Below are 246,763 nucleotides of genomic sequence, written 5' to 3'. Positions count from 1 at the left end.
ATGAAAGAATCCACTTCATTCATTCAACAGAGCAGGCTTACATTGCAAAAAGACATGGGACAGAGCAGGATTTCCTTGAAAAAACTTATGGAACAAAAGACAGATACAAGCCAGCGTGTAAGAGTAGGACCAAGATGAGGGTGAAGAAAGGTTGTGATAAGGCAAATGATGCAGGCCACAATGTGTAAGAGTAGGACCAAGATGAAGGTGAAGAAATACTGTGATAAGGCAAATGATAGAATTGAGCAGGATGGTAGAGAGCACAAGGAGAAGACACACTCGTGACCTGCATGTTAAATACTAGTTTGAGAGACCACAACTTTTGGCTTATGGTGAAGGGTAGTAGCATTTAATCCTGGATCCATTCACTAACGGCAAGGAAATACCTTCCAGAATCACTAACTCTACCGCCCCTTGTGGTAGAATCTCTTGTACTATGAATGGTCCTTGCCAAGTTGGGACCAACTTCTTTGCTTTTTTTTATATATCTAGCTTGATACAAAAGCACCAGTGATCTTGTCATTATTTTTGGCTTACGAAGATGGCGATCATGCCATGCTTTACAACGAAGTTGCACTGCTTGCAACATGGACGAAGCTAACCTGCGGCTTTCATCCAACTGGGAGAGATGAGACAGATTGATAGAGGAAATATCTGCTGAGACACGGAGGCTGCCCACCCTAGCGGAGCCGGAGTTGAATTCAAAACGGGCGATTGCTTCTAACCCAAAAGCCAGTTGAAAAGGAGCGTAGCTCGTAGTTGCTTTGTAGGAAGTGCCATACACCCAAATAGTGTCGAGGATTGCTTGAGCCCAAGAAGTTGGATGCAGATGCCAAGCTTTGCAAAGTAGAGCAATGAGAACTTTGTTGGTGCTCTCTGCCTATCCATTTGCTCTGAATAGTAAGAGCACGACTTGTGATGGAAGCTTTTGTAGTTGTCTAGTAGTGTGGTGATCAGATCATTGACAAAATGGCTGCCCCTGTCATAACTTATAATCTCTAAGGGACACCATTGTAGAGCTAGTGCAATCAATCATAGCTAAAACCTCTGCCCATTTAGTGGCATAATCTGTAGCCACAAGTAAATACTTCTGATTACCTGGCTGGGCTGGCAGAGAAATTGGACCCACAAAGTCCAAACCCCATCTTTCAAATGGCAACCATGCCATGGATACCTGTAAGGGACGGTGTGATTGCTTACTAGGTTTAAGTGCACAACGCTGGCATACATCACATATCTTCACATGAGCAATGGCATCTCAAAACACATAGGGCCACCATAAGCCACTATGTAGGATTTTGTGAGCTGTAACGTGACCAGGATAATGGCCACCACTAGAACCGTTGTGGGCATCCTCTAAAATAGACTCCTCTTCATGGGGAGAGACACACCGACTCAGAACATCATCAGGTCCAGCCTTATAAAGCTGATCGCCAATCAAAGTGAATGGTCGAGATTTGAACAGTAACCTGCATTTTTGCAATGGAGAAGCATTTCCCGGGAACCCTACTAGTGGATAACAAGTATAGAACATCGCCGTACCACTTTGGAGTTGTATCGATCTGAAATAAATTGCTATCTGGAAAGTCGTCCTCAATACCTGTAGGTTCCTCACCCGATTAGACACAAGAGAGATGGTCGGCCATGACATGGCGTTTGCCAAGACAGAGTACCACTTTGAAATTGAACTCTTGGAGTAGAAGGAGCCATCGCCAGACTCTGCTTGCGACTTTTTGGCTTACTTAGCAGGTAACGAAGAGCATGATGATCAGTAATAACTGTGAAGTGAACCCCTAATAAATAGTGCCAAATTTTTTGAAGAGCATAAACAATGGCCAAACCTTCCCTCTCGGTAGTGCTGTAATTGCGCTCAGCTTTCGTGAGCAGTCTGCTTGCATAATGAACGGGATGATCAAGTTTAAATTCCTTACTAGGCTGAGTGAGGATGGCTCCCATGCCCCATGGAGTCACAAAAGCCGTTTTAATTTGATCACCTGGATGGATGCCTAACTGATTGTAACCATTGAAGCCATCCATGAAACTATATAGTATGTGCCCTACCACATCTTCAAGCACATGCTCAGTGAAGGGGGTGGGAAAACCATCTAGGATAGTTACCTTGTTTAGCGCGCGATAGTCAACGCACACGCAGATTTTATTTGATTGCTTTTTAGGCGCGATGACCATGGGTGATAGCCACTTAGAGTGCTCCACTGGCACAATGATCCCTATTTCTTGCATCTTTTCTAACTCTTTTCTTGACAGCCTCGGCATACTTAGGGTTGAGCTTGTAAGCCTGGCCTCTGACTGCTGGCTTAGCTCTTTCAACCAGAGGGATAGTATGGACACCCAGTTCTAGTGGGATTCCTTCCGAATCCTCGTAAGACCATGCAAAAACATCTTCAAAGAGTGCATAAATGAGACTACCTGATCGAGTAGTGCTGGATGATCCCATAACCAAGAGGCTAGGAGGATGTGCTGAGGGTCGTCATGGTCGCCCATGCTGACTTCTCTGACTGGGTCCAGAGGTGTTGCTAGTGAGGGTGCATTAGAGGATGAAGACGGAGCCACTTCTTGCAACTTTCAAACATCATGGGCCGGGGTCTGATCTATGTGAAAATCAACATAATCTTCTTGTAACCAGCCTTGTGGAAGCTCCTCGAAGGGTAAATCCTCAGACACAGTAGGGGGCCTTGGCAAGGTTGAAGAATCGGGTACAGAGGAGGATAGGGGAAGATGTGAGGTGGTGGTGGTGGTGGTGAACTCCTGCAAAAGGATAGTCTACCCAGTGGGCATAGTAGACAAGGTGCCTATGCAGGTACATGACTTCACTTTCAACTTGGATTTTGTTGTGGTCCATATTTCCTAGGTTGAGGGAGGTTTTCCCTTGCTCATTGGTAGACCTTGGTTGCGGCACACAAAGGCACTTCACGATTGGGGCAACGACGCCATGGGGACTCTTGGCTCCCCAATGCAACCAATTTGACTTGAAGGAGGTATGGATCCAGTAGCTCATCATAGTTCTTTGTCAGTGGCGTCCAAGCCCAACATCGAGCAGCCTACCACACCATATGGGTTCGACGAAGATCTTCTCCAGTGGTTGGAGGCTACCACATCACTGCCATGCTATGTGGTCTCTACTCAACCCTTGCTTGATGACCCATCCTCTTTCCCTGCTCCTCTAGATGCAATCAATGAGCCACACCCTACAATCAGGACCTTTTGTGGGCCCTTCATTGGAAGCCATCGGTCTTGGTGAACCTATAACACACCAGAAAAGGGGAAAGAAATATCCTACTGTGAAGGGGACAAGGCGGGTAGGCTGCAGTCCTAGGCCAGCATAGTGAACTTTGGCATCAGATTGATGCCAGATCCACCATCGACAATGACACCGTAGAACTGACGCCCATGAATAGATACAGTGAGACGAGGACTCTTGTAATCGGTGAGGGGAGCGACGGGATAGGAAATCATGTAGGACTCTCAGGGTTGAACAGGGAGGTGCCTGCTACTAGGATGTGTTCCCGGGTACAGAGACTAAATGGCTGTAAGAGTGTCACTTCTTAGATTTGCATTGAGGTGGAGCATGTCATAAAGTGACACTTGTTGAAAGGTGTTCTTCAAGATGGCTTCTGATGTTGGCCTGGTCTGGGCTTCCTCTGGAAATTTGATATGTTGCAAATCAGCCACAGCTTGCAAAAAGGCCCCATCAATATGAGTTTGCATGGAGGAAGCGCGGCCTTTAGCACTAGTGAATTGCCCATCAATTGGGTCAGTTGTACTAGGAGGGGAAAGTGAGGATGGACGAAGTGGATCTTTTGGAAGGCTGAGACCAAGAGCTACTCTTTGTGCTCGAGTGAATACGCCAGCAGGCTCCTCCACTTGTTGTGGCCTATCCTTGGGGGTAACCACATGAGTAGCCAAGGACAGCTGAGGGATAGCGCTTATTGCTATCAGGTTGAGATTTGGAAATGTAAACTCTTGTTGGTTGTGACTTGGGCGTGAAGACGTGGATGCACTATGCTTGGGACAATCCTTACTATATTGGTCCTTTGACTCTGGGCAGTGACGATAGAGAAGGGACCCTTCGGGTAAAGGGCACTTACTTTGATAATGCCCATATTCTCCGCATCTGTAGCATAAAATGGGCCAATTTGATGGGCAAAATGGGGGACGAGGTGGCCTCTGCTCCTACTACAGAGAGGTGTAGGCTGAAGTGTAGAAGCTATGAGGAGCCGAGGGAGCATTGGCATGATAAAAATTGTGAGGCAAAAAAGTGCTTGTCATACCTTGCATAGGAGGGGTATTTAACAATGGTGGCATGTGGTTTCGATGACCATAGGTAGAGAGCATGTTGAATGTAGGTGCTAGCCCTTGTTGAAGAGTAGGACCAAGACTTTGCTATATTTGTCGCAACCCTTTGAGGTAGTAGCAATCCTTATCCTCATGTCCTGCCTTTTCACAAAAATGGCAATAAGCTCGGAGGGGAGATTTAGGTGCAAGGTGCCCTAGAGATCGGCATGAGATACACCAAACCAGAGCTTTAGTCTCCTGTTGAGACTAAAGCTCGTCTAACTCGTGCTTGATCTATTCCAGCGCCTCATGATGTGGAGGCTTCACCTCTCTAAGCGATAAGGACCTCTCTTCTTGAAGAGCCCGTTGTATCTCTAGGGCTTCTAGTTCCCTACGTAAGGAATTTAAAGGGTCAGATGGAATTTCCAAGAGGACAGAGGAAGACTCTACTTGAGGAGAGTCGCTGAACATCCTTCTTATTCCCTCTATCCCAGTAGCAACAGCAACAAACTCCTCAAGAGTGGCTTCAGGTCGGAGACTTTCCCTAAGTTTTTGTTGAGAAGACTTAGGAAGAGCCTTCTCTACCCATTTCTTCACCATAAATTCACATGGTTGCCGCGGAAGCTTAGCAACAACCAAAGACTTTGTTTTGGTCACCATTTCTGCAAAAGTCTCATTGGGCTGGAGCATTAGATTGGCCAGCTCATCCAAAACTTTTTCTTGGAAGTCCCCTGGTCTAAGACTTCACAGAACTCCCGTCTTAATGTAGCCCAAGTCTCAAAATGGTTCTCAACAAACTGACTATACCATTTATCGGCTAAGCCATCCAATGTTGATGGGAAGAGCACTAGGTAAGCGTCTTCTCTGTTGAGCCCACGACCCCTACAGAGGGAGAAAAATCTCCTGGCATGGTCATCTGCATCCTCTGTGGAGAGTCCTCTGAAAGTTGGGAACTTTATATTTACCTTAGCCAGGACACTTGTGAGCTCCTCCATGGCCATATGCTTAGAAGCCTGGTTGTGCTCAAGAGCTTGCTGTAACACGCTGCTCGAGCACCTTGGTGGGGAAGGTGAGCGGGGAGGTGTAGAACTGGTTGAAGGAATGGAGGCAGTCGTCTGAGAAGAGGGTAGGGGTTATGGGGCTGGTGGGCTTCTACTTGGAACTTTCTGTGGTAGTACTTCAAAGGACTTAGTAGTGGACTTTGTCGCTCCTTTGATTGCCTTGTATGTGTCATACAATAACCATCTGGGCATGAACTCACTGAACACTTGACTAGGCTTCCCTAAACCAGGACGAGTGACTTTGTGGCTAGACCTGGACGAAACCTACCTAGACCTAGACGAGAGACACTAGACCAGGATGAGTGACTAGACCAACCCCTGGCTAGACCTGGACAAGACCAGACTGGACCTGGACAAGAGACTAGACCAAGCTGGCAAAGGAAAGCTGGACGATACCAAACTAGATCAAGAATCTCAGACAAACACATACTAGAGCTTAATCTTAATCATCTAGCTCCTCACCTTGAGGTGTAACGGAGTGAGATGTCAGTTGATGTCCCATCGGGCGTGCCAAAAATGAGAGCACCTGTAGAGAGGAAAAGGTGTCGTGCTCTCTAGAGTGGGTGCTCCTCAGTGCAGTATGCATGAAACCTCACTCCAACAACAGAAACCTCACACATAACATGACTCAAACATAGAAGCAAAATATGACTCAAAACACGATACGACTCAAGACACAATTGTAGATTCCACTCAATGGAACTCGAAAAGCTCAAAGAACCATACAACTCTGGCTGGCAGCACACATAGCTCCAAGCTCAGGACTCAAGGTACAATGGAGGTGTCGTGGCTCCAATGTGCAGGGAGAGTGCCAATGGCATGTAGAACTCTAGACTCAAGACTCAAGACTAGATGCTAACCCATACAAAAGTAGATAAAAACCCCAAACAGCTACGAGTATATACAAACATGAAAAGCCACCAACGGCTTCAAAGTATCCATTCCAGCTAAACCTATCTCTGAATTGTGAGATGGTGCACTGGTCACGGTGTCAACTGTGCCACCACCCGTATCCTTGCCAGGGCACAAGGTGCGCATCTTAGTAGAGAACAGTGCTACTCACAATTTCATTAACTATGGATTAGTGAAAAAACTCAAATTGCCCCAAACTCGGAGTTCCCACCGCTACAAGGTAGCAATGATGAATGGTTATGATGCCGAAATATGGGATACTCAAATCAGAGCCATACTGTTGGAATTACAAGGATATTCCACATCGTTGGATTTTCAGGTTATGAATATGGAGAGGGCAGATGTGGTACTTGGTAGGGAATGGTTGCATAGCCTAGGACCATCACTGAAGTGTAGCTATGAGCACAACAGCTTGATGTTTGAATCCCATGGCCCACATGTGTTGTTGTTAGAAGAGAAGGATGTACCTTCCTCACCATTGATATGTACAGCAGAGCTTATGCAACTTGTTTCAAATAATGAAATAGATAAAGTTTTATTGTGTTACTCATTGTGTCATTTTCTTTCCAATATTGAATATGCTGAACATTCCTCAACGCCACATGCTTCTCTCTCATCTCTTTCACCAATGGCTATTTCTCAACAAGCAAAGGTTGCTAGTGATTTAAAAATTTATTAAAGGAATTTAACGATGTTTTTCCTAATGATTTTCCATCAGGATTACCGCCGACACGATTGATGCAACATAGCATTGACGTGGTTGCAGGCAGTAAACCACCCTACAGCATGAGTTATTCTGAAGCTGCTAAGGTGGAAAGTTAGCTTGCTGACTATCTTAGCAGAGGGTTTATTCAACCCAGTTCTTCACCATGGGCTTCTCCTATCCTATTAGTGGAGAAAAAGGATGGTAGTATGCGCATTTGTGTAGATTACCGTGGATTACATGCGGTTACAATTAAGAACAAGTACCCATTGCCACGTGTGGATGAGTTGTTCGACAAGCTCACTCATGCTTGTATTTTTACGAAAATAGACTTGCGGTCGGGTTATCACCAAGTACGTATTCGACTTGCTGATATACCCAAAATTGCATTCCGAACAAGGTTTGGACACTACAAGTTGTTGGTTATGCCTTTTGGGTTAACCAATGTGCCCGCAACATTCATGACACTTATGGATAGTGTCTTGAAACCGTACTTGGGTAAAATTTTTATCGTTTTTCTCGATGACATTCTAGTATACAGTGCTTTTGAGGAAGAACACTTACAACATCTGAGGCAGGTGTTTGAATTGTTACGAACAAATCAAATATATGCCAAAGAATCCAAGTGTGATGTTTTGAAGGAGGAAATTCACTATCTTGGGCATGATATTTCAGCTACTGAGCTACACATGGATCAATCCAAAGTGGATACCATTCAACGGTGGCCTTCTCTTAAAAATCTGGAAGAGTTACAGATTTTCTTGGGATTTGCAGGTTTTTATAGAAGGTTGGTTAAAAACTATGCTAATATTGTTGTTCCCATGACAGACCAACTGAAAGGCAAAGACAAGACCTTCCAGTGGGGGGCCGCTCAGCAGCACAGTTTTGATACACTCAAGGATGCATTAGCTACATCTCCTATTCTAGCTATTGTAGATCCTTTAAAACCATTCGTTTTGAAAACGGATGCCAGTAACCGTGCTATTGGAGCAGTCCTGAAGGGAGGCCAATTGCATTTGAAAGTAAGAAGCTTGATTCAGCACAACAGAATTATTCTGCTTATGAATGCAAACTCTATGCAATAATGTCTGCCTTAAAGGTTGAGATCCTTCAGGAGTATGACGCCAAGCTCCAGTATCGTAAAGGATGATACAATGTGGTGGCGGATGCTCTTAGTCGTATGCCTGCGATCAATTCTCTTTTGTTCACAGAACTTCGCAGTGAATTTTTGGATTCTTTGAAGGGAAAATATGAGCATGATGACGCATATTCCAAAGTGTGGAGTCATGTGCAAATGAGGGATCCTTCTCACTCCAATGCTGGTAGTGTGTCGCTAACCTCCACACACAGTTCTCCTCTGTCGAGTGATGAACTACAGTGATGGAAAAATTTTACCATCAACAGTGGGTACCTACTCCACAAGGGGAGAGTTTGTGTACCAATGGACACAGACATTTGGCACCAAATTCTTTATGAATGTCATGATAGTCCAAGTGCAGGGCACCCGGGTATTAAAAAGACTTACGCTCTTGTACACTGACAGTTTTACTCGCCAGGTTTACATGGCTTTGTTCAAGATTATGTCTTGCATTGCCAAAAATGTCAAGTTAACAAAGCAGAGCGCTTGAAGGCAGGAGGACTCTTACACGCTTTGGAGATTCCCAATGGGAAATGGGAAAGTATCTCTATGGGTGATCATAGACCGGTTGACTAAACAATGTAAGTTTATTCCAACCAAATCGACGATTAAGACTCCAAAATTAGCTAAGTTATTTGTGGACAATCTGTACACGTTGTATGACTTGCCAAGTAACATTGTGAGTGATTGTGATCCCAAGTTTAACATTCATTTTTAGAGGGCTTTGTTTAAACGATTGGGTACACAACTTGACCTCAGTACAACCGATCACCCAGAAATGGATGGTCAGACTGAACGAGTTAACCAAGTGCTAGAGGATATGCTCCATCAATACGTTAGCAAAAAACAAACAGATTGGGAAGAATATCTACCTCTTCTTGAGTTTGCTTACAACAATGCTAAGCATGTCACGACTGGATTTAGTCCTTTCATGCTCATGTATGGTTTTCAACGTACACCCGTTACAGTGGGGTTGGCAACCAAAGAGCTCCAACAGGTTAAGGATTTTCTTCAAGACCATATGGATATACTAAAACTCGCTCGTCACAATGTCCGACAAGCGCAGGATCGATATAAGAAGTACGTTGATGAGAAACATCAACAAGTTACCTTTGAAGAAGGGGAGGAAGTATTTTTGTGTGTGCCAGAGCATTGAGAAAGTCTGAAAACTGGGCCAACACCTAAATTATCTCCAAGATATTGTGGGCCTTTCAAAATCCTCAAGCGAGTTGGTGATCGTGCCTACAAACTATCATTACACACACACACACACTCTCGTGTCCATCCGGTGTTTCATGTAAGCCGTTGACGTAAGCAATTACACGAGGATGAAAATGTCATTGACCAACAGATTCTAGTCGATTTCGTTGAACCTCCTACCCCATTGCATGAAGTTGAACGAATTCTTGACTATTATGATTTACATACGCGTCATCATGTACGTCGACAAGCTTTAATCAAGTGGAAAGATCGATCTGAAGAAGGCGCCACTTGGGAAAACATTAGTGCTCTTAAGAAAAAAGTTTTCCACTTTTGTTTTTGAGGACGAAAATCTTCCTTAAGGGGGGATTAATGTCAGGACAAGGGCAAGGCCAGGAAGTCACAGACTACGACCAGACTACGACCAGGCTAGGCAATGTGGACAGGGGATCCGTCTAGGGCAAGAGGCTAGGAGCCTGCCTTTATAATGGGAGGTTGGGAGGAGGATCTCAAGGTCTAGCTACCCTAGGTCTTATATCTAGTCAAAAAAGAGTTGCATGCTATAATATATAGCAAGAAACACACAACATTAAAAGTGTGCATTCTTGATGCGACAGACTTGGGGGGAGAGCACTATGAGAGATACTCATAGCGAGAAAACTATATCTGCTATGCCAACACAAGTAGGACCAACTGTAGCAGCTCCTCTAAATTCCATAGAGGATATGCTCAAGTGGATGAATGATGTGATGAGCAACATGCAAAGAATGCCAGTGATAGGGCCCTGACAAGGTCCACCACAAGGGCAACCCATGGGACCAACAAGGCCACCTAAACGGTGTTCTATTGAGGGCAAGTGGACAAACCATGAGACAAACTAATGTTATTACTGACCAAAGTATAACAAAAATGTTCAATATGTGCCAATGAGGCCATAAGTACAAATATATATATAGGTATCCACCTAAGCATGGACAAAATGCAAAATCCACCTGTGGTTGTGGAGAGACCACAACCTGTGCTAGGTCAACAACCACCACTACCACGAAACAATGCAATATGAGTCAAGTATATGTATCTTGAAGGACAAGTGGAAGAGCAAGCCGTAGTATTGGTTATGCCATACAATGAAGCTAGTTCATCTACTATGATAGCTATGAAAAATTGGTATAATCAACCACAAACTACAATGGCTGAATCAGCTTATTAGGAACCTCCAAAAGTAGCACATGTGTACTTCATTGCCAATCAAGGGGCTAGGGAATCCATGATGAGACTGATGCCTAAACCGAGAATGGAAAATTGTCATAAATGTGGATTAGATGATCATTGGAAAGGTGATTGCTCAAAACTTGATAAAAATACCAAGCCAATTGAGGCATGTTGCATGAAATACGACAGAAAAGGAGGTCATTATCCCAAGGATTGTCCTAGGAACCTAGAAAAGAAAGGTAAAATGACAACAAACATAGTAAACATGCTAGTTAGCTCCTTTGACAATGAACCAATAGTTCCAGTCAAAGTAGTTATGAGAGCAAAGGCCAAAAGGCACAAACAAAGCAGTGCGAGCGAGTTGAAAAGTAGTAAAAATTCCTCTAAAGATTCCAGACGAAGGAAGGGTCAGCATTATGAGCTTAGGAAACAAAATGGAGAAGGGAAACCGAGGAGAAAGCTCAAAGAATTCTAGGAAAGAACAAAGTCAATTTGATAGAGTTCAAAGAACCAAAACCAAAATCAAGTGGTTCAGTACCTGTGGATAAAGTCTATGAACCCATCAACGCAAGTTTGGAAGCTTTCTAAGGGGGTCAAACCATGGAAACAAAATGGAAGAATTATCCAATCCTTGATATGAAAGTATCAACAATGTAAGCTTATCAGAAGCTAGTGAGAGTAACAAAAATGATGCTTGAAGTGCAAAAACCAAAATTTGAAATATTTGGAAATCTCGCAAAAGACAAAACAAAACCAATAACAATGGAGACAAAAGACACTAAATAAGTGAGGGAGTCTGGCTTGAACATTGGTGGGAAAAAGTGAGAGAGATTAATGATGGAAGCTTGACCTTGAAATCAAGTCCCATTGAAGAAGTATAGCCAGACAATCCACCTATGGAAGTGGATTGGGGGTCAGAGCTTTCCAAAGCCCAAACATGCAAAACTCTACCCTCATACCTAAGAGAAAATGAAGAAAAATATTTGATATGTAAGACCACAAAGTTGAGTTGATAAAAAAAAACCTTAGAAGTGAAAATACTTTGGTTGATAATAGTACACCCATCCAAGGTACTATTATATTGGGAGAATTACTAAATATTAGACCACATATATGGAATGATATGCAAAACACGTTAGAAAAAGTGGGAATCACTGGGTTAATGAAGGAAACATCCGAAGAGTTGTAATGAGAAGAATCTTAAATGTTGAGTCAAGCAAAACGTTTAGACCCAATGTAATAGTACACCCATCCAATGTACTATTTGTGAGAATTACTAAATATTAGACCACATATATGGAATGATATGCAAAACACGTTAGAAAAAGTGGGAATCATTGGGTTAGTGAAGGAAATATCCGAAGAGTTGTAATGAGAAGAATCTTAAACGTTGAGTCAAGCAAAACAAACCTTAGAAGTGGAAAATGTTTGGTTGATAATGAACACCCATCAAATGTACTACTACATTGGGAGAATTACTAAAGATTATACCACATCTATGGAAAGATCTTCAAAACACGTTAGAAAAAGTGGGAATCACTAGGTTAATGAAGGAAACATCCGAAGGGTTGTAATGAGAAGAATCTCAAAAAAAACTTGTCAGAGCTATTCTGATGAACAAAGTAGAAGATTAGTGCAAAGGAAACAAGTGGAACACAACTCTTTTTGTGGAGTATATTGAAGTAAAAACCATGGCAATATTAGACATTGGGTCTAGCATTGCCATAGCCACCAAAGCAATATGGGAAGCCTAAGGTAGACCAACAATAAGGCAAACAAAAATAAAATTGCAAATGGTAGATGGTCACTTAAACGACAAATGGGATTATTGAAAAATGTGATAGTCAACTCTTGTGGGATTGACTACTAACACACCTTTTTCATCGTCAATTTTGAAAAGAAATTGAGCTACAAATCATTTTAGGATGACCTTTTATAAGGAAGGTTCAATCAATCCAAGATTGGGGGAATAACTACTACCTGTATTTGAAACAAATACGGTCATTTACAAGGGTGAACCTAAACGATCATTCTTACAAGGGTATCCTGAAAACACCCATCCAAGAAAAACTAAACCACCATCATGGTGAAACAAAAACACTCTTATTTGGATGTGTGAGGCTTCACAAAATGGTTGTTTAAAGCGAAAAGATTGTATCTTGGATTAAGATGTGAATGACACAGATTATGTGCCAGAGCCTCTCCTTGAACACCTGTTTGAGTCATTTGAGTGGACTCAAATATTGGCTCGCATGGATGTTTGTATCAGTGGTGGGTCCACACCCACCTTATTTTGTGATGAATAGGGCTACAAAATTATTCCTATCCAAATGATAACTATTGTGTAGCTTGATGATCAACAAGTTTTCTCTAATCATTACTATGATGCTATAGACGAACTAGAAGAGGAAACTCTTACAGTAGAAGAATTTGAGTCAGTGAAAAAGAACATAAGTGCGAAGCTAATATTACAAGGGGGAGAGGAAAATTACTTTGATTTTTTCAATGAACATCGTAAACGACAAAAAAGATACAAAAAAAGAGACTAAACTGCGGAGAAACCAAATTTGTGCCAAAATCAAGGAGAAAACACAATTTTTGATGGTGGTCAATGTTGAAGAGTGTATCTAGGACAAGATCACCGGCAGATACCCCACCTCAAAAAAAGAGAGAAACTCGAGACAATAGACTGGAATGAAACAAAAAGCTCAGAAAAAAAACCAACCATAGAAAAAAGAACTTACTATCACAAAAGGGGAGAGAAAAGCTAAATATCCAGAATTGAAACAAACCTTGAAAGATGTATGGACCACTAAAATGGAGCTAGAAAGCGAGGAGGATAAGGCTATGAGCATTCCATCACACTATAAGACGTATACACTTCAAGACAAAAGAATCATCATGGAACAACCCATGAGACAACCCATAGAAATGGGAAAATCTTATGAAGAACCCAAACGTGCCAAGAGGATTGACCTAACAAACCTTGGGGAGAAACCAAAACGTACTTATATTGAAATTGACTTGTCTAAAGAAGAAGAATAAATTCTCATAAGGACCTTAAAGGAATATAGGGATGTCTTTGTGCGGTCATACAAAGATCTTAAGGGAGTGGATCCTGACATTTGTCAACATACAATACCCATGCGAGATGATTCTAAGTCAAGCAGGAAGGAGATTGAAAAGCTCAAGGAAGCATAGTTCATCTATGGGATTGAGCATACAGATTGGGTATCCCTAATTGTGGTGGTAGCAAAGAAAAATGGAAAGATCAAGGTATGAATCAACCTTAAAAAGGCAGACACAACAGCCATAAGAGACAACTGTCCTCTTCTCATCACTAATCATGTCCTTGAAAGAGTGGTTGGAAAGCAAACCTACAACTTTTTAGATGGGTTCGCAGGCTACAACCAACTGGCCATTGATCCAAAAGATCAACATAAAATGGCTTTTGCCACGGAGTGGGACATATTTTCATGTAGAGTCATGCCTTTTGGGTTAACAAATGCTCCATCAACATTCCAAAGACTAATGAATCACGTCCAAAAGTGTGTATGAAACTTCTTAGAAGTTTACATGGATGACCTGTGCGTGCACTCATCCAAATGGATGACATGTGCGTATGATCATCCAAATGTACCATGTTTTCCAAGCGTATGTATAAAACTTCTTAGAAGTTTACATGGATGACATGTGCGTGAACTCATGCAAATGAATGGACCACTTTGAGCATCTCAAGAAAGTCTTTGAGAAATGTTGCCTCTATAGGATTTGTTTAAATCATGAAAAATGTGTATTCATGGTTAGGTAAGGCAATTTTTTTTTGACACATAGTCTCCAAGAACGGAATTGCTATTGATATGGAGAAAGTAAAGATCATTGCAGAAATGCCTAGATCTACTAGTGTCAAAGAAGTTCAAGCTTTTATGGGATATTGTGGATACTAACAGGGATTCATCTAAATGTATGCCATAATTAATAAATCCATGTATGGCTTGATCACACAATTTATCTAGACTGAAGAATGCAAAGAGTCATTTCAAAAGCTCAATCAAGATTTGTCTTCAACTCCAATGTTGAAAACTCCTATTTGAAATAAAATTTTCCATGTGCATGTGGATGCTTCTAATTTTCCTATTAGTAGCATATTAACATAACCAAGAGAGGGAACCATGGATTTTCCTATCTCTTATGCAAGCAAGCAATTGAGCATAGCTGAATAGAATTACACTACGACATAAAAAGAAGGCCTCATAATGATTTATGATGTCAAAAATTTTAGACATTACTTATATGGCAAATATGTTTGTGTTCTTCGTAAATCACCAGACACTACTCTATCTAATCAATAAAGTGTGTAATACAAGTAGAATAGTGAGATGGTTCATCATCTTATTGAAGTTTGACGTAATGGTGGTTGTTAAGAAGGGCACCGCACATCAGAGATTTGATCACTTATCAAGGATCACCTCAAGGAATATCCCAAAGGAGTTGATGATGATTTTCCAAGATGCTTATCTTTTCTCCGTAGAGATGATACCAAGGTGGTGAGAGAACCTGGTCACTTTAATGACCATCGCACAAGTAGATTCTCAAATTCCGCTTCCTATAACACCAAAGTTGGTTGAACTACTAACCAAGAAGAGCACACAAACAAAATCTTCAGCTCAGTGCTTACAAAGATTGTTAGCTCTGAATGCACTGATTCGGAGATGAATCTCCATTAAACTCTTTAGGCTTATAGGATTTCGTACAAAACATCTCTGAATGCTACACCTTTCAACCTGGTCTATTGACTTGATGCAATACTACCCATGGTATTTCTACTTCCAACACTTTGAGTTGCAACGAACTAGAGTGGACGGGTAATAAAATTTCTAAACATTTAGGGTCTTGAAGAGTTTGCTTATCAGCCATTGCACACATCTATGTCCAAAATAAGAAAACAAAAATGGTTTTTTGACTCTCATCGCTTGATCAAAATCTTCAAACAAGGGGGTCTCACAATGAACTGCTAGAAAGAATGCATGCAACAAAAGAATGTAGGATTATGAATCAATAGGCCATTGATGACGCTCAAGAAGAGGCTTGCATCAAAGTATTAAAGAGAAAAGTAACAATGCAACTGACCCTGAAACTCATGCTAGTGAACACGTTATAGATTCAAGCACTTCACTTTACTCAAGCCTTAACAAAGATGAGGTAGATACATGTGGTGAATAGTTGGATGGATTGAGAATCATGGTGACATTGAAAGATGAAGTTAGAGTTAATTCCTTAGCAGATATAGGTATTAGAATCGATGAGATAAGATATTCCACTTACAAAAAGGCCACTACACAACCAATGGAGTACCGTTGAGCCAAAGTGAAAGTGTGTCACAAGGAATTCACTCCAACTTTGGGTATGATCAACCTCAACCTTCTAGTGCAAGGGTTTCCATGCTTGCACAATTTTATCTGCATTCCAGATGAACATATGTACAAAGACATGGTATTGGGAGTTCCCTATAAGGACGCACAAAGCCGTTCCTGAAGAGGACACTAAGGTCTTGGAACTCTCACCTAAGGGCAGAGAATTAAAAGTACCACTTACTTACAACAAAGAGGAATGCAAGGCTAAACCAATAACTTTTAAGTAAGTAGAACCATGCCAAACTAGTACATGTATCTCAAATATATATCCACACCTCAATGCCCACCACAAGATCTACTCTCAATAATTTGAAGAATATATACAAGCCTCATAAATCAACCTCTAATTCAAAGAGCAAGCAGAGAGTGTAACCACCTAAGACTACCAGATGGGTCTGAAACCAAAGAACTGGCTAGAAGCAAGGCCACCAATCAAGTCGTCTTATAAGTGGGTATCAAAGCTTCAACAACTGCCAATTTTGCAGTCAAAGCACTGACCAAACTCTCAACCGATTAATCGACAGAACAGAGATAGTTGTTCGCAATTGACTATCAAAGAATGGGCTCAGATGCTGCAAATTTTTCTATTTAAGAGAAATAAAAATCAAGAAGCCTCAACATCGGAAACCCTTGAGAAAACTGCTCAATACCCTCCTCTTGCACTGTATAATGTTTTGCATTGCATCGCCTATTTAGGCTATCCATGGACACAAATTTTCAACCCATGCACAACACTATCCGAAACACACACTATTGTGTCGAAAGGACTCCAAATAAGTGGAGGGGGGGGGGGGGGGGGGGGGGGGGGGCATTCTTAATGTGGACCCAACGACATGAAAATTGCTATAAAAAGGACAATGTATGAATAGTCAGTCAAGTGCTTATAAGTTAATGTGTGATTTTTCCTACAAAATCCACTTAAAATGCCCTTCGAGATATAGAGAATGGGAAATATGCAGTATAATAAACCTTAGGTGTGTGTATATAGTGTATATAAATTTAAAAAAGTGAAAAAACGTTATAATTTTAGCTTGTTTTTGTGTTTTTTTGGGCCAGAAAAGCAAACAAAATGGAGCAATCCACAAAAATATGGCCAAGTATAGTATTTATGTGTGTTTTGTTAATTATTGCCTTGGATTTCTATTTTTTAGTTTGGATTTGTAATTTTCTTTTAATCTTTCTAATAAAAAGATAAAAAGTAATAAATAAATAGCAAATAAACTCAGATTGAGGAATGGAAGGTATAATGGTGATCAAGAAGTTATGATAAATCAACATATTACATCTTGTTCAATTTTGGTGGTGGTGAGACAAAAAGCCTAAATCAAGTCCATGGTGCCCGATTTTGCAAAATTTTCATAAACTGGGCAAACGAAGTCCAAATGAAATTTTATTTGAAGGAAAAGTGTGACTCACAAATTATGGAGACTAGCCGAGACGTACGATAAAAATTGAATTACGAGTCCCATGTATGTATATACTAGGTATGCCAAATAGAATCTCATTTTCACTTGTCACCTTTGGAGAGAGGTCTTGGAGACTCTTTTCTACACGCGATTATGAACTTCTAGCGGATTGTATGGTGCACAGTCTTGTAAGAGACATGAGGAATGTGTTTCTAATTTACTAATGAAGTTTTTTTATCGCGGGTTTGTCAAATGGATAATTAAAAAAAAACTTAGGTCATTAGGGTCTCTCCAGGGTTAAAAGATGCAAAATTGAACATAACAACTGGTCCGGTGTACCAAAGTGCACCAAATTTGAGGGGAACCATAGCAAAGACCTATAAAACACTCCCATAAGCTCATATAACCTTTTGACCAAGGTTTATAGGGGGTCTATAGATAATAATCTCAATTTTTATCAAGTGTCGAAATTGAGTTCAGACTTCACAGGAGGACATAGAGTTCTTGTTGGGATCATGTGGAAATATCAAGTGATGCCTTTGGCATTAGAAAATGGCTTGGAGGTGTGCAAAGCGTCATTTTTGACCTACAGACACATATTGGCTCTAAAGTGATCCAAAATAGATAGAGTCGATCCATACAACTTAAAACACAACCCCATGGATTCCGAAGTGGGAAGAATCACCACCATCAAGAGTTTGAGACACAACCACCAAGATTAGAGAGCAAAGTGGGAGGATCCACCTCAAGTCAACAAAACGAATTCCAAAGGGGCTAAAGGTTATTTACTATACCTATCGAGCATGTTTGCAACTTAAAAAGTCACTTTGTGCAAATATTTTCAAGTCTAAATAATAAACGTGATTATTATCTATTTGCCCAAGAGAGCTTCACTTTGCCAAAACCCTACCATATCTTGTTTATACATGTTGAATAGACCCTATATGCTAGGAAAAAGTACATAAATCCATTTTCACTTTGACTTTATATCAAAAAATGCACCAAGGCTTCAAAATTTCAAAAGTTGACCCAAGGGGGCACTTGAATTTTCAAATTTCACCAAAACCACATTCAGAGCTTCATTACATCATGGTCCAACAATATGTAAAGTCAAACTTGCAAAACAATTGCAAAAAATAACAGGAGATAATGATCGTGCTTATTATCCTTTGTGCTAGAATGGACCCATTTTCACAATTTCTTGTCACCTACAACTCTAACATGATATTACAAGCCCAACCACCAAGTTTGAAAAAAATTGGACTTTAAGACCACTCCCTTTCACAATTAGTCATTTCCAGAAGCCTTCTATTCAAAAAGTAACCCCAACCTGGCATCAGTTCATTCAAATTTTTATAAGAGCCAAATTTTGCATATATATGATACCCTTAACCCACGTACAAAGCCAAGATCCAATTTTCATGTCAAAATCAAGCTCTAAATAATAACTCCACTTTATATATTTTTTGTCCAAAAGTGATTTTGAGAGTTGCATCATGTTTTTGTCTGTTTTAGTGATAACCTTGAAGCATCAAAATCAAATTTGGAAGTAGGATGATTTGGAAAGAAAATTAACTTTGAAATGTACTTCATTGTAAAATCCTGTGTGTTGCCTACAGGCCCAATGTAATCATCACCATTTAGTGTTCATAAGAAAAGAACAATGAAGTAGAAATTATAGGAACTTCCACCATACCAGCCGGAGGAGGAGTCTATCAGAGTGGCTAAAAAGACTTATGTGGGACAAGCACAATTGGAAGAGCACCATGTAGCTATATTCCGTGGCAGGTTCATAAGTGTTGATAACCAAGGCAATGGGATTATAGGTTTTTTCCAAAGAGATACACGATGTGGCCAAGGTACCAGAGACCAGAGAAGCAAACTGCATGTTGGGATTTACCAAGACCATATGAACTTTTGAGCACTTTCCAAGAAGATGGCACTGTCAAAATCATAGACTATCGAGGAGGCCACAAAAGTCAATATCACTAAAGAGATAGTCACATAAGCTAAAAAGATGCCCATTGAAGGTGTCTCAATGAGGTCTAAAGATAAGAAAAGAACAAGGGCGTTCACCAAAAACACCTTAACCACCAGTTTTGCTGACACTATTCATAAGCCAGCTGAAGACCCCACATGGATCTACCATCAACATTTTCACTTCTCAGCAAAATGGCCACCAAGGGTACATCACCCCCAATCACGTCGGGGGCCTTAGCTTTTAGAGCTATACTGTGTCAATGCCAATTGATAATGCGTTGTATGTTCTCAACACCTTAAAGAGCACTAAGAAAATTAGTGGTCTCCTACTTCGAAGCCCCAGAAGCGTTGCCGAGGATTGTATACCATGTTGTGGGCTTGGTAGAGAACTTACCATTGCCACCCAACTAGAATGCATGGCTCACAACTCGTGTCAAGAATGAAGAGGAAGAAGTTGAAATAGCTAAAGCCCCTACAACACAATCTAAAGGAAAGCTTATGGAATCTTCTGAAGATGAAGATCACGATAGTGATGAGCAACACGAAGATGAAGGACAAGACTTCACGGATCTACAAAAAGCTCAGGATCTAATTAAAGGAAAGCAAACAACAGCCAAAGAGGACATCTCTGAATAGGGATCAAAATATATTGAAGCATTACAATTTCTACATTTTATAAACAAAATGGAGGGGACCACCTCCCTCTCAAAAACACAACAAGGCCGCTCGATAGCTTCATAGTGGAAGCAGAGAAAGCTTTAAAGAAGGTAACTATTTTACAGGAGACCCAACAAATCTAGAAAGAAGATATGATGTTGAAAGTGCACATCCTGCAGTCAACAAATGTGTCTCAACTCACATCAAAGCAAATTATTGACACTTGGCATCAACAATCACTGCCATAGTATGAAGTATTAAAGGTCAAAGAACTACTACAAGATCAAGTAGCTGACGGTGCCGAGCCGCATCTAATGCAAAGGAAAATCTGGTTGGGGAGACATCCAAAACACACAAGCCCCACCTCAGAAGATGGGGTAGTCACTGGTTGATCCTCAAAAGCCACCCCACGTGGCTCAACTACCCCAGAATATCTCCACCATCAGGCAAGCCACCAAGAGAAGATTATGTCGTTAAGACACTGACATGAGCCATAGAGATCTTCAAGAGGATTCCAAATCTCGCTTTCATATTGTTTAAAGATTGCAAAGATGATCCTAACATGTATGCAAACTTCTACAAAGTTGAACAAACAGACGCGCCATGGATGTTCTTCCTCGAAGGCAATCAAGGGCTCTGTTCTACGACCTGTCATACCAACCTTCAGATGAAGTACTCTACAAATTATATGCCAGGCTGATGTTGTTGTTCTCATACTATATGAAAAACTTTCAGGAAGCCTTCTACATTGGGTTCTTCACTTTCAGATCCAAAAACTTTGGCCCTATGATAACAATTCTTTGTGCATGCTTTGTCACCTATTCCACCACGAAACTAAAGAGAAAAAAAGATCTCCAGTTTATCACAAAAGGAGAGAAGAAGTCGTGAATGAATTATAAAGAAGCATTGGAGGCTCTACATAAGCAACACAACGCGCGGAAGCCCGCCCACCACCTCGTAATCAAACAATTGTGTTGCGGACGATCGAGTCTAGGAGGGAGAAATGTTAACACCAAGATAATAGAGCTACCATTTCTTTAGCCCAAGGATTTTATTCACTTTTTAACTGAATGCAAGCCTCGTTGAGTACAAATCTTGTATTTTCTTTTATTCTTATGAAAATGTATAGTCAATAGTCAGAGCTATAAGCTTCCAAATTGTAAGTTCTTATTACCCAAACGTGATCTCCAATCCATTCTACCCCAAATTTGAGTCAGATTGTCATTTTTAAACCTTGGTTAAAGTATAACAATCAATTTTTGTAAAAACCTCTCTCTTCTAATGCTCATACCTCCCTTGTGGATTGTCCGTTTGAAGTGTTGTCTGCTTCTATGCATTAATAGATGAAAGCTCTACGTAACAACATAAGTCTCTCGCAATGATTTTGTGAATTCTTTGTTGCTAATCCTCTTACTAATCAACTCATAATTCAAGATTTAAGAATAGAAACTGCAGTTTAGTTATCAGAGGGATATTGAGGCATCGAAGCTAAGCTTTTAGGTGCATTCTGGATCGAAATCAATTAGGTCAATTCTCTCTTGCTAGTGATAATTGTTATTCTTTGCAAGTGGTTAGAAAGTGGATTTGAGGCCATAAGCATGTGTGTTTAGTCCTTGTCTATTGGTCGTATAAGTTTGGAGCTTGATAGCTTAGTGAACTATCATGATTTTCTTGCTGATGTGATGAATAGCTTTTGTTGTGTGACATACAATTGACTATTGGATTGGGATCGAGTGTTTTTTCCAAGAGATTGACAACCTCTTGTAGCCCCCATGCACTAGTTGTATCAGCTATGTCCCACGAATTGACAATTATTTAGTGGTTATAAAATAAAGTGAGGCTTGATAGATCACCCATACATGAATGATCAATTCCTTACTAGAAAAAGTACAGACACTTGTGGGAAGAGTAAGATTATTGGCTTGGATGCAAGTAAGTGGGTAGATGGCAAAACATGCCAGAGTCAATATGCTGAATGTCTTTGAGTAAACGTACTAAATCTTTGGAGGTCTCACTTGTTCAGTGGTTTAAAGCTTTGAAGATAGGATGGACAACAATTACTTAAGATGGGATATTAGAATGCTCAACCAAATAGTATGGAATGCTTGGTATAAGATTTTAGCACATAAGTGCAAGGTAATTGTACGTTCAAAAAGAACCTAAAAGGTCAAGGGTTGCCATCAAGGATCTAAAACAAGTTTACAATAGTAAACTCAATAAAGAATTATAGATTCCTCAAAGAAAGAAGCTGTGAGGAAATTAGCAAGGAGTTTTAAGATTGAACTCAAGCCAAAGAGAGTTTTTTACCTTTTGGTTTTCTCTCCTTAGGTGTCCAAAGTTGTTTATGAGGACGTAAACTTTGCTTTAGAGGGAGGCAATGTCATGTCATCTTTAGCATCGGGACCATGAAGCATAGATGGCACATGGGGCTAGGTGCATAGAGCCCACCATAGGTACCATGGTCCATGGGTGGAGTCCACACGGGTTTTTAGGAGGCCATGGTTGGGTTGAGGGGTGTGTAGACCAAAAGACTCTAGATGATAATTATGTTCCATTTTGTGATGATACCACTTTAAGCAACAATGTTGGACCATCCTAGAGAAAAAAATCGATCAAAAGAGAAGCACACCTAGGTCTCTTTGGAGTGCATCTTATACAGAATTAGCATGTAGTAAGACAAAGATACCTCAAGCCTTATCAATAGATTAAGAGCGTATGCACTTAGCTTGTGTCTAACTAAGCTCAAGAGATAAAGATAAAAGTCGTTGTCTTGTTGAGTATCTTGCAACACGTGTATAATCAGATTGTAATAATCCTCAAAGAAAGATCCATGTCCAAGCTTCGAAGAAGTCACCAACTCTTTGGACAACAAAGAGAGGAAGATTAACAACAAGAATGGAACCCAAAGGTTCATATCATTTCAAGATCTAAAATCAAGAAAGGTTGCATGTATTGTGAGAGAACTAATCATTGGACTCTGTCCTATAACATTCTTTATTTCAGCTTGCATTGATTTTGGTAGGCAACCAATCAATGGGTCTTGATGGTTCAATAAGGTTTGGAAAAAGCCTTTCATCCTGCTAGTTCGTCTTTCATTCCAGAATTGATGCATGCAATTGTTTTGGTTTATGTATATCCAACATTATATACCCATCGGTCAGGTTTCTCCTTTCATGTCATGCGTATCACTCACTCCTTCGATGGGGCAAGATTGTCCTCTCAACCCTTTACTTTAAGCCATGCATATCCACCCCATATTGATGCTTCTTTCTCATTTAACAAAATGAATAATGAGATTCTGGGACTTTCCTTACCTTGGGGACAATTAACTTACATGCAATAATATCATACCCCTTGTGGGTATTGAGGTATTTGGGAGTAACTTCATGGTTGTCTTTCTTCTTATCACGTGCTCCCTACCTTGGTCATTGATCCAACATTGGCAAGATTGGAAAGTGAAAGGAAAAAAGCCCTTCATTGATAGTTCTATAAAAAATGTTTACCACTCTCTTATTAGACAAAAGCATTGGCTAGATAACACAACCAAAAAAAGATGGGTCAAAAAATTTTATGTTTGGTTAAGAGATGCATTGTTTTGAGATTGGCATACTTATCTTCCTTTTAGGGCAAAGGTATTTCTTTGGTGGGCTATGGTGAGAGGGCTTGCATTGGCAGTGAGTTTCCGCCATTATCATGTAGCTTTTGGTATCTGCTTCTTTTTGCACCACAATAGGCATCACTTTATTACCGTCCACTTGCTAAGAAGTTATAGGTCTTTGTTTCCTCCATCTCGCTTCTTATCACTCGTGAACCCTTTCCCATTTGTAATTAGGTTGTTTAATGGGTTGGACCACGCACATTTCTATTAGGTCATTAAAATGATTACACATCATGACAGAAAAGACCAACATTGCAACAACAATTAATTAATTTTTGCCTGTCTATGATTTCCCAAAAACATTGAAGCAAATTGCTTGGCAATTGTTGAGACATTTTCTTTGATCTGGTCACTTCTAAAGCCTAACCTTCCTTCATTATACAGAACTGCACTTTTCCAATTTGACAATAAAACACTTTTAATGTCGAAGACCACTTTTTCTTGGGTCCATCTGACCTTCACAATACAGCAGAGATTATCGCTTTGATGAATGAGACTACAGGTATCTATATTTTTACAAGCTTTCAAGAAGCAAAGAAACTTTGTATACCCCTCCTGCATCTACCTGTGAGACAAGCCGGATTTATACACCTAATTCTCATGTTGAAGGATGCAGAAGCTGCATACACCAATGCGAGCATACACTATACAACTTCAAAAATGTACAAAGAAACACATTTAATCAAGTTTAGTATACTCCAATAATGCATGAGGAGATCTGTAAATTCTGATTATGGTCCAAAACAAGCCTTCCTCTAGAACAAGCTCTCCTGCAGCCCGTGCTGCATAGATGTCTTCGCATATCGCCATGAGCCTGCAAAAAACAAGAGTCCATCCGTGAATTTCAAGCAACCTCAAGCTTAACCACCATTGCACTGTTCAAATTAGTAAGGCTTGCTCAAGCATTGAAAATCTCCTATAAAACATCTTTAAAATAAGAACCTATAAGCAATAGTCATAGCAATTTGTTCTCATATGCTGATGTTCTTTGCCTTGATTCACATAAAACCCTCAGCCTTCTAATCCAACATGTGGCTCAGACATTTTACAGAATGACTTGATGATGAGAACTCTGAATTAGGAAGCTATGAGAGTAGACAGCTGAGTAAGTCAAAACAGTGTTCAAGAAGAATGGCCAAGTTAGCAGCCTTCGTATCACCCATGCATTATCGAATGGTTTTGTTCTAATTTAAGGTCACGCCTCGTCCAAAAGCTTAGCTCCAATGAATAGATGGCTGCATAGCCAATCCCTTTCTTAAGGCTTTGTGTAGGTTTTGCCTTGATGTTTTCTGTGGAAAGAGAACAGAGATGTCAGATGAGGGTTGTCCCCATCTGGGCTGACAAATCAACGAGTTAGCCACGCCTCTGAAAAATGGTCCCTCCTTTGGTCTCAAGCTCTTGGAGAGACCGTCATTAGAAGTTCTGCTCACCTTGTACCATGCATATAACGTATGCTTCCCAAACTTTCGCCTAAAGACTAGGCCTACCTTTTGTGGTTTATTTGGTAATACTGGCCTGATCTTTCGTCTCACGTTGGTGATTCTCAAGGGCATCACAAGGAACATTCACGATTATCCTTTGAGTGACAGTCCTTGTGAAGTATCCTCTACCCATGTAGGTCTTGGCCAGTCAGCCTGAATCAGCCACGATTTACCAATTATTACCCTGTAGTCGATCATGAAATAAGCATGAGTCTCAGGCACAACATAACAAGGGAAAGAGATCTCCGACTGGTCATTTGTTGTGCCAGATGTAGAGTCGCTTTATAACAAAAGTCTTGCGAGAGGAATAGCATCATTGACTGTCTTCAAAGAACAGGTTCATGCACTTTTCTTTAAGGACCCGTCAGCCTAGACAATATAAGGGAGTAAAGATTACTCTGGTTCCTACCTGACTTCCTACACTCTTTCCACGCCTTTCACCTATTTCATCATGGGCATACCAAGATGACTCATTTTATGATTCAAGTTAAAAAGTGCATGATTTGAAACAGCTAACATATGCAATCTTCCAATAATTGACCACAACCTGTCACAAGATGAGAAATTCTCGTAAGGTATCCGCATCCGCAAATCAGCACATTGCAACCGAATGAACCGCCCAACAGCCAAAACAAAAGTAATGTAAAGACTGGTGATGCTAAACTTGGACAAAGTATCCCCAATCAGACCCTCTGTTTCAAAAAAATTCTTATGATCAGTGACCTTAAAGAGTGCAACAATGACAAAGAACAGATCCAACATAACAGTTCACGTTGGCCTACGTGGTACTTCCTCTGACACTGCAATAGCATATGGTCCCTTTAAGTTTCCACAGGCTTCTGGGCTTGAAGTGTTATCTCGCAAAAACGACCACCAGGATTGGAATGCTTGAGTTAAAGAGAGATTTCCGGACACCACATCTGTCTGCTACAATCGCAAAACCATGGGTGTTGATCACATGGTCACAAGGCTTCATAAATATAAAAATAGACTTTGAAACTACAAATAAATCCCTGTAAACTTACGGTCCCTTCGAGCATTCGCACTTCTCCAGTGCTTGTGATGCGAAAATACTGGGGATGAAGGTCCAAAATCAATAAACCAGTAAGGTTGTCACTTGAGTCCTTGATCAAATCGAAACTGCTGCTTTCATTTGAAAATAGAGCAAGTTCCTTTGTTTTAGGTCTTTGCCTACTGAACTCCCATCTTGCTATGATACTGAAGTCCTCTTGCATTGAATTGAGAAGAGTTCTGAGAGTTGGAGGTGGCACGAGCCACAGGTTATCGGCATCTGATTCACAGCAGATAAGCTGTACATCCTCCAAATCGTAGTCTTCAAGGTGAGAATCATCAATGACTTCTGATTCCACAAGATTTTCCATTGGGTATATACTGCATAGTGAGGTATGATACAACATAAACTTTCCGCTTCTTGTATTGAGATCTATCTGAACATGAGCATCTAGTACAGGATTTGCAAAGTTTGTGGGATTCCCACTGCTATAAATCTGCTCAAAGGATTCCATGCACGTCAGGAATTGGGATCAAAGTTTCACAATCAAAATATCAAGGAGTGAAAAAACAGTTTACCAGCATTGGAGCCCAGATAATGAAGATCAAAACCAAGAAAGTGCAAATACCACTGAAAAATTTGGGCCAGACACCTCGCTTCTCACCAAGTTGGTGCTTTTCACGAGAAAGCTTACCATCACACTTTACTATGTATAGACTAGCATATATATCCTCCAGCTGCAAATCAAAACTTTGCTCATGTTACATGTACTATACTTATGTGCATGAGATAAAAATTGGCTATATGAATGATAGTAAATGCATCAATGTCTCAACGTATACATTTTGTATGGTACATCTTTTGGGAACAGTTAATGCAGAAACAACGCAAAAACACAATAGAAACGTACAACATGACAATGTAACCACTTGTCACTTGAAGCTTTTGGACGCTACAGCCTACTCTCTAACCTCTTCCATACCTATGCTTCTAAAGCCTCCAAAAAAGGAAGAAAGAAACAGCCTTTTACGTCTACTTCGGCCTATGAATATTGAAACAAATCAAATATGCATGTGTGTGTCATCCATCTTCGAGAAAGGACAAAGGTACAAAGTAACAAAATGTGGTCCTGTGGTAAGGGAGTTGATCCTAAACCTCTCATATAAGTCCTTCCTTCAAAGATTTTCCAGTAACGAAAATTCACTTGTGCTCCAATGTCCCATCCCCATCTTCCACTGATAATTGTCCACGATAGTCAAGAGATTGTTTAGGGCAGAAATGCATCAGAGCATAATTCTCCTCCTTGAAAAGCATTTTTTCTTATCCAAGTTCTTGTCTCTAAGTGTCAGGTGCAATGGAAGTGTTTATAAGGATTTAGCTCGGATCTAGTACTCCGCACAAACACAAGGTTACTTTATTTCACTTGAAAAGAGAAACTGAACTTAACACAATGAAGGAGGAGAGAGAGAGAGAGAGAGAGAGAGAGAGAGAGAGAGAGAGAGAGAGAGAGAGAGAAAGAGAGAGAGATGAAATGAAATGTTATATTAACGTCTTCAAAAGGCCAAAGTGACCTATGAGACCAAAAAGTTACAATGCGGTGTATCTGATACAAAGTCAGATTAACAAAATAAATTAAACTAGGATAACAAAATGTAAATACTGCGGGATTCTGAACTAAGCAGTACAATGTGAAGACAATATGGGAGGGGAGTAGAGATCCATCTTCATCTGCAGTCTGGACGACGAAAGAGTATGGCTTGAATCCTTTGCCATAGCCTCCTTCGAAATTGTGTAGCTCCTCTCCTCCCTCGGGGTCGTCTAGATCTCCCTAGCTCCAATGCTCGGTCTATGAGAGAGAGAGAGAGAGAGAGAGAGAGAGAGAGAGAGAGAGAGAGAGAGAGACGACACGGCATGTCGGGTCTCAACCACCCTCAAGGGCCCCCTTGCTCTGTTGCCAAGGCAAGTACTTGCTTTATTACTTACACAAAATGCTGATACAATGATGCTAATGCCGAGACACTGATGGACTAGATATAGACGCTTGGTATTGCTAGGATGTTGATGGGTACTTGCTAGGGATACTTGATATAGCGAGGCTAAGTTGGATGGTGAAACGGTAATGTCTATGATGGTACTGCTGTGCTGAATGGTGCTGGGTACTTGGTACTTCTAGTACTTGCAACTTGTCGGCGATGATCGGCTGAAGGTACTAAAGCTGGCTGATATGAGGGGATGCTGAAAACGCTCAGGATCAAGGCTGAAAGGCTGACTGATCTGAGGGAATGCTGATGGCGATGAGGTGCTGCTGAAAACGCCAAGGGATCTGCTGATAATGCTGACGCTGAGGCTGATTGTTGAAATCTGAAACGCTGGTGCTCCTGCTGCGGTACTGCTGAGATGCTGCAGAAGACTGCCTGCCATCTACCTAAAGTGCTGACGCAGGCTCTTCTTATATACACTAAGAAAACTAGGTCGTGCAGTTAATTTTCAGCCTCCACGATCCTTGACAAAAGGCTAGACCGTCACTGCTTAAGAGACTGTTTGCGTGCTCACATGCCTATATGCTGAATTGACTATACTGTGCAAGAGAGGGTATGCAACTATGACTTGCCTGAGCATGCACGTCTTGCTAGAGGCTCACAAAGTGCCACGCTAGATCCTAAGCTACAGTAAGACTGGCGCTAGACTGTAGCAGAAGCTTGTTCATGTGGTGCAAGTGTAGTGCGCACGTGACATTGTGAGACCTACCCAAACAACGAAAGTAGAGAAGGGTGTCACAAAATGATGATGTGGCATGACTTACTCCTGACACGACAAAGGAAAGCAGGATTGTACAGGGTAATGACATGGTGGGCCGGATTTGCACCGCAAATCTTACCGTGTTTTGTAGGCTGACACGTGGCAAGCTGTACGGTGGCTTTAGGCAACACATAAAGAAAATTGGCTTACCAGGCTTTTGGAGGCGACCTGTTTTTAGCAGTATGAGCTTTTGGGCGCCTAGCTTTTGTATCAAAATACAAAATAGTGCTTTGGGGGCCTACTCTAGCACTTTCAATGCATGGTTAGAATCGATGGTGATGCTGAGTCGGACCAGGTCCTCCATGCATGGTTGCACACGTGGCAGTGGGCAGTGACACGTGGCAGCAGGGATATGAACGGTGGTCTATTGGACATCGTGGCCAGGTCACCACCACTGCTCAGTTTGGAGATAGACTTAGATGGATGACATTTATGAGCCGTTGGTGGCTCTTTATGGTTGTACATATGAGTAGTAGCTGTTGGGTCATTGGGGATCGTCTTTGGTCAAACATCGTCGTCTAGAGTAGCGAGCCTATTCACACAGCACGTCTGCACTATCCTTGCACATCTGAGCCTTGACACCCCCATTGTACCTGTGAGTTCTGGGCTGGAGCTGTGTGTGCTGCCACACCAGAGTCTGTATTTGTTCTTTGAGATAGTCGAGTCCATATGTTCTCGTCTGCTGCTGTGTCTCTGTATTGATCAACTGTTATCTATTGTTTCCTTTGTTTTCATTCTGTTTTGAGTGAGATGTCACGCACATTGCACTGAGGAGCACCCACTGTAGAGAGCACGACACACTATCTGCACTACAGGTGCTCTCATTTTTGGCATGCCCGATGGGACCTCAACTGAAGTCTCACTCTCTGTTGAGGTACAAATCGAGGAGCTAGCTGGGTTTACCTAGCCTCTCCTACTTCGCCTTACCCAGTGCAGCCTACTGGCTTGGTCCAGTTTTCACCCTAGACATCTTACTCTATCTGACCTAGTCTCTCGCCTTGCTGGTTGGTCCTCTGTCGCCTTGGTCCAACCAAGCTCTTGTCCTGGTCTAGTCCTTCCTCGTCCCTGGTCCAGCTAGGTGGGTCTAGTCACTTGCCTTGGTCTAGTAGAATCTAGACCTGTGTTCATTCAGCCAGTTAAAGGTCTTCTTGCCCAAAGCTTGATTGGGTTTGTGGTCACTGCATGACACATACAAGGCGGTCATTAGAGCGTCAAAGGGCACTACTGAGTCCTCTGAAGTACTACAACAGAAGACGTCAACCCTTGGTACCTAGTAGAAGTCCACCAACCTCATCACCCATACCTCCATATACGGCATCATCCATTCCTCCATCCGGTTCCACATCTTCCAGGTCACCTTCCCCAGTAAAGCTCTCTCCCCTTTTGTTACAGCAAGCTATTGAGCAACGGGCTCTTGAGCAAGAGGCCATGGAGGCGTTGATTAGTGTTTTGGCCAAGGTAAACATCAAGTTTCCTACTTTAAAGGGACTCTCCTCAGAAGATGCAGACGACCATGCAAGGAGGTTTGTATCTCTTTGTAGAGGTCGTGGTCTTAATAGAGAAGATGCTTATTTGGTGTTGTTTCCATCAACTTTGGATGGATTAATAGACAAGTGGTACAGTCAGTTTACAGAGAACCACTTTACTACTTGGGCTACGTTGAGACAACAATTTTGTGAAGCTTTCAGACCAAGCGATTTCCAAGAAAAGGTTCTGGATGAGTTGGCCAACCTGCTAATTCAGCCCAAAGAGACTTTTGCAGAACTCATGACCTGAACAAAGTCTCTGGTCGCCAAGCTTCCTCAGCCACCAGGTGAGTTCATGGTCAAGAAATGGGTAGAGAAGGCTCTTCCAAAGACTTCTCAGCAAAAACTCAGAGAGAATCTCCCACCTGATGCCACCTTGGAGGAGTTTGTTGCGGCTGCTACTAGGATAGAGGGGGCAAGGAAGTTGTTTACCGACTCTCCTCAGGTAAAGACTGCCTCTGCACTCTTGAAGAGTTCATCTGACCCTTTGACTTCTTTACGTAGGGAACTTGCAACCCTAAAACTACAACGTGCTCTTCAAGAGGAGAAATCAATCTCTCTTAGATAAGAGAAGCCCCCACATCACAAGGCTTTGGATTAAATGAAGAAAGAGCTAGAAGAGCTTCGGTCTCAGCAGGAGACTAAGGCTATGGTATGGTGCAGCTCGTGTCGCTCTCCAGGACACCCTCCACAAGACTGTCCCCTTCGGGCCTATTGCCACTTCTGCGAAAAGTCTAGGCATGAAGACAAGGATTGCTACTATATCAAGGGATTGCGGCAAATACAACAAAGTCTAGGTCCTTCTCTCCAACAAGGGCTAGCATCAATATCCATTATGGTTTCCCCCTATGGGCATCAAAATTACATGCAACCTTTGCTCAATACCCCTACTGTCCAAGGTATGTCAAATACCCATGCTCCTTCAACCCCTCAGAGCTTCTACACCTCAGCCTCCAACTCCATGCAGCAACAAGAGCAGAGACCACCTTGTCCCCCTACTGTCCAAGGTATGTCAAATACCCATGCTCCTTCAACCCCTCAGAGCTTCTACACCTCAGCCTCCAACTCCATGCAGCAACAAGAGCAGAGACCACCTTGTCCCCCGTTTCGTCCGTCAAATCGGCCCATCTTATGCTACAGATGTGGAGAATATGGGCATTACCAAAGTAAGTGTCCTTTACCTGAAGGGTCTCCTCCCTGCCGACATTGTCCAGAGTCTAAGGACCACTACAGTAAGGATTGTCCCAAGCAAAGGGCATCCTCATCTTTCGTCCCAACTCAGAACCAACAAGAATTCACATTTCCGAAGATTAATCTGATTGCAGTGAACACCAGCCCTCAGCCATCACCTGCTACTCATACGATTAGGCCACAACAAGTAGGGGAGCCCACTGGCGTCCTCACTCGGGCACAAAGAGCAGCTCTTGCTCTCAGCTTGCCAATAGGTCCATCTCATCCATCTCCACTTCCACAACTGGACAAAACGGACGAGCCCTTCATTGGTGCTAAGAGTAGGCCAGTGATGGACTCTCCGTGCTGGGCAGTGACACCTGGCAACAGGGATACGGACGGTGGTCTAGTGGACATTGTGGCTAGGTCACCACAACCGCTCAGTTTGGAGATAGACTTAGATGGCTGACATTTATGAGCCGTTGGTGGCTCTTTATGGTTGTACATATAAGTAGTAGCTGTTGGGTAATTGGGGATCATCTTCTTCAAATATGGTCCAGCGTTGTCAGAAGAGTAGCGAGTCTATACACACAGCACATCTACACTATCCCTGCACATCTGAGCCTCGACACCCCCATTGTACCTGTGAGTTCTGGGCTGGAGCTGAGTGTGCTGCCACACAGAGTCTGTATCGGTTCTTTGAGATAGTCAAGTCCATATGTTCTGGTCTGCTGTTGTGTCTCTGTGTTGATCAGCTGTTATCTATTGTTTCCTTTGTTTTCATTCTGTTTTGAGTGAGATGTCACACACATTGCACTGAGGAGCACCCACTGTAGAGAGCACGACACACTATCCGTGCTACAGGTGCTCTCATTTTTGGCACGCCCGGTGGGACCCGAACCCACAATCCCTTGATTAGAAGTCAAATACCTTATCCATTAGGCCATGGGCTAGATGCAACCCTCATAAGTGACACCCTCTCAGTCATTCAGTCTCTGTACCCAGGTGCAGGGCCTAGTGGCGGGCACCTCCCTGTACAGCCCTCAGAGTCGTACATGATTTCCTATCCAACACCACCTCTCACCGATTACAAAAGTCCTCGTCTCACTGTATTTATCCTTGGGCATCAATTCTCCGGCGTCATAGTCGATGGTGGTTCTGGGATCAATCAGATGCCAGAGTTCACTATGTTGGCTTTAGGTTTGCAGCCTACCCGCACTGCTCCATTCGTTGTTACATTGGCCAACCGGCGGACAGTCTATCCAGTGGGCATAGTAGACAAGGTGCCTCTAAAGGTACAAGACTTCACCTTTAGCTTGGATTTTGTGGTGGTCAGTCTTCCCCAGGTGGAGGGAGGATTTCCTTTGCTTATTGGTAGACCATGGTTGCGGCATACTAAGGCACTTCATGATTGGAGAAACGACGCCATGTGGATACATACTCCTGGCTCCCCCATGCAAACCAAATCGACTCGAAGGAGGTATGGATCCAGTAGTTCATCACAGCTCATCGTCAGTACAATCCAACCCTGACCTCGAGCAGCCTACCCTACCTGACAGGTCTGACGAAGACCTGCTGCAGTGGTTGGAAGCTACCACATCGATGCCGTGCTATGTGGTCTCTATTCAAACCTTGTGGATACACTCTCTTTCCCGGATCCTTAGGTTAACACCAGTCCAAGTCATACAACAAAAAGTGTGCCAGTCCCAGAAGCAAGTGTGTTAGTCTAGGATGACCATGCTTCAAATGTTCCCCTGATCAAGGTTGTTTGCCTTGGTGAACCTATAACACATCATAGAAGGGGAAAGAAATCCCCTCTGCATGAGTTCGCCAACGTACCACCTCTTCCCTCAACACCCCCTGACACCCCGCCCACTCCAAAGCACTATGCTGTCTCTGAAGACTTACCCTTCGAGGAGCTCCAACCAGAATGGTTACAAGAGAAGTATGCAGAGTTTCCAATTGATCAAACACCAGCCCATGATGTCTTGAAGCCCCAAGAGGTAGCTCACTCTTCATCTTCCGAGGCGCCCTCTCCAGTTACGCCTCCTGACCCGGTCAAAGAAGTCAACTTGGGCGACCCGGACAACCCTTAGCACATCCTCTTAGCCACTTGGTTATGGGAGCATCCCGTGCTACTCAATCAGGTAGTCTCTTTCATGCACTCTTTTAAAGATGTTCTTGCTTGGTCCGACAAGGATTTGTAAGGGATCCCACCAAAATTGGGTGTCGATACTATCCCTTTGGTTGAAGGGGCTAAGCCTGTCAGAGGCCGAGCTTACAAGCTCAACCCAAAGTATGCAGAAGCTGTCAAGTCGGAGCTAGAAAAAATGCAAGAGGCAGGGATCATTGTACCTTTGGAGCACTCTGAGTGGTTATCGCCCATGGTGATAGCGCCTAAGAAGCAGTCCAATAAAATCCGTGTGTGCGTAGATTACCGCGCTCTAAACAAGGTAATTATCCCAGACGGTTTTCCCACACCTTTCACTGAGCGTGTGCTCGAAGATGTAGCAGGGCATGTATTGTATAGTTTCATGGATGGGTTCAATGGATACAATCAGTTGGGCATCCATCCAGGTGATCGTATCAAAACGGCTTTTGTGACTCCCTAGGGTATTTTTATCTACACAAGAATGTCGTTTGGGTTGAAAAATACTCCACCTTCCTTCAATCGCACAATATATCTCATATTCTGTCCCTTACTTACGGATCATCTTCCCATCTTCATGGACGATTTTTCGACCTTCTCAAGTGCTCAATGTTCAACCCCAGTGGAAAATCTAGAGGAGCACCTCGCTCAGCTCTCTGCTGTCTTCCTCAGGTGCAGAGAGGCACGCCTGAAGCTCAATCCTAAGAAATGTCATTTTTTGGTCACTGAGGACACACTTCTAGGCCATGTGGTATCTGCTAAAGGTTTAGCGCATGGCCCAGAGAAGATCGTGGCCATCTTGAAGTTACCACCTCCCATCAACCCGAAAGGTGTTCAGAGCTTTGTAGGCCACACAGGCTATCATCGCAGGTTTATACGAATGTATGCATAGGTGGCTCAACCATTGACCCGACTCACTAGTGGTACTGTACCCTTCCAATGGTCAAAACCTGAGGCTGAAGCATTTGCATACCTCAAAAAATGCCTCACTGAAGCACCTATTCTAGTGGCTCCTCATTGGTCTATCCCTTTTCATATGCATACTGATGCCAGTCAACTGGCTGTGGGTGCTGTGCTGACTCAGCTTGTAGCAGGCTACAATGTCACTTTCACAGGACACACAGTTAGTACAGTTGGCTGAGGCTGGTTCACATTGGACGGACTCTCTTGGCTGGGCAGTGACACGTGGCAGGGGATACGAACGGTGGTCTAGTGGACATGGTGGCTCTTTATGGTTGTACATATGAGTAGTAGCTGTTGGGTCATTGGATCATTTCTAGATATATGGTCCAGCATCGTCATTTTGAGTAGCGAGTCTATACACACAGCACGTCTTCACTATCCTTGCACATCTGAGCCTCGACACCCATTGTACCTGTGAGTCTTGGGCTGGAGCTGAGTGTACTGCCACGCCAGAGTCTGTATCAATTCTTTGAGATAGTCGAGTCATATGTTGTGGTCTGCTGTTGTTGTGTCTCTGTGAGCTCAGTTGTTGTCTATTGTTCCTTTGTTTTCAGTCTGTTTTGAGTGAGATTGTCACACACATTGCACTGAGGAGCACCCACTGTAGAGAGCACGACACACTATCTGCGCTATAGATGCTCTCATTTTGGCCATCACGGTGGGACCTCAACTGAAGTCTCACTCTCTGTTGAGGTACATCTTCAAGCTAGTTGGTTTTTATCTAGCTTCGCCTACTTTGCCTTGCATTTTGTAGCCTGCTGGTCTCGTCCTCTCTTGCCCTGGTCCAACTCGTCTGGTCCTCTCTCGCCTTGGTCAAACTCGTCTGGTTCGTCTGGTCCTCTCTCGCCCTGGTCCAACTGGTCTGGTCCTCTCTAACCCTGGTCCAATCAGCTCTCGTCTAGGTCTAGTCCTTCCTCGTCCCTGGTCCAGTCTGGGTCTGGGTCTAGTAGTGTCTGGACCTGTCTTCAGCCAGTTAAAGGTCTTCTTGCCCAAAGCTTGGTTGAATTGGTGGTCGCTGCATGACACATACAAGGCGGTCATTCGAGCGTCAAAGCGCACTACTGAGTCAACCATTGACTCGACTCACTAGTGGTACTGTACCCTTCCAATGGTCAAAACCTGAGGCTGAAGCATTTGCATACCTCAAAAAACGCCTCACTGAAGCACCTATTCTAGTGGCTCCATATTGGTCTCTACCTTTTCATGTGTATACTGATGCCAGTCAACTGGCTATGGGTGCTGTCCTGACTCAACCTAGTAAGGAGTACAACCTGGATTGCCCTGTTCACTATGCAAGTCGCCTGCTCACCAAAGCAGAGCGCAACTGCAGCACCACAAAAAGGGAAGGTTTGGCTATGGTGTATTCTTTACAGAAGTTTCGCCATTACTTGTTAGGGGTTCACTCACTATCATCACGGATCATCATGCGCTACGCTATCTTTTAACCACAAGTTGCAGGAAGAGTCTCGAGGTGGCTACTGATATTCCAAGAATTCGACTTCGAAGTAGTTCTTAGTCCAGGCAAGCGGCACGTCATGGCCGACCATCTCTCTCGCATACATACAGGTGAGCCCGATACTAGGGTAGATGATGACTTTCCAAATAGTCATCTCTTTAAGGTCGACACTACCCCAGATTAGTATGGAGATGTGTTACATCTTCTCTCTACTGGACTATATCCTGAGAATTCTTCTCCCTTGCAAAAAAGAAGACTCTTGCTGAAGTCTAGACCCTTGTCTTTGATTGGTGGACACCTCTACAAATCTGGGCCAAATGGTGCGCTGCGCAGGTGCGTCTCCCCTCACGAAGTAGACCACATTCTAGAAGATGCACACAATGGTCCTACAGGTGGCCATTACCCTGGTCACATCACGGCGCAAAAAATCTTACAAACAAGCTTATGGTGGCCCTATCTATTCAAAGATGCTATTGCTCGTGTCAAATTTTGTGATGTCTGTCAGCATTGTGCGCCCAAGCCGAGTAAGCAATCCAATTGCCCTGCTATGGAGTGCTTGCCCTTTGAGCGATGGGGCTTGGACTTTGTTGGTCCAGTTAATCCACTTGCTCAACCCGGCAATCGTAAGTATGTCCTGATAGCAACGGATTATGCAACCAAGTGGGACGAAGTGGTGGCTACCATCGACTGTATAGCCGCCACTATCGCAAAATTTTTATATGAAAATATTTTTTGCAGGTTTGGGTGCCCTCTGGAAATCACCAGTGATCAAGATAGTCATTTCGTCAACGACCTGATCTCCACACTCCTCACAAACTACAAGATTTTTCATCGTAAATCTTGCTCTTACTATCCTAGAGCAAATGGGCAAGCTGAGAGGACTAACAAAGTGCTAAGCGCGCTTCTCAGGAAAGCTTGTTACCTGCATCCAACTTCTTGGGGTCAGGCTATCCTCGGCACAGTTTGGGCTTATCGCACCTCCTTCAAGGCAACCACTAACTACACCCCATTCCAGCTAGCTTTCGATCTAGAAGAAATTGCACCATATGAGTTCAACTCAAGTTCAACAAGAGTGGGAAGTGTTCGCGTCACAGTGGAGATTGCTTCCGCAAACCTCTCTCGTCTCTCAATGTTAGAAGGAAGCAGGATGTTAGCTTCATATGCTCTCCAAGCTGAGCAACTTCGTCGCAAAGCGTGGCATGATCGCCATCTCAGAAAGCCGAAAATAACGCAGGGTTCCCTGGTGCTACTCTATTAGGCTAAATATCTAAAGAAAGCCAAGAAGCTGGTCCCAGCCTGGCAAGGGCCATTCATGGTACAAGAGATTTTGCCACAAGGGGTTGTCCAGTTAGTCACTCTGGCAGGCGTTCCCTTGCCATTGGTAAATGGATCAAGAATTAAGTGCTATCACTCACTTTCTTGACTCTTTAGAAATCTGGGTATTTTATCCCTCCCACCAACAACCTTATGACTGTCCCGTCCTCAGATCTCTCCGGCTTTCGATTCAATATTCTCAAGTCTTCCTCCTGTCAGTTCGCATCTCAGTTGTCATCGGTGATCTTTAAGATTCTCCTCGTTTGACTGCGTGCATCAATTTGCTCTCTTATCATTGATAGAATTGGGCTTTTGGAGTCCTACTAGGATCGAGCGTTACTACTCTGTTTGTTTCTACTGCCCCTCTCTCCTCATGGATTTGTTGAATATCCGAGGTCCAGCTCTCGTTGGATTGATCTTTGATTTTTGTTATTGTTCCTAACACATTCAAACCTTCTCTGCTGTATCTCCCTTCCCCTCTATCTCTTAAGGTGAGCTCTCACACACACACATCTAGTTCCTTGCCTTTCTGGTGCGATCTCTTTCGTAACACTCGTTCAATATTCACTCCTGCTGCCATACTCTTTTCATTGCTCTTTCCCTCTCTCACACGTACATACAAGTTTGCTCGAAGGTGGGAATGGTTGCTCTAACCTTTCTGATTGACCATATCCTAGTTAAAGGAAGCACGCAATTTTTTATGGGCAACCATTACAACTTCCTTTCTCTCCTTTCTCTCTAGCAGCACATTACAACTTCCTTTCTCTCCTTTCTCTCTAGTGCACTATGCTGCAGCACATCACAACTTCCTTTCTCCTTTCTCTCTGGTGCACTATGCCTTTTGCTCCTCACCACCCCTCTCTAGCCAAATTCCCCTTGTCCCACCCTCAACTCCCTCGCCTTATCCTCCTTCCATCATTCCCTCTACTATAGCCCTTCAACACACCTACCTCGCCCACCCTCTAATTTCCCCCTCGCCCTATCCTCTAAAATCCCCCTCGCCCCTACCCTCTAAATTCTCCCTCGCCCTACCCACTAAAAACCCCCCTCGCCCCTACCCTCTAAACCCCCTCTCGCCCCTACCCACTAAAAAACCCCCTTGCCCCTATCCTCTAAACCCCTCTCGCCCCTGCCCACTAAAAACCCCCTCTCACCCCTACCCGCTAAACCCATCTCGCCCCTGCCCACTAAAAACCCCCTCTCACCCCTACCCGCTAAACCCATCTCGCCCCTGCCCACTAAAAACCCCCTCTCGTCCCTACCCTCTAGACCCATCTCGCTTCTGCCCACTAAAAACCCCCTTTCACCCTTGCCCACTAAAAACCCTCGCCCCTACCCAACAAGCAATTCCCTTGCCCCTGCCCTCTAATTTTCTCGCCCTCACAAATCAACAGCCCTGCGCTCTAATTCCCTGGCCCCTCAACCAATCTCCCACCCGCTCCTACCCAATTTTCCCCTCTCGCCCCCTTATTGAATACCTGTCGCCCCTACCTATCCGTCTATCCCATCGCGTTGCAGGTTGCAGTGCATCGCAATCAGGTGCAGAGCTTTTCACGATTTTCAACCAGGTCCTATTTCATCAATCTCGACTCACATTTTCAGTACGTTTTCAGTTTTGCACGTGTTTGAGGAACACAACAACGAGTTCAAGCGGAGGCCAAGAACAATCCACTATGGCGGGTACAAGCAAGAAGACTAGGAAGTCTCGCCAGAGACCCATTGAAACATCTAGAAGTTCTACAGAAGAAGAAGATGTGGAAACTTCCACCCATGGCCTCACCGATCTGTCCTCCACTAATTAGTGTGATGAGAGTTACAAAGCGTCTGACTCCGGCTCTGCCTCTGACTCTGACTCAGAGTCTTCTAGCCAACATGAAGATGATGTGAAAAAGAAAAAGAAGAAGGCAATCACGCAGGTGCTGAGCCATCAAATTCCTCGGCCTCGTTCTTCCAAAACTCAAACCAAATTCACTTTGAACTTCCATCTGCAGCAGCCTCATCCGTCTCTTCGAGAAGTTTTATCAAAAGATCAGCTACATACGCTCGGTCTGTCAGCATTCGTAAGAGGGTACCCACTGACTGCTACACGCATTGGTCAAGCTTTGGGGATGACAACCTTTCCTACAGTAAAACCGGCTACGAGAATCTATTCACAACTTTCGAAAGATGCGACCATTGAGGCATGCAAAGAGCTACTTAGTACTAGTCATGCTGACTATGCAAGAAATAAAAAGCTCTGGGCCATTTTCAAGTACTACTTTTTGGTCAGAGTTGTTAAAGTAAGCAAGGGCAGCTGTGATCTACTATATTCTCGCACTGCGAAAGCCTATAGGCTATACTGCCTCATCCACACCATCCCGTGTGGCTTTCATCAAATTCTATTTACCTCTTTACAGTCGCGGGCAAAAAGATTCAGAGCTCAGGTGCAATCTGTGCAATCTAGCTTTCAATGCTTTGCAGCTCCCATGTTGGCCTGGGTCATTAATATACATGTTAGTCCCATGGATGTGGATGCGGATATGCGGCATAAAAGCTCTAAGGCAAAAGGGAAAGATATTGAACAGACAATGGATCTACCTGGGAAGCCTAAGAAAAAGAGGGCAAAGGTAGTGAAGGACACAGTAGAATCTTTAATATCACTGCCAGTTTCGGAAAGCCAGCAGCTTCGAGTGAAGCAACCTGTTCGACATTCCTCGCATACTCCCGCTACTGGTTCGATGGTAAGTTCAGGCGCTGCAGATCACACTATGCATGTCAGAGTTGTGGCTTCTACAGTGTGTGTTCCTCTCTCTACTGCTGCTATTTTTACTCCTACCACAGTGACTAGCTCCCAAGCCCCAGTGGGAGTTGCTTCTTCTCCTATGCCTATTCCTGCTCCAGCCACTCCCACCGTCTCTACTCCGCCAAAGAGGCATGCTCCCAGTCCACCACCACGAGCAGTGCCACTTGCCACCCCAGTGCCACCAGTAGTACTACTTGCCAGCTCTCTTCCGCCTGACATTGTTACAGGACCTTCCACAGTGTCGGACTCTACATCACTTTTTTGGCTATCTGAGGATATACTGCAGGAGTCCAGGCAAGCCATTGCCACCATTGAGCTTGGAGCAGAGCGGTTGGCAGCTATACACCAGCGTCATGCAGCTACTTACGCAGCTATGGAGGGATCAATGCGAGTCACTGAGAGCGCCATCGCCGATCGGGATGCTACTATTTTCGCACTCCGACAGGCCTTGAAGTTAAAGTGTCAAGTGATTAATGACCTTCAAACTCAGGTACAAGGATTTAGAGAACTGCTCTTACATGAAAATAGGGCAACCCAACCTACGATGATGGGTATGGGGTATGAATGGACTCGAGCAAGTACACCAGTGCAAAATGCAGCAACGGGTCCTTCTCAGCAATTTATGGGACTCTACCCACAGACTCCGGTTCAGTACTACAATCAACAGTATCCTCGGGGGTTTCACTCATCACCATTGCCTCAGATGCAGAACGTTACTTGCTGCGACGGTATTGCTGGAGCACACCGCCATGGCTGTGTTACTCGACGTCCTCAGTAGACTACAGGACAGGTGCTACCCTCTACCTAGTAGCAGGTGGTTGGTCCCTTCCCATGCGGCCCAATTACGGACAGGAGAGCTCACATACAGTAGGGCCCCACCATTGATTTGATGGCTCCACCTTCAGAGACTGATGCTTCGGATAGTGTGGCGACTAATCTTTCTCTTGGGTGACTGGGCAGTTTTTTTATAATGACAGTGATGTGCAGTAGAGGTTTCTTTGCGGTCGATTAGCAGTTTCAGTTGTTACTCTCACCGAGACGGTGAGCGGTCTTGTGGCGGGCAACCTGCAGCAGGCTACAGTGTCACTTTCACAGGACACACAGTCAGTACAGTTGGCCGGGGCTGGTTCACACTGGACGGACTCTCTTGGCTGGGCAGTGACACGTGGCAGGGGATACGAACGGTGGTCTAGTGGACATCGTCGCCAGGTCACCACCACTCAGTTTGGGGATAGATTTAGATGGCTGACATTTATGAGCCGTTGGTGGCTCTTTATGGTTGTACATACGAGTAGTAGCTGTGGGTCATCGGATCATCTTCTAGATATATGGTCCAGCGTCGTCATTTTGAGTAGCGAGTCTATACACAACACGTCTTCACCATCCCTGCACATCTGAGCCTCGACACCCCATTGTACTTGTGAGTCCTAGGCTGGAGCTGAGTGTGCTGCCACGCCAGAGTCTGTATCAGTTCTTTGAGATAGTCGAGCCATATGTTGTGGTCTGCTGCTGTTGTGTCTCTATGAGCTCAATTGTTGTCTATTGTTCCTTTGTTTTCAGTCTGTTTTGAGTGAGATTGTCACGCACATTGCACTGAGGAGCACCTACTGTAGAGAGCACGACACACTATCTGCGCTACACAACCTAGTAAGGAGTACAACCTGGATTGCCCCGTTCACTATGAAAGTCGCCTGCTCACTAGAGCAAAGCGCAACTATAGCACCACAGAAAGGGAAGGTTTGGCTATTGTGTATGCTCTAAAAACATTTTGCCATTATTTATTAGGGGTCCACTTCGCAATTATTATTGATCATCAAGCCCTGCGTTATCTGCTTAATAAGCCACAAGTTGCAGGTCGAGTATGGCGGTGGCTACTCTTATTTCAAGAGTTTGATTTCGAGGTGATACTCAGACCTGACAAACATCATGTCCTTGCTGACCACCTCTCTCGCCTTGAAACTGGTGAAGCAGCTACAGGGGTTGAGGATGACTTTCGCGATAGCAGTCTCTCTAAGGTGGATACCACTCCGGAATGGTACGACGATGTTTTGCATTTGCTATCTACTGGCTTGTACCCAGAGAATGCGTCTCCACAACAGAAGAGACGACTGTTGTTGAAGTCTAGGCCATTCACTCTGATTGGAGGCCAGCTCTACAAGTCAGGACCGGATGGTGTTCTCAGGCGGTGTGTCTCCCTCATGAAGTTGAGTATATTTTGGAGGATGCCCACAGTGGTCCCACTGGTGGCCATTACCTTGGTCACATTACCGCCCATAAGATTCTACAGAGTGGTCTATGGTGACCCTACGTTTTCCGGGATGCAATTGCCTATGTGAAAGTATGTGATGTGTGTCAGCAATGTGGACCTAAACCAAGCAAGCAGTCCAACCATCCTTTGCAGGTCTCTATGGCATGGCTGCCCTCTGAGAGATGTGGCATAGATTTTGTGGGTCCAATCGCTCCCTCGGCCCAACCAAGTAACCGAAAGTATCTGCTGGTGGCTACAGATTATGCAACCAAGTGGGCAGAGGTACTGGCAACAACGGATTGCACTGGCAATACTGTAGCCAAGTTTCTATATGGAAATATTTTGTGTAGGTTTGGATGTCCCCTAGAGAACAACATTGATAGAGGTAGTCACTTTGTTAATGAAATGATTTCAACCTTGCTCGCCAACTACAAGATTTTTCACCGTAAGTCTTGTTCCTATTACCCTAGAGCAAATGGAGCAAATGGGCAGGCCGAGAGCATTAATAAGGTTCTGATAGCCCTTCTGCGGAAAACATGTCATCTCCATCCAGCGCCTTGGGCTGAAGCTATCCACGACACCCTTTGGGCATACCGAACTTCTTTCAAAGCCACAACCAATCACACCCCATTTCAATTAGCTTTCGGTTTGGAAGCGATAGCACCTTCGAATTCAACTCAGGATCTCTGCGAGTAGGCAGTCTGCGTGCCAATGGAGATTTGGGGTCGGCATCTGTCTCTCGTCTCTACCTTTTGGATGAAAGCCAAAGATTGGCTTCTTTGGCTTTGCAAGCAGAGCAGGTTCGTCGCAAAGCATGCCATGATAGCCATCTCCGTAAGCCAAAAATCATGCAAGGATCACTAGTGCTACTTTATCAAGCTCGATATCAGAAAAAAGCAAAGAAGTTGGTTCCAGCCTAGCAAGGACCATACAAGGTGCAAAAGATTCTACCCCAAGGGGCCGTACAATTATCCACCCTAGGAGGAGTTCCGCTGCCTTTAGTCAATGGGTCTAGGATCAAATGCTATCATTCTGTAAGCTGATGGTCAAGGTTCTAGAATCAAGTGTTGATGTTACTCGCGGCCTCCTCAACCCTAAACTTAATCTTGATGTTCCCCATCACTATCTCATATACCCTCTCCCTTTGCTGCTTTGGTAAGCATGCTTCTAGATTTTGTAAAACTCTCTCCTTCACTCTGTGTTAGTATCTCATGTACCCTCTCCTCCTCTCCTTCGGCTGCTCTGGTGAGCATGGTTCTAGATTTTGTAGGACTCTTTCTTTGGTCGTAATACAGTTGATCACTCTTGTTGTGGTTCACTTTGAGGTCCTCAATTGTAGTTGGTTGTTCTTCGATTAACTCTGCTCGCTTCGTTGACTTTTGTTTGGCCTACCCACTATCTCAACCCGACTAATACCTTATTAAAACTTCTGATGATCTCTAGCGCCTCTCACATGGCACTAAGTTCTTTTTGCTATTTATATAAGTCTCTGTGCTCTTCATTTGGGTATCTTGTGGGTGTGCCATTTACATGTTCATTAGCAATTTAACTTCGCATTTTCATCTACCACGGATTCTTTCAATGAGTTAGATTACCTTGTGCTGTTGCTAGTCCCTTTGCCTGCTTGATGCTTCTAGTGTACTCACACATGCCCTCGCCCTCGCCCTCGCCCTCGCCCACGACATCTGGTTTCCCCCTCGCCCCTGATGGCCTCGCCCTTGGTTCGCCCTTGCATTGCCGACCTCGCCCTCGCCCTCGTCCTTCGCAGCCTTTGCCTTTGCAAGCCACGTAAGTTTTAAAACTGACCTGGCATTATTTTTCACCTTAGCTATCAGCGTATTAAGTTCAGCCCGTCAAATTCAGCCCACATCCCAAAGTCACGCACTTTCTCTGCAAACCGTTTTCAGCCCAGGCCTGCATCTCACGAAAAGAACCCAACTTCCATCGCCAGGCCTCCTCTCTCTCCATCGACAGGCTTCCTCTCTCCGTGCTCCTTGGCCACCCAAGCGCTGAATAGTACTTGAAGATGGCAGCTTTTGAACAGAGTTAAATTCAAGCTTGGACTTGCTACAGTGATCTGGCACTTGTGCGGTGTATTTGGGTGCGGTTGAGAACATGTATCTGAGTGTGGTTTAGGGTCTACTCAATTGCGGAAATAGTTGTATACGTATCAGGTACGGATTGGGTAGCACAGGTTTTGAAGGATTTATCAATTGTAGACTTGAGTATAAATAAAGTCTCTCCTACATTTCATCAGTATGGTTCGTACTCGAAATAGAGAATAGCATCTCCAGTCGGAGCAAGAGTCCTTTGCCTCCTCCGGGGATAGCAGTGAAAGTAAACCAGACTATGCCTCGAGTTCAGGGCAACTGTCCGAGGAATCTTCCGAGGAAGATTCACCCCAATCAATCACTCCTAGCAAGGTCACCACTCTCCAGGTGCCCCGCCCTTCTGGTGCCATCTCGAAGGTACCCTTACTAATGATATATCACTTACAGACGCCCAACCCAGTACTTAGAGATGTTTTTTCTCAGCAGCAGTTACTACACCTTAGTCTCCAAAATCTGGCTCAGGCTGATGTATCTTGCATCATTTCCAATGCCAAGCTGAGTGCCCTTTTATTCACGTTCCCAAAACTAAATGGACTTACTCTTACCGTGGAGGATATTGGGTGTGCGATGGGGATCATGGTTGAAATTTTGGATCGTTTTCGATTTGGACAATCGACGTAATTAGCAAGGCTAATTGATCTTAATTAGCCTTAGCAGTGAATCCTACATCTACATGTATTTTCTTTTGCTATTCCTTCCACTACACTGTGTCGCCATGGATTCGGATATCACTATGACATTTGATTTTAAGCAAAGTACGCCTGATCCTGCCAATGATGGCCCGCGGCCGGATCCTCTCAAGGAGAGTACCTGCGACGCTACGACAGGTGAAGATACTTACGAATTGCTCGATATTCAATAATTTTGTGCACTTCGGAATGTACTTGCACCTTTGCCCACCACTAAAACCTTCTCCAATCTCTCTCCTGAAGACGCTGCTAATGCGTGCCAAGAGCTGTTGCTACACTCACATGCGGACTATCACAGGAATCAACAGCTGCACTCCATTCTACAGTATTACTTTTTACTACGCACACCAGAAAGAGCAGTGGTTCCTTCCTATCTAGTTATATGTGATGCATTTTTTTGTCTCTGTCAATGTCTGCCCTATCCGTTTCACCATCTGCTCATTAAGGCGTTGCAGGACAGGACAAAGCGATTTCGGACCCAACGAAAAGGAAAAGCGGAGAGGTTCAATTGCTATGCAACCCCAATTATGTATTGGATAATGCAGACTATGCAGCAGAAAGCAGATGCAACTGCTGTTTTCACTGTGCAAGATGATGCCAGAGATGATGCCAAAGAACAGTGAGTCCCATCCAAAATGTCCAAAGGGAAAGGCACTGAACGCAAGAGGGCTAAAGTACAAAAGGACTCGATCAAAGAGCTAGCAACAATACCATTCTCTGAATCACAGGTTAAAATATCTGATGTCAATACCGCAAACCCAAGAAATGTGAGCATGGCCACTTCCGTGGCCACCTCTACATTTACACCAACTATTGTTAGTGTTGCAAGCGCCCAAACACACACTCCACTTGTGTCGGCAATACCAGGCTACAGCTTTCTATTGAGGGTTTTACCCTAGAGAGAACAACGGCTCTGGGCAACCTGACATGTTTGCCATTTTTTTGCCTCAGGCTGACAGACTTCTAGATGCTGACATAAGAGCAATTTCAACTATTATAGATGCAGCCATCTAACGGCCTGCATCGCGGTGTATATGACAATATGCAAAGGGAAGTGCGCAGCCACTTTCAACGATCGATGGATAGGGTTATGTTAATTGCTCAGGCTCAAAATCGCATAAGAATTCTCACTCAACAGGTACAGGACCTCAAACACATAGTCCGCACTTTACAAATGCAGCTAAAAGAAGCAAATGATATGGCCGCAGTTCAGGAACTTTCCCCTGTGGTAAATTCATTGTGTCCCTCCTGTGCCCAACAAAAGTCTATAGCAGTTTTACAAACAGCTACAGCTCCAAGTTCTATGCAAGTTTCTGCTATGGAACTACAAACAGACGCTTCCAAGGCTCATTGGGGGGATTCTCAAGCAGCTGAAAAGCACCACCTACTATGAAGTCTGGGCACCCAAGGTCGTCTTCCTCACAGTTTCATGGACCCTCCATGGTCTCCCTCTCCCAGTCCACCTCTTTCCCTCCTCCCTTCTGCAGCGGCTTCCCTGGGTTTCCACCAACTGTTCCACCTTCTCACCCTACTTAGTCTGCTGCTCATGGGGTTGCTACTCTCTATCCAATGTACCCTCCTCATGGCCACTACCCACCACCATACACCTGGCCTCCATGTCCTTACCCACCTTTCTACCCGCCTCTCCCTCCCCCTCCATCATCCGACCACCAATAGATATCACCTCTTGGGAGTCTTTCATGGTTGCAGATCTTTTAGTTCTCCACTCTCCGAGACGGTGAGCGGTCTTGTGGCGGGCAACCTGTAGCAGGCTACAGTGTCACTTTCACAGGACACACAGTTAGTACAATTGGTTTGGTCTGGTTCACATTGGACGGACTCTCCCTGCTGGGCAGTGACGCGTGGCAGCAGGGATACGGACGGCGGTCTAGTGGACATCGTGGCCAAGTCACCACCACCACTCAGTTCGGAGATAGACTTAGATGGCTGACATTTATGAGCCGTTGGTGGCTCTTTATGGTTGTACAAATGAGTAGTAGCTGTTGGGTCATTGGGGATCATCTTCTTCAGATATGGTCCAGCGTCGTCGTCTAGAGTAGCGAGTCTATACACACAGCACGTCTGCACTATCCCTGCACAATTGAGCCTCGACACCCCCATTGTACCTGTGAGTTCTGGGCTGGACCTGAGTGTGCTGCCACACCAGAGTCTGTATCGGTTCTTTGAGATAGCCGAGTCCATATGTTCTGGTCTGCTGCTGTGTCTCTGTGTTGATCAGCTGTTATCTACTGTTTCCTTGTTTTCATTCTGTTTTGAGTGAGATGTCACGCACATTGCATTGAGCAGCACCCACTGTAAAGAGCACGACACACTATCCGCGCTACATGTTACATCTTCATTTCTTGAAAGTGGCCTATATTGGTGGCTAATCCCTGTGCTTAGCTCACCTGTTGTTGATTGATGACATATAAAGCATGCGGTCGAGCAATAATGCAACAATTGAACATGTGCTTCTATTCAACAATGGAAAGAAAGAAAGTGAACAAACCTTGAGCCAATCATACATTGTAAGAGAAGTAGTGCTGCAAGACCAGTCCAAGATGCAGCGAAGCTCAAAAAGGAATGGCAGTGATCGATAAATCCGAAAACATATATGATTCATGTGAGACACCTTCCTGGTAAGAAATTGCCTATAGAGTGCTGTCTTATGAGGAAGACCATACTTGATTTGCAATGCCTGTAATGACAACGAAAGTCCTTTGACCAAACAAAATATCCGCAGCAATAGGAGACCATGCACCTTGCCACTCATTTTCCACCCATAATGAGTTACATAATAACCAAAAAGTCCCAGATTGAAAAGGTAATAGCCAACTTTTCCAATTCCAAATGACCATAAGTAGATGACCCGATCCACAACGATGAGGAAAAATAGAGTCTGTCAAAACAAGCTAAGGTTAGTTTCACACACACATCTTAAAAAAGTATCAGCATATTGATAGGAAAAAAAGAACAAAGACTTCTTCATCCTGTACTCACCATTAGCACAAATACAAACTCTTTAGGAAACTGGTCTTCAAGCTGGTAGACGGTCAGAAATTCAGGACTGTTTTTTATAAAAGATTGATAAAAGATTGCCACAAGAAAGAAGGCCAGTAGATCACAGCCAAAAATATATGCATAAAGATCCACCTCTCTTTTACCACCAGCAATCACGGACAAAATAGGAAAAGGAAAACAGGTTCCTTCTACCAGCCCTTCATCTTTAGCCTTCTGAATTTCCCAGGCAATATCTTTCGCCGGAGTCAAAGATGAATACTGGTGGCTGGCTGGACACACTCTTTTTGATGCCACAAAAATCACTTCAAGAACAGCAACAACAGCATCTTCTTCCTTTTGGCTGCTTTCAATACTTTCCACCCGGACACTACTTGCACTGTGATCCCACTCCTCCACCTGGGCTGTACAAAAGCTATGGTGCACTGCTGTGAGCAACCTATTGAAGTCAGATTCAATTCTTCCAGGTTGAATGCCTTCTTTGGGCCACTCTTTCACCAGCATAGTTACTTGCACAAAATGAGGCGGTGCTTCTGAACCATGAACCAGAGCAAAACAGTAGCGACCAAAGCTTATAACAATGCTTAAAATACTGTCCTTTACTTTTACTGTGTAATACGGTAGCAGAACCTTCCATGAAGACCTAGGGGCAATTTTGCTGCTACTAAGCCTTCGAAATGTTACTGACATCCATTCACCATCACGAGCTTTTATTGAGCTCTGAACCAGGGTTGCCAGGTAGACGAGGAAAAGAGGTATTACACTACCAACAAATGAACTACCCTCTGCTGTTGTTGGAATACCCACTCTTTCAAGCCATAGCTTCAAAGAGGATGTAGCCGTCTGCTCAGTGTGATGTATTACAACTTGACTCATGTACTGAACCAAGATATTGGCCTCCGTATAGATGAGCATGCCAAGCCAGAACATTTGACTTGGACTTGGATTCACTAGAAGAGCATAGAGGAATAATAAAACTGCATACACCAGCATGAGAAGGCTGAACTCCCATATAAAAACTATTAGGAAGAAGAAATAACAGACAATATCAATGTTGGATCTGATTTTGGAAAAACAAAAGAGATATAACACAGACAAGTGATGCAGCATCTCTTTAAAAGATTCCTCCTGAGTGTTCCATCTAGAAAGCTCTTTGTCTCTACTGTCAACCATGAAAGAGCCATCCCTTCTCATGTCTGCTTCTCCTCGAACATCCTCGGCCTCTCCTTCAACTGAAGACCCTTCTGTGTCATCAGACTCATTTTTCTCAATATTCAGAAAGCCTGTCAGATTTTCAAGAGCCTTGTTCCCAAGAGTTTGGACCTGAGCAACACCATCTCCAATCATTTGCACACCAAATCGCTTTGAAGTACTGACAAAAGAACTTTTCTTCTTGTTAGTTTGAGATTTTGATTTGTCCAAATCTTCTTCTAGAATCTCAGACTTTCCGGTATCTTTTGTTACTCTTTGGTTGAAGCCTCCTAAGTTAGATTGTGTTTCTGCACCTGTGGCTGAAAAGATTCTCTCTCTTATTGAGGTTTCTGCATCATTGAAACTCCTTGACCTTCTTCTCCAGGTATTATCAGAGCCAAAGCCTGCTATCTTATCTTGCGGTAAGTCTGAAACATGTTCAAACTCACCAGTACTGTCAGGATGTAGTGCACCTGAAAATAGGGTTTGCGCCATTCTGGATGAGTCATTGAACTGGCCTGTCACGTGTCCTTCCATGACTTTCCCCCTTGAATTGAGTGCATCCATATCTAAATGTACATTGAGCATTTCAGCTTTCATCTTCTCTACTTGCATACGCCGCTGTTGCTTGATCTCTTCCATATTACGAATGCAGTGCAGCTGTTCTGTTTTCCAAGCTGCTTTGGCTTCTTGTGCCTCTAGTCTTGCATCCATTTCCTCCGCTTCCAAATAACGAAGGACCTGCTCAAATTCTTTTGAGCGGAAGATGGCTGACTGAATAAGCACAACAAAGAATATTGTAATGTCAATAACTATGGTCTGTGAAGTTATATCAAACCCATATGCCATCTTAACAAGACCAATCATATAAAAAATGCTGTTTCCTTCACTGATGCTATCACCAAAATATGGGGCTTGGTACAAGAGAGAGAGTACGATAAGCACAAAATTGTAAAGACGCAGATAACGAAAAATTCTGTTTCTGGTCTTTAGAATTTTAACTCGCATCCGGAAGAAGATTAAGGCAAAAGCCAGGTAGCCCAGGTGCAACAAATCATACTCAAAGGTTCCCGTGATGAATACCAAAAGGAGTACTACATCCAAAAAGTGCAGATAAGTGAAGAACCTAAGCCTGTCCAGCCAGGTCCACTGGCCTTTTGTCTCGTAGGTGATTTCTCTCCATGCCAATTTGTCATTGGGTGAGAGAATAACTTCATGAAAGAAAAAAATACTTGTACTTCCAGCTCTGATATTTGATTTCAGTTTCAGGGAGCAGACAAAGAATACCATAAAGTAAGCAATAATTGTCTGCCAATCATCAACCATAACACCTGCAAAGCAGCAAAAGAGGAAGGACAAGAGTCCTCATCATAAAACTTTTCTCATAAAATCACATTATAATGCCCTTGTTGAGGTTTACTTCACCAAACCGACCTCTTAGGCTGAAAACATAGCAACTTTGCAAGGAAAGAAAGAGTCTCGACAGGAAAAACTTGAATTTTCTATTAATAATGGCATAACAAGCAAAACTTACCAAGCCAACACTTGCTGCAGTAATCCAAATCAGCTTGAAAATCTGACCAGCATGTATGACAACGTGTATTGTATCCTCCAACTGACTGAGGAAAGTTCCAATCTGGTGGACCTCTTGCATACAAGATATATTCCGCCACAAGAATTGCAGAAGAGATTATCACAATGTAAGGCCACACAGCTTTTAGAGAATTTCTATTAAGAAGTATACAGAGACTTAAGATCGCTGCGTAAACTAAAGAGAGGACATTCAGGACAGAAAAGCTCGCGAAAAGCAGCACAAGCATGCAAATTTCGACTCCAAAAAGGTTGAAAAAGTTCTCAGCTAAATGTTTTGCATATATTCTTAATGTTCTCAATTGAGCTTCATATCTCTCCTTTCTTAGAGCAAGCATTGCCCTTTTACTCCATTGACGGGTCTTTTTTGAGCTAGGAGAGCTCAGCATAATAGCCTCAAAACCTCTGTATTTAATACCCTCCGCAGTGGACTTAAGACCAGGAGACATGTTACTGCCGGATGAATCTGTTACCTTTTCCTGAAAACTGTGTGTCCTCCATAGTCCTCCACCAGGTGTATCTGGAAGAATGCTCGGCTCGGCAGGAACCTCAAAACTTGCCGTAGAGTGCCTTGATTTTGTTTCATCCAAAAGAGGTTTCCTGTCATGTTCATAATTGAGTCTCTTTGTTACTTGCTGTGGATAAGAAACAAAGAGACAACAAGGCTCATTATATTTTCCATCATTCAGCAGAGATGCTGGTAGTTGTTCCGCCCAACAAAAAGCGCTGTATTGAAGAGTACAACAAGCAAAAACCAATACTCTGCTTCGAAACCCTGCCTCTAGTCCCCAGAAACCATCGGAAAAAACTTGAAAGCCAACCCATGAACAGAAAGGGCCATGAATCTGGTCTGGAAATAATTCTAGCCTTTGGCCTAACATTTGATAGAGAAATTCTGCTATTGATAGTAGAGCTGTATAGAAAGCAAACATCTTTGCAGGAACTCTAGACCTTTTAGGCAAAATAGAGCTTCCCACAAGCATCACAAGATAAAGAAAGCCTGTTAAACCTATTGGTGACATGCTTGCATAAAACACTGCCATCAATAGCAATTTGCCGGTGTGCAATATCAAGCACCGTCTAATCAAACCCATGCACCCGGAGAATGCATGTATGTGATCACCAATGCTGCACCTCACACCTTCAAACTTCTGGGCTCGGTCATATCGAAATAGCTGCATCACTATTAGTATCAACAGTGAATCCCACAGGTGACCAACAAAAGATGCTTCTGGTGTGAAGCCTAAGAAAAGGGACAAGCTGACAATCTCCCCTAATTTTTCCTCCAAAACAGGAAATCCGGCTATAATGTAATGAACAATAAAAACCGCTACAGCATATATAAAGAGAGGTGCCCATAGTCGTGTCCGCGTTTTCCCAATCAGCTGGCGCCCAGTGACCCAAAATAATAGTAGGAGAAAATATCCAAACGAGATACAATTTGGACCAAGCCTGTAAACTACTAGTAGCACTGTTACAGTTGCAATTAAAGTTCCAAACGTCCGATATACAACATGGATTGCTCCTCCAATATCCGAAACCCTTTTCAAAATCCATTGCACTGCACAAAATACACAAGCTCAATCCAAAGCATGAGCACTCAGCTCTCTCTCTCTCTCTCTCTCTCTCTCTTTCTCTCTCTCTCATGTTATTGATGCTTCTCCTTCCCTCATGTTGTCCAAGTTGTCAATATATATATATATATATATATATATATATATATATATATATATATATATATATATATATATATATATATATACACACACACACACACACACACACACAACCCGCCCCCCCCGGGCGCCCACAGTCGGGGGGATTAGCAGACTGTCAGCAGACTCAGGGCAGGATACCACCGGGTACGGCAGTCACCTATTGGAGCTTGGTAGCCGACATCATCTCGTTATTTATAACAGGATGCAGAGGTGGCTTGATTCGAGCGGGCTCACTTGCTTCCCTCTCGGGGGGGGGGAAAGAGTATTGTCGACTACATTCTTGGGAGTCTTCTCGGGGCCCAGCTTCTCCGATCTTTCAGTGCTGGGAGACGTCCTATCGGCGCAGACCACACTTTCCTCACTTTCACACTCACCTCCCATTTGTCACACACACCCACCCCACTCACACAGCCACATACCACTATTCATTTTACACACGAGCTCTCTCATGTCTATGCACACCATCTCCGCACACCATCTCCTATCTCTCGACCCACATGCCCCCCTAGAATCACACATCAGATCTTACCTCCATGATTCACAAATCTGCCATTCAGAGCTTCCCTCACCACACACACACATGCACCCCGCACAGGTTCCATGCCACGGAACAGCTGGTATGACGATGATTGCAGAGCATCACGACATCAGCTCAGAGAGGATGAGGCCCGCGGGGTACTTACACACCGCCAGGCTCAGCGCCAGATGCAGTCTCTCACCCGCCGTAAAAAGCGGGAATGGGAGGAGCAGCAGTACTGGGACTTATATCACTTGCTCATGAGCCGAGATAGTACAGAGGCATGGCGCCGCATCCGCGAGCGCAGGCCACCGACATTGATCGAGGACCCGGACACATGGTACCGCTATGCAGAGGACCTTTACCAGATACTAGGACAGCCACCGATACCCCTGCCACCACAGGGACCACGCCCCACCACTTCGTCCTTCTTCACATCAGAGATTGTAGCTCAAGCCATCCGGCATCTACAGCATGGTAGAGCTCGAGACCAGACCGAGCTACAGGCCGAGCATCTGATTTATGGGAGAGAGACCTTGGCACCTTTCATAGCTTCTCTCTTTAACCGCGCACTTGTGGAGGGATTTATGGGTGGCACCACAGTCCATATACTATTATATGCCGATGATATTGTACTCATATCAGAGTCAGCAGAGGGGCTGCGTCAGCATCTACTTGGGCTTGATGACTTTTGTGCGCAGCGAGGGCTCTCAGTGAACCTTGGGAAAACCAAGGTTCTCATCTTTCATACATCAGCACGGATCAGACGAGAGAGCTCTTTCACAGCAGCAGGGGGCAGTATTGAGGTTGTAGGCTCATATGTCTACTTGGGGGTGACTTTTACCGCGGCATCAGGGGCCTTTTCCATGACACAGGCAGCCAGAGACTGACTGACCAGGGGGTACTCCGCACTCGCACAGATGGAGAGACAGTGCCACCAGGCACACTTTCAGGAGCCCCCTACGAAGGGGTGGTTTTTTGACACTTTGGTTACACCGGCTCTTATGTATGGGGCAGCCATATGGGGATCTGGCTTGGCAGACTCGATCTGGCCTTTGATAGAGCACCCACAAGTACTGATGATCTCCAGGATGATCTGCAGCAAGCCGTCCGTTCCACATGATATAGTCAGAGCAGAGCTAGCAGTCCCACCTATGCTAGTAGAGGCATTGTTTCAGACGGTTTGCTTGTTACATAGATTACAGAGTATGGATAGGGACCGCATTGCCTATCGAGCACTACAGGCATCACAGTCTATGGCACTGGCGGGAGATGCCTCTTCTTGGTATGCACAGACCAGCGAGTGGTTCACTAGACATGGGCTTGATATAGATCGACTACCACCCCTCCAGTATGACATCCATGCACCTACTTATACTCTCACTCATCAGGGGAGGAATAGGATCATCAGGGAGGAGATTTCGCATATTTACATTGAGAGGACATGGATCAGCCCCAGGCAGCCACTACCGACGAAAATGCTCCATTATCATGATCATTTTCTCCAGATATCAGATCAGGGCTTCATAGACACCCCTCAGTATATGCAACAGTACATGCCACATCACCTACGGGTAGCCATCGGCCAGCTCCGAGTCTCATCACACCAGCTTGAGTGGGGTAGAGCAAGAGGCATACCACGAGAGAACCGGACTTGCCCAATGTGTCAAACAAAGGTGGAGACGGAGGAGCACTTCATGCTACGATGCCCAGATTACTCAAAGCTTAGACAGAGATTTGGGATTGAGGGCACTCTCCAGACATGCATGAGGAGGAGAGACCAGACTCATGTGGGCCATTTCATCACAGGAGCACTCCACATACGTGAGGAGTCTACACGACCACGACCACATGACACTGGAGGTGTTCAGCAGACGATCACTCAGTTTTTCCAGAGAATGACTTCAGGGGATCCCACACCACCGACGACGACTGGGTTGACACTCGAGCAGGCAGAGGCACAGCGAGCACGACGCCGACCCCGGGAGTCAGGATACCGACGGCCTCGTCTATACCAGCAGGATATACTGAGGATCCGTACACTTCATGAGCAGCAGCTGGAGAGGGCCCGCTCCACCACACATCGGAGCACCCACTTACATCGGGTTTTTCAGCCCCTCCCCCCCATGTACCACTTTTTATACCCATCACCCATTACACACTACTAGCCAGCTCTGATACGGGTATGCCCTCACACTTTTAATTTCACTCAGCACGAGGTAGTCATTTTTTGCTGTGACAGAGCTACTCCACAACCATATATTCATATGGTCAGTATTTGCGGTGCCAGAGCCATATATACCCATACCACCACACATTACCATCATACCACCACACTGCACATCCCGGTTCTAGATTAGCTTTTATTTCAGCATTCTATTTTCAGTATTTTCTTTTCCGGACACCCGGACTACCACTAGATGTACATTGATTTGTCTCATAGGCTGACTTCGGCCTTTAGAAGACGTAAATAAAGCTTTCTTTCTTTCTTTTCTTTCTTTCTCTCTCTCTCTCCGAACACCAGCCCAACAAGCTTCAGAGTAGAAGTGCACATTGTATTTTTGATGGAGGTCATGACTGCTTCGCCGGTGTGTAAGCCCCATCTGAAGGCAACCTTTGTGCTTACAAACAAGCGGATTACAAAAATGGAGAGGGCGATGAAAGACTAGAAAGCAGATATGGAGGGATGGTGGAAAGAGAAGGCCAACCTTCTTCAAATGTTTCTCAACGAAGGTGCACAGTGGAAGAAAGAGAAAGAGGACCTGCACGCAGAGCTACAAGCACTTAAGGCGGACTCCAAAGCACTTAAAGAAGAGGTCTCAGCTCTCAAGCGAGAACTTGCTGATAGAGCGAGCAATGGACTAGAGGAGGGGGAATTCCAGCCTTCGGTAGTAGAGGAAATCAAGGTCATCAAAGAGCAGGTACGGATGATCAAAGAGGAGGAGAAACAAAAGATGGTAAAGACGTCTTCGTGGATGGATGTGATCAGGAAGACGCAAAAGAAGGCGGATGAGGCCGAGAAGTGGATAGAAGTCGCTAAGAAAGGAAAAGGGAAAGAAACCACATCTGTCCCCACTCCTACAATCATCAACATGACTCTAGAAGAAGAACAGCGAAGGAAAACTAGAGCTTTGCATATAAGAGTAACCGGTCTAAAAGACCGAGATGATGTGGAAGGGGAAGTTGAAGAACTTCTCCGCATGATGGGTAGTGAGGCTACTCATACAAAGGCATGGAGGGTGGGGAAGAAGACGCAAGGCAATGGGGAGTTTCAAAAGGGAGAGCTTTAATCATCCGTTTCCCATCCATGGAGGCAAAGAAGGACTTCTTGAAGAAGCGTCCTACACTAAAGAAAACGGGCATATTCCTTGGAGATGACCTCACTCTCACACAGCTTGCGCATATGAGAGAGGTAATGCCAGAGATTCAAGCGGCAAGGGAGAAGGGAAAGACGGCCTTCTACAGCGGCGCTCCACTTGACGGTGCGAGACCCATGGGACCACACTCAAAGTTGCCACGTGGAATTGTAATGGATCTATGCGACTTGATGTGGGCGCCTTTGAGGATAGTTTCAAGGGAAGAGACATCGTCTTCTACTCTGAGACACATCACGCCCCTGGAAAGTCTATGCCCCACATTAGTGGATATAGATGGGAGACTGCCTATAGATAGGAGACACGATCAGAGCACAGAGGGCGGGGATCAGGAGGAGTGGGAGTGTTATTCAGGGAGGAGTTGCAGCCATTGATACATATAGCCCGCAGAGATGAGCAAGCTAGGTACATGTGGGTGAGACTGAGAGCAGAGACAGACAGATATCTTTACATTGCTATTTGCTACTTTCCCCCGAGCACGTCAGTGTATGCACCACCCAGAGGACAGTCCCCTTTCTCTATTTTGGATGATGACATATGGGAGTTCTCTAGAGATGGTGACATCATCATTCTAGGGGATTTCAATGCGAGGACTGCCCATCATCAGACAGTATTTTATGAAACTTCACAGGAGATGCTGAGAGAGCTGGATGCTGTAGAGACAGGCCTATCCAGACTATCACAAGATGGAGAACACACTGAGTATGGACGACACTTGATAGACATGGGGACTGCACATGGATTGGCCATCTTGAATGGCCTACAAAGATTTCCCGCTTCAGGGGGTTTTACATGCTTTCCACATAGACATGGAGCCAGCATAGTGGATTATGTCATGTGGCACAGCCGAGCCTCATCTCCAGTATCTAGGATCTCACAGTTGGACCCAGACTTGTTGGTGTGGCAGTGGATCATGCTCTTGTGTCAATGACCATCTCTTTTCTGTTTAGTGTAGCACACAGGCTACGAACAGCAGTCCCTACTCGCTACACCTTCACGCGGGAGACAGACTCTGTATACATAGATGGGGTTAACAGACGCCTATGCACAGAGGAGCCAGGGCGACCTCTGGAGGAGCTTACTACTATATTGACACAGACACTACATGATGCAACAGTAGAGGCATACCCACATACCCAGCCTGAGCAGAGACGCCGTTCGGGGAGCATGCCCCATAACAGTTGGTATGATGAGGAATGCTCGGACACTAGAGCTAGACTTCAGAGGGAGGTGCTTTTGGGGGACATCACTCACAGACAGTCACAAATTGACTTCTGACGCCTAGTGCGGCGGAAGAAGAGGGCATTTTTGGCTCGGCTAGAGCAGGATCTATATCAGCTATTCTTGAGTCAGGACTCACGTGAGGCATGGCGGCTCTTTCAGGAGCACTCCCCCCCCCCCCCGCCATCACTTCTACAGAGGACTAGGGCCAGTACGCATCATCTCTGTACACAGTTCCTGAGCAGCCCCCCCTTCCCGACCCTCCAGATCCATGCCCACACACATGTGCTTTTTTCACCGCGGAGATGGTGAGGAAGGCCATTGACAGGATGAGGACTGGAAGAGCATATGATCATGATGGTTTAGTTGCTGAGCATTTCACGCATGCCAGAGATCTAGCAGAGCTTCTAGCAATGATGTTTAACCGTGCCATGTGTGAGGGCTTGCCTGATACTTGGAGCCTATATACTATTGTACCTATCTTCAAGTCGGGAGACCCTATGGAGCCTGGGAATTATCGCACTATCATGATCGGACACACATTGGCACGGTTGTACGCATCTATTCTTGAAAAGCAGCTGAGTAGATGGGCAGAGTGGGAGGGGATACGCGCAGCCGGGCAGGCAGGGTTCAGGAGGGGCTTTTCTACTCTTGACCATATCTTGACACTCAGAGCCATCATTGAGGAGGGTAGATCGCGTGGGAGACGGATCTATTGTAGCTTTGTGGATTTCCGCAAAGCATTTGACACAGTGCCTAGAGCTAGATTGATGCGCATATTACAGCAGATGGGAGTACCCACAGAGCTCATTTGGGGGGTCATGGCATTATATAGGTCAGTAGTGGGGCAGGTACGCACCTCAGAGGGTCTATCCACACCGATTTACTCCACTATTGGGGTGAAGCAGGGCTGCCCGCTCTCTCCTACTCTATTTGGTATGTATGTGGATGAGGTTTCTGACTACATTGAGAGAGATGGTGATAGAGGTGCAGAGCTGGCAGGGACATGGATTCCATTATTGTTATATGCTGATGATATTGTGTTGATCTCCGACTCTCCGGAGGGGATGCAACGTCACTTGGATGCTTTGAATAGGTTTGCTGAGGAAAGTGGTTTGTCCGTCAACCTTGGTAAAACCAAGGTCATGGTATTTAATACCACCCCACAATGGATCAAGAGGTCAGCGCCAGCATTCACATACAGCCAGGAGACTGTGGAGTATACAGATGCGTACACTTACCTCGGAGTGGTTTTTAGTGGGCCAGCATTTTCATTGAGGAGGGCAGCAGAGACTAGACTGACCAGAGCCCATGCAGCATTGGGTAGATTGGAAAGGATGTGTTCACAGGTTCAGTTTCAGGAGCCTCGGACGAAGCTCTGGCTCTTTGACACTCTAGTGGCTTCTGCATTGCTTTATGGAGCTGAGATTTGGGGACCTTCATTGGATCATCACGGGAGGACAAGCCGCAGTTATGGATGGGGGGACATGGAGAAGCCTCTTGTCTCTATGATCTCGCGGCTCATTAGAGCCAAGGCCTCAGCACCACGTGCTATTGTTCGAGCAGAGCTAGCTGCCCCCCCACTAGTGGTTGAGGCGCTCACCAGATCTGTCTCCTTCATACACCGCATGTGGGAACTTCCCAGAGACAGATATGCCCGATTTGCACTTGAGTCCTCTCGACAGTTAGCCATGCAGGGAGATGATGCATGCTGGTATGGGGAGATGACATTATGATTTCAGGCGCATGGGTTCGGCATAGACCGATTGCCTCCCTTCCAATACTCACTGGATGCACCCTCTCTGACTCTTACACAGTTCGAGATCACCAGGCTCATCCGCCAGGACTTGACTCAGCTAGACACCAGGAGGACATGGATACAACCAGCACAGGAGCTGGGCACGAAGATGGCTTTCTACAGAGAGCATCTCCTCCAGCTTACGGTTGATGGTTTTGTGACGAGGCCCAGATACACGGACACCCACTTGTCTCATGGGATACGATGTGCTATCGGCCAAATACGCACATCTTCACACCAGCTGCGGATCGAGACTGGGAGATACAGCGGAGTACCAGCAGAGGCCAAGACATGCCCCCTGTGTGACATCGAGCCTGAGATAGAGTTGCACTACACATGCCACTGCCCCGTCTACTACGAGATACGAGGCCGCTTCCATTGCTTGTTCAGAGAGGGCTTTGGACCATTCTCCAGAGTCATGCAGTACGAGAATCATAGATGCTTGGGTTTCTTTTTGCTCGAGCTACGCAGACACAGAGAGAGCCTGATGAGAGGAGAGGCTAGCCAGTCTCAGAGACGGATCACAGATTTCTTTAGAGCTGCCACTGGACACCCGGAGGAGTTACTACCACAGCAGAGCTCGTCGTCTCACACCAAAGGCACACTGATCGACCGAGCGACTGAGCTGGGGAGATCTAGACGCCCACAACTGCGGAGGACTACACAGCATCGACGGAGGCTGCATCAGAGGATTCGGATCACTTTGGCTCGACATGCACGACGCCCGGTCAGACTACTCACCATGGAGGAGATTGATGAGATCTGCCAGCGACCGATGCTGGATCTCTTGTGATCTAGCTATCCCAGCTAGCTGCTTAGTTCACACCTAGTAGTTTTAGGATTCCATAGTATTTTATTGTGACGTTTGTCATTTCATTTTTTTCATCTTGTTACTCTGACTCTGAATTTACAGGGAATTACAGGAAACTCAAAAACTGTAGACCTCGTTTCTGGCGACGACCAAGCATGAGGAAGCAGAATGATAAACCCGATTCTTTAGAGGATGCACTTCAAAAATGCAAAGAAGAAATGACAGAAACTATTAACAAGATCAACCGCAACCTGCTAGGCACAATAAAAATGCTCGAAGATCGTGTCTTTGCCCAAGAAAGAAAGATCACTGCAATCGGAGATCGTGTGACGGCCCAAGACGAAGAGATTGCGTCACTCAAGAAGGCGCTCGCAGAGGCACAATCACGAAACACACTTGAAGAGGGAGAACTGTAGCCCTGAGTAATAGAAGAACTAAACTCAATCAAAGAGCAAGTGCGAGCCATCAAAGAGGGGGAAGAGTAGCACAAAGAGATGACGACTTCCTGGATGGACGTTATTACAAAGACTCAGAAGAAGGCAGATGAAGCCCAGAAATGGATTGAGGTGGCCAAGAAAGGGAAAAGCAAGGAAACAACGTCGACATCCACCATTATCAACTTGACCCTAGAAGAGGAGCAAAGACGACGTGTGCGCTCTCTACATGTGAGAATTTGCGGTCTTAAAGACAAAGATAATGAAGACGAAGAGGTAAAAGAACTCATGGCTTTGATGGGGGTTCATAAGCTGATGCACTCAAGAGCTTGGAGAGTGGGCAACAAGAAAAATGGGAGAAATGGGGAAACCTCGAAAGAAAGGGCACTCATCCTCCGTTTTCCCTCCATGGAAGCAAAGAAAGACTTTTTGAAGAAAAGACCAACTCTTAAAAAAACGGGTATCTTTCTCGGGGATGACCTTACCCTCTCACAGATCGCTCATATGCAGGAGGTAATGCCAGAGATTAGAGCGGCAAGGGAAAAAGGGAAGATTGCCTTTTACCGAGATGGAAGAGTGGTGATATTGGAGCGATGCTCCACATGACGATGTGAGGCCTATGGGACTGCACTCAAAGTTGCTACCTAGAATTGTAATGGATACATGCGTCTTGATGTAGGTGCTTTTGAGGAGAGTTTTTCCGAGAGAGACATCATCTTCTACTCTGAGACGCATCAGGTCCCTAGGCAGTCTATGCCTCACATTAGTGGATATAGATAGGAGACAGCCTGTAGACAGGAGACACGATCTGAGCACAGAGGGCGGGGCTCGAGAGGAGTGGCAGTGTTATTCAGGGAGGAGCTGCAGCCATTGATACATATAGCTCGCAGGGATGAGCAAGCTAGGTAGATGTGGGTGAGATTGAGAGCAGAGACAGGCAGATATCTTTACATTGCTATTTGCTACTTTCCCCCGAGTACGTCAGTATATGCACCACCTAAAGGACAATCCCCCTTTTCTATCTTGGATGATGACATATGGGAGTTCTCTAGAGATGGTGACATTATCATTCTAGGGGACTTCAATGCTAGGACTGCCCATCATCAAACAGTGTTTTATGATACCTCAGAGGAGATGCTGAGAGAGTTGGATGTGGTGGAGACAGGCCTATCTAGACGATCGCAGGATGGGGAATATACTGAATATGGACGGCACTTGATAGACATGGGGACCGCACATGGATTGGCCATCTTGAATGGCCTTTCCTGCTACGGGAGGTTTCACATGCTTTCCACACAGACACGGAGCCAGCACAGTGGATTATGTCATGGCATAGCCGAGCCTCATCTCTAGAGCTAGACTTCAGAGGGAGGTGCTTTTGGGAGACATCACTCACACGCAGTCACAGATTGACTTCCGACGCCTAGTGCGGCGGAAGAAAAGGGCATTTTTGGCTCGACTAGAGTAGGATCTTTACCAACATTTCTTGAGTCACAACTCACGTGAGGCGTGGCGGCTCTTTAATGAGCAACCCCCCCAACCTGCCATTACCTCTACAGAGACTTGGGGCCAATACGCATCATCTTTGTACACAGTTTCTGCACAGCCGCCCCTCCCCGACCCCCCCTATCCATGCCCACACACATGTGCTTTTTTCACCGCTGAGATATGGAGGCAAGGCCATTGACAGGATGAGGACTGGGAGAGCATATGATCATGATGGCTTAGTGGCTGAGCATTTCATGCATGCCAGAGATCTACTAGCAGAGCTTCTAGCAGTTATGTTTAACCGTGCCATGTGTGAGGGCTTACCTGATACTTGGAGCCTTTCTACGATTGTACCCATCTTCAAGTCAGGAGACCCTATGGAGTCTGGGAATTATCGCACTATCATGATTGGAGACACATTGGCACGATTGTACGCATCCATTCCTGAGCAGCAGCTGAGTAGATGGGCAGAGAGGGAAGGGATACGTGCAACTGGGCAGGCACGTTTCAGGAGAGGCTTTTCTACTCTTGACCATATCTTGACACTCAGAGCCATCATTGAGGAGGGTAGATCACATGGAGACGGATCTATTGTAGCTTTGTGGACTTCCGCAAAGCCTTTGACATAGTACCCAGAATTGATGCGCAGATGACAGGAGATGGGAGTACCCACAGAGCTCATTTGGGGGATCATGGCATTGTACAGGTTAGTAGTGGGGCATGTACGCACCCTAGAGGATTTGTCCGCACCGGTTCACTCCACTATTGGTGTGAAGCAAGGCTGTCCGCTCTCTCCTACTCTATTTGGTATGTATGTGGATGAGGTTGCTGACTACATTGAGAGAGATGGTGATAGAGGTGCACAGCTGGCAGGGACATGGATTCCACTATTGCTCTATGCTGATGATATTGTGTTGATCTCCGACTCTCCAAAGGGGATGCAATGTCACTTGGATGCTCTGCATAGATTTGCCCACGAAAGTGGTTTGTCTGTCAACCTTGGTAAAACCAAGGTCATGGTATTTAATACCACCCCACAGTGGATCAGGAGGTCTGCGCCCGCATTCACATACGGCTAGGAGACGGTGGAGTACACAGATGCTTACACTTACCTTGGAGTGGTTTTTAGTGGACCAGCATTTTCACTGAGGAGAGCAACAGAGACTAGATTGACCAGAGCCCATGCAACATTGGGCAGATTGGAGAGGATGTGTTCACAGGTTCAGTTTCAGGAGCCTTGGACGAAGCTCTGGCTATTTGACACTTTAGTGGCGTCTGCATTGCTCTATGGAGCTGAGATATGGGGGCCTTCATTGGATCATCACGGGCGGACAGGCCGCATTGATGGGTGGGGGACATGGAGAAGCCTTTGGTCTCTATGATCTCACGGCTCATTAGAGCCAAGGCTTCAGTACCACGTGCCATTATCCGAGCAGAGCTTGCTGCCCCCCCACTAGTAGTCGAGGCGCTTACCAGATCTGTCTCCTTCATACACCGCATGTGGAAGCTTCCCAGAGACAGATATGCCCGCCTTGCACTTGAGTCCTCTCGACAGTTAGCCATGCAGGGAGATACAACATGCTGGTATGGTGAAATGACATCATGGTTTCAGGCGCATGGGTTCAGCATAGATAGATTGCCCCCCTTCCAGTACTCATTAGAGGCACCCTCTCTGACTCTTACACAGTCCGAGATCACCACGCTCATCGGACAAGACCTGGCTCAGCTAGACATCAAAAAGACATGGATACAACCAGCGCAGGAGCTGGGCACGAAGATGGCTTTCTACAGAGAGCATCTTCTCCAGCTTACAGAGGACGGTTTTGTGACAAGGCCCAGATACATGGACACTCACTCGTCTCATGGGATACGACGTGCTATTGGCCAAATACGCACATCTTCACACCAGCTGCGGATCGAGACTGGGAGATACAGTGGAGTACCAGCAGAGGCCAGGACATGCCCCCTGTGTGGCATGGAGCCAGAGACACAGTTGCACTACACATGCCACTGCCCCGTCTACTACGAGATACGAGGCCGCTTCCAATGCTTGTTCAGAGAGGACTTTGGACCACTCTCCAGAGTCGTGCAATACGAGGATCAGAGATGCTTGGGTTTGTTTCTACTCGAGTTGCGCCGACACAGAGAGAACTTGATGAGAGGAGAGGCTAGCCAGTCTCAGAGACACATCACAGACTTCTTTAGAGCAAACACTGGACACCCGGAGGAGCCACTACCACAGCAGAGCCCGTCGCCTCACACCAGAGGCACACTGATCGACTGGGCGACCGAGCTGGGGAGATCCAGACGCCCACGACTGCCGAGGACTACACAGTATCGACGAAGGCTGCATCAGAGCTTCGGATCACTTTGGCCCGACATGCACGACGCCCGGTCAGACTACTGACCATGGAGGAGATTGATGAGATCCGCTAGCGACCGATGCTGGATCTCTTGTGATTTACCTACCCCAGCTAGCTGCTCTGCCCCGTTCACACCTAGCAGTCCAGGATTCCATAGTATATTTGTTGTCATTTTGTCATTTTGTTACTCTGACTATGTATCAGATCCACCACATTGTAACTTTTTGGTCTCATAGGTCACTTTGGCCTTTTGAAGACGTTAATATAACATTTCATTTCATTTCTCTCTCGCACGCGCTGCCCCTTGCACCCCCGCCCTCTGCTCGCGCGCTGCGCTTTGCACCCCATGCTCCCCATGCTCCCCTGCTTTCACGCCCTGCCCCGTGTTCGTGCTGTCCTTTGCACCCCCGCCCTTTGCTGGTGCGCTGCGCTCTACACCCCCTGCTCCTTTGCTCTCGCGCCCTGCCCCCTGCTCGCCCGTTGCGCTCTTTCTCGTTGTCCCTGCGGCCCTGCTCTCTCTCCCCCCCCTCGCTGCCCCTGGCCCCCCGCTCCCCTGCTCCCTCTATCCCTGCCCCAGCCCTCTCCTCTCCCGCTACCCCTACACCTGCCCTTTGCTCTCTCATGCTCTACCGAACCCAGCCTAACCTAGCGCGTAGAGAGAGAAAGAGGGAAAAAAGGGGCGTAGAGAGAGAAAGAGGGGAAAAAATGGCGTAGAGAGAGAAAGAGAGGAAAATGTTGCGTAGAGAGAGAAAGAGGGAAGAGCGTAGAGAGAGAGAGAGTTGAGAAGCGTTGAGAGAGAAAGTTTGCGAGCGTAGAGAGAGAAAAAGGGTTAAAAAAAAAACCCCTCCCGCAAGTAAAGAGAGAAAGCCTAGCCGCGTATAGAGAGAGGGGGGGAAAAAAAAACTTGTGCCTCTCCTTTTCACTCCTGTATCCCTCTCCCGCTCTTGTGGCGGCCTTTCGACCATGAGGAGGCAGAATGGCAAAGATGACCCGGTGGAGGATGCCATCCAAAAATGCAAAGAAGAGTTGAGCGAGTCCATCAGCGTGATCAACCGCCACCTCCTAGGTACTATCAACATACTCGACGCGCGCGTGGCAGCACAGAAAGCACGATACATACACTCGAGGATCGCGTGAAGGCCCAAGATGACGAAATCGCACTACTCAAGAAAGCTTGCAGAGGTGCAATCGCAGAATGTCCTCGAAGAAGGAGAGGTTCAACCCTCAGTAATTGAAGAGCTTAACACGATTAAGGAACAAGTGCGGGCCATCAAAGAAGGTGGGGAGCAACAAAAAGAAATGAAGACCTCGTGGGTATATGTCATCACAAAGACACAACAAAAAGCACAAAAGGCCGAAAAATGGATCGAGATTGTCAAGAAAGGGAAAGGCAAGGAAATAACCCCCACCCCCACACCAACCATCATCAACTTGACACTAGAAGAGGAGCAAAGGAGACGTGTGCGGGCCTTACACGTAAGGCTATGTGGCCTCAAAGACCAAGATAATGTGGATGAAGAGGTGAAAGAACTCATGACTCTGGTGGGGGTCAACGTGCAGACGCATACGAGGGTCTAGAGAGTGGGCATCAAGTAAAGCGGGAGCAACGAAGAAACCTCGAAGGAAAGGGCACTCATTCTCCGCTTCCCCTCTATGGAAGCGAAGAAGGACTTCCTGAAGAAGAGAACGACTCTAAAGAAGACTGGCATCTTTCTTGGAGATGACCTCACCCTCTCGCAGATTGCTCATATGCAAGAAGTAATGCCGGAGATTAGAGCAGCAAGGGAAAAGGGGAAGATTGTTTTTTACAGGGATGAAAAGGTGGTGATATTGGAGCGACGTGCCACATGACGGTGCGAGACCTATGGGACCACACTAAAGATGGCAACCTGGAATTGTAACGGGTCACTTCGTCTTGATGTAGGGGCCTTTGAGGATAGCTTCACAGGGAGAGACATCATCTTCTACTCTGAGACGCATCAAGCCCCTGGGCAATCCATGCCACACGTGAGCGGATATAGATGGGAGACAGCCTGCAGACAAGAGACCAGATCGGAGCATCGAGGACAAGGCTCAGGGGGAGCGGCAGTTCTATTCAGGGAGGAGTTGCAGCCATTGATATATATAGCGCGCAAGGATGAGCATGCTAGGTACATGTGGGTAAGGCTCAGGGCAGAGACGTGCAGATACCTCTACATTGCTATCTGTTACTTTCCTCCTAGTACGTCAGTATATGCATCACCTAGGGGACAATCCCCCTTTGCTATTTTGGATAATGACATATGGGAGTTTTCTAAGGATGGTGACATTATCATACTAGGGGATTTCAATGCTAGGACTGCCCACCACCAATTTTATGATACTTCCGAGGAAATGCTTAGGGAGCTGGATGTTACAGACACGGGTCTATCCAGATTACCACAAGATGAGGAATACACTGAATATGGCAGATACTTGATAGATATGGGAACTGCACATAGATTGACCATTTTGAATGGCCTACAAAGATTTTCGACAGCTAGAGGTTTTACTTGCTTTCCACACCGACATGGTGCAAGCACAATGGATTATGTTATGGCCCTGCCAGGTCTCATTCCATTCTTTCAAGATTTCATGGTGGGCACTAGGCCAGTTGGAGTAGCAATTGATCATGCTATCTTGTCCTTCACCCTGACGTTTCAGTTTAGCATAGCTCCATTAGGAGAGGTCCCTACACACATCTGGTATACCTGCATGACGGAGACGCACTCTGTGTATATGGATGAGATATATAGGAAGCTATGCACCCAAGAGCCAGGACGGCCACTAGACGAACTCACTCGGATACTGACAGAGACGCTCCACGATGCAGCATCAGAAGACGATCTGGAAAAATGCCCCAGAACAGTTGGTATGACGAGGAGTGTAGAGAGATGAGGACCAAGTTACAGAGGGAGGTGCTCATGGGTATTACCACACATAGACAATCACGGATTATCTTTCGTTGCCTAGTGCGACGAAAGAAATGGGCATATTTATCCCAGCTAGAGCAGGATCTGTATTAGTTATTTATAAGTCACGATTCAAGCAAAGCATGGAGGCTATTCCACGAACATTCACCACCACCAGCGGTCACCTCCACGGAGACATGGGGGGAATATGCCACATCTGTCTACACAGCATCAGAACAACCACCTCTAACGGACCCACTAGAGACATGCTCGGAGACATGTTCTTTCTTTACTGCCGAGAGGGTAAGGAAAACTATTGACAGGATGAAGACAAGGAGAGCACATGATCATGATGCTCTGGTAGCAGAGCAATTCATCCATGCCAGAGATATGCTTGCAGAGCTCCTGGCTATGATGTTTAATCGAGCCATGTATGAAGGCTTCCCTGAGACTTTGAGTATGTCCACGATTGTGCCTATTTTCAAGTCAGGAGATCCCATGATTCCCGGGAATCATCGCACCATCATGGTTGGTCACACATTAGCTAGGCCGTATGCATCCATTCTTGAACAGGAGCTGAGTAGATGGGCAGAGCCAGAGGGCGTAAGAGCACTAGGGCAAGCAGGTTTCAGGAGAGGTTTCTCCACTCTTGACCAGATTCTGACACTCAGAGCTATTACTGAGGAGGGTAGACACCATGGCAAGAGAATCTATTGTAGCTTTGTGGATTTCCGCAAAGCTTTTGACACAGTGCCGAGAGCCAGACTTATACGCAGATTATAGGACATGGGTGGGCCTACAGAGCTGATTTGGGGGATTCTGGCTCTATACAGGACAGTGATGGGGCGGGTACACACCACTGAGGGAATGTCTGACATGGTCCTCTCCACTATTGGAGTAAAGCAGGGATTCCCCCTATCCCCGACTCTTTTCGGGATGTATGTGGATGAGTTTTCAGACTATGTAGAGCGTCAGGGGGACTCAGCTAGCAGGGACATGGATTCCACTGTTACTATATGCTGATGGTATTGTGCTGATTTCTGACTCTCCAGAGGGGATGCAGCGTCATTTGGATGCTCTGCATACATTTGCTCGTGACAGTGGATTGTCTGTCAATATGGGGAAAACCAAGGTTACAGTGGGTCAGGAGGTCGACACCCACATTTATGTATGGCCAAGAGACTGTGGAGTACATAGATGCATATACTTATCTTGGGGCAGTCTTCGGTGGACCGGTGTTTTCACTAAGGAGAGCATCAGAGACTAGATTGACGAGAGCATATGCAGCTCTGGGAGGACTGGAGAGGATGTGTTCGCAGGTTTAGTTTCAAGAACCGCGAACAAAGCTTTGGCTTTTTGACACTCTAGTGACTCCAGCTATGCTCTATGGAGTTCAGGTATGGGGACCCTCAGTAGACCACCATGGGAGATCTGGCAACACAGATGGATGGAGATGTATGGAGAGGCCTCCGGTCTTTATGATCGCTCGGATGATTCGGGCTAAGGCCTCAGTACCACATGAGATTATCCGAGCCGAGCTAGCCCCCCCCCCCCCGTGGTGCAGGCATTGACGAGATCAGTTTCCTTTATGCATGGTCTATGGGATCTCCCCAGGGACAGATATGCTCGGCTTGCCTTAGAGTCATCTCGACAACTAGCTCTACAAGGCGATACATCATGTTGGTATGAACACATGACAGCATGGTCTCAACATGGATAGATTACCTCCGCTTCTAATACTCCTTGGATGCACCCTCCCTGTCTCTCACACGGACAGAGATCACCAGACTCGTACGTCAGGATCTGATTCAGCTAAATACTAGGAGCACATGGATACAGCCGACACAAGAGTTAGGCACGAAGATGGCCTTCTACAGAGAGCATCTTCTCTAACTCACGGAGGACGGCTTTATGACTATCATAGTAACAGGGAATGGCCGTTTTCAGGTCTCCGTTCCCCGTTCCCATTCCAAGTTCCCGTTCCGAATCCCCGTTCCGTGTTTCAAACGTGAGTACCCGTAACAAGGAATGGCATTTGGTTCCGCGTTCCCGTTCCGTTTCCCTGTTCTTGGTAACTATGGTGACTATGCCTGCATACATGGATACACACTTATCTCATGGGATAAGATGCACTATTGGACAGATACGCACATCCTCACACCAGCTCCAAATCGAGACTGGCCGATTTTGAGGGGTGCCTAGTACCTACAGGAAGTAGGATATGTCACCTATGTAACTTAGAGACAGAGACAGAGCTGCACTACACATGTCACTGCACGGCATACTATGAGATACGCGGCCGCTTCCACTGCCTGTTTAGAGAAGGGTTCGGACCTATTTCTAGAGTCATGAGATACAAGGATCAAATGTGTCTCAGATTGTTCCTGCTAGAGCTGCGTAGACTTAGGGAGAGCTTGCTGAGGACATTAGAGGAAAGACAGTCTCAAAGACGAATCACAGATTTCTTTACACCAGCCAGAGGAGAGCCAACGGAGCAGTCATTACAACAGATCTCTGAGCCTACTCGTACTAGAGGTACACTGCTTGATTGAGCCACGGAGCTTGGCAAATCTAGATGTCCACAACCTCGGAGGGTCTCCCACCACCGACGAGGCTGCAACAGAAGATACAGATCACTCTAGCTCGACATGCAAGACGCCCAACCAGAGTACTGACCATGGAGGAGGTCGATGAGATCCGAGAGCGACCGATGAAAAATTTCATATGAACCCACAAACCCCCTCCCTATTTCCTTTCTCCTTGGTGTTTTAGTGTTAGTTCTATGTAACTTTGTAATTTCCGTACTCAGACATGGTATCAGATTCACCAATCGTAACTTTTTGGTCTCATAGGTCATTTTGGCCTTTTGAAGACGTTAATATAACATTTCATTTCATTTGATCTCTCTCTCTCTCTCTCTCTCTCTCTCTCTCTCTCTACAGAGAGCATCTTCTCCAGCTTACGGCGGAAGGTTTTGTGACGAGGCCCAGATACATGGACAACCCACTTGTCTCATGGGATGCGCTGTGCTATTGGCCAGATACGCACATCTTCACATCAGCTGTGGGTCGAGACTTGGAGATACAGCGGAGTGCTAGCAGAGGCCAGGACATGCACCCTGTGTGACATGGAGCCTAAGATAGAGTTACACTACAGAGTTACACTACACATGCCACTGCCCCGTCTACTACAAGATACGAGGCCGCTACCATTGCTTGTTCAGAGAGGGCTTTGGACCACTCTCCAGAGTCATGAGGTACCAGGATCAGAGATGCCTGGGTTTGTTTCTGCTCGAGCTGCGCAAACACAGAGAGAGCCTGATGAGAGGAGAGGCTAGCCAGTCTTAGAGACACATCACGGACTTCTTTAGGGTAGACACTTGACACCCAGAGGAGCTACTCCCACAATAGATGTTGTCGCCTCACACCAGAGGTACACTGATCGATCGAGCGGCTGAGCTGGGGAGATCGAGACGCCCACGACTGCGGAGGACTACACAGCATCGACGAAGGCTACATCAGAGGATTCAGATCACTTTGGCCCGACATGCACGACGCCCGGTCAGACTGCTGTCCATGGAGGAGATTGATGAGATCCGCCAGCGACCGATGTTGGATCTCTTGTGACTTGTGATTTACCTACCCCCAGCTAGCCTTAGTTAACGCCTACCAATTTAGGATCCCATAATACTTTTATTTTATCATTTTATCAATTTGTCATTTCATTTTGTTACTCTGACTATGTATCAGATTCACCACATTGTAACGCTCTGGTCTCATAGGTCATTTCGGCCTTTTGAAGACGTTAATATATATTAACATTTCATTTCATTTCATTTCTCTCTCTCTCTCTCTCTCTCTCTCTCTCTCTCTCTCTCTGTGATGAGATCCGCAAGCGACCGATACTGGATCTCTTGTGATCTAGCTATCCCAGCTAGCTGCTTAGTTGACACCTAACAGTCTAGGATTCCATAGTATTTTATTTTGTCATTTTGTTACTTTGACTTTGTATCAGATCCACCACATTGTAACTTTTTGGTCTCATAGGTCAATTTGGCCTTTTGAAGACGTTAATATAACATTTCATCTCTCTTTTTTTTTTTTTTTTTTTTTGAAAAATCAGGGCTGTATATTACTGAGTACAATATAATCCCCAACGGATGCCAAAATAGCCTGTCACGTGGGGTGTACAAGCTGAATGTAAGGATGAGAGCCACTATAGTGACAACTCGACTAGTACAATCTCATGGTGGTCTGTGTGATGAGTGGAGGAGAAACCACTGAGGGGGGGCATAATGCCATATAATCTGACCACCTGTGTAAGTGTGAAAAAGAGTGGAGCTCGGGCCCAACGCCGAAGAAAGGCAAATCGTCGAGCCTCGGCTGCTCTAGATGTACCTGAGGAAGAATCCCACTGCCAAATCAGGGTGTGAATGATGTCCAGCCAAATGGCAGTAAGGGTATCCTGAAGGAGTTGTGGAGCCGCACTGAGAATGTGAAGACAACGAGCTCTCCAAATATTCCATAGTGTAATGCTAGTGATGACTGAAAAAACTTCATCATGTGTCTGAGGATCCCCCTGCCATGCGATTTGTGGTAACATAGCCAAAGTTCCTCGCCGATAACCAGTCGAGGTAAGCATAAGAGCTGGATCTGTGTCTGAGCCCTAGTAGAAAAGATGCGGTCCAGGCATTGGCATCAACCATGAGACAGAGCCCCAAGTGAGAAATCCATCCTGAACACCTGCTACGCTAAGTAAAAAGCAAACTGGTAGCCACACTATATGAGAAGAGGAGCATGACCAAAGACAGTGTGCAGGTGACTCATGTAGTCGCGAAGGACATCGAGCGCATAACGGATCATGACCCATAGTAGCTAGCCAAGTCCCAACTGGAAGTCCTGCATGTGCAATCACCCACATGAAAAAAGAAATACGACGAGCCGCATGTAAATCCCAGATGGCTGACCAAAACTCTTGTAGATAGGCATGGGAGAGACTTGAATGTAACCAGAAACGCATACGAGTGGGCTGCTCTGGGTGCTGTCTCCTCAATGCGAATCTTCCAATTCTGACAGTGTACTCAAAAAATGATACATGTGCACCGGTGGGGTTAGAGTGAGGCCAATGCCACTCTCCTGGGTCCCAATAAAGCTGAGATAAGGCACGACCCTCCCACACCCAAAGCCTCCAAAGGGCGGCATCAGCAGATGCGAAACGGGGGTCAACACAACGACGCTTTCCGCGAGAGCCAACTACTCGTATGGCCTCCCATCGAGCGCCGGGGTAGACAGGGTGCGGAGAGGTGGTAGCATATGTCAATCTAGCATGAATCCCCTGAGAGGAACTGAATTAACTGTGAACAGCATGGTGTCTAAACGAACTAATAAGAGAGTGCTCTGAGCAAAGAGACCTTCCCAGCCACTATGTGGAGGCATCTGAACCGTGCCTCGCATGACTGCATCCCACTGTGAAGGAACGGCGGAGTCAATCTCAAGAAGTCTGTCTGTCACCCTGCGACCAATGTCATAATGTTCTGCTATAAAATCTGCATCCAGCATACGCGTCTCATGAAACAACCGCATAGAGGCAGCAGGGCCAGTGTCCCAAGCAGCCCAGTCAATGTGAGTCCTCTCTCCAAGCTGACGGGGTGGGTTAACCGAAGAATCAAGAACTGCATCATTCCAAATGAGAGGCTGGCGCTCAATCTCCTCACGACATGAGGGAGGTGAGCGTATGAGAGCTCGTCGCATGGAAACCCAAATCTGAAGGAGTGATCGGATGAAGGGTGAGAGAGTGCGGGTGGACAAGGGGGCATCCGTAAAGAGAAAACGATACCCTGTATGCCAAGTATGACCATCTCTAGTGCCGAGGCGTGGAGTTGCTGTGCAAAGAGCGGCCTGAAGAAGCATCTTCCAAGGTTCTTGGCCGGAAAAAAGACCCCGAACAATAAGCTTGCTAAGAAGGGCGCGACTCTGTAATTCTAGATCAATAATGCCAAGGCCTCCCTCTGACCTAGGTCGAATAATCGTGGACCAGCGAACTCGAGCACGAGTATCAGTAGTCCCATCTGTGCCACTCCATAAAAAGTTCTGCACTAGTCTGCGGAGCTGAGCTATCACTCTAGAATGTAGCATCCAACAAGAGGCCGTATACCATACTGTAGCCAGAATGACCTGGTTGATGACCAATGCACGGCCAGCCAATGACAGATGACGTGAAGACCAATGACATAGCTTCCTGCGAATAGACTGTAGTACGGGTGCAAACTGCTGCTGTAAGGAAACATCAAATCCAACCTGAAAGCCCAGATATCTGCATATCTGACCCGGCTGCATCCATGTGAAACCATCAGCTACCCCCCAAGTAGGTATGTCATCACTGCCAACCAGTAACCCATAGGATTTATGCCAGTTAATACGTGCACCACTGGCAATGCAAAAAACCCCCAAGTCCTCCCACATGGCATCAAGAGCTGCTAGCATATAGTGCAACATCAGCATAGTGTCATCAGCGAACTCCTGATCGATAAGGTCCGGAGCTGAAGGTACTGGCATGGTCAAGCCACAAAATGCATGACTCTGAGCACGAAGAAAATCTGACATAGTCTCTCCAACAAACAGATACAGATATGCTGCTAATGGACATCCCTGTCGTACAGATCGAGAGAGCTCAAAACTGCGACTGACACGACCACCGATAGTAATAGCACTGCTGGCAATCTTGAAGAGAGCGGAAATGCCTGCGATCCATCGCGAGGGGAAACCCATCCTGGCTAATGATCCTTCGAGAAAGTCCCACTCAACACGATCGTATGCTTTCTCGAAGTCAAGAATGAAAAAAGCGGCCGAGAGACCACTATGCACTAGCCAACTCCCTACTGCTGTAGTTCTATGTGCCACCAGCCACTGAAACAAGGTGACGCGCCTCGGCTGTCTGGAGTCCCACAGCCTCTTCCATAAGGCTGCCAAGAACTCGACTGTGAGGCTCTCCTCCTGCAAATGAGGCTCTCCTCCTGCAAATGACGTGCTGCAGCAGGGCGGGCCTCTCTCTGTGCTGCAAGTATATGACGTCCAAGCCGAAGAAGGGGACTCCTGGGTGGTCTGCAGAAGAGAAGGGGTCGCTACATAGCCACTCACCAGGATCCCACTATACTCGTGCCAGTGGACAACACTCCCAAGCCCATAGCCTCCAGTGTCCAGTCTCAAGAGCTGCTGGGTCACGGTCTATGACGCAAGTCCTCCCACAGATGCCCACAACTCGGATCCTCTGGAAACAACACTACTACTACCTGCGGGGCCTCTACTGCAACTCGCTGTAGTCGTCCCCCACCCTGAAGCTCGAAGAACAGGGCTGGGACAGTCTCTGAGCAGGCCCTGGCTGAAATGAGAACATCCAGTCGTGTGAAGGCCCCCATCCACCGGGGTGCTACTGGCTCGAGAGGCGTTGAGCCACTCAACTGGAACTGACTTTGAGATGTCCTGACACATGCTCTGCACCCCTCTCATGCCCTGTAGCTGGAAACCCTGCACCTTCTCTGACAAACCTGTGAACTCTAGCCAGTCACCTAGAGAGCGCGCTGGACCTGCTGCCATGGGACCCCAGGAAACATGAGGCCGACTACCAACCAAATGGCCTCTCTGAGTGCTAACCATGGGGTTCCAGACGAGGGACTGCCGTAGGCGCTCCTCCGTGCACGTCAGCTGTCTATGCTCTAGGCCACGCTGTAAGAGCTCCCAAGATCGAAGCAAACTCACAACGAAGCGGTCCTCCAGTCTCCTGCTCAAACCAACTCGACGCATCTCTGTAAAGATCCATATGGTCCAAGGTTGCCAAGGGCCTCCTGACTGAGGCACCCTGGCACGAAGCCTCTGCAGCAAGAACTCCTTCCACGGCTCCTCACCTGGAAGAAGTCCTCTGACTATGAACTTCCCAAGAAGGGCTCTGCTCTGCTGTGCTGGATCAATGATCCCAAGCCCTCCCTGAGAACAAGGAAGCGTGATGACCGGCCAAGCCACCTTGGCTTGGGCTATCTGACTGTCACGTCCTGACCAAAGGAAGTTCCTGATCAACCTCTCTACCTGGCTGATACAAGAACTCGAGAAGATCTAGCAGGAAGTGATGTACCACATAGTCACCAACAACACCTGGTTGGCAACTACTACTCTACCAGCCAAAGAAAGTCGTGCTGAGCTCCAATGTAACAGCTTTCTCCTGATGGACAAGAGAAAAGGAGCAATCTGCTGCTCTGGAGACAAGTCCAAACCAACCTGACAACCCAAGTACCGAACTGCAGTCCCTGGGGGAATCCACCTGAAACCCTCTCCTGGCATCCAATTTGGCACAGGAGCACTACCAACCGAGAAAGCCACTGTCTTTCTCCAGTTGGTCAGTGCACCCGATGCACAACAGAAGGTCTCCAAAGCCTGCTCACATCTGTGAAGATTGGCCTCCTGGCTATCTAAGTACAAGGCTGAGTCATCGGCAAACTCAGCGTCCAGTAGCTCATCTCCCCGAATAGGGAGTGCTAAGCCCCCGTAGAGCAACCTGTTGTGACACCAAAAATCTGCTCATTGCCTCCGCATAGAACAGAAAGAGAAAGGGGGCAAGAGGATAGCCCTATCTGACCGAGCGTGTAAGCATGAAGCGCTCACCTCTACCTCCTGCCAAAAGCACCTGACTGTGAGCCTGTCTGTACAAAGCTGACACCCCTCTGATCCAAGCATCTGAGAAGCCCATCATGCGTAGAGTGCCCTCTAGAAAGTCCCACTCAACTCTGTCGTATGCCTTCTCAAAATCGAGAAGAAGAATCACAAGGTCCTCACCACGGAGCCGTGCCAGGGCAGAAGCCTCCCAGAAAGTAAAGATGTTGTCAAAGATACTGCGTTCCTTGACAAAACCTGTCTGAGTCCCATGTATAAGGCTCTCTAAAAGTGGCTGAATCCTCAAACTCAAGGCCCTGGCAAGAATTTTGTAGGTCGAGTTGAGAATGGTGATGGGGCGCCACTGTCGAATCTCATCTAAGGAGCCACCCTCCTTGGGAATGAGGTAGATCAGGCCCTCACTCATGCTGTCAGGCATCACTCCTGTGTGCAAAATGTACTGAAAAGCACTACAAAGATCTGGGCCAAGCAGGTCCCAGTACTCCAAGAAAAAGCTGGGAGTCAACCCATCCTCACCTAGACAGCTACCACGGAGGAGGGCCCTAGGAGCCGTGTGCAGCTCCTCAAGATGAAGTGGCATCTCTAGCCTCTGGCGCATCTCCTCTGTCACAAGACATGGCATCTGTGCCCAAACCTGCTCCCTGCATGCATCCTGCCGCTTTGACTGGGGCTCAGCAAATAGTAACTCATGGTAAAAGTCAGTAGCAGCTGCACGCATATCCTCGGGCTCACAAGCTACTGACCCATCGGGCCTCCTCAACTGACTGACCTTGGCATGTGAGTGCCGAGGTCCCACCGTCTCAAAAAAAGCACCAATCACTCTGTCACCCACCTGAGTCCACTGAGATGCCTGTCCATGACGCCTCTCCTCTGTGCTAGCAAGTTCCTGTCGAGCCTGCTGTAACTGCTCCTTGAACCATGGACTGTTTGGATGTTGCTCCTGCATCCTCTGAAATGAAGCAATGCCCCGTCTGAGACGTTGGTCCGCCTCTCTCGCTGCAGCCCGGCGAGAAAGAGACTCCTGAAGAAAAAAGTGGCTAATCTGAGCTAGGCCTGAGGCCACTCTGTTTGCAGGAGAATCTTGTCTGTCCATGCCCTCTGTCCAGAGAGCCTCTACCCTCTCTCTGAGACTTGAAGAGGGAGAACTGCAACCCTCAGTAGTAGAAGAACTCAACACGATTAAAGAGCAAGTGCGGGCCATCAAAGAGGGGAAAGAGCAACACAAAGAAATGACGACTTCTTGGGTGGATGTTATTACAAAGACTCGACAAAAGGCGGATGAAGCCGAGAAAGGGATTGATGTTGCCAAGAAAGGAAAAGGCAAGGAAACAACGTCCACACCCACCAATATTAACCTGACACTAGAAGAGGAGCAAAGAAGGCGTGTGCACGCTTTACATGTGAGAATTTGTGGCCTTGAAGACAAAGACAATGTGGACGAAGAGGTAAAAGAACTCATGGCTTTGATGGGAGTTAATGAGCCAATGCACACAAAAGCTTGGAGACTGGACAATAAAAAGAAAAAATGGAAGCAATGGGGAAACCTCGAAAGCAAGGGCACTGATCCTTCGTTTTCCATCCATGGAAGTGATAGACTTTTTGAAGAAGAGACAAACTCTTAAGAAGACAAACATCTTTCTCGGGGATGACCTTACCCTCTCGCAGATCGCTCATATGCAGGAGGTAATGCTCGAGATTAGAGCGGCAAGGGCAAGTCACAGACAGTCAGTCAGTCTCACAGATTGACTTCTGACGCCTAGTGCGGCGAAAGAAGAGGGCATTTTTGGCTCGACTAGAGGAGGATGTACACCATTTATTCTTGAGTCAGGAGTCACATGAGGCATGGCGACTCTTTCATGAGCCCCCGCCCCCCCCCCCCTTCCTCTGCCATTACCTCTACAGAGGCCTTGGGTCTGTCAACCTTGATAAAACCAAGGTTATGGTGTTTAAAACCACCCCATAGTGCACCAAGGGAGCTGCTTTAGGGAAGATGGAGTTCAGTTTCAGGAACCTTGAAAGAAACTATGGCTTTTCGACACTTTGGTCACATCAGCTATGCTTTCTGGGGTGCGAGGGCCATCAGTGGACTTCCATAGCCGGGCTGGCAGTACTGATGGATGGAAATGCATGGAGAGGCCTCTGGTCTCTATGATTTCTCGGATGATTAGGGCCAAGCCCTCTGTACCACATGAGATTATCCGTGCAAAGCTCGCTGCTCCACCATTGGTCATCGAGGCACTCACTAGATCCGTTTCTTTCATGCACAGTATCTGGGATCTCCCTAGAGATAGATACGCCCATCTAGCTGTCTTCTTGACAGATTGCCTCACACGGAGAAACCTCTTGTTGGTATGCAAAGATGACAACTTGGTTCAAGCTGCATGTTTTTGACATGGATGGATTACCCCCTTTCCAATATTCGCTAGACGCCTCATTGTCTCTCAGATGGACCGAGATCACTCAGCTCATCAGACAGGACTTGATTCAGTTAGACACTACGAGGACATGGATACAACCTATGCGAGTGCTTGGCACGAAGATGGCTTTCTACAAAGAGCATATCCTTGAGCTTTAAAGAGGATGGTTTTGTGATCAGATCCGCCTACATGGACACTCATCTATCCCATGGATTACGATGTGTTATTGGACAGATGCGCACATCATCACATCAGTTAGATATTGAGGCTGGTAGATTTAGAGGAGTACCAACAGAGGCTAGGATTTGTCAGCTATGCCATATAGAGCCGGAGACAGAGTTACATCACACCTGTCACTACCAGTCTACTATTAGATACGAGGCCGTTTCCACTGCCTGTTCAGAGAGGGTTCTGGACCACTGGCCAAAGTTATGAGATATAAGATCAGAGATGCCTTGGGCTATTTTTATTGGAGCTGTGCAGACATAGGGAGAGCCTCTTGAGGAGACGCTAACAGAGGGAGATCACTGATTTTTTCAGACTACATGCGCGACATTCAGATAAGCAGGCATCACGGAAGACTTCAGAGTCCACCTGTACCATAGGTACACTGACTGACAGGTGTAGCACAGATAGTGCGTCGTGCTCTCTACAATGGGTGCTCCTCAGTGCAATGTGCGTGACAATCTCACTCAAAACAGGCTGAAAACAGGAAACAATAGACAACAACTCTCACAAACACAAAAGAGCAACAACAATAGTAGACCACAACAACTGACTCGACTATCTCAAGGAACTGATACAGACTCTGGCGTGGCAGCACACTCAGCTCCAGCCCAGGACTCTCAGGTACAATGGGGGTGTCGAGGCTCAGATGTGCGGGGATGGTGAAGACGTGCTCTGTGTAAGACTCGCTACCAAGACCACGACCAGACCATCCATGAAAGATAATGATAATGACCCAACCGCTACTACTCATAGATACAATCATAAAGAGCCACTAACGGCTCATAAATGTCAGCCAGCTAAGTGTGACCTAGCCACATGTCCACTAGGCCACCATCCGTATCCCTACCACGTGTCACTGCCCAGAGTGTCCGTCCAGTGTGAACAGACAAGACCAACTGTACTAACTGTAAATGTGTCCTGTAGCAGTGACACTGTAGCCTGCTACTACAGGTTGCCCGCCACAAGACTGGTCACCGTCTCGGTGAGCCAAACACTTAATGAAACTGCAAAAGTAACTATATGTACAATGAAAGGTGGGGCAAGAGCACAGTCCTATCACCCAAGGGAATGTGTCGTCGCCACTGCTGCTCCAGAAGTATCCGGATCGGGAGGAGCCATCAGATCGATTGTGTAACGATGCGGTTGCTGGACTGTGCTCTGCATAACCTGGCTTCCTGTGGTTGGAGCAGCCATCTGCTGCACAGCGGATGGAAGCACCTGCCTTCAAGTGAACTCCGGACGCCTAGTAACACAACCATGGCGGTGTGCACCAGCAACACCGTCACAGCAAGGAACACTCTGGCTCTGCATGTGTGGCATCTGGACCTGAGACCCCTGCTGAGTAAAGTACTGGAACTGGGGCTGTGGGTAGTGTCCCATGAACTGCTGAGAGGGACCTGCTGGTGCTGCAAAGCTTGCTGGATTCTGGACTTGTATCCCTGGCCTAGTCCATCCATATCCCACAGGAGCCTGGGTAGGCCTGTTACCATACATAAGCATTTCTTGAAATCCCTGCACCTGTGCTTTTAGGTCATCAATAATCCTTGACTTTATCTTCAATGCTTGTTGTAGTGCAAAAATCGTTGCATCTTGATCTGCGATGGAACTCTCGGCAACTCGCAGAGATCCCTCCATAGCTGCGTATGTGGCGGAGTGACGCTGGTGCGTTGCAGCTAGCTGCTCTGCGCCGAGCTCGATGGTGGCAATAGCAACTCTGGAGTCCTGAAGTAACTTCTCTGAAAGCTGAAACAGAGAAGTGGAGTCGGTCCTACCTGAAGATCCCTCAGATGCATGTGATGCTGGAAGGCGCACATGTGGCACGGCCGGCGAGCTTGAAGTAGGTACAATTGGTGTAGTAGGTGCCTCTGAGATTGTTGTTGTAGGTGGAGAGAGATATGTTGACCGGTGTATGAGTGAAGATGGGAGAAGAAGGAAGAGGATCCTGTATGGGTGAAGTGACCATCTTGTCCTGAGGAGCGGTAGTAGACACTGGCGCTGGCACAACAGAACCAGGGGTAGAAGTAGACGTGTGACGCTGAAGATGTACCCTAGAGAAAGTGCAAGTAGTAGGCTTCACAGCTGGAAAGTTGGTCATACCCATGGCATGGCCAAGCCTTGTAGCTGTTAGCTTGTGGCCCCGGACCTTTGGAAAGTCTTTCAACAGTTGATGTATCATCTCTGCTGGAACCGTATCAGGTAAATTTGCATCAGCCAATGCTGTGAGACCCAGATTCCGTAGCTGAGCAGTCGAAAGCACCTCACTAAGAGATGGTCGAGGCTGCTGCATAAAAAAATTTAATGAGAATGCTCTGCGATTTTTCGAAGAAGCAAGCCTCTTGATTTCATGAGTGATGATCGGCTACTTTCCTTTCTTCTGAGCCACTTTTGAATGTTCCTCCTGATCACTGGAAGCACCTGACTCGGAATTTACATCTGAATCATCAGATGCTGCTGTTGAGTCTGCTTTGTAGCTCTCATCACTTGGGTCATTGGAGGTAAAGTCATCTATGCTATGGCTGCTACTTGCAGATACTTCCTCTGCTTCGCTCTCTGATTCTGCAACCAGAGCTTTCCTCTTCTTCAACTCTACCTTTCTCTTGCTACTTCCTGCCATGGTGAGGTCCGGGTGGATGAAAAAACAGTGAGCAGATTAGTAGACCAGGTGATGGAAAAGCACCACGGATCAGTCAGATGTAGACCAAGGCGGAGTATAGAAACTCTGGGACGAAAAACGCTAGTAGTGGTGATGGTAGGGAGCTGCTCAGGTAGGGGGCGAGGGTACTAGAAAAGCCAGTGGTAGGGACGATTTGGGATTGGGCTAGGCAGAGGCGCTGGACAGAAGGTGAGCTGGGGCGAATTAGGGTGGGGCTGGGCGAGAGGATTCGACTCAGGCTAGGCAGATTGGTTAGGGTCTAGGTGCGTTGGGTAAGGGCGGATCAATGGGGTAGGGGCGAGTTAAGGGTATAGGGCGATTGGGTAGGTAGGGGCGAATCAAGAGGTTAGATTCGAATGAAGTTAGGGCTGGGGCGAATCCAATAGGGCTGGGGCGAATTTGAATTTGGGCAGGGGTCGAAAAAGGGCAGCAGGAACAGGGACGAATTCAGTCCCAGGCGAATTTGGTCAAAGGAAAGGGGACGAATTGGTAAAGGCAAAGGAGGGCGAATTTTGCAGGCCCGAACTCTTGTAGCCGGCAGAAAGGACAAGCTCTTGCATGGGCGAATTCAATTCAGCAGAGGAGGGCGAATTTTGCATAGGTGGACGAATTGGGAGGGGAGGGGAGGGAAGGGGACGAATTGGGAGGGGAGGGGAGTTTTTGAATTGGGACGAAGGGGAGGGGACGAATATGGAGAGGAGGGGGGACCAATATAGACCAAGGGGATGGGGACGAATTGGGAGGGGAGGGGGAATTGGAAGGCAGAGGGCTAATTAGGAGGGGCGGATATGAACAGAGGGCGATTTTGGGAAATAGGGGACGAATTGGGAGGGGAGAGAGGGACGAATTTGGGAAGGGAGGGGGTCGAATTGGGAGGGCATAGGGGGCGAATTGGAAGGGGAGAGGGACGAATTTGGGAAATAGGGGAGGGGTTCGAATTGGTAGGAGAAGGCAGGAGGGGCGAATTTCTGGAAGGGACTAATTCAGCCTGGGCGAATTTGAGAGGGAAGGGAGGCAAATTTGGAGAGAGCAGAGGAGGGCGAATTTAAGAGATAGGGGAGGGAGACTAATTGGACAAATGGGAAGGCTGTGCCTCTCCGGTGAGGATACAATACATCACTTTGCACACTTTGCAGAGAGGCATACATCAAAGAGTTTACCGCTGCTTGATACCAAGCATGTCCTTGAATTTTGCCCATTGTGACCATAGTGGGAACAATGCCCAACCATTTTCGAGGAACTTACTTACCAAATCTTTAGTGACAAGCTACTTATATGTGGTAGACCTTGAGAGGAGGTAGTAACCTTAAAGAAAAGATCACCAAAGAGACTAGGAGCTTAACTGGAAATACCTTAGTGCTAATGTCAAATAACACTGATGATAGAACAATAAGAGAAAGAGTGATTGAATTGTAAGAAGTTGAAGACAATACCCAATTACCGAGACTGAGTGGGAAATGATACTTCAGACTGAAAGATGGAAACTTCTACAAACCTAGCAGAGATTGAGACATAACAAAACTCCCGTTCTGGTGGTGGAAAGGTAGTTGGGATGAGAGAGATGGGATATTTGAACCAACATATGGCGAAATTGCTGCAGATTGCTTACTCAGAGTAATAGCACTTGATTATGGAGCCATTTACCAGAGGCAATGGAACACCATCCAAAGTTATTAACTAGATTGCTCCTTGTGGCAAAATTTCATGCACCCTGAATGGCCCTTGCCAGGCTGGAACTAGTTTTTTAGCCTTTTTCAGATACTTAGCTTGATAAAGTAGCACCAATGCTCCTTGCGTTATTTGCGGCTTTCGGAGATGGCGATCATGCCATGCTTTGCGACGAAGTTGCTCCACTTGCAGAGCATGTGAAGCTAAACGGCGGCTTTCATCCAATAAGGTGAGACGGGATATAGAAGCAGATTCCATGCCCCAACTTGCACGCAAACTACCCACCCTAGGGGATCCGGAGTTGAACTCAAATGGAGCTATGGCTTCCAAACAGAAAGCGAGTTGAAAAGGCGTGTGATTTGTTGTTGCTTTGAAAGATGTGCGGTATGCCCAAAGAGTGCTGTGCACAGCCTGAGCCCACGATGCTGGATGGAGATGACATGCTTTCCGTAGGAGGGCGATCAGAACCTTGTTGGTGCTCTCGGCCTGCCCATTGGCTTTAGGGTAATAAGAGCATGACTTGCGATGAAAAATCTTGTAATTGGCCAGCAAAGTTGAGATCATGTCATTGACAAAATGACTGCCCCTATCACTGGTGATCTCTAAGGGATATCCAAATTTGCATAAAATATTTTCATATAAAAATTTGGCTATTGTATTGCCAGTGCAATCTACTGTCGCCAGTACCTCTGCCCACTTTGTTGCATAGTCTGTAGCCACTAGCAGATATTTGCGATTACCTAGTTGAGCCGGAGGATATATTGGACCCACAAAGTCCAAGCCCCATCTCTCAAAAGGTAGCCACGCCATCGAGGCCTGCAAAGGACGGTTGGATTGCTTACTTGGCTTCGGCCCACAACGCTGGCACACATCACAAACCTTAGAATATGCTATTGCATCCTTAAAAACGTAGGGCCACCATAGACCACTCTGTAGAATCTTCTGGGCGGTGATGTGACCAGGGTAATGGCCACCAGTGGGACCATTGTGGGCATCCTCCAGAATATGCTCCACCTCATGAGGCGAGACACAACGCTTCAGAACACCATCTGGTCCGATTTGTAGAGTTGGCTCCTAATCAGAGTGAAAGGCCTGGACTTCAACAGCAATCTCCTCTTCTGCAGTGGAGATGCCTTCTCTCGGTACAGCCCAGTAGATAGAAAATGTAAGACCTCGCCGTACCATTCCGGTATTGTATCTATTTTAAAAAGACTGCTATCTAGAAAGTCATCCGCAATCCCGGTAGCTTCTTCACCTGTGTGAATGCGAGAGAGGTGGTCAGCCATTACATGATGCTTACCAGGACGGAGTACCACTTCAAAATCAAACTCTTGGAATAGGAGGAGCCATCGCCATACTCGACATGCAACCTCTGGCTTTTTAAGCATATAGCGCAAGGCATGGTGATCAGTAATAATTGTGAAGTGGACCCCTAGCAAATAGTGACGAAATTTTTGTAGAGCATACACTATAGCCAAACCTTCCCTCTCTGTGGTGCTATAGTTGCGCTCTGCTTTGGTGAGCAGGCGACTTGCATAATGTACAGGGCGATCCAAGTTGAACTCTTTGCTAGGCTGAGTCAGCACAGCACCCACAGCCAGCAGACTGGCATCTGTATGCACATGAAAAGGTAGGACCCAATCCGGGGCAACTAGAATAGGCGCTTCAGTGAGGCGTTTTTTGAGGTATGCAAATGCTTCAGCCTCGGGTGTTGACCACTGGAAGGGAATAGCAGCACTGGTGAGCCGGGTCAATGGTTGAGCCACTTGTGCATACATACGTATAAACCTGCGATGACAGCCGGTGTGGCCCACAAAGCTCTGAACACCTTTGGGATTTATGGGAGAAGGTAACTTCAAGATGGCCACTATCTTCTCTGGGTCAGGTGCTAAACCTTGAGCAGACACCACATGGCCCAACAATGTGCCCTCGGTGACTAAAAAATGACACTTGTTCGGATTGAGCTTTAAACGTGCCTCTCTGCACCTGAGGAAGACTGCAAAGAGCTGAGCAAGATGCTCCTTTAGATTTTCTACTGGGGTCGAACATTGAGCACCCGAGAAGGTGGAAAAGTCGTCCATGAATATGCGAAGGTGATCAGTAAGCAGAGGACAAAAGATGAGATATACTATGCGATTGAAAGAAGGTGGTGCATTTTTAAGCCCAAAAGACATTCTAGTGTAAATGAAAATACCCCAGGGAGTCACAAAAGCTGTTTTGATTTGGTCGTCAGGATGTATTCCAAACTGATTGTAGCCGCTGAACCCGTCCATAAAACTATACAGTACATGGCCAGCGACATCTTCGAGGACTCTCTCAGTGAAAGGTGTCGGAAATCCATCCGGGATGGTGACCTTATTCAGAGCCCGGTAGTCGAGGCAAACTCGAATTTTGTTGGACTGCTTCTTTGGGACAATAACCATAGGGGACAACCATTCCGAGTGCTCTACTGGTACAATAATACCTGCTTCTTGCATTTTTTTCAACTCGATTTTGACTGCTTCTGCATACTTGGGATTCAGTTTGTAAGCCTGTCCTCTGACCGGCTTAGCCCCCTCAACCAGAGGAATTGTGTGGACTCCTAGCTCTGCTGGGATTCCTTCCAAGTCGTGGTAAGACCAAGCAAACACATCCTTGAAAGAGCGCACGAAAGAGATTACCTGGTCGAGTAGAGCGGGGTGATCCCATAACCAAGCGGCTAACAAGATGGGCTGATGGTTGTCGGGGCCGCCTAGGTTGACCTCTTTGACTGGGTCAGGCGGTGCAGTGGGTAAGGCTGCGTCAGGGAGAGAAGACCGTGCCGCCTCTGTGAGCTTCTGGACATTATGAGCTGGCGTATGATCAATGTTGAAATCAGTATACTCTTCCTGCAACCATCCTGATGGAAGCTCTGCGAATGGTAAATCCTCAGATACCTCAAAGTGCTCCGGCATGGGTGGCGAGTCAAATGGAGTGGAGGCTAAGGAAGGAGCTGGGGTGTTGGCCAACTCTTGCAAGGGAGACTTTTTCCCCCTTCTATGGTGGGTTATAGGCTCACCGAGGCCGACGGTTTCCATCAAGGGTTCTGGCGCACTTGGCTGACTGGGATTACTGGCTTCAGGTGTAGCTTCAAGTGTAGGATCAAGGGAGAGGGTGAATATGTTGGCAAAGGTTGAAGAGAGACTACATAGCATGGCATCGAAGAGGTAGCTTCTAACCACTGCAGTAAGTCTTCATCGGACCCATCAGGAGGGACCGGCTACTCCAAGTCAGGGTTGGACTCTACTAACAAAGAGCTATGCTGAACGATCGGATCCATGCCTCCTTCGAGACGAATTTGTTGCATTGGAGAGCCAGGAGTATGTATCCACATGGCATCGTTTCTCCAGTCGTGAAGTGCTTTCATATGTCGCAACCATGGCCTACCAATCAGCAAGGGATAACCTCCCTCTACCTGGGGAAGATTAACTACCACAAAATCCAAGTTAAAAGTGAAATCTTGTACCTTCAGAGGCACCTTGTCGACTATGCCCACTGGGTAGACTGTTCTTTGATCGGCCAATGTAACAATGAAAGGAGCAGGTCGGGTAGGCTGTAGACCTAAGGCCCTCATAGTGAATTCGGGCATCAAATTGATTCCAGATCCACCATCAATGATGACGCTGGATAGCTGGTGCCCAAGAATAGATACAGTGAGACGAGGACTTTTATAATCGGTGAGGGGAGCAGTTGGATAGGAAATCAAATAAGACTTTGAGGGTTGTACAGGGAGGTGCCCGCCACTAGGCCCAGCCCCTCGGTACAGAGACTGAATGACTGACAGGGTGTCACTTCTGAGTGTTGCGTCGAGCCTTAGCATGTCGTATAGTGACACCTGCTGAAAAGTATTCTTCAAAATGGCTTCTGCTGTGGGCTTGGCGCCTTCGAACTGGGCTCCCTTTGGGACCTTAATCTGTTCCAAGTCAGCCACTGCTTCCAAGAAGGCTCCATCAATGTCAGATAACAGGGAAGTTGGTTTGCTCTGAGCAATTTTGAAGGACTCGTCCTTTGGGTCAGGTAGACCAGATTGAGGAAGTGGGGACTGGCGAGGTGGACCTGTGGGCAGACTGAGACCAAGAGCTGCTCTTTGTGCCCGAGTAAGGACACCAGCAGGCTCCTCCACTTGCAGTGGTTTAACCACCTGAGTAGCAGGTGATGGTTGAGGCACGGTGTTCACAGTAATCAAGTTTATCTTCGGGAACGATGCCCTTTGCGTGGGACAATCCTTACTGCAGTGATCCTTCGAATCAAGGCAATGAAGACAAGGAGGGGACCCCTCAGGTAAAGGACACTTGCTCTGATAATGCCCATATTCTCCGCATCTGTAGCAGAGTATGGGCCGATTGGAAGGACGAAACGGGGGACGAGGTGGTTGCTGCATGGAGTTGGAGGCTGAAGTGTAGAAGCTCTGAGGGGTTGAGGTGGCATTAGCATTATAAAAACTTTGAGTCGGGAAAGTACTTGACATACCTTGGACAGCAGGGGTATTGAGCAAAGGTGGCATGTAGTTGGGATGGCCGTAGTGGGAAACCATGTTGAATGCTGGTGCTAACCCCTGTTGGAGAGTAGGACCAAGACTTTGCTGTATTTTGTGCAATCCCTTTAGATAGTAGCAATCCTTATCTTCATGACCCGATTTTTTGCAGAAGTGGCAATACGAGTGAAGGGGACAGCCCTGTGGAGGGTGTCCTGGAGAGCGGCATGAACTACACCATACCATAGCCTTAGTCTCCTGCTGAGACGTGAGCTCTTCTAACTCTCTTTTAAGTTGATCATAAGCCTCTTGATGTGGAGGATTCTCCTGTCTGAGAGAGAAGTATCTCTCTTCTTGAAGGGCCCGATGTAACTTTAGGGCTTCCAGTTCCCTTCGTAAAGAAGTCAAGGGGTCTGATGGACTGTCCACGAGTACAGGGACAATATCTAACTGAGGAGAGTCAGTGAACTGCATTCTTGCTCCCTCTATTCTAGCAGCAGTAGCAACAAAGTCCTCCAGACTGGCTTTAGGACGGAGGCTTTCTCTGAGCTTTTGTTGAGAAGTCTTAGGCAGAGCCTTCTCTACCCACTTCTTCACCATGAATTCCCCTGGTTGGTGAGGCAGCTTGGCGACCAGGGACTTTGTTCTGGTCATGAGCTCTGCAAATGTCTCCTTGGGCTGGAGCAACAGGTTGGCCAACTCATCTCGAATCTTCTCTTGATAATCCCCTGGTCGGAAAGCTTCACAGAACTGCTGTCTTAACATGGTCCAAGTAGTAAAGTGGTTTTCAACAAACTGACACTACCATTTATCTGCAAGACCATCCAAGGTGGACGGGAAGAGCACCAGGTATGCGTCTTCTCTGTTGAGGCCACGACCTCTGCAAAGAGAGACAAACCTCCGAGCATGGTCGTCTGCATCCTCTGTGGAGAGACCCTTAAAGGTAGGGAACTTGATGTTCACCTTTGCCACAACACTCGTGAGCTCCTCCATGGCCTCTTGCTCCTGAGTCTGTTGCTCACTAGCTTGCTGTAATAAAATGGGGGAGAGCCTTACCGGAGAAGGTGACCTGGAGGATGTAGAACTGGTCGAAGGAATGGAGGTAGCCGTATGAGTAGGTATGGGTGATGGGGTTAATATGCTTCTACTGGGCACCAAGGGTTGACGCCGTCTGTGGTAGTACTTCAGAGGACTCAGTAGTGCACTTTGACGCTCCAATGACCTCCTTGTATGTGTCATGCAGTAACTGCCAACCCCACCAAGCTTTGGGCAAGAAGACCTTCACTTGGGCAAGACGACCTTCACTTGGCTGAACATTGGTCTAGACTCTAGTAGACCAGGGCGAGTGACTAGACCACCTGGCCTGGACAAGGACGAGGAAGGACTAGACCAGGGACGAGGAGGACTAGACTAGGACGAGGACTGGGTGGACCAGGGAGAGAGAGGACCAGACCAGCAAGGCGAGAGACTAGACCAGCTAGATTAAGCTGTCAAGGGTGAAACTGGACTAGACCAACAAGCTGCACAGGCAAAGCGAAGAAAACCAGCTACTCAACAGAGTGAGACTTTAGATGAGGTCCCACCGTGATCGCCAAAATGAGAGCACCTGTAGCGCAGATAGTGCGTCGTGCTCTCTACAATGGGTGCTCCTCAGTGCAATGTGCGTGACAATCTCACTCAAAACAGGCTGAAAACAAGAAACAATAGACAACAACTCTCACAAACACAACAGAGCAACAGCAACAGTAGACCACAACAACTGACTCGACTATCTCAAAGAACTGATACAGACTCTGGCGTGGCAGCACACTCAGCTCCAGCCCAGGACTCTCAGGTACAATGGGGGTGTCGAGGCTCAGATGTGCGGGGATGGTGAAGACGTGTTCTGTGTAAGACTCGCTACCAAGACCACGACCAGACCATCCATGAAAGATAATGATAATGACCCAACCGATACTACACATAGATACAATCATAAAGAGCCACCAACAGCTCATAAATGTCAGCCAGCTAAGTGTGACTTGGCCACATGTCCACTAGGCCACCATCCGTATCCCTGCCACGTGTCACTGTCCAGAGTGTCCGTCCAGTGTGAACAGACAAGACCAACTGTACTAACTGTAACTGTGTCCTGTAGCAGTGACACTATAGCCTGCTACAACAGGGCCACTGAGCTTGGGAGATCCAAACACCCACGACTGCAAGGGTCATGGAGACATTGGTGGAAGTTGCATCAGAGGGTCCGGACTGTTCTGGCAAGACATGGGAGACGCCTAGTCAGAGTACTCACTGAGAAGGACATTGATGAGCTCCGCCAAAGACCGATGCTAGATATCATAGGATAGGATCTTGATTCCAACATCTCACCCTTTCATTTCATCCCATTCCACTTCGTTCCATTTCACTTTAGCTCACTTCAGTTTCAGCTTTTTGATTTTCAGATTTCAGTCTTTTACACAAACATTGTATCAGATTCACCATTTGTAAACTCTTTTGTCTCATAGGTCACTTTGGCCTTTTGAAGACGTTAATGTATCATTTCATTTCATCATCTCTCTCTCTCTCTCTCTCTCTCTCTCTCTCTCTCTCTCAACTAGCTCTACAAGGCGATACAGCATGTTGGTATGGACAGATGACAGCATGGTTTCAGTCGCATGGTCTAACCATGGATAGATTACCTCCGCTTCAATACTCCCTGGATGCACCCTCCATGTCTCTCACACGGACAGAGATCACGAGACTCATACGTCAGGATCTGATTCAGCTAAATACCAGGAGCACATGGATACAACCGACACAGGAGTTGGGCACAAAGATGGCCTTCTACATAGAACATCTTCTCCAACTCACGGAGGACGGCTTTGTAACTAGGCCTGCATACATGGATACACACTTATCTCATGGGATAAGATGCGCTATTGGACAGATACGCACATCCTCACATCAGCTCCAGATCGAGATTGGCCGATTTCGAAGGGTGCTGGCAGAAGCCAGGATATGTCACCTATGTAACTTAGAGCCAGAGATAGAGCTGCACTACACATGTCAATGTTCGACATACTATGAAATACGTGGCCGCTTCCACTGCCTGTTCAGAGAAGGGTTCGGACCTTTTTCTAGAGTCATGAGATACAAGGATCAGAGGTGTCTCGGATTGTTCCTGCTAGAGCTGCGTAGACTTAGGGAGAGCTTGTTGAGGACATCAGGGGAAAGACAGCCTCAGAGACGAATCACAGATTTCTTTACACTAGCCAGAGGAGAGCCAACGGAGCACTCGTTACAGCAGATCTCAGAACCTACTCATACTAGAGGTACACTGCTTGATCGAGCCATTGAGCTTGGCAGATCCAGACGTCCACGACCTAGGGAGGTCTCCCACTACCGACGAAGGCTGCAACAGAAGATACAGATCACTCTAGCTCGACATGCAAGACGCCCAACCAGAGTACTGACCATGGAGGAGGTCGATGAGATCCGGCAACGACCGATGAGAGATTTCATCTGAACCCACAACCCCCCCCCCGCCCCCTCAAAAGGGTTTTAGTATCTCAGTGTTAGTTCTTTGTAACTTTGTAATTTCTGTACTCAGACATGGTATCAGATTCACCAATTGTAACTTTTTGGTCTCATAGGTCATTTTGGCCTCTTGCAGACGTTAATATAACATTTCATTTCATTTCATCTCTCTCCATGATATTGGATGAGGACATATGGGAGTTCTCTAGGGATGGATATGTCATTCTTTTGAGAGACTTCAATGCCAAGACGAGCCAGTCTCAGATAGCTTTCTACGATACCTTAGAGGAAATGTTGAGAGAATTGGATGTCAGTTATATGGGATTGAATAGGTGTTTGCGGAAGAAAGAGCATACTGGATATGGGGATATCTGAGAGATTTGGGGACTGCACATGGATTGGCTGTCACAAAATGATGACGTGGCAATACTGCTCGTACACACATACAATAGCAGCAGATGACGTGGCAGACTACACGGAATGTCCAGAAATTGTGCTGACTGATTGATGACGTGGCAACTGTACGGACGCTCGCAATTTGCGCTAACATGCTAATGTGGCGCTATACGGAATTCCGTAATTTGCGCTGGCTGCTTTTTGCCAGTTTTTGAATAGTAGTTGCTTTTGAGTTTAATTGCTTTTTGGGCTCTGCTTTTGGCAACCCTTTGTAAGAATAAAAGAAACCCAAGGGCGTTACTCTGCAGAGCATCTGGATGCAGGGTCTAAGAGCGAGCACCCACGGGCAGTTGTACTTTACTCAAAGATTAATATAAAAGAAATACCAAAAGGGGCGCTAGTCTTTGGGGCTAATCTCTCTTGGCACGGAACTACGCCGGGCCGTGTCGACTCTCTTGAATTGTGAATTGTTTTGAAGCGAATCTCTATTAGGTCGCGACAAAATCTAGACTTGCGGTGTCCAAGTTTGTTACAGTGGTATCAGAGCATCACGCGTGTGCTTTTCTCAAAGCATACCAGTCCTATCAAAGAGCAGGCAGGGCATAGTCACAAGGGACACGTCCCGTAGAGGGGACGGGGCTCAAATGGATTTTTAGTGTAAAAAAGAGGGCGGGATGGCAAGTGGGGACGGAAAAGTGGAGCCCAAAAATGGGCGTCCCTTGTAACTATGAGGCAGGGCACTTGGGCACTTTTGGAATTTGATATTGATATTAAAGAATCTTTGTGTTCCGACTTTGGACTTATTAGTCACTCCCACCCTTTGTACATCGCGCATCGCCGTCGTCATTGCTCTGTCTTACAAGGCATAAAGCCATAAAGAATCCCAGATTACACATGGGTTCTCATGGAGAATCTAACAGAGATAACACCTCCTAGTTGAAATTAGGTGCGGGATCTGAAGAAAAGAATGAAGATTTGGGCAAATTTTTCGGCAAAGAAGTTTGCCAAAGCGAAGTCCAAGTGTCAACTGTAGGTTGACTAGGGTGTGAAAAGGTTGATCAAGTACTCTAGAGATCCGAGATTTGCGAACACCTGAAGGATCACCCGATTGATGAGATTCACTGGAGATGGCGTGAGGCCATTGATTCTCCTCTCAGGACGTGAGGAAAGCTGAAAGGACATAAGAGTGCTGAAAAGCGAAAGCTTTACTCGCAGAACGAGCTGGACAGAGCTCTTGACCAAAAGATGAACCAGATACTAGAAAGGACACTGAAAGGGATACTCATGAACTGACAATCTTGTTGTTTGTGACAGATAACCGGAAATAGGAGCGAGGAACTCGTATCTATATGGATTGGGAAGCATGGGGCTAGACATCCACTCTTTTGCAACGAGGTGAGCCATCTCCTTGCCTGTTTTGCACGTGAAATCAACGATGAGATGGTGACATCGAGAGCGACGGAAGCTCAGGAACGAATCGGATATCCTTTCGATTCGATATAAGAATGATGAATTTGAATGAGCGAATGATGACGCATGTTGAATGATTGTAGTGCATCGAGATTCCCATACAAATGAGATGATTGGATATTATGGTGAGCGCATCAAGAGTTCCTGCAGGATGAGATGGCTACACAGGGATCTAGGTGCATCAAGACTACTTGACTGATGAGATGACCAATGATTGAAACACTCTGTTCAATATGAACTAAGTGTGTGAATGAAGGAATAAGAATTTCTCAAGATGATTTTGATTTATGTATGAGATTGCACAGTGGATTAGGTTTTGGTTCAGCCCAGTTTCATCCCCTCTATTCAGGACTTTACAGTCGGGCCCACGCCTATTGGGGTAGAAGTAGATCATGCTCTCCTCAAGTTTACCGTCTTGTTCCAGTTCAGCACAGCTCGACTCACACAGACACCTACGCATACCCAATACACTTTTACTTCAGAGACTGATTCTGTCTACATAGATAATATCTATAGACGCTTATGCACATAGGATCAAGGGAGATCTTTCGGGGAGCTCACTTATATATTGATAGACACACTATAGGATGCAACAGCTCTGAGCCTGGGCAGCGACGACGTTCTGGGAGCACACCCAAAAATAATTGGTATGATGAGGAGTGCAGATCAGAGCCCGACTTCAGAGGGAGGTACTTCGAGTCATTACTCACAGGAAATCATGGATTGCTTCTCAGCGTTTGGTACGACAAAAGAAGAGGGCATTTCTAGCTTGGTTAGAGTAGGATTTATATCGGTTTTTTCTGAGCCAGGATTCAGAGGAGGCATGGAGACTCTTCCATGAGCACTCCCCCCCCACCGGTCACCACTTCTACGGAGGAATGAGGTCAATATGCATCATCTCTCTACACAGTCTCGGGGCAGCCACTTCTTCCAAATCCGCCAGAGTCATGCCCACACACATGTGCTTTCTTTACTGCCGAGATGGTAAAGAAAGCCATTGACAAGATGAAGACTAGAAGAGCATATGATCACGATGGCCTAGTAACAGAGCATTTATACAAGCCAGAGATTTGCTTGCAGAGCTTCTAGCAGTGATGTCCAACCATGCCATATGCGAGGACCTACCTGATACTTGGAGTTTGTCCACGATCATACCTATCTTCAAGTCAGGGGACCCTATGGAGCCTGGGAACTACCACACTATCATGATTGGACACGCATCCATCCTTGAGCAGCAGTTTAGTAGATGGGCAGAGAGAGAGGGTGTACAGGCAGCAGGACGGGCTTCAGGAGAGGATTCTCTACTCTTGATCATATTCTGACACTCAAACCCATTATTGAGGAGGGGAGATCACGTGGGAGACGGCTCTATTGTTGCTTTGTGGACTTCCGCAAAGCCTTCGATACAGTGTCGAGCTAGATTCGTGTGCAGATTGCAAGAGATAGGGGTACCCAAAGAGTTGATTTGGGGGATCATGGCTTTATACAAGTTAGTAGTAGGGCATGTATGCACTCCAGAGGGGATTTCTGATTTGGTTCACTCCACTATTGGGGTGAAACAGGGTTGCCCGTTATCTCCCACCCTATTTGGCATGTATGTATGTGGATGAGGTTGCTGACTACATTGAGAGGGATGGTGATAGAGGAGCACAGTTGGCAGCGACATGGATCCCACTATTGTATATGCCGATGATATAATGTTGATTTCCGACTCCCCGGTGGGGATGTAGCGTCATTCTGATGCTTTGTACACATTTGCCCACGATAGTGGATTTTCTGTTAACCTGGGGAAAACCAAGGTTATGGTGTTTAACACCACACCACAGTGGGTCAAGAGGTCAGCACCTACTTTTACATATGGCCAGGAGACAGTGGAGTATTCAGATGCATACACCTATCTTGGGGTAGTCCTCAGTGGACCAGCTTGACGAGAGCTTATGCAGCCTTGGCAGGATTGGAGAAGATGTGTTCGCAGGTTCAGTTTCAGGAACCTTGAACAAAGCTGTGTATTTTAACACTCTAGCGACTTCAGCTATGCTCTATGGGGTTCAGATTTGGGGACCCTCAGTGGACCACCTGGTAGCACTGATGGATGGAGATGTATGGAAAGGCCTCTAGTCTCTATGATCTCTCGGATGATGCGGGCTAAGGCCTCAGTGCCACATCAGATTATTCGAGCTGAGCTAGCTGCCCCCCCTCTCGTAGTTGAGGCCCTTACGAGATCAGTTTCCTTCATGCATGATTTATGGGACCTTCCCAGAGACAGATATGCTCGGCCAGCCCTCGAGTCATCCTGACAGCTAGCACTACAAGGGGACACAACATGTTGGTATGGGCAGATGACATCATGGTTTCAGTCACATGGCTTCAGCATGAATAGATTTCCTCCATTCCAATACTCCTTGGATGCAGCCTCCCATTCTCTCACACGGACAGAGATCACCAGACTTATACGACATGATTTCATTCAACTAGATACCAGAAGCACATGGATACAGCCGGTACAAGAGTTGGGCACGAAGCTGGATTTCTTTACAGAGCATCTCCTCCAACTAAGAGAGGATGGATAAGTGATCAGACCGGCCTATATGGACACTCATTTATCCTATGGAATAGGATGTGCTATTGGTCAGATGCGCACATCATCGCATCAACTAGAGATTGAGAATAGCACATTTAGGAGGGCAGCAGCAGAAGACAGGATATGCCAGTTGTGTCATAAAGAGCCAGAGACAAGAGTTACATCACATCTGTCACTGTCCAGTATACTATGAGATACTAGGCCACTTTTATTGTCTATTCAGAGAGGGCTTTGGACCGTTGGCTAGAGTCATAAGATATCAGGATCAAAGATGCCTCGGGCTGTTTTTGCTAGGGCTGCGCAGACACAGGGAGTCTCTTGAGGAGACCACTCCTATGGAGATTGAGGCACTTACCAGATCAGTCTCCTTTGTGCACAGCTTGTGGGATACTACTAGAGACAGATATGCTAGACTGGCCCTTGAGTCTTCCACGCAGTTAGCTCTTCAGGAGGACACTTCATGCTGGTATGCAGAGATGACATCATGGTTTCAAAATCATGGCTTCACCATGGACAAGCTGCCCCCTTTCCAGTACTCTCTTAAGGCACCCTGGATGTCTCTTACACGGGTGGAGATTACTAGACTCGTTTGTCAGGACCAGATCAACATAGATACCAGGAGGACATGGATAGAGCCGCCATAGGAGTTGGACACGAAGATGGCTTTCTATAGAGAGTATCTTCTCCACCTCACAGGAGATGGGTTACCCGGCTACATGGACACACATATGTCTCATGGCTTGCAGTGTGCCATTGGTCAGATACGCACATCCTCACATCAGCGGGAGATTGAGACTGGTAGATTCAGAGGGATACCAGCACACAATAGGATATGCTGCTTATGCCAGCTAGGGCCAGAGACAGAGCTAGATTACATATGTCATTGCACAATGTACTATGATATACGAGGCCCTTTCCATTACTTATTTAGAGAGCGTTTTGGTCCTTTCTCTAGGGTCATGAGTTATGAGGATCAAAGATGTCTTGGGCTATATCTACTTGAGTTACACAGATAGAGAGACACTTTACTGGGGAGCGCCGGAGAGGAGCAGCCATCATTGCAGAGCTCGGCCCACACTCATTCGACCACTACCGGCACTCTCATCGACCGAGCACTGCAGCTACGGAGATCCAAACGGCCACGATTGAGGAGAGGGGCTACACAGCATCGACGGAGACTACAACTGTACTATGAGATTCGGGGCCGTTTCCACTGCTTATTCAGAGAGGGTTTCGGTCCTTTCTCTAGGGTCATGAGTTATGAGGATCAGAGATGTCTTGGGCTATATCTACTTGAGTTACATAGATATAGAGACACTTTACTGGGGAGAGCTAGAGAGAGACAATCCCACAGACAGATTACAAATTTCTTTTCACTAGATATGGGACAGCCAGAGGAGCAACTATCACTGCAGAGCTCGGCCCATACTCATTCGACCACTACGTAGCTACAGTGCTCGTCTGGATCTACGTAGCTACAGTGCTCATCGACCGAGCACTGTAGCTACGTAGATCTAGACGGCCGCGATTGACGAGAGGGGCTACACAGCATTGACGGAGACTACAGCAAAGGATATCGAGCCATACTCTCTCGACATCCAAAGTGCAAATGACGATGGATTCTAGTAGTAGTGGTATTTTTGTTCTAGTCTTTTTGTACCCAGAAGATTCATTATTTTTTAACAGATTGGTCTCATATGTCAGTTTGGCCTTTTGAAGACGTTAATATAACATTTCATCTCTCTCTCTCTCTCTCTCTCTCTCTCTCTCTCTCTCTCTCTCTCTCTCTCTCTCTCTCTCTCTCTCTCTCTCTCTCTTGCCCCTGCTCGTGCGCTCTGCACCCCCCCGCCCCTTGCTCTCTCTCTCTCTCTCTCTCTCTCTCCCTGCAGCCCCTGCGCTGCCTGCCCTGCTCGCGCACCCCCACAGCCCTGCGCTGCTCTGTCTGCTCGCGCACCCTTGCGCGCCCTCGCCCCTGCGTCAGCCCTGCCCTACTCGCGCGCTGCACCCCCATGCGCCCTGCACCCTCTGCACCCTCGCCCGCTCGCCCCCCTCCCCCTCGCGCTGCTGCACCCCCCCTCGCGCTCTGCGCCCCTCTCACCCTCCCACCCCCCCCCCCCCCCCCCCCCCCCCCCCCCCCCCCCCAACTCTCTACACGTAGCATGTCTCCCCCCCCTCTCCTACGCGTAGATTATCTCTACCCCCCCCCCCCTACCTCCCCTCTCTTTCCCTTTCACGCGTAGGATATCCATCCTCTACGCGTAGGGAGTTAAATATAATATATATTATTATTTTTTTATTATTATTTTTTTATTTTTTTGAACCCGGCCCCCTTCCCCACCACTTTGTAACTTTCGGGCCTCATAGGTCATTATGGCCTTTTAAAAACTTTAATATAACATTTCATTTCATTTCTACCATACTTTACCCCCCCCTCCCCCCTCCCCCTCCCCCCCCCTCCACTTTTGTTTGAGAGAGAGACACACACACACACACACACACACACACACACACACACACACAGCTGAGCATATTGAGGGCACCTGGCCACACCGCCTCGCGCTCCACCACTCATCGCGATCGCCGCCAGTGTGGGTGCACACGTACATCCAGTGACTCCCAGCCGCCGCGCCCGCTGCTAGGGTGGGTGCACACGTACACCTAACTCTCTTGCGGACGGCGATCAAGCATGAGGAAGATGAATGATAAAGCCGACCCCCTAGACGATGCCATTCAAAAATGCAAAGAGGAGATGATGGAGATCATGACCAAGATAAACCGCAACCTCTGGGGCACAATAAACATACTCGAAGGACGCGTGCTGATCCAAGAGAGCAAGATAAGCACGCTGGAAGACCGAGTGACGACCCAAGAGGAAGAGATCGCGTCACTCAAGAAAGAGCTCGCCGAAGCACGATCAAAAAACACACTGGAAGAGGGCGAACTGCAACCCTCAGTAATCGAAGAAATCAACACGATCAAGGAGCAAGTACGGGCCATCAAAGAAGGAGAAGAGCAGCATAAAGAAATGACGACTTCTTGGGTGGATGTTCTTACCAAAACTCAACAGAAGGCGGACAAAGCCGAGAAATGGATCAAGGTGGCCAAGAAAGGAAAAGGCAAGGAGATAACGCCCACGCCCACACCCAACAACATCATTAATCAAACACTAGAGGAGGAGCAGAGGAGAAGGGTGCGCGCTTTACATGTGAGAATTTGTGGTCTTAAAGACAAAGGCAATGTGGACGAAGAAGTAAAAGAACTCACGGCCTTGATGGGGATTCATGAGCCGACGCACACAAGGGCATGGAGAGTGGGCAACATAAAGAAAAATGGAAGCAGTGGAGAAACCTCAAAAGAAAGAGCACTCATCCTCCGCTTTCCCTCCATGGAAGCAAAGAAGTCATTCCTGAAGAAAAGACCAACTCTTAAAGAGACTGGCATCTTTCTCTGGGATGATCTCACCCTCTCGCAGATCGCTCATATGCAAGAAGTAATGCCAGAGATTAGAGCGGCAAGGGAAAAAGGCAAGATCCCTTTTTACCAAGACGGAAAAGTGGTAATACTAGAACGACGCTCCACATGACAGTGCGAGACTTATGGGACCACACTCAAAGTAGCTACCTGGAACTGCAATGGATCTATGCGTCTTGATGTGGGTGCCTTTGAGGATAGCTTTACTGGAAGAGACATCATCTTTTACTCTGAGACACACCAGGCCCCAGGGCAATCCATGCCTCACATCAGTAGATACAGGTGGGAGACGGCCTACAAACAGGAGACACGCTCAGAGAACAGAGGGCGGGGCTCGGGGGGAGTGGCAGTGTTATTTAGAGAGGATCTGTAGCCACTAATACATATAGCCCGCAGGGACGAGTAGGCTAGGTACATGTGGGTGAGACTGAAAGCAGAGACAGGCAGATACCTCTATCTAGCTATTTGTTACTTTCCCCCGAGTACATTAGTGTATGCATCACCCAGAGGACAGTCCCCTTTCTCTATTTTGGATGATGACATATGGGAGTTCTCTAGGGACGGTGACATTATCATCCTAGGGGACTTCAATGCTAGGACTGCCTACCACCAGGCATTGTTTTATGATACTTCAGAGGAGATGCTAAGAGAGCTAGATGTTGCATAGACGGGCCTTTCTAGACTATCACATGATGTGGAATGTACTGAGTATGGGCGACATCTGATAGACATGGGCACTGCACATGGATTGGTCATCTTGAACGGCCTACAAAGATTTCCTGCTTCGGGAGGTTTTACATGCTTCCCACACAGACATGGAGCCAGCACAGTGGACTATGTCATGGCACAGCCGAATCTCATCTCTAGTATCCAGAATCTCACAGTTGAGCCCAGACCGATCGGGGTGGCAGTGGATCATTCTCTGGTGTCGATGACCATCTCCATCCAGTTCAGTGTAGCACAGGCCACGAGTAGCAGCCCCTACTCGCTACACATTCACACGGGAGACGAATTCTATATACATGGACGGAATCTACAGATGCCTATGCACTGAGGACCCGGGGCGACCTCTGGAAGAACTAACTACTATACTGACACAGACATTACATGAGGCAACAACAGTAGCATACCCACACACCCAGCCTGAGCAGAGCCGCCGATCAGGGAGCATGCCTCAGAACAACTGGTACGATGAGGAGTGCCGCCAAACTAGAGCCAGACTTCAGAGGTACGTGCTGTTGGGAGACGTCACTCACAGACAGTCAGAGATTGAGTTCCGACGCCTGGTGCGGCGGAAGAAGAGGGCTTTTTTGGCTCGACCCGAGCAGGATCTATATCAGCTATTCTTGAGTCAGGACTCGCGTGAGGCGTGGCGGCTCTTTCATGAGTAGTCCCCCCCCCCCCCCCTGCTATTTCCTCCACAGAGACCTGAAGACAGTACACATCATCTTTGTACACAGTACCTGGACAGCCGGCCCTCCCCAACCCCCCCGATCCATGCCCACACGCAAGTATCTTTTTCACCGCTGAGATGGTGAAGAAAGCTATTGACAGGATGAAGACTGGGAGAGCGTATGATCATGATGGCCTAGTCGCTGAGCATTTCATGCATGCCAAAGACCTACTAGCAGAGCTTCTAGTAGTTATGTTTAACCGGGCCATGTGTGAGGGCCTACCAGACTCTTAGAGCCTATCTACGATCGTACCTATCTTCAAATCAGGAGACCCCATGGAGCCTGGGAAATATCGCACTATTATCATTGGGCACACACTGGCACGGTTGTATGCATCCATTCTGGAGCAACAACTGAGTAGATGGGCAGAGAGGGAAGGGACATGTCCAACTGGGCAGGCAGGATTCAAGAGAGGCTTCTCTACTCTTGATCATATCCTAACACTCAGGGCCATCATCGAAGAAGGCAGATCTCATGGGAGACGGATCTATTGTAGCTTTGTAGACTTCAGCAAAGCTTTCGACACGGTACCCAGAGCTAGACTGATGCGCAGACTACAGGAAATGGGAGTACCCACAGAACTCATTTGGGGGATCATGGCATTGTACAGATCAGTAGTAGGGCATGTACGCACCCCGAAGGGACTTTCTACACCGGTTCACTCCACTATTGGGGTGAAGCAGGGCTGCCCGCTATCTCCTACTCTTTTCGGTATGTATGTGGATGAGGTTTCTGACTACATTGACAGCGATGGGGATAAAGGTGCATGGATTCCACTTTTGTTATATGCTGATGACATAGTGTTGATCTCCGAATCCCCAGAAGGAATGCAACGTCAATTGGATGCTTTGCACACGTTTGCCCACGAAAGTGGTTTGTCTGTCAACCTGGGTAAAACCAAGGTTATGGTGTTTAATACCACCCCACATTGGATCAGGAGGTCAGCACCTACATTCACATACGGCCAGGAGACTGTGGAGTACACAGACGCTTACACTTACCTTGGAGTGGTTTTTAGCGGACCTGCATTCTCACTCAGAAGAGCAGCAGAGACCAGAATTACTAGAGCCCACGCAGCATTGGGTTGATTGGAGAGGATGTGTTCGCAGGTTCAGTTTCAGGAGCCCCGAACGAAGCTCTGGCTTTTTGACACCTTGGTGGCTTCAGCATTGCTCTTTGGAACCGAGATATGGGGACCTTCACTGGATCACCACGGGAGGCCGGTTCGCTCAGACGGATGGGGGAACATGCAGAAACCTCTCGTCTCTATGATCTCGCGGCTCATTAGAGCCAAGGCATCAGTACCACGGGCCATTATCCCAGCAGAGCTAGCGGCCCCCCCACTTGCGGTGGAGGCGCTCACCAGATCAGTCTCCTTCATAAACCGCACATGGGCACTTCCTAGAGACAGATATGCTCGCATAGCACTTGAATCCTCTCGACAGCTAGCCATACAAGGAGATACAACATGCTGGTATGGGGAGATGACATCATGGTTTCAGGCACATGGGTTCAGCATAGACCGGCTGCCACCATTGCATTACTCATTGGATGCACCATCTCTCACCCTTACACAGTCAGAGATCACCAACCTCATACGCCAAGACATCACCCAGCTAGACACCAGAAGGACATGGATACAACCAGCACAGGAATTGGGCACGAGGATGGCTTTTTACAAAGACCATCTTCTCCAGCTTACGGAAGATGGTTTTGTGGCGAGACCCAGATATATGGATACCCACTTGTCTCACGGGATACGATGTGCTATTGGCCAGTTACACACATCTTCTCACCAGTTGCGGATTGAGACGAGGAGATAGAGCGGAGTAGCAGCAGAGGACAGGACATGCCCCTTGTGTAACATGGAACCTGAGACAGAGCTACACTATACATGTCGCTGCCCCGTCTACTACGAGATACGAGGCCGCTTCCATTGCTTGTTCAGAGAGGGTTTTGGACCACTCTCAAGAGTCATGGGATACGAAGATCAGAGATGCCTAGGTTTGTTCTTGCTCGAGCTGCGCAGACACAAAGATAGCCTGATGAATGGTGAGGCTAGCCAGTCTCAAAGACCGATCACAGACTTCTTCAGACAGGACACGAGACAGCCGCAAGAGCCACTCCCACAGCAGAGCTCCCCCCCATCTCACACCAGAGGCACACTGATTGACCGAGCGATTGAACTGGGGAAATCCAGGCGCCCGCGACAGCGAAGAACTACAAAGGAAACCTGTGACGATGGGAATTAACACTTAATCACACACACGGCTCGGAAGCTAGAATGCTCCGAGCATACGCCGACAACCTGTAGGCCCCAAAATTGGCACCCCTTTCGGTATTTCTTTATACTTTGAGAGGGTACATATACAAAGTAGAGTCCTCGGAATCCTTTGTCTATATCCTACTAGATACCACTTGATTTGGCCAAATTTCCGCAGCATAACAGCCCCAAACCTTGTGCGAAACGAATTCCCCTGCTGGAACTCACTTCCACTGGGATAAATCCTTTGATTCCTGCCCAAAAACAGTAAATTCAGCACGCTGTATTTACTGGTTTTTGCCCTGTTTTCAGCCCCAAACAGTCCCCTAACTGCCTCTGCCAGTGGGGCACGATTCCCAAAGGTTCTGGCGTCCATACGGCTGAAAAACAGTCAATTTCCTGCGCATACACAGCGCTGAATTTGCACCTGTACGGTGAGGTTATGACCCTCACCGGTGCCTGCTTTGGAGTAGCAGCTAGCTACCCCTGTTCCTGCTCAATGAGGCTCTCGCCTCATCACAAAAGCATGGAACCACACAATTGTACATCAATCAAATGAAGAGCCCTCTTGTGGGGCATCACATAACTGTACGTAGAGGAGAGAGAAAGCAGTGTGTAGCGTGCAGGGCATCACTCCTAGCACCACACTGTACATGAGAGGGAAAGAAAGCACTCCATAGCTCTTAACCTGTGTGACAGGTTCTCAATGAAGCATCCCCCCAACATAAATCGAGCGCCCCCTCTTCTGCCCTTAACCTGTAATGCATCTGTGAACTAATAAATGCAAAAAGGGGAAGATTTCCATGGCTGCCAAAACCTGCTATCGCGAAAAACACAGCAAAACAGCCCTGCAAACACACATCTGATGCCTTCCAATGCTGAAAATGAGCTCCTTGGACTTGGGCAAAGTCATGGGAAGCTCAAAAATGGAGAGAAATGGCTGAAAATCAGCGTTAACAGCCTCCAAAACTGCTCCAAAAAGTCAGTTACGAGTTTTGTTCTCCCAGACTTGGTAAATTACCCAAAAAGTGCCACTTGGCACTCATACATGCAATTTCCCCGCACTGGGCTTTCTGCTTAAAAATCTCTCAACTGGTGCATCAGTTGACTTTGCAGCAGAGTAATAAAATGTTACCCTTGTCATTCTGAAGCTAATGACGCGAACAGATTTCATGGCCCAAAATAGCAGTTCCCTAAATTTTAGGAGATGCTTCCATTGGGCTCCCATTAGTCATCTCACCATCTATCCTCATTGGGACCGCATCCAAAAGTGCAATGTGGCCCAACTGTCGGATACTTTCTGTTGGTCATCCCACCTTGACTTTATGCCTTTATTGAGTTCACTTCCTAGTATCCACCAACTTGCTAAGTGCGACGGGGGGACCTACATGATCTTGAACTGAGCCTAGACATCCTTTTACTTTACGAGTTCCAGTGTCGACCAACTTTCCGTCTGCGGGTGAAACTACCGTTCACATTGGCCATACAATGTCCGACCATTTGCAACTTCAAAAAGAGGGTCTCAAAAATTAATCAAAAATCATTGGAAAGAAACCAACAACTAAGGTTAGCAGTTGCCACGTCCTCATGACAGTAGCATAGTGCATCTTTACAGAGCGTGCCAAGATTGATTGACTTGTCCATCTTCTCTCTACTTTGTTCTTCTCAACATTTCAATACACAATCATCGATGATGCTATAAATTATGCGTCAAATTGTTAAAAGGGTTTCACATAGCTGCACAAAAGAAGTTGATCCAAAAGTGAGCATGTTTTGTGTAGGGTAAGGAAAGCCATTGACAAGATAAAGACACGAAGAGCACAAGATCATGATGGTCTGGTAGCAGAGCACTTTATCCATGCCCAAGATATGCTTGCAGAGCCTCTCGCCATGATGTTTAATAGAGCCATGTAGGAGGGTTTCCCTGAGACTTGGAGTATGTCCACTATTGTGCCTATCTTCAAGTCGGGAGATCCTATGCTTCCCTGGAATTACCTAACCATCATGGTTGGTCACACGTTGGCTAGGCTATATGTATCAATTCTGGGGCATGAGTTGAGTGGATGGGCACAGAGAGAGGGCATACGAGCAGCAGGACAGGCACGGTTCAGGAGAGGTATCTCCACTCTTGACCAGATTTTGACACCCAGAGCCATTATTGAGGAGGGTAGACACCATGGTAGGACGATATATTGTAGCTTTGTGGATTTCCGCAAAGCCTTTGATACAGTGCCACGAGCCAGACTCATTCACAGATTGCAAGACATAGGGGTGCCCATATATCTGATCTGGGGGATCTTAGCTTTATACAGGACAGTGGTAGGACAGGTACGCACTACTCAAGGCATGTCCGACGTGGTTCACTCCACCATTCAAGTGAAGCAGGGTTGTCCCCTATCTCCGACTCTGTTTGGGGTATATGTAGATGAGTTTTCAGATTATGTACATGAAGAGGGTGATAGAGGTGCTTAGCTTGCAGGGACATGGATTCCGTTGTTATTATATGCTGATGATATTGTGTTGATCTCAGATTCTCCAGAGGGGATGCAGCGTCATTTGGATGCATTGCATGCATTTGCACGGGACGGTGGATTGTCTGTGAACTTTGGTAAGACCAAGGTAATGGTGTTTAACACCACGGCGCAATGGGTAAGGAGGTCCGCCCCCACTTTTGCATATGGTCGAGAGACTGTGGAGTATGCAAATACATACACTTATCTTGGGGCGGTTTTCAGTGGTCCAGTATTTTCCCTGAGGCGTGCAACAGATACGCAATTGACCAAAGCCTATGCAGCATTAGGGAGACTTGAGAGGATATGTTCGCAGGTTCAGTTCCAGGAACCTCGAACAAAGCTTTGGCTCTTTGACACTTTGGTCACTTCGGCCATGCTATACGGAGTGGAGATATGGGGCCCCTCAGTTGATCATCGTAACAGAGCTGGCAGTACTGACGGATGGAGATGTATGGAGAAGCCCTTGGTGTCTATGATTTCCCGGATGATTAGGGCGGAGCTCGCTGCTCCTCCATTGATAGTGGAGGCACTCACTCGATCAATTTCATTTATGCATAGCACTTGGGCTCTCCCTACAGACAGATATCCTCGATTAGCACTAGAGTCTTTGCGACATCTGGCATTGTAGGAAGATAGATCATGTTGGTATGCAGAGATGGCATCTTGGTTTCAGTTACATGGCTTTAGTATGGATCGGCTACCCCCATTTCAGTACTCTCTGGATGCACCCTCCATCTCCCTCACTAGGGCAGAGATTACAAGGCTCATCAGACAGGACTTGATTCAGATGGATACAAAGAGGACATGGATGCAACCTACACATGAGCTAGGTACGAAGATGACTTTCTATAGAGAGCATCTTCTCCAACTCACGGAGGATGGTTTTGTGATCAAACTAGGATACATGGACACTCATCTATCCCACGGGATACGATGTGCTATTGGTCGGATACGCACATCCTCACATCAGCTAGAGATCGAGACAAGCAGATTTAGAGGAGTACCCGCTGAGTCCAGGATTTGTCAGGTGTGCCAGGCCAGAGACAGAGCTACATTACATATGTCACTGCCCAGTATACTAACAAATACAAGGCCGCTTTCACTGTCTATTCAGAGAGGGTTTTGGTCCACTTTCTAGAGTCATGAGATACCAAGATCAGAGATGCCTCGGATTATACTTACTGGAGATTCGCAAACATAAAGAAGACCTCTTGAAGAGGGGCACAATGAGAGAGATCCAGCAACAACGGAAGATTCCAGATTTCTTTCAGTCACAGATAGAGGAGTCTGAGCAACCCCAACAACATAACAACACTAGAGGCATACTGCTTGATCCGGCGATAGAGTTGGGGGGGTTCCATCACCCACGGATGAGGGGGCCCTCTCGACATCGACACAGACTAGGACAGAGGATCCATACCATACTGGCGCGACATAGGAGCCGTCTTGACAGAGTGCCTACCTTGGAGGACATTGAATCTATATAGCCTTTTGGATACTGATGTATATGTATATGATGCCTCGACTATCAGAGAGCTCCATTGTATCAGCTCACCCTTTGTATTCCCCTTGTGTCAGCTTGCACCCCAACCCTACCCACTATTTTCTTTTCAGTTCTTTGTACTTTTTGTACCCAGACCTGTTATTAGTTTCACCATATGTAACCTTTTGGTCTCATAGGTCATTTTGGCCTTTTGAAGACGTTAATATTACATTTCAGTTCTCTCTCTCTCTCTCTCTCTCTCTCTCTCTCTCTCTCTCTCTCTCTCTCTCTCTCTCTCTCTCTCTCTCTCTCTGACCTGTCAGGTTGCTCTCCTGATAGAAGTAATCCAAGTTGCTTGATGCGCAAACAGAAAGTAAGATAAGACCACTAGTTGTGCTCTTGAATATTTTCAACCCAAAAGGGGGCAGCTGACTCCTTCTGACCAGCCTAGCAATGAACAAAAGAACTCGAAATCCATGCACTTGAAGAGAAGAGAACACCAACAAAGTTGTAATCATTACAAAATCCAAAAAATTTCCTGTCTCGGAGAGACCTGCAGACACGACAGCATTTATGATTCCAAAACCACAATGGGCTACTGGTCTGCTATATTATAACAAAATCAGTAAGCATGGAATTTTCCTTGATTGCTTCTGTTTAGAAAATAGTGATTTACGTTCTGTATCTACAAGAGAATTTTCTTGAATGTGACAGACACCTGCGTTCCTCTAAAAGATTAATGTCACTAAAAGCAAGTAGAGCCTACATACACTGACTTTCAATGCATTGTTCCACTTTAATACTGACTAGTGTGCAAAGCCGATTGTTAGGAATTCAAGCAGCTATGCATCAGTGCTAGCTTCAAGTTTTTCGATAAGACTAATTCTTGAAGTTTACCTTGCATCTTTTGTCTCACAAGCTCATGTAAAAGATAAACAAATGACATTTTATACATGCAATCTTACAAAAAAATAAACTTAAGCGCTCTTTTAGTATCCAAGTGTTGAAGGTTTTGTAAGGCATGCCTACTGCATAGGAAAGAATGACAACTGGGCCTCTAAAAATTCAGAGACATCACTTGCCAAGTATACATCAAATTGCATGAGAAAATGTGTCTACCTCCATGCCAACAAAGAAAACATCCACTTTTTGAAACGTGAACGGTAATACCTAATGATGAAAACTTGAGTCAAAGAGATTACCCAATACAATAAGAACTTGTCGAATCCAGTTGCCAGCAATGGCTATTTGGTCCGCAATGAGGGTTAGCCTTAACAAATACAGCATCGCAACATGGGTCCCACAAAAAATTATCACGTAGTGCCTCATTCTTGTGGATAAATCTGGCTTTAGCAGAAATGCCAGGAAGAAAATCACTGCAATGCAGAAAGAAATTAGAGGTTAAAGTGATTAAACGACTGAAGAACAAAAAATGCAGATGCTTATAATCTTAAACAAGAGAGAAGAGTTGCAGACGTAAACGTGTCTAGTCTTGAGATTTTTTTTCTTTTATCAACAAAAAGAGGCTAATTTCTTTTATTTGAAAACCACCTGACTGCCCAAAATGGTGCCGATTCTGACTGATGTACAAAGCATGCCGAAGGCGACATCTGACAGACAAACCACGTGAAACTGAATGAAGTGGAAATGCCATGGGGAAAAAACTCTCCTAAAGAGATTTAAAAGTGCCCTGGCTATCTGCAAAAGAAAGGAGGAAAACTGCTGCTGAAAGATAGGCACTTCCCACCAAAAGTGCTCTCTACACGAAAAAATCCCAGACAGCCACCAGTAGTATCAGCGAGAAAGGAACTTGCTGCCAAAGGCACCTGCTCAGTGTCGGGCGAAAGCCCACCAACTAGTACCATCTGCAAACATGAAGCTGAGGTAGCACAGACAAGAGATACCAGTCGATGACAAAGATGATAGAGAAGAACTGGCATCACCAAGAAATCTACTGAGGCAGGCCAAGAGGAAGAACCATCATGAGTACTAAAATGTAGCTTCCAAGGAGGTATCAACCTCTGTGGAAGACAATTCACTTGCTGAAGGTGGCTTTTGTAATCAGAGTTGGGGGACTAACTCGAGGGAACTCCGGAGCCATTGCAACATGTCCATCAGTAGAAAACCTTGTAGAGAGAGTAGAGCTCCAAGCACCCCATCACACACCAAAAAAACAGAGCTCAAACAGCAAAGATGAAGAGAAAACAAAAAAGAAAAACGAAAATCAAATAGAAAATAAGGCCAAACTGACAAGACAAGCTTCACACCCCCAAAAGCAAGCTGGAGTCATGAGGTACGAGGATCAGAGATGCCTGGGTTTGTTTCTGCTCGAGTTGGGCAGACACAGAGAGAGCCTGATGTGAGGAGAGGCTAGCCAGTCTCAGAGACACATCACAGACTTCTTTAGAGCAGACACTAGACACCCCGAGGAGCTACTAACACAACAGATCTTGTCGCCTCACACCAGAGGCACACTGATCGATCAAGCGACTGAGCAGGGGAGATCCAGACGCCCACGATTGCGGAGGACTACACAGCATCGACGGAGGCTACATTAGAGGATTCGGATCACTTTGGCCTGACATGCACGACGCCCGGTCAGACTACTGTCCATGGAGGAGATTGATGAGATCCGCCAGCAACCGGTGCTGGATTTCTTGTGACTTGTGATTTAGCTATCCCAGCTAGCTGCTTAGTTCACACCTACCAGTTTAGGATCCCATGGTACTTCTATTTTATTATTTTATCATTTTGTTACTCTGACTTTGTATCAGATTCACAACATTATAATGCTCTGGTCTGATAGGTCATTTTGGCCTTTTGAAGACATTAATATAACATTTCATTTCTCTTTCAATTCAATTCAGTCTTTCAAGTGAAGTAAAGTGTCCCTTGTGTTTGTGCGGAGTACTACATCCGAGCTAAATCCGTAAACACTCCCGCTGCACCTGACACATTAGCTTTGCAATAATAGCAACGCATCTTCTTTTTGCGCTTTTTACCAAAATTTCCAGACAACATGCTGCCAACAGAAGCATTAGGAACAGGTGTCTTTCCACTCACAGAAGAACCATGAGAAGTGGCTACATTGTTATTACTACTTTTTCTTTGAGCAGTAATAAAGGTCTGTTCAAGTGCACGCTGTTAAGCCTTGTGTTTTTTGGAAAGTGACTCTTGCAATAGCAATGTGCATAATGCATCAAACTTGACAACTTCAAGATTTCCTTGGGTCATAAGTCTCCGGGTACTAGCAAAAGTGTGGTAGGAATCTGGCAAAGCATCAAGAACAGTCTGCACAAGGGAACTGTCACAAATGACTTGGCCCGCAAAAATAAGTTGCTCATTAATATCCTTAATACTAGCAAGGAAAGTGTCCATTTCATCTTCCTCATGCATAATCTTCAATTCTAGTTCTTTACACAACAATGCAGTTTTAGGCTCATTGCGACTTGCATAAAGACCAGCCAAAATATACCAAGCTTGTTTTACAGATTTCGCCGAGCGAATGTGAGAAGTAATAGTGCACTTCACAAACAATGCAATCAATGCATGAGCCTCCACCTCTCTAACATCCCAACGAGCTTGCTCAGCTGTAGGCAACAGCTCTGGCAGCAACAACCCTGCCGCCAAAACATGCAACATCCTCAACATCGCCTGCATCTATCGCTCACAGAACCTTCACTCACAGTATCATTCACTCTTCTCTCTCTAGTCTTAGCACATCTCTCATGAAGTAAAGTAAGCACTGAGCACTCATCTTGAGCATTCACCATCAATCACTTCAACTGCACATTACAGGTAACCCTCCTATTGTCTGGAATGAGCGTCTTGATGAGAGCTTTAAGACGATGAAGCACTTGGTGACTACGAGGTGACTACTGCACCAATGTTGCATATTGCGGATCCTAGCAAGCCATTCATTGTTAAAACAGATGCTAGCGATTATGCACTTGGTGCAGCATTTTATCAGGATGGATGTTCTCTTGCATTTGAAAGCAAGAAACTTTCTGACGCTGAAATGCATTACCTAACATATGCGAGAGCTTTATGCTGTAGTCCACGCTTTGAGAAAGTAGCTGCATTATTTGTATGGCTCTACCTTTATTGCATGGACACATCATCACTCTTTGCGCTAGGTTTGTTATCACGTGATCTCAGAAGCAAAAAAGCTAGATGGGTTGAACTTATGCAAGATTCGTTACATGAAAGGATCCAACAATTGAGTTGCTGATGCACTTAGCCAGATTCTTGAGGTTAATGCTTTGTCTATGGCTAAAATCTCTCGGGATTTCTCTCTCTCTCTCTCTCTCTCTCTCTCTCTCTCTCTCTCTCTCTCTCTGCCCTGCTCTCCCCCCTCTCTCTCTCTCCTGCGCTGCCCTGCTCGCTCGCTCTGCTCCCTCGCTTCCCCCTCGCCCTGCTCGCTGACCCCCGCCGCCCTGCTCGCTGTTGTGCCCGCCTGCAGCCCCGCGCCCAGTGCCTCCCCCTCCTCGCGTTGCCTCTGCAAACCCGCGCGCCCCCTCCCCCCCCCCCCCCCCCCCCCCCCCCAAAAAAAAAAATAATTTAACGTGTAGGATGTCCCCCCCTTCTTCTACGCGTAGGAAGTAAATTTTTTTTATTTTTTATTTCTATTTTTTTGAGACCCCGCCCCCGCCCCCGCCCCCGCCTTCGCCCCCACCACTTTTTAACTTTCGGGCCCCATAAGTCATTATGGCCTTTTGAGGACTTTAGTATAACATTTCATTTCATTTCTACTCCCCCCCCTCCTTCAATTTTGTTTTCGAGGCGCGCGCGCACACACACAGAGCTGAACATATTGACCGGGCCACACCGCCTCGCGCTCCGCCACTCGTTGCGATCGCCGCCAGTGTGGGTGCACACGTACATCTAGTGCCGCGTTAGCTGCTAGAGTGGGTGCACACACGCATCTAACCCCCTTGCGGGCGGCAATCAAACATGAGGAAGACGAATGAAAAAGCCGACCCCTTAGAGAATGTCATTCGAAAATGCAAAGAGGAAATGACGGAGACCATCACCAAGATGAACCGCAATCTCTGGGGCACAATAAACATTCTCGAAGGACGTGTGCTGATCCAAGAGAGCAAGATAAGCACGCTGGAAGACCGAGTGACGACCCAAGAGGAAGAGACCACGTCACTCAAGAAAGAACTCGCCGAGGCACTGGGCGCGGGGCTGCAGGCGGGCACAGCAGCGAGCACGGCAGTGGGAGAGCAGGGGACAAGCAAGCTAGGTACATGTGGGTGAGACTGAAAGGAGAGACAGGCAGATACCTCTATCTAGCTATTTGTTACTTTCCCCCGAGTACATCAGTTTATGCACCACCCAAAGGAAAGTCCCCTTTCTCTATTTTGGATGATGACATATGGGAGTTCTCTAGGGACCGTGACATTATCATCCTCGGCGACTTCAATGCTAGGACTGCCCATCACCAAGCAGTGTTTTATGATACTTCAGAGGAGATGCTAAGAGAGATAGATGTGGCAGAGACGGGCCTTTCCAGACTATCACACGATATGGAATATACTGAGTATGGGCGACACCTGATAGACATGGGCACTGCACATGGATTGGCCATCTTGAACGGCCTACAGAGATTTCCTGCTGCGGAAGGCTTTACATGCTTCCCACACAGACATGGAGCCAGCACGGTGGACTATGTCATGGCACAACCGAATCTCATCTCTAGTATCGAGGATCTCACAGTTGGGCCCAGATCGGTGGGGGTGGCGGTAGATCATGCTCTCGTGTCGATGACCATCTCCTTCCATTTCAGTGCAGCACACAGGCCACGAGTAGCAATCCCTACTCGCTACACATTCACAAGGGAGACGAACTCTGTATACATGGACGGAATCTACAGACGCCTATGCACTGAGAACCCGGGGCGACCTCTGGAGGAGCTAACTACTATACTGACACAGACATTACATGAGGGAGCAGCTGAAGCATACCCACACACCCAACCTGAGCAGAGCCGCCGATTTGGGAGGATGCCTCAGAACAACTGGTAGGATGAGGAGTGCCGCCAGACTAGAGCCAGACTTCAGAGGAAGGTGCTGTTGGGGGACGTCACTCACAGACAGTCACAGATGGACTTCCGACACCTGGTGCGGCGGAAGAAGAGGGCTTTTCTGGCTAGACTCGAACAGGATCTATATCAGCTATTCTTGAGTCAAGACTCGTGTGAGGCGTGGCGGCTCTTTCATGAGCAGTCCCCCCCCCCCCCTGCTATTTCCTCCACAGAGACCTGGGGTCAATACGCATCATCTTTGTACAAAGTACCTGGACAGCCGCCCCTACCCAACCCCCCAGACACATGCCCACATACATGTGTCTTTTTCACTGCTGAGATGGTGAAGAAAGCCATTGACAGGATGAAGACTGGGAGAGCATATGATCATGAGGGCCTAGTAGCTGAGCATTTCATGCATGCCAAAGACCTACTAGCAGAGCTTCTAGCAGTTATGTTTAACCGTGCCATGTGTGAGGGCCTACCGGACACTTGGAGCCTATCTACGATCGTACCTCATAGTTACCAGGAACGGGAAACCGGAACGGGAACGGGGAACGGGAACGCGGAAAAAAATGCCATTCCCTGTTACGGGTACTCACGTTTGAAACACGGAATGGGGACTCGGAACGGGAACTTGGAATGGGAACGGGGAACGGAGACCTGAAAACGGCCATTCCCTGTTACCTATCTTCAAATCAGGAGACCCCATGGAGCCTGGGAATTATCGCACTATTATGATTGGGCACACACTGGCACGGTTGTATGCATCCATTCTTGAGCAACAGCTGAGTAGATGGGCAGAGAGGGAAGGAATACGTGCAACTGGGCAGGCAGGATTCAGGAGAGGCTTCTCTACTCTTGACCATATCCTAACACTCAGGGCCATCATCGAGGAAGGCAGATCTCATGGGAGACGGATCTATTGTAGCTTTGTGGACTTCCGCAAAGCTTTCGACACGGTACCCAGAGCTAGACTGATGCGCACATTACAGGAAATGGGAGTACCCGCAGAACTCATTTGGGGGATCATGGCATTGTACAGATCAATAGTAGGGCATGTACGCACCCCGGAGGGACTTTCCCACTCTTTTCGGTATGTATGTGGATGAGGTTTCTGACTACATTGACAGCGATGGGGATAAAGGTGCATGGATCCCCAGAGGCAATGCAACGTCAATTGGATGCTCTGCATACGTTTGCCCACGAAAGTGGTTTGTCTGTCAACCTCGGTAAAACCAAGGTTATGGTGTTTAATACCACCCCACAGTGGATCAGGAGGTCAGCACCTACACTCACATACGGCCAGGAGACTGTGGAATACACAGACGCTTACACTTACCTTGGAGTGGTTTTTAGCGGACCTACATTCTCACTCAGAAGAGCATTAGGTAGATTGGAGAGGATGTGTTCGCAGGTTCAGTTTCAGGAGCCCCGGACGAAGCTCTGGCTCTTTGACACCTTGGTGGCTTCAGCATCGCTCTATGGAACCGAGATATGGGGACCTTCACTGGATCACCACCGGAGGACGGGTCGCTCAGACGGATGGGGGAACATGGAGAAACCTCTCGTCTCTATGATCTCGCGGCTCATTAGAGCCAAGGCATCAGTACCATGGGCCATTATCCGAGCAGAGCTAGCGGCCCCCCCACTTGTGGTGGAGGCGCTCACCAGATCAGTCTCCTTCATAAACCGCACATGGGCACTTCCTAGAGACAGATATGCTCGCATAGCACTTGAACCCTCTCGACAGTTAGCCATACAAGGAGATACAACATGCTGGTATGGGGAGATGACATCATGGTTTCAGGCACATGGGTTCAGCATAGACCGGATGCCACCATTCCATTACTCATTGGATGCACCATCTCTCACCCTTACACAGTCAGAGATCACCAAGCTCATACGCCAAGACATGACCCAGCTAGACACCAGAAGGACATGGATATAACCAGCACAGGAATTAGGCACGAAGATGGCTTTTTACAAAGACCATCTTCTCCAGCTTACGGAAGATGGTTTTGTGGCGAGACCAAGATATATGGATACCCACTTGTCTCACGGGATACGATGTGCTATTGGCCAGTTACGCACATCTTCTCACCAGTTGCGGATTGAAACGGGGAGATACAGGGGAGTAGCAGCAGAGGACAGGACATGCCCCTTGTGTAACATGGAACCTGAGACAGAGCTACACTATACATGTCGCTGCCCCGTCTACTACGAGATACGAGGCCGCTTCTATTGCTTGTTCAGAGAAGGTTTTGGACCACTCTCAAGAGTCATGGGATACGAAGATCAGAGATGTCTGGGTTTGTTCTTGCTCGAGCTGCGCAGACACAGAGATAGCCTGATGAATGGCGAGGCTAGCCAGTCTCAAAGACGGATCACAGACTTCTTCAGAGCAGACACGGGACAGCCACAAGAGCCACTCCCACAGCAGAGCTCCCCCTCGTCTCACACCAGAGGCACACTGATTGACCGAGGGATTGAACTGGGGAAATCCAGACGCCCGTGACAGCGAAGAACTACACAGCATCGACGGAGACTACGACAGAAAATTCGGAGCACGCTGGCCAGGCATGCAGGACGCCCGGTCAGACTACTAACCATGGAGGAAATTGATGAGATTCGCCAACGACCGATGCTAGATCTCTTGTGATTCAGCTATCCCAACAAGCCGCCCATTTTTTCCTTAGTCTTTTGCTTCGTTCACATCGATCAACTTAGGACCCCATAGTATATATCTTTGTTTTGTACTGTTGTTAGGTTATTTTGTTATTTTGTTACTCTGACTTTGTATCAAATCCACCACTTTGTAACTTTCGGGTCTCATAGGTCATTATGGCCCTTTGAAGACGTTAATATAACATTTCATTTCATTTCTCTCTCTCTCTCTCTCTCTCTCTCTCTCTCTCTCTCTCTCTCTCTCTCTCTCTCTCTCTCTCTCTCTCTCTCTCTCTCTCTCTCTCTCTCTCTCTCTCTCTCTCTCTCTCATGTCACGGTTTGGAATTGCAATGGAGACCTATGGACACACCCAGAGAGACTTGAGGAGGTGATGAGAGGTCGAGACATCATTCTACTTACAGAGACACACGAGAGCCCAGAGAGAGGGCTACCACGGATACATGGATTCCAGTGGGAGTCTCTACATCGGGGGTGTATGCGCCAGCACACCACTCGTGGCTCAGGAGGAGTGGCCATACTCTTTAGACAGGGGCTTCACAGTAGACTACAGATTGTTGCCCGGGACCCACAGGCCCGCTACATGTGGATTCGCCTCGAGCTCTCACGAGACAGGATCGTCTACATTGCCCTTTGCTACTTTGCTCCCACAGGCTCCAGATTCGCCCCTATTGAGCAGGAGTCACCGTACACATGCCTCACGGAGGAAATTATGGAGTACTCCACACTGGGTGAAGTCTTCCTTATGGGAGACTTCAATGCTCGTACGCGCAGTGAGCAGTGTGAGGCATATGACCACGAGGACTCAGAGGCACTACACACTCTAGATGAGGAGGCTACTATGAGAGATACAGCAGACAGAGCTCCAGTCACAGCCTACGGACGACATCTACTTCGACTTGGCTCCCAGCACCGTCTCGTTATTTATAACGGGATGGTCCAGTGGCCCACCTCAGGGGGCCTGACTTGTATGCCACATGGAGTTGCAGAGGGAGGGGGGAGTACAATCGACTATATTCTGGGACCCAGGGAGGCTACACACCTTATCACATCCTTCACCATTCCACCCATACCCATCGGAGCCGACCACACATACCTCTCTTTCTCCATCACCGGAGATACCATCCCACACAGCTCCACAGCACACACTCCACACACCACCATCCATTTCACACATAAGCTAGCCTCTCTTTACTCGGCCAAGGTCGAGCATGGCCTATGCCTCCTCCACCCATCCACACCACTCTCAGTTCTCACATCACATATCTCTTCCGTTCTCCACACTTCAGCTATTAGCTCCTTTCCACACACCACTCACACAGGACGCACTCCCCCCCCCCGAGACTATGCCTCAGAACCGCTGGTATGATGATGAGTGCAGAGAGCTATACCGACGCCTCCGCGCACAGCGAGCCTTAGGAGAGATCACAGAGAGAGAGGCCAGACGGCATATGAAGACGCTGACACGCCAAAAGCGGCGAGCATTCGAAGAGGCACAGGAGCTTGAGCTATACCGCCTATTCATGAGCATGGATAGCGCAACAGCATGGCGCACCCTGCGCGAGCCACGTCCGACTACAGCTATTGAGGATCCACAGATATGGCATGATTATGCAGAGCGACTTTACGAGGTGCCAGGACAGCCTCCTATCCCACAGCCACACGAGCCACGCCCCACGTGCTCCTCCTTCTTTACAGCACAGATGGTAGAGAGGGCCATACGCCGCATGCAGCACAGACGATCAGCTGACCATACTGGATTACAGAGTGAGCACATCATTTATGCGGCCTCCACTATAGCCCCGTTGATTGCACATGTCTTCAACCGGGCTATAGGGGAGGGCTTCCCAGAGGAGTGGACACAGCACACCATAGTGCCTATCCACAAATCTGGCGACACCCTGGATCCAGGGAACTACAGGACTATCATGATTGGCCACACGATGGCCAAGCTATATGGAGCAGTACTTGAGGCACAGCTCAGCTGCTACGCAGAGATCGAGGGTTTACGAGCTCCAGGCCAGGCAGGTTTCAGACGAGCTTTCTCCACCACTGATCACATCTTCGTTCTGCGCTGCCTCATTGATGGGGCAAAGGCGCGGAAGAAGAGGCTTTACTGCTGCTTTGTGGATTTCCACCAGGCCTTTGACACAGTCCCACGCGAGAGACTCTTCCAGCGCCTTCACAGCATTGGGGTACCAACAGAGATGATTTGGGCCATATATGCTCTCTACGAGAAGGTGACGGGTCGAGTTCGTTGCCCAGGCGGTTTTTCAGAGACCATTGCTAGCACCATTGGTGTTAAGCAAGGATGCCCACTCTCCCCGACACTCTTTGGGCTCTACATCGACGAGATCTCCGACTACATACTGCGAGCAGGGGGAGAGGGGAGCGACTTGGCAGGTACTCCGGTCCACATCATGTTATATGCTGATGATATTGTGTTGATTTCAGAGTCACCCGAGGGCTTGCAACGCCATCTTGAGGCCTTGGACGAATTCAGCACACACAAGGGGTTGACTGTGAACCTTGGCAAAACCAAGGTTATGATCTTTCACACATCCAGTGCAGTGAGGAGCGCTGCCACCTTCACAGCAGCAGGAGGAAAGGTTGATGTAGTCACCTCCTATGTCTACCTTGGCATCACATTCACCAGCCTACCAGGACCCTTCACTATGAGGCAGGCTGCTGCTGACAGGCTCACCCGAGGATATGCAGCTCTGGCCATGCTAGAGCGGAGATGCCACCAGGCACACTTTCAGGAACCCCGCACGAAGGGGTGGCTTTTCGACACCTTAGTCACCCCGGCCTTGATGTACTCGGCGGCAGTATGGGCACCAGGATTGACAGCTGACCAGTGGACACAGCTTGAGAGGCCACAGGTATGTATGATCTCACGCTTGCTCCGCAGCAAGAAGACAGTGCCACATGACATTATTAGAGCCGAGCTCGCCACACCACCCATGGTGGTAGAGGCACTATTCCAGACAGTCTGCTTCATCCAGAGGATGAGAGAGCTACCTCCTGACAGACTTACTCGTAGAGCATTTGAGGCAGCTATACAGCTATCAGAGAGTGGGCATGAGAGAGCATGGTACTCACAGGTCAGAGCATGGTTTGAGGGACACGGTCTTGACATGGAGAGCCTACCACCATTCCAGTACGACCCCCACTCACCATATGTTCACCTCTCTCGCAGTGAGAGGAACTTGGTACTGAGACAGGATCTGTGGCAGCTATACACTAGGAGAGTCTGGGAGTCACCTGGCTTGGGGACGAGGATGTCAGATTACAGAGACCAGTTTCTCACCATATTGTCCGGGGGGTTCATACAGAGACCACGCTACATGGACACATATATGCCACATAGCTCACGGGTGGCGATTGGTCAGCTGAGAGTGGCTTCACACAGGTTAGAGATTGAGATCGGGAGACATACTAGTGTTCCCAGGGAGGAGCGCGTCTGCAGAGCCTGCACAGAGGAGGTGGAGAGTGAGGAGCACTTTGTATGTAGATGCAGAGCATACACTAAGATCAGAGGCAGGTATGAGGCCCTATTCAGAGGACAGCCCACTCTCCGAGAGATCATGGACTCTCGAGATCAGAGACAGCTCGGACGGTTCTTACTAGAGATACAGAGCCATCGGGACACACTACTACAGCCACACACAGCTACACAGACAGAGGGGAGACAGTCGCAGCTCACAGACTTCTTTCAGAGGATTACCGCCCCTCCCCCACCAGACACTCAGAGGGGAGTGACACTCCCACAGGCGGAGGTGAGCCGAGCTAGATGACGACCACGAGTCACAGGCTACAGGGGCACGAGCTCCCACCACCGACAGATCGAGGAGATCCGAGCCCGGGAGCGCCGTGCCACTGAGGAGCGAGTGGCCCGGATGAGGGCCGACCCGACAGCTTTCATCCGGGCAGCCTTGGCACCAGACCCGCCCATGTACCACATCTTACATCCCCCCATTAGTACAGGATGGAGCTAGATAGCTTGATGCATTCTCATGATTGTACTACCTTGAGCATATAGACATGCATCCCTAGAGATAGAGCTCCATCCCTCCTCAGATACCCCACTACCTACACTCAGTTCAGTTTTGTATCAGTTTTTGTTTCATTTGTCTTTCCGATAGACGGATGACATACACACCATGTACATTTGATTTGTCTCATAGGCCGATTTCGGCCTGACATAGACGTTAAAAATCTTTCTTTCTTTCTTTCTTTCTCTCTCTCTTCGAGGGCTATGTCGTTCTGATAACCATTTTGGCAAGATATGGAATGAGGTCGAAGTAGGACGTGGCTTGCATATAGGTTGGGATGATGCAAGGACCCAAGTTAGTCGCACAAGGCAGATGGGACAGAGACAATATTCCATTAAAGGTGGACTATTGTTTAGAAATGGAAAAATCTTTGTGCCAAAGGTTTGACAAAGGATTTTGTTTGAATGCCACAATGTTCCTAGTACATGACACCTAAGTATACAAAGAACTTTAGCATTGGTCAAACGATATTTCCATTGGCCAAGGATGCGCTCTTACATAGAGAGCTATGTGAAGAGATGCACTCCGTGTCAAGTCAGCAAGGCAGAGCGCCTTAAGAAAGCTAGCGTGCTACATCCATTAGAAATCCCTAATGCGAAGTGGTAGAGTATTTCTATGGATTTTATTGTTGATTTGCCAAATACTAGTCGTAGCAACAATAGCATTTGGGTTATGGTTGATAGACTCACAAAAATGGCAAAGTTTATACCAACGAAATCGATAGTAAAAAGCCATGAGTTGGTATTGTCAATAATCGGGGCACCAAGTTCACTAGACGATTTTGGCGAGATGTATTTTCTCACCTTCAAACGAAGTTGAGTATGTCATCCTTTGATCATCCGAGTCTAAGGGACAAACTAAAAGAAGGAATCAGGTGTTGGAAGATGTGTTGAGGGGTTATGTCTCTCATAACATGGGAGATGTCCAGTAGACTATTTACAGAGGCAGACATTGACGATGCTCTTCAGCATCCTCGGACAGCACTCGACGCCGAGCACTAATGTTCATTTTAGCTTTTTTTTCACTTCATTTTATTTTGTACCCGGACATTGTATTAGATCCATGTATTAGTTTGGTCTCACATGTCATTTTGGCCTTTTGAAGACGTTTAATATAACATTTCATTTCGTAAGCAATCTGTGTGAGAAAGGCATCTTCCGGAATTACATTTTGCCTATAATAGTAGCAAGCATTTTGCTACTAGATTGAGCCCATTCATGCTGATGTATGGATTTGAGCCTGAATCCCCCCCCTATTGCTATTGGCTTAGAGAAAGTCAAAGATCGCCAAGCTCATGATTTGTAATTTGATATGCAAGAAATGCTTGAATTGGCTTAGGACAGTGTAAGAACAACTCGTGACCGAGTTACTACTTATGCTAGTCAAAAGAGGTCTCCAAGGGCTCTAGATATGGAACAATGGGTCTATCTGAAGATACCCAAAGATTCCAAGACTATGCAAACTGGAAAGCATTATAAGATTTCAGCTACATTTGATGGTCCATTCTTGATCACAAAGAAAATTGGCCCTATTGCCTATAGGGCCTACCTCCCAAAGGAATTACAAATTGGAGTAGTGCCAAAGAGTGCTAGCTATACATCATGGTGGCATATAGGAAGAATGCAGTATGAACCCCCAAGAAGGTGCATAATGCCATGTGATGTGTCCCTGATCCAAACTGAAAAACACAGAAAACTACGCCCATGGCCAAATAAGAGAGTATCTATGCCGCTCCTCTGGCCTGGAGGAGCCTACTGATGTATCCCACTAGTTGTGAAGAGTACGCAACAACTCTGCAAATAAAGTTTTCAAGGTGGTAGATGTGAGGGAAAGCTGTGAGGGCAATGAGCCTTCCACATGATCCATGAAGTAATGCATAAAATTGTGGTAAAAACTGTATCCCCTAGATGGAGATCCAACTAATGTGTAGTGGATGGAAGCATATCAAGAGTGCCTTGTCTGTAGCCGAAAGATGTGAGCAAGAAAACTGGATCTGTCGGAGAACCCTGAAACAGAGTGTGTGACCCTAGAATTGCAATGCATTACTGAGTGCTTTTCTGCATGTGGTCGTTGTCCCGACTCGAGCATCACTATACCAATTGTGAAAGATCTAGACGCTGGCCTCTGAGACACTACCTAAAACCATCATATGAAGACTATGGAAGATAAAACTCATGAAAAAAAAGTGCATATTGATCTCCTCTCACCATAAAGCCACAAGCAAACACAAGCTACACGACCCCACACTCAACTAGGTAGAGCTAGAAGCCCTGCGCACAATAGCAGCTTTTGCTTATAAACCTGATCACGTACCTCTGATGGAAGCAAAAAAGCGAACAAACAATTTTTATTACAGACCATCACTAGGAGGAGACTGTACCACTGTTTTTCATTTGTAAAATGTGTCTTTACCAAGCAATACATCATGCATTAGTTTTGACAGCTCTTGCAGCAGACAAACCAAACTTGTGAAAAAGAGCACTGCTATTGCAGGAACAATTTTGGCAGGAATAACGCAATCATGTTGGACGTAAAACTCCCTGCCAATAGCGATGTCTAGCACATGAGCACAATGAATGAGACGCAATTTAACACTAAAGCATCCAGCTATGAACCAAATAAACTTACTATAAATGGCACCAATAAACCCAAGCCGAACTCCAGAAAAAAAAAGCAATACTAGAGAGAGAGTGTGTGAGCTTCTGTGGATGCACCAGGTCAAGATTGCCAAGAATAGTATTTTTCCATCATGTGATTCTGTGCCAATCAAATAACATGACCATATTAGAGATTTTTTGCTTTGCATAAGCTACGACACATACATCACTTGAAGACCTGTGAAGTACCTTCCTGAATAATGTCATCAGCATTATTAGAATTTTCCGCAACATTCATGCTCCTCAAAGACACATTGCTGAAATACATACTTGCACCAAGGAGCATGCCAAGAATAAATTGTACTAGCAAAAATAAGCCTGGCACAGGGTAGTGCCAGAAACCGACTGTGTTCCATATGTCTGTGTCCTGTAAGGATAGTTAGCTATGAGTGGATTGCAGAATTGTCGTGTTCAAAAAATGCAACCTGTTATACCTTCAATCCCAAACACAAGTAAAGAAGTACCTTCTCAAGTGCATCATGTAGTACTGTAAAAGCTGCATTGAAAGTGTAGGTACAGATAGCCCAAAATAGTATGAACAGCAGTAAAACTGTATTCATTCGCCAAAGGACAAGAACTGATGGGAATGAATAAAGAACGAGTCCCACATACACAAGGATGAAGAATGCGCTGATGCTAGCATACTTAAAGCTCCATAATGATAGAAGGAAAAGGCATATCTGCAGAAATGAAATGATTTGAACTGTTTATTTATGTCTGCAAAAGGCTTAAAAGACCTATGAGACCATAAAGATTACATGGTCGTCATATGATCCTAATGTAACACGAAATTAAGGTAAAGAATGCTTAAAATATAACTGAACATGTGAATAAACAGAGCCAGCTGGTAGCATATCATAGTACAAATCCCATTGCGTAAACTCTCTTGACAATTGAGGATGTTAGAACAGCACATCTTGAATTGACTTGAAAAGATACTATGAATGAAGGTGTTACTTCTGGCATGCACAAACAACACACACTCAATCTAGCCCATCAACAACCTCCACTTGAGGAGCTAACTAATGGGCAAAAGCTCAATAATCAAAAGGAAAGAAAAGAGTATACAACTCGGACACCCATTCTTCATCTCCCCATGAATTGGATGAGTGATTCAAGTATCATTTCAGTATTCTCTCTTTTGATCCCCTGCTTTGTAAAAAAAATTGTCAGTCCCTCTGTCGCCATCAATGGGTCAATACTGAACCTCAATATCTTGGCCAGAATGCTTTGGTACGTATTATTCTCTTGCACTCGTCATACAAATGCCCCACTCAACTAGAAGTGATGGGCATCGGCTTAGACTGCATCCAAGCCACTAGAAGAACACTATCAACGTCCTCTAGGTGAATGGTTCTTTGGCAACTCTTCTACTTTGTGGCAAGGATATCAGTTGTTTTCATGACAATGATCAACCACATTCGCGGTTGAATGTCTCTATTGCACTCATCCCACCATGAGACAAAGGATATTCTTTAGTTCCCCATGATGAAGGGACATGTGAGGATCTATATTGCCTTGTTTGCTGGGCCTTGGCTCCCCATGAATGACAAAGCCACACGCACTTGCAAGTGACACTGCATATGCCACCCTTCCAATCTGTGTCAAGAATGGTTGTTTTCCCAGCAGTGAACAACTAGTGCTACACAAGTGGTGAATGGCTTTTCTGTCACTCTATTTGTGGCAAGGATATCGGGTGTTTTCATGGCAATGACCAACCACATCCACGGTTGAATGTCTCTATTGCACTCGTCCCACCATGAGACAAAGGATATTCTTTAGTTTCCCCATGATGGAAGGGACATGCGAGGATAAAAAAATAAATTTTTCCAACAAAATAAGCGAGTAGGCACATGAACGAATATGGAGATGAAATACATCTTGCCCCGCCAATAAGCTACAAGGACAAGTCTACTACTATCCTTGTATAACTCTTCACTATAATTCCCGCTTCATATTGCAGCTTGTTTGCTCCACGACACACTTCATTTATCAAGGAAAGTGCATTGCAAGGCCTCTCATGAGGGGGACACATCATAGTTACAAGGAAACTCCGTTTTGGGGCCTATTGGACCAGAAATTCCAATTGGGTCATGGCCATAATTTTGTGACTGCCGACATTGTCGTAAAGGCTCCATCCTCTTCTCAGCAATGATCTACTTGCAAAAGTGGGCATGACCCTAGCCATGAAAGAGATTCACTCACACTTTTGGGCAAACATGCCCATAAACATGCACCCCTACAATGGACATTTGCTTGAAGTCCACCTTGTCCCACCATGCCCTCTAGGGCCCACCGGTCGCATAGAAAAGGAGTCCACAAGGATGAGGCTACCAGAGATAGATAAAGGCTTGCCACTTAATGCAACACTCAAAAAGATACTTACCAATTAGAAACAAATTATAGAATCTTCAATCTTGATAGACAGAGCATAGAGGGTTGCCGCAGGAGTCATGCAAAGAATGGGCCAATCCACCACAACACGTATCTTCTCGGGGTCAATGCGAATGCCATCAACCGAGATGATATGACCCAGATATAGCAATTTGGTGCGAAAAAACTCACACTTGCTTTGCTTCGCATACATCTTTTCTCGCCTCAAAACAGGCAAGACGAGAGGAAGGTGTTGCAGATGCTCCTCAAGTGTTTTGCTGTAAATTAAGGTGTCGTCAAGGAACACCACAACCCACTTTCCTAAATATGGACGAAAGAGATCATTCATCATTTGTTGGAAAGCGGTAGGAGCGTTGGTTAACCCAAACGGTAAAACCAAAAATTGGTAATGTCTATACCGTGTATGAAACGCAGTTTTCAGAACATCACGCGGATGTATCCGTATCTGATGGTACCCGGAAAGTAGATCGATCTTAGTGAAATAACGAGCACCCGAGAGTTGATCCATAAGGTCATCCATGCGAGGTAACGGATACTTATTCTTGACGGTGACCTTATCGTGACCTTTGTAATCCACGCAAATGCATCCCTCCGTCTTTCTGTTAAGCGAGAAGAACCGAGCGCCCCACGAAGGCTTACGAGGTTTAATAAAATCTTTCGCAAGATATGCTTGAAGTCGCCTAGCTATCTCGTCTTCCTCTCTCGGGCTGAACCTAGACGGTTGACGAGAGACGGGATGGCTACCGGGCAGAAGCTCTATCTTATGATCAAGATCAGGCCCATGAGACGGTGACAGTTTGTCTAGTAAATCCGACGGAAAAACGTCCACAAATTCAGCCAAAACGGAATCAAATATTGCATTGAATTCATTAGCTGAAAGCAAATTTACATCATATTCCGCGGTCAGGGAAGAAAGAGATCCCTCGACCACATGGTACACACCATCAAGTTCAAAGAAAATTGTATGCGATGCATAATTGCTAGACAGGGAAGCTGTCTTGTCATAAAACCATGGCATGCCTAAAGTAACATTTACATGCTCAAGGCCCATGATACGGAAGTCCAAGACTTCTTGGTAACACTGGATTCAGAGGTCGAGTCGCGGCACAACCTTAGTCCATTGATCGCTCGGACGTTCCGCATAATGGACCACATACAGATGGTCTGCGGGTGACGTGCCGAGCTTAAGTGCTTGTACCACACGGGAAGAAATAACATTATGAGTAGAGCCTGTAACAAACTTGGACACCCCAAGTCAAGATTCTGTCGCGACACAGCAAAGATTCACTTCAAACACTTCACAAAATAAGGAGTCAACACAGCCCGGCGGAGTTCCGTGGCAAGAGATATTGGCCTAAAGACTGGCGCCACTTTTGGTATTTCTTTTTGTATTAATCTTTGAGCAAAGTACAATCGCCCACAGGTGCTCGCTCTCACAATCTGCGTCCAAATGCTCTGTAGAGTGAGCCCCTTGGGTTCAATATAAAGGTTACAAGGATTGCTAAAAGCAAAGCCCCAAAAGCCTTAAACTTTAAAGCAATGTCTCCCAAAAGCTAGCGCTGCCAAAAGCAGCTAGCGAAAATCGCGGAATTCTGTACAGTCAGCGTAAAACACGGAGATCCGTATGCACTGCCACGTCGGCAACCAACGCGATTCGCAGCGTACATACAAATGGCCCATTCGCTGGTTTTTTTATTACTTTATGTCCCATAGGCCCTACCTCCGCTAAGAGCCATAAGTTGGAACAACTTTATAAAGTTTTGGACATGCCACGTCATCAAGTTGTGACATATCCCCCTATTGAAAGAATTGTGATCGCCCTCGATTACGCCTGCAAAACAGACAGAGACCATAAACTGTCTTACTAGACACTCACTCTTAGTATAGAAAAATTCATTCCAAATCTCATACCATGACTGCCAGCAATGTATTTAGTAATCGCATCTAGATCCAGTCCGGACCTCACTGATGCTCGATTAACTAATCCTTATTGCAATCATGTCTATAAAGATTTATGAGACCGAAATGTTGCAGTCATTTCGTTTTACACTCAAACAAGTCAAGTGAGAGAGTACAAATCAGTCATCTTCAATTTTAAGAATTCCGTTTCATTAAGTCATTCAGCAGTATACTGGTTAGCCCATTAGTATCCCTGAAACCCAAAGGGGACATCAGTGACCTTATTCAAAATCGAGGTAATCTATTGACAAAGGAGCGGAGTGACTCCCCTCTTGTGCAAACCCGTTGCACCAGATTCACCCTTGCTAAGTTCGGGGTTCTATCGGAGTAGATTATGCTAAACCGAACGCTTCAAGGTAAAGTTCCAAAATCTGAGGAGTATCTGCTAGGTCCTCCTCCTCCATCCACTTCGCATCCAATGCAAGATAGTTATTGAATTTAACCAAGAACCGCCGAATCACTTTACCTTTCATCTTTCTTTCCTTGTGTGCCAAAATCTGTCCTGGAACGAGTATCTCCTCGCTTTCTTCCACTTCGGGTTGCTCATCAGGCTCCCCATCAACTGGCACATCATCTTTAAAAGGTTTCAAAAGACTCACATGGAATGCATTGTAAGTATCGGGCAGCTTGAGTCGAAAGGAGACATCATTTATCACTGGAATGAAGTGAGCTTGCTTGCAAAATCAGTCAATGTGAATGCCATCATGCCCACTCTGTTTCTTTGGGAGATCAAAGATGAAATCCATTGCAATACTTTCCCAAGGGCCGGTGGGAATGGGTAAAGGCTGTAGTAATCCCTGTGCCTTATGCTTGTCAAACTTGACCTTCTAGCATACTAAACGACTGCGAACAAAGTCATCCACATCCTTCTTGAGTCTCGGCCAAAAGAAATAGCGCTCCACACCTTTCAAGGTGGTGTCAATGCCGCGGTGACCCATAAAAGGTTGACAATGGCACTGAGTCAAAACCTTTTCTCTCAACGGCTATGTAACACACAACATAGTTTTCTTCATCAAGTAGCCATCGCGTGTGGAATATCCTGCTACTATCTCCCCATTCTGTATCCGAGTAAAAACATCGTACTGATCAACTATATCCTTAAAGCTTCTATGATGAATCGTGGAAATAGCCAAGACTAGGGGGCTTCCGAGACAATGCATCTACCACCAAGTTTTTCCGTCCCTGCACGTGGACAATCTGGAAGTGAAACCGTGACAAGATGTTAGCCCACCGCGTCTGCTTTTCCGAAAGCTGCTTCTGTGACAAGAAGTAGCGTAAACTTTGATGATCACTAAAGACCATGAAATCGGTTCCGAGTAGCAATGACACCACTGAGTAAGAGCACAGAACACTCCCAATAGCTCTTTCTCATAAATCTGTACTGTCAATTCAGGTCTTGAAAATAATCTGCTTTCATAAGCAATCACATGGCCTTCTTGCATTAACCAGACCACGACCACAAGCATCACAATATACTTCGAATGGCTTTTGCAAGTCTGGCAAAGCCAACACTGGTCTAGCAGTCAATTTTCCTTAAATGTCTGAAAGACACTCACCTCTGTCGATCCCCACGAGAAAAGAACTCCTTTCTGAGTCAATATGTGCAAAGGGGAAGCTACCTCTGCAAACTTCCAAATAAACCGCATGTAGTAAGAACACAAGCCCAAGAAGCTTCTAACTTCATGAACATTCTCCAAGTCTAGCCAATCGCGAATAGTTTCAATCTTGGTCGAGGCCATTTGTACTCTTGCTGCTAAGATGATGTGTCTCAAAAACTGTATCTCCGGCAAGAAAAATTCACTCTTTTTGGCATTGATAACTAATCTTTGATCACGCAATGCCTGAAAGACCTGTAGCAGATGGTGTTGATGTTCTACTTCATCCTTGGAGAAAACTATAATATAATCAAAGAAAGTGATGACAAAAGATCAATGCTCTCGGAAAATCCTATCCATCATTAGGTTGAAAGTCGCTGGAGCATTGGTAAGTCCAAAAGGCATCACCAAAAATTCGTATAAACCAAAGCTTGTCTGAAACGCTGTCTTGTAGACATCTCCCGGAGCCGTTCTGATTTGATGATATCTGCTTTTAAAATCAATCCTGCTGAAACAAGAGGATCGCTGTAGTCGGTCAAGAATATCATAGATTCTTGGAATCAGAAATCTGTTCTTGATAGTGATTTTATTGAGAGCTCTATAATCAATGCACATTCTCCAAGATGCATCTTTCTTTAATACCAACAAAACCAGAGAGCAGTAGGATGAAGTAATCGACTGGATAAGACTCTTTTCAAGGTCTTTCACTTAGTTCATGGTTTCGTCATTCTGGGCTCGGCTAACACAGTAAGGTGGCCGATTCGGTGATGTGCTTCCAAAAATCAAATCAATAGTATGATCCTCGGGACGAGATGGGGGTAACTCGCCTGGCAGGCCTTTAGAGAAACAAACAGCAGTGTGGAGAAAATCTTGGTGTTCTTTGTCTAGTTCAGACATGTTCGTTTTGTGATCATCATTCAACTCTTTCAAATAGATCGACTAAACAAAAAGACTAGATTTCAATAATTTTGAATGACCGAAGCCAATACAATAGGGATGGACTCGCCTTTCAATTTTACATCTAGTACAATTTTTCTGCCCTTTTCATTTGTCAAAGTTGCTTTCTTGGCCCGACAGTTGACCACAACGTTGTTCTTATGGTACCAAGGGACTCCTAGGAGGATGTCACACCCTTCCAAAGGCATGATGTAAAAGTCATCATGCCCCAAATACCCCTGACAATGCAAACAAAGTTGTCAATGACAGACGTAATGGCTACATCCCGTTCGGGCGCCGCTAAAACTGCATGTACTAGTGGCCCCATCTTGTCGGGCGTAATCTCAAGCCGCGCCGCCAATTCAGGTGAAATGAAGTTGGCCTTGGCTCCTCCATCAAAAAAGGTAAGGGCTTCTTGATCTTTCACTTTTCCCCAAGCTCGGCAAAGTTCTGTACTTTCATCTATTTGGCTTGGGTCGGTTCCCATGCAATCTGGTACCAGTCTTGCTTTCATCTTGCCTTTTCTACCACATTCCTCTACTGCGCTAGAACTCTCTGCCATGTCTTCAGCCTCTCCTTGTTATGCCTTTTTGGGGCACTTTGCGAACATGTGCCCTTGTTCCCCGCAACCAAAACACTTCCCCTCTTTGAGAGAGATAGCCCGTTCTCGAAGAGTCAGTCGGGGTCGTGTATCTTTCTTTTCCTAGGGACTCTTTTCTTTCTACTTTCATTGTTGGAGGTCTGTCTGGTCCTTTGAGTCAAGATTTTATCAGTGGGGTAAGTCAAGTTACCCGAATGTATCGAGACCCCCCGTTTCGCATACCCATTAATTCTTGAATAGAGTCCGACTTTTGTTCAAGGCAATAATCTCGGATCTCTGTAGGGAGTCCGCAGCAAAACCGCTCAATCTGCTCCTTAAAGGTGACCTTCTTAAATGAAGAGGTCGGAACAAAAGAGTCCCAAAACCTCTCGCAATATGTATCCAAAGAATCTCCCTTGGTCATCCGAAGATGGTTCCAAGCGGTTCTTACATCTCGTTCGTACTCCTGGGTCAACCAAGAAGAAATAAAGAGCCGTTTGAATTTCAACCACTTGACCGGGGCTTCTTCCTCAGAAGAAGAGTGGACCACCATGTTCGAGCATTTCCTTTTAGAAAAGGTGCAGCCCTCCTGATCTTGGAGTGCTCTAAGTAATGCCCTCCAGAGAAGGCTATGTCAAATTGTTGGATGAAGGCCAAAGCCCTCTCTCGGAATCCAGAAAAGGATTCAAATTTGATGAACTGCCCACCCTATTTAAATTCCTTTGTCTTCTTGCTCTTATCTTCGAGGAAGTTGTATTGGTTGCCTCTATAAAAGTCCTTCTTCGCATAAAATAGGTGGTCATCAGAGTCCGAACTGTTAGAGGATGACTCCTCCGTAGAGCTATTAGAACTGGTCGGAATCTGAGTTTCTTTGCCTTTTTCTTGCTCTTTTCAAAGCTTTCCTTTTTAAGGTCGCTTCTTGCCCTTTCTATCCTCCTCACTCGAGTCGGAAGAGCTAGAAGAAATGTCAGAAGAAGAGGAGGAAGAACTGGGTAGTCCTTCAAAACGCACACGCTTCTTTTGCTTTCTTGCAGATTCAAAAGAAGATTGAAGGCCCAAGAAACCAGGGTAGTCAGACCCCTTCTTGCGGTTCTTCAATAGCTTTTTCGATCGATTTTTCGTGTCCAAAAGCTGATTGATATGAGCCTGAACCACCTCTTGAAGTTCCTCTTTCCTAAACCATCCTCAAAGTAGGAGGTTTCTTGATTGCCGATTTAATTGGTGGTTCGGTGGATTTCTCCCACTGAGATGCACTTCAGCCATGGACTGCTGAGTCAAAAATTTTGCAAACTAGGAATCTTTAGCAAACTGAAGCATCTGGTTTGTGCACTCGTCAACCTGTTGTCGACGTTGAATCTCCAAAAGTTCATATTGTGTAGGCCGAGGTGGCCTATACTCATCTTCTCTTAAGTCGTTTGAATCTTCTGCGCTGCCTCCTCCCGCCTCAGTGGTTGCAGAAGAGGTCGGATGATTCTTTTCGGAATCCATAAGTGTCGCGAGAAAAGGGATCGGATTTCTCGGTAGAAGAAAAATCGGCCGTGCTCTGATACCACTGTTACAAACTTGGACACCACAAGTCAAGGTTCTGTCGCGACACAGCAAAGATTCACTTCAAAACACTTCACAAAATAAAGAGTCGACATGGCCCCGCGGAGTTCCGTGCCAAGAGATATTGGCCCCAAAGACTCTCGCCCCTTTCGGTATTTCTTTTTCTATTAATCTTTGAGCAAAGTACAACCGCCCACGGGTGCTTGCTCTCACAATCTACGTCCAGATGCTCTGCAGAGTGAGCCCCTTGGGTTCAATATAAAGGTTACAAGGGTTGCTAAAAGCAGAGCCCCAAAAGCCTTAAACTTAAAAGCAATGTCTCCCAAAAGCTAGCGTTGCCAAAGGCAGCCAGTGAGAATCGCGGAATTCAATGTAAAACGTGGAGATCCGTACGCACTGCCACGTAAGCAACCAACGCAATTTGCGACGTCCGTACAACTGGCCCATTCGCTGGTTTTTTTATTACTTTATGTCGCCTAGGACCCGCCTCGGCTAAGAGCCATAAGTTGGAACAACTTTATAAAGTCTCGGACATGCCACATCATCAGTATGTGATAGAGCCGTTGTCGAATAAGACCATCATAGAATGGCCATTGATCTCTCCTTTACACGGAGAAGATCATGCGGGCCAAAGACAATCTTATTAATGCGAGAACCCGGTCAGCTACATGCATTAACGTGAAAAATCTCTGAATAAGAAAAAGTCAAAGTACTTGGATTGTTGACGACGTTTACCGAAGTGGCCGCCGGTATGGAGGTAGACGGCTTCCTCTTTTGCTTTGGACACACCTTGCCGCCGTGGAAGTGGCCGGTCTGGTGGCAGTCGAGACAATGGTTCTTCTTCTGATCCTCCATGCGAACTGCCTTTGATTTGCCGTCATGCTTCAATTTCTTCTGCAGAAGGTCCATTGACTGACTCGTGGATGCCAAAGCGTATGAACGCTTATACCTTAACGTGGAGGAACCACCATGAGGAGTCTCCCCATCCATCACGCCACCTCCAAAAGTTGCCAAGGTATTATCATAGTTCTTGGCGAACTTATAGATGTCCTCTAGCAAAGTGACAGGATTCCGCAATACCTCATTCTTGTAAGCCGACGGCAATCCAAATAGATAGAGCATCTGCAATGTGACCTTTTGGGTCTTCGAAGGCTTTCGTCTTGTGAACGAAGTCCTTGAATTCTTGTGAGTAATTGTCCAGGGTTTTCTTGCCCATTTCCAACTTGAACAGCTTCTTGAAGCACTCAATCTTATCGACTTGCACAAACCGAGCACGAGCGACCGCTTGGAAGTCTGCCCAAGTCGTTGGCTTAGGTAGTAACCTAGCTCACCACGCATAAGCCTTTCCGGCCATCCATATCGCCAGCCATGAGTCAATAGCGGTCTCTTCACATTCCTTCTTTTCCCCTTTGAAGGGGTCAGGATGGAACTGACGAGGTAAAGTGTTCATGGCCACGGGCGAAAACAGAACCTACGTGGCAAGCAACTCGACAAGTTGCCTCTGCATCTCTGCTAGTTGCTACTACAGTATAGCGACAAGAGATGCGTCGAAGGTATAAGATGGGGGAGAAAGACCCTCAAGACGAAGCCCATGCGTGTGCATGGAATGGTAAGGAGAAAGAGACGCCTCCTCCGTGGGTTGATGTGTGCTAGCGGTGCCATTCTCGTGCGTAGAAGCGTCGTGTGAAGCCATGGCGCTTGGATGTGCGAGCAATTTCAAGAGTAAGTAGCAGGAGCTCGCTTGGGAAATACGTCCAAGACGTAAAATAATAAGAAAGTAGTGGTAAGTAGTAGGGGATAGAGAGAGCGTAGGAGAGAGTGCGAGAAAGATTTTGCCTTTCACGCCCAAGGTGGGATTGCGGTAACGTACAAGTTACACCCACACTCGCCGGCGTGACTCATAGAGAGCGGGGAGAGGGAGGGGCCAATGGGGCGGTTTTAATTTGAGTCCGGTTGTTGAGTGCCGAAAAGATCAAGGTGCAATGGGCCATCTTTTTATTAAAAGGACATATTCACACTTAAGTTCAAAATAAATGAGTTGGGTGGCACTCACTTAGAAAAAGTCCACTTAATTGTGAAAGGGTTAAAAATAAAACACTTCGTGTGGCAAGCGAAAAAAAAAACTTTTAATCTAGCGAGCGAAAAAAAATGCCGCCCTCGCGTTGCCGACCTGCATCGCCTTCGCGTGGCCCAACATGCACTGGCCTCGCGCTAACCGCCTACCCTCTGCACCGCCTCTGCGCTACTTGCATCGCCCCTTATGTGGCGGACTCTGCAAACGAGCGTGCTGCCTCTGACAGCACCATCTCTACGCAGCCTTGTCGCCCCCACCCTGCAACCTGTGCGCTCGCGTGCAATAGACTCAGCTCTTGCTACGATTACAGCTTCTGCCTCTTCTTTCAAACAAAATGTGGTACAACAGTACCCAAAATATGAGTGACAATGCACAATCCGGGTATATACAAATGGAAGCACCTGGTTAAACTACCATGCAAAAAAAAAAACACAAGACTAAGAGAAAATATTCCCCTACTCCATTTCCACAAAACATACTCCAAAATCAATCAGTTCCTCCTACCAATTGCATTAGGGGCTGCCATGTCCTCAGAGTGGCAGCTCTCGAGGACACCCTCATGCAATTATCGGCAACGGAGAGGCAAAACAAAGAAATACCAAGCATCCATGTGGCTACTACTAACAAATCAACATTCCACACGCGAGAAACAAAAAGAGCACTCGGCTAAATTCCCACCGCCGGCTGGCATGTTCCCCCCTTGCCCTCCTCTCTCACTAGTAGCGTCCCATACCACCCTATACGAGAGTTGGGAGAGCCTGTCAGGTTGGGCCATCATGGCCCCATGAGCTCTAGTGGTTTTGTGCACGTTGCCATGTCGTGCGTACGAGCAGGAAGGGGCTCTGATACCAATGTTACTCCCTCACCGGATCCATCCTGCACACACAACATGACACAAGCCAAACTCACTCCTAGACCCACGTAGTGAGCGAACATCGGGCTCATCTCCCAGCAAAGCTCATCCGCCAGCACCTTGACTCAGCTAGATACCAGGAGGACTTGGATACAGCCGGCACAAGAGATGAGCACGAAGATGGCTTTCTATAGAGAGCATCTTCTCCAACTTACTGAGGATGGTTTTGTGACGACGCCCAGATACATGGACACCCACTTATCTCATCGGATATGATGTGCTATTGGCCAGATACACACGTCTTCACACCAGCTTCGGGTCGAGACTAGTAGATACAACAGAGTATCGAGGTAGAGGCCAGGACCTGTCCCTTATGTCACATGGAGCCTGAGACACAGTTGCACTACCCATGTCACTGACCAGTTTACTATGAGATATGAGGCCGCTTTCACTGCCTATTCAGAGAGGCCTTTGGAACACTCTCTAGAGTCATGGGGTATGAGGACCAACGATGTCTGGGATTGTTTTTGCTCGAGCTGCGCCGACACAGAGAGAGCCTAATGAGAGGTGAGGCTAGCTAGTCTCACAGACAGATCACTCGCTTCTTTAGAGCGGACACTGACAGCCGGAGGAGCAGCTACCACGACAAAGCTTACATTCTCCTTATACCAAAGGCACTCTGATCGATTGAGCGACCGAGCTTGGGAGATCCAAACGCCCACGACTACGGAGGACTACACAACACTGCCGGAGATTGCATCGGAGGATTCGGATCACTTTGGCCCGACATGCACGCCGCCGAGTCAGACCACTAACCATGGAGGAGATTGATGAGATCAGCCAGCGACCAATGATGGGTCTCCTGTGATTTAGCTCTTTTGAGGATTGTACACACTGCTCATCTTGTACCTCACACATACCCACATTGTGTTATATTAGCCCTCATTCACTATTCCCCCCCCCCCCCCCCCCCCGGTCATATCCTACACAATTACATTTCAGTACCTTTTATTTTTATTTTCATTTCATCTCTCTCTCTCTCTCTCTCTCTCTCTCTCTCTCTCTCTCTCTCTCTCTCTCTCTCTCTCTCTCTCTCTCTCTCTCTCTCTCTCTCTCTCTCTCTCTCTCTGTGTGTGTGCATACATTTGCTCGTGACAGTGGATTGTCGATCAATCTGGGAAAAACCAAGGTTATGGTGTTCAACACCACACCACAGTGGGTCAGGAGGTCGGCACCCACATTTATGTATGGCCAGGAGACTGTGGAGTACACAGATGCATATACCTATCTTGAGGTAGTATTCAGTGGACCGGTGTTTTCACTAAGGAGAGCATCACAAACTAGACTGACGAGAGCATATGCAGCTTTGGGAGGACTGGAGAGGATGTGTTCGCAGGTTCAGTTTCAGAAACCCCGAACAAAGCTATGGCTCTTTGACACTCTAGTGACTCCAGCTATGCTCTATGGAGTTCAGGTATGGGGACCCTCAGTAGACCACCATGGAAGATCTGGTAATACAGATGGATGGCGATGTATGGAGAGGCCTCTGGTCTCTATGATCGCTCGGATGATTCGGGCTAAGGCCTCAGTACCACATGAGATTATCCGAGCCGAGCTAGCCGGCCCCCCCCCTCGTGGTGGAGGCACTGACGAGATCGGTGTCCTTTATGCACGGTTTATGGGATCTCCCCAGAGACAGATACGCTCGGCTTGCCCTGGAGTCATCTCGACAACTAGCTCTACAAGGCGATACAGCATGTTGGTATGGACAGATGGCATCATGGTTCCAGTCGCATGGTCTCAATATGGATAGATTACCTCCGCTTCAATACTCCTTGGATGCACCCTCCTTGTCTCTCACACGGACAGAGATCACCAGGCTCATACGTCAGGATCTGATTCAACTAAATACCAGGAGCACATGGATACAACCGACACAAGAGTTGGGCACGAAGATGGCTTTCTACAGAGAGCATCTTCTCCAACTCACAGAGGACGGATTTGTGACTAGGCCACCATACATGGATACACACTTATCTCATGGAATAAGATGCGCTATTGGACAGATACGCACATCCTCACATCAGCTCCAGATCGAGACTGGCCGATTCCGAGGGGTGCTGGCAGGAGCCAGGATATGTCACCTATGTAACTTAGAGCCAGAGACAGAACTGCACCACACATGCCACTGCCCGGCATACTATGAGATACGCGGACGCTTCCACTGCTTGTTTAGAGAAGGGTTAGGACCTTTTTCTAGAGTCATGAGATACAAGGATCAGAAGTGTCTCGGATTGTTCCTGCTAGAGCTACGCAGACTTAGGGAGAGCTTGCTGAGGACATCAGGGGAAAGACAGTCTCAGAGACGAATCACAGAGTTCTTTACACCAGACAGAGGAGAGCAAACGCAGCAGTCATTACAGCCTACTCATACTAGAGGTACACTGCTTGACAGAGCCACTGAACTTGGCAGATCCAGATGTCCACGACCTCGGGGGGTCTCCCACTACCGACGAAGGCTGCAACAGAAGATACAGATCACTCTAGCTCGACATGCAAGACGCCCAACCAGAGTTCTGACCATGGAGGAAGTCGATGAGATCCGACAGCGACCGATGAGAGATTTCATCTGAACCCACAAACCCCCCCCCCCCCCCCCCCCCCCCTCTTTTTATTCCCTTTCTCCTTAGTGCCTTAGTCTTAGTTCTTTGTAACTTGGTAACTTTGTAACCTGGTAATTTTCGTACTCAGACATGGTATCAGATTCACCAATTGTAACTTTTTGGTCTCATAGGTCATTTTGGCCTTTTGAAGACGTTAATATAACATTTCATTTCATTTTCTCTCTCTCTCTCTCTCTCTCTCTCTCTCTCTCTCTCTCTCTCTCTCTCTCTCTCTCTCTCTCTCATATGACATCAAAGGCAGATATGAGGGTTTATTCACACGGCAGTCTACCCTTCGAGAGATCATGGACTCCAGAGAGCAACACCAACTGGGGCAATTCTTACTAGAGATACAGAGCCATAGAGATGCCCTACTTGAGCCCACGACAACTCACATAGGAGGGAGACAGACCCACCTCGCTGACTTCTTCGTCTCACGACATCTATCAGCCCCCCCACCACCCGATACACAAAGAGGGGTGACTCTTCAGCAGGCTGAGACCTCCAAAGCTAGGAGATGGCCCCGTGCTACAGGCTGCCGGGCCCCCAGACTTCATCGACGCCAGATTGCGCAGATTCAGACCCGTGATCGCCGAGCCACTAAGGAGAGATGAGCCCAGATAATGGCCGACCCTGCTGCAACCATCCGAGCAACCCTGGCTCTTGCTCCACCCATGTACCACATCTTACACCCATCCATTAGCACAGGATAAAGCTAGTTAGCTCGTCACCCAGATGCATATCATGCTTGTACTACCCTCTTGCATATAGGCTACCATAGAGAGCGCTCCACACACTCACACTCTCATCATGGAGATTTGTATCAACTTTATCAGTCAGTTTTTTTCAGCACTTTTGTCTTTCCGATTGACGGAAGACACACCCATGTACATTGATTTGTCTCATAGGCCGATTTCGGCCTTCTAATAGACGTAAAAAATATTTCTTTCTTTTCTCTCTCTCTCTAGTGCAGTTGTTTTTGACCTAGTAGACAACAGTTCACTCTTTTGATCATAACTTCTTTATCCGAACTCCAATTTGGTTGATCTATAGCTTCAGTCAAAGAGCACGACGCCCTCTACGCATTGATGTAAAAACAGAAATTTTTAGAGTTATGGAAGTGTTACCATATACATGTGGTAGTGATGTGCGTGAACACACTAGGACCGCCGGGGCATTTTTTCCCTCTTTAGGAGTTTTTTTCCCCCGTGCATTGTATATACGCCCATCACTCTAGGACTATCAATCTTTCTATTGCACACTAAGTAACACACTCTATTGTGTGCCTTGAGCTTCCTTCGTCTTCTCCAAGCTGTGTGCTTCTCTGCAACCCTAATTCCAACAATTGGTATCAGAGCGAGTCACGTCCTCCCGGGTTTAGTCGCCAGCTGCTCCAGCACACGCCTGCTCACTTTCTCCGATTTCAGTGAGCTTTGGCAAGCGTTCGCAGGTCGACAAATTTTTTGGGTAAGCTCGAAGAGCTTGGTCTGCTCAGAATTTTGATTTGGGCTCATTTCGGCCTCCGTTTCCACTACAGGCAGTACTGCACAGGCTATTTCGTCATTTTGTGCAGAATTTCTGTCAGTGCCGTTTTCTGCATAACAGGTGCCTTATAGTCTTCTACGGTTTGTGCTATATAGCACAAGTTGTTCTCGCTCCGTTTCTCCTATTTTCGGGCAGTTTTCACATCAGGTGCAGCATTTACCATGACTGACAACAACAACACACATGTGTTTAAGATGTTTGCTGCTGAGGACAGGTTGGATGGGGACAACTACCCTATGTGGGCTTATATGATGCAACATGTTCTTGTGTCAAAGGGTGTCTGGAACATTGTGCAGGGCATTGATGTACGTCCTGCTGCAAGGATTGCAGCTGTTGAGGATGTTGCAGGTCTTGCTGCAAGGATTGCAGCTGTTAGAGTTGTTTTGCCTACGGCAGAACAAGCTCGTTGGGATGTTAAGGATGCGCAGGCTCATGCATTGATTGCGTTGTCTGTGAAGCGCACCATTGTTCCTCACATCCGTTCAGCAAAATCTGCAAAATAGGCTTGGGATATTTTAACAGGTCTTTATGCAAGCCGCAATGAGGCTAAAATTGCTTTGTTGTGTAAAGAGTTGGAGTCGAAGATTATGCATGAGGAAGATGATATGGACACTTTCCTTGCTAGTGTCAAGGATATCAATGAGCAGCTTATTTCTGCAGGTGAAGTCATTTCAGACAGTTCCCTTGTGCAGACTGTTCTTGATGCCTTACCAGATTCCTACCAGACTTTTGCTAGTACTTGGAGATTGATGACCCAAGGAAATCCAGAAGTTGTCAAGTTTGATGCATTATGCACATTGCTGTTGCAAGAGTCACTGTCCAGAAAAAACAGGACTAGACAGCGTGCAGTTGAACAGGCTTTTATTGCTTCTCAAAGAAAGGGTGGTAACAACAATGCAGCCACTTCTTATGGTTCTGCTGCGAGTGGCAAAAATTATGTTCCTAATGCTTCTGCTGACAGTACTTCATCTGGCAATTCTGGTGATAAGGGCAAAAAGAAGATGCGTTGCCATTATTGTAAAGCCAATGATCACTTTATCAAGTCGTGTCCTAAGTTGAAGGCCAAAGAGGCTAAGAAGAAAGAGGGTGGTTCCACTGCAAATGTTGGTTCCACTACAAATGCAACCATTGTTGAGTCTTTTGTGAAAGGAGACTGTGTTGTTGATGTTGATGCAGAATGGGCTTTTAGCGTAGAGTGCACTTACAATCCTGTTGTCCATGATGCATGCTTGTCGGTTGCTGCAAATTCACATGTGTGGTGTTTCGACAGTGGTGCTACAAAGCACATTACCTCACATCGTGAATTGTTTACCTCTCTCGAATCTGTCCCTCATGGGAATTCTGTCACTTGTGCCAACAACGCCTCTTATCCAGTTCGGGGATTTGGAAAGATTGTGCTTACTGCTGCTAATGGCAGTTCTTTCACACTTGTTGATGCACTTTATGTACCTGGGATCAAGAAGAATCTCTTGTCAATATCCGCACTTACTAGACTTGGACTTGTAGTCAAATTTGTGGATGACAGATGTACAGTTCATGATCTCAGTTTTGGTGATGAAATTGTTGCATCTCGGCTTTTGTGCCGTGGGCTGTATAAGCTCACTTTGTATGACAAGTGTGGACACAGATGCAGCGTTCTAAGTTTCCAAAGGATGGTTCAGTTCGGGCCACAAGCAAGTTGCAGCTTGTGCATAGTGATGTTTGTGGGCCCATGCAAACTCCGTCCTTGGGCAATTACCTGTACTTCGTGACTTTCATTGATGATTACTCCAAGCATGCATGGGTATTTCCGCTTAAAGCGAAGTCCGAAGTTTTTATGTGCTTCAAACAATTTCTGGCTATGGCTCAAAATGTCTCGAAATGTACTATGGGCACCCTTCGTTCCGATCGAGGGGGGGAGTATATGTCTCATGAATTTAATGCATTTCTGGCTAGTCGTGGGATAAAACACCAATGTATAGTGCCTTATACGCCTCAGCAAAATGGTGTTGCTGAGAGGAAAAACAGGTCACTAACGGAAATGGCACGATGTATGGTGAAAAGTCAAGCTTTACCGCATTCTATTTGGCTTGAGGCCATCATGTGTGCCACTTATGTACTTAACAGGTGTCCTACGAAAGCTTTGCAGTCTATTACTCCATATGAAGCGTGGCATGATAGAAAGCCTTCTATTGAGCACATGCGTGTTTTTGGCTGTTTCGCATATGCTTTGGTGCCACAAGTGCAGCGCAGAAAATTGGATGATAAGGCTGTCAAATGTATTTTTGTTGGTTATAGTGCTGAAAGCAAAGGTTACAGGTTGTATCATCCGCAAACAAAACGTATTCTGGTTTCTCGGGATGTAGTGTTTGTGGAAGATTCTGTTCAGCCCTTGCTGTCATGTACTAGAGACAGTAATGTAAGCTCATAGGACATTTATGACACTTTGTTGCCTCTTTTCAGTGGTGGAAATACGAATGTAAGTTCCAATGAGGCAAATGTACAGCCTATGGGGGTTTCTGAAAATGTTTTAGATCAGCCTATTACTGATGTAGATGTACATGATGTACTTGATGAGGAAAGGGCTGAAAATGAGCAGGCTAGAGGTATGCCAAAATGGCTGGTGCACACTTTGTGTGACAGTAAATGGGATGCACCTTTGTCTAGTCGTACTCGTTCAGGCTCTCGCCATGCATCTTATGCATCAGATTGTTATGCTTTGGCTGTGTCTAGCTTACATGATGTTGAGGAGCCTCTGACTTTTGATGAAGCACAGAATTCAGAAAATTGGATGGCTGCCATGCAATCAGAATATGATGCACTTATAGAGAATGACACGTGGACTTTATGTGATTTGCCTCCTGGCAAAAAGGCCATTGGTACGAAGTGGGTTTACAAGTTGAAACGCAAGCCGGATGGTGAGATTGATCGCCATAAGGCTCGACTTGTTGCAAAGGGTTATGCACAGCAAAAAGACATAGATTATGAAGAAACTGTTGCTCCCACTTGTCGTATGACTACTGTGCGTTTTCTATGTGCATTGGCACCTCATTTTGGTTGGGATGTACATCAATCAGACATTGTTACTGCTTTCTTGAATGGTGACATATTTGAAGAAGGTTATGTAACGCAGCCTCGCGGTTTTGTCATAAAAGGACAAGAGGACAAAGTGTGAAAATGTAACAAGGCTTTGTATGGGTTGAAGCAATCTCCTCGTGCTTGGTATGAGAAAGCTGACACTCATTTGGTCAAACAAGGCTTTCGTAATAGTCCAACAGAAAGCACATTGTATGTAAAGCGTGAGGGTGATGTATTTCTCATCGTGGTTCTTTATGTTGATGATTTGCTGATCACTGGACCAAATGAGAGACATATTGTTGAATTCAAGGCTGATTTGAATGCTACTTTCAAGATGAAAGATTTGGGGCTGTTGCATCATTACTTGGGTATACACTTTAAGCATTGTGATGGTGGTATTGCCTTGTGTCAGAAAAGTTACATAGAGACATTGCTATGTAAGTTTAGACTTGGACATTGCTATGTAAGTTTGGACTTGAGGATTGCAAACCTATTGCCACTCCCATGGAAACGGGTTTGAAGTTGAGTCTACATGATGCTGGCGATCCTGCTGATGTCACTCTTTACCAAACTGCTGTTGGCTGCCTCATTTATGTATGCAACACGAGGCCACATATTCAGTTTGCAATCTCACAGGTCAGCAGATTTATGCATAGCCCAAGGTCTAAGCATTGGCAGGCAGTCAAGAGGATTTTCCGCTACCTTAGTGGCACTTTACATCTTGGCTTGTTTTATCCCAAGGGGTGATCATTGCCGCCAGACTTACATGCTTTTTCGAACTCAGATTGGGCTGGTTGTTTTGACACGCGAGTGTCCACATCAGGTTTTTGTTTCATGCTTGGAAGTTCATGTATATCATAGTTGAGCAAGAAGCAACCTACTCTGGCCACTTCGAATTGTGAGGCTGAGTACAGGGCAGTCTTCACAGCTACGGTTGAGTGTGTATGGCTCAGACACCTTATGGCTGATTTGGGTGTTGGACAGGACACTGCCAACACTATCTACACTGACAATCAGAGCGCATTGGCAGTTGCGAGGAACCCAGTTTTTCATGCTCGCACAAAGCACATTGAGGTGCATTACCACTATGTCAAGGAGAGGCTCTCAACAGGAGAGATCAGCTTGGCTTATGTACCAACACAGGACAACCTTGCAGATCTTTTCACAAAGGCATTGTCTCGTGAGAAGCTTGAAGCTTTCCGCAAAGCTTTGGGCTTACTCCCCTTTGTGGACTGATCCTGTCCTCAGGGCATGGCACTTCCCTTTACTCATGTGCCAGCTCTCGTTCACCGCATCACTCCAAGGGGGATTTGTTACCATATACATGTGGTAGTGATGTGTGTGAACACACTAGGACCGCCGGGGCATTTTTTCCCTCTTTACGAGTTTTTTTCCCCCGTGCATTGTATATACGCCCATCACTCTAGGGCTATCAATCTTTCTATTGCACACTAAGTAACACACTATTTATTGTGTGCCTTAAGCTTCCTTCGTCTTCTCCAAGCTGTGTGTGCTTCTCTGCAACCCTAATTCCAACGGGAAGGTGTTTCTGCAGTAGCATTTCTGAAGTGAACAGGTTCGAGGAAGCGTCCTCTACGCATTGATGTAAAAACAGAAATTTGTAGAGTTATGGAAGATGTTTTTGCAGTAGTATTTATGAAGTGAACACGTTCGAGGAAGCTGAGTCTCGTCTCTTATTTTACATACAATGTCTTCCGACACTCGCAAGGGTTCTTCTTCGACAAGATCCACAACCATGTAGAAAATGATAAATCTCCGAAGTGTAAGATAGCAACACAACCACTCAACCAACGACATCGGAAACCATGATCATGGCATACTTGGTATCATTGCAAGGGACCGTAAACAAACAAGGTAAAGACTTACGGGCACTTGCAATGGAGAATGGCATACTAAGGGTTCATGTGGTTGAGAATGAGAATCTCAAGAGGACACTTGAGATGCAAACAACACATTTGATGGAACTTGAAGAGAAAGTCAAGGAATGTAAACGCTCTCGTAGACTTGAATACTTTGAAGAAGCGCATGAGCAAGGTAGAGCATAACCATGTATTAAAAGAGGAGAAATTTGACACCATGAGCCAGGATGTATGCGACTTGAAAAATGTATGCACAAACAAGTCTTGGGTTGATGTATGTGGCAGCAATGTGGCTCCTTATTCCTCCCTCATGCAAGCTATCACTCAAACAAAGAATGTTGAGAACGTGGATGTCGTGGAATTCCCGAAGAGAAGTTAAAGACACCTCCTTCTCTTGCCATTGTTGGCACCCCCTTCTCTTGCCATTGTTATTGAAGATTTTTTCAAAACCCACTTTGGCATGTCAGGAGTTATGGTTTATGGAGCACATAGAGTGGGTAAGCAAGGAGCTCCTCGCTCGGAAGAACAGCCAAATGTATGCACCATGCCGGATGAGATCAAATGAAAGATTATCCTTATAATAGTTGGATCTTTTTGAGGAATACAAAATGTTTTGTATGTGCAGATCGCACAATTACGAAACAAAAGATGTTCGCAAGGCATATGAGGAGAGATATAAGAAAAACAAGGAGATCTCTCGTGAAGAAATTGTGCCCATGGAGGAGGCAAGACCCTCAAGCAAATAGAAATGCGCGACCTATGAGGCCGAGTTACAATTGAAAGTATGCTTTTAGAATTGCAATGGATACCCACAAGCAAAGCCGATGTTATACTTCTTGTCGAAACTTGGGAGCAGATACACAAAAAATTAACGGGTTGGAGGATTACAATATACATTCATTGATGTGGTCAAAGAATCTCAAGCAACGAAGAAGGCAAGGAGGGATAGCATGTATGGTTAAGATAGAATAGAAAGATTTTGTATCAATTGTGAAAGATGACAAGCACAAACGTTATGTATGGCTAAAAATTATGACACCAAAAAGAGCACCCATTTTTATAGCCGGTTACTACATTCCTCATCATAATTCCCCCTTTTATGCTTGCATGGATAGAGATCAGCCATTTTTTTATTTAGAGGAAGATATTGCTTATTTTAAAGACGAAGGTGATGTTATTGTCTTTGGGGATATGAATGCTCGCACAAAAACATTGCAACATGATACTCAACAATTTGATATGCCATACATTTCAAGGGAGTTGGGGGAAGTTCACTTGTATGATCGTACTTCAATGGATGAGAAAGAGCTGGATCACTATAAAAAGTTACGTTTACGCATATGTAATAGCATGAGTATGCTCATTGCCAACGGTGTATCTTTGTGGAGTGAAACCAATGGATTTACATGTAGAAAACATAATGGAAATAGTGTGATTGACTATATGCTACTCTCCGAAGCCATATGTATCACATAAAGAGTTTTACGCTTGGCCAATGGATCCCGGAATCAAACCATTGGACCTTATGTATTGACCTTGCATGTGGAGAAGCAAGCATGTTAATCTCAGCCAAAAGGAAGAGAAGGTATGCATTTCAAACGGGCACTTATGTACATTAAAATGATTGAGCAAAAGTTATGGATGACAAAGCAAACACACCACTAAAACTAAATGGGAAGCTTTCAAGAAAGTTAATAGTTTTTGTGTTGAAGAATGCTTTGCCATAAAGCATGTCCATGGTATCAATAAAGATAGATCACGCAAAAGGTGGTTTGATAAAAAATGCCAAAGTGCTCGAAAGTCCTTGAGAAAGCTTGATGCAACTATGGACAAAGAAACCTATCAAAGTCACTTTGGTCTATGCATCGATCAATTGGAACAAATGATACCTTAATGCAAGAAGAAAGCATTGAAGAGGTCACTATTTGCAATGCGGTAATCATGCTTTTGCTGTATGCGGATGATGTAGTGCTTCTAGAGCACACTTTAGAGGATGCACAAAAGCTTATAATTGTCACCATAAGGAGAAACCATGCATTATGTACAATAATGAGACACTTGAAGTTATTAAGAGCTCTAGATACCTTGGCCTTGAGGTTCCGGCCAATCACAAGTGGCATGAATGTGCTATGTGTTGTTTGGAAGCCGGAAAGAGAGCATACTTTGAGAACATGTGTAATGCGGGAAACGTCAAGTGTTGGATTCTCAAGAAGTACCTTTGACAACATTGTTGACACCGGTTCTTCTTTATGGAGTTGAAGTGTGGGGCGGGAGCATCTCAGTCTACTTGGAAAGAGGTTGAGAATGTCCGAAAGCCTTTTCTTACAAACTTTCTCCAAGTTAAGGCACAAACACCATATATGCTTCTATTCCTTGAGCTGGGATCTCTTCCAATTGAGGTTATGGACATGGAAAGGGTTGTGGAGTACATGATAAAGATGTGTCAAAACCCCTCACATCGACTTCCTACAATTGCATGGGAAGCAAGAAAAAAAAAAGACACATAAAAGCAAGATCTTGAGCACGGGATGGATGCAAGACATAAAGAAGTGGTTTGGGAGATGGGATGCATTACACTTGCTACATGATGCCTCGATTGACTCCCAAGTGAATGAAGCTTTTCTACAAGCCAATGTATTACGGCTTGTTAAAGTGCCAAAACTCCTTGACATGTTGCAACTGTAGTAAAGCCACACCGTAAACAAGCATTCTATGCCATGCATAAATATCTTGAGAACTTGAAGAACAAAGCTATGTCAAATGGACTTGAGGTTCCAATAGCCCAAAGAACACGAAACAACCCTGTGGATCATTCAAATGGTTTATTCATTTTAGACAGAGTCCTAGCTGATGCAATTAAGCAGTCATCACAAGTTCTATAGGTACAGAAGCATGCCAAGCTTTTCATAAACAGCCACATGTGCTTCTCTCATTTCTGACAGCAAGAAGTAAATTGAAGTAAATTTGCACCAGATGAATTCGCTGCTCTATGAAAGTAGAACCTACCTCAATTTGAAAAAAGGTGACAGTATCCAGGATATTCAGACTACGGCTCATTTAGCTCATGAGTCAATGATGGATGCATAGACTAGTCCAAATAAAAGGCAGCATTCAATTCTACCAGTATCAATAGCGAATGGAAACAGAAATTAAACAGTCATGGCTTCAGCTGAGCTCATTGACTTCATAATGCATCCACACTTTCAACTGTCATGCAGACCGTTCTATAAATAATGGTAATCCTACTCATAATCCCTGCACATATTCTCACTAAAAGTAAAGCAAAAGACACAACTCTTTTTCTCAAACTCGTCAATTCACTTTGGCTTCGCAAGTCCCTCGCAGATGATTATGAAGTTTTGACTGTGGATAGGAGTGAAAGACACTCCTACTTTTGTCCAACAAAATTTTTCCATTCAAATTAGATTACGGATTAGCTCTTTTGTGTTTAAAAAGGCCTCTAGCGAACCAAAGAATCCAGCAATTTATTATAAAAAGTGCATGTTGCCATTTACTATTTTTTATTTTTTATTTTTAAGTTGAAACTTACCGGAAACCCATACACAGAATAATTTATCGAAATGATCTGCATAATTTTGGTGCTTGGAAGTGTTCTGGTCCAAGAAACTGATGACCTGCAAATTGATTTTAACAGTTAGATTCAAACAGAAATTTGAACATTCAAACTTTGTTCTTGTTGTGACAACTTATCAAGCCCTTCTTGTAGTACTTAATTAGTTAGAGTTTACCAAAACTGACCTTTTCCTTATAGCATGTGTTAGCTCAGAAGAGGCCAAAAGTCTCTCCTTGATACCATTTTCGTCATCAACTAATCTTGGGATAGTGACTGAACCATTGTATGTCTGAGGTAACAAATCTTTGTAATGAAAAACATGCCCGTCTTCCTCTTGAACCTCAAAAATAGACACCGATAGCTGAAAATCATACACTCAATATAAGCACCTCTTTCAAAAATACCTTCATAAAAACTAAACTAACTCAAAGCAAAAAAAGGCATCAAATCTATCTTCCCCCACCAATATATATAAGGACAGTAGAGAGATGCTCTGTGTCATCTCAAGCCAGCCACACTCTCCTTGCGAAAACCGAAATAGCCCCAAATAATCCGAAACTTTTAGTACAGTTTCTGGAAATGATAATGGAAGCTGATATACGTAGAGCACAAGGATCTCGAGGCCAGTAAGCACAAGAAGGTGATTCCAGCCCCTATATATCAAAAACAATAGTTCTGAAGCAAGTCTCCATTACAGTTATGCATGTCGATTTACACGAAGAATTGTATACCATGATAGCCCAACAAAGTTGCCAGTTATTGCCCAGTGGAACAGCCCAATGCAGCTGCAAATGAAAAAAGGAAAACATATCCAGCACGGACGTGCAACTGCAGCTACAAGTTGTACTGTTGGAAGTATGATGCTTCTTATGACTGCTCGAAACTGGACACTGCCTGTCAAAGTAAAACCAGAGTTAAAGAGAGTTAAAAAAGGCATAAAATGAACTGTTAGTAAATGATCCTGTTCTGTGAACCGAGCTTTTTATTTGCGTGAAGCTTACTACTGTTCACAATCATCTCTTGGACCACTAAGACTTGTACCCTAGAGCTGCGGCTAACCCCCTTTCTTCTAAGCATTCGGAAGAAGCTCTCTACTGGAGCACAGAAAGCCTCTTGCATGGGGATCCATGGTGGCCATCCAAGTGCTACTGGCAACTGTGGTTCATCACCTCTCGAAGGGTTTTCCCTTTCTCAAAGCGGCATCAGCTAATACAAGAATTCCTTTAGCCTGCCTGGGATGGGAGCCCTGCCACAACCAATGTGGCCCAAAACATCTGCACTCATCCAAAAACGTAGAGAAAGAACTAGGCATTGTAGATATTCATAGCCAGACTCAAAGCCCTAGCCTTCTACTGTTTTTCCATACAAGCCCTTCTTCTTGGAGGCAAAGCCTTAATAGGAGCTACTCCTTTTTTGCCTCTACATGCACAAACTCCATGGGCCAATCATGGCACCCTAGTGTCTCACAGTGAGCTGCTCAGAACTCAGTGCACCCGTAGACAAACGAAGACCCTCACCCCAAGCAGTGAGCAAATAAGGAGGCATAATACCAGGATTTATATCACTCGCAGGTTATTGCTCATGAGAGCAATGCAGCTACAGCACGATGCAAACTCCAAGAGTCCCACCTGCCTACCTCAGTCAAGGACCCTCGTACATGGTATATAGAGCCATAAGCAAGGAGGATCGTTTTGCATTGAGACTTTTAAGAGCATGGGAACACCTGCTCCAGTCTCTTTCTTGGGGTCCCCTCTGTCTGTATGGAGGGACTTTGCCAACCAGGAGTTTGGAACCACCCCCTGCTCCACACAACACAACACGTGCTACCTTAACATAATATATATGATAATCACCCACTTTTGTCCAACATGTCTATATCATATTAGAACCCCTCCAATAACTCAAAAGGGCAGTCTTCTGAAGGAACACGTTGCAATAAGCTCTGCAAAACATTATAGCCCCAAAGCTAGATTTTGAGCAATTACCCCATGAGAAATCTAGCACACTGCAAAAGTTGGGCCCATCAATGATTGCCCGTGCTGCAGTTATGATAGTGAAAACCAGTGAACCGACAACCAAGAATATATGGGGAATAGAGGTCCAGGGATTGAGCCTGTCATCAATCATAGAAGAGAAACCAGTTAGTATAACTTCCTCATTAAACTAGTGTTCTTAAAACATTGGAAAATGAAAGAAAGACTAATCAGTTGCAGCAACATGATAATAACTAATTAATCACAAAGTAAACTATACGTCACTGCTGGACAAGGAAAAAGATAACTGTTTCATAACCTTGAAAAAGTCATATTCATCTACATCTGTTCAAACACCTCACACAAGACTTACATATAAATTAAACAAAATTTTCAAGAAACAACCTTGCGAGCAGGAAGTCTTATAACTGTCTCATAACCTTGAAAAAGTCATATTCATCTACAACTGTTCAAACACCTCACACAAGACTTGCATACAAATTAAACAAAACGAGCAGGGAGTCTTAACAAATTTTTCATTTTGCTGGAGCTTGCGTTTTAATACAAGTGGAGAAGACAATCCCAAGCTCATGGCCCTTGAGGAACGGTTTTATTACGAGGGGTGAGATAATTCAAGCCTGGACAATCTCACACAAAGGGACTTGCCTCTGAGCTCCAAATCCAAGGCAGATTGATACACAGAGGGCATGGGTGCCTCCTCCTCAAGAGTTGGGAAAGAAAATGACTTTTTATACAGTGTATTTTCTTCACATCACTGAGGATGGATTTATTTTACGTCCGACATTCATTTTGCTGGAGCTTGGAGAAGGCGATCCCAAGCTCATGGCCCTTGAGGAATGGCTTTATTACGAGGAGTGAGATGATTCAAGCCTGGACAGTCTCACACAAAGGGACTTGCCTCTGAGCTCCAAATCCAAGGCAGATTGATACACAGAGGGCATGCGTGCCTCCTCCTCGAGAGTTGGGAAAGAAAATGGCTTTTTATAAAGTGTAGTTTCTTCACATCACTGAGGATGGATTTATTTTACATCCAACACTCATGAATTCACCAATGTTGCACAGATACAAGGTGTTAAAGGACACCTTCACACCTCCTCCCATCAATTACAGATAGAGACGGGTAGATAAACTTCAGTGCTTCTGTAGCAGAGAATATGCCAGCTATGCCGCCTAGAGCCAGAGACAAAGGAGGATTACATATGTCGGTGAGGCAATTTCATTCTCTCTTAAAAGTCGGGCTTCTCTGTCGAGGGTGATGGATTACAGTGATAGAGTGAACAGAGATGCCTTGGACACAGTATTTTTGCTGCAGTTACACAGGTATAGACATGTTGTATTACGGAGTTCGACACGCTATGAAGAGGACCTACTCAGAGGCTTCTAAGTTCTCTCTCTCCCTCCACTCTCTTTTCTAGTTCAGTTTATCACAAGATGTGGAGTGCTAATTATTCAACTGTTGCAGATTGTAGTAGCATAGAAAGTATCCAATCACTAGTCCAAAGTGGCTAGAGTGCTCCACCTATCATGTCACAAAATGATGATGTGGCATGACCACCAGCCGGACAGAGACTATATGGACCTGGATTTCACGCCACAATTCGTGCCAAAAAATAGGGGCCACGTGGCAGCATATAGACACTGGCATGGCAGTTTTTCAGCGTCAATTACAAAAGCAGTTGATTGTGAGGGCTTTTGGGAGATCCTGCTTTTGTGACAGTTGCTTTAGGGCTTAAGTGCCTATAAACAAGTGCCTTGGGGTCACTTCTCCCATATCAGTGTATGGTTACACACTTGCAGAGTGACTCCCCAACAGTTGTACTCTATGGATTGATTAATATAAAAAGAAGTACCAAAAGGGGCGCCCAACGTCAGGGCTAGTATTCTTGGAAGCAAAAAAGGTGATTGTTCCGGAGCCAGGGTAGTTCTCGTATGTCGAACGGAACGGGACAGACTGAACGGAACCAAGCTAACACCACTTGACCCTACCCTGAAAAAAGGGAGAGACCAATTGGGAGCTACTAGGATAGGTGCTTCAGTGAGGCGTTTTTTGAGGTATGCAAAAGCTTCAGCCTCTACATTTGACCATTGAAAGGGAACAGTAGCACTGGTTAGGCGTGTTAGGGGTTGAGCCACCTGTGCATACATGCGTATAAACCTGCGATGATAGCCTGTGTGGCCTACAAAGCTCTGCACCCCTTTTGGGTTGATGGGAGGTGGTAACTTTAAGATTGCCACGATCTTCTCTTGGTCAGGTGCTAAACCTTTAGGAGACACCACATGGCCTAGAAGTGTGCCCTCAGTGACCAAAAAATGACATTTGTTAGGATTTAGCTTTACGCGTGCCTCTCACCGGAGGAAGACAACAGAGAGCTGAGTGAGGTGTTCCTCTAGATTTTCCACTGGGGTTGAACATTGAGCACCTGAGAAGGTCGAAAAATCGTCCATGAAGATGCGAAGATGATCCGTAAGCAGAGGACAAAAGATGAGATATACCGCCCGATTGAAAGAAGGTGGAGCGTTTTTCAAACCAAAAGACATTCTAGTGTAGATAAAAATACACGAGGGAGTCACAAAGGCCGTTTTCAGCTAATCACCTGGATGGATGCCCAACTGATTGTATCCACTAAACCCATCCATGAAACTATACAAAACATGCCCTGCTACATCTTCGAGCACACGCTTAGTGAAAGGTGTGGAGAAACCATATGGGATAGTTACCTTATTCAGCGCGCGGTAATCTATGCACACACGAATTTTATTGGACTGCTTCTTAGGCGCTATCACCATGGGTGATAACCACTCAGAGTGCTCCACAGGTACAATGATCCCTACCTCTTGCATTTTTTCGAGCTCTGCCTTGAAAGCCTCTGCATACTTTGGGTTGAGCTTATAAGCTCGGCCTCTGACAAGCTTAGCCCCTTCAACAACAGGGATAGTGAAGTTAGAACGCGAAGCAAGAAATGCAGAAAGAAAAGCAGAAATGGATCGCAGAAATGCAGAAAGAATGGCAGAAATGGAACGCAGACACGCAGAAAGAAGAGCAGAAAGAGAAGCAGCAAGGAAGGAAGCCAAAGCAATACAAGAACAGAGCGACCGACAAAACAAAGAGTTCTGGCGACTCTATTCTCAAGTTCAGGCACAGATGCAAGAGATTTGGGGAAAGGAGACTCTCTTAGTCTCTTCTTCTCCAAAGCATGACACACAGGATTTGCATGATTATGAGAAGCATGATGAATTGAATGCCAATGATTTGCATGATGACAATGACAAGCATGATGATTTGGTTGATAATGATGAGCATGATTATTTGGATGACAATGACAAGCATGATGATTTGCATGATCAAGATGTGATTTCTCACAAGCATGATGAGTTGCATGATGTGATTGTTCACAAGGATGATGTGTTAGTTGATGCTTTTTCTAGCGAAGCTAACATCGTTACAGATTCGATCAATCACGAAGAATCGATCTTGGCTTTCGAGTCAAGGTCCACAGATCCCCCACAAGAAGATTCGATAGATTCCGAAGAACCGATCTTGGCTCTTGAGCGTAGGTTCGCATGATTAGTCAGCACGCATTGTACGAGTGTTTCATTTGTGATCCTTTCCTGTATTTTAGTCAGCGTCTTTATGTGATCCCTTTTCCTAGGCATGACATATTGTATGTTGAGCACGTTTCTCTCATGGATGAGCACGAATATATGCGGATTTCTTATGAAAAGCTGAAAGGTATGTATGTAAGGAAGTCACAATCCATGTCTCTTCCTTGGCATGACATAGTTTCCGAACGAGCACAGGAAAGTATAAGCACCAAGCGTAGGCATTTCCATTGTGTTTTGTCACAGTTGATTGCTCTAGATCATAAGAGAAAGATTCGATCTCATTGTTTGCATGTGTTTGATGAACGGGTTGTCACTCCGTCTATTGGTTCATCTACATTGCATGCACAATCTTTGAGGAAGACAAGATTTTTTCCACTCACTTTACATGGAATAGGTATGTTCATGGTTTTGTGTTGGAAATGGTTTCAAGAATTTTCAACCATGGAGATTCTTGAAGAAGAAAGAAGCATGACTAAAGACGAAGTTGAAGCATCGAAGGAGCCACAAAAGACTTTGTGTCGCTTTCGGCGCGGCCCAAAGAAGCAAGCGTTGCAGACCTTTATGAAGTTCAAGTACCGCACGACCCACAAATCGGAGTGGGCTGACGAAGAGTCCCTTCCACGATTCCGGATGCTATTGGCGATCTCCCTCGACGCCATACAATTCGGTAAATGTACCTCACTTTGAAAAGGAGAGGATGTCACGTGACACATCCAACCCTATGTGTCCATGGACAAGCTACAGCATGATAAGGGTTCACTCAGTCTAGTCAAGTCTAGATTAGAAGTGATCTGGCAATTTTGTGAGTCTATTCGTAGACCGTGCATGCCCAGTCACTTAGCATAGATGCATATCCTCGGGTTGCACACAGCATGATCATCAGAATTCCCATCGGAATCCATTAGAATCAATCAAGGGAATTTTCCAGTGATTTTAGCCTATTTTCCCTATTTTTGACATTTTTCACTTATTAATTTAAGTGACTTCCCAACAAAAGTAGGTAGGGCAATTTTGCTAAGTTTATATATAAGCAAACCCAAGTTAGCACTCAATGGCAGAAGAGGCAGCAGGAGCTTCCCGCTCAACAGGCACCTTCTCAGCACGAACCCCCGCAAGACCCTGGCGTTTGCAGATTCCCATTATCGCCAAACTTTTCCCCCACTTGGCGTTTTCAGCCATACTTGATCGCCATCAACAATTAGCCCTAGCGTTTTCCAGTTTGGCATCGCCATCACCCCGAGAACCTCAGCATTTCACTAACGCTAGGAGGCAGGCAGCGTTTCCCTCTCCCTGCAGCTAGCGTTTTTGGTCTCCAGCAGTACCTCCCCCAACCTGGGCGTTTTTCAGCTTTGCAGACATCGCCAACCTCCCTAGACTCCTAGCGTTTTTGCTAGCGCTACTAGATCTGCCAGCATTTCCAATTTCAGCCTCATTTGCAGCAGTTGGTTCAACGTTTTCAGCATGCATGAAAAGCAGCAAATTCAGCCCTAAACCTTGCAGAAGATCCCCATTTTCAGCCATCAAAAACGCAGCCAAAACAGTCATTTTCAGCCACCGAAACAGCCCCGAAATTCAGCAGATAGAAGACCACAGATTTCAGCCCTAAAGTCGTCGTCGTCATCACCGTCGTCGTCATCGGCATAGTCCCAGGTTGCATCAGTCCATTGCATCGTCATTGTACCACTTTGTGCAATCGAAAAGTAGACCACTCTCGCCGACGAGAGTGAGGCCTTCGGAGGAGGGTTTTACAACGTCTCTGGTGTCATATCTCTCTTCTCTCTATCTCTCAGTCTCATACACTTGCACGCACAGTGTCCATTCACTTTGTTTGTGATCATAGCACTTCCCATTAAGAACGGAAGGCTCTCCCTTCCATAAGAACTAAAAGGAACCCTTGAGCACAGTTCAGAGCACTCATCTTGAGCAAAGCGCAAACATTCATTCCGCTGCATGTAACACACTTGCTGAAAAGTGCTTTTCAAGATAGACTCTGCTGTGGGCTTGTCTCCTTTGATTAGATCTTGCTCTGGTATCTTAAGCTTCTACAAGTCCTCTACTGCTTCCATGAAAGCACCATCAATATCTGATAGAAGCGAGGTAGGTTGGCTCTTGACACTACCTGCTGGTTTGTCACCCGTAGCACAAAATTGGCCTATTTGAGGGGCGAGGTGGTCTCGGCCCTTGTTGCATGGGACCGGATGCTGACGTGTAGAAGCTTTGGGGAACTGAAGGAGTACTAGCATGATAAAAGCTGGGGGATGTAAAGTTGTTGTGCATACCTTGCATAGGAGGTGTTGTCAACAGAGGTGGCATCGGGTTCTGATGGCTATATGGTGACACCATGTTTGATGCAGGTGCTAGCCCTTGTTGGAGAGAAGGACCTAGACTTTGTTGTATCTGCCGTAATCCCTTGACATAATAGCAATCCTTGTCTTCATGCCCAGATTTCTCGCAGAAGTGGCAATAAGCCCGAAGGGACAGTCCTGTGGAGAATGTCCTGGAGAGCGAAACGAGTTGCACCATACCATAGCCTTAGTCTCCTGTTGTGTCTCTGTGAGTTCAATTGTTGTCTATTGTTTCCTGTTTTCAGTCTGTTTTGAGTGAGATTGTCACGCACATTGCACTGAGGAGCACCCACTATAGAGTGGCACCTAGCTGCTCTGTACCTAGTTCTATGGTGGCAATAGCAGCCCTTGAGTCCTGAAGTAAATTCTCAGAAGGCTGAAACAGAGAAGTAGAGTCGGGCATCCTTGAAGATCCCTCAAATGCATGGGATGTTGGAGGATGCGTAAGTGGCACAGCCGGCGAGCAAGGAGTCAGTACAACGGGTGTAGTAGGTACCTCTGAGATGGTTGTTGTAGATGGAGAGTGAGATATGTTGACTTGAGTATGAGTGAAGATGGGAGAAGAAAGGATAGGATCATGTAAGGGCGAAGCCGCCATCTTGTCCTAAGGAGTGGAAGTAGACACTGGCGCTGGCACAGTAGAACGAGGGGTAGGAGTAGATGGAGTGTGACTCAGAAGATGCGTCACCCTAGTCTGCTGGCTCTTTGAAACTGGCAAGGAGGGTAAAGACTGCATTATCCTTCGCCACTTTTTCTTTGAGCTTCTTTTTCTTGGTAACTGTAGGGTCAGCCTGAATACTTACAGATTTTCTTTTCCCTTTCGAGGTTCCCTGTGGATCCTCATCCACTTCATCGAGGCTAACATATATATTTATGACCCATGCCAAGAGAGGTGCTGCAAAACATTTGAAGCTTAACTGCACAGATTGCACTTGGGCGCAAAATCGTTTAGCCCTAGACTATAAAGAGGTAAAAAGAATCTAGTGGAATCCACAGGGTATGCTCTGGATCAAACAGTAGAGGCCGTCGCATTGGGAGAAGATAGTGGGAAGATCACCTTTTTCTTTATCTTCTTTGGCTTCTCTAGCGAGAAAGTAATACATGAAGATTGCCAGAATCCGTTTGTTCCTTTCATAGTTTGAGTGATCCGAACTTAGCAGTTCTTGACATGCTTGAATTGTTGCATCCTTGGACAGCTTAGAAAAAGTGCATGTAGCCGGCTTCACAGATGGAAAGCTAGTCATACCCATGGCATGGCCAAGCCTTGTAGCTGTCAACTTGTGGCCCCTTACCTTTGGAAAGTCTTTTAACAGTGTATGTATCATCTCCGCAGGAACATTGGTAGGTAAATCGGCATCGGCCAATGTTGTGAGACCCAGAGTCTGCAGCTAAGCATTGGTAAAGACCTCGCTCAGAGATGGTCGAGGCGGTTGTAAATAAAAGTCCAAAGAGAACGCGGTGCGATTTTTGGATGTTGCAGGCCTCTTGATTATATGACTCATGATTGGCTGTTTACCTTTCTTTTGAGCTAATTTTGTATGGTCCTCTTGATCACTCGAAGCATCTGACTCAGAGTGTGCTTCTGAATCAGACGGCGAGTCTGCTTTGTAGCTTTCATCGCTGGGGTCGCTGGAAGTTATGTCATCTAAGCCATGGCTACTGCTTGCTGACATCTCCTCACTCTCTGATTCTACAGGCAGATCTTTCTTTTTTCTCACCAATTCTTTTTGCTTGCTACCACCTTCTGCTGTCTCTTGCTACCTCCTGCCATAGTGAGTAGAGAAAGTGCAGTTGGAAGAGTGTATCAGACACGAGACACGACACCAGCAAGACTAATATACGAGGTTGAGGTAGAGAGCGGTAGATTCGAAAGGGCAGTTTTTTTTTTTTTAGGGTAGGGTCGAGTGGTGTTAGCTTGGGGCGATCGCAGTAGGGGCGAAACACCGAGTGGTAGGAGCGAGGCAATGGGTACTGGCGAGCCAACAAGAGACACAAGGCGAGGGGTGAGGTAAGTGTAGGGGCGCTAGTAGAGGACACAGTGGCGAGGGGTGAGGTTGAGGGTAGGGGCGAGGGGTGAGGGGGTGGATAGGGACGAGAGGTGGGGGGATTGGGTAGGAGTGACGGAGAGAGCGGGTAGGGGCCAGAGAGATAGGGTATGGGCGAGGGGATGGGTAGGGCGAGGGACAAAGAGGGTAGGGGCGAGGGACAGAGAGGGTAGGGGGCGATAGAGATAGGGTAGGGGCGAGGGGATGGGTAGGGGCGAGAGAGATAGGGTAGGGGCGAGGGGGTGGGTATGGGCGAGGGAGAGAAGGTAGGGGCGAGGGGGTGGGTATGGATGAGGGGGAGAGAGGGTAGGGGCAAGGGGGTGGATATGGGCGAGGGTGAGAGGGTAGAGGCGAGGGGGTGGGATTGGGTAGGGGTGAGGGAGAGACAGGGTAGGGGTGAGAGGTGAGGGGGTGGGATTGGGTAGGGGCGAGGAGGTTGAAACATATTAAAGCCAGGGGAGTAGAGAGAAATTTAGTTCTAATGTTCAAAAGCAAAAGCAGCCGAAGAAAAGAGAATTAATGCCATGAAGCACCAAAAGCAAAAGCAGAATAAAAGAGAGTTTTAATTGCCTTGAAGCAATCCAAGAAACCTCAGAGATCTATGCAACGATAGTTAAACTCAAGACCTGACCTAATCTACCACATTGAGGGAGAGAGATGCTAACTGCTAAGGAACAAGGTAAATTGATTTCCAGAATATTTAACTAGAGTGAATGTACGAAGGAGGGAGGGAGATTCGGATGGGGAAGAGGATCTGGAGCGTAACAATATAATCATAGTGCATGCAGATTGGAGACAAGAGAGTAGAAAACGACGAAATGAAAAAAGTGATGAGTGTAGTGACTATGAAAGAGAGGAAGAAAAGTGGGACGGGAGAATTATAAATTCCATAAAATTGGAGATGAAAAGGTGAAGTTAAACTCAGGAATAGCTGAAAATGCAATTACATCAAAAGTGATACACTTGAAAAGAAGATTAGAGATGTAAGAACGGTTGGTGGGTTGGTGGACACAGAGCAAGAGAGATACATCTGAAAGCTTGAAATCTGATTGAGGTTCCAGACAGAAGACAGAAGGTTGTACTGAAGATAACATAGCTGACAATACCTTAAACTGAGTTAGAGGATTGGTGATAGCTTTTCACCCTGGATCCATTTACTAGTGGCAGGGGCACACCTTCCAGAGTGACTAACTGGACAACCCCCTATGGTAAAATCTTTTCCACCACGAATGGCCCTTGCCAGGTTGGGACCAGCTTCTTAGCTTTCTTCAGATACTTAGCTTGATAGAGTAGCACCAGGGAACCCTGCGTTATTTTCGGCTTTGGGAGATGGCGATCATGCCACGCATTGCGACGAAGCTGCTCTGCTTCCAGAGCCAGAGAAACCAAACTTCGGCTTTCATCCAGAAGGTCAAGACAAGAGACAGATGCTGATCCCAAATCTCCATTGGCATGCACACCACCCACTCGTGGAGATCCTAAGTTGAATTCGAAGGGCGCTATCGCTTCCAAACCGAAAGCTTATTAAAATGGGCAGATAGTGTGTCGTGCTCTCTACAGCGGGTGCTCCTCAGTGCAATGTGTGTGACAATCTCACTCAAAACAGACTGAAAACAGGAAACAATAGACAACAACTGAACTCAAAGAGACACAACGGCAACAGTAGACCACAACAAATGACTCGACTATCTCAAAGAACTGATACAGACTCTGGCGTGGCAGCACACTCAGCTCCAGCCCAGGACTCTCAGGTACAATGGGGTGTCGAGGCTCAGATGTGCAGGGATGGTGAATAAGTGCTCTCTGACTAGACTCACTTTAAACGACTACATTCGACCAAATATGAAGATGATGATGCTAATGACCCAAAATGACTACTCATATGTACAATCATAAAGAGCCACCAACGGCTCATAAATGTCCAGTCAGCTAAGTCTATCTCCAAACTGAGTGGTGGTGGTGACCTGACCACGATGTCCACTAGACCACCGTCGGTACCCTGCCACGTCACTCCCCAACCCAGAGGATCCGTCCAATGTGAACCAAACCATCTGTAACCAACTGTCCAACTGTCTGTCCTGTGAAGTGACACTGTAGCTCTGCTACAGGTTACCCGCCACAAGTCTGGTCACCGTCTCAATGAGCAAAACACTGAAAAATGGCAAAAAGTAACCATATGTATAATGAAAGGAGTAGCAAGCAGTGCGGTCCTGTCACCCAAGAGAAAGTGTCGTCGCCACTGCTGCACCAGAAGTCTCGACGTCCGAGGGAGCCATCAAATCGATTGTGTAACGCTGCGGCTGCTGGACTATGATCTGAACAAACTGGCTCCCTGTGGTTGGAGCAGCCACCTGCGGCACAGCGGATGGAAGCACCTGCGCTAAAGTGTACTCAGGACGCCTAGTGACACAACCATGGCAGTGTGCACCAGCAACACCGTCACAGCAAGGAACGCTCTGCACCTGTGGTACTTGACCTAGAGATCCTGCGAAGTATAGTACTGGAATGAGGGTTGTGTGTACGATCCCAAGAACTGCTGAGAGGGACTTGCTGATGCTCCTGCATACCCTGCAGGAGTCTGGACCTGTGTCCCTCATAGAGTCCATCCGTATCCCACAGGAACGTGTGTAGACCTATTACCATACAAAAGCATCTCTTGAAATCCTTGTAGCTGTGCTCTTATGTCGTCAATGATCTTTGACTTAATCTTCAATGCTTGTTGTAATGCAAAAATCGTAGCATCTTGATCTGCGATGGCACTCTCGACGACTCTCAGATCCCTCCATAGCTGCATATGGGCGACGGGCCTCCCTGCAGAACGGGGGAACGGAGAGGGGTCCGGAACGGGAACGGCGCGGAACAGGAGGCATAAAAAACACCCAAATAATGCAATTTTTAGCTTTGTGTGATTGAAAACAAGTAGTATTAGAGTCCTTGACTCCTTTGACTCTAATACTCACAAAAACCTTGATTTGAAGTCCATTCAACATTACTATGGCAAACGTGGCATGACGTGTGCTGTGTAGACTTGAGAGCTTGAGGGGGAGAGAGGGGGAGAGAGGGGGAGAGGGAGAGGGAGACAGACGGAGAGCTCGAGAGAGATAGGGAGAGAGCTTGTAGTATGTAGACTTGAGAGCTTGAGAGTTGAGACTCGAGAGGATAGAGCTTGAGGCTTGGCCCTTGAAAGCTTGAGCCTTGTGTGCATTGTGAAGGCAAGGGGTGGGGGGAGGGACATTTTATAAGCCAGAGGCTCACAAGATAGAAAACCAAAACCTGAAAATTTGGTTCACAAGAACAAAATCTAAAAATTTGGCCGTTCCGGTATCAACTGCTTGTCTCGAACGGCCAGCCATTCCGAAACATTCCTTGGCTTGACTGGATCCTGGAACGCCGTTCCGGCATTCCCCCTCCTAAATGGGCGTTCCTTGGTAATTATGATATATACATATCATGCAGGAGGCACCAAATAGAGTATCGTCACCTCAGTAACCCCATAATGTCAAAGACAAAATGGTTGACACTACTCTCAATCTGCGTTGGTTTGTTACAAGGGAGTGGAGTGCCTCCCGTCTTGTGTAGCACGCAATGCACAGGACAACTTTGAATCGATGTGCGCTCTTGTAAGAAGTCTAATACCACTGAGTTGGTAATCTCTGACTACCCACCGTTTTGTGGATGGAATGATGAAGACAACTCAAGTGTCATACCCAAATTCTCGCACACTACTCACCGAAACAAGCTCGTAAACCTCGGGTCTCTATCAAACACAATAGACTTGGGCATCCCATGAATCCGAAAGATCAGTGCAACGAACAATACAGCCAAATGATCAGCCTTTACGGTCTTCTTCACTCGTACAAATTGAGCCTGCTACAAAACCTATCCACAATAGTCCAAATGGCATCATGCCCACCCTGAGTCTTCGGTTGCCCAATTCAGTAAAGTGAATTTTAAATTTTACCCCCTCACTAGTGCTGTGAATTATTATGCGGCTGGCAGGCGTTGCCTCAAAATGCTAAAATCACAAACAATAAGGATTTGAAGGCTACTCTTCCCTCACGTCATCGAAGTCGCAATGAAATATTGCTATGACTGCAGATTTCTATACCTCTCAAGATAAGGCATCTCTGGTGACATTCTTCTTGTCCTTTAGATATACAATCTAGAACTGAAACAGGGATAGAATGCTTGCCCATCTCATCTGTTTCACTGACAACTTTGGTTCGAACAAGAAATATTTCAGACTCTAATGATCAGTATGCATTATAAAGTCAGCACCAAGTAAGTAATGCTTACACTTATTCAATGATTGAATCATTGCTGGATTCTCTCTCATAAATCTTTGCAACTCCTCTCTTCATGCATATTCCACAAAGGTGGCCGATTGCAAATCACCTCAACCTTGGTCCGATCCGTAACAACACCCTCGGGCAAAGCAATATGCCTCAACAAGTGTATCTCTCACATAAAGAGCTCTCTTCTTCTTGTTGATCACCGATCTATGTTCCCTTTGTGCTCTCAACACACATGCTAGAGGCTCTCGAAGCTCTACTTGGGACTTGGAGAAAACAATGACGTCATCAAATAATGTGCCTTGAACAATCATGTCCATCATCTTGTTGAACATTGCGGGAGCATTGATTAGCCCAATGGCAACACCAAAAATTTTACAATCCAACGGACGCCGTAGGAGCTATCTTGATTTGATGGTATTTACTCTTCAAATGATCCTAATGTAGCAAGTAGTACACCATAATTTGTCAAGTATATCACCGAGCCTGGGTATTGGAAACCTGTTCTTGATGGCGATTTCATTCGCTGCAAAAGATCATTGACTCGCTCTTAAGGAATCTTCTTCCTCATTCTCCTGTACCCCACCACTCATCTATATGACTTGAGAATTTCTTTTCTTGAAGTCAAGTCTAGCTTGATTTTTCTCTTACCCCTCTTGATGCCACTAGCACTGCATCTAATTGTGGCCCCAACTCTACAATCTTTACTCCCAACCGTATCTTCAATGCGTATTCTCCAAGATCCATCCTATTTTTGCACAAGTAGCACTAGTGACCAAAAACAAGATGAACTCTGTTGGATCAAGCCCTTTTTCAAAAGACCTTTAACACGCTATCAGGTAATCCCCTTCCTCATTCTCCTACACCTCAACGCTCATATTGATAGCTTGTACCACCACTAATTTGTTTGACTTAGGGATTTCCCTTCTTGAAGTCAAGTCTAGCTTGATTTTTCTCTTCCCCCTCTTGATGCCACTAGAACATCTAAATGTGGCCCCATCTCTACGAGCTTTACTCCCAACCGTAATGCCAACTCTGATGGTCCAATCTGTAAGAATCTATGCTTCATAAGCAGGCGTTACCCATAGGGAAACAGTGTTTGAATCCCAACCCAGTACCCAATAACGTTGGCCGCCAGTGTTGTGCATTCCCCTTTGGAAAGAGGCAGCTTTCCTGATTTTGGAAGCTTCTGTAAAGTTGCCCCTGAGAAAGTTGTGTCAAAATACTAGTGGCACTGCCGGTGGTGGCACTGCTCTGGTGGATTGGGAGCATGCCTCTCTGGTGGAGTAGAGACGGGTGGAGTGGCTGCACAGCAGGACTAGGCATAGGAGAAGAAGCAACTCCAACCGGGTCTTGGGAGCTAGTCGCTATGGTAGGAGTGAAAATAGCCGCAGTAGAGAGAGGGACACACACTGTAGAAGCCACAGCTGTGACATGCATAGTGTGATCTGAAGCGCCTGAACATACCATCGAACAAGTGGCGGGAGTATGCGAGGGACGTCGAACAGGTTGCTTCACTCGAAGCTGCTGGCTTTCAGATACTGGCAGTGATACTAGAGATTCTACTGTGTCCTATAATAACCTGCATGTACAACGTAGAGGGCGGTACTATTTCAATTACATGTTAACTCTACACAGAGCACTGAGAAGGAAAGAGAACACAGTTGCATCCAGCAAAGACTGGCGCCCCTTTCGGTATTTCTTTATTAATTTAAGGTAGACGATCCGACCACCTAGCACAAGCTTTCACAAAGCTGTCCAAACCTGGCGATGAAAAACGCACGTTTTAGACCTGATTTCGGCAACATAACGGTGCAAAAACCCCTGTAGGTCAAAAGAACCTGTCTAGGGCGGATTCCCTCGCTACCTGGAAGCTTTCTGGTGAGCTGTCACAGAAATTCAGCGGGCTGTAATTCTCTGTTTTTCACTGCCAGGTGCCCAATAGCTGTACACGCATCCCAAGGCTCTCACGTAACTCCCGTAGTGTTCCTTTGCAGTTTAGGTGCGAAACCCTAAACCTGCAGAAAAACACAGCAGGCTGTAATTCCCTGTTTCGGATCGCTTTTAGCGAAGCGAACACACCTACGCGTGTTCCAAGGGCTCCCACACACAATGGGACGGTTCCCCTGTGAATTGGACGAGTTTTCACGCGAGAAAACTCTCTAAACTCGCAATTTTTCGCGATGGAACTGTGCGTACATGTGGGGGATTAGCAATTAGCCAATCCGGCTTCTGTTCAGAAGGCTCTTGTCTTGGCAAACGCGCATAAACCCCCAAAACTGTACATGTTCATCTGAGTAGCCCAACCAATGGGGCATTACCAAATGTACTAAAGGGGAGAGAGAGATGCACGAGAGCAAATCATCGTGCTACATGAGAGAGAGGAAAAGGCAAGCTTTCTATTAAAGCTGTAGACCTACACCCACTACTCACAGACACACTGTAGGTCACTTATGAGTAAAAAATCAGCCCCCTCTCTCTCTCTCTTGGGCGCCTCCTCTTGCTGAGGTGTCTTGCAGGCAGCTCTCCTCCTGCCAAGTGTCCAGTTTGCCCCTTTGAGTTAATTCTCTAGTTCCCACTGACTTATAAAGTTGTGACTTTCCGAGTGGCCCAAACTTCACTTGGCGCAAATAGGCTTCCATACTCATCAGAATTCAGTGCTAACTGGCCCGACCAGTCCCAGACTGACCGACCCAGACTCTCGATGTGAGAAACCTATTCGGCCACAGCCGTTTCACACTGGACATGCAATGTCCACTTGCACCTTTTCAAGGGTTCCGTGGAAAACAAGTAGAAATAAAAATAAATAAAAATATCTAGTACTTATTTACGAAAGGCAACAGGAAAAATGCACCTCCTGGTGTCACACCCCACCCATGAAATACTGCAAGCGACCTCGCTTGCATGCCAATAATACATGCGAATATCTCCTGATATCACATATATTCTATGATGGAAATCCAAGATATACATGCTTCCGGAAATGTAGCGTTGGACTATTAAACAATCCCACCAACCTGGCTACAACACATATATCAAGCATAGAAGTCTTCTAGTGTACGCTCGAGCACAAACTTCTCTAGCTAAATTCTATATGGAAAGAGTAGATACAATTGTTTTAACTACTCTGTTGAGCATTATGAACCATGCTCTTGCCTTCCTCCAAAAAGGCTACATCAAGTCACTGTGCGTTCCATCTGAAAGGCTTCAAGATACAATTGCAATAGTTGAGGTGAATCACCCAATTCAGACTCTTCCATCCATTTGGCATCCACCAATGGATAGTTCTTGAACTTCACCAAGTAGCGTCTTGCAACCTTTCCTCTAATCTTTCTTTCTTTATGTGCCAATATTTGTTCAGGAACAAGGATCTCATCCAATTCTACCACTTTGGGTTGTTCCTCATCAAGCATATTCTCTGGCACATCACCAACAAAGGGTCTTAGAAGGCTGACATGAAAAGCATTATGTATTTTCCAGCCTTCTGGTAGCTTCAACTTGTAAGCTACATCGCTGATCTTTTCCGAAATCTGAAAAGGACCATAATATCGCATACTGAGCTTAGGAAACAAAGGTTCCTTGCCTTTCCTTTTCCTTAACCTGGCCTTTTCAAAGCGCAAAAGCACCAAGTAGCATCTTGCAACCTTTCCTCTAACCTTTCTTTCTTTATGTGCCAATATTTGTTCAGGAACAAGGATCTCATCCAATTCTTCCACTTTGGGTTGTTCCTCATCAAGCATATTCTATGGCACATCACCAACAAAGCGTCTTAGAAGGCTGACATGAAAAGCATTATGTATTTTCCAGCCTTCTGGTAGCTTCAACCTGTAAGCTACATCGCTGATCTTTTCCGAAATCTGAAAAGGACCATAATATCGCATAATGAGCTTAGGAAACAAACGTTCCTTGCCTTTCCTTTTCCTTAACCTGGCCTTTTCAAAGCGCAAAAGCACCCAATCACCAAGTGAAAATACAAGTTCACGACGGTGACAATCAGCAGCTTTCTTTTGCTTAGCATGAGTCTTCTCAAGAGCAATCTTTATCTTCCTATATGTTTCATCCATATCTTGCACATACTTGTCTGCCTCAATTATCTTGTCCTTAGTCTACAAAATGGGAAGGACTTTCTTCCCTCCTTCCACTATCTCAAATGGTGCTTTACCTATTGACGTATGCACAGTGTTATTGTAAGCATATTCAACCAATGGGAGATGGTACATTCCCAAGTTGCCTTGTGCTCTGACACATAACATTTGAGCAGATCCAAGACAGTAGAATTTGCCTCTTCTGACTGTCCATCAGTTTGCGGATGAAACGAAGAAGAGAACTGTAGCGTAGTGCCCATATTCTCAAACAATGCCTTCCAGAAAAGACTCGTCATACGTGGATCCCTGTCACTGACAATTGACTGAGGCATCCCGTGATATTTAAAGACATTGCTCATGAATATCTTCACCATGTGTTCTGGCTTTATCTTCTTCCTCAAAGGAATGAAATGGGCCTGCTTACTGAACCTACAAATGATAGTCCAAATCCCATCATTGCCTGTTTGCGTCCTTGGAAGATCAAAGATAAAGTCTATTGCTATGCTTTCCCATGGCCTATCAGGGATCGACAATGGCTGCAACAATCCCGGTTGCTTTAGCTTGTCAAATTTGACTTTTTGGCAAACTAAGCATGATTTTACATATGTGTCAACATCTTGACGTAAAGCTGGCAGTAGAAAAATGCCTCAACCCCTTTCACTGTCGCATCAATTCCACGATGCCCAGCATAAGGTGGAGCATGACTTTCATCAAAATCTTTGGCCGTCTGTTTAGTAACGCATAACTTTCCATGCATCATGAGGAAGTCATTCTTAAGCATATAGTGCTCGTGATGTTGCCCATCAACAAGCTGGTCATAGATCCTTGCAAAATCTGAATCTTCAGCATATTCTCTTCATTTCGTCTAGTTCACAATGGTACAGAATTGACACTGCTGAAATTTGGGGCTCTCGTGACAACGCATTAGCCACCACGTTCTTTTTCCCTTGCACATGCACAATCTGAAAATGGAACATTGACAAGATGTTTACCCATCGCCTGTGCTTCTCAGACAACTTCGTCTGTGTGAGAAAATATCGCAAGGTTTGATGATCCGTTTGGACAACAAAATCAGTCCCTAGCAAATAGTGTTTCCAACTAGTGAGAGCATGAATTACTGGCAGCAATTCTTTCTCATAGACTTGTAAGTTCCTTTCAGTCTTCAAAAGAATTCTGCTTTCATATGTGACTACTCGGCCATTCTGCATTAGAAGTGCGCCCAGACTATGGCCATACGCATCACACTAAACCACAAAAGGTTTCGAAAAATCTGGCAAATTGATTACAGGATCTGAAGTCAGCTTCTCTTTTGAGTGTTTGAAGGCTAGAATTTCCTTGTCTGTCCACTTGAAAGTAACTGCTTTTCCTTGCTATGCATGGAGTGAAGAAGCAATCTCAGCAAAATTTAAGATGAACCTCCTGTAGTAGGAACATAAGCCTAGAAAGCTTCGAATGTCATGTACGGACTTCAAATCTGGCCGACCTAATTGCTTCCACTTTGGCGGGATCCATGCGTACCCCATCCTTTGAAACAATGTGCCCAAGGAAGTGAATCTCTTTCAAAAAGAGCTCACTTTTCTTAGCATTAATGAGTAGCCTCTTCTTACGTAACCTCTTCCTATGCTCCTCTTCAGACTTTGAGTAGACAATCGTGTCATCAAAGAAGGTACCCACGAAGTTTCTATGTGGTCTAAAAATTCTGTCCATCATTCTATTAAACGTGGCAGGAGCATTTGTGAGACCAAATGGCATGACAAGAAACTCATAAAGACCAAATGTTGTCCTGAACTCAGTCTGATGGACATCTTTTGGCCTAATGCGTATCTGATGGTAACCACTCTTTAGGTCTATTCTTGTAAACAATGACACTCCCTCAAGCCGATCAAGAATGTCATCTATCCTTGATATGGGGAACCTGTTCTTGATGGTATTCTTATTCAAGGTGCGATAGTCAATGCACATGCGCCGTGAACCATCCTTCTTCTGCACTAAGAGTATAGGCGAACAAAAAGGAGATGAACTAGGCTGAATCAGCCCCTTCTCTAAAAGCTCGTTGACCTGACTCATAATCTCTTTCTGTTGGGCTGCACTCACCCTGTATGGTGGTCTATTCGGTCGACTAGAACCTGGCACAAGATCTATGGTATGATCCTCGGGTCTCTCAGGAGGTAACTACCCCGGCAAAGAGTCCGAAAAGCAATCACTGAAACCACTCAAAAAAGTTGATTTGACTTTATCTAAGGTAGACAAATTAGCTACAACTTAAGGTACTTCTTTTGCAAAGATCAAGTACGCAGAAAGATGATTCTTTATTACAGATGAAATAGCAGAAGCAGAAACAACTGGAACAGACTCACCTTTAAGCTTTACATCAAGGACATGAGTCTTTCCTCTATGTACAAGAGTAATCTTTTTGTTGTAAGTATCCACCATAGCATGCAACCTGTAACACCATGGAATACCAAGTAACACATCACGGCCCTCAAGTGGCATAATATGAAATTCTTTTGCATCCACATAGCTCTGAATGTGCAGACGAAGCTTCCCTAAAATGGGAGTAGCAGGCTCTGAATGACCTGGGCATGCCAAACCTACTTCCCCTGTCATACCCATCTCCTCAGCACGAATGCCCAATTTTGATGCCAATTCTGGTGCTATGAAATTTGCACAGGCTCCTAGATCAAAGAAAACCAGCATTGTCTGGTCTCTAACTTTGCTCCAAGCTTTGCATAGTTCCGTGGCATCTATATTTGGCTGATTTCCAACCAAATCTAGGACAAGTCCTGCACTCGGCTTTGGCTTCTTCCCTTTATGGTCTGACTTGTCATCCTTCTCCTGTGACTTCTTCTGTGGGCCTTGTAACAAACTGCTGACGTGTCAAAGCCCTGAAGAATCGAGCCAACTTACAGATGTTGGCCGAGGGGCCTAAACCCTAAGAAGAACAAGTAACAAAAGAAGTCCTACCAACTTATGGGGACCCCGTCCGATGGGGCCCCAAGTGACATAAAGGATTAAAACAAAGCAGGACCTGCACACACACACGAAAACTAATGACGTGGCAGAATTCCAAAATTGCGCTGACATGATGACGTGGTAGGCTGTACAGACCATGATTTACGCTGGCAGCTCTTTGGCTTTGCTTTTGGACCAAATGCTTTTAAGTTTGAAGGTTTTTTACTGTAAATTGCTTTGTAGTCTAAGGGTCTTTAAATATGAGGTTAGGGCTCATTCTCTCGCATGCTTCCTAGAGAAGGTGCAGAGTCTGGAGTATCGGCTTGTATGGTCACAAGGGACGCATTCCGATACGGGGAATGGGGGACGGGGACGGGGCTCAAATGGATTTTTAGTGTAAAAAAGAGTACGGGACGGCAAGTGGGGACGGGAAGCCCGAAAAAGGGCAGGGCATCCCCTGTTACTATGCAATACTCTCTGAGGTGGAATTCCCCCACTTTGTGTCGCGTGTCGTCTCTCTCTTTCAGTTCAGTTTGTTATTGAAGTACTAAAAGTCTGTTCAATCTGTGTTGCTAAGTTGGCTTTATCTGACATAAAATTAAATTTAAATGAATTATTGGATTTATAAGTGAGAGGGTTTTCTCGCTTGGAACACCAAGGAAAATGAGTTATTGGAATTTAAAGTGAGAGGATTTTTCTCACTGGAGACATCCGAGTACAGAGTATTCGTAGTGCGTCATTGAAAGTAATGACGGGAGCACTGAGAACGGGAATATCTGTAAGGCCACCAGGAATGGGTACTACTGATGCGTCACATCAGATGGGTGACAAGGAGCATCGGGAAGAAGTATCCGACCATCCAGGAACGGACATCTCTGATGCGTCATAGGATGGGTGACATAGAGCATCGTGAAGGGGATTGTACCGTAAGTTCGGTGGGAAAGGACTAGGTGATGGGTATTCCTGATGAGTCACAAGGTGGGTGACGGGTGCATCGGAAAGGGGATATGGATAGTCGAGAGGAAATCCCAACAGGAAAAGAGGAATACGCGTAAAGACGCAAGCACAAGAATAAAGATGGGTTCTGAGAAGCTTTTCTTAAAAAGCGGAAAATTTGAACGAGTTTTCCAGGAAGAGCAAACACTTTCCCGCGAGGAATCTATGTTTGCATTGCATTCGTGCATGTGGTTGCATCCAGGGACGCCTGGGAAGTGTTGTGAAAAGCATTGTTTTAAACTTATAAGGTTTTATTGAGTTTTTGGGCAGGTTCATACCAATTTTAAAATATGCCGGCCGCCCACTTAATAAGTGGACAGCCACTTAGAAAATAAAGCAACAAAACCAGCCAGCGAATTCTCTCTCCCTATTTCGGGAAGAGCAGCACACAAAAAAAAAACCAAAAAAAAAAGGCCGCGATCTCTACGCGAGCAGCTTTTCGTGCCATGGTCAAGGAGCTATAAAGGCACCACATGCCCTCAGTGAAAGGGGGTTACCAACGTCAACAAGAGAAGACTCTGCCGCCAGATAACGCAAGAGATCGCGAGACTACGAAGCACGGAAGTCGCTTTTCCCGCGCAAGAGCGACAGATATCTATTGTGGATTCGCCATACGAATTGTTGTTATGTGTTTGCGTGCGTGTTTGCAGGTACTTCATCGCGAAGGAGAAGCGAGAAGGCTTCGGCCTACGCATGGGAATTCATGGAATGGAATTCGGAAATTGTCTGTGGAGTCTCGACTCCGAGTACAGACAGAAAAAGGATTGAGAGCTCGTCTCTCGAATTTCCCTTACGAGAAGGAACGACCATCGAGTCAGAGAATTAGAACGGAGGGGTTTTCTCCGGTTCTTGTGCTTGTAAAAAGATTCTCCCTAATAAAGGATTCTCTTTAAGGGGGGGGACCAGCCCATCTTCTGGTCCCCAGTACTGTGTCGATCTTCTCTCTCTCTATTTCTCTCTATATCCTCTGGCTTCAGCAATAAGTGATAAATCCTATTTATCCAAATGTATTTTATATTGTTATGCGCTCCCGTTTGTGACAGTGGTATCAGAGCATGGTCTCCTCTCTTTCTCTATAAAGGAGGACGACTCTGGGAAGATACGGGAAGAAGCCATGACAAGCCAAGAGAGAAGTAAGCAAGCGGAAACCGAAGTCCTGCAGGAAGAAGCTAGCAGAGTTGGAATTTTTTTTCTCTCTGCAAGAAGTCGACACAAGACTTGGGATTCTCTGAGAAGGCAACAAGAGCATGATGCTCAAGAACCTAGAGAATCCAAGGAGCGGAATGCTCGAGATCCTTCAGAATCCAGAAAATATCCATGAACATCAATCCATAACCATAGCCAAGAAATCCCATCATTCCGGGAAGGATATGAAGGTGGTCTTTAGACCTCAGAACACTTCGGTCAAGTTTGATACTTTTGACGGATGGGAAGATGTCCCAACAGCTAACGCTTTCATTCGACAGTTTGAAGTTGCTTTTGCAAGCGACAATTTTTGAAAAGCGTCGAAGGTGAGGCATGTGACCAAACACCTCAAGAGGGATTGCAAGTACTTGGTGGTATACCAAAGCTTTGCAAGGAACTTACAACAAGACTTGGATTCAATTCAAGGCTGAATTTTTGGACAAATTGTTTTTTTCCTCTACGCTTTGAGGAAGGCATTCAAGAAGATTGGGATTGGTTTGCCCAATAGGAAAACGAGCGAGTCAAAGCAAGTAGTGATTCACTCTTGCCAAGGTAGCTCCATTCTTGATCCTCTCTGAGGAAGGAAAGATGAACAAATTTAACGAAGGACTTTTGCCCGAATTTTGTAAACCCATCTGCAAGATACTTTGCAGCAGATGGTGGAGTCAGCAATAAAAGCTGAAAGTGTACACCTTGATGTACATAGAATACAATCCCCGCAGTGGGACGAGAACCATTGAACATAGAAACAACGAATTTTTGTTACCTCTCCTCGAAGGATACATTGCTATCCGGAGAAAGTTTGGAGTAAGGGAATCCAATCTAACTCCTTAGTTTTTGACCCTCAAACTTTAAGTGAGAGGGCAGGTCTTTGATCAAAGAAATGCGTATTGCTTTTATGCACCAGATATGCATGTGTCTAACAAGGACAATCACTCTCGAGTATTTATGAGAGTAGGATCAATTTGAAACATTGTTTTCTGAGATGAATTGGTTTGCTCAACCATACGGAATGTCAACTATTGATCTCGTATCCGGTAGTTCACAAAAAAATTACCTGCTATTGCGGGTAGGACAGCAGAAAGGAAGGAACCATTCCGAGCTTTCAACCAAGAAAAGCTTTCACTAAGCTTATGAACCAACACCCCCTACCCGGTAAGGGAAGACACGGTAGTGCTTTTCGCACAAGTGAATGAACACTCTCTTTACGAGGGAAGGAACAAGTGACGACTACAGCCTGTGCTCGACGAATCCAAGGATTGAAATCCTAGTTTATTTGATGAGCGGGTTATGCTCTAAGATCGAGCCAAGGGATCGTCAGGTTGAGAGTTTTCGCTCTAAGGATCTTACGAAGGGAAGGAAATTTCCCAGGTTCACCGAAACTCTAACACAGCTTAAGAGTTATGTACACCTTTGAGTACATGGATAACACATGAAGATGCAGACCTATGCCAAGGAACTGGATGAGAGTTTCTTACTCTCTTGAGCGCCTTTTTGCGCGCAAAGATATTCCGACACGAGAATCTCTATTTGAGATGTGTTCGGTAGAAGGAATTTGAGTTTCTCTACGGAGAAGAGGTTTTCTTATGGTCGTTGATCATTGAGTACGCTATGTGCTTTTACCATTACAGTAGCAACTTTTGGTTGCGGTATATGTTTCTCCATGAGCAGGTCAAGTAGCATTTACATGCTGCTAGAATAAATTCGAACTATTATGTTCGTAAGAATATAGTTCGCCTACCGTTTCCTATTTATTGGTATTTTCACTTATTATTTTTAAGTGACTTTCCAACAAAAGTAGGTAGGGCAATTTTGCTAAGTTAATATATAAGCAAACCCAAGTTAGCACTTTCTCGCAGAAGAGGCAGCAGGAGCTTCCCGCTCAACAGACAACTTCTCAGCAGTACCCCCCCCACCATCAAGATCCATCGCCATCCTTGCCTAGCCTTGGCGTTTTTCACAGCATCAGGTTCCCAGCATCTTTCCCTTGCATGATCGCCCTACAATGCCTTTCAGCTAGCGTTTTTCATTTGCAGAAACGCCCCATCTTCAGCAGCGTTTTTCTTCACAAAAACGCCAGCAGACTTCAGCCCTTTCCAGCGTTTTTCAGCCCAAACACTAACGCTAGGGAATCTGCAGTTCAGCCTTGAAGAAACACAGATTTTCAGCCATGACACAGTAGCAGAACCACCCCAAGTTGGTTGCAGATGCTTCCCCCATTTTCAGCCATCAAAACGCAGCCAAAACAGTCATTTTCAGCTACCAAGAAGCCATGAAAAACAGCAGATAAAAGATCCCAGATTTCAGCCATCAAGTCGTCGTCGTCATCGGCATAGTCCCATTGCATCAGTCCATTGCATTCGCATTGTACACCTTTGTGCGATCAAAGTAGACCACTCTCGCCGACGTGAGTGGGGCCTTCGGAGGAGGGTTTTACAAACTCTCGGGTGTCGTATCTCTTTTCTCTCCTTCTCTTAGTCTCATTCACTTGCACGCACAATCCACTCACCTTGTTCGTGATCATAGCACTCTCCATAAGACGGAAAGCTCTCTCTTTCCCTAAGAACTAAAAGGAACCTTGAGCAATAAAGATCACTAATCTTGAGAAAATACAACATTCATTCTGCTCCACCTTACACACACTCAGCTCCAGCCGAGAACTCACAGATACAATGGGGTGTCCAGGCTCAGATGTGCAGGGATGGTGCAGACATGCTGTGTGTAGACTCGCTACTCTAGACGACGACGCTGGACCATATATGAAGAAGATACCCTTGATGACCCAACAGCTACTACTCATACGTACAACCATAAAGAGCTACCAACGGCTCATAAATGTCAAGCCATCTAAGTCTATCTCCAAACCGAGTGGTGGTGGTGGTGGTGGTGGTGACCTGGCCACGATGTCCACTAGACCACCGTTCGTATCTCTACCACGTGTCACTGCGTAGCCCAGAGAGTCCCTCTAGTGTGAACGAGACCAGACCAACTGTACTAACTGTGTGTCCTGTGAAAGTGACATTGTAGCCTGCTACAGGTTGCCCGCCACAAGACCGCTCATCGTCTCGATGAGAGAAACAACTGAAACTGCTAGAAGATCGTAAGACTGCAAAATAAACCACTACTGCACTGCACTGCACTACCATGGTGAAAAAAAAAACTTCCATGCAGTCACCCAAGAGAAAGATTAGTCGCTACACCACGCGAAGCATCAGTCTCTGGAGGTGGAGCCATCAAATCAATGGTGGAACCCTGCTGTATGTGGGCTCTCCTGTCCGTGACTGGGCCGCCTCCGAGCAGGCACCGACAACCTGTAGGCCCCAAAATTGGCGCCCCTTTCGGTATTTCTTTATTCTTTAGGAGAGTAAAGTACAAAGAAGAGTCCTGGGAATCCTTTGACTGTATCTCACAAGATACCGCCTGTTTTGGCCAAATTTCGGCAACATAACAACCCCTAAACTTGCGCGAAACCAATTCCCCTGCTGGAACTCGCTTCTACTGGCGTATACCCTTTGATTCCTGCCCAAAAACAGTAAATTCAGCACGCTGTATTTATTGGTTTTTGCCCTGTTTTCAGCCCCAAACAGTCTCCTAACTGTTCCCTGCTAGTGGGGCACAATTCCCAAAGGTTCTGGCATCCGTATGGCTGAAAAACAGTAAAATTACAGCGCATACACAGCGCTGATTTTGCACCTATATGGTGAGGTTATGACCCTCACCAGTGCCTGCTTTGGAGTAGCAGCTAGCTACCCCTGTTCCTGCTCAAGGAGGCTCTTGCCTCAGCACAAAAGCATGAACCCACACAGTTGTACATCAATCAAATGAAGAGCCCTCTTGTGGGGCATCACATAACTGCACGTAGGGGAGAGAGAGAGTAGTGTGTAGTGTGCAGGGCATCACTCCTAGCACCACATTGTACATGAGAGGGAAAGGAAGCACTCCATAGCTCTTAACCTGTGATGGCAGGCTCTCAATGAAGCATCCCCCCAACATAAATCGAGCGCCCTCTCTTCTGCCCTTGACCTGTAATGCATCTGTGAACAAATAGATGCAAAAAGGAGAAGATTTCCATGGCTGCCAAAACCTGCGTATCGCTGAAAACGCAGCAAAACAACCCTGTAAACACGCATCTAATGCCTTCCAATGCTGAAAATGAGCTCCTTGGACCTAGGCAAAGTCATGGGAAGCTCAAACACGGAGAGAAATGGCTGAAAATCAAAGTTATCAGTCTCCAAAACTGCTCCAAAAAGTCAATTACGGGTTCTGTTCTCCCAGACTTGATAAATTGACCAAAACGTGCCACTTGGCACTCATACATGCAATTTCCCCGCATTGGGCTTCCTGCTTAAAAATCTCTCAACTGGTGCATCAGTTGACTTTGCAGCAAAGTAATAAAATGTTCCCCTTGTCATACCGAAGGTAATGACGCGAACATGTTTCACGGCCCAAAATAGCAGTTCCCTAAATTTTAGGAAATGATTCTGTTGGGCTCCCACTGGTCATCTGACCATCTATCCTCATTGGGACCGCATCCAAAAGTGCAATGTGGCCCAACTGTTGGATACTTTCTATTGGTGATCCCACCTTGACTTTATGCCTTTATTGAGTTCACTTCCTAGTATCCACCAACTTGCTAAGTGCGACGGGGGGACCTACATGATCTTGAACTGAGCCTAGACATCCTTTTACTTTACGAGTTCCAGTGCCGACCAACTTCCTGTCTGCGGGTGAAACTACCGTTCACATTGGCCATACAATGTCCGACAATTTGCAACTTCAAAAAGAGGGTCTCAAAAATTATACAAAAATCATTGGAAAGAAACCAACAACTAAGGTTAGCAATTGCCACGTCCTCGTGACATACCCCCCTCTTGAAATCGCAAACGTCCTCGATTGCATACCATAAATACATGCCACTGATGATCTTGTGTTGTAAGCACCCTTTTATCATCACATGTATCCGCAAGAAAGACTGTCAAAACATGTGTACAAATGACTTAATGAGACCTTCATACTTTTATCAAACTGTACACTGCTATTGCACTGAATCATGAGTACATGTGATGTGCTAGCTCTATCATTACCCCTCCTTTGCACATGTTGGGTTGGGACATATGTAGGCTGTAACCCAAAGGCCTCAAGATAAAGTTGCAATACATTTGGTGACTCTGACAGTTCATGCTCTTCCATCCACTTTGCATCCATAGGAGGATAGTTCTTGAACTTCACCACATAGCATCTTGCAACCTGTCCCTTAACTTTTTACCTTTGCAAGAGACTCTTGCCTCTGCAAACGAGCATAATTCCACAACACTGACGTACCACCCACGACCAAGCAAGCTCAAATTTCAAGATGATTTACCAATGCGTCATAAAATCCAAGCAATCGCCTCAAAGAATCGGCAAGTAGCATGTCACCTGGCAGACCCACGTCACTCCCGCAGGAGATCTAGTGGCCAATCTACCACCGTGAGACCTCTCCCTATCTCATCTTGGTTCATACCTGCAAACCCTAAAAACGCAGCAAAAAATCAGCCCTAATTTGACCGCTTTTTAGCAGGGCGTACATACAGAATTTCCTGTCTGTCCTGTGAAGAGGAACCCTCTTCCATAATGCCCTTCCCTTTGTCGGCCATAGTATAATCCCGCGTTCTTGTACTCTGTGTCTTTACCCAAAACAACCGAAGCTCACTCTTTGAGGAAAAAGTGATTGATATCCCGGCAATGGAACCTTGAAACCGGCCCGTGGGGCGGTAGGCGCTGGCTTTCACCCGAAATTCTTTACTTTAGACACACACACAGAGCACTTTGCAAAGGAGACCTGTAACGGGAATTAACACTTAATCACACACGGCTCGGAAGCTAGAATGCTCCGAGCAGGCACCGACAACCTGTAGGCCCCAAAATTGGCACCCCTTTCAGTATTTCTTTATTCTTTAGGAGGGTAAAGTACAAAGAAGAGTCCTGGGAATCCTTTGACTGTATCCCACAAGATACAGCCTATTTTGGCCAAATTTCGGTAGCATAACAACCCCTAAACTTGCGCGAAACCAATTCCCCTGCTGGAACTCGCTTCTACTGGCGTATACCCTCTGATTCCTGCCCAAAAACAGTAAATTCAGCATGTTGTACTTACTGGTTTTTGCCCTGTTTTCAGCCCCAAACAGTCCCCTAATTGTCCCCTGCTAATGGGGCACGATTCCCAAAGGTTCTGGCGTCCGTATGGCTGAAAAACAGTAAAATTACAGCGCATACACAGCGCTGATTTTGCACCTATATGGTGAGGTTATGACCCTCATCAGTGCCTGCTTTGGAGTAGCAACTAGCTACCCCTTTTCCTGCTCAAGGAGGCTCTTGCCTCAGCACAAAGCATGAACCCACACAGCTGTACATCAATCAAATGAGGAGCCCTCTTGTGGGGCATCACATAACTGCATGTAGGGGAGAGAGAGAGCAGTGTAGTGTACACGGCATCACTCCTAGCACCACACTGTACATGAGAGGGAAAGGAAGCACTCCATAGCTCTTAACATGTGATGATAGGCTCTCAATGAAGCATCCCCCCAGCATAAATCGAGCGCCCTCTCTTCTGCCCTTGACCTGTAATGCATCTGTGAACAAATAGATGCAAAAAGGAGAAGATTTCCATGGCTGCCAAAACCTGCGTATCGTTGAAAACGCAGCAAAACAACCCTGTAAACATGCATCTAATGCCTTCCAATGCTGAAAATGAGCTCCTCGGACCTAGGCAAAGTCATGGGAAGCTCAAACATGGAGAGAAATGGCTAAAAATCAAAGTTATCAGCCTCCAAAACTGCTCCAAAAAGTCAATTACGGGTTCTGTTCTCCCAGAATTGGTAAATTGACCAAAAAGTGCCACTTGGCACTCATACATGCAATTTCCCCGCATTGGGCTTCCTGCTTAAAAATCTCTCAACTGGTGCATCAGTTGACTTTACAGCAGAGTAATAAAATATTCCCTTGGTCATACCGAAGGTAATGATGCGAACATGTTTCACGGCCAAAAATAGCAGTTCCCTAATTTTTAGGAAATGATTCTGTTGGGCTCCCACTGGTCATCTGACCATCTATCCTCATTGGGACCGCATCCAAAAGTGCAATGTGACCCAACTGTTGGATACTTTCTGTTGGTAATTCCACCTTGACTTTATGCCTTTATTGAGTTCACTTCCTAGTATCCACCAACTTGCTAATTGCGACGAGGGGACCTACATGATCTTGAACTGAGCCTAGACATCCTTTTACTTTACGAGTTCCAATGCCGACCAACTTCCTGTTTGCAGGTGAAACTACCGTTCACATTGGCCATACAATGTCCGACAATTTGCAACTTCAAAAAGAGGGTCTCAAAAATTATACAAAAATCATTGGAAAGAAACCAACAACTAAGGTTAGCAATTGCCACGTCCTCGTGACAGAAACACTCGAACAATGCGTGCATATCAATCATGCGAACACATAATACTTCCTGTGAGGGTTCTGTGGACCAAGGCTCGAGAGCCAAGATCGCTTCTTCCGGGTCTATCGAAGCTTATTGTGGGGGATCTATGGACCTTGACTCGAAAGCCAAGATCAATTCTGGGTGATTGATCGAATCTACAACGAGGTTAGCTTCGCTAGAAAAAGCATCAACTAACACATCATCCTTGTGAACAATCACATCTTGTTTATGCAATTCATCATGCTTGTCTTTATCATCCAAATCATCATGCAAATCATGGTCAATCAAATCATCATCAAGCTTCACACAATCATGCAAATCCTGTGTGTCATGCTGTGGAGAAAGAGAGACTGAGAGAATCTCCTTATCCCGAATCCTTTCAACCTTGTCCTGCATATTAGCAATGAGAGATGGAGAATGAGCAATGTCCTCTCCATGAATGACAATAGGAGAATCACTTTTGGCATTGAGAGTTATAGTGTTAGTCAGAAAATCCATGAGAGCGTCATTATCACGAAACCATCGAATGCCCAAAATCATATCACATCTTTAGAGAGGAGAAACAACAAATCTTCTAGTGGAGGTAGTCTGTTTAATTGCAAATAAAACATCAAGGCATTCCTCGGTGATGAGAGCGTCCATACCAGGACGAAAGCCAGAGACCTCGATAGGAGATCTCGGGCTAACTTCGAGGCGGGCTCTCTCAACAAGAGAGGAACTGATCACATCATGCATACTACCTGGGTCAAACAATATAACAAAACGGTGCCCCGACGTACGACCAAAACATTTAATGAGCGAATCATCAATGGGAGGGCCCTGAGAAACTTTGGACACAATCGTGTTATCATTCATTGCATTGACAGATGTAGTGGGTGTTGTGGGTTCTTTAGATTCATTCGATTCAAGCTTAGGACATGTTCTTTTTATGTGACCCTTAATGTGACAATGAAAACAACGACCTTCTTTAGAATAAGTGCTTTGTTCTTCCGAGGTGATGTAACCTCCTACAATTCCTTGTGATACCTTTTCATCTGGAGTAAGCTTAGGTTTAGCAGTTGTGTTGTTAGCCTTACCCTTAGATTCATTGGAAGAATTCTTTGATGAGATACTGTTGGTAGATTGGTTAGAAGAGTTATCATTCTTACCGTTCTTACCGTTCTTACCGTTCTGCGGGTTCTGAGAAGTCTGCGAGGTACTTGTGGAAGTTTTGTTCTCCTTAGGATTTCCCTTGTTGTGCTTCATCTCCTGTGCGAGAGCAATTGCTACCGCCTTGTTGAGATCGATTGGATCGAGTACCTCGACATCGTACTTGATATACTCGTCCAATCCAAAGAGAAAAGCCTCTTTGCGTTCTTCATCCGACATACTAGGTGGGTACCTAGTTGGGTACCTAGCTGCAAAACACGATTAGAAAAAGACATAACCGGCATACCATTTTGCTTGAGAGCTCGCCAATCGTCCTTCAATCGTACAAGGTACTGAGGTGGCATAAACCGCGCCTTGAGCTTGTCTTGGAAATCAGCCCAACTCAAAGAGAGGGGCGTGAGATCGTCCGCTACCTCTAGGTGCGCGGCTAGCTGTGCCTCTTGCCATGCGTGGTACCAATTGATGGCATCACCGGCAAGGTACATAGCTGTCGTCAATACTTTGCTATTTCGTATCTTCTTAGTTGTCGCAAAATAAGTATTAAATTGATGCAACCAAGAATGAATAACTGTAGCATCCATCTTACCGTCATACTTATTGAAAATCAACTTTTCTGTAACTGAATGGTTGGAATCCGCATCGTGGCTTGCGCCACTTGACGAACTCCCACGATCTTTGGGTGGTTCGGTCTTTGAGGCTAGGACTTTGGCAATAAATTCTTGATTGCGAAGCTCCCTTTGAGCTTCACGCTCGGCGTCTCTTTCGGCTTTGCGTTCTTTTCGTTCAACGCGCTCGCGTTCGAGAGCAAGTCGATTTTCTTCTTGTTGTGCGGCCAATCTTGCTTTTCTTTCGTCGCTCTCGCGTTCTAAAGCAAGGCGCTTGTCTTCTTGTTTATCCATCATGGCCATCATCTGCTTCACCATTGCCTCCATAGGGTCTGGCATAGATAGCGAAGGGGTACGGTTGGAAAAATCTCCTGGTGGAGAGAATCCTTCGTCGCTTCTCTCATGCTCATCACCTCAATGCGAAGTATCCATGCCGCTTTGGGTGACAACCATGCACTATGATCTTGGGGTCTTAAGCTCGCGAGGAACTTGGGTTCTTGAGGGTCTTGAGGTTCTTGAGGTCCTTGATTCGTGAGAATCTTGGGTTCTTGAGGTTCTTGAGTCTTGAGAGTCTTGGGTTCTTGGGGTTCTTGAGGTTCTTGAGGTTTTCTTTCGCTTGCAAATCGCGTTGAGAAGGATCTTCTCTTCACCGGAGTTCTACCCTCTTCTGCGGGCGCACCCCTTGGTGGCCTTGCGCTCACACCAAGGTTTCTTTTTCCCACCTCACGTCGATTGGCCGGCCGCTAAGTGCACGGTCCGCTCTCAATGAGTGAAAAAAGACACAAGGGGAGGCTGGACAAGCCCTTCTTTCTTGGAATTCCTGTCACTCTTCAACAAAACACAATTAGGAATCGCCACGCCCAAGTAAACTTGGGTTCGTGAGACCTCAACAAACCAAAAAAAATTATTGTGGTTCTTGTGGTTCTTTCCTTGAGTAATGCAGAACACTTCCAAAGCTCTAATACCAATGTAAGGTGCAGCGGAATGAATGTTGTATTTTCTCAAGATTGATGATCTTTATTGCTCAAGGTTCCTTCTAGTTCTTAAGGAAAGAGAGAGCTTTCCGTCTTATGGAAAGTGCTATGATCACAAACAAAGTGAGTGGATTGTGCGTGCAAGTGAATGAGACTGAGAGAAGGAGAGAAAAGAGATACGACACCCGAGAGTTTGTAAAACCCTCCTGCGAAGGCCCCACTCACGTCGGCGAGAGTGGTCTACTTTGATTGCACAAAGGTGTACAATGCGAATGCAATGGACTGATGCAATGGGACTATGCCGATGACGACGACGGTGATGACGATGACGACTTGATGGCTGAAATCTGGGATCTTTTATCTGCTGTTTTTCATGGTCTTCTTGGTAGATGAAAATGACTGTTTTGGCTGCGTTTTGATGGCTGAAAATGGGGGAAGCATCTACAACCAACTTGGGGTGGTTCTGCTACTGTGTCATGGCTGAAAATCTGCGTTTCTTCAAGGCTGAACTGCAGATTCCCTAGCATTAGTGTTTGGGCTGAAAAACGCTGGAAAGGGCTGAAGTCTGCTGGCGTTTTTGTGAAGAAAAACGCTGCTGAAGATGGGGCGTTTCTGCAAATGAAAAACGCTAGCTGAAAGGCATTGTAGGGTGATCATGCAAGGGAAAGATGCTGGGAACCTGATGCTGTGAAAAACGCCAAGGCTAGGCAAGGATGGCGATGGATCTTGATGGTGGGGGGTACTGCTGAGAAGTTGCCTGTTGAGCGGGAAGCTCTTGCTGCCTCTTCTGCCAGAAAGTGCTAACTTGGGTTTGCTTATATATTAACTTAGCAAAATTGCCCTACCTACTTTTGTTGGAAAGTCACTTAAAAATAATAAGTGAAAATACCAATAAAAAGGAAAATAGGCTAAATGCACTGGAAAATTCCCCTAACTGATGCTAATGGATTCTGATGGGAATTCCGATGATCATGTTGTGTGCAACCGGAGGATATGCATCTATGCTAAGTGACTGGGCATGCACGGTCTACGAATAGACTCACAAAAGTGCCAGATCATTGCTAATCTAAACTGATTGAACTGACGGAAACCCTGCTATGGTGTAGCTTGTCCACAAACACATAGGGTTGGGATGTGTCACGTGACAGTGTGCTGCCACGTCAGAGTCTGTACTGGTTCCTTTGAGATAGTCGAGTCCATATGTTCTGGTCTTCTGGTCTCCTGCTGTGTCTCTGTGTGATTTGTTGCTATCTATTGTCTCATGTGTTTTCATTCTGTTTTGAGTGAGATGTCACGCACATTGCATTGAGGAGCACCACTGTAGAGAGCACGACACACAATCCGCGCTACATTGGGCTCCTCTTCATGGCCGCCCTTGTCACTGTCCTCTTCCTATGCCAACTCCTCATCCTTGACTTCCTCTTCACCTTCCTCTTTCGCATACTCGTATTTCTTTGTCTTAATTTGTGATGACTAGGAGGTGTTGCATCCATGAACTGTTGCTGTAGAAATCAGATCGACCTCTCCATAGAAGAATAATCGACTGGTGCTCTAATACAACTGTAACAGGCAAATCACCTGACAAGGTGGGAAAACAAAACACCACCACCAGGAGTAGACTGTAAATAGCAAATACTTGAACTGAAAGAGAGAACTAAACACTTGAGACGAGACACGGAAGGGCAGAATTGCCAACTTAGATGCAGTGGCCCCTAACATAGGTGCCCCTTGCAGTACTTCTTTTTCTTAGCTCAGAGTTGTCTGTGCAACTGCCGGTGTGAGCCTAGTCTGCAGCTTCTGAGTCCAAGCTCACAAAAACTCCCGATCGTCAATCACTTTCATAACTCGGCCGAAAAGCAGCCTAGCACCCAATTGCCACATCTTCGACGTCGTACAGTGCCACGTCAGCCTCTGTACACTGCCATGTCATCACTGACATACAATCCCACCAATCGCATCACTATTTCCGCCGAATTTCACAGGCATCCAAGCACAAGTCCCGGTCCGATCCGGGTCCAGGTCCGGCTCTACTCAGGCTCTCCCTCTCCTCATCTCGTTCCGATGCGGGCATGCCACATCACCAAGTTGTGACAAATCATGTTGCAGCTAACATCATTTTTTAACCTCATTCTACTCTTCTTTCTGGCAAACTTTAGAATTTTTAGTTCACTCCCAAAAATCCCTTTTACCTACTTATAAAATTTTCTTTCTTTGTTCCAGGTGTTGAAGCTATTTCTTTGCTTAACATAATATCGCATCATCCTTTGTGATGGATGTTCAAATCTTGCTATAATTTATTTCATTTCCAGCTTTTCCATCTGCTTACCTGTTATCAATTTTGGGACTCAGGTTTCAAGGAGTGATGCTGCTGCAGTCATACATGGATTCTTTAACCTCATTCTGCTCTTTTTTCCGGTAAAATTTAGTATGTCACTCCCAAAATTCACTTACACCTTCTGTAATTTTCATTGCTTGTTTCCAGCTATGCAATGCTGTAGCCATTTCTTTACTTAAGTTTTCCACTAGTGATATAGCGGTACTAATGCCTTCAAAAGAAGACGTGCACACAGCCACACGCACTTGCATCCATGAATGCACAAGATGAGCACAATATGTATAGATATGCATAAAGCTCATTAACCATTGAGGAAGAAGCCCTGGGATTTATTTTTTTGGGGGGACGCAGGGGATTGTTGTGTGGGGGGGGGGGGGGGGGGGGGGGGGGGGGGATGAGACAGGTGCTTCACTAGAAACTTCTGCTACCTGGCAGAAAATGAAAAAATTCTAATCCTTCCCCAAGAAATGCAGCTCAATCACAACTTCACTCACAGAAAATGAAACATTTCTAAATCTTCCCTGAAAAATCCAGCTCAATTACATCTCTCCTGGCAGAAAATGAAACTTTCTAATTCTTCCCTGAGAATCCTGGCCCAGTAGCGGATGCCTATAGCTTTGACTACAGTAACATTCAGCCATCTACACCTTGTCTATGTTGCAAATCATCAATAAACCTCAATCACACCTTGATAAAAGAGATTGTTATGACAAGATTCCATTACATCCACAATATAACGAACAAGAGCTGTTTTATTACATGTTGGGTTGTCAAGTAATCCTACTCCAAGGCACACTACCATAACTATACTAAATTCTGTTGGAGAAAGCTAACAAAAGGTTTTTCTTAAATATGACGGAAAAAGCTGTAGTACAAAATGACAACAAAATTAAACTGTGTTAAAGATCACACCTATCAAGACCCAAAAGTGATGGAAACCAATGAGAAGTCCAGTTCCAGCTCTTGCCTTTGATGTACCACAAGATTGTTGTTGAGCAATCGAGAAAGAGTAGAACCACCGAGTAAGCAATTATGAAGCCCAAAGATAGAGCTTTGATTTGAGAACTAATGCCTGTTTAAAAATTTGGAGCACATTATGTACAAATTCTGTCAAAATTCCGCCTTTCATGTTATCATCACATACCAGCCCAGATAATTCAAAAAACTGCCCAACATTTTATATTACTCTAAACTGTTTCCAGTTACCTCTTCACATCTTGCTATCATGACTTACCAGTCCATAATGACTTGTATTGCAAGCAGAGAAATGCCAGCAGGAACGGGAGCGTTAACAGATTAAAGTCTTCAAAGGACACTGCAAAATCAAATCACCAGTCCAAACGGCTAAATGAGCAGTAAAGCAGCTGTTAAACAGCATTCATCCACACTAGCTTGGAAAGAAAAAAAGATCACAGGGACAAAAAAAGGCTGCAAATTGATACCCAGTTCTACTATTTTGGGCATCACTTGGGCCAAGACAATTTTTTAAGCATGGCTGGATCAAGCATAATGAGTAAAATCATACGAGAGAATGTGCTATCTGGTAATGATGGTCATTGGTATGTATGCATAAAGGCATGCTAAAGAATCAGATTGCATTAAGTGTATGGCAACGAGCTCGCTACTTCTGAACACCCCCCCCCCCCTGCTGCGCCCCCCCCCCCCCTCGCTGCCCTCGCGCTGCCCCCCGCCCCGCCTGCCCTTGTGTGCTGCCTCCCGCCCCCGCCTGCCCTTGCGCGCGGCAGCCCAGCCCGCCCGCCCCCTGCTCCGCGTTCCCGCCCCTGCCCCCTGCTCGCGCTGCCCCCTAGCCCGCCCGCTGCCCCCCTTTCACGCCGCCTTCCCCCCCCCCCCCCCCCCCCGTCTTCTTCTTTCCCGAAGATTCTTGCATTTGGCTCTGGCAGCACTTCTTTGGACGTGCTCGGCGCGCTCGGTTAGAGTGTCTCTTCACCGTCCGCTTCTTCGCCACAGCAATAGACACAAATGGAGGCTCCAGCTCCACCACAGAGGGACTCGTCCGAAGCCCCCTCGCCCGACCCCGCTGAGCCCACCATTCAACTTGCTCTTTCGCCGACAAAGCACGCGAGCGTAGCCGCAGAGGTAGAGCACTTGCAGGCGACTTTTGTCATCTGCAAGATTCTCGGTACCCGACCTAGCAGAGGAGAGCTGCGTGACCTTCTCCAAGCCCGCCTTCTCACAGAGGTGGGCAAGATCTTGGACGTACAGATACTCGGACGAGGTTACTATCAGATTAAGTTTGAGACCTCCGAGATGGCGTCCAAGGTCATCGCCACCGTTGACCATCCGAGCAGCACGAGCCCACTTTCGATAGTGGAGACATGGTTTCGACCGTGCTTCGGATGTTCTAGTAGAGAAGGCAAACATCCCCATCTCCGTCTGCTTTCCGGGTTTGCGGAGGGAGTACTTACCACTTTTGTCCAGGATCGGCTCAACCATTGGGACGGTCCTGGAGACACCTCGCACAGCAGCCTCAGTAGCTGCCAAGGCGGCTGGCACTCTCTCAGTTCGCGTTTTGGTCAGAGACTCACACGCTCCCGAAGGTTATTCTTCTACCTCGGGTGAGTGGGGGTTGGTTTAGAGAGAGTGTGGAGTATTCGGGCCTCCCGAACCAGTGCTTCATTTGTCGACAGATGGGCCATCTAGCGAAGGCCTGTCCACAGAGGGGGCCTCGACCTACACCACAGCCTCAGCCCCAGCCTGCAAGGGCTGGCCAACAGACACAAATAGAGACACAGCGCACACATGCAGAGCCACCCTCTGAGCCTGGGGCTCCAGCGGAGGAGGGATGGCAGCAGGTCCCTGGTCGACGACAACAGGGGCCACAGCGACAACCTGGCACTCAGAGTGGTCCTCAGGCGCCTACTCAACAGCAGTGGGTTCCCACGGGGAACCGGTTTGGTCCTCTTGAGCAGGATGAGGTCCCTGCTCCAGCCCCCACCCCAACTGCACCCTTGACAGCCCCTCCCCCCAGAGTTCCCCCCCTCTTCCTCATCCTCCCTCCCGCCTCCTGCTCCCGCCGCCTCTTCCCCCCGTCCCTCTACCTCTGCCGCTCCCCCCCCCCCCCCCCCCCCCCCCCCCCCCCCTCTTCTCCACCGCTCCCCCCTGCTCCTTCTCTCTCCCCTCCCGCTTCAGTTCCACAGTCGATCCAGGGGGCAGGGCCTTCTTCGGCTGCTAGAAGATCTCTTGGCAACGCCTTTGCCACGAGTCGCTTGGCAAGAGAGGGCCAGCCTTTCTTGCGGCCACCTCTACAGGTACAGACGTCTCCCCTTGCAGCTATCCCTCGTGGTCTGACGAGCGTTGACATCCGGCACCGATGGGACTTCTTCGACTACGACTTCACTCGTTTTCTCGGCGACCCCTCAACAGACCATGAGGCAGCCTGCTTCAGGGTCCATGTTCTGTTCCTTGTAGCTAGGGGGACAGAGGCCTTGGACTCAGCAGTTGGCTTCTCCTTTCCCCTCTGCGGCAAGGACCAGACAGAGTAGACTCTTGACTCAGTGTTGGGATGGTTGCACACAGGTCCTAGAGTTCTCTCCCCACATGGGAGAACTAGGAGTTACAGACATGCTTCAGACTTTGTGGCATTGGCCAAGTTTGTGGTGACACCTCCAGATTCAGCAGGATGTAGACACATTGTGGTTTAGTTCTTTGCCGATACACGGTGCTTGCCATGCTATGTATACATTCATGAGGACTCCTGGACAGAAGAGGTTTCTTTACGTACGCCTCGCTCTGCTTGGGCTTGGGCCAGGCAGTCGTTGCAGTCACGCCTATCTAGAGGACGCTCGGATGCGGATTACTCCCCATCCAAGCCCAGCCTCGAAGATAGCCCGTCTAGCTGCTACGGCAGCATCTGTTCTCTCTCGCTCCCCATGAGGATTGTCTCATGGAATGTGCAGGGACTAGGTGGGCCCCAGTTTCAACGTCAGCGGGGCCGACTACGTCAGGAGCTTCAGCGCTGCCTTGTGGGAGGAGAGGTTGATCTCCTTATGCTTCAGGAGCACCATCTGTGTGAGAGCCGCATTAGACGTTGTGGTCAGCTCTTGCGTGGACGATATGATACTTTTTGGTCAGCTGCTTTTGGACCTGGAGGCATCCAGGGTGGGGTGTGTATGACTATTGCGGACTCTTTGCAGCAAGCCATTGTGGGCAGAGGGATTATTGTGCCAGGCAGGGCTCAGTGGATTACTATGCTGGTTCAAGGTTGCCTAGTAGGCTTCCTGAACATCTATGCGCCCAATGTGGCGAGTGCTCGAGCAGAGTTTTGGTCACAGATAGTTGAGTTTCAGCCGGAGGCAGAACACTGGTACATAGGAGGGGACTTCAACATGTTGGAGGACCCCTCTGACAGGATTGGTGGTAGCCATGTTACTGTGCATGGAGTTGAGCTGGCAGCTTGGGAGAGGTTTTGTATGACTCGAGGGTCTCGGACGTTTGGCAGCACTCTGGTTTTGTGAGGCCCCCAGACAGCCTTGCCTTCTCTCGTTCGGATTGCAGAGTGGGAGGAGTGAATCTACCGCGGATAGATCGCTTCTACACTAGTGACCATTTCAGTGACTTGGGAGGGACAGTGGGCATTCTGGCAGGGACTTTCTTCTCAGACCATGCACCAGTGATCCTCACAGTGGCAGACAGGCGAAGGAGTGGGAGCACGATGCTTCGCATCCCAGAGAGGGTCTTGTTGGACTCAGCACTCAGGGCGCAGGTAGAGGCTCTCTGGACAGAGACCTTGGACAGGCAGGATTCTCCTGCTGACAGAGTGGCCTCAGGCCTAGCTCAGATTAGTCGTTTCTTTCTCCGGGAGTCTCTGGCTCACCTGGCTGCAGCGAGAGAGGAGGAGCAGCGTCTCAGACAGGGCATTGCTTCGTTACAGAGGATGCAGAAGCAACATCCAGACAGTCCTTGGTTAGAGAAGCAGCTCCAGCAGGCTCGACAGGAGCTTGTTAGCATAGAGGAGAGGCGACATGAGTTTGCTTTCCACCGACAGGCATCTCAGTGGACCCAGGTGGGCGCGACAGAGTGACTGGTGATTTCTTTGAGGCAGTGGGACCTCGGCATTCGCATGCCAAAGTCAGTCAGTTGAGGAGGCCCAACGGGTCAGTTGCTTCTGAGCCGGAGGATATGCGTGCAGTTGCTACTGACTTTTACCGTGAGTTACTGGCTGCAGAGCCCCAGTCAGAGCGTCAGGATGCATGCAGGGAGCAGGTTTGGGCACAGATGCCTTGTCTTGTGACTAAGGAGATGCGTCAGAGGCTTGAGCTTCCACTTCAGCTTGAGGAGCTGCACACGGCTCTTAGGGCCCTCCCCCGTGGTAGCTGTCTAGGTGAGGATGGGCTGACTCCCAGTTTTTTCTTGGAGTACTGGGACTTGCTTGGCCCAAATCTCTGTAGTGCTTTTCAGTACATTTTGCACACAGGAGTGATGCTTGACAGCATGAGTGAGGGCCTGATCTACCTCATTCCCAAGGAGGGTGCCTCCTTGGATGAGATTCGACAATGGCGCCCCATCACCATCCTCAACTCAGCCTACAAAATTCTTGACAAGGCTCTAAGTTTGAGGATTCAGCCACTTCTAGAGAGCCTTATACATGGGACTCAGACAGGTTTTGTCAAGGAACACAGTATCCTTGACAACATCTTTACTTTTTGGGAGGCTTCTGCCCTAGCACGGCTCCATGGTGAGGACCTAGTGATTCTTCTTCTCGATTTTGAGAAGGCATACGACAGAGTTGACTAGGACTTTCTAGAGGGCACTCTTCGCAAGATAGGCTTCTCAGATGCTTGGATCAGACGGGTGTCAACTTTGTACAGACACGCTCACAGTAAGGTACTTTTGGCTTCATGCTCACACGTTCGGTCAGACAGGGCTGTCCTCTTGCCCATTTCCTCTTTCTGTTCTATGCGGAGGCGATGAGCAGGTTTTTGGTCTCGCAGCAGGTTGGTCTACGGGGCTTACGACTCAGCCTTGTGCTTAGATGGCCAGGAGGCCAACCTTCACAAGTGTGAGCAGGCTTTGGAGACCTTCTGTTGTGCATCGGACGCACTGATCAACCGGAGAAAGACAGTGGCTTTCTCGGTTGGTAGTGCTCCTGTGCCCGATTGGATGCCAAGAGAGGGTTTTAGGTGGATTCCCCCAGGGACTGCAGTTCAGTACTTGGGCTGTCAGGTTGGTTTGGACTTGTCTCCCGAGCAGCAGATTGCTCCCCTTCTCCTGTCTATCAGGAGAAAGTTGTTACACTGGAGCTCAGCACGACTTTCTTTGGCTGGCAGAGTAGTAGTGGCCAACCAGGTGTTGTTGGCGACTATGTGGTACATCACTTCTTGTTGGATCTTCTCGAGTTCTTGTATCAGCCAGGTAGAGCGGCTGACCAGGAACTTCCTTTGGTCAGGACGTGACACTCCAATAGCCCGAGCCAAAGTGGCTTGGCAGGTCATCACTCTTCCTTGTTCACAGGGAGGGCTTGGTATCATTGACCCAGCACAGCAGAGCAGAGCCCTTCTTGGAAGTTCATCGTCAGAGGACTTCTTCCAGGTGAGGAGCCCTGGAAGGAGTTCTTGCTACAGCGGCTTCGTGCTAGGGTGCCTCTGGCAAGAGGCCCCTGGCAACCTTCGACCATATGGATCTTCACAGAGAGGCGCAGAGTTGGTTTGAGTAGGAGACTGGAGAACCGCTTCGCTGTGAATTTGCTTTGATCTTGGGAGCTCTTGCGGCGAGGCTTGGAGCAGAGACAGCCTACTTGTACGGAGGAGCGCTTACGGCAGCCCCTTGTCTAGGACCCCATGGTTAGTACTCAGAAAGGCCACTTGGTTGGTAGTCGGCCTCATGTTTCCTGGGGTCCCATGGCAGCGGGTCCAGCGCGCTCTCTAGGTGACTGGTTAGAGTTCACAAGCTTGTTAGAGGAGGTGCAGGGGTTCCAGCTACAGGGCATGAGAGGGGTGCAGAGCATGTGCCAGAACATCTCAGAGGCGGTTCCAGCTGAGTGGCTTACGCCTCTCGAGCTAGTAGCCACCAGGTGGATGGGAGGCTTCACACGACTGGAGGTTCTCACTCAGTCAGGGCCTGCTCAGAGACTGTTCCATCCCTTTTCTTTGAGCTTCAGGGTGAGGGACGCCTTCAGCGAGCTGCAGTAGAGGCCCCGCAGGTGGCAGAGTGCTGTTTTCAGAGGATCCGAGTAGTGGGCATCTGGGGAGGACTTGTGTCACAGATCCTGACCCAGCAGCTCTTGAGACTGGGCACTGGAGGCTCTGGGCTTGGGAGTGTTGTCCACTGGCAGGAGTACAATGGGATCCTGGTGAGTGGCTCGGGAGGGACCCCTTCTCTTCTGCAGACCACCCAGGTGTCCCGTTCTTTCAGCACACTGTTCGACCGGGACGTCATATACTAGCATCACACAGAGAGGCCCGCCCCGCTGCAGCACCTCATTGGCAGGAGGAGGGTCTCACAGCAGAGTTCTTGGCAGCCTTCTAGGAGAGGTTGTGGGACTCCAGACAGCCGAGGCGAGTCACCTTGTTTCAGTGTGGCTAGTCGCACACAGAGCTACAGCAGTTGGGAGTTGGCTAGTGCATAGTGGTCTCTCGGCCGCATGTGCAGCTTGTGACCATCTTGTGGAGAGTCAGTGTCACTGTCTTTGGGACTGTCCCTCGGTCCAGCAGGTGTGGCTACGTGTTCTTCGGCTGATGCCTGCTCTCTCCACGGCTCGACAGTACACTTGGGGAGCAGCGGCTTGGTCCACCCTCATGGGCCTGACACTTCAATTTGAGCTATCTTCCACCAGCAGGATGATAGTGATGCAGGAGGGGCAACCTACACTCCAGCCTGCTACTACAGAGCTTACTCCACAGGAGTGGTGCAGTGAGAGAGAGGACTGTTGGGAGCTCATCAATGGCCTGACACTCTGGTTCATCTGGCAGGCCCGTTGCTTCCGCATCTTTGAGGCTCGCTCTGTGCCACCAGCAGAGACTGTTCACGATTTTTGGCTAGAGCTGATCCATACTCTCAGAGGACATCTTGAGGGACTACAAGGCAGCTCCGACCGCATGCGGGAGTGCAGAGAGGCTTTCCTTCGACTATGGCGTCCTGGGCCTTTTTACACCATGGTCCAGGGTGTACACCGATGGCACTACCGACCACCTGTGTCGCTTTTCCCTCCCCCTATTTCTTGATTTAGCCCCATTGTACATATGCTGGTTTTCTCATTGGGAGAGTCTCCCATCAGCCCTATGGGCAGTTTCAGCAACTAATAGAAGGATTTTTTTCTCGAAAAAAAAAAGAATCAAATTGCGTTTTGCAAGGGTAATCGCCGGCTATTACTCTACTTCAATAGGGGGTTATGTCACGAAGTGTTGATGTGGCAATTCCACTGAAGAGGGCCTGTTTTAAAGCGCCCAAAGTGACGGGACATTGAGGTCATCATCAAAATTTAAAAATATGTTGATGTGGCAGCTGTACGAACGTCCCAAATTTTGCACCACAAATCGCGGAACTATACGGACAAACCCAGATTTTACGGATCATGGCATTATACAGGTCAGTAGTGGGGCATGTACGCACTCCAGAAGGGCTATCTACATTGGTTCGCTCCACTATCGGGGTGAAGCAGGGCTGCCCGCTCCCTCCTACTCTATTTGGTATGTATGTGGATGGGGTCTCTGACTATATTGAGAAAGATGGTAATAAAGGAGCACAGCTGGCAGGGACATGGATTTGACTATTGTTATATGCTGATGATATTGTGTTGATCTCCGACTCTCCAGAGGGGATGCAGCGTAACTTGGACGCATTGCATAAGGTTTGCCCATGACAGTAATTTGTCAGTCAACCTTGGTAAAACCAAGGTTATGGTGTTTTAACACCACCCCACAGTGGATCAGGAGAGCAGCAACCGCCATGATAGAGTGGAGTATACCGATGCTTACACCTACCTTGGGGTGGTATTTAATTCTCGTCAGTTAGCTATGCAAGGAGATACAACATGCTCGTATGGGGAGATGACATCATGGTTTCAGGGACATGGGTTCAGCATGGACAGATTGCCCCCTTTCCTGGATACACCCTCTCTGACTCTTACACAGTCCGAGATCACCAGGCTCATCTGCCAAGACCCGACTTAGCTTGATACCAGGAGGACTTTGATACAACCAACACACGAACTGGGCACGAAGATGGCTTTCTATAGAGAGCCTCTTCTTTAGCTCACTGAGGATGGATTTGTGACAAGGCCCAGATACATGGACACCCACTTATCTCATGGGATATGATGCGCTATTGGCCAGATACGCACATCTTCACACCAGCTTCGGATCGAGACTGGTAGATACAGCACAGGCCAGGACATGCCCCCTTTGTCACATGGAGCCTGAGACAGAGTTGGCACTACACATGCCACTGCCCAGTCTACTATGAGATACGACGCAACTTCCACTGCCTGTTCAAAGAGGGCTTTGGTCCACTCTCTAGAGTCATAAGGTACGAGGACCAAAGATGCTTGGGATTGTTTTTGCTCGAGCTGCGCAAACACAGAGAGAGCCTGATGAGAGGAGAGGCTAGCCAGTCTCAGAGACACATCACAGACTTCTTTAGAGCAAACACTGGACATCCGGAGGAGCTACTACCATAGCAGAGCCCACGTACTCCTGGCCCAAGAAGCACGCTAATCGATCGACGACTGAGGTAGGGAGATCCAGATGCCCACGACTGTAGAGGACTACACAGCATCGACGGAGGCTGCATCAGAGGATTCGGATCACTTTGGCCCGACATGCACGACGCCCGGTCAGACTACTGACCATGGAGGAGATTGATGAGATCCGCCAGTGACCGATGTTGGATCTCCTGTGATTTTAGCTCTTTCTGAGGGTACACCCACACTGTGTTGTCTTAGCCCCCCATTCATTTCACCCCCTACTCATATCTTACACAAGCCCAACTAGCTGCTTAGGCTTTAGCTCAAATCTAGCAACTTACGATTCTAGCAGCTGCCACTTGCTACGCAGCTGATGGGAGCATCTGGCTTGAAGTGTACTCAGGGTGTCGACTAACACTACCATGTCGGTGTGCACCAGCAAGGCCGTCGCAAGAAATGCTCTGTGTCGACTGCATATGTGGTAAGGAAGACGACGGCTGAAGCCCCTGAGGATAGTAGGCATAGTGTTGAGGCTGGCCGTATCCGACACAAGTGTGCGCATAGGGTCCCATGAAATGGGCAGAGCTACCTGGCTGTATATACCCAACTGCAGTATGTTCTCTGATAGCCAAAAAAGTGATGTAGAATCCGAAATTGTGGAATAACCCGCAAGAGTGTCAGGTGGAAGATGGTCAAGTGGGAGAGAGCTGGCAAGTGGCACAGCTGGTGGAGAATTGGGAGCTAGTCTCTCTGGTGGAGTAGAGATGGGTGGAGTGGTTGCAACAGGGATAGGCATAGGAGAAGAAGCAGCTCCAAGCGAGGCGCAGGAGCTAGTCACTGTGGTAGGAGTGAAAATGGCAGAAGTAGAGAGAGGGACACACATTGTAGAAGCCACAGCTGTAACATGCATAGTGTGATCCAAAGCACCGGAGCATGTCCTAGAACCAGTAGCGGGAGTAGATGATCGTCGTACACGATGCTTCACTCGAAGCTGCTGACTCTCTGATACTGGCAACGTTATTAGGAATTCTGTTGTATCCTTCACCACTCTAGCCCTTTTCTTCGTTTTCTTCTCAAGTAGACATGTTGTATGGGCGATCGATTTCCCTTTTACTTTGGAGTGCATACTCTGCATTTCCGCATCCACATCCACCAGGCTTATATGTATGTTGATAACCCAAGCCAGTATAGTAGCTCCAAAGCACTGAAAGCTAGACTGTACCGACTGCACCTGGGCTCGAAGCAGAATCTGGTGAAATCCACAAGGTATTGTGAGGATCAGACAGTAGAGTCCTTCAAAGTGAGAAAACATTGTGGGCAAACTTTTGTTTGTTTCTCTGGCGTCTCTAAGTAAAAAGTAATACTTAAAGACATTCCACAACTCTTTAATCCTCGCATAGTCTAGGTGATCAGAGTGTAGCAATTCCTGACATGCCTGCACAGTGGCATCTTTGGAAATCTTGGAGTATGTGCGTGTGGCTGGTTTCAAAGATGGGAAGGTGGTCATGCCCAGTGCATGACCAATCCTGGTAGGGATAAGGTTGTGGCCCCACACTTTGGGAAAACGGTTCAAAAGCTTGTGTACCATATCTCCAGCCATATCAGTGAGTAATTTTGCAGTGGCTAATGCAGTCAGACCTAGTTGTTGCAATTGATCCTGAGAAAAGATATCCTTCAGAGAAGGATGAGGTAGCTGCAGGTGAAAGTTTAATGTGAAAGGTGTCCGACTTTTGGACTTAGGAGGTCTGCTGATTGCATGACATAACACATGTTGTGTCCCCTTTCTTAGGTTTCTAGGATCCACCTCTGGGCTGCTAGAAGGCCTTGATTCTGATTCTGAGCTGGAATCCAGATCCACCATGTGAGAGGAAACTCTGTAGCTCTCGTCACTGGCTTCACTCGAAGTCATCTCAGTAACACCATGGCTGCTGTGATCAGATTCCCCTTCCTCTGCATAACTACTTTCTTTTTTCCTACACGGAGGCTTTTTGCGTAAAACTTCACATCGTATTTGCCGAGTACTACTTGCCATATTATTTCAGTAACCACTCAGTGATGGACGCAGAAAAAGTACACTCAGCAAGCTGTATACTGTTTACTGTTTTGTTGCTGTATACTGTTCTGTAGCACAAGAGCTTACATTCGAGGCACAATCCCACAGAAGCATACATACATAACCGTGCAGATCATTATGAGAGCAGATGATATATCCCACTTCTAGTGTGTAGACTGTGCAGATGAGAGGAAGTAGATTGTCCGGAGTTGCAGTACCGGCTGGCGCTAAGCTTTTGCGATAGCTGAGAGGAGAGGGGAGTACGACCAGGGTTCAGGTAGTGCCTTAATTGAAAAGGAAAAGGGAGAGGGGTCAGCGGGGAGATAGGGCGAGGAGTTCAGTGGGTAGATAGGGACGCGGACAGAGAGGAGGATGGGGTGCGCAAGGCAAGACAGGTAGGTATGGGCGATGTAGGGTAGAGAGGGCGAGAGGCAGTGGGTAGGAACTAGGGCTATTGGGTAGGAGCGAGGGAAGATAGAGAGGGGCGACGGTTAGTGGGTAGGGGCGAGTTCAGCTAGGTAGGGGCAAGGGAAAGTAGTGGGTAGGGGCAAGTTCAGCTAGGTACGGGCGAGGGCCAGTAGGTAGGGGCGACAGCAAGTAGAGAGGCGAATTCAGCTAGGTAGGGGCGAGGGGTAGAGAGGGGCAAGTATTGCTCGGTAGGGGCGAGAAGGGTAGAGAGGGACGAGGGGTAGTGGATAGGGGCGACGGAGGGGGGAGAAGGGCGAGTGGCTCCTGGGTAGGGGCGAGGGCTAGAGAGGAGCGAGAGGCTAGTGGATAGGGATCCAAGTTAGTGGGTAGGGGTGAGAGGGTGTAGAGAGGGGAGAGGCTAGTGGGTAGGGCCTCTGGAGGTAGGAAGGGCGAGGGTTAGTGGTTAGGGCAAGGTGTGACTCCAAAGAGGGGGAAAACTAGAGAGGGAAAAACTCGGTTAATCAATGGCAATCTGAAGTGCTACACAGATAGAGCAGAGAGAGAGGCTATAAATTTTACGGAGAGGGCAATGGTCATAGAGTGACCCAATATCCACACTTAGAAAACACTAGAAGAAGAAGAAAAAGGAACTCCGTGCTACTGGAAAGAAGAATGGAAAGAGAATTACTGCGTAGAAAAGCCTCCTAATGACCCAAAGTGTGTTACATTAGAGAGACCCCAATTTGAGCGCCAAAAGTGTGAAGACGGACGATACAAAGCAATACAACAAGGCAGTCCAATCTCATGGAAACAATGAGCTGATTACAAGAAGTTTAGGACAAAACAAGCACCCCAGTTAGAAAGTATACCGGAGGAGGAAATGTGGGGACACCGACAGGCATAGCAGAGACTGAGAGTGTGCAAGGACAATATCATAACACAGGCTCTCATGGGAGGGTAAGTGAAAGAAGAGAGAAAGGAGATTCAGGAACCTATACTAGAGACGGAAACAGCTACAGATGGCAAAACAACTGCAGATGGCTTACTCAAAGGGATAATATCATTGATTCAGGAGCCATTTACTAGCGGCGGCAAGGGGACACCTTTCAAAGTTACTAACTGGATTGCTCCCTGTGGCAAAATTTCTTGTACCATGAATGGGCCTTGCCAAGCTCGGACCAACTTCTTTGCTTTTTTATGATATCTAGCTTGATACAGTAGCACCAGTGAGCCTTGCATAATTTTTGGCTTTCGGAGATGCCGATCATGCCAGGCCTTGCGATGAAGCTGCTCTGCTTCAAGATCTTGAGAAGCCAAACGGCAGTTTTCTTCCAATAGGGAGGATGAGAGACAAAGGCAGACTCCATACCCCCATTAGCACGCATAATCAAGGAGATACTGAGTTGAATTTAAATGGGGCTATGGCTGCTAAACCGCAGGCTAACTGAAATGGGGTATGATTGGTTGTGGCTTTGAAAGAAGTTTGGTATGCCCAAAGGGTGTCATGGATAGCTTGAGCTCGAGACACCGGATGGAGATGACATGCTTTCCGCAGAAGGGCTATCAAAACCTTGTTGGTGTTCTCAACCTATCCATTTGCTCTAGGGTAATAGGAACAAGATTTACAAAGAAAAATCTTGTAGTTGGCGAGCAAGGTTGAAACCATTTCATTAACAATGTGACTGCCTCTATCACTGGTGATCTCCAGGGGACATCCAAACCTGGACAAAATATTTTCATATAGAAACTTGGCTACAATATTGCCAGTGCAATCAGTCGTCGCCAGTACCTCTACCCACTTGGTTGCATAATCTGTAGCCACCAACAGATACTTCCGGTTACCTAGTTGGGCCGGGGGAGCAATTGGACCCACAAAATCCATGCCCCATCTCTCAGAGAGCAGCCATGCCATAGAGACCTACAGAGGACGGTTGGACTGCTTGCTTGGTTTAGGTCCACAGCGCTGACACACATCACATACTTTCACATAGGCAATTGCATCCCGAAAAACATAGAGCCACCATAGACAACTCTGTAGAATCTTATGGGCGGCGATGTGACCAGGGTAATGGCCACCAATGGGACCACTATGGGCATCTTCCAGAATATGCTCAACTTCATGAAGGGAGACACACCGCCTAAGAACACCATCTGGTCCTGACTTGTAGAGCTAACCTCCAATCAGAGTGAATGGCCTAGAGTTCAACAGCAATCTTCTCTTCTGCACTGGAGACGCATTCTCTAAGTACAAGCCAGTAGAAAGCAAATGCAAGACATCACCGTACCATTCCGAAGTGGTATCCACCTTAGAGAGACTGCTATCTGGAAGGTCATCCGCAACCCCTGCTGCTTCTTCACCTGTGTGAATGTGAGAGAGGTGGTTAGCAAGGACATGATGTTTGCCGGGTCTCAGTACCACTTCGAAATAATACTGTTGAACAAGAGTAGCCACCGCCATACTCGACCTGCAACTTGCGGCTTATTAAGCAAATAGCGCAGGGTATGGTGATCAGTAATAATTATGAAGTGGACCCTTAATAAATAGTGACGAAATTTTTGTAGAGCATACACAATACCCAAACCTTCCCTTTCTGTGGTGCTATAGTTACGCTCTGCTTTGGTGAGCAGTCGACTTGCATAGTGAACAAGGCGATCTAGGTTGAACTCCTTACTAAGCTGAGTCAGCACATCACCCACAGCTAGTTGACTGGCATCAGTATGCACATGAAAAGGGAGAGACCAATCGGGAGCAACTAGAATAGGTGCTTCAGTGAGGCCTTTTTTGAGGTATGCAAATGCTTCAGCTTCAGGTTTTGACCATTGAAAGGGTACAGTAGCACTGGTGAGTCGAGTCAATGGTTGAGCCACCTCTGCATACATGCGTATAAACCTGCGATGATAGCCTGTGTGGCCTACAAAGCTTTGAACACCTCTTGGGTTGATGGGAGGAGGTAACTTCAAGATGGCTACTATCTTCGCTTGGTCAGGTGCTAAACCTTTAGCAAACACCACATGGCCTAATAGTGACATTTGTTCAGATTGAGCTTCAGGCGTGCCTCTCTGCACCTGAGGAAGACAACAGAGAGCTGAGCGAGGTGCTCCTCTAAATTCTCCACTGGGGTTGAACATTGAGCACCTGAGAAAGTTGAAAAACCGTCCATGAAGATGCGAAGATGATCTGTAAGCAAAGAACAAAATATGAGATATACTGTGCGATTGAATGAAGGTGGAGCATTTTTCAACCCAAAAGACATTCTGGTATAGATGAAAATACCCAGGGAGTCACAAAAGCCGTTTTGATCTGATCACCTGGATGGATGCCCAATTGATTGTATCCACTGAACCCATCCATGAAACTGTACAGTACATGCCCTCATACATCTTTGAGCACACGCTCAGGAAAGGGTGTGGGAAAACCGTCTGGGACAGTTACCTTGTTCAGAGCGCGGTAATCGACCCACAGAGGGATTTTATTGGATTGCTTCTTAGGCGCTATCACCATGGGTGATAACCACTTAGAGTGCTCCACAGGTACAATGATCCCTGCCTCTTGCATTTTTTCTAGCCCTGACTTGACAGCTTCTACATACTTTGGGTTGAGCTTGTAAGCTCGGCCCCTGACCGGCTTAGCCCCTTCAACTAGAGGAATAATATAGACACCCAATTCTGGTGGGATCCCTTCCAAATCTTTGTAGGACCAAGCAAAAACATCTTTAAAAGAGTCCATGAAAGAGACTACCTGATCGAGTAGCGCGGGAGGGGGGTTGGTGAACAGCTTCCTAGCCCCCTCTATCCTCGTAGCAGCTGCGATGAACTCCTCCAGAGTGGCGTCGGGTCGGAGACTCTCTTGTAGCTTTTGCTGAGAAGTTTTGGGGAGCGCCTTCTCTACCCACTTCTTAACCATAAATTCACCTATTTGCTGGGGAAGCTTGGCAACCAGAGACTTGGTTTTCGTCATGAGTTCGGCAATCGTCTCCTCTGGCTGGAGCACCATGTTGGTCAACTCATCCAACACTTTCTCTTGGTAATCACCTGGCCTGAAAGCTGCACAGAACTGTTGTCTTAAGGCTGCCCAAGTTGCAAAGTGGTTCTCTGCAAATTGGTTGTACCATTTGTCTGCTAAGCCATCCAAGGTGGATGGAAAGAGTACCAAATAGGCATCTTCCCTGTTAAGACCCCGACCCCTACAGAGAGATACAAACCTCCTTGCATGGTCGTCAGCATCTTCTAAAGAGAGTCCTTTGAATATAGGGAGCTTGATGTTTACCTTAGCCAAAACGCTAGCCAACGGCTCCATGGCCCCTTGCTGAGCCTGTTGCTCCGTAGCCTGCTGTAGCAGAATAGGAGAGAGCCTTCCTGGAGAAGGTGATCTGGAAGATATGGAACCGGAGGAAGGAATGGGTGATGTCGTATGTGGAGGTATGGTTGATGAGGTTGATGGGCTTCTAACAGGTTCCAAGGGTCGTCTTCTGTTGTAGTACTTCAGAGGACTCAGTAGTGCGCTTTGACGCTCGACTGACCTCCTTGTATGGGTCATGCAGCGACCACCAAACCAACCAAGCTTTTGGGCAAAAAAATTTTGAACTGGCTGAAGACTGGTCTAGACTCTACTAGACCAGGCAAGTGACTAGACCAGGCTGGACCAGGGACGAGACCAGGCTAGACCAGGGACGAGGTCCAGACCAAGGCGAGAGATGACTAGTGCGAGGGACTAGACCTGTTGGACCAGGCGAGAGAGGAACGGTACAAGGCAAGGTAGGCGAAGCTAGATAGACCCAAGTAGCTCCAAGATTTGTACTTCACAAAGTGAGATTTCAGTTGAGGTCCCACCGTGATCGCCAAAATGAGAGCACCTGTAGCGCAGATAATGTGTCGTGCTCTCTACACTGGGTGGCCCTCAGTGCAATGTGCGGGACAATCTCACTCAACAGACCGAAAAGAAAGGAAACAATAGACATCAACAGAGCTCACAAACACACAATAGCAGACCAGAACATATGACTCGACTATCTCAAAGACTGATACAGACTCTGGCGTGGCAGCACAGTCAGCTCCAGCCCAAGACTCACAGGTACAATGGGGGTGTCGAGGCTCAGATGTACAGGGATGGTGAAGACGTGCTCTGTGTATAGACTCACTCACTCTAGATGACTACGTCCAAGATGTGAAGCAGATGATAATGATCCCACCGCTACTACTCACATATACCATCATAAAGAGCCACCAACGGCTCATAAATGTTCGGTCAGCTAAGTCTATCTTCAAACTGAGTGGTGGTGGTGACCTGGCCAAGATGTCCACTAGACCACCGTCGGTACCCTGCCACGTGTCACTTCCCAGCCCACAGGTCCATCCAGTGTGAGCCAGACCAACTGTAACCAACTGTCCAACTGTCTGTCCTGTGAAGTGACACTATAGCCCTACTACAGTCCGCTAGACCACCACCCGTATGCCTACCACGTGTCACTACCAAGACAAAAGTCCGTCCAGTGTGGACTTAGCCCAACTGCAACTAACTCTTTGTCCAATGCCTGCGACACTGAAGCCCTGCTACAGTGGTAAACCTTCCCAAACCCACAACCTCCATAACGGTGCCGCCTTTGAAGAAAACACAGGGTCTACATATAAGCACTTGCCAAGCACACCTACCACTTGAACTGGCTCATAATGCAAATCAGGCTGCTCATCAAAGGAGAAGAGCCCTGAAATGTCAGGCGCATGTGCCCTCTACCATGTCCATGATCTGCAAGTGAGAAGACAAGAGTGCCTCTACGCACCAAGTGGATGCCTACCATCATCAAAAAAAGCCCACCAACCCTCATGCATGGGCAGATCCAAGTCACCCAAGATAGTATGCCGCCAATCCGGAGGAAGAGCATCCTCAAACTCTAGAATTCGGGTGGCAACTCCCCTGCATATACCGAACTCAATGCTAATGAAATCCGCATCAAGCAAACTTGCCTCTAACCATATCCTTACAGAAGCTGCTCGCCCATCATCCCATTTGGCCCAGTCAATATGAGTCCGCTCCCCTAACTGATGTCCCTCATGATCACAAACATATGCATTCCAAATCAAGGGCTGTCTCTCAATCTCCTCAATGCATCACGGTCTTCGGCGAATCATATCCTGACGTACAGTCAGCCAAATCCATAAAAGTGATCTCATAGAAGGAGATAACTAAGTATAATCCAAAGGAGCATCATTGAAGATGAAACGGATAGTCGTGCGCCAAGGCCCCTCTGCATCTAATGATCCAAAACGTGGCACTGCACAGAACAAAGCATGATACAAAAATTTGGACAGCAGAGCCCCAACTCTGCATCTCTGGATCAATGATGCCCAACTCTCCCTCTTCCGAGGCAATATAACAGTACACCAGCAAACTCTGGGACGAGTGTCGTGCATGCCATCCGAACTTCCCCACAAATAGTTGTGCACCAAACGCCGAAGCCGAATGAATAACCCAGAATGCATAGTCCAGCAAGAAGCGGTGTACCAAACAGTTGCAAAGAGCAACGTGGTTCATAATCAAGCCTCTGCCCCCAAGAGAGAGATGCATAGATGTTGCTAAACTGGCTTTATTTGACAAGAAAATAATTCTAAATGAATTATTGGATTTATAAGTGAGAGGGTTTTCTCGCTTGGAACAACAGGAAAAATAATTCTAAATGAATTATTGGAATTTTAAGTGAGGGTTTTTCTCACTGGAGACATCCGAGTACAGAGTATTCCTAGTGCGTCATTCAAAGTAATGACGGGAGCATTGTGAATGGGAATATTTGTAAGGCCACCAGGAACGGGTACTTCTGATGCGTCACATCGGATGGGTGACAGGGAGCATCGGGAAGAAGTATCCGACCATCCGAGAACGGACATCTCTGATGCGTCATAGGATGGGTGACATAGAGCATCGCGAAGGAGATTGTACTGTAAGTTCGGTAGGAAGTGACTAGGTGATGGGTATGCCTGATGCGTCACAAGGTGGGTGACGGGTGCATCGGAAAGGGAATATCCATAGTCGACAGGAAATTCCGAACTGTGTTAGAATTGTGCACAAGGAAAGGTCAGCACTTGAATGAAGATGGGTTCAAAGGAAACTTTGAGGAAAAACGGATGCTTTTTGAGAAAGCGGAATTGCTTTTTGGGAAAGCAAATGCTTTCCCGCGAGAAAGTCTATGTCTACATTGCAACTGTGCGTGTGATTGCATCTAGGGACGCCTGGCAAGTGCTGTGAAAGCATTGTTTTTAACTTATAAGGTTTTCTAGTTTTTGGATAGATTCAGACCATTTTTAAAGGTGACCGACCGCCCACTTAATAAGTGGGCAGCCATCCGATAAATAAGGCAACAAATCAACCAGCGTTTTCTCTCTCTCTTTTTTTTTTGGCGAAACAACGCCCAAAAAAAAAAAAAAACACGAAAAAACGGCTGCGATCTCTATGCGAGCAGCTATTCGTGCCCGTGGCTGGGAGCTATAAAAGCATCTCATGCCCTCACTCAGAGGGAAGGATCAGTTTTTACAAGAAGGAGATGCTGCTACACAGTTCACCCGCAAAGAAGACGTTTGTCGGTGATGCCCATGGCTGTTCCAAGTGTACCCGATGTCGCCAAGACCCAGTGTGCGAGTTCCCTCGCAAAGAAGTGCCTACGGAGCGTGTTTCCATCGCAACAAGCTTCTGTTTTTCTCTGTTTTCAGCCCATAAACGTCATAGACGAGGCTAATTTACGAGAAGGAACCTGAGAACACACCTCTTTTGTGTGTAGGATTGGAAGAGAGGAATTTTCTATGTAGAGATCTCTTCCGGGGAATTGCTTTTCGAGAATCGAGTTGCGTTTCGAGCGTCGAGACTTTGAAGGTAACGATTTTCATGTTATGATCTTTGAGTATTGGATTGCAAGTGTACTTCCTCTTTGTGAGGGAGTAGGAGCAGAGGAAGGCATGAGCCTCTGCAGGAGAAAAGCGCTCTGAGGAACTAGAGCCAGATCAGCCCAAGGGTTTCGTACCCGAGTTTGGAAAGTAGATCCACGGATCGGAGAGAGGTAGTCTCTCAAGTTGTGATCCGGAAGTTGGGATTCCCAAGTAAGGACTTCGTGTCCGGGAAAGCAGAGTTGTTCTGCGGGAAGAGGACTCTGGAAAGAGAGTTGGAAAAGAGTTGCAGGGATGCCATGCCTTGAGTCTGAAAGGTGAGATCCAGAGGTGAGAACCTTGATTCTCGAGGAATTGGAATAAGGAACGGAAGTTCTTTGGAATAGGGTTTTGCCCTAGGAATCGGAAGCTGAGGCTTCCGGGAACCATCAAGTCTTATTCTAGAACGAACGTGGTAATACGTTCGGTTCAAGTGCTTGTATAGACTTCTCCTCAGTAATAAAGATACTATTACGGGGGGGGGGACCAGCCCATCTTCTGGTCCCCAGTACTGTGTCGATCTTCTCACTTCTGTCTCTCTCTCTATTTATTTCTCTCTATATCCTCTGGCTTTAGTAATAAGTGATAAATCCTATTTATCCGAATGTATTTTATATTGTTATGCGCTCCCGTTTGTGACAATAGACGACCAATGACAAAGCTTCCTCCTAACTGACTGTATAACTGGCTCAAACTGTTGTTCCGGTGATACATCAATGCCAACCTGAAAGCCCAAGTAACGGCATGATTGTCCTAGAGCTAACCAAGTAAACCCATTTTGCACACCCCATTGTGGAGCTTCATCAACACCAATTAGAAAACCAAACGATTTATTCCAATTGATAAGAGCTCCGCTAGCAATGCAAAAAACAATAAGAGCATCCCGCAATCTATCCAACAAATGAGGTGCATATTGAGAGCAAACCAAGGTATCATCTGCGTACTCCTGATCCAATAAATCTGGTTCCCCTCACACTGGCATGTGAAGACCATGCAGTGAAGAAGTCCTGCCACGCAAGTATAAAGACATAGCCTCTGCAAAGAACAAGAAAAAGTAAGGAGCCAAAGGGCATCCCTGTCGCACAGATCTCGAGAGGTGAAACCAGCGACCAATACGACCATTGATAGCAACTGCACTATAAGAAAATATCTATGAAGCATGAATGAGATCAGCCATAAATGGTCACAATCGAGCAGCAATCATACGGGCTACAATCTTGTACACAAAAGACATGAGAATAATCGAGCGCCATTGGCGTATATAAGTAGAGCTCCCACCTTTTGGTATAAGAGGTACTAGCCCAGATGAAATGGCAAGAGGCATCTCCCCTGTATCAAACATATGTTGCAACCCTCGCAATAGAGTGTGACAAATCAAATCCCAATGTACCAAGAAAAATTGGCGGGTCAATCCATCATCCCCTGGACAAGAGGCACCATCAATGCCACGCACCACATCATGCATCTCCTGTAGTGAGAATGGAGCTAATAGAATCATACTCATATCCATTGTAACTACATGCTACACATGAGACCAAACCTCCTCTCTGACCTCTAGGATGGCAGGCATAATTGGCTCCACTGTAAACAAATGCTCAAAATAGTATGAAGCCAGATCGAGCACTACATCTGGATCTATATGTAGAGTGTCCTCGATATCCCGCAATGCCCGTAAGGATGTCCAAGCGGCCACTATCGAAATGTGCGAAAAAGTCTTTGTTCATCCTATCATCTTTAGAAATCCAAGAGGATACTGAGGCATGATAGGTGAAGTCAGACTTTTCAAGCTGATGCTGATTGAGTGTCTCTCTAGTGTCCGTCTCTCTATCTCCCAAGAATGCATCGCCTGGATAATCCTCAAGCAAACGCCGTATACAAGCAAGCCTATCTTGGAGCTGCCGCTCACGTTGAAACAAATCTCTACGTCTCTCGCTTGCAACATGTCTATAGACATCAGATGATGCAGCAACGCAAGAAGCAAGATGCTGAGCCGGACCACATGTAGTAGGAACATCTGCAGACCATATCAACTGTAGCGAGTGGGTCAGTAAAGTATCCTGAAATACAGTATCAAGAATACGTGCTCCCTTGTGAGGCCCTGCCGATGTCTAGAACTACAAAAGCAATGAGACAAGAGAATAATCAGACAAAACTGTGGCTGGCCAAATGGTCCCAGTGAAGCAACCCATCTCTCAACATAAAATCGATCCAAGCGCTCAAGCAACCTGCCAGCCTGCCTCCGAAAACCCCAAGTAAAGTTTAAGGACTGGGAGGTGCGGCCAAAGGAAGAAACAAGCCACGCATCCTCCGCAGAAAGTGTAAACAATAATCGATCCCATGCATCACGCTTCGATCTCGCAATAGAAGGTAGAACACGGGTTTCAACACACTGCCAATCCCCAGATGTCTCTACATTATTGAAGTCCCCTGCCATAATGCAAGAGTCCACAGTAGGTTATGCATGCGCAATCTGGTCCCAAAACAAGGCTCTCAAGCAAGCACGAATCAGGGCATAAATGCATAGAATACCAAGTAATCTCTCACCAATTTGCAATGAGATCCACATAGCCCGGCCTGGAACCAGAGTACCATGACCTCTAACAGAATTCCTCCATCGAGAACCCATAGAAATACATACGCCACCACTTGTCTGATGAACCCCTACTGCTGTCTCCCAATATGTGTAGGAATTTCCAAGCAATAGCTTCCTGCATGCATGAAATCTCTGCTCAGATAATTTGTGCTCTTGCACCAGCAAAATCTCCACATTACCGGATACATGAGTACATAGATCTCTTCTCAACAAATTTGGTCTGGGGCCACTGGTGCTAGAGTGATGCAACCCATTTACATTCCAAGACACAATATGCAAAACCATAACAACGAATATGCAAAGAGGTGAACCACAAAAGCATACAAAGCTCTAACAACACGCGCATTTGGCCCCTTGACCAAGGGTCCACACTACCAATGGTAATGCATCAACATCCGGTGGCAACGGCAGCATAAGTTGGCCAGGCAAAAACGATCGTGCCGCGGTATACCAAGCCGAGAAACATTGGCGCGGACAATGCAATGCCTCAATAACTGCTGCATGTGGCCATGCTCTCATAGTCTCTGCTGCCATGTCGGTTCCACCGAGAATATGATAGGCAAACAGTAGCATCCATCAGTATCTATCCACTACACCGCACCAATACTCTGAGGAAACGGCTGTGCCAGAAGGAAGGGTGGTAAACACCCGAACCATGATTGCGTTGATTGCATAGTATGTTGATGTACATGCTCAAAAATCGTGCTCTCTGACCATGTCGCGGTGGTATCAAAAAGGCAACGTGAAGGACATCATGGGACACTCATGGCTGCCCAATACTACCTGACCCTTCTTCGCACGGCGAAGAATATAGACTCTCACCAGCATAGGGCCTGAAGCGTCCCCATTGTGCTCTGCTCTAGAGAACTCCCACTCAGGAGGAGCACTATCCATGAAGATCCGAGGAACATGTGGTGGCGGGGGGGCAGTGAGCAGTGGGATGTCTAGTCGCTGGAGGAGGGGGCGGGGGAGGAGGAGTGCAGCGTGGAGGAGAATACAGAGGTGGAAACTCTGTCTCCATATCAAAATCAGGATCTGGTGCAACCTATGCTGCTGAGGTAGATGGATCTCTAGGATGCGCTCAAGATGCATGAGGGCGAAGTCCAGGAGAGCGGGTACGCGCCAGAGGGGTGGCAGACATCTGGGAAGCAATGGGGGAAGCTGCAGGGGGTGCCGATATAGTGCCTGTAGCTGCTCGGTGAAGGCCAAGAGTGTGCCATCTCCAACCTCTCTACCATCCCTGATCACCACCTTGGGGAGGTGATTGGTCCGAGCAATGCTGTGCTGAATTAAGTCATCTTTGACTCTAGAAAAGTTTCTCTGCTCTCACTGAACCTGGTGATAGTGTGCTATCTCGAAACCTCCATCCAAATGTTGCTTTTGATTTAGGTGGGGTTTCATAGATATCGTCGTCTCCGAGGTTGGCTAATTGGTCCATCTCCCCCACAACTAGCACAACCCAAACCGCTGCTCAACGGAACCTGCAAGAATCCTGCCTGCTGCTGTGTGATTGATTCCTGTATACCACTACCAGCACTCAACAAGGGAACAAGGTACCACAGCCCATTGCGAGCGCTCAAGATCAAAGACTGAATGCAAACGAATAGCTACCTTTTGGGTCAGCGTGCGGCGTTGAGCAACACAAGGGCACCAAATGACAACCCCCAAAGGGGACGATAAGTCCAGGGCGCGCAAGCCTGCAGACCCGAAATCTGTATACTGTCCTGCGAGAGAGAGAGAGAGAGAGAGAGAGAGAGAGAGAGAGAGAGAGAGAGAAGAAGAAGAGAATTTTAACGTCGTAGGAAACTATCCCAAGAGACCTCAAAGACAGAGAGAGAGAGAGAGAGAGAGAGAGAGAGAGAGAGAGAGAGGATGACGTTGCCATTGAGGCAGCCACTCGACACTATTCTGGACGTACTCTTATTGGTCGGATAGTTGGACAATTTCCATCTCGCTCTTCGATTCGCGATTGGATTCAGTTTGCACTTGGAGGCGCCACGAGCCGCATCCTGGAGCTCACCATGTCGGGCAGGGGAATCTTCTTGGTGCAGTTATCGGATGTCTCCAGTACGGACTCTCTTCTTGCTCGCTCCCCTATCATAGCGGGGAGTAGACTGTTGGTACTCGATCGATGGACCCCAGAGTTTGATGTGGAGGAGTTTGATCGCCATCAGCGCATCCCCAGATTTTCGGTCACCCTCTCTTTCCCCTCTTTACCCGTTTCGCCCTTTATCCCGTTGGGGTATCATGATTCGTGGATCACTTATTACTGCGGTCAGAACTCGAGTACAGGTCTATGCGCCAGGCGACACCCAGTTTCCAGATGTTGTTCATTTTAGATCCCAGGCTAGTGGGAGGACCCGCTTACAGCGCCTGGTGGTTACTGGTTGTCTGCAGTGCTTACATTGCCATGCTTTTGGTCACCTGGCCCGGGTCTGCCCCACAAATTTTTAAGAAGATGCAGGTGATGATTAAGGCGGGGTAGAGCCTTTTGAGGGATGACATTGAGAAAGAGATGTATGCAAATGCGGAGACTTACAAAAAAGCTATGTATACAGATATGAGGAAAGAATTGGACAAGGAGATCCATGGTAAGCGGGACGAGATGTACACATCATCTAAGGCCGAAATGCAGACAATTGTGAGGGCAGAAGTGTCTGTTCTTGAATGTATGATGACCTATGTGACCAGCCTTAAAATGGCAGCATGGAATTGTAATGGATCAATGAAGCTCGATGTAGGCACATTTGAGGATAGCTTTAAGGGAAGAGACATCATCTTTAACCGGAAACGCATGACTCCTGGCGGCACATTACCTAGAGTGACGGGATACCATTGGGAGACTACTTGTAGGCAGGATGTGAAATCAACGCATAAAGGAGGGGGGTCAGGAGGTGTGGCAATCCTATTCATGGAGGAGCTTCAACCCCTCATTCGTATTGTTCGGAGGGATGAGTAGGCCAAATATATGTGGGTCAATGTGAGAGCGGAGACAGGGAGGCCACTCTACATTGCAATATGCTATTTTGACCCCACCACATCTCATTACCTTCGACCAAGGGACAATCACCTTACATGATATTGGATGAGGACATATGGGAGTTCTCTAGGGATGGAGATGTCATTCTTATGGGAGACTTTAATGCAAGGACGGGCCAATCTCAGACAGCTTTCTACGATACCTCAGAGGAAATGCTGAGAGAATTGGATGTCAATGATATGGGGTATTCGCAGGATGAAGAGCACACTGTATATTGGGGATATCTGACAGATTTTGGGACTTCACATGGACTGGCCACCTTGAATGGCCTCCAGAGATTTCCAGCGTCGAGTGGGTTCACTTGTTTCCCTCATAGACATGGGGCAAGCACAGTGGATTATGTTTTAGCTAAGCCTAATTTCATACCCTCTATTCAAGACTTTACAGTCGGGCCCAGGCCTATTGGGGTAGTTGTAGACCATGCCCTCCTCACGTTTACCGTCTCATTCCAGTTCAGCACAGCTCGGCTCGCACAAACATCTACACATACCCGATACACTTTAACTTCCGAGACTGATTCTGTCTACATAGATGGTATCTACAGACACTTATGCACAGAGGATCCGGGGAGACCTCTCAAGGAGCTCACTTATATATTGACAGAGAATTACAAAGTGCAGCAGCAGATGCATACCCACACATTGAACCTGGGCAGCGACGACGTTTTGGGAGCACACCCCAAAATAGCTGGTATGATGAGGAGTGCAGAGAGACCAAAGCCCGACTTCAGAGGAAGGTACTTCTAGGAGTCATTACTCACAGGCAGTCACGGCTTGCTTCTCGGTGTTTGGTACGACAGCAGAAGAGGGTGTTTCTAGCTCGACTAGAGCAGGATTTATATCGGTTGTTTTTGAGCCAGGATTCAGGCGAAGCATGGCAACTCTTCCATGAGCACTCTTCCCCACCAGTCATCACTTCTATGGAGGTATGGGGTCAGTATGCATCATCCCTCTAACAATCTCAAGGCAGCCACCTCTTCTAGATCCACCAGAGCCATGCCCACACACATGTACTTTCTTTACCGCCGAGATGGTAAAGAAAGCCATTGACACGATGAAGACCGGGAGAGCATATGATCACGATGGCCTCGTAACAGAGCATTTTATACATGCCAGAGATCTGCTTGCAGAGCTTCTAGCAATGATGTTCAACTGGGCCATGTGCAAGGGCCTACCTAATACTTAGAGTTTGTCAACTATTGTACCTATTTTCAAGTTAGGGGACCCTATGGAGCCTGGGAACTACCGCACTATCATGATTGGACACACATTGGCACGGTTGTACACATCCATTCTTGAGCAACAATTGAGTAGATGGGCGGAGAGAGAGGGTGTATGGGCAACAGACACAGGCGCTAGAGATTGAGACTGGCAGATTTAGGAGAGTACCATCAGAGGTGAGGATATGTGTCATATAGAGCCAGAGACAGAGTTACATCACATTTGTTATTGTCCAGTATACTATGAGATATGAGGCCGCTTTCATTGTCTATTTAGAGAGGGCTTTGGACCATTGGCTAGAGTCCTGAAATATCAGGATCAAAGATGCCTTGGGTTTATTTTGGTAGAGCTACGCAGACACAGGGAGAGTCTTGAGGAGATCAGGCAACAGGAGACATTCATAGAGGGAGATTACTAACTTCTTTAGAGCAAGCCTCAAGGGCTCAACAGCCAGATGAGCATGCTCCACAGCCGACTTCAGAGCCTATGAGGGCGACCACGACATCGACGGAAGCTCCATCAGAGGATCAGGACTATTCCAGCACGACATGTGAGACGCCCAGTACGACTATTTATAGAGGTAGACATTGACGAAGCTCTTCAGAGACCGATGCAGTATTTTCTCGAGCAGCGCCCAATGTCAGGCATCCTCGAACACTGATGATGATGATGATGATGATGATGATGTTTTTATTCTCACTATACTTCACTTTATTTTATTTTTGTACCCAGACATTGGATTAGATCCACCAAAATTGTATCAGTTTGGTCTCATAGGTCATTTTGGCCTTTTGAAGACGTTTAATATAACATTACATTTCATGTCATTTCATCTCTAGCGCGTGCCCCTCCTGTTGCTCCTCTCTTTCGCACCCCTCCTGTTGCTGCCCTCTTCCCCCCCCCCCCCCCCGCAAGATCTGCATCACACTGCTGCATTTGCAAAACTCAGAAGTTCCAAACCACAAACCAGGGCAATTTGAAAATTTCAGAACCGTTTTCTGGGATTTTCTAGGAATTCAAGACGTGCAAATGCAGGATTCAGTTTCTCAGCATTTCAAAAATTGTATAAATCGTATGCTTCTCATGTATGCTTGATGTGGGAGAATATGTATACTTGATGCGGGAGAACATGTACGCATAATGTGGAAGAACATGTATGTGTAGTTTCTCTTTGAAAAGAGCTTTCCTCTCCCCTCTCCCTATCCCTTTGCGGCTCTCTAGAGGATGCCATTCAGAAATGCAAAGAAGAAAAGAGTGAGATCATTAACAAGATCAACCGCAACCTCTTGGGCACAATAAAGACGCTCGAAGAACGCGCGTCAGTGCAAGAAAGCAAGATAAACACTCTTGAAGATCGTGTGATGGCCCAAGATGAAGAGATTGCGTTACTCAAGAAGGAGCTTGCAGATTTGCGATCACGAAACGCACTTAAAAGAGGGAGAGCTCCAGCCCTCGGTAGTTGAGGATCTCAACACGATCAAAGAACAAGTGCGGGCCATCAAAGAAGGCGAGGAGAAACACAAAGAAATGACGACTTCGTGGGTAGATGTTATTACAAAGACCCAACAAAAAGCGGACGAGGTCGAGAAATGGATCGCAATCACCAAGAAAGGGAAAGGCAAGGAAGCAACCCCCACACCCACCATCATTAACATAACGCTAGCAGAGGAGCAAAGGAGGCGTATGCGTGCCTTACATGTGAGGATTTGTGGCCTCAAAGACCAAGATAATATTGATGCAAAGGTAAAAGAACTCATGTGAGGCGTATGCGTGCCTTACATGTGAGGATCTCAACACGATCAAAGAACAAGTGCGGGCCATCAAAGAAGGCGAGGAGAAACACAAAGAAATGACGACTTCGTGGGTAGATGTTATTAAAAAGACCCAACAAAAAGCGGACGAGGTTGAGAAATGGATCGCAATCGCCAAGAAAGGGAAAGGCAAGGAAGCAACCCCCACACCCACCATCATTAACATAACGCTAGCAAAGGAGCAAAGGAGGCGTATGCGTGCCTTACATGTGAGGATTTGTGGCCTCAAAGACCAAGATAATATTGATGCAAAGGTAAAAGAACTCATGACTTTGATGGGGGTTAGTGAGCCGACGCATACGAGACCTTAAAGAGGGAGCAATGGGGAAACCTCGAAGGAAAGGGCACTTATCCTTTGTTTCCCCTCCCAAGAAGTGAAGGACTTTTTGAAGAAGAGACCAACTCTTAAAAAGACCGCCATCTTTCTTGTTAGATTTACACCACTCTGTTGCTTCACTCAGGTCTAGGGCATACATGTACGGCTAGTATCTCTCCGGCTGGCCACCCACTGCATTGTCCGGCCGCCCACCTTGTATAGGCGCCCTACTTTATTTTCCATGCTGGGTCGTAGGCGCTTTCTCCTGCACTGCTCGACCTCCCGCTTGGGCACCTATATATGGGGCCGGGGGGGTACCCACTTCTTAGTCATAGTCATAGATACTGATACGTTGTATTGCAGGTCTCTTGCTCTGGTAGTCAGTGGGGGGCTGATCGCCCCCTCTTCCACACATAGCGTTTTGTGATGTCTACTCTCTGTCTCTCTCTCTCTCCCCCCTCTCACACTTCCGCACATGCGCACTCTCACATGGTATCAGAAGCTCAGCTTTCCATGGTCTGGGACTGGGCGCATCACCTTTCTGCATCAAGTTCTCCTTCGAAGAAGATGATCAGCCAGCGTTTTTGCAATAGCCAGGCAAGCAATGGAATCCGGAGCTTTTCTGTCGCGGGAGACCCCACCTCCACCTGCGTTTTTTGCTCTCCCACATGGCGATCACCTTTTGGCAGCCAGCACCAGCCTTTTCAAGCACTTTTGTCGCCAGAAAACCCTCTCTACCACCTGCGTTTTCAGCCAGCAATTTGCGGTTTTGGCAAATCTGCGTTTCAGGGCTGAAATGCCTGCGTTTTTGGACAGCAGGGCAGCGTTTTTGCAAGAGAGGGGGAGGGCTGGCCACACCCGTCTGGATCTTGCCTCCAACCCGGCTTGGTATCCGATGCTTTGCCGGCAAGATTCCTCTTCATCTGCTACAGATTTCAGCCATGTACACCTGCTGTTTTCTCCGTTTTCAGCCAACCTGGGGTTGTGACTTTGATTCCCCACCCTCCCCAGACCCTCTGCACTGCTCCGGACCATGGCGGGAACGTACAAGCACGCTGAAATTCGCTGGACAGCAGCGTTTTCATCACCTCGCAGTTGCATTTTTGGGTGGACAGCAGCCACATGGTTGTGTTTTTCACAGAGGATGAAGTAACCTCCCGCCAGGACACCATCCAGCGGTGGTCCATGCAATCTCTCAGTGACTCCTGCAGTACACGGTTTCTTCGAAATCAGCTTGATCATCTACAGGCGTACCATCCTTGAATAATCCATTCAATCCGGCCATTATTCAGCGGTTGCGCACTCCAGAGGGGGGGGTGACTTGTGGTTTGCTATGGACACACCTATGCACTCATCAGAGGAGTTCACACGAGATATGGCCATGGTGGCATATGGGATTCCGACATTCCCAGAGAGGACACCACCATCTTGGGTGGACAGACACTTACCACTTCACCTCGACACGTCAGATCACTTGCTTCTACATGGACTTAGGGAAAGGATCTTGGATCTCTTCCTGGACAGGTTCATTGCTTGGATTTACAGACAAGAGTGGGACTTTCTTGGAGAGTTTACCCGCGAAATGCGAGAGATCAGCAATCATTACGCAACTACATCCGGAGTCGCCCGGAGCTTGGCTTGGATGCCAGATGGTAGTGCATTTGCTCTTCTACACTCTTGATCATTTGGATTGCTACCTTCAGAGTTGCTTACACTCACCCTTGGTAACCTTACAGCAAACTTATCCCCCGACTTGGGCAATAGGCCACTCCTAGCTCATTCACATTGAGCGCCACACCGAGATGTGGTTTGGTGGCGTTGGCGTGGATTTTATTTTGGTTGACACTGGAGGATGGGAGGCAAGAGATACACGCAAGACGGTGCAAACAGATTGGTCTGGCCTTTCCTCTTCTCAGAGATTCTTCACAGCGCAGACAGCTCAGTCTGGCTTCCCTATTTCTACAAGATGATTACGGTGCAGACAGCTTGGTCTCACCACACCTCTTCTAAGAGGCCCTTCACAGTGCAGATTGTTGAGACTGGCTTTCCCCTCATCTTGGATTACCCTACCTACTGAAAGGACACCATCCAGTGGTGGTGACTGTTGCAGCTTACGGTAGCTTCTACAATGCAGACTATTTAGTCTGGCTTTCCTTGTTTCGGAGGACGTTTTACGACGCAGATTGCTACATCTGGCCTTCCTCAAGTTTTTCACAGCTTAGCCACCTGACCACACTGGGTTGCAGGTTCATGCATTGACAGGCTTCCAGTCATTCTCATGACGGTTCCTAGGCTTCCCCATTTTCTCCAGAGGTTTTGACAACAGACACCACAAATCCTATTGGGCAGGACACTCGCAGGTCTATTCGCACTTCCTTTACGACGAGTTGTTTTCACACTCGGTCTGGGACCTTCACGCAGTATCTTCACCTTGCATCGGCGGAGAACAACAATTTGCTAAACTGCTCATGATGGCATCTTTCCACGAAGATCTCTTGGCGGTTGGGACACCCCAGACTGTTTCTACACTCATGGAGTATCCTTCAGTGAACATCGCAGCAGACATCTTCATCATTTGCCTCACATCTTCGGCTTCACGCGGTTTGTTCAACATCAGGTGTAGAGAGAGGGTGTTAGATTTACACCACTCTGCTGCTTCACTCAGGTCTAGGGCATACATGTACGGCTAGTATGTCTCCGCGCTGGCCATCCACTGCATTGTCTGGCTGCTGGGCAGTCGCCCACCTTGTATAGGCGCCCCAAGGCGCCCTACTTTATTTTTCATGTTGGGTGGTGGGGGCTCTCCTGCACTGCTCCACCTCCCCCTTGGGCACCTATATATGGGGCCAGCGGGGCTACTCACTTCTCAATCATAGTCATAGATACCGATACGTTGTATTGCAGGTATCTTGCTCTGGTAGTCAATGGGGGGCTGATCGCCCCCTCTTCCACACATAGCATTTTGTGTTTTCTCTCTCTCTCTCTCTCTCTCTCTCTCTCTCTCTCTCTCTCTCTCTCTCTCTCTCTCTCTCTCTCTCTCTCTCTCTCTCTTTCTTTTTTGGAAAAATCAGTGCTGTATATTACTGAGTACAATATAATCCCCAACGGATGCCAAAATAGCCTGTCACGTGGGGTGTACAAGCTGAATGTAAGGGTGAGAGCCACTATAGTGACAACTCGACTAGAACAATCTCATGGTCGTCGGTGTGATGAGTGTAGGAGAAACCACCGAGGGGGGGCATAATCCCATGTAATCTGACCACCTGTAAGTGTGAAGAAGAGTGGAGATCGGGCCCAACGCCGAAGGAAGGCAAATCGACAAGCCTCGGCTGCTCTAGATGTACCTGAGGAAGAATCCCACTGCCAAATCAGGGTGTGAATGATGTCCAGCCAAATGGCAGTGAGGGTATCCGGAAGGAGCTGTGGAGCCGCACTGAGAATGTGAAGACAACGAGCTTTCCAAACATTCCATAGTGTAATGCTAGTGATGACTGAAAAGATTTCATCACGTGTCTGTGGATCCCCCTGCCAAGCAATCTGTGGTAACATAGCCAAAGTCCCTCGCCGATAACCAGTCGAGGTAAGCATAAGAGCTGGATCTGTGTCTGAGCCCTCGTAGAAAAGATGCAGTCCGGGCATCGGCATCAACCATGAGACAGATCCCCAAGTGAGAAATCCATGCTGAACACCGGCTCTGCTAAGTAAAAAGCAAACTGCTAGCCACACTACATGTGAAGACGAGCATGACCAAAGACAGTGTGCAAGTGACTCAGGAGGTCGCAAAGGACAGCGAGTACATAATGGATCACGACCCATAGTAGCTAGCCAAGTCCCAACTGGAAGTCCTCCATGTGCAATCATCCACATGAGAAAAGAAATACGACGAGCCGCATGTAAACCCCAAATGGCTGACCAAAACTGCTGTAGATAGGCATGGGAGAGACCTGAATGTAACCAGAAACGCATACGAGTGGGCTGCTCTGTATGTTGTCTCATCAATGCTAATCTTCCAATTCTGACAGTGTACTCAAAGAATGATACAGGTGCACCGGTGGGGTTAGAGTGAGGCCAATGCCACTCTCCTGGGTCCCAATAAAGCTGAGATAGGGCACTACCCTCCCACACCCAAAGCCTCCAAAGTGCGGCATCAGCGGAAGCTCTCTCTCTCTCTCTCTCTCTCTCTCTCTCTCTCTCTCTCTCTCTCTCTCTCTCTCTCTCTCTCTCTCTCTCTCTCTCTCTCTCTCTCTCTCTCTCTCTCTCTCTCTCTCTCTCTCTCTCTCTCTCTCTCTCTCTCTCTCTCTCTCTCTCTCTCTCTCTCTCTCTCTCTCTCTCTCCTTCACACGTGTACACTCACATTTCTCGGAGATGACCTCACCCTCTCGTGGATCGCTCATATGCACGAGGTAATGCCGGACATTCCAGCGGCAAGGGAAAAAGGTAAGATTGCTTTTTACTGAGATGGAAGAGTGGTGATATAGGAGCGACACAGCACGCTCCGCATGACGGTGCGAGACCTATGGGACCACACTCAAAGTTGCTACTTGGAACTGTAATGGATCTCTACGCCTTGATGTGGGTGCTTTTGAGGATAGTTTTACTGGGAGGGACATCATTTTCTACTATGAGACACATCAGACTCCTGGGCAGTCTATGCGACATGTTAGCGGATACACATGGGAGACAGCTTGCAAAAAGGAGACTCGATCAAAGCACGAAGGACGGGGCTAGGGGGGAGTGGCAGTTTTATTCAGGGAGGAGTTGCAGCCATTGATAAATATAGCCCACAGGGATGAGCAGGCTAGGTACATGTGGGTGAGATTGAGGGCAGAGACAGGCAAATATCTCTACATTGCTAGTTGCTACTTTCCTTCGTGTACATCTATATATGCATCACCTAGAGGACAGCCCCCTTTTTTTGCTTTAGATGATGACATATGGGAGTTCTCTAGGGATGGTGACATTATCATCCTAGGGGACTTCAATGCTAGGACTACCCATCACCAGATAGTATTTTATGATACTTCAGAGGAGATGCTGAGGGAGTTGGATGTTGCAGAGATGGGCCTATCTAGAGTATCACAGTATGTGGAGCATACTGAGTATGGACGGCACTTGATAGACATGGGGACTGCACATGCATTGGCCATTCGGAATGGCCTACAAAGTTTTCCCTCGGCGGGAGGTTTTACATCCTTTCCACACAGACATGGAGCCAGCACAATGGATTATGTCATGGCACAACCGAGCTTTATCTCTAGTATCCAGGACCTCACAGTTAAACCCAGACCTGTTGGTGTGGCAGTAGATCATGCCCTTGTGTCGATGACCATCTCTTTCTAGTTTAGTGTAGCACAGAGGCCACGGGTAGCAACCCCTACTCACTACACGTTCACACGGGAGACAAACTCTATCTAGACTCTACATAGATCGGATCTATAGACGTCTATGCACTGAGGAGCCAGAATTTTCAAGTTACCCAACTCTGCCAGAAGTTGCAATCCAAAGAAGGATGTCATGTAACTCCGGGCAAAAATTTTCTTGAAAGCTTGCCAAGTCCTTGGAGTGTGTGGCTTGGTAGCTATCCACCACCACATAGCACTGTCTCTGAGAAAAGCGGTGGCTCAAGAGATCTTTGATTCTTCAATGTAGTTCCACATAGCATAGATAACGTCAAATTGTTGCAGAAACTGTAAAGCTTTCCTTCTACTTTTCTCTCCTAAAAAGGTGAAAAAAAATTATGTAGAATCTGGAAGCGCCATCTTGCTCTGTTTGCTTTTGAATTGACCAGTGTGCTTTCAAGAAAGCACACGCCTGAAGCTCTAATACAACTGTAACAAAACTTCAACTGGACAGATCAGACTTGAACAAACTACTAGCACTTCAAAACAATAGAATTGAAAAAGAGAGAGAATCCACACTACACGGAGTGGCAAAGTTCCACTTCTAGACTACTCTTGCCCCAAACCCCAACGCCCCTTTTGGTATTTCTTTATATCGCTTCAACAAGGTACAACTTCGGGACTCTGCTTTGCTCCTCTACGAGGTAGGATGCCGAAGAGAGTGCCCAGTACATGAGATGCCACATCAACTTGTTCTACGTAATTTTGTGTGTGAGAGTGTTCTGCTTTGTTTAAGGTTTAGGCCCCTCGGCCAAACTCCTCCAAAGTTGGTAGGGTTGGGATTATTATAAATTAATCAAGATTCATAACCCCTAAGTCTTCAAGAAGGTTTTAGGCCCCTCGGCCGTCGTGAGTAAGTTAGTCAAATCTTTAAGGATTGCCGCATCAACGGTTTGTGACATTCTTCCATCCAAAGATTGGTAGAGTCGATATCAGCCACAAAGGAGGGATACAAGGCATATCACTAGCAAAGGTATATTGAGTGATCGAGCAACAAAGCTCGGGAGATTGAGGAGGCTCAGGATGAGGGGATGCTTTCATCGCCAAAGGAAGTTACACAGAGGATTAGATCTATATTGGCGAGACATGGGAGATGCCCTGTGTAGACTCGCACCATGGAGGGCAACCATACAATCATGCAAAGACTGATACGAGCCATATCCAGATTCTGATACACACATATCCATTATTTTCTATGTGTTCTCAGAGATACGCACCCACCTTTTGTATTTGTATCCCTCAAGCTCTTGATACCCACCTTTTACAAGTCTAATAATGTATCTGTTTAGTTAGTTTCTTTCTTTCTATCAAGACCTTGTATCAAATCCAATATGATGTAACTCTTTGGTCTCATAGCCCATTTTGGCCTTTAGAAGACATTAGTATAACATTTCATTTCATCGTGTCTCTCTCTCTCTCTCTCTCTCTCTCTCTCTCTCTCTCTCTCTCTCTCTCTCTCTCTCATGTACACTTATGCTCCCTTTCAATGCACACAAAATTGGCCTCTAAATAACTGATGCAAAGGTCAAAAACTGATTGAGGCTTCCTCAGTAGTGGGTTCATCAAAAGTGTACTAATGTTCCTGTTGATCTCAAGTCTATTGATTATCAAACTCAAAGCCAGCATCACAGCTGCACTTGGACATTGCAATAGTCTCCCGTTGGGGAAAAAATTAAGTTGTGTGTGTGTGTGTGTGTGTGTGTGTGTGTGTGTGTGTGTGTGTGTGTGTGTGTGTGTGCGCGCGCGCGCGTGTGGTGCGTACCAAAAGGAAAGCATACCCAATAGAAGAGCAGCAGGGGCAAAGGCCCCGATTGAGGCCAGCTGCATGCTGCTGCTCCGTTGGAACCTTGAGCGATCAGGTGCAGGCTGGATCAAACAAGTCTATCGCTTCTCTTCTCAATGTCTATCTAACGTGGCTTAACAGCTCAAGCATAAAATCAAAATAACGAGGGAGCCAATGCAAATTGAGGGGCTGTGCACACGCGCACTCTCTCAACAGCCCTTGAAGGATTTACCCCTTCTTAACACTAGGCTATGTAGCAAATTTGGACCCGGGAATAAGAAGATTATGGTCATTTTAAGAATAATAGTTGGCACATGCTTGGGGGAGAAATGCTTGGTATACCCTAATCTAGATGCATATAATATACAAGGACAAATGAGGAGAAGCTAATGAAACTACTACTATTACGACATGGGATACAAGAGGTTTATGTTGTCCTATCACTCACGTTATGTACCACTACGTAGTTGGTACTTTCTCAAAGTCTCAATGAAGGTGAACTAAAAGTCTATACTAGACAATCATTAGCCAACGAGCCAAATTTCTTATATTTTTAAATCGAGTGTGATATTGTTTAACATTAGGCAAAATAGCAAGTAGCTCTCTCAAACGTGTCTCAAGCAAAGTACCATAAACGGAGTAAAATTAAAGTTTCTAGAAAATAAACACATAAATGGAACCTATACCTTCATGTGATGCAAAAAATCTCATTCACAATCTAGAGCTCATGTGAATACAAGTTTTTTAATTATCACATGTGGCTAGCAAGAGTAATTACCAACATTTATCATCCATAATAGTCCTCTCTCTCTCTCTCTCTCTCACACACACACACACACACACACACACTTACTTTTTTTTAGTAATGTCAAGTTGAATTTCTAATGGGAAACCTCAAAACGAGGAAAACCCATAGAAAATATTACAAGCGATGAATCAAAAATAGTCAAAGTAGAGCTCATAATGCTTGAAGGGGAGCTCATCTAAGTCATAGGCAACTTGAAGAGACTGACGAAGAGAAGTTTTGAAGAAGGATACATACTCCATTTGAATCTATTGAAACATGAGGAAATTACGTGCTCTCCACACTGTCCATAACACCCAGAATCTAACCCAGCCAAAAAAGTATGCATACGGCCAAAGCAATGGCGGAAGAACTCCAAATAGCCGAAAAAATCTACCAAAATGTATCCCAAGGAAATGCGTGTGAAGAGTTGTAGAGATGCAATTTACAAATTGTTGCATACGAGAACAATACCATAATAAATGTGGAATATTCTCAATACATGCACCACAACGAACACAACGCAAGGAGGCCAGTCTTTTGGAGTTCTGAAATTTGCCCGTTGGGAGCACCCCAATTATGCATCTCCACATAAACAATCGCTCCTTTAAAGGTATCTTTTCATGCCACACTTTCATGACTTTACTTTGCCACACCTTGTTACATTGTTCTTGTATCTAGAAGGATGACTGCAAATGGCAATACACCTTCTTTGCAGATATAGAGTGAAACGAAGAACCAACGTAATGCCAATCAAAAATTCGATCCTTCGCAACCAGTGGCGATATAAAAGAGCTAGAATCAACCAGATCCTTAATTGTGCTCCACATGTGCCTGTAGTGCATTTTAAGTCCAAAATTAACAGTAGCCTGTCTGAATGAGAGCACATGTCCATCCACATCAAGCACATCTAATACCTTTATGGGAGAGAAAGTAAGCTTGTCTAGGAGACCGCTAAACAAGAGTCTGATGAAAAACTTGACTCCAATGTAGACTCTCCAATTGAAGCGAATTGCCACTCACATCATCTCTACCATGCCATAGCAAGTCCTGCGTAACTATTTTCCAGTCAGCCACAAGACTGGGAGCAAGGGGGCATCCAGGTATTTTGGCTTCAAATTTACCAAAGACCACATCCTAGTATGAAGGCTGCCAATGGCCAAAAGATGGTGTAGAAACCGCACTAGAACAAAAAAAAACCATCATTTGCATCTAGGGCTATCAGCACCAATAGCAAAGCGGCATTCCTTGCTGTAACATGAGAACACAGATGTAGAATATTGAGACCACCACAATGCTTGGGAGTACACAATTTATCCATCATGAGCAATCCTAGGCCTTTTTTATGAGAGGAAGTAGACCAAACGTGCTCTAAAATTCAAGACATAAAGGCCCAAAGATGAAGTGGTGGCCAATGCAACAATGGCAGGAAAATTTGTATATATGCCACCAAAATAGACTGCACCATTTTGAGTCTTACATGCAGCGGCCAAGTAGACAATTTCCAATAGTGCAATTTAAACTTAAGTTTATTCTCAACCCAATCAAACAACTTGGCATTGTTCACCGACCAAGCCAGCGGGTATCCAAGGTGTCCCAAAGTTTGATCAGGCTTCACAATCTCACTTGGCCATAATACAGAGTGCCAATCCATTTGATGCAACGAAAACAATTTAGATTCGAAAGTTCACATGCAAACCTGTAGCCACTCCATAAACATGTAGAGCTTCAATGATACATCGAACATCCTCAAGTTGATTTCGAGGCCAAAACATGGAGTCATCCACATATGCTTGGGCCACAAAATGAGAACAGGATGGCAATTCTGATCCATGCAAATGGCCAGATGTTGTCAAGGAGTCCAAATATAGTAACAGAGGATGTGTAGCAATAGCATACAACATAGCACTAAAAGGAAATCCTTGCCTGACCGAACGACCAAGATCCCATAATTGAGTCAGCTCACCATCAATTATTCCGGCAAATTGACTATGCTCATAAAGAAATAGACCACACGACGCATTCTCGACCCAAAGCCCAAATGCCGCCATTATCTATGCAGTGAATTCCCAATGAACATTGTCAAACGCTTTCTCTATATCAACTTGCATAACAAGTACATCGTGTCCTGTATATTTTGCATACTCAATTCCAATGAAAGCATTGGCAATATTATCCATAATTTGTCGGTGAAAAATGAATCCATATTGAGTCAGGTGTATGCCAGAGAACAAGTGATCCTTAATACGTGTAGCTATCATTTTCGACAACAATTTGTAAATGACCGGCATAAGCGTAATGGGACGCCAGTGTGAAAAGGATTCACACAGTGCCTGCTTATGATTTATCATGAAAAGCAGAGGCTGTTTAAGGGACTCCCAAAAACGAAGGAAAAATTCAATCGTAAGACCATTCCATCCAGGTGATTTCCAATGAGCAAGATGTGACAAACTATTGTGTAGTTTGGCTTCAGTAAAGCTGGCCTCAAGAGTATTTGCATCGCCTATTGTCAATATGGGATGTAAATGTGACAACAACAATTGTCTAGCTTGCAAAACCTCACTTGAGGGAGTTTTAGAGGCGGGAAAAACCCGTCGAAAATGATCCACCATGAAATTTGCCAACTGAAATTTATTGGCCGTCCATTGCCCACTATCGTCCTTAACCTTTTTATTAGTCACAGATTTTTGCGAGTTGTTAACCCTCACAGCACACGGACACCCATCACCTACGATGGACGCGTATTATGTATTCGATAGAGTCAGGTACCGGGCTTGTCGGACCAATAGGGAAAGGTAGAGTGATCGCCGATGAGAGGCGCACTTTAACTTGGACATTCAAGGGATTAGTTGGTTAAGCATGGGCGCCCAAGTGTGAATGGGGTGAGCTCCTATAAAAGCCAACTAAACCTAATTTTTACTCATTCTCTCATTTGTGCAATTGAAGAGTGCTCTTGCTCCATCTCCATCTTCTTCTTCTTCACCTCCTTGTGTGTGTGTGTGAGAGAGAGAGAGAGAGGGAGAGTGTGTGTGCGATCGAGCATTACGAAGGCACGACGGCGGCGAAGCGGTTGAGCGCGGCACGACTGCAGCTTCTTCTTCATCGCGGCGAGGAATCCACCACGAAGGCGAGCGTAGAGCGGTGAGTGACACACCCTTTGTTTTCTTGAGCTTGCTAGTTTAGGCTTGTTGTGTGCTTGGAGCCGTTTGTGGCTCGCACACGGTGTATTGGCAAGTCCCTTGCTTCGACAGTGCGGCAAGGAGCGCACATTTTTGGCGCCGCTGCCGGGGATATGTCCTACACTAAGCTCGGTTAGCACTTTACGCTTTCTTCTGGTGCAATTTCTATCATAGGAAAGGCAGGGAAGGGGTGTGTGGAGATTTCTGTTTTTTGCGTTTTCTGCATTTGCTGTCAAGTTTCAATTTCTGCTATTGTCTGCGTTTTTTCAATTTCCGCAATTTCTGCATTTTCAAGTTCGGCGTTTTCAATTTCTGCAATTTTTTGTATTTCTGCGTTTTTTTAATTTTCTGCAATTTCTGCGTTTTCAATTTCTGTATTTTCTGCACCAAAAAGAAAAAAATATATTTTAAAAAAAACGGAAATTAAAACGCGAGCGAGCGGGCGGCTAAATTTTTCGAAAATAAAAAACGTGACTCTTAAAACGGACGGGTTGGTTTGTATAAAAGATAGATCGGGATCATTTTCCCAAGCCCAAGCCCAAGCCCAAGCCCAAGCCCAAGCCCAGGCCTAGGCCTCAGTCCTCAATCTTATGATATATACTAGATTCACTCTTATATATATACCCTACTCCCTCAAGAGAGAATGAGAGCATGTGGGACAAGTCCTCCACTCTCCTCCTTTCTCTTCCCACTTGCACCCTTAGACTTTCTAGTTTGGGCCTAGTTCCCTACTGGAAATTGACAGTTTTAGGGATTCCGAGGGCATAGAGTGACCAAACAGAGGGCTGTAAAGCACGGCACGACCCTATGACCGATACGCTCGTTTCGAGCTATCACACGGCCCATTCCACGACACGCTCTAAAAAATCTAGCAAAAAAACAAACAAAAAACACGCTAAAAACTAGTCACAAGGCCTCCTAGAGCAGCTTTTTGACACCTTAGGGTATCAAAAGCACATGCACTTACGCTCTGGGCGGGTGCTAGAACACGAGCACATTGGTGGTGCCTCTGTTCATACGGACACCCATTACCCATCCACGATAAGCTCTAGACCCTCAGCGGGGACACAAGGTAGCACCACCCAAGACCCTAAAATAGCCGCTAGTGATTCCTCCTCCGACTCAGAAATCATGGAAGCATACCATACCCAAAACACTGAGAGAGAAGGCCATGCACCTCCCGAAGCTCCACAGCCTAGTACTAGTATGTTTAGCCGTTTCATGGAAACATTAGGTAGAGCTACTCGCTCGGAACCTGATGTAGATGAAGCACGCGAAGGGGGTGGGGAAGTGGAATCTCCTTTCACATCGCACGTGGACCCCACACCCCCAAAGAGTGTCCATGTGGATATCCTGCCAACTTCTTACCAAGAAGGCCCTGTTGAGCTGCCTCCTTCAGAAGTTCCCTCTAGAGTACCGTTGGTGACAAGTAAAACCACGGGGAGCAACATTGCTTCTACCTCACAAGAAACCGTTAACACGTCGACTCTAGAAGGATTGTTCATTAATGATCATTGGACATACGACCTCCACACTGAGGTGTTGACGGATCTACACTCTGGCCACGCCTACCATGTAGGATGGATAGAGATTGTACAATCCACCTCTAGTGCCACGAGCATCGAAGATCAACAGAAAATGATCTGTAATGTTATCCATGGCATTATTCAATCAGAAAGGCAAAACCAAGGGGTAAATATACTCTCAACTGGCCCCATGAGATTTCTGGATACGAGCAAGGCTCAACATCCTACTCTATCACAAATGGAGACTCCTCTAATGAGCCCCATGGACCCATCTTACGTCATTTCACCTGGGGTCTCTATGCAATCTGAGCCTCCGAGCGAAAACTTTAGCTTCCCTAACTTGGCTCAACCCTCTATCAAGGAAAACATAGTGCTCACTCCAGGGATAAGCCTGACAGAGAATGTACCGATGACATCTACGGTTAGCGCAGTGCCACTACCTAGTGTCGTAGTACCTAATATGGGGCCACGACCATATGTGCCTCTAGCCCCTTATGCACACATGGCCCCCACACCTCCAATTGTACCACTTGCTTATGCTCCTCGAGTGCCGCTCCCTAGCTCTTATCCGAGTGGACCTATGCCCGGTTATGTTCCATATCCTGCATCATCTACACATATGCCAAGACCGGTACCCGTTCCTCTCCCACATATGATTCCAAGAGTACCTCCACTGGCCCTGCCTCCTCACATAGGTGACTTGGCAGCGTTTGCTCAAACCATAGGTCGATCTATCGCGGAAAATATGCATCATGCATCTGATAGAGAGCCTAGAAGTAAGGCAGTACAAATTGCCAAACTCACGCAAAAATTCAATGGGGACGAAGATGCTAGGAAACACATTGAAGTGTTTGAACAAGTATGTGACTCCTTAGGGGAACGCAATGAACTACATAAGTGCAATGCCTTAAGCTTGACATTAAGTGGGAAGGCTGGAGATTGGTATAGGACCCTAAGGGTGGACGAGAAAACAATCTACCCTACCCTTCGAAGGTTGTTTCTAAAGGAGTACATACGAGAAGGTGTGCTTTGGGGTGTAGCATCTCAGCTACAGAAGGCCGAACGTAAGGAAGGAGAGTCAGTAAGGGACTTCATTAGTCGTCTAAAGCACTTAAACTCTCGCTGCCCTGTAAATGAGCGCTTCAACAATAACCAACTGCTTGATCGATTCATTCGAGGGTTGAGGAATGAAGGAATCTATAATGGACTAGTGATTAGAGGTATCACAACCTGGGAAGATGTCACTGCCAATGCAATCCAATTAGAGGACAACTTGATGATAGCAGGCATGAGGGTGTCTACTGACACGAGATCCACTAGCTCACAAGCCATTGAGTATGAACCCATGACTGCAAAGCCCATTGCCAATGAGCCAAAGGTATTTGAGACATTCTTGACAGACCTCACCAAGGCAATCCAAGAGTCTCTTAAGGATAATCGACCCCCTCAAAATAGTCACATGTATCCAAGAAGGGAGCAACAATGGTGTTCCATTTGCTTAGGTCCACATAGCACTAGTGAGTGCCCTACGTTTAGAGTAAAATTTAATGGAACTTGCAACGCATGTGGTAGGTATGGTCACCAAGCTAAGGATTGTTTAATGATCAAACGTATGATGGCAAATAGACCACCTGTAGCCTGGACGGATGCGCCTCGAGCTCCTGTATTGATGCCTACTCCACCTGTTGAGCAACTACCGCAACACATGGTCCCTAGATCTCAAAATGTTGTACAAGCTACACCGTTACCACCTCCTGTGCTAGGACCGCAGCCCCCGCATCCAAGAGTCGCCCCTATGAACCAAGTGGGTTGCGAGCCATCTAATGCTTATGCAGATGGTTGTGAGGAGGAAATAGACACTAGTATTGCCTACGGACTTGATACATTGGAAGAGTGTCCTATATACTACATGGAAGATTGTTGGGGACAAGTCAAGCCGGTTTATCAAGCTGCTGCTCTCGCATCCAGAGGTCAAAATATCAACACCCAGGCTAGGAGGCCACCTCTTCAATGCTACGAGTGTGGTGGACCACATCGAGTAGCGGAGTGCCCTATTAGGCTGCAAAAGAATGCTGCACAGATGCAAGTGAATCAAGGGAGCACGTCTGCAATGCCAATACTCACATGTAATCGTTGTGGCATAGATCACTTGATTGCCCAATGCCCCTATAACCCAAATGCGCCTAAAATCACACCCCTGAATTTGGTCGAAATTGCTAGTGTGACATCGCCAATACCACCCGTCGCACCCGCTTATGCGATTACACGGTCCATGCTTCAAGGGCCAGGACATATCCTCGAAGAGAGAGATACCGCGTCAGTTATCCAAGCAAAGAAAAAGAAGACACGAAGGAAGAAGTCGCAGAATACGGAAAATTCAAAGCCAAGTTCCAAAACAAACATAGGAACAGGAGATGACCCCGTGTATATGAATGACCTCGAGGATGATTCAGATTCAGTCGAGACAATGGAGACTAGAACCAATACCACAAAGGGAAAGACCGACAAAGAAAACCGTAACATGGAACCAAATGAAAACCGAATAAGAGAAAATCATAAAGAGCCTCTGAAAACACCACAAGTGTTTCCAAATCCAATCCAAGACCCCCAAGATAAACCGCAGGGGCAAAAAGGGAAGAATCGTAAAAAGAAGATTGGGACGTACCCAAACCCTGTAGACGAGATTAAGCAGGTGAAACATCTAAGAGGTTTAGTGGAGGAGACTCAAAGGAAACTAGAACCAGAACCCATGCATATCAAAATTCATGACACAGTGTTTCCCACGCAAGTTCATCCACCCCACATGAACCATAGACCGTTAGCCATATCTAGTATCATCCAAGAAGGGAGTGAGGACGGGACATCAGAAAGTGAGCATACACCCTTCTTGTTGGAAAGGATGTTTAACGAAGGAATACCTGATCCCATTGAGGAATATGAGATTCCATCCTCACCAGTTCCTAGTCAAGGACCTACACCCTGCAAAACGCCAATGAATGTTGCCAAACTAGTGGACTTCATGTCTTCTGAGGTCCGAACCACGATCATAGCAAAGCTGTATGGAGATCCTGAGTTATTCCTTGCACTTCGAGCATTCCTTAACGGAGAGCTACGAACGGGATTACCGCAGTTTGCGCAACCAAATAGGCCTGACTCGATTATGATTGATGAGGAAAATCATGTGCAATCACTTGACTTAGATGGACACGAGTCTGTGATCGAGGTACCCATTAACGAATTAGGGCAGTATTTTGAAGGCGACGAGTCTAATGCGACCCTACCCATCACTACCAAGGGATTAACTATAAAGGGAATTCTTGATGGTGGTGCGGGAGTTAGCATCGTTACAAAAGATTGTTGGGAATCCATGGGAAAACCCCGCCTCAGTGTTACTAACATTGTGGTAAAGATGGCAAATGGTACCATAGCCAAACCTATGGGGATGCTCAAGGATCTTAAGATCAAAGTTCTAGGACACAAGGTACGACATACGTTCATTGTAATGGATTTCTCTAAACACCTTATGTCATATGAAATGATTTTAGGACGACCATTCATGAGGGAAGCACAAATGGTTCACGATTGGTCTAAAAATCATGTCTATTTGCAATTCCAAGACTCTGTCCTTAGAGTGGATTTGGTGACTGGTAAGGTACACCCCTTAGGGAGTAAAACCATTATTGATCATCGCTCTGACACCACAGTTCACTCGGCCCCACTACAATATTGTTACACTTGTAAGAAGGATACAGACATTGGCCAAGATTCTCCTTACATGGATGTGTTACCGGGTATGACGGAATCAGACAATGTGGATTGGGTCCACCTAGCATCAACCATAGACACTTGGGGAAATAGGGGGACGACCTGGGTAACACCTGAGGGGGATGAAATGCCTATACCCTTAAATATGCTACAAGCAATGCATATCGCTTTCGACAAGACTCATCCTAATGTAAGGAAGAAAACATACAAGTGGGTCCCTAAAGCTTCTTTAGTGACTATAGCTAGTGCTAAAAAACAGAAGCCTTGTAAGAAACGTACCACTCGCTCCAAGAAAAGTAAGAAAATGTTGCGATGGATCCCTAAACGACTATTGGAAGCCCAAGGCTACTATCAAGGAAATGATCAAATTTGGGTGCCAAAACGTAGATTGTGCTCTTACCTATCACCTGACCCAAGTGAGCCCAATCCCGTAGCTCCAAAACGAATCAATGAGCGTGGAAAGAAAAAGATCACAGAATGCTACACACCCGCTCCCGAGCTAGTTTGGGTACCAAAGAAAGAACGATTTGTTCCACCTAGCTCAAGAAGGGGGGAGTCCCATGAAGCTTCTAGCTCCTCATGTAATACATCCATAGAGGTAAAAGCTTCTACACAGCCTCCATCTATAGTAGTGGACCTCCATGAAGCTACAAAAGAATCCACACCTCCCAGTGTTCAAGAATCACCTAATGAACCACTTCAAGTTCGATCCTGGGAGAGTACCTTACCACCCTTGCAGCTTGACAAGGAACCTAGGGTAATAGAAAATTACTGGCAAAAATCCTCACCTATTACCAACTGGAACAATTGGTTTCAAAGGGTGACAAGTTCATTTCAAACGGTATGATCTACCCTAGGAAGGGGGGAGTGTTTGCTGACAGTCATCATTCATTTGTTTCCCTCTCAACCTTTTTCCCTGACCTCTTAATCTCCGATCTTAGGGAATGTACATATAAAGCTTTATACTCACAAAAAAAAAAAAAAAAAAAGAGCAAGAGCAATTAGCAAACGAGTATGCACATTAAAGTCAAAACATTGACTCAGACCTACACATGTCACATCTGGTACAGTGAAACAGAAACCTATGCCATAAAACACCTTTGATCCTCATCACTTGAGTGATGGAGGGTAGGTAAGATTAGTACGATAGGAGTGTTTCTGTTTTAGAGTTGAGTGATTAACAAAGTTCTCTTTTCCCACTGATGTGCCTCCTAGAGGTATTGTTGTGTTTCATAGTGTGTACAGGAACGTGTTGCTATTGATAGGATTTGGACCTTCATGGAACCTTCAAATCAAGCGCGACCATCAACACAAACAGGTGTTTCTTATCCATTAGCATTGCCCTTATCTTTTTGCATCTATGTTTGTCTGCTTTGATTGTGATTGGTAGCATAATATTCAGTGCATTGGCTTAGTATCAAACATTTAATTCAATGTAATCTTTTGTCATAATCACTTGTCTAGGTTTAAAAATCAAGCAGTCCGACTAAGCTAGTTTGACCAAGTTAGGTATTAGAAATCTTCTCTTAATACCATGGGGAATGCCTTCCTAATAAGCAATGGTTACTTAGGTTCTTAATCCGATTTAGGCAGCATTGTATGAAATGTACTAGGGCTTTCTAGTGGGCTTAACCCTATTGACCTTTAGCTTAAGTATTATAAAGGGAGTTTACTAATGTGATGAGCCTGGGGAGGGTAACAGTGTTATATGACCCCCCAAAGTTACAAAATTAAAATGATGAAAATGAACAAACAAAAAATCAAAGTGCCACAATGTAAAATTTTAAGCTGGAAGAGAAATCTCAGCTTGATTTGGTACTTCACTCACATGTATTGCCTATGGTACTAGAGCCCTAGAGGTTCCCAGTGTGGGCGCTTTTCCTTGAAAAGCAAAAAACCCAAGGCATACAAAATAAGCACACACATCATAATTGAATCACTGTGAAAAGACCTTGGGGGATCAAAGAAAAAGTAATCAGTCAGGCGATGATTTCATGAGAAATTCCTTTTATGGTAGCTTAACTACAAGGTTTTCTAGATATAGCCTCTAGTCAGCCCTCAAACATGAATACTTGGCTCTCGCGATTAAACAACTTAATTGACCACAGAAAATTAAGAAGCTTACCCATGGTATTAATATTCGATCTCTAGTGATTTTCGACCGTCAAATTAGCGACCCCAGACTTGTTTAATTTTCTACCTTTACATCTGTTTATGCATTTGATTACATTGCAATTTATTGTTCATTGCTACCAAATTGTTTGAAATTATTTTACCAATCAATTTTTCTATCTAAAACTGCATATGCTTTTTAAGAGAATGCAATTACTGTGCCAATGTTGTTTGATTTTGCAGTGACTGAAGAAGGCTAAGGACATTCATCTCAAATGCTCTTCCACCTCGACGATCCAGCTTCAACTCAATAGCTTCCGAGGACGGAATCTACATCAGGAAGGGGGGCATGTTAACCCTCACGGCACACGGACACCCATCACCTACGATGGACGCGTATTATGTATTCGATAGAGTCAGGTACCGGGCTTGTCGGACCAATAGGGAAAGGTAGAGTGATCGCCGATGAGAGGCGCACTTTAACTTGGACATTCAAGGGATTAGTTGGTTAAGCATGGGCGCCCAAGTGTGAATGGGGTGAGCTCCTATAAAAGCCAACTAAACCTAATTTTTACTCATTCTCTCATTTGTGCAATTGAAGAGTGCTCTTGCTCCATCTCCATCTTCTTCTTCTTCACCTCCTTGTGTGTGTGTGTGTGAGAGAGAGAGAGAGGGAGAGTGTGTGTGCGATCGAGCATTACGAAGGCACGACGGCGGCGAAGCGGTTGAGCGCGGCACGACTGCAGCTTCTTCTTCATCGCGGCGAGGAATCCACCACGAAGGCGAGCGTAGAGCGGTGAGTGACACACCCTTTGTTTTCTTGAGCTTGCTAGTTTAGGCTTGTTGTGTGCTTGGAGCCGTTTGTGGCTCGCACACGGTGTATTGGCAAGTCCCTTGCTTCGACAGTGCGGCAAGGAGCGCACACGAGTGATGCAAATGCTTAAAGAATTGCTTTGATGAACAACCTTTATCCATGAAGGCATACTGTCTCAATCTAACCTCCATTTTTCAAGTTTCCTCTTGTTGTTATGCATCAATGAGGCTTTAACCGCACTTAACTCCTCTTGTTATGAATTAGTGAGTGATATAGTATATGCAAAACTTTCCAAGGCTTGACAAGTCGCCTTATCTTCATGCACTTTATCTCTTAGTTGATACATATACCACGAGCCATAATCCTTGATGGCTGCTTGGATCTGCATGACAAATACCAAGGCACATCCACATCAATAAATATTTTAGGGACAAGATGAGGAATCACCACTTCAATCAAGTTTTAAAATTCTTTGTGTGAAAGATATGCATTATTAATATGTAACAACCGCTTGTGGGGAAGCAGGGAATCTACAGCCAATGCCTCAAAATGGACCAAGAGCCAAAGAGGAAAATGATTAGATAAGGTAAAGGAACGATCAATCCTCATATCACATGCAAACATATCATATTGCAGAGTGCCCAACACATACCAATGATCCAATCGAGCCATATATCTAGAGTGAGCATCATGAGTAAAAGTATAATCCCGCTCTAAAGGGTGGGTAAAGGCCCACAAATCCAAAGCACTGGTGATACTGACCATAGCATCTCAAGAAGAACACTCAGCACTCAACATATGCAAATGACCAGATGTATCATTCGTGTTTGAAGGTGCACTATTAAAATCCCCACACCAAAAAGCATGCGAATGCTAGGGATATTTGGCTAACTCTTGCCAAAGGTGACTTCTTTGTGCCGAGGTAGTAGTAGCATACACACTAGCAAATTGCAAAATGTTTCCCTATACCAGACATTGAACAACCATCCAACACCCCGCCGCGTCATTGCAGGCTAAAAACCAATGCAATTCATGTCGCACCATCATTAAAAACCTCAAAAAAGATGTAGTACCAGCATAAGCAATCCAAAATCCACATAGAACGAAGATTGAGCAGTGAACTTGTGCTGATTATGCTCCTGTAATATCACTATATCTGCTTTATATGTATGTACATAATGCCAGATTAGCTTCCACTTATCGTGGTTGCACAACACGTGCACATTATATGTAAAATATCTAAGAGGAGAGTATTTACAAGAGAATCACAGGGGCCACTCGTCAAGAAAAGTTGCCCATAGGCACGTCGACCTCCATACTAACTGTCATAGAATCTAATATCTAACCAACCGAAATTATTTTCTCATATTAAACTGATCATTTAATGTGGGAGAATAGATGGGAACAAGGGTTAGAATATAGACATGTGCTTACGGGTCTATCTCAACACGGGGCCACTGGTAAAGGGGTCCAAATGAGATGATTTGTTAAAGAGAAAGGCTAGCTAATGGAGCTTAAAGACCTTAGGGTTCGCTTCATTAAAGACCTCCAAAGGTTAGTGTTAAAAGTCCTTTGACCTTAGGCAAGCTAGGGTTGAACCTGGCCCAAGCTTGAGGTGCTTGTCATGCTAGCTATCTAAGGTGCTTGAGGTGCTTAATGACTAAGGTGCTAAGGTGCTCCATAACTAAGGTGCTTGAGGGTAAGGTGTTCCAACAAAGTCAACAAAGATCCCTACAAGGAGAGGGTGACGAGCCCTAGAAGAAGGGGCTAGAGAGAGAACACACACACCCTCACACAAGGCAAGCTTGGTACAAAGAAAGCAAATAGGGCACTTGTCAAGATCCTCTCCATGTTGCCCTGATAGTGTGCCTAAAGTCTATTGCTTGGCCTCCCAAGGGGTCCAATAATAATTTAGTTAATTTAATAATTGTCTATGCATTTATCAAGTCCTCTCTCTCAAAGGGAAAGGGGGACACTTGTCCCAAGGCTACCCTTGTTGCTTGATATGCATTTTGACGATTGGCCAGGCTTGCAGGGGTCTAATGAGCTTCCATGTTGAGCTAGAAGAGGGGTCGACCAAAGCAAGAAGGGGGGTTGCTTGGGGGGTACCCCCCCCCCCCCCCCCCCCCCCCCCCACACACACACACACTCATTGTGTGGAGTGCAAAGTGCAAGAGCTCCATCTCCTTCTCCAAGCTAGTAGAGAAGGTGAGAGCCTACACCAACACTCTTGGCTATGGAATGCAAATTCAACCAAGAGCCATGCTTCAATGCTTAAGCTTGCCATCTTCTCCATCATCATTACTATGCTATTATGTATGCTAGCAAGAAGAGTGATGATAAGTGAGGAACTATTTCTTTCTCCTATGAATGTTTCTTCTTCCTCTTCCCTACCCTCATTCCCCGCTAGCTCTCTCCACCTTTAAAGGTGTTTGAGGCCTTGGGACTGAGGCTAGGGATAGTTAATGCTTTTTACAAATTCTATGTTATGCTTGTGACGCAAGAAGCTTTCCATCTTCATTGCATCACCTAGGTCACAAGCAACACAAAGATTGTATGTACCAAGTCTCTCTCGATGGGAGAATCTATAATACAAAAGCCTATTGGAGGGGGGACCACCGCTCCACATAAATCCGGTCCTCAATTGTTGTCAAGTTCTCTAAACTCTCTCTCTTGCAAAAGTATTGTTGATGCCAAGTTAATTAAGTACTATGATTATGTTGCCACCATCAATTAAGTTCACCCTCTATGTTCTCAAAGTAGTCTCAAAAGAGCAGACATGCTTGCGGCAACTATGTCTCCCAAGCACCAAATGGATTAGTCATCCATCTTGGAAAGATGTCGTAGGGTAAAATGGGATCCTCTACCCGCTAAGAAACATTGACTAGATGACTAAGGCTTTATCTCTTCTACCTCATCGTCAAGGATGACTATGATTTCAAGAGAGAGAGGTAATGTTATCAAAACTAATATCTAACCAACCCAAATGATTTTCTCATATTAAACTGATCATTTAATGTGGGAGAATAGACGAGAACAAGGGTTAGAATATAGACATGTATTTACAGGTCTATCTCAACACGGGGCCAATGTAAAGGGGTCCAAGTGAGAGACGATCTATCAAAGAGAAAGGCCAGCTAATGGAGCTTAAAGACTTTAGGGCTAGATTCATTAAAGACCTCCAAAGGTTAGTGTTAAAAGTCCTTTGACCTTCAGCAAGCTAGGGTTGAGCTTGAGGTGGGAACCCGGCCCAAGCTTGAGGTGCTTGCCGTGCTTGCTGACTAAGGTGCTTGAGGTGCATGTCGTGCTTGCTGACTAAGCTGCTTGAGGTGCTTAATGACTAAGGTGCTAACGTGCTCCATGACTAAGGTGCTTGAGGGTAAGGTGTTCCAACAAAGTCAACAAAGATCCCTACAAGAAGGGAGAGAGCCCTACAAGAAGGGGCTAGAGAGAGAACACACACACCCTCACACAAGGCAAGCTTTGTAAAAGAAAGCAAATAGGACACTTGTCAAGCTCCTCTCTATGTTGCCTTGATAGTGTGCCTAAAGTCTATTGGTTGACCTCCCAAGGGGTCCAATAATAATTTAGTTAATTTAAGTAATTATCTATGAATTTATCAAGTCCCCTCTCTCAAAGGGGAAAGGGGGACACTTGTCCCAAGGCTACCCTTGTTTCTTGATATGCATTCTGCATGTGATTGGCCAGGCTTGCAGAGGTCCAATGAGCTTCCATGCTGAGCTAGAAGAGGGGGTCGACCAAAGCAAGAAGTGGGCTAGCTTGGGGGGTATACTCTCCCACATACACTCTCATTGTGTGGAATGCAAAGTGCAAGAGCTCCATCTCCTTCTCCAAGCTAGTAGAGAATTGGAGAGCCTACACCAACACTCTTGGCTATGGAATACAAATCCAACCAAGAGCCATGCTTCAATGCTTAATCTTGCCATCTTCTGCAGCTTCATTACTATGCTATTATGTATGCTAGCAAGAAGAGTGATGATAAGTGAGGAATTATTTCTTTCTCCTATGAATGTATCTTCTTCCTCTTCCCTACCCTCATTCCGCGCTAGCTCTCTCCACAGTCGAAGGTGTTTGAGGCCTTGGGACTGAGGCTTGGGATAGTTAATGCTTTTTACAAAGTCTATGTTATGCTTGTGATGCATGAAGCTTTCCATCTTCATTGCATCACCTAGGTCACAAGGAACACAAAGATTGTATTGTACCAAGTCTCTCTTGATGGGAGAATCTATAATACAAAAGACGCTTGGAGGGGGGGGGGGGGGGGGGGGGGGGGGGGGGGCTCCACATAAATCCGGTCCTCAATTGTTGTCAAGTTCTCTAAACTCTCTCTCTCTCTCTTGCAAAAGTATTCTTCATGCCAAGTTAATTAAGTAAATTATTATTGTTCCACCATCAATTAAGTTCACCCTCTATGTTCTCAAAGTAGTCTCACATAAATGTTTTCTCTAATTCTCTTAATTCAGCTATTCTCAAAGGTCATAGGCCATTTCCATTACATTGGTATCTCAATGTAATGGAAATGGCTTATGAATTTTGAGAATAGCGGAAGGAGAATTAAAGAGAGCATTTTTTTGTGGGATTACTTTAAGAACATAGAGGGTGAACTTAATTGATGGTGCCAACATAAACATAGTACTTAATTAACTTGGCATCAACAATACTTTTGCAAGAGAGAGAGTTTAGAGAATTTGACAACAATTGAGGACCGGATCTATGTGGAGCCGGTCCCCCCTTCTAAGCATTTGTATTATAGATTCTCCCATCAAGAGAGACTTGGTACATTACAATCTTTGTGTTCCTTGTGACCTGGGTGATGCAATGAAGATGGAAAGCTTCATGCATCAGGAGCATAACATATACTTTGTAAAAAGCATTAACTATCCCAAGCCTCAGTCCCAAGGCCTCAAACACCTTTGAAGGTAGGGAAGAGGAAGAAGATACATTCATAGGAGAAAGAAATAATTCCTCACTTATCATCACTCTTCTTGCTAGCATACATACTAGCATAGTAATGAAGATGGAGAAGATGGAAGGCTTAAGCATTGAAGCATGGCTATTGGTTGGATTTGCATTCCATAGCCAAGAGTGTTGGTGTAAGCTCTCAACTTCTCTACTAGCTTGGAGAAGGAGATGGAGCCTTGCACTTTGCACTTCACACAATGAGAGTATGTGTGAGTGTGTGTGGGAGAGTATCCCCCCCAAGCAACCCCCCTTCTTGCTTTGGTCGACCCCCTCTTCTAGCTCAACTTGGAAGCTCATTGGACCCCTGCAAGTCTGGACAGTCACATGCAGAATGCACATGAAGCAACCAGGGTAGCCTTGGGACAAGTGTCCCCCTTGCCCCTTTGAGAGAGAGGACTTGATAAATGCAAAACAATTAATTAAATCAACTAAATTATCATTGGACCCCTTGGGAGGCAAACCAATAGGCTTTAGGCACACCATGAGGGCAACATGGGTAGGGGCTTGACATGTGTCCTTCCTACCTCTTGAGGCTTGGGCTCACCTTTTGTGTGTGTGTGTGTGTGTGGGTGTTCTTTCTCATCCCCCTAGCTTTAGGGCTCGCCCCCTCCTTTGTAGAGATTATGTTGACTTTTGGAACACAAGCACCTTAGTCAACAAGCATGACAAAGCACCTCAAGCTTGGGTAGTGTTCCCACAAGTACCTCAAGCTCCCTTGTCGGCAAACACAACAAGCACCTCAAGCATCTTAGTCATCAAGCACGACAAGCACCTCAAGCATCTTAGTCATCAAGCACAACAAGCACCTCAAGAATCTTAGTCAGAAGCACCTCAAGCTTGGACAGGGTTCCCACCTCAAGCTAAGCCCTAGCTTACCTAAGATCAAAGGACTTTTAACACTAACCATTGGAGGTTTTTAATGAAGCTAACCCTAAGGTCTTTAAGCTCCATTAGCTAGCCTTGCTGTCTGACAGATCATCTCTCATTTCAACAAAAGACTGTACGGAAACCTACCTTGAGAAAGCTTGGAGAGAACCTACTGATAAAATCACAAGGGATCAAACATCCACACACACACACTCTCACACCTACGCATGCACACACACGTAGAGCTTGCTAATGAGAACCAAGTTGCAGACAAGTTAGATTGTTGCGCAACAACACACACACACACAGTACTAGTACTGATAGTATTGGTACTGGTACTGGTACTACTACTACTACTGGTACTGATAGTGCTATAGTGCTATAGTGCTATACTAGACTGGTAGTACTGGTGTTGTATTGATATTGATATTGTATATATTGGTATGGGTAATGGTACTGACTAGTACCATTAGACTATACTGGGACTGATATTGGTGTTGTATTGGTACTGATGCTAGTACTGAGACACACACACACACACACACACATGATACTAGTACTGGCACTGGTACTGGTAGTACTAGTACTAGTACTACTTTTGGTACTAACATTGCTATATTGCTATACTAGACTGGTAGTAATGGTACTGGTACTACTAGATTATATTGGTACTGATACTGGCACTATACACTACTGGTACTAATACTGGTAATATTGGAGTTGTAATGGTACTGTATATACTGGTACTGGTACTGGTACTTATCAATACTGGCACTGGTACTACACGCACGCTCACACATACACACACACATGGCTGTGTATAGCGTGGTGCTATTTCCCTAGTCTATTTTTGTTGGGACTGTTGGCTTGGGGTACCTTGGTGAATTGAAAGGACATAGGGGAGATAGACATGCCAATAATCACCCAACCATACCTATATATAGGCCCTTGGCCCTCCTATATATAGCCCCTGTACCGCATGTGTATCCATTGACCCTTGGCCAGGGCCGTGCCCTCCTATAGTCCTACCCTTGGCATGACATTACTCCCCCCTTGGAGATCCGCGAAAACAAAAGTGGTAGGATCTTCATAAGAACGCTAATGTTTTCCAAAGTGGTATCCGTCATGGATCCAACTGTTTGTTTAATCAAAACACGGTACAGTAGGAGGTTCAATGAAATCAAGAATAACATCGTGATTTTGCACATTGTTGTTCTTTTGGAACCATCTAGTGTGTAGACTCCATTTAGAATGCACATGAGCATGCTTAAACGAGTTATCACGACAAAGATGTACCTGAAAGAGTACCGCTTTGCACTTTCCGTGAAACTAACTTGCTGACATAACTCATCAGCCAAGTATAAGTCCTTGACTTGTTTCCAATTTAGCAGTAAACAACTCCACCATAACTAGTGTTCAAGGTTGAGAACCTGACTTATACATGAAGAGACTAAACCTAATCGCAAACATGCGTTAACTGATAGTAAGTAAACTCCAAGTAGAGCAATAAATGCTTTATTAATTGGAGTGCTTAGTGCTAAATGTACGCACTTTGCATATCCTTTAGCCCAAGATTACACTTTGTAATCTGCCTATCCCCTTGGATAACTGACAATACTGAGGTGTGTTTCCCCATGGTTTACAGACAGTCTTCTCAGATGACTGGTAAATGGGAATCACAATATCGTATAACCTTGTTGAGGAATCAACAATGTCTGGAATAACCATCGTGGTTAACTTGAAAAATCCACAAACACCCAAACCGAGCCATGACCTCTATTGGTGAGTGGTAGATCCAAAAGTAAGCTGAGAGAGATACTGCACATAGAGTGCAAAATCCTTCATAAGCAAGAACTTGATGAATATGCATGCCGTTCCAAATCAGCGTTTGCTAAACACTAGGGCCCATAACACCTAGTGTGCATGCATACTTATGGTGAATGTGATCTACGTAGCACACAGTAAAGAGGAATCTAAATAGTTCCGAAAAGAAACTAAATACTTTTTGATGCAATCATTTGCAAGCCTTGCTAAAACGTTTGAACCATAATAGAAGGTGAAACATTGATCACTTCTAGGGAAAAACAATGAAACTTTTCATTAACAACTTAGAGCCTTTCTATATGTATAAACAACCATCTGTAATGTTGTTTAGGGGTACTTGTACCTAAACAAGTCATTCTAAGTGTCCGAAAATTTTTGGCCACCAAAATTGCTCCTGATACGTCGTGCTGAAAATGGTCTAGAAAACAGATTTGACCAACACCTAGGGACTTTGTCGTGACACATATTTGAAATAGTGGGCGCCAGTGTCAGTCCCAGCGACTCATATTCGCCACATGTGGAATATGTCTCAACTAAGGATGTCTGAAAAAAGAATATCCTACAAGTACAAGATGTACTTGTGTGTGGAGATAACTCTAAACACTCTGCGACAAGAGTGAGAGGGACCCTCATTCGTTGCTCCACACTGGCTAAACCAAACTCCTTGAGTCCCTAGACCATATTGTATCCCATGTGAGAACATGTGCCAAATCGAATCCGACAAGTGGATTCATAACAGCATAATGTACATTGGACACTACGACCCAAAATACTTGTTCCAACATGCCCTTGGCATGGCCCTGGGGATTGAACTAAAAGTTCAGTTACCCGTATTCAAATGCACAGGAGTACGTCTCCCACCTGTGAAAAAAACCAAGCAACATTGCTCTGGAAACCGTGGGTGTTGCATCCGCAATCCAAACCCGTTGGGTAGAATCTACGTAGTCAAACCCCTTGGTAAGACCCTTTGTAGAAACTGCTCAACTAGCAGGTAACGGTAACCAACATAGTTAACCGTGTACAGAATGATGAGAATCAACTTGAAAAGTTGAATTTTTCCGCTACCGTATTGTAGATTGCAAAATTCTTTCCTTGAAAGTATAACGGGAATAGATCAAACTGTGATCCTCAATGTCTATGCGGTGATTTAGTAAGCCCCGTGGGGTCTTACCCCAAAACAATGCGTCCATAGACACTCATAGTGCTATAGAGAGAGTACGAGATCCACACAAGCGTAAATCCTAGCGCTTATGGACAGCCATGCTGTCTCAACGGTTTGTTACATCTAAAATCCATGGTAGAGTTTGTTACTAGTTTGGATAGTATCTTGCCCAATTTCTAGCTGAGAGTTAGAGCACCTTGTCTCATGCTGACTCGCGAGAAAAACATGTATCAAAAGATTCTTAAAAAGTTTTCTTTATTCTTTGAGAGAAATAAGAAAGAGAGAGAGAGAGAATGTTGAGCTGAGGAACTTTCCTTAAGTGACGACTTTGTATATGTTGGGCCCATGCTCATGTGCATCTTATGCGTAGCATGCAGCTTATCATATAAGCATGCCATAGTTTTCTGCTATGACTCTCTCATCGAGAGAGGTAACAGAAAACACAAACAAGTCATAGACTGACCCACCTACCATGTATGTGGTTGCGACCACACTAGTGTGACCTAATGCTAGCACTTTGCCTTTGCATTAAGTACTTATCTTGTCTTTGACAAAGTGACTGGTGTTGTAGCGAAATGTGTTTTAGGAGGCGATAGAATTGAATCCACCTAGCTAGCATGCCATGCATACATAAACTTAAGCCCTTGGCAAAAGTGATGGCCTCAAACATGAGAGCGAAAACCATAAGTGCCTTGCACAATTTAAACTGGTAGGAATTCTGTGAGCTGAGATTCCTTATTTTTTCAGTTTCTTGAACTTGTGTGCAATGCCCTTGATGCCAAGTCATTAAGCACTACCATAGCACAAGGAAGAAGCCTTGCTTCATGTAAAATTGTCAAAGCACGTTGTTTTATAAAAAGCAATAGTTTCCAATCAAAGATGTAAACATGAAAAAACAAGAAGATTGTAAAATTGGCTAACCTGGTTGTTGCTGTAACCAGTTGGCCGGATATTCCATGGAAATAAACTCGCTTAAAAATGGCGCATAGCCATATCTGTTGCACGAGTGGGAGCTGTTGTATGTACAGATACGTCCCTTGTATCATATACGCCCGTCTGTCACGTAATGAAATAACCTGCAAGCATTTTGTCAAGTCCGTCCCAAGTTTGTATGCTCACCGAATGTGGGGAGTAGCAATGCAGATGCATAAATAGAAGCCTTGCTTCACATAAGTTCATCAAATGGATGAGACAAGAATGTAACCTGAGTGCTCATAGCTAACAGATGCACTTGGTGACATACACATGTCCGAGTAGAAAAGGATTTTGACCTTGTCAAAATGGCATAAGGAAATGACCTTGCCAAATTTTGCTATTGATTGAGAATCATAACATTGCCCGATAGTGAAAAAGATATCATCTACAGCTGAGCTATCAAATGTCAGCAATTGTCCAATATTGCTTGTTCAAAGCAACCTTTGCTTGACAGTTGGCATTGTAAAAATTCATATAGTGGTCACCATTGCATTCAGCTCCTAGCTGTGGATGTAAATGTTTTTTCCATGATGCTTTATGTACCTATATTGCCTGCTCCCTAGCAAGCTGCAATGGCTTGGAAATGAGTATGCATCCAATGCATAAAGAGATAGGGATCCATGTCCCTCGAACCTTGGTTGTATACCCCTTTTAGAATCGACCTTGTCGATTAGGATACCATACTAAAAACATAAAATCACCAATAAACTATTGCACAAACAAAGCGTACCTGAGTTATGCAATATTGGGTGCAGACACTTCAAAATGGCTGTCGGCGTCTTGAAGTATAATAACGAGTCGGTACAAGCCATAAGCCTGACCAGTACTTACCGTACTGCAACTAAATAACTGACCAATTATTGCTCAGAGTCGGCCTTGTCGAATACCAATTATTGCTGACAATTCGTGATTCCCATCATCTCAAGTAAAATCCCAATGTTGCACATCATGTCTTGCTCCGTGCAAGCTCCATGGCTTAGGTAGAAGGATGTTTGCAAGCATATTTGCCAAAACTGCCCCAAGTTTGCCACTTGATGCCTCATTCTCATCTCGTAACTTCCCGACCTTGTGGATTTGAAGTTCCTTGAATTTTGATGCTGAATTGACCTGCAAACAGGCCATGAAAACCTTTATGTGGTTCTGCTGCAACAATTGCGGAAAAAGTGAACTGAGTACTTTTGGCAATTTGCTCAGCTTCACGGGGTGTGCATGCACCCCAAACTCATGGGTGCTGCTATGTAGCCCGCATGCCTTGCATGCCCTTACATGCAGCTCAAACCTGTTTACGCTCATGCTTGCAATAGGTCAAAGCCCACAACCTCCCTAGTCATGACTCCTTGCCACGATTCCTTGAGGCCCTTAAGCGTGGGAGCTGCCTCATAAACTTAAGCCCTAAGGTCAAAGTGACCTAGCTTGTATGAACATGCTGCCGCTATGGCGGGCTGCATGCTGCCGCGCTCAAGAAGAGAAGCCCTCGTGCATAGGGGTTGTCAACAACAATCGGCCTTGTGACGAACCCGCAAGCGCCTTCTCCAACGCTCCCAACAAGCCCCATGGCGGCCTTTTTCGTGCAGGTCAACGAGCAGGCCATCCCGCCTCAAGGTACTGTTTCCATGGGTTTCCATGGTTGCCTTCCCGCCTAGCAAGGGATGCTGCACACGCGCAGCTTGGCCTTGATCTCCTTGCCTAGCAAGAGATCTTCTCCACGGTTCTCCATGAACGAGAACGAGAGAGAGAGAGAGAGAGAGAGAGAGAGAGAGAGAGAGAGAGAGAGAGAGAGAGAGAGAGAGAGAGAGAGAGAGAGAGAGAGAGAGAGAGAGAGAGAGAGAGATGCACAAGCCATGCAAGGCCCCTTTCCTCCATAGCTCTCCCCCCTGAGCTCTGATACCAATGAAAGGACATAAGGAGAAGACATGCCAATAACCACCCAACCATACCTATATATAGGCCCTCGGCCCTCCTATATATAGCCCCTGTACTGCATGTGTATCCATCAACCCTTGGCCAGGGCTGTGCCCTCCTATAGTCCTACCCTTGGCATGACATGGATAGCTCGCTTAAATTCACTACGTAATTTTTCTAAGATAGTACCTTAATGGTACCTACCCCTTAGATACTAAATGGGTTATGGGTGGGTTTACCCGGCTCTATAAATGATGTCGTCTTCTGCTTAATAGAGAGGTGGCTCCCTCCTGACAGGTCTACGATGTTGCGCTCTTAAGTGCTCTCTCTCTCTCTCTCTCTCTCTCTCTCTCTCTCTCTCTCTCTCTCTCTCTCTCTCTCTCTCTCTCTCTCTCAAACAAGGAAAATGGGTGGTCTACCGAGGCGGTAAAGCAATCATCCAAGAGTTTCGGAATCCCAGATTGGCTTCCCCATCACTTGACCTACCTTAGGTTTTCTATTCTCTTTCTGTTTTTTCCTATTGAAGGTCCCTTAGACCTTAACTGATATGTATCCCATGCTCTCACTCAGACACATGGATGTACTGTTTTGTTTTGGTTCCAGGTCATATATGACCTCCGTGGACGATAAATCAATCTATCTATCTATTTATCTCTCTCTATCTCTCTCTCTCTCTCTCTCTCTCTCTCTCTCTCTCTCTCTCTCTCTCTCTTCCCCTCTTTTTCTCTCTCTGTACATGGCGACGCTATTACACTATCCCCCTCTTGAAGCCGGGCCCACCATACAGCTAAGAAGGAAGGTGGCCACTTGCTCCAAACCTTATAAAAGGTGAGCTTTACATGCTCACTTAGCATTGGTGGTGTGTGTATTTCGGAGAAGTGTCTGTACATTAGGACTGTGAGGACTTTACTTGCAAAGGGGTAGTGTTAAGTGTTGGATCTATTCCAAACGGCAAGGATAAGCAGGCTATTGTGGAGTTGACTACTCCAAATCAATTTCAGGTGACTTTTGGCATTGAAATGGATTGTTGTCCAAACTATTTGATGGTTGTATTCCTCATGCATATATTGATAGAGGTGGGTAACCCACCCATAACCCATTTAGTATCTAAGGATTAGGTGCCATTAAGGTACTACTTTACAAAAATTACGTAGTGAATTTAAGCGAGCTATTCACTAAGGTACCCGAGGTCAACAGTCCCAACAGAAATATACTACAAAAATAGCAACACGCTATACACAGCCATATGTGTGTGTGTGTGCATCACAGTATCAGTATCAGTAAGTACCAATACCAGTACCTGTACCGGTATATACAATACAAGTATAACTCCAGTATTACCAGTACTAGTATAGTAGTATAGTAGTATCAGTACCAGTAGTGTACAGTGCCAATATCAGTACCACTATAGTCTAGTAGTACAAGTACAACTCCAGTATTACAGTACCAGTACAACTCTAGTATTACCATTACTAGTATAGTAGTATAGCAGTGTCAGTACCAGTAGTGTACAGTGCCAGTATCAGTACCAGTATAGTAGTATAGCAGTGTCAGTACCAGTAGTGTACAATGTCAGTATCAGTACCAGTATAGTATAGTAGTACCAGTAAGTACTAGCAAGTACTAGTATCAATATATACAATACCAATACAACACCAGTATCAATACCAGTATAGTCTAGCAGTACCAGTAAGTACTAGTATCAATATATACAATACCAATACAACACCAGTACTACCAGTCCAGTATAGCAGTATCAGTACCAGTAGTAGTAGTACTAGTACCAATACTACCAATACCAGTATCCTGTGTGTGTGTGTGTGTGTGTGTGTGTGTGTGTCTCAGTACCATTCCAACACCAATATTAGTCCTAGTATAGTCTGGTGATACCAAGAAGTACCAGTACCTGTACCAATATATATAGTACCAGTACTACTAGTTTAGTATAACAGTGTAGCAGTATCAGTACTAGTAGTAGTAGTACCAGTACTAGTACTATTAGTACTAGTACCAGTATTAGTGTTGTGTTGTGTGTGTGTGTGTGTGTGTGTGTGTGTGTGTGTGTGTGTGTGTGTGTGTGTGTGCGCGTACCCGACCTATCCCAGGCGCCATACACAATGGGTTGGCAATAGGTAAATTGTGTATGGGCCTAGGTCTTGTGAAGTAGATTGAGTAACAAAAGTCGAGTATGAAACATTAGAAGAGATGTGCCAAGTCAAAAAGTCCTTGAAGAGGGTCAAATCAGTCTTATCAACACAATATTTGATATTGTCTTCAAGGAAGACATTACTCCTGTAGGAGTTTTAAGGCTTTGGCAGCCAGTTGGAAAAAAGTATGGCTGTCCTTCATAGTCTTTCAACGATATATTTTATGCTTTTGCTTCTGATCCCAAAGTAATCCTTATATGTGTAGTTTATTTAAAAGTAACCTGTTCCAAAAATCATCAGAAGAGAACTTGGCTAACTCCCCTTTGTGAACAAGTGTCAGGGCGGGAATGTTTTCAATGAATTCAGACAACTCTACCACCCCTTCCTTGGAGTTATTGACAAGTTGGTCAAGGGTATGGACACATTTATCAAACTATTAGTGCCTAATGTGTTAGGGCACTTATTTTTTGATTGTAACTAAGGCCTTAGCTTTAAGCCTTAGGTGTTTATTTACACAAGAACTTTATGCCTAGTTAGTTTTAAACGTCTTAAAGGGTCATATGGCGTGTAGCAATTTTTGGATGTAACTGACATGCAGTTTTGGCAATTCCCTGTTGTCGTACTGCTTTTTTTCCTCTGTAGTTCAATTGTGTTGATGAATATACAGTGAATGCTGCACTTTCTTATCTTCATTATGGTGTTTCTCATTCATATATTATGCGGTTTTGTGTTTTAATATGCAGTCTCCTGCTTCGTTTATCTATATACTGCATAACTCTTATAGTAATTACGGATTAGGGCTGTGAGTCCCTAACACTTTGGCGATCATGCAATCGGTTCGAATTCAGCCTGAACCATATGGCAGTCAGGAATACAATAGGGAACTGATATACAAGTGGACATAGACCACTTGAGGGAATTCTCCAATTGGGTAACCCCACATGAAGAGTCTGAGGAATATGCAACCAAGTTCTTGAAGGAGTTCTTCCTGAATTTGCCGGGGGAAATCAAAATTGTAGTGGCTGACAAGGTAGTTACTTCATTTTTACCTTTTGAGGCATGCAATTTACCTTCATGTTACAGTCTGTATGAAAGAAAAGTGGTACAGTATTAAGAAGAAATCATGTATGAGTGGGTCAGGACAAGGGTCCAATTTACCACAACACTCGTATGGCACAAGGTTTAGACTAAGAAGAGAGTTTGCTGCAAGGGGAAGACAGGAAGAAGAGTCGAGTAGTGATGACCAAGAAGAACCTATAAGGGGGCTTGCTGCAGAGAGGAAACTATTGTGGTGGAGATTGAACTGCAAGAACCTGAACGCAGACAAACCAAGAAGGCCAACATACAACTCCTCCCACAATAAACCCACTTTTGGGACAATTGGTTAATGTACTA

General features: G+C 46.1%; 1 protein-coding gene across 3 annotated transcripts; it reads right to left on the bottom strand.

Annotated features, from left to right (window-relative positions):
- Positions 1 to 23,882: 23,882 nt before the first annotated feature.
- LOC147427051 (piezo-type mechanosensitive ion channel component) lies at positions 23,883 to 219,501 on the bottom strand. Of its 3 annotated transcripts, none has more exons than XM_086499260.1 (22): positions 219,324 to 219,470; positions 205,711 to 205,874; positions 184,392 to 184,472; positions 184,070 to 184,229; positions 149,121 to 149,248; positions 147,867 to 148,029; positions 147,599 to 147,788; positions 147,321 to 147,496; positions 147,112 to 147,196; positions 122,942 to 123,157; positions 122,667 to 122,844; positions 122,449 to 122,577; positions 108,255 to 108,428; positions 107,369 to 107,605; positions 51,078 to 52,694; positions 48,335 to 50,874; positions 47,844 to 48,233; positions 26,706 to 26,864; positions 26,141 to 26,623; positions 25,898 to 26,042; positions 25,663 to 25,807; positions 23,883 to 24,448 (listed from the first exon to the last, which is right to left on the bottom strand). In XM_086499260.1, the coding sequence occupies exons 2-22, from the start codon at positions 205,790 to 205,792 to the stop codon at positions 24,313 to 24,315; spliced, it is 7,614 nt and encodes a 2,537-aa protein (XP_086355386.1). In that variant the 5' UTR covers positions 205,793 to 205,874; positions 219,324 to 219,470; the 3' UTR covers positions 23,883 to 24,312. The 3 variants fall into 3 exon arrangements, with proteins under 3 accessions (XP_086355386.1, XP_086355387.1, XP_086355388.1); XM_086499261.1 differs by having other exon boundaries at positions 25,898 to 26,039; positions 219,324 to 219,469; XM_086499262.1 differs by lacking the exon at positions 205,711 to 205,874 and having other exon boundaries at positions 219,324 to 219,501.
- Positions 219,502 to 246,763: the final 27,262 nt, after the last annotated feature.

This window comes from Adiantum capillus-veneris, chromosome 24 (genome assembly GCF_014529385.1).
Source record: "Adiantum capillus-veneris isolate H3 chromosome 24, ASM1452938v2, whole genome shotgun sequence".
NCBI classification, from domain to species: Eukaryota; Viridiplantae; Streptophyta; class Polypodiopsida; order Polypodiales; family Pteridaceae; genus Adiantum; species Adiantum capillus-veneris.
The sequence above is the reverse complement of the archived record's forward strand: the minus strand, read 5'-3'. Positions and strand labels throughout refer to the sequence as shown.

Coding starts and splice junctions, on each gene's coding strand:
- LOC147427051 (XM_086499260.1), bottom strand. CDS start 205,792: ATGGGTTCTCGATGGAGGAATTCTGTTAGAGGTCATGGTACTCTGGTT. Junction 147,789..147,866: donor AACTTTGTTGGGCTATCATG/GTATACAATTCT, acceptor TTTGATATATAG/GGGCTGGAATCACCTTCTTG. Junction 107,606..108,254: donor ACAAGTTCTTATTGTATTGG/GTAATCTCTTTG, acceptor TCGTGTCTGCAG/GTCTCTCCGAGACAGGAAAT.